This window comes from Besnoitia besnoiti, chromosome XI, assembly GCF_002563875.1.
Source record: "Besnoitia besnoiti strain Bb-Ger1 chromosome XI, whole genome shotgun sequence".
NCBI classification, from domain to species: Eukaryota; Apicomplexa; class Conoidasida; order Eucoccidiorida; family Sarcocystidae; genus Besnoitia; species Besnoitia besnoiti.
Window position 1 is genome coordinate 901,855 of NC_042366.1, and position 273,440 is coordinate 1,175,294.

Below are 273,440 nucleotides of genomic sequence, written 5' to 3' on the forward strand. Positions count from 1 at the left end.
GCTTTCGGACAGTGGGAAATGGGAACAGACAGCCTGGACACTTCTCGCGTGCGTTCGTTCCCGTCTTGCCTGTCACCGTTGCATTCGGGGAAAGCGGTAGCGCTATTTGCCACGCCAATCCAAGAACCATTCGCGAATACGCGAAATCTGAGCTGGCGTGGATATAAATCTGTCAATCAGTCGTGTTCGGCGCATGTAAAAGGTTAGGACATTATTGCTTGATTGGAGCCCTCGCAAAGGAAACTGGAAGACACGACCAGGGGGAGCCGAAAGCTACCACCGCAACTTGGCCGCTCGTCGCAGCAGAGCAACAACAGTGCATGCGGGGGCGCATGTCCATGTCACGAGATTGTTTTTTTGAAAAAAAAACACACCGCGTGACATCACGAGGCTTCCGAGTCTCCAGTTGGCGCTGGCACGTCGCGTGGAAACGAGAGCCCAAACAGCCGCCTCGGGGGCTTCTCTCGCGAACGGGAGAATCCTTTCCCCCAGCTCCCTTTCTCTCCCACTTCTGCACGCCAACCCACGAACAACCGGCGACAGAGGGGCGGATTACTCTGACAAACGAACTCAGGGGGGCACGAGATCTCTGCGACAGCGCAGGAGGCCTCGAACTGCCGCCATCCGTGCGCGCTTTTGAAAAAGTCCTACCCCCTGAGGCACACGATTCGTGCCTACCATGGATCTCGCCATCGGCGTCGTAATATCAACTGAACACATTCGTTCTACCTGTTGCCCCGTAGCAAGACTGCATGCCTCACTCCACCCAGTGCTTCGCTTTATTCTCGAGACGAGCGAGAGTCCCGATACTGACGCTCGTAGTAATCATCACTGCTGCTGCTCGTGCGACGGCATGTCCACCTCCTACGCTGTGTCCAGTTCCCCACCGAGTGCCTCAGCTACTCCATCGTTTTTGATGCGGCATCGCAGACTCCCGATACCTCGACTGAGTAGCAGACACAGCAATGCCGCAGCGTGCATGCTTCTACACACGAAGGGTTCTCTACATCCTTCGCCGCTGATCTCACATGGCTGTTGTCATTTGATGCTGCATAATCTACCCCGTATCCGCTGACGTTTGTCTGATCTGGAAGTCTAAGCTCATGCCGCGGCACGCGGCACGTCTCCACGGTCGGGCGTGGATGGCTCTCCTGTGCTTAGTCATCTCCAGTTTGTGTCGTTGCGCACGCAACGGCCTCTCTTGTAAGAAAGGTCACTGCTCCCGCCTCGGGCGCTGGCTGAGACACCAGTGCCTACAGGGAGGGCTGTGCTAACTCTACACCCACCATTACAGTGGTGAGAGCGCTTGATTCACGCAACGCGATAAAAAACGCAGTCTTGAGCAGGGAACAGTGCGTGTGGCGGATGCCTGTCAAAGGCCTTGAGGAGAGTCCGAATGCACTAATTACGAGGATATTCAAACAAAGAAGCAAAACTGACACGAAAGACAAGGTATTTCCAGGACGGGAACGAACTGAAAAAAGTGCGACAAGTCGACGATTGCAGACGTAGACGCTTCCTGCAGAAGTCCGGGATGATGCTGCCACAGCCGCTAGCATAGGATGTGCCCGCACATCCTCCCTTTTGGGCACGCAACGGGTCTCTTTCGGAAACCTACCTGGAGACCCCACTGGCGCATTGCCAGAATGCTTCCGGATGCGGCAGTGAGCTTCGAGTTTGAACAGATTTCCTTCAAATGATCTTGACAAGAGTTCTAGACAGTTGTGGATCGCTCCAGCACGGAGGCGACGGATCCCCCGTATCACACGCGGGGTTCGTTGCAGCCAGAAAATAAAAAAACGGGTGGTTCCGACCTTTCTGCGCACTTCGCCGAGGACGAAGAGTCCAAATACACACCCGACACAAATGTGTGCATGTTTCTCAAGTTTTAGGAAGAACGGGCACTGTTCAGAAGGCGTTGCAGGAGACACGAGAGACCGATTCAGCTGCTACACAACAACTGCATTCAGCCCCACAGTCTCCACAACCAGCTGAAAAAGCCGCCGCTGCGTTTCTCTGGAAATGCGTTGCGCTGTCCCCTGCGGGCATCGCCGGTCTTGGAGGCGCTGGCGGGAGAGTGCGCAGACGACACGCGGCCGCTGTTTGCAGCAGCTGAAGAACGAGAAAGAGCCATGGTGGCAGTCGATTTCTCGGGAGAGGTTCCTGCTGGCGACTCGAAGTGAGCCTCGTTTGTGAAAACGCCCCCGTTTTCAGCAGCTCCCTGCGAGCCCTTGCCTTCACGGGTTTTGATGGCCTTGACAAGCGATGCCTTCGAGGGCTTTGCCGGGGCCTTGGGGGACTTAGTCTTCTTCTGAAGGGAGTGCAAAACACGCACAGTGGGCGTAACACACGGATTTCCATTCGGGACTGCATATTGCCCCCGACAGATTCCCCAGTCACATGGTGCTCTCCTAGATCCCGAAGGTCGAGGCCACATGCTACGTTACTTAGAGAAGTGTGCACAAGCAAAGGGCGGACGTCTTCCCCTTAAGGGCATGGCAGGTGATTCCAGGGATGACACAGTGCGGCGACCACTCTGGAATGCACGGCATATCTCCTCAAAGAAATCCCTCAGGATATGCTTCTTCGAACTTGATCACATACGCCCAACTTTCCCAATTCCGCCTTTCTATGCATCGCGGGGATTCATGCCGTATTTGCTCTCGAAGCAGCAGAATTGGGTTCCACCTCCCGCGCGGTTAGGGATTAGGATCGCGGATCCCACGCGCCTTTCTTTGCACACAGACCAATCCTGATCAAAGTGAATTCTCTGTATTCGTGTGTGTGATGGGGGCACGGGTTGTGATACGCGGATCCGAATTTGCGGAAGTATCTTACGCTGATCGCCTTCTTGCTAGTCTTCTTGGAGGCTGAAGCTGCAGGCTGCTTCGCCACCGCGGCCTGCTTCGAGGATGCACTGCTCGCTTTGCTGGTTGCGGTGGCGATGGACTTTTTCGCTGCAGAGGCGACTTGATTCTTTTGTCGATCCATGGAAACGTTGGCCGCCGGCTTTTTCTTGACGACGAGGCGAGTTGCCGAACTTTTGTTGGTCCCGGGGCCAGCCGAGGCAACAGCGGATCCCGCCTCCGCTTGCCTTTGGCGCAGTCGTCGAGAAGCAGAGACGCGCATTTTCGCAAATTCCAGAAAAAAAGTATCCAGTCCGAGGAGGCGAGTTCGTCCACACCCGCCCGGTCGAAGCAGAGCGGCACGGAACGGAACCTCGTCGGGAGGCGCAGCAGGGTGGAACAGCGGATCCGGCCTGGGAACCCGGACTGGAGAAGACAGTTGCGCCGATACGAGCGTCCTTGCTATCGGGGATTTACGGAGAGAACTGTAGAGGCTTGAAAACGCAAGATGTCAAACACAGAAAATGTTTCCTCGGAGAAAAGATGCCAATGGATGTGCACCCAGCGATTTTGTGCGCAACGGAACGCGCGATGCCTCCTTGCGAAGAGCAGTAGAAGACCCGTTCTCCTGGAATGGCGGCGGCACAAGGGCACGCGCGTGAATGCGCCGGCATTCAGCGCAGCTCGCGCGTTCACATCGGCTCCCAGCCGCGCGCGGTACAGGAGATGCACGCATGGTGGCACTCGTCCACTGCCTCTACGCGTCCCCGACTCGGTCGCCCTCGAAAAATTTGTGCAGAGGACGCCGACGAAACGCGGTCCGCGCAGCCAGCCTTCAGTTGCGGAAGCACCCACCAAGGACAAGCTTTTCAGCAGAGCTCCAGCGCGCAGCGACAGCGTTCTTGCACGATATGTAGCGATGTACGCACGAGTTTCAGGCTCATTGACAGAGAATATTTCAGTTGGTGCTGGAGTAGCCGAGGGGAACACAGAACTGCGCGTTTCGCAAACGCCGTATGTAGCCCAGCCAGACAGAAGCGCGTCTGTGCTGTCACTACTAGTTAGCTTTTGCCCCGGCACTCGCCGAATTTCCCGTCTACACGGTGTCCTCTGTTCGCCTCCTGGGGCCCCGGACGACTCCACTGCGTCAAAGTTTCCGGGCGATGGTACTGGTCGCCAGAGACCCACAGAAACACTGTGGCTGTTGTTGTCGCGCGTTTCAGGCGAGGGAACCGCGCGTCCTCCCGAGGCCGTGGAAGGCCTCTGGAGCTGCTGTCTCTGAAAAGCCGCTTGCGTGCGGACATGTATGCTATCCCCCGAATACGGTGGGAAGGGATATCTGTTGCTCGATGTGGGAAGTCGCTGTAGATGGAGGCGATTGGTGAGCGCTGACAGGTCGGTGGCTACCCGGGGCCCACATGCGCTTCAACTCGAGAACGCAGAGTATACCTCACCGTGTGTATTTGAATCTTTTCTGAGAGCACAGCCACTTGGCCAAAGAAAGGCATTTGGGGGGAAGACGGCAGTGGGAGACGATGACAGTCCCGCAGCGGCGCCTAGACTCCACGCGACAAATGAATCAGAGGGCGACGCGTCGTGTCTCCTAAAAGCGTGCGCGCGCCCGCTCAGTTAAAAAGGATGTCCGCTACGGAAATGAAGTAGTCTCAGTGAGAACAGCTGTTTCTCAAGTCCCGCCATGGTACGTTACCGGCATTTGAGCTCCCTGGGCCCGTGTGCACGGACGTGCTGTCATACAGCGTTAGCCAGTCGCCGATGGTAGTCCACAGGCGTATGCGGGTTGCATTCCCACGCAATAACTGCACGTCCCAAGCAGGCACCAAAATATGCGCAGCAGCCGATTCTGGAAGCGTGGCACAGCTGTATACCGTGTAGATCGGACACGTTCGGGCACTGTTCTCAGAACGGCCGAAGTTCATTGTCTTCCGCTGGCAGCCATATCCCAGAGATAATCTGCTGAAATTATATACCTCCTTTTAGCAGGCAGGCTAGTCCTCCACTTCCGCCAATAGCGGCGCGATGATGCCGTCCATGGGCAGTACAATGATACGACTCCGGAGTACAATGTGTCATTCAACTTGAATCGCTGCGGGAGCGAAGCGTCACTGTGGAGAGACCCTTTCGCATATCTGTATCCCATAACGGGGACCACCTTTTGTATTCTTCGAACTATGCTGTCTTTTTTCCTAGTGGACCAACAAGAGTCCGATCCGTGTACTCCGTACGGGCTAACATCACAGAGGCGACTATCAAAGTGCGTGCCATAATACTCGTCCATACTGCCTACAAATGCTGATTTGTCAGAAATATACGCTGGCTAAACGGCAGATTGTGGGAAGGACAGAGGCGAAAGAGAAGACACAAATAGACAACGCAGTAACCACCAATCTGTCAGAAGCGTGAAGTCAGCCAGCTATACGTTCAACAACCACTGACCCACACGCCTTCAGGCAACGCCCAATCTTCAAACTCCACCCTTGCTGAATGAGCCCAGTGCATAGACACAAGTAAGAGTTCTAGAAACATATGTAGCGGAACGATAAGTATAGGGACGGATTCTGAGCAGAGGGGATCTAAGCGGCTCTTTACACAAGGACTCGTGGCGTGCCGTGGTAAAGATTCACAGGTTGCTCGTGCCGCTGTGTGCAGCGGTCTCGTGCACTTGCTTCACATAAAGTGAGACACTCTGGTTTCGTAGGTTTCTCGATGGTACAAGCCTCTTATGCGGTAGCAGTGCCACCGTTGATAATGTGATCGCTTTTGAGCCAGCACACAGTAACAGGCTCTTGGGTATTTTATCTTACGTGCTTACAGTGCCCCCGCAACCGCAGTGGTGTAAGCATGGAAGGTTGCACACCACCGCCAAAGTCGCTGCGTCGCCCCCCCATGGCATCCTACCAGCAATGAGCAGCTGCTGAGAAATGCAACGCGGGAGTAAACAGGACTTGCGGCACGTCTGTTCGAGACCGCCCCTTGTAGCCCCCGTCACCTCTTGGTCATGCAGATCCGTCTCTGCTTTGTGGATCGCTTCGCCTCTAAACGAGCGCAGACGTGGCAGCGGCGGTACTTCAGTATATGGAGGCAGACACGCCATGTTGCCAAAATGCTCGTCGAACTGTGTCACTATCCGGTGTGCTCTATTTCGATATCGCTGAGGAGCTCGGGAGCTTACATCGACCACATCGAAAGTTCCGACAACCAAGAAATGCAATGCCGGGACGTTACCGCACAGCCTTTCTACATATGCAAGCGCCACTCTGATGCGGCGTCGCCGCATGAAAATCAAACGTCAAGGCAGCAAGACGAAACCGAGCTGGGTAACTGCCCATGTTTCCCGAAGTATTCAAGAGTATTCGCGATGATTTGTATTACGTTTACGCAGGGACTCTACGCCTGTTGCCAGGGAGCATTGATTGCTGCGCTTGTGGTCGTTTCAGTATCGGACGAGCACACTCATGACATCATGCCACGCCTCGCGAGCGTCCAATACTTTCTTTCGTGGATCTCTCTGCTAGCACCTTCTTCGCTTCTCTATTTCTCTTGCTCCTTCGTCACACTCAACTATATCCTCCAGTTTCAGTGTTTGAGTTGCGTCCGCTTCCCTGTCGCTGCTTCATGAAAACCCCCACTGTGCATATCTCTTCGTCTTTGAATATGGCTAGACCGTGACCAACAAACCGTCACAAACAACACCAAGCACATGACTGCATTGAGAGCACTTGAGTCACGGCCTCAGATCGAAGAGACACAGAGTGCGTTCTGCTGCATTTTTTCCTGTGCGCCGAGACTTTCTCGATTTCATCACAGCAGCACACACACGGCCCTCCACGACGAACGATGCGCCACTTCTGTGCATCATCTCGTGGATTATCGAGGAACGAAAAAGTTTCGGTCCACTTCTTCACCTATCTTAATCGAGAAAAGGTGGCTGCCTGAAGCTCCGCGTCGCGAAGCTGGCGTCGTACGCCTGCTTGAGTGTGTAGACGTACCTTTGCACATCAGACGGCGAAAGCAATTTTCCCCTGCCATGACCAACAGCTCTGCGCAAGGTCACAACCATACGTATAATGCCACGAAAGCGGCACTTCTTCATCGGGAAAGAGATACATGATTTGGTAAGCACATGGCAGACGACGTTTTCCAGTGATCCGGGGTTCAGCCTACTCGTCCACATACTCGTCGCACACATGCAAGCGCATGCGTCGGTTCAATGCATGCCTTCTTTGGTTGTGGAAGTTTCGGATTATTCACGTTTCGTCCTTCCGAGATCCTTTCTTGTCTTTGAATTCATATCCACAGTCCAGTCCGTCAAATAACGCCATATTTGAGAGCTTTGGCGTTGTGGAGAGCCTAGCGCGCCGGCAATGTGAGTCGCGCGTTCGCCGAGATTCCTCTGCGTTCAAACTAGGTTGCTCGACGTGGCGTCTTGGAAAAAGAAGCGTACGCACCAATTGGCCTGTACCGATTCCATTTGTTCCTTTCTGTGAGGCTACCTGTCAGTGGACTCTGCAGCGCGTTTCCGCGCTTGAATCCCCTCGCCTCGCGTTGGTCACGGCTCGCGAGAACGCCGACGCGGCCTGTCACTTGGGGTCGCGGAACGGTAGTCACAGAGATCTGCACAGCCGCACGGGAACGATGAGACCCATTGCCTCGATTCCTGTGTTCTTTTCTCTTCCGCCCTCGCCTCGCTGGACGTCCTGCAAAAGGCCCGCACTCTCGTGGACGCGGCCGAAAGGCACGCGGTCGCCGCTGTGGGCGGCGGACCGGGAGAGACGCGAGGCGCAGCTGGAAAGTCGAGAAGAACGCGGGTCCCTCTCTTTCGAGTCTCTTGCTTCAGGAGGCGCCAAGGGCCGTCATGCTGCGCATGCAGGGAATATGCGAAGTCCACCAAGACTCTCAGGCGCCCCGCGCGAGCGCGGCTCGACCGGGGACGTGATTTCGCTAGAGGCCTCCTCTCCGTTTCCAACCTCAGCGTTCTCCGCGAGCAGCACGTCGTCGCGGTCTCCTCATGGCTCCGGTGCGCCCTCTTCCAGTCGTCCACCGGCTCGCTGCCTCCCTTGCTCGCGCCTGCGCGGCCTCGCACGTCGCAGCGAGCCGCACACCCCGGCGTCTGTGACCGCATGGGACACTCCACAGCCTGATTCTTTTTTCAGGGACTCCTCTTCTCCTATGAGGATCTGTTTTTGTTCGTCCGGTGCTCGGTCTCTCCACTCCTTCGTGTCTTCCTCTGCGTCTGCTCTTCATCCGGCGCCTGCGGCAGCTTCCTCTGCGTCGCGCCCACCTGCCTCGTCGGCGTCGCGGTCGGCCGTAGATGAGGAGAGTTCGGCGTCGGACGCGTGCTGTTTTTCGTTTGCTTTTCACAACAAAAAGTTGAATTTCTGTGTGACGAGTGTGGACGAAGACAAAGTGGAGGGCCGGCAGTCGGCGACCAGCTTGGTTAAGGACTTGGTGCGCTTCGAGCCCGACATCGTGTTGCTTTCTCTCGGCTACCTGGACTACAGCAAGATCCTGCAGAAGCACAGCAAAGAGGCGCTGCTCAAGCGCGGAAAGATGGACGCCATCGACGAGGCGCTCATCGCCAGCGTCCCGTGCGGCGCTTACGTGCCGCTTCTTCAGCGAGTCTTCCTCCTTGACCTGCCGCACTTCTGCATCGGCCGCTCGAAGCTGTCTGACATCAGCGCCTTGGCTGAGCGTCTCTTTTGGCTTCCCTTCGAACTCTACAGACTCCTGGGCAGCCTCCTGTTTGGGAAGGCCGTGATGATCAACTTCCAGCGAACTGGAGTCGTGAGCGGGAGGCGGATGTCCAGCGGCCTGGCAGAAACCGAGAAAGAGGCGCGCGAAAAGGCCCTCGCGCCCACCTTCTACCGCACATTCTACGAAGACAGCCCGCGGTTCATGGCTCTCAAGACGCACCACTACCTGCAGACCTGGACGAAGTCGCCCTTTGCGAGGCTGGAACCGAAGCAGGTCGGCGCCTGTGGGCCGGCGGGGCGCGAGGGCGTCTCTCTCTTTTCGGTTCGCGGTTGCGTCCGCGGCGTGTCCTTTTCAGTTTTTGTTTGTTCTTCTCGCAACTGCATTTTCTCCGCCGAGATGGATGTGCGCCGCGAAAGGCAGCTGTGCGCAAGGCGTTGCCGCGCCTTTCTACCATGGAACGACGAGCGCCTGGCTCGGTGCGCTGGTCGGTTCCTACTCTCTCGTCGTCTGGTCTCCTTTGGCGTGAGACAGTTTGGTCCCTATTTGCTGCCGTATAACCTGCTTGAGTTAATTTTCTTACAAGCGGCTTTCGGCGTGACTGAAGTGTCGATCTCCGTCGCCTGCTCGTGCGCTTCGCCTGCGTGTCTGTCGTGGCGCGCTTGCCCAATTGTGTGGCTCCGCGGAGGCGGCGTAGGCGCCGGGCGCGCCTCCTGGGGGCTGCTGTCTCCGTGTTTTGTCTCTTTTCGAAGGCTGAGAGGGTCGTCTCCCTCCTCCTCCTGCGGCTGGGCACGACATGCGCGCCCTGCATGCAGTGATGTCCTCTGTGCAGGAATGGAAGGATCGCGACTGGCTGACGTGGATTTTGTTTGGGCGCTCGCGAGCGGAGAAGAAGCTGCGGACGGATGCGAAGGAGCTGGAGCACGCGTTGCTGGCGGACTTCCCTGCGGCGCTGCGGAAGAAAGACTCGTGGAACGTGCTGGTCGTGGTCACCGACTCGGCGCACCTCCAAGTCGTCAAGCACCTCAAGGAAATCGCGCAATGGAAGAACGAAACGCCCTTCTTCGTCGAGATGCATGCACTCGAAGACACGTATACCGCGGCCTACTACGCCGTCATCATCGTTTACATCTTTGGGCCTGTCATCCTGCTTCTCGAACAGACCTACAAAGGCATCCGGAAGCTCTGCCGGTTCCTCAAAGAACGTGAGGAGCAAGCGGCTTCCTGCGAGCCTCGGTGTAGCGCGCTTCGCAGGGGAAAGTAGAAACTCGCGCTGACAAAGATGCAGGCGCGCGGGCTATAGGAAAGCAACTGCGCCGCCGTGCAAAACACATACTCCCCATTACACATACATTACATAGATATCTACACATCTGCATATATATATATATATATATATATATATATACATAGATTCATACGTATATGCGTAGCTATTTACTTGTGTACATATATATATCCTTACATACATACATCCATACATATATATACAAACATACGTACACACATACGTAACACCATATACATACATATATATACATATATACACATATATACATATATATACACACATACGCGTGTACATATTGGGACGCATACGCCGCCCACACGGACGTCCGATGCTCAGCAAGAAGTTGTGCAAAATTGTGGAGTCAGCGGCTTTGCGCGCAGAATCCATTTTTCGAAATGCATCTTTTCTCCCCACCGCTCCGCACAAACTGTTTCGCTCGTGTGTGCTGCGCGCTTCAGAGAGCCGAATATCTGTGGGCGGCGACGAGTTTCTCGACTTCGAGGAGAAAGGAGAGGCGAAGGGAGAGGGAAAGAAATCCGGCAAGCTCAGCGGCCTGTTCAGCGTGGGGGCTTTCTCCTCTCGAGACTGATTTTTTTTTGCCCTTTCTGTCCCGGGGCGGAAACCGAAACTCGAGAAAGATAGACTTCCTAACGCAGCACTGCCTCTCTTGCTTCAGGGAAAGCGCTGCAAAGCCGGCGACGAGAAGCGCCCTGGGATGCAGACACCCGTATTCTCGTTACTCTTCTGCATCTCCTCGATCCTCTTTCGAATTTTCGACGTCTGCAGAACGCGCAGCCTGCGTTGTTGAAATTCGCGGCTTTGCCGCCTTTGTCGCATGATGAGCCCTGAGCCTCTCGTGATCATCTGCGCGTCTCTCCCGCGGGCTCCGCACCGCTTTACGTCGCGTTCGACGTCTCTTGTGCGTTGTCTGCCCCTGCTTCTTCATCGTCCGCGCTTGCAGTGTCTCCCTCCACACAGCTGACAAAACTCTGTTCCCCCTATGTATACATCAAGCCCGCCTTCCCCGAGAAGCTCGCTGCACTGAAGCTTGCTTCCTTCCAGTCGGGCACCGCCCAGACTCGCCCAGCGCCACTCGCGCGCTGTGATGGCTTTCAAGCGAACTCAAAGACGAACTGCATTCACTGTCTGGTCAAAAACCTTTACTAGCCACGCGTTCGCGGATCTGCAGAGCCGGCTCTCGGCCGCCCCTCCGGTGTCGCAGTGAGATGAGTGAACTGCACGACACATCGAGCGGCGGTCCTGTGGAGTGGGGTTCCATTCCAGTTCTGCCGCGCTGCGGGCCTGACGACTATCGCTCGCCGCCTGCTGCCGACACGCATGGAGAGAAACTGAACAACTAGACCCTCTACGGAATTATCGGCGCCTCTGCCGACGCGTGCGAATCTGCGGCTGGCGCGCTCTAAATCGGCGTCGTGCTGTCGCTCCGCTCGCCGGCGTACCGATAGGCACAAAGACGAGAAAGTTGCGAGGCGTCCGCGGCCTCGCGTGTGCGCGAGGCGCCTTACAGACCCTAACGGAGGAAAGTGAAGCGTGTGCTTTTTCAGAGCGCGCTCAACTGCGCTGTGGGACGCCGCGGCACTACACGCGCAAGAGAGCTGAGTTCTGTTGAGCAACGAACTCGCTGCGACGCAAGACATGCGCGCGGCGCACTTCCCGCGGCTGCGTGAGAGGTGCACGCGGCGTGAAGTGAAGCGAGAGCCGCTCGCGACGTCATGCGAAACCACGTCGCATGCAGCGAACTCTGAAAAAATCACGCGCCGTCAGAGGCCGCTCGCGGAGCTCCACACATCAGTCGAATAAGAGAAGGTCCATCTTGTATAAAAATATCAACTGCCTACGTGCATGCAAACAGGCCCCACTACATACGCCCACCGGTACTTATGTGCACCTGTATACAACTATATATATCCATATGTATGTATCCACTACCAAGCACCACTTCAGACCGCACAGATATATGCGCATGCATGCACATATAAATATATACATGTATGTATATGCATCGCATTTCAGGCAAGAGATGACGAAGAAGAGGACTTTCGCCGATGCCGCGCAGCTCATCGGCAGCGGATTTTTCGGGCGGACTCGACGTGACCAAGGCCGGCGACGGCATTTCGTTTGTCACATGCGATACTCCGGCTTCAGAATGATGAATTTCTGCTTGTCCTCTGTAGTCTCCATCTTGCAAATCTTGTGCACCACTTGCTGGAGAAAAAAACCCGAAAGAAAAGAGACAAACTGATGCTCCTTCCCGCGAGAAACTCAGAGAGAGCGCGTGAGCCTGCACGCCCGCAGAGCCCTCAGAGCAAGCGCCTCTCTGCGCTGGAGACGAGAAAAACGACTCCACGATCACGAAAAGCCCGCATGCCAGCTGCAGAGAACAAGTCGTCCGCGTCCATCGCCCGATCTACTTCCACCCCCCCCCCCCCCCTGCGAACTTGTTTGATCAACAGATCCACAAAAAACCACACGATCGATAGATAGAGAGTCAACAACGGAGCTAGGAAACGGCGAAGACAACCCATGGAAGAATGGAACCGAGAAGAAGAGAGAAGAATTGTACACCGCGCTCACCTGGATTTTTTTGAACTCTTCGTTCTTCTCCTTCACCTTGAAGGCGCTCATGAAGTGCTGAAAAGACACAGCCGCGGAAGATCGCAACACGCTTCTTCGATCGGTGAAGCCAACATGGACTTGCAGTCTCTCTACTCGAGGAATCCGACAAGGAGAGACACCGCGCCAACTCTACGAAATGCTCGTATGTTTCTTGATTTGAGCTTGAAACATCATCTGTTTCTGTCAAATAAGCCAGTCTCCTAGGTTTTCGGCGCCGTTTTCTCTTTCTGGGTTGGGCGTCACTCTCTCGAGCCTGCCGCAAGCTCTCGCGGCGCCGTTTCTGTTCCTTCCCCCTCCACTGACGCGGCGAGTCCCGTGCGCCTGCCTGTCTCCGCCGCCTCACCTTGACTGTCATGCGACCCATGTGCTGCTGCATGATACGAATCACGCGACTCTTGAGGTCCGCATCGTCTTCTGCGGCCTTCGGCGCCGCGCTTTGCACGGCGCTCCCGCCAGGCTTCACCACCGGCTTTCCGCTGGGCGCGGCGCTGGAAGCAGACACAGAGGACGGCGGCCGCGGGGAAGAGGACGACGCCGAGGCCGCGCCTCCGACCGCCGGCGCGCCTGCCGCAGCCGCAGTCGCGCCTTCGCCTTCTTCGTTCTGCATAGAGATAGAGTTGCGCACAAAGTCGCGCTGCTGTGAGCGCCGAGAACGGATGCAACAGAGAGAGAATGCGAGAGACGCCTGCGCCTCGCAGAGTTGACTGGATGCCGGCATCGCTTGCTGAAGCATCGAGAGCCCCACAGAAAGAGACACAGAGACACAGGCCCGCGGAGGCGGAGGGGAGCCCTCCCCTCGCCGGCCGCAGCGGCCTGCGTGCGCATGACTGGCAGCGGTATTTCAGCTGCGAAGCTAAGCTCCGCGTCAGTATCCAGTGGCAGCTGCACTCTCTCAATCTCAGTTGCTTTGCGCCCACCCCCCGCCGCCAAAATCAGCCTTTTCTTCGCGCCACTTACCTCTTCTCCCTCGTCCGACTCGAATTGGTGCAGCTCGTCGTCGGCCTCGTCATCCTTGGCTTTGTCGAGAAGCGTCTTCATTTTCTGCAAGCCCAGAGACACACGCCAACGAGAGATTCGCCGCGCACGAGAGCGAATCTGAAACGCCCCTTCTCTCCTGTGCGCGCACTGCGTCCTTCCCATGACGCCGCCCGCCAGGCGTCCACGGGGCCTCCGGTACCGGCCGCGCCTTGCAGTGCGGCGAGGGCGTAAAGAAAGAAGAAGCCATAAACCCGTCCAAGTTAGAGAGTCCTCTGGGTACAGCTTGCACTGTAACTTACTACTGTTCCTATTATCTGACTTGTTTTCCCAGGCGTTCCTTCGCCCACCCCCTTACATCGCCCCTGGCTGGAGGGAGAGACCACCCGTGTTGATCCATTCGAGGCAAAGTAGAGGGCTTCCCGCCGATTTACGATTTACGACGACGGCATCTGTCTCGGCAGGCTTTCGTCGCACATGCGTACTCGCCACCCTCCCACCCCCCCGTCGTCTTGGTGTTTTCCGCGAATTTTCTCTACTTTTTCCACTTTTGCGCGTGCTCACCTGGCCGTAGTTGGTCAGGTCTGCCGCGTCGGCGACGCCCGCGGCGTCCTCGTCGTCTGTGACCACGAGGTCTTCAGCGGCCTCGTGACCCGCGAGCAAGTCCTCGCCTTCCGCGCCCTGTTGCTGCTTCACTTCGGTCGCCACGTCCTCTTCGTCGTCGCTCCGCTCGCCCTCCTCGAAGTCCCAGTCGACTTCCGCCTGCCGCAGCGCCGTCACGCTCAGCGCACTGAAGCGAAAAGCCACGCAACACGTGGAAGACAGAAAAGTCGCCGTTCCCCGCTCCACACCTCTCACACAACCGCCAGCCCCCCATACAGCCAACGCGCAACCTCGAAAACCGAGAACGCAGACTTTGGATGACTGCAACGTGCAGGCAATCTGAATTCATCTTATAACTGCGGTTTGTCTGCTGCGAAGGGAGCTGAGGAGTCAAGTCGGTACAAATCGTACAAGGATGACTTATCTCCATCTGTACATCAAAGCCGAGACCTCGTCTCTCTCCGCTAGAAGCCACGCACGCAGAGCGACGAGCTTGAGAAAGCGAAAGCAAACTCCGCGCAAACGCAAACCCCACACGACAGCAACTCCGCGCGCCTTCTTCCGCGGCAGCATTCCAGAAAAAGACCTCAGCACGCGACGACCCAAGCTCGCGGCTCAAACATCCGCCGATCCACGCGCCGACGCAACAGGGGGAAGGAAGTTTGCATCAACACGCCTTCTCTCTCTCTTCAGGCGGCGCCGACGCAGACTTACGAGTCGATGTACTCGTTCAGCTTTTGGTTGTGTCCAGCCTTCTGCCGCAGTAACTGCTTCATTCTCTTCTGCTTCTGCCTGAAAACCCGAGACACACGAACGGAGAGACAGAAACGCATACCTGAAGAAGGTGGACACGCTCGAGGGAGAGAAATCAGCCGCGGAACGCAAAGAAAAGACGCGCGGCGAGCGAATAGAAGTCGCGCGCAGAAGACGCGAAGAGACCCCACAGGCGCGACAGGCGCGTCGCGGCAGTCGCAAGTATAGAGACCAACACCGCACACAATGCACGACAGACACCAAGAGAGAGAAGCAGAGATAGCGAGAGAGAGAAATATGACGCAGCGAGAACGTTCTTTTTTGTTTCTTGCGTTTCCGAAAAGCCAAGCGCCTCGCGGCGCCGCGTTCCAGCGGTATCTTGGCAGCTCTGGGCCTTCGCCCACCCCGGCTGCTGTCTATTTCTGTTTCGTCTCACCTTCTCAGGCCCAGATCGTCGTTGTCTCCGTCAGGAGAGCCATCTCTTTTCGCGCTCTTCGCCGAGTCCTTCGCGCCTCGCTCGCCCTCCTCGTCGCTCTCGGCGCCACCCCGCCGCAGCTGCGCCAAGCGGGCAGCCAGCGCGGCCTCTTGCGCGGCCTTTGCGCGACTCTGAGTGTAAAAAAAACACAGAAAAAACAAAACATAACGCCAACAGAAGCTCAGGAGACGCAGGCGGAACAACCAAGGAAGCCAACACACACACACGAGACTGCATCAGCAAGACAACGAAGGACGCGGAGAGAGAAGGGAGACGCGCCACACCCTACACTTGAACCAACGCAAGAGAGGCAGACAGACGCGCGCAGCGCCCATCCTGCGTACCTGATACTCTGCGTCTTCAGCCGTTGGCACTTCCTCACCCTTCGAGACGACAGTCCTGTCGAAGTTGAGCCAGCCGCTGATCGGCAACACCTCCACAAACTCCTAAAGAGGCACAAAAAAAAGGCGAGGGTTTAGGGTTAAGGGTTCCCGGGGAGTGTAGCTACAGTTTTTGTTACCTGATTGGTACTGCATACCTGGATAAAACCAAGAGCAGCCATACACCTACAGTTCTTGTAGTTGCATGGGTAGCCGTGTTCACTCAAATCGAAAAAATAGACATTAGAGCTCGTAGAGTACTGAAGATGACTCCGGTGCGACACACGCACGCGGATTGGTTGCCGAGGCTTGAAGACTCGATGCATACTCGACGGAAAACACGAAAAATGCAAACAAACACAGGCACCAAACAGCGTGCAGAGGCTCCTCCGGCCTCAGCCACGTCCCACAGAAAGAGGGAGAAGGACCAAACGCCTGAGACACAGTGGAGACAGCGAGAAAAGCGAAACGCACGACGGAAGCCTCCCCGAACTCTCACCGAGGCACCGAAGGCGGCAGATGTCTCCACTGATACACGCGCAGAGGCACGGCAGCAAACGCAGAAGCCGAAAGCTGATCTGTGCATGTCGACCATATCTACATCCACAAATATATATGTTTGTATACGTGTATTTATATGTAGGCGACCACGTGAGAATCTTTGCATCCACGCACCTTGCCTTGCACGAGGAGGAAGAAGCAGTCCGCGTTGACGTCGTTGGGTTTCGAGACGAAGACTTTTTGCTTCTTTCGCGTGTTGAGGTCGTCGCCCTCTTCTCGCGGCCGCCGCGACGAGCCGTCTTCTTGTTTCTCATCCTTCAAGTCTGAAGAGTCGCTGATGCGCCACGGAGCCATCTTCTCTCCCTCAAGCCGCAGCTGCGTGTTGCCTTCTTCGCCCACAGGAAGCTGAAAGCCAAGCGCGACAAAAAAACACGTACTACCCAACTCGAGCAGAGTCTTTTTCAGGCGCCCCTACTCTGCGCCTTGAACGCCACCGCTGCAAAACTGTCTTCAAAGCCTGTCGCGCCCTCAACGGCCGCGCCCACGGCGCCTCCTCCGGCGACGGCGCAGGCCTCGGCGCCGCGGGGAGCAGATAACGGTGTGGAGGCCGAGGCACCATAGCCTGAAACTCGAAACAAACTTACGATAGGAATATCTTGCTGAATTGTGATGGGCGGCGACAGCGCGGCGAGGTCGTCGGGAAGCCGCGCGATGAGAAGCGGCCGCGAGCGGTTCAAGCCACTCAACCGCAGCCTGTCGCGGGGTCGGGCGACTGAGAAAGCAAAGAGAAAGCGACGAACGAAGAGGCAGTGCAGAGAGAGCGAGCGACGAAATCCTGGACGCCAGGGCGCGCGCACAGACCGCGAGGCGGGAACGGGTGTGGCGCGTAGGAGGGAAGCAGGGGGGATACTAGAGCTAGGTTGATGAGAGAGGACATACCTACTAACAAACCACCGGCTTCGGATGGGATTACTTTTAGCACCGCATAATATGCTAACAGCGACAAGAAGAGCGACGACGAGGCGACATCGCAAAAAAACGCCTCAAGCCTCGCTCCTCCTTGCCCAGATGTCTCCTCTGTGGTCGCTGGTGAACCCTAAACCCTAGCTCGGCCTCAATGAAAGGGCACCACGCGCGGTGCGACGCACGCGACGAGGATGGAGACGAGCGAGAAGACGACAGAAAACCAGAGGAGTGAGACGACAAGGCGTGGCGACCGAACGAAGGCGCGTTCTTCGGGACTCGAAGAAAGCACTTACGGCCTGAGGCGAAGAGGTTCTGTACTTGCGTTTCGAAGGGGACTTCCGGCCTCGCGTCGGCGGCAGGCGCCGCGGCTTCGTCGCCCTGCAGAGAAGCAAGAAAAAACAGCGACGCGAAAAAAAGGCAATAAATCATAAAAAACCCGAGAGCAATCCACACAGACGGCGACAAGGCCAGTCAAAGGACAATACCGCGACCCTCCCTCCCCCCCACCCCCCTCGCCTCGAAGCTCCGCCACAGCAGGCGAGGCAATGAGGACGAGTTGAAGAAGCACAAGGCACTCGCGTTTCTTTGTCACAGAGTCGAGACACGTTCCTTTCTTGTCCTTCACAGGGTTCTGGTTGTCTCCCCCGCGCACATTCCTGGACTCTTGCCCCTGCGAGGACGCGCTGCAGCGCTTCTTTCCTTCCTCCTAGCGCCTCAGCAAGACTCAACTTCCCTCCCCCCTCTATCTCCCGGTCGCTTCGCTTCAACCCGACTTGCAGGCCCCGCCTCATGCGGCTCGCTCGCCCTCTGCCGCGCGGGCGCCTTCTGTATCCGGCAGTCGATCCGCGTGGGACGTGCCCTACGTCTCCGCGCGTTTGCGCCTCCCTCGTTTTTTTTCTCGCCAGCGCCTTCTTCTTCGGCCGCGTACCTTGTCCCCCGAGGGCCTCGTCTCCCTCGTCTGGCGTCGAACGCGTCTCGCGGCTGCAGCGCGCCGCGTGCGCCGAGCGGCGTGGATCCTGGCAGCGGTCGCCTCGGAAGCGGAATCGCCTGCTCAGCCTCGTCGCGGAATTCGTCGCGCGAGAGCGAGAAAGGCTGCCGGCGGAGTCGCGGCGTCGGACCCAGCGGACCGCCCGCCGGGCTCGGGCGCGACTCTCGACTTTTAGTCAGCATGAGACCCAGACAAAAAAAAAGGGGCAACAGAAGAGGGCGCCTCTTCACGCACGCGCGACCGTAAATGTCGCCAACAGGCTGCGTTCGCGAGACGCACTGCCCACATGCACACGGCCGCCTCACACGCTAGCGACACGCGGGTAGGAATTCAAGAAGACGGGTGCGGCAGCGAGACCGCGGAGGACGCGTGGAATACCGAGAGACTGGAGGCGCGTTGCAGAAAGAGAGACTGCGAGGCGGCGCGTCTGCCCGCCTGAGCGCGCCTCAGGAGACAACGACCGAGAGAAAGTGGGGCTCGAGAAAGAAAACTGGAGAGGAGGTTTAGAGTTGCGAGGCGAGGTTCGAGGCGCGGGAAGACGCTCTGGAGTGGATTTGCAGCAATGCCGCGGGCGGCATAGGAGGCGCTGGTGAACACAGAAGCGTTGCGAGTCTTTCTTTTTACTGGAAAGCAGCTCCGCGCCCGGCGCTGGGCTTCCGCTCTGCGCTGGCCTGTGTGTCCGCGCAGACGCCTGCGAAAAAGGCAGTTCAGAGCTCAGACCGACCCCGATTCGCTCTTTTCGTGCGTGTGAAAACAGCATTCCAAGGCGGGAAACGAGTCGAGACCGCCAGTGGAAAAAAAGAGAGCTTTTTATCCAAACGCACGAGCTTGAGACCGAAATCGACGCGAATTGCCTGCCGTTCCGACGGGCAATTCGAAAAACGGCGGAGAGGAGAAAAAAACGCGGAAGTCAACGACCGGAGAGACATAAAAAACCCTACTGCGCCTCTAGCGGAACCCGACAAGAGGGGGAGAGGAGGAGATTAAGGAAAAAGCTGCGCGATTCAGCACAAAAAAACGCTATTGGTAGGTTGCTGTCGCAAAAGCGAACCATGTGTATCGTGGTGGTCACGAGGCCTCAGAAGCTGTTCGCGACCTCTGAGATCGCCAGCGACCTCCTTCCCTCCTTCCGCCTTCGGAATCAGATTGAGGACATCTGAATACTTCAGTCTCATTTCCTCGCTCGCCGCCGAGTTGAGAACCCAGAATGGAGTGAGAGCGCTTGAGTTTCAGGACTCTCCGTTGCGCATAGTCTCCCGCCGAGAGAGACATCGAGGTGTGTGTAGAGAGAGCTTTGCTCCCTCATTTGCTACGGACGAATGCCGGAGTGAGGAAAAAGGCGAAAGGAGGGCAAGAAGCTTGTTGGGACAATAGCTTTTCGATTGCTGATTCTCAGCCTTCTGAGACGGGAGGAGTCGCGAGACAGAGAAGGCCGAGAGAAGCGAGCTGCGGAATTTCTTTTCGCGCGCATATGGCGACCGCGCGCAGGCCCCCTTGTCTGCTGTTGCGAGATAAGAGACACGTAGAGGGACCCAGAGGACTTGCTCATCCGCTCAAACTTGAAGGAGACAAAAGTCTTCTGAAAAAGACATTCCAGCAGGTCCTACGCGCCTTTTGCGCTTGCCGCAGAACTCCCTCCAGGACACACAGCCTTTTCCTTGCTCACGCGAGCAACAGCGGCAACACACAGCGGAGACATAGCGGCCGGGCGACCGCGTTGCATGGCATGAAGCAGACCCCGTGAAGGCTGTGCCTATGAAGTCTTTGAGAAAAAAATCTTCGTGGCGGTCTGAATCTCCTTGTCGTGACAGAATTTGTAGCTGACCAGTTTCGTGTCTGCCTCCTTGGGACCTTCGGCCATGTGCATGTCTTCTTCGGACGGCAACGGCGAAAGAGAGGGAGGAGGCATGTGTGGTTCAAACAAAAAAAGAAGCTCCACGGCTCTTTCAAGAAACCCACCTGAATGTCGCCAGGCGCTTCTTCCACGAACCTCCTGAGCACCAGTAGGAAGGTCCTCAGGTGTACATACTCCGCCGGATAGCGTGTATCCGAGGAAGTGTCAGTAGACTGAACGACTGCGATCAGGCACACGTCTTTTTCGCGAAAAACGCACATTCGCTTTCCTGTCCTTTGCTGTTCCCCATCTCTTGTGCTCCCCCTGCGGTCGATTCGCCTCCTCGTCCTTTCTCTCGCCTCTCAGGCCGCTCGCGCCGCGGGCGCTTCGCATCGCTTCTCTGTCCATTTGTTGTCCTCGTCGTGGACTGTGTTTCACCCGTTCTCAGTCTGTCGTTGCTCAAGGATGCCGTCTTTGTTGCAAGCTCGCGCAACTGTACCGCCTTGTCTTCCCTCTCTCCAGAGGAATCCAACGCAGAAGAGACCGCTAGCCTCTTCATCTCCCCAGCCATCCCGCCACGCTTCTTCTCGCATTGCCTCCTCTTTGCCCCCGTCGTCGTCGCAAGTCGCCCGCACCGGGCTGAGCGGTCGCGTCCGCAGTTCAGTTTGTTCGTTCCTCCTTCTAGCTGCTTTATGCGTTCTCTGCGCCTCCTGGACTTCGCCTTTCCCTGTTTTCTCTCCGGCAGAAGTCTGCACACGCAGCGCGTCCTCGTGGCTGCGCGCGGGTGTCTGCGCAGCGCAGGCCTACAGTTCCGACGACCGGACTGGGCGCAGTCGGCGTGGCTCGGCGGCTTCTCTTTCTGCATTTGAAGCCCCAGAGGCCCCGGAGGAGCTGCGCTCGCCGCAGCGCCGAGTCAAACGTGGCTCCGCGGACTCTGCGCGCGAGGAGAGTGTCGAGGAAAGCGAAGCGGGAGACAGAGCGGACACTCCCGCGAGCACGAAACAGTAAGTGCCATGCCTTCCGCTGCACGACCGGCGAAGAAAAAGACTAACGGGAAATAAGCATTTCGAGAAAGACAGCGAGTAGACACATGGACAGGAGAGAAGCACCTGTGTGTGATTCTTTTGTTTGCTCGAAAGTTTGACTCCACACTGAGGGCACGAGTACAGTCCTTAGGAGACTCTCCAGACTACAGAATCAAACGGGGTCCTCTCCATTCGCTCGCCTCGTGTGTGGGGGGCCCTCCTTTCCTCAGCTGGACTGAGGACGAACAGGCGACTCTGCTGGCGTCCTCGCTCGGGTTCCTCTCCGGTGGGCTTCGATCTTTCTTCTTCCCGAAAGGCAGCGCACAGAAAATGAGCGACCAGCGAGAAGACAGCGACGGCGGGAGCCCCCCAGTCGTCTACACGGTGAGTTAAGGGCTCGGCAGCGGAGGAGGGAACTGGCGCTGTCGCTCGCAGACACCACAGTTGCAGAGTTGCTGTGTGCTAAGAAACTATTTTCACGTCAAGCTTCTTGCGTCGTGAAACAGGGCGTTGCCAGCGCGAGACGCGCTGAAAGGCGTGCAGGAGCACGGACTTCTACGAGCCACGCGCTAGCGAGCATGAAACTGTCTCCGCATGACTTGCCTTGCGTGGAGATGGCTTCCACGGGAGGTAGATTATCTAAGACTGTCTCGCTATTTTGGTGATGTGGCGATTTTATCCGCAGCTTACACCCGAGGACGAGCGGGCGGCAATCCGGGCTCGACGCCAGGCTTACAAAGGTTAGCCCCGACTCTCTTCTCTCCTTCTTTGCCCTCTCATGGTCTGTCTCCGCTGCGCCTCTCTTCCTTCTCCTCTCTGTCTCTTCCTTTTTTTTATCTGCTACACAGTGTGGCTAAACCGTAGACACTGCCGTGTTCCTGCGGAGTTTCGATTTGGGGGGGAGGGGGGGAGGGCGAGTGACTGGGAGGGCGCGCCTTTCATCTCTTTGGCACATAGCGTTGTGCGGCTTCTTCGAAGCTTCCATGCGTGGTGAGACTCCGGCGTTTTGGGCAGCGACTCCGGACTCTCAGTCCTTGCTTCGCTCTGCCGCTGCGTCGCCTGTCCACGTTATTTGCAGCGAACCCGAGAGAGCCTTGCGTGAACGACACGCTGCGGCGGGCGGCGCTTGGCGCTGCGCGATACGCGCGCCTGGTGGGGGTGGATGGGGATCGCGCCGCAGACTCCACTCAAGGCATCCAGCAGCCCTTCCTCACGCCGGTCTGGATGATGCGCCAAGCAGGCAGATACCTGCCGGAATTCCGGAATCTGCGCCGCCAGCACGGCTTCCTTGAGGTACGCAGGCGACGAGGGAGCGCACCCGGCGATGGCGACACGTTCTATGTACACCGAACCGCCTGCAGCCGCGAGGCTGGACAGCGACAGCGCGTGTCTTTTTCGCGGATCCCTGATTCATGCCATGCGTCTGCGCGCCTTATTTGGTGTGCCGAACGGTTGTGTGCCGCCGGCGCCTCTCGACACGAGATGTCTTCTGGGGATTGCGTGACTGTTGCCCAGGTGTGTCGCGATCCACTCCTCGCCTCGGAGCTTACGCTGCAGCCGTACCGTCGATTCCCCCAGCTCGACGCGGTTATCATTTTTTCCGACATTCTCGTCATCCCTGAGGTGAGAAGCGGCGTTGCATCCCGCAATGTGCTGAAGCGTATCGCATCTCAGATCTTTCCCGCCAAGTGGAAGCCAGTCGTCCTCGCGTCTGCGCCGGCCCCCGACTTCAGAGCGTCGATTCTGCATGAGGGTGCACCGGTGGATGGCGTCCATCTCTTTTGTTGCGAGTTCGAATCGCCTGCGCGGCAGAGAGCGAGAAGCGAAACGCATCGCATTCGCGATTCGGAGTGTCTCTCCCGCCATCCAAGAAAGCACGGGGCGAACTGCGTTTTCGCTACGTCCACAGGCAATGGGCATGAAGCTGTCGATGGAAGAAGGCGTGGGCCCGCGCTTCGCCTGGCGCGTTGAGAGCCCTGCAGACGTGAAGAAACTCAACATGAAGCCGGATATTGAAAAAACCCTAGGTAAGCCTTCCGGTCGCTAGCTGTTTGTAGGGTTTCTGCACGCGCACTTGCGTACACACCCATGTAGGATAATATGTATATTTATATAAATATTTATATATATGTATATAACTATATAAATGTATTTATATGAATATCTAGGCATATTTATATACATACATTGACATACATGTTCGTGCTAACGGCGCGCCCCGCGACAGCCCGTTTTCTGAGCTCGGCTTTTCTTTTTGTCTCGGCTGGATGTCTTGTTCAGGCTACGTCTTTGACGCAGTATACGTGACGTCTCAGCAGCTGGCGGGCGCCATTCCGCTTCTCGGCTTCTGCGGCGGTCCTCTCACGCTGCTCACCTACATGATTGAGGGCGGAGGCAGCAAGACGTGGAGGCAGGCGAAGAAGTTCGTCTACGAGGAACCCGAGGCAACGGCGTCGCTCCTTCAAGTCATTTCAGACATCTGCGTCGAGTATCTCGTTGGCCAGGCGGAAGCCGGTGCCCAAGTGCTGCAGGTGAGCGGAAAAATCGGAAGGAAACTTTTGGCTTGCTTGTAGGGCAGACAACTGTGGCCCTGGCCGCCGGCACCACGCTCGGTCTCCCCCAGGGCCTCGCGGCTTTGTCTCTCCATGCGCAGGGAGATATATATATATATATATATATATATATATATATATATATATGTATGGTCAGATATAGGTTCAGATAGTTAGAGGTATGGATGTGATTGGTAGATAGAGCTAGATAGAGATACGGAAGTGGTCGACTGATGGACAGATATACATAGAGAGATATAGATATAGATACACGATTGATAGATATGCGTATGCGTATCTGGAGACGTCACCCCATCACACTAGGGCGCGGCCGGAACGTCCTCTGTCCATTATTTTCCAGGTCTGCTCACAAAGCAAACGTGTCTGCTTCTCCTTTTTAGATTTAGACGCTGCCACGGGGAGCGAGACACTGGCTGCATGTGCGCCTTGCGATTGCGAGTGTCTTCTCAGGTGTTTGACACGAATGCCAGCCAGTTCGCCGCGGCCAAATACGCCGAAGTCGGGGCTCCATACCTCGCGTACATTGCAGAGGTGCGTGCCGGCGCGAAGGAGGCAGTTGCGGCGGTCTGGCGCGCCTCGTCTTCTCATATTTCTTCGAGGGAGGGTTTGCGCGCCGCGTGTGTGCGCGGAGAAGAGGCTCAGGGTTTCGAGTTCCTTGCGTGCGGTGTCTCTACAGAAAGTGAAGGAACGTCTACCACACGTGACGATGATCGCGTTCCCGAAGGACCGGCCGTCGGAGGTCTTTGCGCAGTCCGCGTTTGACGTCATTTCTCTGGGCTCTTCGGCGGAGATTGAACTCATGCAGCGGCGGTTTTCCGCGCAGCAGCCAAACGTGTGCGGAGCGGAGCCAAGCGAACGGCGAGCCGCCAGCGACGCGGACAGCAAAGCGCTGCAAGGCAATTTGGATCCGCAGATCCTCTATACCGACATCGCCACGATCAAGCAAGAAACCGCCAAGATGGTGAGAAGCGAGATGAAAGACAGGCTACGCATCTAGAGGAAAGAAGGCGGCGGCGGCGCGGCTTTGCTTGGTCATTCCGCGGGCGTCATCGATGCTTCAGGAGCCTCCTTTCGTGGCCTTTCCGCGCATGCGTGTGGCGGCCAGCATGCGCGTACAGCGGCGTGTTTGCCTCTATTTCTTATCAAGTCAACCTTTGGCGTGTCTGTGTCCTTAGATAAAAAAGTTTGGAGTTGGCCGCCACATCGCCAATCTGGGCCACGGCATGGAGCCGGAAATGGATCCTGAGCATGCACGCGCGTTCATTGAAGGCGTCAAAGAAGCGTCTGCTGCGTATCTCCTCGAGGACGACCAGACAAAAGAAGCGTAACGCTGGGGCTTCCGAAGGCGAGCGAGTCGCCTGCAGCCAACACCAGCTGCTCAACATCAAGACTTCACGCCGCAGACCGCCCCTCTTGTCCGTGCGCAGTTCGCTGGCAGAAAGGAGACACGCGGATTCTTGGCTCTGTCTTCTTGTCTGGTGTTTGTCGGGTTTCCTTCGCGTGCATTCTCTTGGCAGGCTCTTCTTTCCGCACCGCCCTCCCCCTTACCCCCCTCCCCCCCCTGTGACGGAGGCGACAAAAGTCTGGAGCAAACGATTCAGAATGCAACGCAGACGTCACCATGGCGAGAAGCACGGCCGGGCGTCAGGCGCAGTGTGCCGCCAGCCTGCCGGCCCTCATGGATTCATCATGCGCATGCATGTCTCGCCGCAGGGGGTTTGTGGTTCGAATTTTTTCTTATTCACGTATGGAGTTCTCCATTGCACGGCGCCTGCGCAGCCTTCTGCAAATGCAGGGGCCTGTCATGTGCGCGTGCTCGCTTCCGCGGGTGTAGAGCCATGCGAGTGGACTTCTGTGATTTCTCCATCTGCCGTCTCCCGGGGTGTACGGAGGCGCAGCGTCACCGAGCGATGGACACTGAAGATGCACGAGTGTGTGCAGTCCAGTGGAATCGGTATGGATGGTATAGCTTGTCAGGGACTTTCGTTGTTTCCTCTGGCGTTTCAGAGAGATTTCGAACTGGTGCGAGCCCCGAAGCAGCTCGTCCGCTCGCTGTAAGAGAAAGAAAACGCGACCCTAAACAGATTTCGCATCAGTCGGTCGCATCTGTGAGTCAAATGCGATGTTCACCCGCGAACGATGGGCGGGAAAGAGTGACGCCCACCTGTCGCCACCTTGGACTATGACTAAAAGCGTGCTCAGCTTTGCCGTCCAAACCAGGGAGAAATGCTGGAAACCGCAGCAGAGACTGTTTTCGAGAGTTGACAGGTGCGGGTACGCAGGAGATAGCAAGACTAAACAAGCAAGCACCATACCATTGTCGGGCAACTGTTTGAAGAGGGATTCGCCACGAAGAAACACAGAAAAATCCTGTAGCCGAAGGACGGCTTCCGCACGGGGCGACAGCGGACACTTCGTGTTGAAATATGTGAACATTCCGCAGCTGTACGCATGGAAATATGCGTATCTGTGCGGTTCAAAAACCCGTATACGCACTCGCTTGAATCCATACATGTGGAGATCATTCCACAGCTGTCCTCCCCCCCCCCCCCGCAAAACAGGAAATACCGGGGGAATGCGCTCGAAGAAATGACCCACGAAGGCGAGCTCGAAAAAATGCGCATGTACCTAAACTTGTACCGCAAGCGTAAACAGACGCCGCGATTGCTGCTGCAGCAACCTCGCCGGTATCGCAGCCCCGTCTTTGGCCTTCACTGATGCATATCTCCCGTTAAGTGAGCCTTCAAGATACTGCGCTGCGTTTTCGCCTTCACAGCATCGGACCGTATTCGCTCGCTGCCAGAGACCTGTATGGACATGTCAACCTTTTGTCTGCGAGAGGTCGACGCCACAGATACGCTTCCGGAATCTTTCACAAATTCTGATATGTCGAGCGCCAGAGGGGCGCCGCATTTCCGCGGTCTGGGATCTACAGCCAAAGGCCCTGTGTACCTCGGGCCTCTAGTGTGCGCCATTGGCATTTGAGTTGCCTCTGAGAACGGAGGCTACCTCGCACGAAACGAGCCCCTCAAATTGCTTGAAGTTTTCAGCAAACAAACTGGCGACGCACTGAGCCTGCTCCATGAACTTGGACGGGTCTCCCGTCCTCTTTACCCACGCGCGCAGAGGAGAGAGAAGGTCCTCGGGGACGCCATCCAAAGTGACGGGGATCTCAAGATTGAGCACAGGAAGTTCCTGAGGCAAGCACAGACAGGCCACTACACGAAGGATGCAGAAACACGAGGATTTCGCGTGGCGAGGCTGCCTCCATGGATGCCTCTGTACGCACATGTACATACACAGACACCAGAGCTACGCTGCCAACTGGAACTGCAGACAAACACGTGCACAGTGGCGTGACGACCTCCCCGAAAGAAACATGGCAGCAAGCCTGCGCGAACACGCTCGCGGCGCTTTGGTTAAGTAGGCATAGACATGAGTTGGATGTAGCTATATTTGACGTGGGCACAGACACAGCACTAAGGGCAACAGCTAGCACACACGCCGTTGCTGCCATATTCTTTTCGTACCTGGAACGAGCACTGGTTCATCGTGCCGTCGTGGACGGCTTTGAGAATGCGGCGCGAGACGTCTAGCGGGACTTTGCTTCCCGTCGAGCGTGGAGCGACGCCGTACGCCGGGCCCCCACCCAGCCAGTGTTCATCAACCAGACCGTTGTACCATGCTCTTTGAGTTTCCTTTCCTGAAAGGAACAAACGTTTACGCGACAAGTACCTCTACGCGCGGCACCGTCCCTACTTTGTGCAGAGACCGAACTGCCAACCCCTCCCTTCCGCGAGGCTACCTAGCCGGCTCGCTCTCCTGGCGCTCTGCACTCACACCGCCGGAAGTCTTGAGCACTTTTGGGCAGGGAGCTGCATGCGACAGTGGCGTGCCCTGTATCCCCTACGCGACCCAGAGGCACCCCCCGGTTTTCTGGACTGCTGAGAGAGAATCTGCGGACGGCGAGACAGTCATGCCATCGGCCTGGGTGAAAGGTGCGGCGGCCCTTTAGCAGGCTTTCGCGCGTATGCGCACAATACACAGGCTTTTTGCAGACTCGAGAGGCTCAGTGTGTAGGTTTCCCCTTTCACGGTCCGCAGCTGGAGGAAAGCCCGCAAACTAGAGACCCCGACCGAGGCCGTTACACACCCACGTGTATACCTGTAACACTAACGAACTTCTTGCCAGGGAAGCAGACACGTAGGAAGCACCACAACGAAGCAACATGAAGTGTGGATGGCCAAAGTCGCCACATTTTTTTCCGCTGACTTTCATCTACTATCAACCAACAAAGGATACCGAGAGTGAGGACCAAAAAAGACGACCGAGAAAACCTTCCTTACAACGGCGTAGGACCAGGCGCTGCAGACCCCATGTGTTGTCGCGTGCTGTGATTTCTCTTTGATCATCACTTCGAGCCTTGCGCAGTACATCAGACTCCAGACAGTCCTTTCCTTCTCTTACCAGTAGATCACTGTAGACAGTGGGATGCAGCGGAAGGAACGCTGCGCCGGAGCAGGCCGAGAAAGTAACGGCGCGACGCTGCGCTCCGAGGGGCATGCCGTCTGACCCTGTTTCAGCTGTTGCTTCTTTGCAAGTGAAGCCACTCAAAAAGTAGAAGAGAGCTTGACGGATGGAAAGGCGGGCAACAAGCGGGAAGACACCGAAGGTATCGTTTGTCTAGAGATAGCACCCACACACGCCAACGACAAAGACACAGATGAGCGTAGACGACCTCAGAAACAAGCAAGACCGAGAAACTTGCGGCGAAACCGCCAGCTGCGTAAGAGGAAGCTAAGGAAAGAAAAACGAAAAGAGAAGCGCGAGGACACCAGCGGCCTGCGATTGTGACCCGGGGCAACTTCGACGTACCCCCCGCGTAGCACAGCACAAGAACACCCCGACTGGAATGTTGTAAAAAACAACGCATCTCATCACGACGGAAGTCGATCGTTCCATGAGAACCGTACTGCTTGCGCAAAGGCATGCCAGCGACGCCCCAAAGTTGTATCGAAAGGACACTTCTGAGAGCGAACAGATCGACGAGCTGCACGCGGCGCCGGGACGGAAGACGCCAGAAAAAAAGTCTGGCCTGACTTACAAGCATGACAAAGTGCTTGGGATGCATAGGGACCGCGGGCCTGCCTTTCGATCCGTGCTCCAAGTACGTGAGAGGGTACGTGCACCGTGTGTTGTCTGTGATACTCGTGTCGTAGAAGTACACTTGCCGGGTTTCCTCATCCAACACCACGTTTTCCATCACACTGCCGTAGGTCATCGCCTTCGTGAACGCCTGACACGGGTCCTTCTGTATGTCCTTACAGCGGACGTAACAACCTCCAAGGACGCCTGCAACGCCTTTAGGCGTCCACATCACTTCGTCATCTGCTAGAATTTCCCCTTCTGCGGTCGCCACCTAAAAAGATACACCGCAAAAACAACCAGGGGCAACTACGTGGCCCAAACCCTCTCCGCTGGGGTGGGACGGACAGTTGACATGGGGGGCACCGAGAGGAGCTTCGCAGGGTGTAGCCTTCTGGCCGCGAACGTGTGTGTGCACCATAATAGACCCGTGCACAGCTGGCACAGCCCGCACTCTAGTGTCGGCAAAGAACCTCCAGTGGTACCTCGCGCTTTCTCCCACGGCACCCCAAGCCACCAGAGTGCCTGTGTCCTGAGTCCCAGCGCGTGCTCGAATATCCGTATCATCGGACATGCGAATCCAAAGGCAGGGTGCGCTATCTCTACATTCACCCGGGGGCATCTACAATGCACGAAAACAGGCAATCTCGGACTGCTGGTGTAGGATACGACGTTATATTGAAACAGCCTTACTTCTCTGGAAAAAAGTAGCGTGTGGGAAGACTCCGCCTGCACTGCCTTTCCCCCCCGGACGTACCAAAGCTGTCTTGCCGGTGGCTGTGAGGCCCAAAAGCATGGTGACGTCACTGTTGCTTCTTGCGCTCCCGACTATACAAGACGCATGCAGGGGAAGCACATTTTTCGGTGGCATCACGTAATTCACATAGGTGAAAATGCCTTTGTGGAGTTCGCCAGCGTACTGGGTACCGAGAATGACCATCTCGCCCCTGCCTAAATGAAGGGCAACCGATGTCTGGCTGCTAACGCCTGATGTCAGAACAGACACAACAACGAAAGGGTAGAAATGAGAGAAGGATAGAGGCCCTCGTGTGGTATACCCGATTCGCTCGCTGCTCAGGAATGGAAAGATGCCAAAGACGCGTGAACGGTCACCCGTGGTTTTCCTCAGAGAAGCGAGCGTGGAGCGCATGCTGTCGTCGTCTCTCAGCACCAGAAGCCCAACATAGGAGGTTTGCGGCGCACCAACCAGTATTCCCGCGAGCAATATCGGTGTGAATGACCTCTGCGTGCATTGGCCGCCTCGCACCTTCAGCGAAACGGTTTGCTGGGAAAAGGCCGGCGTTATAAATCGTGAAATCTGGCTCAAACGCTTGAAGCTCTGTTAGAGTCGGACGCAGTAGAATGTTTCGCATGAAGAGCGCGTGGTATGCTCGAGTCGCGATCAAACGGACTTTGATGCAGTACTCCGGATCCGCGCCCGCAAAGCCATCCACGACAAACAGTCTTTTCTGAATAGAATACGCCCAGGAAGGTATGACTGCTGCGCCATACATGGGCAGTGGCAGCAGAGAGAGCCCTCGCTCCTCAGTGGAGGAAGCCATGTGTGTTTCAATAATAGCTTCGCAAACATGAAGAGAAACGCCAGTACATCCATGAGTGACCATATAAATACTCTAGCCATTTGCCCAGTTTGGCCACTCGGGCATCTCATTGTCGCCCACGTCACGAAGGGGACTGGGCTTGCTCAAACTAGAAGGCCACCAAAAGAGGATTGGCACCGGTTTAAAGAGAGACTACGCCCACTGCTCAAAAACGCAGTGGTAATACCGGACAGATGCACACACGCATGAACCCCACCTATATTCACGGTTACTGACTGCGGTTTGCCCTCCATGCTGGTGGATGCCGCCGCAAGAGCATGAATGAATGGGTGTAGACCTGCCTATGTTGCCCATCTCCCCGCTATCCGTGTACTTACCTGTGTGTTGAGGAAATCAATTGCCCTCTCTCTGTTAAACAAATACGACTGTTCCTCGAATGGAATGTTGACTTTCCCCCACCAGACCCTATCCTGTGATTCGCCCTCGCGCACAATTCGCTTGTCCTCTGGAGAGCGCCTTGTTTTGAGTCCTACAGTACACGCAAGCAAAGCAGGCATACGCGAGAGCTTCCTTGAAGCCATTTGGCTTTCGGAACCGCCAGCGCGCACGCGAAAGCTATTCCACTTCACTCGGTGGAAACGCACCAACTGTGGCGTTCTCGCCTCCGCTCGCGATGTGTAGAAGGAATCTGTGAGCGAGACTTATTTCGTGAACATACGCTCAATATGCTCGAAGCCTTAGGGCACACAAATGCTCACCTGAGGAGCAACAGAGGACACCGGTGTTCGATATCAGCGTGCTCGATTCATGCTGAAGGGCTTGTTCGTAGAGTAGCGGGACAGCAGCGTTGTAGAATATCTGTTCAGTTGTCAGTCCTTGCTGCGAGCGTGAGAGACAATGAAGACATTACCCGAAGATAGCGAACTAGTCCTTCGTCATATAAAACCGATATTTGCATCCTTGCATATGCAACCCTTGCACGTCGACTGATGCACTTACACGCCCGCAGGGCACATTCTCCGGCCGCAAAATAGAACTGGGGTCCACAACCGGATAACATTAACACCGAGCACTAATCCTCCATTCACTGAGTAAGATCACATAAATAAACTCAGCGTCCCACACAGGAGTCATACGAGCCATTTGCAGTGGGCTGCATATACGCGGATCAGGGCTGGTTTTCTGCTGGAGGCGCAGGCTTTGCAGTGCCCGGGCTTGCCGCGAAGGATGCCCTGCGACACCGAAGAAAGTTCGACCCAACACGCTCATGCAGAGCGTCTGCTGTCTCATCCTATTAGCTTCCTTACAGCACGACACTCGTCCTCTACATGAACCTCGTGCTGCAGCTGGCCCAGATCGAGCACTTCCTTCTTGGTAAGCGGGGGTGCTTTGTGCGCATGATGCGCTAGGTGTCCCTCCAGCTTCCGCCTCAGAGCACGCTGGTAGTCCTCCTTGTGAGTTTCTGGAGCGACTGGCTCTGCCATCTTCGGCGGGCACGGGCGGCACAGCTTGATTACAATTGTGTCCGTGCCTCTCCAGCGTGGGGTTCGCTATGCAGTCAGATGATGGGCAGGACACCTCTAGTTGCTGGAAGCCAAGAGTTCTTCAGATTCTATTGTTGGTAGCCGACGCAGCGCATGAGACATGAGACCGGATGCCCCAACTGTCACTCCCTCCCTTTGACAAGGAGGAGCGCAGTTTTCATAAATTCCCCTGCTTTGCGCAGTAGTCTGGCCAGTAATATCAGCCGGATGCTCTTGTCGGGTGTGCTGTTCGCTTTGAATACCTGGATGAAGCGGTGTTACACAGGGGACGAACGGGTTGGAAAAGTATCAGTGGGGCTCATGAGGGTCAGAAAACCGCCACAAATGTTTCGGCTTACGAGTGACACACAAGGTCAGGCTTAGAGAAAGCCGCCTGCACGCGATACGAGATGCGTGCTCGCGTTTCCCCTTCGAGCAATACACGCAGTTCGAACTTTCCTGCGTCCGAATTTACCTTGGAATGATGCACCGAAACGCAACAACAGCACTGACGGAATTCTGCGGTGATGAACGTGCGCTGTGAAACGGGAAGGACACCGATTCTTGGGTTTCAGGGGGCTTTTTGGCCCGATCAAGCGCCTTTGGCGGCCCCCCGCTGTACGCGCCAGTCCAATTTTATCTGGGCCGGTTCAACAGATCGATCACACAGCGCGCCGCTGCACGCGTTGCACGCCCGGAGACTGTCCGGTCCTGTGTCACGCAGGGGCACTGTTACACGGTTCCTTCTCTATCCCTTCAGCGGCCTCAGCAACAGGGATCCGTATCGTTTCTACCGGAAGAAACCACACTGCCGAAGCAGAGCACCATTCGCTGAACTGCACAGCTCTAGAGGCCTGTAGCTCGCGCAATATGCGGCCATATTCTGACATATTACTACACACACTGTACAAAATCGCCCCTGTCCGTGAATGTATCCACATCGTCGAGCAAGCACACCGACGCACACCTGCCCTGACGGCGTGTTACAAGCACCTGCAGATGTAGGTTTCTTGGCATTCTCCAAGCAGTGCAACCACACCATAAATTTTCAAAGCTCCTTCGATACACGAAGACCGCTTGCGATTGGCGGGCAAACAGACGAGCACAACGCACTTAAAGCATCATGTCTGTCCTTGAGTAGCTTTTAACGCAGAGAAATTCTAGGGCTTGCGGGTACTTTCATTTCCTCATCATCTTACGTCCCTCCCGCGCGCCCCTACGCACGCACACACATACACAGCTTCAGCGCTATTGTGAGGGACATGGAACATGCAGCTACGACGCTCCTGTCCAACCGGGTACCGTTCTGAACGGGGCGATGTGCCATCACAACAGCTGCGCTCGAGGCCGTGAGAGATGTTAGGCCGAAGCATGAGGCCTTCCCCATCTCCGTCCCCAGTGCGGAACGGCGATACAAGACAGACACTACAACACCTTCTCATAAAGCTCCGCTAGTGCCGCTAGCCGCTCAGCGCTCCGGCGGCTCGGCAACTTTTCCGCAGCTTCTTATATGAGGGACGAGGCCTCCGGCTTGCCTGTGCCATACTTTCGTATCAGGCTGCTACACCCCGTGGCAGTTGACGACACAGAACTGCGAGGAGACACAAACTCGCCGAGCAACCTCCTCCACCCCCCCCCCCCCCCCGACCACCGGTGCGGCACTGCTAGGAGCGCCTGTGAGCGGTAGAACACCATTTCGTGCACTCTACTCCCAGGGTCAATATCTGAACACCAAACTGTGCCGTGAAACAATTCGACCGCCTCACGGCTGGATGCTGGTGCTACCGCGTGGTATCCCCCAGTCTCGGTGACTGCGGGTAGTAGCCGCTGAGAGTTGGTAGACCTTCCGCAAAAGCAACCACGAGCTGTACATATACAGCTGCATCAGGGCCCCGATCTCAGTCTGGTGCCGGATACGACCAGCGAACGGCGAGTTGGCCGCGTGCGGGACGCACGCGTCCAGGCATTTCCACTTCTGTACCATGACGTGGCTGATGCGCTGAATGCTGGAGACTGCTTCGGCCCTTCCCATGTATCATTCTGGTAAGTCGGGCTGGTAGCGCCATACCGCATGTCGCACTGCTGCCATGTCCGCCTGCACAGGTTAACAGATTCTCCGTTCGACGTATCCGGCGGAGCGCAGCCCTTGAAACCACACGCAAGCCGGAAAAGCTTTAGCACAAACTTTTTCAAACGCTGAAGCATAGCCTTGTCCATGTGTCCACCATGGTGGCTCCGTGGAATTGTGATTGTACGCGGATCTTGAGGACGATATCGGCGCGACAACGCGACGTCACGTGAGCCCGCCGTTGAGCAGCCCTCAGGTTATCGAGGCTTGTCCGGAAGCAAGACAGTCAAGTTGCCGCCCAGTGGTTGCCCATCCATGCATGGAAGCACCGCGATTTACCCTGCCTCTTCGCTAATATGCATAACGTCACCCACGCTTACTGCACCACAGCGACAACTACGGAACATCCCTTCGGCGATTTTACCGGAAATTCGGTGTAAACCACGGAGGCACCAACGAGAGTCGACGCGGCTGAGAGACAATCTTCGCTTTAAGGGCTTGAGCAGAGCAGATTACGGAGGCATGAATAACACAAAAAGGCCCATTCATGAGGCTCAGACTTCACTTACTGTCCCGACTTGAATGCTGCATTTGGTCACCAAAAGACATACCTCTCTTGGCTTGCCTGCCACCTCGCTGCTCCACAAACTATTCCCTGCCTTCCAACACACACCCTGGTTCGACTCGATCCTACGCGTCGACTAGCGGTGCCCCGCGTATGAGCAGTCACCACCACCGCATACATCGAGCAGCAGGAGCTTTTGACACACACAACAAGCTGCCCCTCGTCGCGTCCTCGGACGGCCAGCCAAAAGCGCAGGCGTCGTGTCTCACGAGCAGTGGTGGTAGGACCTGCGGCTGCGGGTAGTGGCCTGCTGGTGAACCGGTAATTACCTGTTCCGGACACACTGTCCAAAGATGAGCTGTGGCGAGCGGTGGTAACCAGGCGTGCAAACAAGTTTGCGGGAGCCGGCGCACCCAACGCGTACCTACGGGCTGATCTGCGTGGCGGCCGATGAATCAAGTATTTGCTGCAGTACGATCCGGTACGGGGCAGCCCCGCTTACGCTCGTCGCCGCTTCCAGCGTCGCTGCTCAGCTTATCTGTACAGATTGGCTTTTGGTGGCAAAAAAGCGTCTTGTTATCGGGTGTGCAACGAGGGGGGCTGAATGAAGCTGCGTCTCACCGTGTTCCGTTCCCCGTAACTGGAGTCGGACCCCCTGCACCATACAACTCGCTATAACTTCAACGATTTATCACATATATTCTAAAGTGGGGCCTTATCCGTCCGCAATAACACATTTGGGGCACAGTCTGAGGCCGGGTATTCTGTAGAATCAGTTTTCTGTTGGGGAAGCCATCCAGACCATACGGGGTCCCCGATGCTGAAAGGTGTACGGTTGGGCGGGAGCTGTTTATCTCTGTTTCATCCGCCAGTTTTTCCCAGCAGACACCACTACTTCAAGGTAACACGAGTGCACCCAGTACGACGGCTGGCGTGAGACTACCCTAACTTCCTGCGCTATGGAAAAGCTGCAAACTGCGTTACTTTTTCGTTCCACGCCAACCGACGTCTCCATTCACCCGACAGGTGAGGATTCATGTGCAGTTTTTATCTAACCAACATGACGGGAGACGACGGAGGACTGGCTTATCTGGAGGAAAGAGCTTGCCGCCGTGTTGACTGCCTAGTGACAGTCTGCGTGGTCAACCACTAACGTCGCTGATCAGCCGTTGACACCCCTTCGTGCTTGAACACAGGTGATGACGGCAAATCGGAAGTCCTCAAGCATACAACCGGCGACGGTTTCAGTTGCGAATCCGGAGGCCTTCCCCAGGACGCAGCGGTCCGACTCTGTAACCCCGGGAAGGGCTTGCCCAACAGGGACGAGTCAGCAAGCGTTATCGTCTCCGAAGCGGACTGTACAGCTGCTTCGGAGTTATCTACTGGGTGCCCGAGTGATTGGGAGGACACCACGTCTGTTGGACAACCGGATGACGAATTCCACTGCCAGCTTCCTGTTCAGGGCTCAGGAGTGACCACAAATAACAGTTGCGACGTATCAGTTTTGACAGCGTTGTCAGAAGAATTGGATGGCACTGAGGAACTCAATGAGTCGTTTACAGCTAGCGAGCACCTCAGCCCGGTGCCAATCAAACTGTGCCTCTCGGACGAGACAGTGCCGTTGGGTCAGTTACAAGAGTTCGGTGCTACCCAAATTGCGGAAGGGCACTTCTGTGGTGAACAGAGGGCCATGTGTTGCGCACTTTCAGGGCATTGTGGTAGTGCTTGTCAGTGCTGGCCGTACGTCTGTACCGGCATGTGTGACCTGTTCGCTAAAACAGCTTCTACAGAGCGCTGGTCCCTCAGTCTCACCGGAAGAGGGGACGTAACTCTCGGGGAGCCTGCGGCGCTCGATGTGTTTATGGTTCAGGAAGGTTTGCTCCATAGCGCCGGGTTCGCTGGCTAGAAGTACCGGGGCAAGGGTAATGAATACTCGGTTTTTTCAGGGCAGAGAAGGAGGCGCCGGCGCAGTCTTAGCATTCATAATTACAGGACGAGCTGATACATACTCGAACGCAGGTCCAGAGCCCTTCATGATTCAGTGCTTTTGAGTTATGCCTTCTTTGTGAGTCACGGGTAACTGCAAGAACGTGATGACCCACCCTAGCCGCCGCTGCGGGTTTACAAGGCTGTGAGGTCGCTTTAAGTTGGTGGTTATGCGGTCTCTTGTTCCAAATGGAAGACGCGGTGGGGCGTCTTATCTGGACCCACCTTGCACAGCCGGTGAACTCCGTGTTTTTCCCAGAGCTTTAAATTCTGTGTGTGCTACTGACAGAGACATGGGTTTGAATTTAAAGTAAAACCATGTCGATGCGAAATGGTGTGGTGTAACCAGAGCCCTCACGACAGAATGGGCGCTGGGGTTTTTTATGTGCAAAGCCACCATTGTTCGCAGAGTTTTTTCTCAGGGGCCTTGCAACCGCGCGTACTGGAATGTATCCTGTTCATGCGTGCGCGCTGCTGCTCACATAGCTGGGCTACAGCTGCGTTTTTTTCCGAGGGCTGGCTGCAGCGGCAGAATGATTCAATTGCCACGCTACGTTTATGGAGTTGTAAAGTACGACTGATAAGCATGAGTGGCAATATGAGTGCGGAAAACAGTTTGAGTCGTGCTGACTGATTTGGGTGCCGCCACCACGTTTGGCCGTTGCGTTGCGGATGGCGGTCGCCAAGACTTCACTGTGCGCGGAGCTCCACCCGGGGCGTTACCACGCAGTCAGTCGCGATCCGGAGCCGCGTACGTGATCGATTGTGCCGCACCTGCAGTGGAAAACGGTGTCGGTTTCTGCCCGTGCGTCGAGGAGATTACTGCTGTTGAGAGGCAATTTGATGGTGCCATGCGTGCTACTGGTTGACGGGTGGAGTATGTCGTTGTCACACGCTACATGCCAAAGTTGAGAACATCTTCAGAGCTCGTTGTGGCGTGACTGCGGGCAGGCTCAACCGAACCGTTTTAGTGCGGTTGTGGCTGCCCTCCCCGGCCGTCGCTTGCATCTTATTATTGCGTGCGAAGGAGAGCCTCTGTCGGTCACTGTTGTGTCAAGTATTTGGTGCATCACAGTGCGTTGTTGGTCTCTACGTGAAACGCAGTGCAAGGTACCTGAAGGGAAAGTACAACGCAGCTTGACGCCGCCTGGTATACGGAAGTCTCGGCGACCTCGCCACTTTGCCGCGACGTGTTACTGGGGCACTGGGTCAGACATTCGCCTACGCGTTTCTGGGTGATATTTGTGACCTCGCCGACAGGTCTGGGAAGGTGGAGGGTAGGGTTTTCTTACATGCTTTGGACAGGCGGATCTATTGGCGTGATGCGCTTCGAAAGACTTGCATGTTGCACGCCTTGGGCCTTAGCTGTCGTTGTGCGGCAGTCCATAGGCGCGAAGGCACACCATGAGGCCAAATGGCCAGTAGGCTTTAGGGAGTTGCGGACGATGTGGTTCAGCGCAGTTATCACTCGCTGACTCTGTGGATCTGCGTTGCCATGTTCTACGAATGACATTCGGAACCTTTTGCGCCGAGTTCAGCTCTGCGTCTACCCGCAGGTGACCTCGCCCAAGTGGTGGCGAGCGAACAGCCACGTTGAACGAGCGTAAGTTCCGTGGGCCTACGACATCTAGGCGAGCCAGAAACTACGACACACTGGCATGGAACGTATGCGTACACGGGTGATCAGGATCTGGGCTTTGACTGAGAGAGTAACGAACATACATGCAGTAGGTGCCGCCGGGTGCGTGACTTTCCGCAGTAACCAGCACGTGGCTGAGGGCACTGAGGCGAATGACACCCTAATTAAGACTCCGCCGGCTTAGGCATTCTACAACAAAAGCAAACACACTTGCTCTGCATGCTTCGACGAATCGATGATCCACGCTACCAGGTTAGGGAGCACTGCGAGCGTTCTTCGATGACATTGCGTCATATTCTCATCGAGTGGACAGTCTCCGCCCAAGGCCACATCCGTTAACAACGAATGAAGAATCTTCTCAGAGTGCTTTTTTCGCATCCGTTACTACTTCTGAACCTGCGGAACAGTCTGACGTGTACAAGTGTCTTGTATAACAGGGCTCCTGTAACACGAGTGCTTGAGTGTACGACTACTGGCTGGTACGACCTGATCTGTGTAAGCCGTGCTTGAGGGGACACAGATTCAGTGAATAAGGAAACCGTTACTGATGCCTGGCACCGCGTGGCCACCAGACAGGTGATGTTAGCTGCAAAGTCGGCGAAGCAGACGGGCGGTTGCTGCAGAAGGAATGGCCTCAGCGACATTGGTGAAGCATACACAATCGCCTGATGCATGTACAGTTATAGCAGCTGCCAGGGAAGGCTGCGGAAGGGAACTCAGCCGGGCGACTTGATCCTCTAAGAAGAACCCCGGGGGAGAGTGGTGGTGCTCTGACGCCTGGAGGCATGCTCTCTCTCCACACGTTCCGAATGCCCGCATGTCTGAGCAAGTTAGGGTTGGTTGAGCACGAAGTGTATCCCCGTGTGTGGATCTGGCCAGACTGAGTAAAAACAATGTCCTTTTGCCTTCTGCGGAGTCACATGGTATTGGCTCGCTCTCCTGATGGGATGCCGGCTGTCTACGTTGTATTGGGAGCGACTGCTTCTGCAAAACTGGTTCTATGAGGCCCCCACAGAGGACTGGCATGCAAGGCGCATATGCTTATCCTCTAGGAGCGTCAACACCAGCTGCCGACGGCAGAGAAGCCAAGTTTCAGTCAGGAAGGCCCGGAGGAGCGGCCGAAAAGCCAGGAGCAGGCACCCCACTGAGCAGATTGCATGGCAGGTACCTGCCAGAGTCTGGTACAGAAAATGGATCGCGAATCAGACTCGCATTCCCTATTCTATGTCGTTTCACTCCTGGAAGGTGCCCAGCTTCGAGTAAATTACTGTCCCATCGCATTGAATGCGAAGATTACACCGACCCCAGGTTTCCGAGGACAGGGACAAGACGACACATCTGGTGTCTGTACCGGCGGGACAAAGACGGAAGCAGTTTCCTAGTCTGGGAATGCGGTGCTGGACTCTCTCAGACCAGTTTAAGAATAAGGCAATCGTGACACCGCATTCGTGGATTTCTGAAATGGGATATGCGATAGCTAAAGCAACGGAACGGCTAAGGGCACCTGCACCGTGAAGAAATTTGGGAGGCGCCGTCGGCCGCTGTAGTTTATGTGGCTCCCTTTAAAAATACTTCAACGTTCAGCCGATTTCGCACTTCAAGATGGAGAGCGGAAAGAAATTGGCTCCTAGGCCGGCCAAGACTCAGGAATCGGCTGGGTGGCCGGCGCCGGGAAGAATTTCTGCATACATCTTGCCTCGGTGCCACGCTGCGCCAGAGGCCGTATATGGAAGGCTGGCACTCTGGAGCGGGCTTCCTCTGATTTCCTGTCTTGCCAACAGCCACCACGCCGCGAGGAATTGCAGTGCGGCTGGACATCGGACTCGACTCAAATGCAGTCTATCCTTCTCAGTCAGCATTGCAGCTTCAGGACAAGGAATTTCCCGGCTGAAAACGAAGTTTCCCTGGGCAGCATTTCTGAAATGCCTCTTTTTCTAGGGAGTCTTTCTTCCTCTCCTTAGTTTCTGGGAGATATAGCGCTTCCTTGGTCACAAGGACGAGGTGCGGGAGCGGGCTACATCTGTCGACAGCGACTCGGCAGCTGGCGAGCCATCGAACTCGCGGGTGGGTCATCCGCACATCGAGCTGGCAGAGAAGAAATCGGCGCACAGTTTCTTGCTCTTTTTACGCCAAGCGTTCCTCCTGTTTTGTTGCCTGAGTCACTCTACCCTTTGCGTTCTGGTGGACACGCGCTGGAACTTGCCTTTCTCCAGTCGCTGTGTCTCGTACCGTGGTGTTGGGTCACCCCGTCCCCGACCGTGGCTGTGCCAACTCGCCAATAGCCGGCGTGACTAGTCGAGCTACCTCTACACTAGCATAAGCCATGGATGCTTCATACTTGAAAAGTAATGTTATGAGTTTGTATGGACCCGGCTGTTGGCAGCAGCGTTGTCATGTTGGGCATCGTCTACATCGTCTAGCGTCGATTGTGAGTCTTTGATGGCCGTCGATTGCGCCCCAGCAATAGCTCCCGCACCTGTGCGTTTCGAAGACGTGACACTTGGCCATTCTGATCGTCTCTTGTTTGTGCCAGGTGACGCATTCGTTGCTGCGCTCCACTCTCGCCGTTTTTTTGCGTCCGCTAACTTTCTTTAGGACTCAAGTACAAGCCCAGCGCACGGCGCCCTGGTGCAGCTAGCGACAGCAGCCGTCGTAGGTTGACTGCCGAGAATAAGAGGGACGCCACAGACGCTCGAAGGCACTGTTCAACGCGACTCCCAATACCGCGACAGAGCCTGTAGCTGCCGGACAGAGAGGAGCTGTTCTCTGGCCCAGAGCAATATCCAACTCGTCCCATCCGGAAGGTAGGAATTCTCGCAGCTGCCCGCCAAGTGTTTCTCTGCAGGGTTGTAAATGGCGGGGAGGTCCACATATGCTAGTTTCGTGCTTCATTGGCGCCATTGGGAGAGACGACTGTAGGCGTCGGGAAGATGTGGTGGCAAGGCTTCCGGTCTGCAACACGTGCCTTGCCAAATGTGCAGGAATTGCTGGTGTATGTGTGACTCTCAGGAGACTCGACAACGAAGAGGCCGCTCACGTCGCCTCCTACATCCTAAGGCGTGCTGCCCAGCTAGACTCTCAATCTGTGCAATGGAGGCTCGACCAGCCATCAAAGCGCCCTCTCGCGGAGAGGAGTCTGTGCCACACTCTTCCCCCGTTCCAGGGCATTGTAACGTCCTGCCAGTTGTGGGACAGCGCGCGCACATCGCATCGCAGACGAGCACGACATTCGTTCAGGCTGCTGTCTCTGCAGATCATCAACGCGGATCAAAGCAGATGGTCACGCAGAGCCTCTCCCAGTCTACGCATCTCTGCGAAATGTCTTCCCAGCTGGGTGGCAGCCGCCGCACGAACACCTTCAGTCACATGCTTGACCGTCAGTTCAATGCATCATGTACGACAGCCATGTCCCCCCCTCCACAAACGCCTAGCAGTTCCCTGAGGGCTCTGCCTGAAGCCCCAGAGAAATCCGTGCTGGGTGCGTCACCGCTGTATCCTCAGACGCAGGGTAAGCCCCTTGCCCGTGCGGCCGCCAACCCCCCAGCGTTGCCACCGCCCCTGCAGTTGCGCCAAAGTCCGTGAACGGGGCACACGTGCCAAACCCGGCTGCGGCGCCTCTCAGTGGCACAAGCCCGCATCTGAAAGACGACATGGACATGGCGGACCTGCCAGCCATAATGCAGTCGAAGGCAAACATGTCAAATGAAGCTATAGTGACGTCGCCGCCCGACCTGGCGAGCGCACCGGCAGCCGATGTGCCGCTGTCCTCCTTGCCGACGCCTCCGGAGAACACGTTGATCATTTTAGACTACGACGACACCTTGCTGCCCACCAACTGGGCGGCCGTCCAGAACCGCGTGGGTCTTAACGATGCGGTTCCTCCGGAGATGCTTCCCCCTCTTGCGGAACTGACTGAACTCTGCATTCAAACCATCAATATGTGTCTGAGCAAGGCAATGGTTGTGATTGTGACAAATGCGAGTGTGGAGTGGGTCAACCGTTCTGGTGAAAAGTTCATTCCTCAGGTCTTGAGACACATTCAGTCTCAAGGCATCGAAATTATCTCTGCCCGCGACCGCCTTCAGAGCACGGGTATGGCGCAACGACAGTGGAAGATCCAAGTCTTTGAAGAATTGATCAACGACGTATTCGGAGACCGCATGCGCGAGGGAACTGAGTGTACCGTCATTTCTATTGGCGACGGAGAAGGCGAGCGAGAGGCATGCCTCGAGATGTGCCGCAATTTGGGCGTCAACGAATGGCTCTTCAAGTCTCTGAAGCTCCTGGCTCAGCCAACGTGCAACCAGCTCATTTCAGAGCACATTCTCGTCCAGCAGGCCTTCCCTGAGATCCTCAAGGTCCCCCAGTCTCTAGATATGGCTATTCTCGACTACAAGAACTGCGGCGGCAACGACGCGTCTGCTCAGCCAGCGGCTGCGCAGCCCATGGCGCAGAATGCGAACTCGCAGCCAGTCGGCGCGTCTGCGTCGCCTCACAGCGCCCCGTTGCAAACGGCCTCAGGCTTTGCGCGGCCTTCCGCAGCCGTCAGTCCGACCCAGAGGAAGCCGCCGCTCTACAATGGATCTGGGGCGAGCTCGAACGGCGGGGCGACAGTCGTCAGCGTTAACGGCGGCCGCGGCGGTGGAGCAGAGGCCGTGCCTCGTGGGGCAGCGTTGAGCGGCGCTTCCGCCACATCGCTCTATCCCAAAAACAATGTTGCAGCAACAAAGTCAGACGTCTCGCCCAACACAGATGCATTCGTCGATCTTATCAGTGACCAGCTCAAGGCGCACCACCATGACCCCGTCTCCACCGGCGCGGCCTCGCTGGCCCGGAAGAAGGCGCCGTTCGCGACCGCAGGCGGCTACGCGGAAAAGGCAAAGCTTCTTCGACGGTGAGCAAGTGCGGCACCGACCCTGAGGGCGGCTACAACTGCCGCTCGCTCGTCGCGGGACATGAGTATGAGAAGCACGACCAGCCCTCTGCCTGGGCGCCCAATGCAGCTGATAAATGAGCCGTGCGAAAAAAGCTGAACAGAGGGAAGCGCGCACTGGGCTCATCGTCTCCGTGGTGTGTTAGAAACGCCGAGTCGAAACAAACTCCTACTGGCAGTGGGGGAATGCAGAATGATTCAAATGTAGCAGCGCCGTCATCTGGCGGATGTGACATCCAGGGCGTGCCTGTCTCGTCTCGTTCCGCCGGTTGTCAAGATTTTTTTTGTGTTTTTTTTTGTTTTTTGTTTTGAAGACTCTGACTTTTTGTGGTGAATCTTATTCGTCACGAGCGCGTGAACCGCGTTGCGCCACCGAAGTCGGGAGAGTACCCACTGAAAACTGTCCTTTCCCAGTCGCGCCTCGGCGGCGCCCACTCCGCTATGGCCCTGAGAGCTCAAATGGGCGGCGGAGAAATCGCAAATGTTCACAACGACGCCCCCAAAGAGAGTATGGCGAGTGCCTTGCGCCGCGGAATCAGCCTGCGCGTACTCCAGCAAGAATCTGCCGCATTAGCTAAATCACGTGCCCTGTGAACTGAGCCTCAAGCCTCACTCATCATTCAAATCGGCTTGAGGAAATTGACGCAGGCAGCGGCGGCCGCCAGCAGACGGGCATATGCACCACAGTCCCCAGGAGCGGGGGCAGCAGCGCCAGTTGCCTTGAGCCTCAGTCTTACACTCATGGCACAGCATGGAGCGGTCTACACATTCGAGTGCTCTTCAAAACAGCCCACGAGCCTACCATATCACGACCTCGAGGAACTACACCATCCGGTGGGGACAGTCAGGCAAGAAAAGAGAAAATACGCGATCAGGAGGGTAAGTGCCCAGTACTAGAGGGGTTCTTCGGCGCCTTTGAGGCACACTGCATCGACGTCATGGGAGAGAGGCTTCCGCATGTCGAGGGCGTCTTCTTTTCCGGAGTAATAGCCTTTCTCTGTCTTCCACACGCGGTAGCCAAGCTTCCTGTAGAAGTTCACGGCCACGGTATTCGACACTCTAACGTAGAGGTCGACATAGTAGCATTTGAACTTCATCTCTGAAATGTTTTCCAAGAAGGACATCAGCTTCTGCGCGAGGCCACACTTGCGGAACTCCGGTGCAACCGACAGCGCGGTCACGTGTCCATGCCAGTCCATACCCGTTCCCTCGACTTTGCCTGGACACAGCACCATCTCACAGCGCACGCAGTGGAAAACCACTGCGCCGAAAGGCCACGCATCGCCGGAAAACGTCAACCGACCCGCGCTGGAAACTGGGGGGCACCAGTCCCGCATGCAGTCCTTGCACAGCTCCACGTCTGAGTGGCATGGGCGTCTCTGAGCAGTCCCAAGAGGAGAGACCGGAAGGCAGGCGACGAAAGAGGAACTGCGCACAGGCTTCCGCGCCCGCGTCGCATCCACCAACAAAAAACCAGACTACTCAGCTGGCAACCGACACACACAGAACAGTAGAGGGGACGCTCCAGCGCGCCACGCCCCAACGTGAAGTGCGCATTCGCCCTCAAAGATCTGTCAAATACATGTATATAGATGTATATGTGTGCATGTATGAATGCTTGTATGCACGTATGCATTTAGCTATTAATGCATGCATGTATGACGTATCGGAGCCGGTGCTGCTCGCCACCTGAGCTCGTAATAGGCGCCACCCCACAGTCGTAGACATTGCACAGAAGCGCGTCAGCTACCCCGCGATAGACACTCTTGCAAAATGTGAGCGAATGACCCCTTCAAGGAGAGCCACGCGCTCCTCGATAGTGCCCGGGGTCGATTACGCGCGTTGAATGCCCTGTATACGAGACACCTGGCTTCCCGTAGCAATATGAAATCAGGCAGGATTCAAAGATCACAAATCACACCGAATGTGCACACGCACGTGCGCGTTGAAGTCTGTGAGCGCAGACAGAACATGTGTGGCAGCTTTTATGGGCTGAAGCCTGCGCAAAACCTGAGAATGCCGGCGTACAGATGCGACGCCCGACTTTCACTCCTTACCCATGATGTACCCTGCGATAGTTCCATCTGGTGCGTCAGCAACAATGCAGAGCTCGGGCCAGTTGGAAAGGTACCGGAGATAGAAACTCTGCAGAAAGGTCTCAGTGAATCCGTCCAAGTTGACGGAGTTGAATTTGAAGAGGTCTCCTGCAGTCATGGGCCGGAAGCAGCTCATTTTATAAGCCGATGGCGCAAGGAACCAAGAGCAGGATTGCCCTCTGGACCAGAGAACATGGAGAGTGTTGTTGTAGGTCGGGTTTTGGTTTCTGGCCGCGTAGCCGACGCTATCGGTGTTGTCGCTGGAATATGCTAAGGAGGAAGGCGCTTCACCGCGGAGCCGAGGGAGGACGGAAGTTGGAACCGACCCCTGAAAGATGTTGAGCCTCTCACAGAAGCTCTGATGAGAACCGCTAGTGGCGTTGAAAATATTAGTAGCATTTCCCGTTGAGGTCGAATCATAAAAACGCTGTGTCGTGGTCTGGCCTCGTATCGGCACTCTGGTACATGCGCAGTAAAGAAAATCCCGGAACTCACACTAGACACGTTGCACGCACAGCAAGAAGTTCAGACGCTCTAACTGTCTCATCACGCATTTTTTGCGAGGAAGCAGCGGAGACACGGCAAGTGGTATTGCTCTATGGGCAGCCCAGATTTCTCCGTAAGCTTTCATCGAAAAGACAGTTTCCAGCAAGTCGTCCTCATGTGTGCATGCACGCGAGCGGCCGAGCCATTCGCGCGCAGCCACAGAAACAGCAGGCAAATGCGGCCTTCATGGTTCTGGTGACTCGCGGAATCGCCTAAACACACACGCGAGTACGAATGAGAGGCGTGTGAGCCGCTTGAGTGATGTGGCGTGTGTCAGTGTAGACCCGCTGTGGTGGATGACTGCGCGTCGACTTCGATGGTGGCAGGTCTACGAGAGGTGGGGATGGAAGGCCGTGTGGTACGCGTTTGCTGTCCTCAGGAACTCACGCGCGCTCTTTGTTCTGCTGGACGTAATCCACGGATTTCGCTAACCGACACATCGTTCCAACTAAGACCTACCACGAGCTGCAGCGTTTCTCTAGACGTGCTTACGACCAACCCCGGAAAGCTCTCCATGGTGTCGCAAAATTGAACTTTGTATTGTCGCCGGATGCACGTCCACGGTGACCTCCAGCGCCACCACTCGCGAATCATCTGCTTGTTGTCTTGTATCGTGCTCGAGCTCGAGCTCTCGTCCACCGTTTTCGTGCTTCCCTCTTTTCCTGTGTTTCCATTATCCCCTGTATCATCCTGTTGCCCTAAAAACGCCTTCAGACTGTCGACAATCGCGGCAATGGATTCTCCGCCGTCGTCCGTGGAGCGTCACAAACGCTTCCCAGATTCCCCTGCATCCGTCAGTCCTACGCACTCGGACCCTACTTGCCGCGATACACAAGAGCTGACTTCTCCGGCGCAGTCACGCGGCCTGCCTGAAGAGGAAGATGACCCGCCACGCCACGCTGCTCCTGGAGAAGAAGATGGTTCGCCCAGCCGCGCGGAGCAGTCTTCGCGGCGACGCTGTAAGCACGCTTATCTCTGCGCTTTCAAGAGTGTCCTTCGCCCCCGGCGAGCCGCATAGCATTCTACTCCATCGCGCTGGTCGTGCGCGGACACACTGCGTAGTCACATGAGTGCTGATCCGAGTTCTCGCAGCAGCACCTGCTGGTGCTGGATTAAACGAGCTTTCATACAAGATGTGCAGAGGAGAGTCACGCCAGTTTTCTATCCTCGACAGCCCACGGCACCTGATACAACGCAGTTCGGGAAGTCTCGACCGGCCGTTTCTCTGGTTGCTTACCCGACGTAAAAAAAGCAAGGGTCAGAGCAGAGAGTCCGCCGCAGTCTGGTCGGTTCGCCACGAGCCCATTTTCGTCGGTGCCGGCGGTAGCGTGCGCCACACATTTGTTACCGTTTGTATGTCTCGTTTTGTTCGGCAGGGTCTTTCGACGACGAGGATGGAGACAACACCGCCGATCCCTCGAGTCCATCACACGGCCTGGTGGCTGCCGCCTCTGCGGCGAAGCGCGTCCCGCGCCGGCAGCCCCCCATGAACGTCGAGACCTTCTACGCAGCCGGTGAGCCCGGTAATCCAGGTCCGATGGAGAAAGACGGGTTCTTCGACATGTACTGCCGCCTCAATTTCATGCGTGTCCAAGAGAGGAAGTTCGCGACCGTGAACCACGGGGCTTCGCGCAACAGGCAGATCGCGGAGCTGCAAAAGGAAGTCAAGGAGTTGAAGCGTGCGCTGGCGGAGAAACGCGCAAAAAGCGCAGGCGCGGGCAGGTCGGCAAGCGGCGCGCCTGGGGAGCCCTCGTTGAAGGCGATGGTCGTCGAGCTGGAGTTGAAGTCGAAGCGGCTAGCCTGTCTGCGCGCTAAGCGCTGCAGAGATCTTCGCCTGGATCTGAATCTCCTTCTCAAATCCATGGGAGATCAGCTGTCAGACTTCTACCCCTTCAACGAGAGTCTGGATCGGATGGCGCAGCGCCTAGACCAGTTCAGCTGGAAGGCGCCTGCGTGGATCGGCTACCGGCCGCTGCTCCTTCAAAAACACAAAGCGGGGGGCTATCAACGCTGGGTCGACGCCGGTTGCCCTGACCCTCCCCACAGCGTGTTTCAACATAAAACCGCTCAGACGATGGAAGGCGTCATGAGAGACGACGAAGCGGAGGACTCTGCAGGATTCCCCTCGTCAAGCGTCCCTGAAAAGGGCGCCTCGGCGAATTCGCACTCTGCTCGTTCCCAGGATGAGGAGGAATTCCTACCGGAAGCAGAAGGTACGCCACCTCGGCAGCCTGCACCACTTCAAGTTCGCGCTACGCGTAGCAGGTCGGACGGGCTCGTGCCGAGCGTCTGGTCACATACCTAGAGGAAACACCGCCACAGAATCGCTCTAATCTCTTTCCCCATGCGATACTTCTCGATGAAAAATTGCGATGGGCCGGAATGTTTCTACGATGCCCTACGTACCTCGTGAGATCCCCGCGTCTATAGCTCCGTGTTGTGTGGGCTGCTAACCCGCGGAAGGCTTCCGTGTTGAAATCAAAGCGAGTGACGACGTGTGTATTGAGACCTCGGTGAATGTGGCAATGTATCTTTTGGCGACAGCGGATGTGCCTGTGGACCGGCCAGCGCCACACGCCGACGAGGGTCAGTACGAAGAGAACAGAAGACCGGAGGCAACGGTCTGCGGTGGACCGTCGCCCTCGAAGCAGGTAAGACCTCATACCCTTCCAAAGGCCTCGGGCTACGCACAACACAGTGTGGAGGCTGCCGCCGTGAGTGCTGCGAATGGAGAGCGGAACAGGCGCCTTCTGGGGCCAGCGGGCTGCACTGCGCCTGTGCGTCGCCCGCGATAGATCACGAACAACCGAAGAGGGAACGGCAACACGACTCCGGCCTTCTTCCAACACGCTGAGGCCGTGATGATGAGCCTCAGAAGCTATCCCGCGTGTGTATACACTTGAGACCACACCCGTGGGTGGACAGATTCCATCAGTGTTATATCCACTCCCGTTAGTTCCGGCGACAGAGGGACGTGAGGCGCATGGAGGGACCGATAAGTGATGAGGGCGCGCGACCACAGCTCAAAAGCTGTGGTCGCGCGTCCGCTCGGGTGTGTAGGTTCTGGTGCCGGTGAGCGTGCACTTTCACGCGCAGGATGCTCGACGATGGGAGGGCGGACCCGATCTGTGTCGTGACAGCGGAAGAGCAAGCTGGGTTGTCGCATGGCCATTGAAGACGATTTGGCTCATCTGCGCTGGACTGCGTGAATGTTCCTGCAGACGACCTCGCCGGCCGCAAGCGACATGTCGGAAGATTTCTTGCGGGTGATGGAGGAGAAGAAACGCGCCGCCATAGCGAAAAGAGAAGCGCGTTTGGAAGAGAAACGACGCATGGCTGCGCAGCAGAAGCAGGATGCATCCTGATCTGTCCCGAGAGCAAGCGTTACTCTGGAGAGACCTTTGCAGCCACGCACGGAAAGTTTCAAGTTGTATGTCTGTTTGGGCGAGTGCCCGTGCTAGTGAGTGTAGTTGCTTGGCGTTGGAAACAGTCAAGAAAGATTTTTTTCTCACCCAGAAAAACTATGCTCTCGCGGCTCACGCAGCATGCGGTTCCATTCTGCGTCTTCCGACGCGACTCTTCCGCCAAGGGCAGCTGATCACCTGCCCGGCGCTACGTAGAGTAGTTCGAAAGTCCACGGTTTTCAGCGCAGTCGTCTTCACGAACGAGTATCATGGAAGCGCTCGAGGCTCCAGTTTGTCACACAGCGCAGTGGTAGCTCCGTTTGAAGTGATCTGCGATATCTCACAGGCCCCTGTAGCTACCTCCTGGTTTGTGGCAGTAACATACTCCAGCGATGGAAGAACTGCCGATAGAGTCTATGCCTCACCTGAGAAAAGGTGAGGGGTCTGGATGCTAGTGCCTCCCGGCCGCTAGTTCACATACGTGTCCTAATACGCGGACACCATGGCGTGTTCGATACAAACGCCAGTGTGACTCCTGACTCCCAGTAGCACGGCGCTGAGGATTTAGTTCGAGTGCAACATTGAGAGGACGCTTTTAGAAGACCCTGTTCCTTACCGTCATCTCTGCCACCCTCGGGTGTGAGGGAAGGGGTAGCTCTTGGACATGTCAAGGTTTACCTTTGCGTCTAATCGACTGCGCCGACGCATGCGATGCAGCAAGTCAGCTACACGCACAGCTGGAGGACTACGTTGCATCACAAGACACGAGACGTTGCACGAGCTAGAGCACTGCATAGTGCACCTTCAACACTGGCATTCGCGGATTTGAGAAAAACGCCGCCGCGGCCGTGGAGTTTCCCGCACCTCTAGCACAACTTTTGAATTTGCACTAGGGGATCCCTATGATGCGTGGGCCCGTCTTGTTCCGAGATTTCAGTTGTTTTGACTTCTGTGGCGTTCTATGGCAAGCCAACTGTAGCATGTGAGAAAAAAGCAGGTCCCAAGTGGAAGACACTGGCAGCTCACGAATGAAACACTAGAGCTGGTCCTTCATTGAACGCTGCAAAGTGTATCTGTGAACGATACCACTGATGCGATGACTCACCGCTAGATCACCATCTCAGGCTTCGTTTCTGTGTTACGTCCACACGACAATTGAGAGAGCCACTATCGGTGCGGAGCCACACCAATGGAACTCAAAAGACTACGACGTATTGCGTGCACACATGACATACACAACTCTGTATCATGTTTTCCTATTGTACGATTGAAATAGGGATGCAGGTGGATCAGCAGTGTATGCACGACAGAGGGATTCCACTCACCCATGCACATTCCGTTACTTTGTGTATTTTGTGACTACATACACAGCATTGCTGCTAGTCTGTCGTGCGCCGCGAGCAGTTTGCTTGCACCGGCGAATATTCTCGTTTTCAACGCCCCCTTGCACACAATGTATGCGTTACTGCTATTCACCTACCGGCGAGTTGCTGAGCGATGGGCACCTTACCGAAAGGGTTTGCAAAGCCGTGGATCAAAAACAGCACTCATCTGCCCCTGCGGCTGGTTACACTACACGCATATTCAATAGAGGCCCCGTGCCTAGCTCCCTGCCGCGCGGTCACAACAGAGATGCTCGGCATTACGGATTTTGAACACTCGCAAATGAGAGAAGCAGACTGGGTTTACGAACCGCGCTTCCTACGGAACTCTTCAGGGTTTGCGGGGGGCGAGTAGCTACTAACATACCAGCTCTTCAGGGGCATCACGCGAAACCAACTCGGCCGGGATTTCGCAGGCAGAAAAGCATGCGGCTTCTGCGATCGCCCTGTATTCCATAGTCGTACTTCTCACAAGATACGCTTTGTTCTGCCGTAAAAGGGAAAATTTCGTCTTACCCTTCAATCGAGAGGGACTATCCAGCCGTCACGCGGGCCCAGGTCCCATCTCCTGTAGAGAGACGCACTCGTCATCTGCCGAGGAAAACTCCTACCGAGAGAACACGCGAAAACTGACGCGCTATTTCCGTGTTTCAGCGGGTTTCAGTTGCCCAGTGATACATTCTCATGACTCTCACCAATCAGAATCTGGTGCTTCCTCTCCTCCTCCACTCTCGACAGCTCGTCTTCCTGCGGGCCCGTGGAGTTGCAGGTCGCGAACCGGCGCGCGGCGTTCCGCCGTGATTTTTCCTCCTGCCGTTTTGTGCCTTTTTCTCTGCGGGCTTTTCCACCGACAAGTTTCAACTAAAAACCGTGTAGACGGAGCCACCGTCCTTCGAGTATTATTGTTTCGAAAGATTTCGGGGGAGAGATCACCCGCTTTTTCCTTGCACCGGAATCCTGATGGGGGGGAAAGCCGCGGAGATACAGCGGCACATCTGAGCGGCAGACGCTGCCACTTCCTAGTCTCGTCGAAGCTTAGCCTGTCTATCGGACCTGTAACAAATGCAGTGTTTCGCTACATTTTCCTGTGGTTGCAGTATCGATTCATTACTGCCTACATGCGTAGATGTGTCCCTGTCAGGATAATGTGTTCACTCCTACGATTTGCCCCGCTCCTCCGTATACACGCTAGATGCGCCTGTCTATTGGTCAAGTCGAGTAAGCCTACGCTTTGTATCCTCGCGATTGAACGCCCGTGCAGTCAGAGCATCGGCCGTGCTAGGCTGCGATGACTGCATATACGGGTACACATTCAAATTCGTGAATGTGAGTCGGCGCTAAAGAATCTTACGACGGTGAGTCGGGGCCTGGCGCGCGTCGGCGATTGCGAACATGCTCATCAGAGAGTCACGCCTTCACTGAACCCACTGATATGTGGGTTTCGGATTCCATGGATTCCTGACGCAATTTCCGCAGCAAGTTTTTCTTGCGCGTCTCTTCTTTGGTTCCGATCTCCCTCGCGTGATCACCACGACCATGGCAAACCATCGGTTACTTGGAGTTCAGGTTGAGCTGGGGCGTAGGAATCGAGGGTGGGGGGGCGGAGAGAGTGAGGCGCTGACTGAGGAGATCGGTCTGTCTCACTCCTCGGAATGTGAAGCATCCATCGTCGAGTCGTCCGGCGCCGATACCGAGAGAGGGAGCGACGATTCCTCTTGTACCGATCAGTTGACTGCATGTGGGCTGAAAAAGCTTCGTCGTCGTGTGTCTGCAAGGCATGCGAGCCAATGTCGGCGTCCAGGAAAGAGGGGTTTCGTCTCGGTGCCCGTCTTCTCGTCGACTTTGTCTCCGCGTGCTTCGTTAGCCGCGGCGACGAGCGGCGCCCTGGATCAAGAGGTCGTGCCTTCTTCCTACCCAGACGCGCCTAACTCGGGAGGCGACTCGGTCCTTATTCCCGTCCAAGCGGAGCCGTCTTCTCAAGGTCAGCAAACCTCGTCTCCAGAGTCGGAGAGCGGCACGCAGCCCGGCGGCGGCGTCTCCCCGGAGACGACGTCTGCGAAAGTGGCTGACGCGAGCGGCGGGGGAGCAGGAGTGCGCATATCGTCGCAGCGGATGCCTCCGCGTTCCGCACACTTTGTCTCCAAAGGGCAAGACTCGCCTGGGCTGCCCCCCACGGCAAACGGCGCTGCGTCTCAGCTAAACGTTCGAGGCAGCCCCAGTCGAGCGTTCATGTCTGAAGTCCCCGGCGCTGTGCCTTCCACCTACGCGCACCAGTCGAGTCTCCCTGGAGGACCTGCGAAGGAGAGGCCTCCTTCGCCGCGGGAAAGTGTGCCGGCTGCGCCCACGATTCCAGCAGCAAGCCCGGCGCTGGTTCGAGCGGCGTCGCCGCAGCCCGGAGCCGGGGACGACACCGAGGACCAATCGTCGCAAGTCAGCGAACGGGAACCGTCCGGGAACGGCACGTGGGAGCAGTCCAGGAGCAAGCTCGACCCGCGGCGCAGCGCCGAGCAACCGACGCACTCGAAGAGCGTGACCCTTCCAGCCGGTGGGGAGGGAACAACCGCTGCAGGAGAGATCCTGCTGGCGGACGACGAATCAGAGAAGGACGGCAGCAGCGCGAGCAGCGATGCGATTAATAGCATCGATCAACTGTGTGCAATCCAAAACATAAAGCAGCCTCTGGGCACTTTCGAGGAGACTCTGACGTACATGAAGTTCAGAGAATTCGTTCGAAGGCACCACGGTGTCTTCGGCACGACCAGTGTAGGCTCGTGCATAGGGTGGATGCTGGGATGCCAGTTCCTCGTCGTGACTGTCGCGCTGATGACTTGCCGCATCGATGAAGAAACCAACTCATACGCCCGAAACTTCATCGACGCCAAGACGACAGTCGGAAAGCTCTGCATTTACTTTTTCAGCTCGCTCATTTTGACCACCATTCTGGCGCTCAAATATGGGGGGCCTCTCATGCTCCAGTGGTCAGTTCGACTGTCCAAGGTGGCGTGTGCCATTCTCCTCATCACGGCTCCTGCAATTCAAATTCGAGAATCTGTCCGCGGCGATATTCTCTGCGCGACCGCTTTGTATATTGAACCCCTCCGCCTGAACGGAATGGTGCTTTTCAACGGCATTTTTACTCAGCTGCAGCTCCTCATGTTCATCTGCAGTATGCTCAACTGCTTGATCTGGGCCAGACTGCACGCCTTATGGTTCCAGCACCACTCTGTCAACCAGTGGTACATTGTAAAGAAGCAGAAAATCCAGCTTCAAATTCCTCAACCCATCGAAAAGGCACTGAACAGTGAAAAGTCATCGCAAAACAGTAGGTCCCTGCGCCGAGCTGCAAGAGTAAACTTTCCGTATTCGCCGGTTTTTGTACCGCCTATTTACCTTTTGCCGGCGTGTGGTGTGTAAGCGCGCGCACATGTTGGCACGGACCTCTTCATTGATGTGCGCCAAGATTTTGCCTCTGTTCTGTGTGCATGTGCAAAGATGGAGCCTACGAGTCTGCTGCGTTGATACTTGGGGGCTGCGGGCTTCACAGACGTGTAGTTTAGCAAGGCGCACGCGTGAAACTATCTCGCGCTCGAGAGTTCGGACCAGCATTGTGTGGAGGCAGGAATAACAAGCCCTGCGGATGGAGCAGCGTGGTCGCGCTTGTCTGATGCCGCCGCCGGGCTGCTGCTCAGGGCGACGGCCCCGGGGAGCTCGACGCGTAAAGCCCTCACACTGTGGAAGACAGAGAGGCGGGCCGGGCCGTTGTCTATTTTCTCGCGGGCGCTGAATGTGAGTTTGTCCTCAGACGCGCTGGTGGAGAACCGCGTTGTGAACGCAGACGGCGAGTACATTGAGATCCACGGCTTCTCGTTCAAGGAGTGGCTGCGCAACCAGGTGGCGTGTTTGATGCCGGCGAAATTCCTGCCAAAGAGTCTCAAGCCCTCCGTCTCTGTCGTCTTCTACGTTGGTCAAGTCGACGAGCGGGGCGTGCCCCACGGCTTTGGCCGCTGGCGCTCGGAGGCGTACCACGGGGAGTCCATCGTCGGCTACTGGGACCACGGTAGGTTTCTGCGAGCGTCCGGAGAGTCCTGTGTCCCCCCCCCCCGCCTCCACGAACTGTGCCCTTGTGACGAGTGTGCCCCCTGGTTCCCTCGTGACACGCTGGACCCCTTGCACTGCTGCGGCTTCGAGCGCCGGGCCCCCGCGGCCGCCGCGACTGTCGTTTCGTCGTGCTTCGCTGGCTGTATGGGTTTCTGTGCATCGGCGAGTCACACCCGATCCGCGGTGATGGGGAGGCGGAGTGCGTGGAGTGTGCCTTTGCGTGCCCGCGCCGTCGAAGCGTAACCACTACCTAGCGCCGCCGTGATTGGCAGCTCTGAGGCTGTGTGTGGGCAGGGCGCGTCTGCGGGCATCGGTTTCCTTGAACTGCCGGTTTCCCCGGCAGCGACGTCCGTGTGTCCTCTTTCGTTGGCACCTGCCTTCGCAGGTGTTCCTGTAGGGCCTTTCAAGAGTCGCGAGTTCGGAACAGGTTCGGGTTTCATGTGCATCCGCATCGGATGGTGCAAAATCACCAAGGGGCCGCTTCGCCCCGACATCCAAGTCGGTACGTGTTGGCATGTTCGCGCGTCCCCCGCGGGGGGATGCTTCAACCAACTGCAGCTTCGACGCACGCCTATTCAGCAGCCTGCACGCGGCAGCCCATCTTCCTTCCTCTGGAGAGCACCTCTCTGTCTTTCGAGAAACGCGGAGACTAGCTTCTTCTTCGTCTTCTGTGGAGCCGCCTGCGCTGAAGTGTCTTCTTTGGTGTCGCGTGTTGCGCCCCGCAGGAATCGGGGATGCCGAGTGCTGTGTGAGCGGCGCGTTCTTCCGCACCTTCCCTCGCGTAACGCTCTACCCGTTGAAGGCGCGAGACCACGACAAGGCCTTCACAAAGTGGTCATCCCGCGGCCTCAACGACCTGATGGTGCACGAAACCGGCGGCGCAACTCTGGGCCGACTCTCCCACTTCACCTACTTGCCAGACTCGGCTCCCGCGGCGGCAGCCAGGTTCGTGCGCGCAGCCCTGTGACGAGGCTCGCCCGGGAGATATATCGCCTGTCCGTTGTCCGCGCCCGCGCGACTGAGCCTCGCAATGACTACGTGTTGTTGCTCGCACAGTGAGGCACAGTAATTCATGTGTGACTTCGTGCCAAGCTTGCCTTCGTGCCGCCACCGGCGTCAGCAGACCGTCTGCTTGCCTTGTTGACTGCCCCCGGGCGGGGCCCGGGGAGTTCTGTTTCACGACAGGCCTCTCCGCCCTCTCAGGAACTCGACAGCGGGCCTGCTAGCGCCTTCCTGTCTATCCTCCCCTTCTGAACGCCACGCTTCCGCGGTACCCATCTGTTTCCGTTTCGGTGGTAGGGCGCTCGTTCCGCGTCTGGATGCCCGTTGAGAGACCTGGCCTCTCTCCATCGCTGCGGATGATTAGCCGTGCGTGTGCGTGATACGGTTCGCAGACCTGACATGTCCTGTGAGGAATCCGCCAACTACCGTCTCCCTTCGCGGGACTATGGAGACCTCGGGGGTCGCGACAGCGAAGACGGTGAGTTTAAGGGCCCGTACCCTCCAGAACTGCCACAAGATGAGCGCAGCAGTTCAATTGGCGACACAAATCGAGGCTGCTGGAGACGCTGCACGGGAAGAGTATGCAAGGAGAGCGGCAGTTCTACGAGGCGCCGTCGAGAGAGAAGGTGACTAGCGGTGAGTCGTGTACGCCATGCAGCTCCGAATTGCGTTTGATGCCGCTGCTGTGCTTTGCGTTCTTTTGGATGCAGGCGACAAGGTGCCCAAACTGAGAGGATCGGTCATGCTGCGCGCCCAGATGCTGTTCAAAAGACGGTCGGACCGCGTGGATAGCGAGTCCCGTGCGGCCTTCTTGAAAGCGTGTCAACGCCTGTGCCTCAGCAGGATGGTTCCCCACGTGAGTTTTGAGATGATTGCACCGTTCTTTGTCTCCGACAGCTGAAGGGTAACTGGGCAAGCATTCAGTCAAACCGAAAGCCGCGTGTAAGAAGATTAAACAGACAACGTAGGACAGACATCGTCAACCCAAGATGTATAGGCACACCCGTTGAACTTAACGGTGTTTGAATTTGAGAGTGGGAGACCCCGCCGTCCGGCTTTTCGAGGTGAATGGAAAAGTGAAGGGTGGAACGGGAAACCAGGTGCGTGGCTGTATTTGTATGTTTTGCATGTGGGGGTTTTTGCTCAAGTTCCCTTCTGCATCGAGAACCTGTTTTGCAAGTGTGACTTGGCGATTGATTTCGTTTCGTGGCGTAGCAACCGCCAAGGCGACCATGGCGCCGTGTAGAACGGCGGGGTGGCGGGTTCCCCGAGGTCTCACGTCGAATCGTTCAATCGTTTTTCCGGTGCGCTCTCTGCAGCTTCCGAACTTCGGTTTGCTGTTCACAACGGAGGTTCACATTACAGTCGACCCGGAGCGAGGTAAGCACCGGTCAGGAAGCTAGAGCGTTCTCGAAAACAGAGATGAGGCAAAGAGAGTCGCGCGAGTTGTGTGATTGGAGAGCAAAGTCCTGGGCAAATCCGCGACAACTGATCAATGGCGCCTCTCAGGCCTCTGGGGCGTCCATGTCGCATTTTGTGAAGGCTGCATCCTGCGTCTGGAAGCGCCCCAGGGGATATAATATTAGCTGAGATGTTAAGAAGACGTCACACTCATCATGTTGAGATCCGTTTCCCCGACAAGGCGGGGGGGAGTTTCGCATGAGGTTGGTGTTCAGTCAGACCGGATAACTCTGAGGAGAGGGAATAATGATGCAAATGTGATTGTTGAACACTTACCGGTGCCTGCCGAATTCAAACAGAAGTGGGTAGTAGAGTTTTTGGCTGTGGAACCAGCAGCTAGCATCAAACGGAGATTCTAGGTTTCAGTTGGCGCCGAGGTCAAAACGGGTCTTTAGTGAGTTTGCTGAGTCTGGATTTCCTTTCTTTTTCAGGCCTGTACATTGGGGGCTGGGTGCCTGAGTCCGCTCTGCTTCCTCTGGAGAAGGGGCATGCTCGCCCGACTGAGGCGCAGACTGACAGAGTGCGTCATATTGGATCGACTCCGGCTGCTCCAGCGCGGGAATGCCAGAGAGAAGAAGACGAGGGATTTCACTCAGATACGAGGGAGCGCCTTGACCGGCAAAAGGAAAGGCAAATGTCCGAATCACAGCTTCGAGCTCGACGTCTGCATCAGAGGTAGGGTGTACTGGGTCGCGGAAAACCTGAGCTTGAGATGTCTTTTTCAGGCAGTTTCTACCCTCTGAGAGAACGACTTGCTCTGCTCCCCGATTCGCAGACATTCTTTTCTGGGCCTTCGCCCGACAGAGGGAGTGCCTCCTCGCTACGCTTCTACAGGGTTGGGGTTTGCAGGTTCGTGAAACCCCAGATGAGTCGGCGGTTGATTCACGGTGAGAGAGAGGCCTCTTAGTTCTCCGCTGCCCGACAGCAAAGCCTGAGGAGTTCGATTCATCCAGCTTCCCGGTGACACGCGTGCGGGCGGAGAAAGCCTTCTCATCTGTTTTGCTGGCACTGCTGCTGCTGCTGGCATGCCTTCAGGTTCGGCCTTGCTCTGCACGGCCCGGAGAAGATGATGAAGCGAAGGGGCGGCAAAACAGCAGCCTCCCGCAACACGATTGTCGGGGATTTCTTCTACGGGAGACCCAAGATTCGGCGTCGAACTTACGACGGCGAGTCCAAGAGTCTCGTCGTGCGAATTGTCGACAAGTCAAGCCGGAGAAAAGGGCGAGGAGGCGGGCGGGGACGCCTCGGTGAGCAGCTGGGCATGCAGCCGTCGCCGCTCATGAGCGCTCCCTCGTGGACTCCGAATGACCCTCTCGCCCCGGATGAGGACCCCATGAAGGCCTTTTCGTGGATCAACGTGAGTCTTGTGTGCCCGCCAGACGCGGCTAGCTTGCCTTGAGCAGTTTTCACGGTCCACTCCAAGAGTGCACATCACCACCGGCTTCGTGCGCGAGTAGATGCCACATTCCAAAGGGTCGAAGGGGGAGGGGGGGGCTGCAGGACACAGTCGCTGATGCTTTCGCCCGCGTCGGGGTATTTCTTTCGCCTTCTTCTGGGACCCGGCACAAGGCGCCGCTGGCCTGCGGGTCTTAGTTTCAAACATGCATTGAGCAAGGTGGCGGTATCGATTGCATGAACAACCCACAGCGATTGTGGAATGCCTCGATTAACTTTCTCTGCAGAGCGCGCCCGAGCTGCAGATCGACGGATGGCGGCGAGCGGAGGTCGTTGGGGTTCCCGAGGCCCTCATCTTTATCCACGGTTACAACACCAACCACGTGCAGTCCCTCCAGATTATGGCGCAAATGCTTTCGTTCGGAAACTTTCCCAGCTACATCAAGCCCTTCCTCTTCACGTGGCCAGCGGGGAGCAAGTTCACCGAGTTTTTTGAAGCCCGCGAGAATGCGAACAACGCAAAAATCCAGGAATGTTTCCTCGAATTCATTACCTCTCTGCGAGATAATGGTGAGGAGAACTGCTCGTTTTTGGCGTTTTATGTGGCGGGCTATCAGCGTTCTCGGCGGGCTCGAGGTGACATGGATGGATCTTTGATGCGCGTAGTCGGATCTAGCTGGGTACTGCGTATTCAACTGGCACGGAGCAGCCGTTTCCATTACCCGTCTCAACCGTCAGGAGGTAACGCCAGATCTTTGTGGATTGTCTGTGCCCCCACCGCAGGAATCCGGCAGGTCCACATCATGGCGCACAGCCTGGGGTCGCGTCTTCTCATGAACAGTCTACGGAAATTTGCGGATGAGTAAGTCGACAGCGCTCGTCGCATGCAGCGGCTGCCGGCGGGGACAACGCAGTGTTGGTGGTCATTTGTTCGACGCATCACCACACACGTGGAGCATCCCGACATGCTTATTCAATTCCCATCAAATCTTCTCTCGTGGAGTTTCGTGTTTTGCTGGGTGTGCTTGTGACTTTGCAGCATTTTTACCAGGTCCATAGATATGGAAAGCAATGACCATATCATGGCAGCGCCGCAAGATCGAATGCACTTGGTCACCCTGATCTTCCTGAACCCGGAATTCTTTTTGGATGACTTCGTCATGAGCGTAAGATACAGCGTGATAGCAAGGTTGAAATTGGTGTGTGTAAAACACTACTCTGTACACTCTGGATGGTCCCCTGTCTTCTGTTCAGCTGCTGGGGCACATAAGATATCGATACGATCTACCGCACCGGGGCAGGGCGACTTTCTGGAGGTCAAGGGAATCGGTGAAACTAGCTTCCTTATTGGAACGAGAGAGTCGATTCCAGGCTGCTCAAGAGCGACCAGTGTGTCCCATTTTCTTGTTCGCGTCTACAGGAATACTCCTTCCTGCGACAGTTTTGCAGCAATATATCAATATTCTGCGACGCTCATGACGGAGTGAGTCTCTGCAACTGTCTTCGCCGAAGCCATTCGATTCTCGTCGGCACCGGCCCGGTTGATGCTGCCGCAGTCAGCAAGTTCAGTGTGCCGTGAAAAGCCCCAGGATGAGGGAATGATGACATGTTCACAGGGATCGTTTCCCATTTGAATGTTGACCGATATTACGCGTTAGCGTGAGGTAGCAGCCGCGCACTGCAGCCACACAAACATCTTCTGGTGTCACCAAGAGATCTGTACGCTTCTGTGTATGTTTGTTTGCATGTGGATTCACGTGGATGCATGTTGTTTGAAGGGACACCATACTATTGCACGTCTCCGGAGGGCGTCCTCCGTCAGCACATCTCAAAAAATCTGGGGCACGACGCCGTCGCGAAAGGGCCGACTGCAGCTCGTGGGAGGGTGCGTTGTTGTCTTCGTACTTTACACTTCGAAATTTGGCGCCGTGTATACGGGGGGTTTGTGTCGTTTTTGTCTGCCCACAGGCGTTGTGGTGGTCAGAGCTGTTCAGTGGAAGGCAGGCGTTGGGGCGAAGCGTTTTCGGCCTTTACACTAGGCCTACGGATGATGGCACCGATCAAGGCGTAAATCCAAAGCTTCCGCCTGCATACGCAGGAACTATGGCGTGCTTCCAAGGATATGAGCCGGAGTACCTCAAGTCCGATAGTAGAGAATGGCTGGGTAAGCGCCTCTTGCACCCTTGATGCCGACGAGACTGTTCAGACAGCGGGATCATGTGCGTTGCATTGGTTCCGCTCAAGGGTGCTTGCTCGCGTATCGTCCCTTTTCTGTCTCTCGGAATTTTCTGTCATGGGAAGAAGAGACTGTGATGTGATGTGCATCTCAGATCTGGACGTCATTGACATGACATGGCTTGGACACAATGTCCATTCGATGAGGCATTCGTACTGGCCCCTGAACAGAGAGATAATCGAAGACATACGGTAAGCTGCCACCTCATTGCTGGTGACGTGACGCTGCGGAGTAGCGGATATCTTATCATGGTTCAGTAACGTGCCAAGTATGGACTGCGTGTTTTCTCGCTTCAAAGGCTCACAGGCTCGTGTAGGTTATTGCCCGATGCCAGGCGCATGGGGAAGTGGATGATGCGCCAGTCGATGATTTGCCGAGCTGTAATATCCGTTGAACGCTTGCGAGTCTTACAGGGAGCTGGTTGTCACACGGAAGCGAGCGCGTCAAAGAACTTCTCGGCTGGACCGACGTGAAGGAAACGTGTGGGTATACCGCGTCGCCCCATCATCCCTCACTTCCATTTTTGACAGTGATATCTAATCTTGCTCGGACCGACTGGCAAACCTTCATGTGCACAGTGTGTTGATGATTCTACTGCAGTCTACAGTGTGTCGTTTCTCTTCCAGTCGCATTCAGTCCCAATGTAAAGAGGCGTCATGTTTTGTCAGCCGATTGACTAGCCAGTTGTAGTGTTGAGCGCAAACTGTCAGTTGTGTCACGGTATACGCAGGTCGCGCTTTGGTGCGAAGTTTGGTTGCCGGCCGGAAGTCGTTTTTCTTTGATCTGTCAGTACAGTGGCAATTTACGAGTGAGCTCCTTTTATCTCGTTTGAAATTCGGTGAAAGGCTTTGTGGCGCCGCGTCCTTGGTACGCGTGGTTACGAGCAAGCGTGCACGCACTTCGGAGCGGATCGGAGAAAGGCCTTTGATTCCTTGACATTATTTTGGCGTTTATCACCATATGGATTAGCTGCCCCAGCGTATATGCTGAACACTGTTGCTCAGTCTCACGTGACTCCCAAACGGGTTGCAACACATCGCTTGATTATTGTCATTCTTCTGTATGGCGCGCCGATTCGTCGGAGGAGCGCACGCCGTAAAGTGCTGATAATAGGGGAATTTTTGTGGCTCTAGATGACGGAGGCTAACAGAATAGCTCGGCAGCTCGTGTCTCAGGCGAGAACGCCAGAAACAGAGAAGCGTCTCGCGGAAGCTAATTGTTCCTATACGTGATACGTGTAATAATCGACTAGAACTTGAGCCGGGGTACACACGCATGAAGAGACTCGTGCTCAGAATCGTCGGCTCGGCTAATCCAAACTTGCCGGGCGGATGTATTGACGGCACTGGAATGCCCAAGTCCATTCTGGAATTAACAAGGGTGTACGCCCGTCCGCTTCTGTATCTACCAAGCAACACGGCGTGATTGCTTCTGACAGATACTGCATGGATGTAATACACAGTAAATCCAATCATGCAACCAACACGCTTGTGGTGATACATGTGCCTCCACTAATCTTGCAAATTGCGCCCCAGAAACCTCAGAGAATGGGGCGAGAATTCCTGCCGGTGGCCCGGTCTCTTTCAGGATATCATTCTGTATCAAGATACCTCACCTCGTTGGAACTTGGTAGTTCTTGTGGAACGAAGATATTGTCCTGCATGTGCGTAGTGCCTCCACAACGCTGAGTAGGTGTAGAAGGAAGGCCGCTTACTTCGACGGCCGTCATCTCCTAAAAAAGTGTCAGATAGTGAATGCATTTCCCCTCCTGCTTCCTAGCTCAACCATACCTCCGGGTGCAGACTTGTCATGGAGCCCAGTGCGCCCTCGTACGACGTACCCAGCTCATCAGAAAACATGATGCCTGTGATTGTAGTGAGCTGTGTGTATAGCAGGCGTGAGCTATTACAGCAACTCTCACCATCATCTTCATAGTCGTCGTCAGGTTGCACCTCAAGAGTCTGAGGACCGTCCTTGTGTAGAAGTACCGCATCGACAGAGAAATGCACAGCTTACCAAACCAGGTAGGGGCCTGCTTATCTGAGCGGCTGTGCTTTGTAAGTCACCAAGGAACTGCCATGGGTTTTTAACTGCTACAACATGCGACCGAACAAGGTGAATCCATACCTGACTGTTTTGCCCTTCCCTCGTCTTCATGCTGTTCCCGCCGGCAACTGCGCCTGTGCAGGCCGCCATGGCGACAATCCAAAAGTACTTTAGTGCGTAAGCGACAGCCATTGTAGACGTCGTTACTCTGCTCAGACAGCTACATCGGAGGCAATGTTTTTCCCTCGCAGTGGTGGCACAGCTGTTAAAAAGCAAGCGAGATGCCAGCACTGTACTGTACGTACACGCAGCCACGCGTCAAAATCCCTCCGTTGACACGGCGTTTACTTCTAAATTAGCTGAAGACCGCTTGTCCCCGTTTCCTTTGTTCTGATTAGGTAACTCTAGGATGAGACCTCTACTTTATGCAGCCTTCGCAGCGGCTGTCTTTCTTACGTTTGCGCGCCCTGCGCTCGCCCTCAGCCACGTGCCCAAGTGGGTTCACGACATGAGGGTGCAACGCGTAGCGGAACTGAAAGAGCAAATTGCAAACGCTTCTGCAGTAAGCATAGGCAGAGTGAGGAGTTTTGAGTTGCACAGAATAGAGACCATGCAGGGTTCTGCCAGTAACCTCACCGCCCTGGACTCTGCGGACGTTGCACGCTTAGCGGAAGAGCTTTCGTGCCTTCAGTCAGAAGAAGACAGGTATGGACTCGAGCGCGGCAATGATGCGATGGTGTGCAGCGAGGCACACTACAGGCTACAAGATGACAAACGCTCAGTCGCTCTTTTTGCCACTGTCATAATGGTAATCCTGTTTCTTCTGTTCTTCCTCACAACGATGGTCAGTCGCCAGCAATTTTGAAACTATGTCTCCCCTCCCTCATCCATATCTGTTCAGCATATGGATGAAGCCATAAAAGACGCCAGGTAACGATCTTTCTTGGACGTGGGCGCACAACATCAGATATGGTTCCCGTGTTGTGTAGCATTCTTCAAGGCCAACGAGCCGATCTGCTCGATCTCCGTCTTTGATACTACATCTTCAGCATCTGTATTCGGCATTACAGAGCCACTGCAGTGCTGCTGCCGCCTTGTGGTCCGTGAATCGATGCGGTAATCACCCTGCATATACGGGAGCAGCAACCAGATGGAACGGGGATAACGCTGCTGCCAAGCTGAGACTACGACACCAGTGTCGGGACGTTCTAATTCGAAACGAGGCACAGAGCCACAACGGGCAATAGTACTCACTGTCGTGTGCAAGTTCGGTCTCTGAACTTCGGGAATCTAACAAACAATAGTAGACACCCGTGTTTTTGTCACCTATAGCTACTGGAAAGATGCATCCGGATCGTGTAGCTGTCTTGCGATACACGTATCCCGCACACTCAGTGCGCTGCTTCGAGGTGTGCAGCTGCGACAACCGGGAAGGGTCTCCTTGGTGCTGTTGTCAAGCCCTAGATATAGAATTCTATAATAACATGGACACATTTTTCACTTCTTGAGGACAATTTGGATCTAGACGAAGCGTGAAGTTGCTAGTTGATCTCAGAGCCAATCGACTGTAGAGTAGTCAATTGGCAAAACGCTGCAAGTGACAAATGCTTCCCGTTTTCTAGACCAAACGCTGCCTCGTGAAAAATCTCTGGAAGGGGGCGGCAGGGAATGCTCATTGACGGAGGATGAATTTGGTGTCAGCCAAGAGTTTCCGCGGGTACGAAGTTCGAAGACGGCTCGTTGGCTGTCAAGAGTGCCTGCATGCAATCCCACAGCCGTTCGACAGCCACGAACTTTGCTCCATTCGCTTGGATACTTTTGTTGTATAAGCATCCTATTAATGTCGGGGTTGTCGAGGGGAGCTGTGATTCACCGGAGCCAAGTGGGCACAGTGGTGCCCGTGTCCGGCCGGGACGTCTCGTCTTTGTATCTGTGATTTACTCGCCATCTCATCCCTTCCTCCGTATTTATGCGGTTTCGTGGCTGCTACTCACACAGCCGATCCGATCGCCCTCGTTACCTCATGACTTGAGCTTTAGGGGCACAATGACCGGCGCCCTGTCCTTATCGGCATCCTGTCATGAAAACGGGACCGTAGGCATTGCCGTCCCGGATGCAGCGCTGGATCGCAGTTCTCCCTACGCGATTGCTGAAGTAAAATGCATATCCCCCACTCTGTCACGCAGCACAGCTCATCCTCGCGAGCAGGATCCACTACAATTAGTGACACGGACAGAACCTGCGGCATGGGGAGGGATGCCTCTCCGGTCACCTGCTTCATACAACTCGCCCGAGTCCTCCCGATGCCGGTCGGCCTTAAGAGACCTGAGGGATTTCTGCAGAGGGAAGATATGCAGGATCGAGCCAAAGACAAGGGACAAAAGTGGACACAAGCTTACTACTTCGACAGACCATCAAGCTGATGGTTCGCTCACAACAACGCCTCTTGCCAGCCCCTCTGTCGCTGGCAGACAGGGACGAACATGTGATAGCATCGAGGCACAGCTTTTAATTAGGAAAGCAGCGGCTTCCGCAGTTTCACTATCCGTGCAGTGCAGTACGCCCTGTAGCATTCATAGTGATCGTGAGGCAATCAGTGAAAATGACGCGTATCCTGATGCCAGTGGATTGATTCCCGCCAACCGCCGAGCTCGTTCACTTCAGTGCCGGCCTGCCGCACCTCGAGCACAGGGCCTCCACGTCAAGCCGCAGAGCAGCGGCCTACCGCCCGCCGCCTCATGTGATGAGTTAAGCGATGTTGAAGTCATCTGCAAAGTGCACGATGAGTTAAAGCTGGTGCGCAGAGACCTCCGGCAGCAACAGCGAAGAAACAAACATGATGGAGTTGCAGCTCTGTCTTCCAGTTACTGTCAGCCGCTGGGTCCCACACAAGCAGATCATTCGTTGTACGCTGGGGATGATTTGATACCAAATCACGCTGACTCTGCTGGGCCATCTCATGTGAATGCTGCCCCTTGCTTTATCTCGCTCGCTTCCGGTGCTCCATCGTGTGGTGCCACCGACAACTGTGGTAAAGGTGCTACAATGACGTCCCCTCCGGAGAGACTGGAGAGCCAACACGCACACGGCCGAGTACAACTACATGAAGACAAGCTGTCTAAGCGTAACGGGGGGTATAGAGAACCCAGAGAATCAGAGCAAGCCTGTGCTAATGTGCGTCGCCCCTTGGCAATCGATCCGAGAACAGCAGAACCTCATGTCTTTCTCAACGGGGCGCACGAGTCTGAAATGCCTTCCTCTCCAATGGTGCTGCGGTCTGAGTTTGTCACAGATACGTCATGTGGGGATTCCTTGCCCTCTGCCCCGCAGTCGGCCCTCTTTGTTAAGCAGTCAGATTCCATGCGCGTTGACCCAGCGCCAAAGAGTCTTTCTCGTCAGATACTCCTGTGTATAGATGCCCCCGCCGCATCACATCGTCTCGTCCAAGACCTTGGCCTCCAGCAGCAGACCAGATTTGCATATCGGCAAGCTGAAAAGCATAACTGCTCACATCCTTTCATGAACCCTTTCGACCCGGGGTCTGAGCCGGGCTATTCTATCTCTAGATCCCCTAGCGAAGTCTCTGCAAACGCCCTCTATGGCGGGTCCTCATCTGCAATCTCGAAGATTTTAGAGGATTTAAGAATTGTCGACGTTGCGCAACAGTCCGCTGACTTGAAGCTGGGCACGCCGCAGTGTTGGGTCCCCGACGCAAGCGGACAGCTGCAAACTACTCCATATCAAGCTGCGGATATCGGCAAGTCATACCAAGTCCACAAGAAGGGAGCGGGAGGTGCTCCATTCTGCCGTCTTCCGGACGTGACGTGCGCCGCCGAATCTGCAGCTGAGCGTCACTCAATTGCTGTACGAGCGAAGGACAGGGAAGAACTCGTCCACAAGGAACTTTTACCTGCGGGCACTCATGAAGGCAGCGAAGGGAAAGACCCTCCACCAAAGGGGGGCCTTACAGATGAAAGCTGTCCCGTGTGCTCGGTCATGGCAGCCGCTGGGGACACGTCACCGTCGGACTGTTGTTTCTGTGGGAAAACGGCGCATCCCGCAAACGGCCTGCGCTCGGGAGAAGCCCATCAGGGGAGAGAGGCTGCACTGAGTAAATTGAGCGCAGTCACAATCCCTGGTGAAGCAGCCTCCTTGAGTGCAGGAAAGGCTGAGACTCGAGTCCAGCCTTCACGTGCATCCAGGGTAGCCAGCCTCATCACGGAGGCGCTTGCCTCTTCCGTCCCGCAACGCAGTCCTACGCCGCCCGAGAAAATCGATAGTAGGGTGACCTTCCAGAAGGCCTGGAATGATCTGCTGCAGCTCCATAGTGCCCTCCTTCAGTATCAGCAGTGCGTCGAAGAGCAAGACATGCCGAAGTCGACAGGCAATCCAGTAACCAGCAACACGTCCCATGCGCCACTGGCGCCCACGCCGGCTGCCCCAGTGAGGCAGAGCAACGAATATGCGCGGCCCGAACCTAATGGCTGCGCGCTGGATCAGGAATCGTGGCATCTCGGCAGCCATCTTCAAGCCAGCAGTAGTCGTCGGAGTCCCCAGCACGGCCTAAGGCCACACTCCTCGGGGCCTGAGCTGGAGCGCGGTTGTAACACGTCGAGTGAACAGTCCCATCCCGTGGATGTAGTCATGGCTGATGACCGCATGCAGGGCTCTGGAACATCAGAGAGGGACCGAGAGGCCCCTGCGGGCGGTGCAGGAAACTGCGAGAAGCGCCAGCAGGTGGAAATGCTAGAGTCCTATCAAGAAAGATGCTGCGGAGCTTCCTTACCTCGCACGCTGGAGGGGGTCCAGCATTTGCTAGATAGCGCACAACTGCTGTCGCCAGAGAAAAGAACTGCCGCAAATGCAGCGTGTTCAGGACGAAATTCGTTTACGAGGAGCAGGAGCTCCCCTGGGCGAGGCCTGTGTGGCTCCCGCTCTCACTCTGTAAAGCGGCTACGACGCAGAAAGAAGCATTCTTGCCCGCCTTGGGCGCGCCATCTTGCGGCGGTGCTGTCGCAGCAAGCGACTACTGCTTTCTTCTGGGGGAAAATACCGGGCCGATCCAAGAATTCCACAGTAACCGATTCCCACGCGAGTCCGGCGACAAATCTTCTGCCTCCGCAGCTTCCACCGAACTGCAGCGTCGTTAGGAGACCCTCTACGGCGAGGCGTCCCTCGAAGGAGCCAGACAACCAGCCGAAACGAAACAACGTCAGCGGAATAAGCCGAGATACCCACTCCGACATCATACGGAATGCCAAAGGAAACAAGCCTGAAAAGCGCCTAGCTGATGTGCTGCAGGATCTGACTATCCGCCGCCCTACCCCCGAGGCGGCGCCGCCTACTGCTGGCAGCGAATTTGAGGCTGTTGACACACGAATTCCAGACTTAGGAGGCCCCGGATCTTCTGCAAACGTACGCTCAGGCCCGCTGTCACCGTCTGGCCGAGACCGCGTGCCAGGTGACGGTACCAAAACAAAGCCTGTGGGACTAGGCTCATCGCGTCAGACTGTCTCGGCCGCCAGGCAAACAGTGCGCCTCCGAGTGTCCCCCCCAGCGTACCAGGAAGCGCAAACTGAGCTGGGAATAAACCGGCGGAGCCCCCAGGGCAAGGGCGTATGCCGCCCGTCCCTGGAGTTTTCGGGCCAGTCAGGGGTCCTGTCGCAGCTGCCTGCCACGAATGCAGGCCCTCTCGCCGATTCACGAACAAATTCTGCCAGGAGAGGCGACGCCAAACCTGCGGTTCAGAAGGGAAGGCGAAGCGAGCTGCGTCGAGAGGGCATAGGCGGCTCTGGGAGGGATATGGCATGTGCCTTTCCGAATCCAGCCGCAGCTGAGTCGCGCGAGGGGCGAAACCCCGCTTCACCGACTTCTCTCGGTGCTAGCAGCGCCGAAGACGGTCGAGGCAGCGACACGAGCTCTGAAGAGAGCTCGTCGCCATCGTCGACGGACACGTCCGAAGACGAGGCCTTCTGGCTGTATGCAGTTCGGCCGCCCCCGTCGGGCAGACCCAAGCGCGTCTCGGTTCGTGGAGGGTACTCGCCGCCTGGACACGGGCTATCACCTTGCCGGATACCGCTGCGCAGTCCAACTGCAGACGAATGCAGTCAGAAAGATCTCCGAAAATCATGTGTTCATCGTGAGCCGCTCACGGATCCGCGGGCCGGCGTCGCGTCGGGCCTCCGTGGGTCTCGCTCGTCTCAGTCAGCACCCCGTCCTCAAGGCAGCTACTGCTTGTCCTCCTGTTCCAGTTTAGGCGCCAGGGAAGAGCTAGCGAGAGCGGAAGCGTCTGCCTGCCGCGTGCCTGCTTCGCCGCAAGCACCTGCGTCTTTTGCCTCCGCGAAAGCACAAGGTCATATGTCTGGCGATCTAAACGACGGCAGACCTGCGGCCGAGGCGCACAGCATGGACGCAGTTGCTGCTGCGCAGGCAGCTGCCATGGCGGCCAGCATGGCTGCCGCCGCCGCGGCTCGGGCGAGTAGGACTTTCACTCAATCTGCCGCAGACTCTATGCGCCTCAGCGGACCCACAAGCGTCACACCTTGCCGGCAAGAACGAGAGCGGACGGAGAGGCAGGGCGTGCCTGAGATCGGGGGCGCTTCAGGTTCGGGAAACGAGAAGGAGTACCAACCTTTTTTCTTCCTCAGGAGGAAAACTCCGCTCGAGACCCAGCTCTCCAGTGAAGCAGGTGAGAAGCACGCTTTACGGGCTATCGCGAAAGCTAGACATGGCGAATCTCTCCCCAAGAGAGGCACCGCCAGACTCAGGGCACGACATCGAACCTCAGGTTCCTTGATCACTACATATTGCGAGTTCGAATCCGAGAGCGGGGCCATGCAGTGACATGCAAGGGAGGCGGTACCGGAGGGTGCGTTATGTCATCCTTCGCACTGCCGCTCCGCAAGGTCATGCGGCGACTTTTATCATTGGCGATTCATGCTGTGGTAGCGATGCAACGCCAAAACAACTCGTGCTCCAGGGGCCTCCCCTGCCATCTGCCCTCTCGAATGATCTTTTTCGATTCAAAATGTTGCCGCTCTGCAGGTCCTCAGCAGACGGCGAATGGAGGCGCTCAGGAGCCACCCAGGATACCTCAGTTGAGTATACCCCGCCAAGACAAAACCGCTCCGACAGGAGACCGGGACTCGAACCAAGAGCGTCACTGGTCGGCAGACGGGCTGCCCGAGGAGGCCGTCAGCTGCGACCCGCAATGGAGCGACTCTCGCACGCGCCTCGAACAACAACTCGCCTTGCAAGCTGTCGAGCGGAATCCAAGAGAAAGCGACTCGGGGCTTCGCGCAGGCCAGCATAGCACCGGAATGGGGCGGTCGCAGGCTACCTGTCGCTGGAGCGACCGTGACCGCCAGCATTCACAACCAGGCGGCGACGGCCCGGCGCCTCCGCCCGCGACAGAAAAGCCCAACCTCAGCAGGCAACGAAGCTCCGTAAGTGATTCAACCCGCCTCGCCTATCGCTCCCCCCCCCACCCCACCCCCTTCGCACAGCACAACGACGACCGATAAGCACTCGCGGATTCGGGCCCAGACAGACGATACTGTGATCGCGGGGGCGAGCCTCTGTCAAATCTGAGCGCCCGTTCTCCATTCGCCGTCCTCTGCGAACTAACCAAGAATTTTGTGCCACACGTTCTGACCGCGCTCGCGATTCTGGAATACGAAGAAGCAGACCAGATCCAATGAAGTCCTTTCGGGCCCCATGGGTCCTGCATGTTTGTTTCTGCTCTGCTGTTCCTGCCCCCATTGGTCGCTTGCTGTAGGAACGCGTGAACCATCGAACCCGAGACAGAAGTGGTTCGCGGGCTTCTTCCCCCAGTTCATCCGGCGCCAGCGCAGCAGGGAGGCGGCAGGAGTGCATCCCCGAGATCCGAGCAAAGGGGACGCGCGCGCTAAGTTCGAGCAAGCTTTCAACAAGTAAGACCTCGTCACTCTGCTCTTCGGCGGACAGCGGAAGGGGACAGCCTCCACTCGTTTCTCAGCGAAAGGGAGACTCGCAGGAGGCCAGGAGCTCGTGGTCACGTCCCTCCTCCACAGGGCTGGAAGCGGAGTGCGCCCTGGGTGGAGACGCACAGGCTGGTGAAGTTGGAAATGTTCAAGACGCAGCTAGCCTAGGCAAGGAGAGAAGCCATTTGCGGGGCGGCACGCGCGACCCTTCGCCTGGAGTAGCTCGCCTCCGCGAGCAATCTCCAAATAAAACAGGCCGTTGCTCGGCGAATGAGCTCGAGCCTCAGGGACAGGCCGCCGCCAAAGAGCGACAAGCAACGGACGCGTCCTCCAGTCAGAAACGAAGTACCAGCGAGACCAAGAGACTTAATCAGTGCACTAGGGAGAACAAACGACATAGCTCCAGTACTAGTGAGACTAAGGGACACAGGGAGAGACGGTCTACGGGGACGGCACGGTCTTTGAGTTATTCTGCTGGGGCATCCGTCACTCGAAAGGGCAGCTTGAGCCCTCGTCGCGAGCGACCGCGGTTAGGCCGTTCATCCGGGAGCCATGCAGCGAAGGAAACCTCCGCGAACGTGCCGGCGCCAGTCAGGAAGGACCAGCACGCCGTCGCCAGAAAGGAGAGGGAGAGTGGGCGCCCGTCGCACGAGGCACGCCGGAGCCGAGCGGAGAAGCAGCTGCCCGACTCCACTGAAGAAGACCCGCCGCGCGTTAGAGGATGGGCTGGCGATTCAGCTGCTGCTTCTTCGGAGAAAAGACGAGCGAGTCAACAAGCGCCTCGGGCGAGCTCGCTGTCCAACGAACGAACTAAGTGTGACTCCTCGTCGGGAAAACGAATCGCAGGCCGCCCGAGTGCTGCGCGAGATAGTGATGCGATCGGTGGAATCCAGAGCGCAGACGAGCGCGGGTGCGGAACGCGGGATGCGAGAGACGAATCTCAGATCCGAGACCTTCAAAAGCCAGAGAAAGGCAGGAGCTGCAGCGTCTCCATGTCAAGCTCAAGAGACAGTTCGTCCAGCCCAGGCGGTCAGTTGTCTGTGGCGAGCATTCGCGGCAAGCGAGGGTCACGAAGGCGATACGAGAGGTCGCCGCCAAAGACGTTTTCGAGTCAAGATCAAGAAGGAGACCGGAGCTACTCTTTCTCGAGTCATGCGAGTATCCTCCGGCCCCAACTCGCCGGAGCTACTGACAACCGAAAGATGAGACGAGAGTCGGAGGGGTCCGAGTGCCCCCGCGCAGAGTCGCTTGAGCGTGGCGGTTCAGCCAAGCAAGACCCTCCTAAAAACAACAGTCCTCAAAGCCGCGAGCTGACCGCGTCGCCGCCAGGAACGGACCAACCGAAATTGAGGGCAGACAGGGAACGCTGCAAGAATCGTAGAGGCAGCAAAGAAGGTGGAGGCACTCAACAGGTGAGCGGAGCGCTACCGGGCGACCCCTGTGGAGACGCTGAGGCGGTGGAAAAGCCTTTTTTCCCGCAGAGGCAGCACCCGCCCGAGCAGGCGCCGGGTCGTTCTTTCTCCGAAGTCACGATGGAGCCGCTGGCCCCGGGCCCCGGACCGAAGTGCAGCAAGAGAAGCTTTTGTAGTCAAACAACAGATGATGATGCAAGCGCTGCCAGTGTCGGAAACCCGGCAGGGGCAGGTCGACGCAGCCAAAATTTCCCTCTGGAGTCCGCGAGTCTCCCTCTCTCGTTGTGCACGTCCATTGTCGCGTCTTTCGAGGCTCTGAAGAAATCGCTGGACACCGACGCAAAGGCTCGAGTGCCTTTCGCGCCAGCTGAGGAAAGCCGCGACAGCGGTGAGGGTGGCGCAGCGGCGTCCTCAGAGACCCAGGCACGTGTGCCGACAGTCACAGGAAATCGGCGAGCAGAACCAGAAAAGCGCATGCAAGAAGACCGACCGGATTTCTCTGCTTTGGTCCGAGACGCCTCACGGGCGCTTCAGAATGCTCAGGAGATCCTCGCCAAGAGCGGGGTCACTCCGGGGAGCCCCCCTCTGCCGTCGTCGTCCTCAGCTGGACCTCCGGAATCCAGGACGCCTCTCAGCGAGCAGCAGCGACACTTTTCATCTGCCCGTCCTCCCGAGGAAGCGCCGCCATCTGGAACCCGTCACTGCAGGGCGTGGATACCGACAGTGCCTTCATCGTCCCTCGCAGTCGTCAGCAAATCTCGCTCTCACGGGGACGATGGAGGTCTGCAGAGCCACGCCACGGCTGCGAGAACGTCGCCCTCCCGTACGCCCTCGTGGAGCACCACTCAGAACCCCGTTCACTCGAGACACGCCCGCCAGAGCTTGCAGCCTGGCGTCGACGACTCGCTTGATTCTGTGTCTCCCTGCACTTCACAAACGCTAGTTTCTGGCACATCTCCCAACCAGGCAGTTCCACCGACTGCCACTCAGCACAGTCCTCCTGCCTCGATCGCGGGCGCGGCTCGTAGGCTTGTGCCCAACGGACACGAGCGAGCAAGTTCATCAGCATCAGAGACAGAAACGAGTGTCCCAGAGGGGAATTACGCCGCCGTAAATGCACCTCGATCGCTTCAGAGCTGGCAACAAACCTGTGGCGGGCGGGTGGGGACCGGCCCCCTTACTCTGCTTGCCGATACGAAACTAGTCGAGGAGCTAGTGAGAGACGGTTTCACGATGTGCGACACAGGCTCTGCGTCGCACTTTCTTAGCAACTGCACGACATGCAGCAACTTTCCGCAGTGCTGGTCACTCGCGTCTAATAGAAACTATGTCGAGCAAGTCGGAAACCCTAGGGGCAGACTGGGTCTCAGTGACGCGGAACTTCACGCATCGCAGGCAGCCAGCTCCCGAGCTGCTAAGGAGCTCATGTCGCCTTGCTTCCCGATGCCGAAGGACGAGGGCCTGGGCTCCGCCTCTCCCGGCTACCTAGCTTGCAGTGAACAGGCAGGGTCCTCGGTAGGCAACTTCGTCTTCCAGTCTCCCGCAGAAAGAGTGCCCGTTAGCTACAGAAACTGCAGCAGCGCGAACTGCCCCGTGTTTTCGTTCTCGTCGAGCTGCGCACTGGGCAGTTCGCCTTTTAACAGGGAGGCTGGAGCTGCGCCTTCCACTGCAGGGAAGAGCAGTCGCAGCCGCACAGGACTCGAAGCTGCGACAGCGAGTGAAGCAGAGCCGTTTGGCCAGAAGGCGCCGAGCGTGTGGCAACGGCGCACCACCACAGCGACGCAGGCCCTGGGTGAGTCTTCGCTCAGCCGGGCCTCGAAAGCAGAGGAGACACATGCGCCTCCGAAAGAAGTCTTAGCGCAGTGGGCATCACGAGCGGTTGATGGGTACAAACGGGGGCGGGGGGGCTCGCCCCTTTCTTCCAGCGACGAGCTCGTCTTCTCTGGATCTCGAGGGCTCCCTGTGAAAAACGGGACCTCGTACGTTGTTGCCAGTGAGCATCCAAAAGGAGAGCGGCTGCTGCAGAGCTCGGGCAGGACGCGTCTGCCGACGCCACAGCACTTCTGCAGCAGGCCTCCGGGGAGCCACGCGGAGCTTCATGGCGGAGGGATGCCTGGCTCACCAGATCTCTGCGAGAGGAGCTCTCGTTTCAGACAAGCTGTTGGCGCCTGTAATGTTTACGGCACAATCCAAGCCGAAGAGAGAGCCGAAAGCGAGTATCCCTGTGGAAAACCTGTTGGCACGTGTGAACGCGCGAAGACGCGCGAGCAGCTCTTCCTCGATTTCCACGAAGCCCAAGAGCGAATCAGAGGGCAAGAGAAACACCTACAGCTCCTGGATGAAAGAATTCAACGGCAGCACTCAGCTTTTGCTGCACTTAGCTTGGCTCGTCCCCTCTCCCAAGCGGGAGGACCCGCTCATCACACATTTGGCAGGTGACTGTCGAATTACGCTGACAACCACCAGTGTATTCTGCGGTTCGTGTCTCCCTCGGAAACTGTTGTGCTGCGCCGCGGTAAAAATACGGATACCTTTGTCCCGCATGTCTGCGCAAGCAAACAATATCCACTCTCGATAATCCCCCTGAGAGGTGTGTGTAATGAGGACTGCGTTTCTTGTCCAGCGTCGGCGCCTACCGCGCACGCCACGCCCCAGCGCACAGCGGCTTCACTAGGTGCATGCGTACGCTAGCACGCCTGCTTGTTCGTCTATCGCGATTTCAAACATGGAGCCAAAAACTTGACTCCAAGTCCCCCCTCCGAAAGGGTGACCCATACTCGAGTCAGTGAATGCCGTGGCACTGTTCCTCGCATACCCAACTGCGCCGCAGAAGCAACGGACGACTCCCTCTGGAATGGCTGCTACACACACACTGTCGGGCTTGCCTAGACATCTCACACCATAAGATCACCTGCTTAACCAAGCGCCCTCATCGGGTGAATCGCGAGGGGCTGTGCCGAGTGCCTAGTGTGTGATGACGCAACTGGGGTATGGCGGCTGCTCGGTTACAAAGGGATCGGAGTTCCTAATAGCGCTTTCACTGGGGCATGCCGCGAATAAGGCGGTAGGTAAAGTCGCGGACTACAGGATACATATTTAATAGGAATTGAAGCGACAATCAGAAGAGTCTGGAGAAGACTAGAAAAGCCGGAACCCAGAAAGCAGGACACGAGCGACAGGCAGAATGAGACACGAGTAAGGTATCCGGAGTCCGAGGCATGCATTCCTACAGGATCGCGCTCAAGACTGTAAGAAGCGCCGCTCGCGAGACGCCATAAAAACACTCTCGAAACAATCCCGCCAGATTTCAATTTCTCGGAATTTCTTGAAACAAAAGATCATCCCAGGAACAGACAACAGAGAAGCAATTCAGTCCTGTCTCCTTTCCCCTTCTCTCTTCTTCTCCAGCCCAGATGCTTCTTCTCGCGTGTTTTGTAGACACAGGACAGCCCGAGGCCCGTCTTCTAAGGCTCAAACTTGTCGGTGAAATACGTCTCATCGAAATGATAGATACGAACGTAACCGTCTTCTCCCCCGGAGGCATAGCCGTTTCCATCCGGCATCCAGCACAGAGTGTTCAGCGGACCGAAGTGACCCTTGCAGCTTCCCAGCTCTTCCTGATACACCATATGGTAGATGAGCGCCTCGAACTTTCCTTCTCCACTCGCTGCAGACACAAACAGTCCGCATAATAGGGGTCAGCGCCGTAGAGAGCTTGACACGAAACACAGACTATATTGCAGCCACGCTCGGGACTCCTCCCACGGTGAGCCGCACACACTCCCCCCCCACTTTTTTGTTCTCCCGAAGAATCCAAGGCGAGGTACCTGTCTTTCCTACATCCATGCCCATACCACGGACTTTTCTTTCTTCACTAACACGGCACAGCGTGCCCTAAAAGCTTACCGGTCGTTGTGACATCCTCTGCTGCCTGACCGCCTCCCAGCATGACGTGACATTTGCGCTCCTCCCCACTCTTGTTGAATCGCGGCGAGATGTCGCAAGCGTTCAGCGGTCTGTCGGTTTGGTAGGTCTGCACGCGCCCAAAAAAGAAGGAAAAAATACCGCCAATGCTTGCTAGAGCCTCATATGCCTACTCACCTTTAACACGGATGCCGCGGCCTCCGCGGTCAGGCAGGACACACTGAACACGCGAATGCGTCACTCAAGGCCTCGACACTGAGGCGGCGCCGCTTCATGCCTGCCCCAACATAGCGCTCTTCGCATGCACTCCTGCACATGCCCAGTCGTTGCAGAGCTCGCCTACCTTGAGGCACTTGAAGTCGACGGTGTCCCACAGCTTCGCCGAGCCGTCCGAGCAGCTCTGCAGAAAGAAAAGGCATCAGCAGGCCCTCTCTGCAGGTGCGGGCGTCGGCGTGCCACGCCGACGACAGCCCTGGCTCGCTGATACGCGAGATGCACATCCCTACTGGGAGAGACACGTGAAAAGAGACCCTACGCAGACTTGCGGGGTCGACACGTCTACGTACAGTCGAGAACAGACACATACTTGCCATATCGGGGAGCCCTGACCTCCGGGGAGCACTGCGCCTTTCCCCGAGCGCTCCCGACGAGCTTAAAACATCGCACAGACGACGCCGGGAGAAGCCCCGTCTCAACGGCTTCGAAGCCAAACCGCAAGCGCTGAAGATTTCCTCGACGCAGTGCAAAGGAACCGTTGGAGTTCCACGACCAAAAAGCGGCTACACGTTTTTTATCCACGCGTGTGACCAGTCCTTCAGTGCATTTGCCTTACGGAGAGCATGAGGAGGCGATCCTCGGAGAAGCTAAGGCACGTGATGAACTGCTTGTGTGCGCGGAACTCGTTGATGTACTCGCCAGTCTCGGCGTTCCAGACCTGGACGGACGCAGGGCAGCAAACACCCCTCCCGCGTCTACCTCATAAAGACAGAGCGAGTCCCCCATGGCCCCAATCTACGCATGCAGCAGGGGCCCTAGTTCGTCCCCGGCACCCTTCTCTCGTTCAGGGTCACACGGCGAAGGCGCCGCTGCTCAAATCTCCACTTGGAATCAAGGTGTCTACATACGTGTACATACACACATGCATATCCTTATATACTTACACACATATGCATATATATTTATCTCTGCCGATGGACAAACGCGCGCTCGCTCATCGAACGCCCCCGCCGCACGGCGCCCGTCGTGACGACGCGCCGCTTTTTTTGCCTCCGCGGCATGTGGAGCTGTCTTCGCGTACCATAATGTCGCCGTTCTCGTGGCACGAGATGATGGTCTGGTCGTAGGGGCCCCAGCGCACCTGCACGCAGCGGCTGGCGTAGTCGTCCTGCGACCAGAGGCGTCGCGGCTTGCCGTTCGGACCATCCAGCTGAAAAAAGACACGCCTAAGAAGCAAAACGTTTTTTTCGCACTCTAACCTTCTTCCCACTCTGCGGCAGGCCCACGCGTGTGTGCAGGGCTGGAACTCTCCACACGCCAGAGAGGCAGCTGCGGACCGCAACGAGGGAGGAGCCTCGCCCCTTGTCCCCCCCCGGTGCCGCGGTCGCCTCGCTGCCTCCTCTCGCCTGAGTCCCTGGGGCGAAAAAACAGCGAGTCTCTGCTTGAATCGTCCTGTCTGCTTGATGCAGGAAGGCACAGATAAACGAAGAGCCGCGACTCCCTCCTCTCCAGCCACGCAACGGACCCCTCGAAGGGGCACTTCCCCTTTACTTGCCTGCCAAACTTTGATCGCCTTGGTCGACTGCGAGCCGAAGGCGTCGTGCACGACGACGAACTTGTTCTGCTCATCGGGCTTTCTGTTCCACTCAACGAATCTGGGAACAGAGAGAATCCAAACACATGCGCACGCAGCTCGCTGAACCACGCGCGACGCCTAAAAAGGGACTGTCGAGCCCACAGCCGACACAATGCGCCACCGGCACCCTCCCGGAACCTCATCAGCCGAAGACACCTCTAAGCCCCATCTCCCCCTTCGCCTCGGTCCTTCCACAATGTGAAGGCCTTTGACACGTTGCAAGTCCGTCAACGAGATGTTTGTTCTCTTGCGAGTGTCGCGCAGGAGCGAGCTAAAACGTCTGCTGCGGTAGCTCCTTCAGCAGGGCTGTCGCAGCTGAGGCGCCCCGCGACGCTGCCCTCCTTTCCCCCTCCCGTCCCCCCCTCCGAGCGTCTCTCTGACGGCACGATAATTCGACCCCAGTTCCCTCACCCAAGGGACCTTGACGTCGAACGCGGCGCCGGCCCTCGCCAAGAAGCGAAATTGTGCGAGGACAGCTCCAACGGAGAACAGGCTTTGGGACGAAACCGCAGCACCCCCCCTCCCCCGCCCCGTGACGAGGACGCTTGTGAGGAGATGAGCTTATCTACAGTTTAGGGTCACTCACTTGCAGGGACCGCCCTCGGGGATTTCGTGGAGAATGGCGCCGCTGCACACGTCGAAAACCATGACTTTCTGGTCTGCGGACGCGCAGATCAAGCGCTTGCTGTCGAGAGTGCAGTCGCAGTTCCACACCACACCCTTGCCGCAGTCGTAGGTGCCTGAAGACCCGCCAGAGAGAGACGTTGGCGATTTCAGAGACAACCCTATTTCCAATCAACACGCGTCGCCCGCTTCTCTATCCGGAGTTCGCCCGGGGGAAGCCACGAACTGCACTCTCAGCTCTGAAGTGCATGGCGAACCCTCCCCAAAGCCTGAGCAGGTTTCCTCCACAGAAGAGGATGCTGAAGACAGGCATGACTAGCTAGGTTTGGCGAAGTGCGGAGGTGGCGTTCGCCCGCGATCCAATCCCTACAAGGAGCTGCACCTCCCTCCGGATCCAGGCGGAGGGAGTGAAAAGCCGAGCGGGGCTCGACGCGCCGAAATCGACCAACAGAGGCAGATCGCAACTGCTGAGAGCAATTGCACGCAAACCCCCTGCATCCGAATCTCCAGCCAACAACGTTCCCTCGAAAAAAGGCGCAAGGAAGATGCGGATGTCTTTTTGCCGCTCACCAATGCGTTCGCCGTTCTCAGAGTACCAGACAGCCAAGCGGGCGTCCTGAGAGAAGGCACAGAAACTGCTGCAAAAGTTCACACGTGGGTGCACCACCTCTGCGGAATCCCTGCTCCCCAGAAGGCGGCGATACACACGCGTGAAAGCGTATAGATACAAAAAAATAGAGTACTAGTTGGTCCACGTGTCCCAGTCTCGGCCCCGGCTGCGCACACGTCAATACCCCCCGCCTCCCCCCCCACCCTCCGCCCAGCTGTTCGCCTATTGCAAGCTGCACACGCACTGTCTTCTGCAGACTCTCTCTCTCGATAAAGAGATGCATATGCGCGACTCAGCGATTTCCGCTTTGACAAGCATCGTCTTCCCCGCAGTGCGGGATTTCGCCGCCGTGTGACTGAGAGCGCCAGGAAGGCCCTGCGGCGGCATGCACAGATATTCCTTCCTTGCCCAGCAGCGTACCTTGCCACAAGTGAAGAGGAGGTCTCCGTCGCGGTTAAACGTCACCCATGTCAGGGGACGGGCGTGTCCCATAAGAAACAACGGCCTCATTTTGGAGAAAGACGGGAAAGAAGCAGCAGAAAATGCGAGGGAGGCGACTGGTTCGCGAGAAACTCTGCAGCCGCGGGCAGACGGAAAGGGCGAGCGCGGGAGTTGGTAAAACGAGACGAGGGGAGGACGGCGAGGGACTTGGAGAGAGAGACGCAGATAACGAGCTTGACACAGAAAGCGAAACAAAACAAAGCGGAACCGAGAAAAACGAAGAAAAGCGAGACGCGCGAGGAGAGCGAGAGACTGTCTCCAACGACTGCGCTATCAGGTGGCGTTACAGAACCCAGACGAGTCGCCTTTCCCGGAGCGAGAAGGCCAGACAACAAGAATGGAAGAGCCGTGGCGTTCGGTTAAAGCTGTCGGCGCGTCTTTTTCCAGCGGCCAGACACTTAAAACGCCTCGAAAAAGGAAACCATGCGCGAAAAATCTCGGGGAGGACACGCGTGGGCGAGAGCGACCCTGCGTGCATGCCTTCCCCCATATAAGCCGACGATTGCGCTCGCGCCCTCCACGTGGTGTGTCTCTCTCGCTGTGTGGGGTTTGCTCATCTCCAAGCGCGCCCAGCCCAGTTGGAAGTCTCTGCAGCCGAGTGACCTCACGCAGCGCGCCGAAGCGCCGCGGAGCCTGGCGCTCCGGGAAACGGCGTCACCAAACCGGCGCAAAGCGGCGCGAGCTGGCTAGCTCACGGCATGTCGCCTGCACCACGTGAATCCGCGGAAGTGTTTTGCGACAAGCGCCAAACGCCTTCCGCCCTTCACCGGTTCGCCACCGAGGCCACGAGGGGAGGAGACGAGGGATGGTCCAGCTGCAAACGGGACTGCGAAGAATTCTACGCCGTCCGCTAGTCTGGGCGCAGAAGGCAAAAAGCAGGCGCGAGGAGGCGCTGCAGCTCAAGCTGCAGGCACCGAGCCCGCGCCGATGCTCGCCAGAGGGTAAAAGCTGCCTCGCTCGAAGGTGCGCGTGTATGATCAATCTCTGCTCAAGGGTTTGGGGTAAAAGGCTGTAGGACTCTACTGTGCAATGAGCCTGACCAGCACCTGCAGGCCGGTAGCTAAAGCAACGTGGGTTCTGTTTCGGATCGAGGAGACGACAATCGAGCCCCTTCTGCACAGAGCCCTGTTGGTAGGCGGTTGCAAAAGAATTCTTATTCACCGGAAACCGGAGTTCTTTGAAAAGAGAATCGCCGGCGCCATATATTACGGGATGCGCCATCCCCCCTCAACACCCGCCCCGCCTTCCCCTCCCCCCCGCTCGCCCGCCTCTGCCGGGGCAACAGGCCAATGAGACAAACAGCATTCCCATGTCTCTAGAATCCCTGAGGTCTCATCAGCGCCACACACATAGGCAGATGCACTTTGCCGACGCCTGAATCTCTACCCGGCGGCCTGCCTCCCATACTCGTGAGCTGCCTAGTCAGGATGAATATCGGCGCGTCTCTCTCTAACGGACAGGGAAACGCACATGCATACGCCTATGTTGACGTCGCTCACGAGCCGCATATCTTCTGGGCACGTTCTTCATGTGAGCGACTTGAGAAACTCGCCGCCGCCTGAGACAAGGCAAGCGCACTCGCACGCCTCGCGTCCTCCAAGCCCTCGCACCCCCTCCCCCGCTCTGTGGGGCGCAAGACGAGGGGAGCAGCTGCGACTCCTGTCGACTCTTTATTCGTCGTACGCCTCCGCGCCTCGCGCTGTCCAGTGTCGCAGAGTGTCGGGGACCTGTTTCGGTTTTTTTAGCGCCTCGAGAGCGAGCTGCTGGAGGTGCTGCCGCTGCTCAGCGACGTGGAAAAGCAGTTTCTGGTGCGCAAAGCACTCTGCGCAGACTTCCTCAGTCTCCGCAATCACGTCCTCTTCGCTGAACTGCCGCAAGAGAGCCAAGCACCTGTCCATCTGAAGAAGCGGCGAGCAAACGAGGTGGCCGCTGTCCTTCGAATCCGCGTCGGGGCCTTCCATGGAACGCGCGGGGGGCGGAGGAGAGCGCGGGGGAGGAGACGCGGACTTCTGCAGCTGCTCAGGCGCATCTTTTGGGCAAGAAGGAGCTCGCTGCTGAGCTACGCCTTCGCTGGTCTGGAGAGAAGGCGGCTGAGTCAGCGAGGGAGGACGCGTCGAATCCTCCTTCTCGGGAGGGAAGCTGGCGCCGTTGCTCTCGCTCGCCGCGTTGCGGACACACACAGGCACGCCGTTCGAAGGCGCGGTCAGGCCGCGGGCCGTCGTCGTGTCACGCGATGCTTCTTCATTCCCATCCGCCTGAGCCGCGGAGGTAGAAAGTGAAGCTTCTTCCCGCTGTCCCTCTCGCTCATCTTCTCCGTCCTGCTGGCGAGCGGTCGCTTCGGCTGACGTCTCTCTTGGCCCTGCCGCGTCCTCGGCGCGGGGCCTTCCGCCCTCTGTCTGGGTGTCTCCGTCTGGAGCCTCACGCTCGTGGCCAGTCGCCTGGCTGGCGCCCGCTGTCTCCGCGCGGTCGCCCGCGCTGCCCTCCTCGTTGCGTTTCTCTGCAGCTCTTGGGCGCCACAAGCCAACCGTCTTCTTCCGCGTAGGAGACTCGGCCTCCGTGGCTTTCGACGGACTTCCTCCACGCGTCAAAGTCTCGCAGCAGCGTCTCTGAGTCGCACTCGGTGCGCCGACATGGCCCAGAGACCGGAGCTCTTCTGCGCCCTGCCTCGCCTCCGTCGGCTTTTCTTCATCGGCGCTCGCCCCCGAGACCTCCATGGCGCGCAGACGGGCGTCGACTGCGTCCTGCATCGCGGCCGACGGCTCCCCGACGCCTCGCTGCTCGCGGCTGGTCACGCGCTGCTTGTCAAGCATCTCCAGTTCGATCTGAAGAACTGCGGCACAAACGCAGAGACACTCACAGAAACCGAGATAAAGACTCAACGACGCGGCGCAAGTCCCGCCCGCGCCAATGAGAAAGCGAAGAGACCTCCTCGCGGACGCCGCTACCTCACATCCAGACGCCATCATACACCCGCCGCCTGAAAGGCGGGGGCACACAAGCAGAGTTCTAGATGCTCGGCGTGTCGTTGCGCGCTCCAGTATGCCCGAGGCTGCCACCAGAAAGCCGCATGCGGTGCGTTAAAGATGCCTCAAACAGTCATATTTGAAATCCCGCTAGCTACGGCTAACTTATGTTAATTAACGCAGTAGAAAATAATTTTCAAAATTCCTACAGAGTCGCCCGTCGACGTTCAGGTCGGTTGCATCGTCGATGATGTCGCGCCACATCGTCTTCGATCCGCTCGCGTTGGGATCGTTCTGCAGACACACGAAATTCACAGACCGCAGGAGCGTCATGGCCGAACGCGCGTCTACATAAATACCCACAGCATGCACTTCTGCTTACGCACAGAGGTGGATTCTCACACGTGCTATCTGCGTACGCGTACTGCCAAAGAAAAATATGCAAAAACAAGACTGCCCGCAAAAGGTCACGAGGCGGAGGTCTACACCGAAACACAATGAACCCAGCGCCGAGCCTCCACTCAGCCAAACTGGCGCGCCCCAACACATCGCGCTTGGCTTCCTTCGGGGTCTTCCATCTGGCACGCAGCGAGCGCCCCGCGGGAATCGCCTCGCGAGCTTTCAGCACCCTGCACAGTTCTCAGGCTCTCGTCACCGGACGCGAGAGTGGATGCGCGGAAAAAACCCAGGCAGAAATCGCTAGAATCACCACAGACGGGAGCTCACAGCGAGTTGCTGCTGACAGGACGCACCCTCGCCCCGCAACAAGATGAGCAACAAGCACAGACCGACAGATATTAGTGGGCGTAAATTCCTCACCGAGATATAGGAAAGGCCAGAAGGCAGATCCTGGGGCGTGCCTTGCTGCTGGAGCTGCTGCTGCAGCAGCAAGCCGAGCGAGGTCAAGTAGGAGCGCGCAGAGGAGTCGCTGTTGGCGGCGCGGCGGCCGCCGTCCGAGCCGCCGTGCGGGTTCGGAAGCATCCAGTTCACGACGGACTCCCCTACGGCAGCCAGCGCGCTCTGAGGAGCTGCGTACTGCGAAACATATCGAGCGTCAGGACGCAAATGGAGCGCTACATGACTCAAAAGCATGCATGCTTCTACACACATTCATTCACAGTTATGTATATAACCCTGTAAGTCTGCATGCGATAAAATCCGCCCGACTCAAGTCGTCGGCCGGACCACACCCTCAAAGAGGCATCGCCCACGGCAGAAAAGCGCGCGCGCAAGACGCTTAGCAGCCCAGAACTCGGCACAAGGAACCCTTCAACATGACTGACAAAGACGCTAGAGAAAAAAAAACTCCCCCTCCCCCCACGCGTACAACCCATATGACTAAACCAACATGTATGCGTATTAAGGGTTTGTTGGCAGGCGAAGAAGGGAGGCGCGCCGGAAGTGCGCGTGTTCAGAGTCAACATGTGCCTTACGCAGCTGCTGGCGCGCGTAGACATGAGCGCCGGTTCGGCGCAGGCGCACGCAGCGCAGTCTGGGATATATATTTATATATATTTTTTTATATTTTTGTATATATCCGCATGTTTTACCTTTGCGGTTTTGACGAGTTCGACTAGGTCTGTCTGGTTGCACATTTGCCGCTTGACGCGTTTGAAGCGCGCAATGACGAGCTTGTAGATGAACACCCAGCCCTCCTCAAAGAACTTGGTCCAGACGGTGGTGCACACACTCAGGGGCACGCTGTAGGAGAAGAGCGTCAGGAGCCAGTCCGACGTGAGAAGCGGCAGCGAGACGCCCGCGTTATGCTGCAGAAAAAGGCAAACGACGCGTTCGGGATCCAGACAGATCGCGCCCTGGAGAGGGCAGCTGACAAGAGGGCAAATATCTGTCGCCGGAAGAAGATCCGAGGACGAGAGGAAGCTCGCGACACAGAAAGGAAGAGAGAGCCGCAGAGGAACCACGAGAATGGGGACGCGGCGAGGCAGGGACGAAGACAGGAAATCCCCCAGAGACGGCTGAGGCCTCCCAGAGACCGACAGCCAACGCGGCTCGGGCCCTGTGCACATAAGCACCAGACGCCACGCAAGACACCAAATCGACGCGGACAGACAATCTGCCTCCTCGCGGCAGCTGCGGCGCGCGCGGCTCACCAGATGCGCGACGAGGTCGGGAAGGACGATCTGCATCATGCGTTCGAGTCTGTCACATTTTTCGAAGACGCCGGGTAGCGCCGGCAGGAACATTCTGCGCATGTCGTAGAGGTAGAACATGGAGACGAGCAGCCAAAAGACGCGACCCTCGCGCGTGCGGATGCAAAAAAGGAGACCTTCGTTTTCGCCTTGACTCTCAGCCAGCGACGCGCGGAGGAAACTCGTGCGCGGCGAAGACAGAGCGTCGTCGGAAGTCGAACTTAACAACAGACTCATCACGCCGCCCGCGCTCGCGTTGCTGTTCCAGTGGATACACGTGTTGCTGTGGTGCAGTAGCGCGCCCACCACAAAGTTCATCCCCTGGACGTACCCAACTTCCTGAAAAAAGTCACACAAATCGATGCGAGGCAGGGACCGTGGACACAGAAATACATCTAAACACAGATATGCACGGATTACATGCAGATTACGGAGATTGCATGCTTCACACAGACACACACCTATATACATAGATATGCACGTATGCACAAAAGTAAATATGTGCATATGTGCACGTAGAAGGAGGCGAACGAGTTTTTCCGGCAGGAAGCGACAACGTGGTCTGAGGCAAATGGAGATCCTTCGCAGCGACGAACTCAATGAAGACCGGAGAGGGATGAACGAGAGCGTCAGCGACATCGCGAGCGCAGAAAGAAAAATCAAAAAGATCATACTGTATAGCCAAACAATTACCCATCCACTGACTACATTTCGAGTCACAAAATGTTGTCGTATCAACATTCGGGTATTCAGAGCTCGAATTTCAGATAAAAGAGCTAGGTTAATGAGAGGACATAAATATTAACAAACCACAAACCACCAATGCGCGACAGACAACAGGGGTTCAGGCGCAGCAGCCTCAGATGGCGCGCGGCACGCCGGGAGTGCGGTAGCGAGAAAGAGGAAACCTCAGGGGAGAGAAGAGCACCTTACAGGATCGAAGACGGCATACGCCTGAAGCACGCGCCTCATGACAGTCTGCCCTTCTTCTTTGAAGAAAGGCAGGGACGGGAACGTGCGGTGAACGTCCATCTCGATGGCGTTGTAGACTGTCGATCCCAGCAGCAGCTCGCACACGCTTGTCTCCGCGGCGTCCTTTTTCCCTGCCTTCGCCCTTCCTTCTCCTCCTGCATTCGCGTCTGGCGTCTCGCGTGTCTTCCCTGGTCTCTGGCCTGCGTGTGCCCTCTCTCCGTCGCCCTCTCTATCTCTTCTCTGCGATCTCCCTCGCGCACCTTCGCCTCTCCCTTCAACCTCCCAGAACGCATCTTGTTCGTCTTCTTCCTCGTCGCACGCCGTCTGCTTTCCGCAACGCCTCTCCGCGCCTCCCTCGGCCGTTCGCCGCGACGTCGCGTCGCCCTCCTCTGCGGTGTGCAGGCGCTCCCGCGCGCCTTCCATGGCCTTCTCTCGGCTCGCTGGCGTCGCGGCCGCGGCGGTCTCCGCCGCCTCGCCTGTCTCCGCCGCCGTGTCGCCCTGGGCGTGGGCGAGGACGCGGACTTTCTTCTCCATCATCGCAACGATCTTCTCGTATAAGCCGGGCACCTGGACTGCGTCGACGCGCGCCATGCGCTCCCACGCGCGCAGACGCCGGCAGTCGCCAGCGACGCCCCGCGGGCAGTCGCAGCACGGTGCAGCGGAGAACGCGGCCTGAGCGGCGAGAGACAGCGACGCCGAGGAAGCGACGGGCGCGGCCGAGTCACCAGGAGATGAGGCCGCCGGGTGTGCGACTTCGTACCGTTGGTGCGGTGCGCACGCGGCCGAAACCGCAGCGAACGGCAGGAAGTAGTTACATGCTTCGTACGCGGCGAGTGGAGGTCTGGAGGCTGCTTCCGACCTCCTCTGGCGATTCAGCGCAGTGTAGGAGGTCGCAGAAGACAGCACAGAGGAAAGAGAGCGCTCCGGAACCTCCCCGGGGGCAGCGGAGGCAGAATCCGCCGACGGGGACGGCGACACCGACGAGAGAGCCATGATCAACTAGCAAATCACTCTGTCTACATATATACATATATATACATAAAGAGACGGGGAGAGAGAGGGGCACACACAAGACTCGAATGCAGGTGAGCGCAGAGTCTATAAGTGTGCATATAGGTGTACCTGTGTGTGTTCAACGACGCGAGAAAAAAGGCCGCGCTGCGTCTGGAGAGGGATCTGCGACCGGGCTGCATATACGGCTGTGTGCGGAGGCGTCGCCCGCGAGACACCTTCCTGATCCGCCAGAGCGGTCGCCCCCTCAGACAAAGGAAAATGCAGAGAAACAACGCGGGCACAAAGCGAGATGGGGCAAAGGCATGCGCCCCGTCTCCCTCATTCTCCGCAGAAACGAGAAAAAGCTCTCTCTCTTTCTCTCTGCGATCTCTTTCCTGTTGTGACGGCGTGGACGGCGTCGGCAAGAACGCAAGGATGCAGACACGACCGGAAGACGCAAAACGGACGCCTGGCAGGCGAAGTTGACGAAGAGGCGGGGAGATACAAAGGAGAGGCTGGACTGAAGACTGCGGTTTAGAAAGATGTTAATTAAAGCAGAGATGGCAGGCTTCGTCGAGGCTGCTCTTGACGCCACGGGACGTCGAGACAACGTGGAGGACGAAACCGCTCCAAACGCTAGGAAAGAAGGCATCCAGAGAGAAGGAGAAGGCGTTTCCTCTACAGAGATGTAGGGCACCAGACAATCGAGGAAGGAGACACAGAGCACAGACAACAGAGACGCGCAGTCGAGCTTACGAAGAATTCGCCGAGGCCGGCTCGCTCAACTTTTGGCGCTGCTACGCTGGCTGCTGAGAAGAACTAGCCAACGTGAACTGGAAAAACTTGAAACGAGAAAGAAAAGGCCTCTGTCGATCAAGAGCAAAATGGGTGTGTCTGAAAGAGCAGTGTACGAACACCGCAACTGCCCGTAGCAAAAAGAGCGCGAGTTTTGCTCACCAAGCGGACGCGGTTGAGCACGGAGAAAGACAGCCGCGAGAAACGGCAAAAATGCAGGCTCAAGAGTCGGAAATACTCCTCTGCAGCCTTCTCGCTCTCGCGCTAGGCCAAGCCGACCTCGAGATTGACTTTCGATTCACGCGTAAAAGGGGAAAACGCGTAGAAAAAAACCGGCGTTAAGCCGTATGGCGACAGAGTTTGCGAGACACAGGCAAGCAACGCAGTGTCGTGGCTCGTGACTCGGTGCACATTCCGCTTCGAGTGTTGCGCGAAAACCTGGGTCTGCACGAGCGCGATTTGAGTTAGAAAAGAAACATAATTTTCTCCGCAGTGAGGAGGAACGGCGAAGAAGGTCAATTCGCGTCGTAATTAGGCACCTCGCAGGAAGGTGCCGCGTTTTTCAAAGAAAGAGACGAGGAAGACGTAGACCCGGACTGCTTTTTGCCGGCAAGAGCGTGAGAAGAGCACGGCGGACTGCGTGTGCTGCATGCGCACGTGAGGAAAAATAATTATCTCACCCACAAACTCGTGACATACTAACCTTAAGTGTGGAACACCATATCGGTGCGCACTCTATGATTGGTTGAGGCTCGGCTGCCCCCTAGATATCAATCTATATTTGTGATTTGTTGTTCATATGCTGCACATCTGATATATATAGAGAGAATTGTGAGGCACCTTTACATTGTTTTAGACGATGTATACATACATATATACATCATCTATATCATCTATATAGATATGTGCACGTATCTTACAGGCCACTTAGGTCCTTGAACCACCTTCGCGAACGGTGAGACTGCTTTCAGGCTGTATGCCTGCACTCTGGCAAGCATGGGGATGCAGGAAGAGCGACTCAGTACGGCCATTATATATATATATATATCATTGATTTATCATATATATCACAAATACATACGTTATTACACCTAGACTTTCCGTAAGCTGTCGTTTTCCAGGCGTACGAGGAGAGGTCAGCTGTCGAGCGTCTACTCGCAACAAACGATCTTTTTGCACTGATGTGCGACGCGTATCTATGCATCTCTATGCATCTCGATCCCCCTGTATCAGAGTTTCCGCCCCGATGTGCAAGAGTCGATTCCTACATGTATTCTTTTTTAACGAAGCCTGGACTGCGAGTGAATGCGATGCAGGTCGGCGCCAGTACTGGGCACCGCAAAGAATATCTTCAGGAAAGTATATATATATATATATATATATATATGTAGGTTACATGATATATATATGATCTATACGTATGTATGATACATATATGGGATTAAACCAGCAGATAGGGGCCGGCACATGCGCCATCTTTCTGAAGCACGTCGAGTGCATACGGCTCTACGACGGCCAGTGTCGTGTGGACATATCTGCATATACAGAGTGCGTCATATCACATAGCTGCGGAAAGAATCGGGTGTGATCTAAATTCCACGCAGAGCAGGCAAGGAGTCTGCAATCTCTCAAAAACACTTGTCTCAAATCCGCGGCGCTGTCAGCGGCAGTGCCAAGCCGCACAGGAGGCTGCCGCGTGACCTTGCGCAGGCGGCGTCGCTTGTAGGAGAGAAAGCCAGGGAGAAGACACTGAGTGAAGAAGGAGAAGAAAGGAGAGGCACCGAGTTGCCCCATCGAGGGATCTGCCAGCCCTGCCGATTCCTAGCGGGCAGCGAGACGTAGTCGCGACGAGAAGAAGAAAGGAGAATGCAGAAGTTGAGAAAAGAGGCGAACAGCAGATGCGAGCGGATATGCAGAAACAATTCTGTTAGCTCATGCGCGTTCAGCGTTATTGAGTTGAGAACGAAGTGTAGACTGTGAAGACGTGCCGATGTGGCGGCAAGAGGAGCGAAGCAGGCAACGCAAAACCGAAGAACGATAAAGCGACAGACAGACGCCGCGTCTCGCGTCCATGCACCGCAGGCCGCCACGAAGAGGCGAGCAGACAACTCCTAACAACTCAAATAGTATACACAGAAGGAGATAATTGCACATCTCCTTCTCGTGGGTTCCCCCTCTCTCTCTCTCCCTCCGTCTCTCTCTATGTCTCTTAGCGTTCCACGCGGACGAGGAGCTCGTTGTGTTGAGATCTTTACACTTTCGCGGCGTTTGCGTTTGTTCACCGTTCTCTTCTAAAAAGTTGTGGAGTCGCGCGTCGGTCTGCCATGCACAGGGTTTTCCCTCCTCCGTCCAAGGCGCTCTTCTCTGGAGCGCCTAGATGATTTTTTTGGATCTGAAAAAGCGTTTGAAGTAGTAGGCGGAGGCCAGCGCAGCGAGGACGAGGAGAAGCATGTTGACGATGCAGAAAGTCATGAGTCGGCTGGCGGTACCGTCGCTCGCGGCGCGCATCTTGCTTTCCTTCTCGCGCATGTAGAGGACGTTGGCGTGGTACAGTTTCAGTCGGTCCTGGAGGCGGAGGAGCTGCACCATGACCTCGTCGAGGTGCTCCGCCTTGGCGATCTGACTGTAGTCGCGGGCCTCCGGGCCCCAGATCATCTGCGCGTCGACCACGAGGCGCAGCTTGCCGGTGTTGGAGACGCAGAAGGTGTGCGTCCCGGTCAGCGCCGTCGTGAAGGCTGTCCGCACGTGGTCTTTGCCCTGCTGCTTGAAGATCGGCGTCGAGTTCACCGGGTCGTGCGCCACGACGAGCATGCCTCCGCCCTGCGCGGAGGCCGCCAGCGGATACGTGATGTGGAACTCGCCAACCACCAACACGTGCTTCGACAGCTGCTCCCCCAGACACCGTCGCTCGCCCGGCGTCAACTCAATCACCGCCTGGAACGCGCTTGCGCGCTGCGACGCCCACGCGCACACGCACACCGCCGCCGCCAGCAGAACCGCGCGGCGCAGCAGCGAGGAGACCCGCGCGCCCAGACGCGGCATCGTGGGTAGGAAAAACCGCAGAAAACACGACACCGACAGAGCGAACGCTGCAGGACGCGTGCGCACAGCGGACGCGGAAAGCACGCAGCGAGAGACGCAGGCGGGACGCCCTGCGAGGATTGCGACGCCGAGGAGAGACAGAGACAGCGATGGAAGAGCTGAGGAGGAATGCTGAAGACAGAGAACTGAGGCCGCAGCCCGACGCCCCCCGTCAGGTCTGAAACAAGAGCGCGTGTGCGCGACAGCGCCGCTGCCAGACAGAGGGACGCGAAGAGGGATCGGGTCCTCGGAAGAAGGAAGAGGCGAGACGCGAGCAGACGCGCTGAGGGCAACTTGAGAAGAGAGCACGCCGAGTGAACTCAGAGGAGGTCTTCCTCCGGAGGAAGAGGGGGGGTGAGGGAGACGATGAGAGCAGCAGTGCACAGGCGGGAGCGAGCAGGAAGGAGTTCCGCGGAAAAAAGCAGTGAAAACGGACTGGAGAGACTCAGAAGCCGCGGAACAGGCGCGGTCGATGTTTTGTTTCCAGGGAAAAACGACGCGCAACCGAGACAGAAGCACGAGGTTCAGAGAACAAAAAGCAAGGTACGAGACAGAGGTCAGGGTGCATGTCAAGACGAACTGCTTCCACCAGAAAACACGAGCAGCTCCCCAAAGATCTTCCAGAGGAGATTTGAAGGGACAGACCGCAGCAAGTGAGAGAGGCAGACAGCGAGAAGCGTCAAAAATCCTTGGAACTCTGGAGAAACAGCCAAAAGCTACCCGAGGATGGTGACCCTCTCAAATGCGTGTACGCACCGCGGAAGGGAGAAAACCGCCTGCATGCGGCGCCCTATCTGGAAAATCTGCGCAGCCGGGCGCGGGCCTCGTCACAGCGATCGCAGTGTGTTTGTCTTGTGACGTTGCCTCGCAAAATTGGCACGCAGAGCGTAATCCGCTGCAGAGAGAAAGGTGCCAAGCCCTCTTCAGCCCCTTTCAACCGTCGCTCCTAGTCTTCCTCCTTTCTCTTCTCTCGCGCCGCCAGGAATTCCCTGTCCGGTAGGAGGCTACACCGCGAGAGACTCCAGTGTGTGTAACCGCGGACGCGCGCATTTCGTCTCTTCTTCCAGCGCAAGAAGAGCGCCGAAGAAGGCGCACGAATCTCCTTTTTTCTTCTCGCAAGCGAGTCTGCAGCTGTCTGTGCCAAGGCGGGCGGGCCTGCAGGCGAGCGTCTAGACCGCATCAGCAAAACAAGCAAAAGGCCGTCGCTGCAGCCTCTCTTGCCCCCCAGCTCGTGCCTCTTTCACAAAAGCCGATCTCGCCCTCGCCTCAGTGCAGACGGTTGAGGCAGTTTCTTTGGCAGCATTCGTGAACACCTCTGACCATGCGTGCGAGTCTTGGCGTGGATGTCTGGCGCTGGACTCGCGTGTGAGACGCGTTTTTTTTCTTCTCTCGCCTTTCTCTAGCCGCGTCCAACGCGATGGAGCCCCCTCGGCGCCGGCGCCACACCGACGACGAGCCGCTGCCTCTCCCCTCGGCCGTCTCCCTGTTCTTCGTCTCATCCGACTTGGCTTTTCCTCAAGCCTCATGCGCGCCTGCGTCCTCTTCGGGTTCTGCAGGGTCTTCCCTCGTCGCGTCTGGCGGGGGTTCTGAGGCCCTCACGGGGCCTTCGAAGCCGCTCCCGCTCGAGCGCCGAACGCCTCTCGCCTCGCGTCCGTCGCCGCGCTCGAGCGCCTCCTCCACGGGCCCCAGAGGCGCCCACGCACCCCCGCCCCTTCGCGCGGCTGCAGTGTGTGCGGAGGCGTCCGGAAAGCGGAGCTCGAGGCGGCTCTCTTCTTCTTCGGCACAGAGGGAGGCTGCCCGCGCCGACGAGAACGAACGCCCGTTGGCTTCGACTCGCCCGAGGAGACGTCGGTCCAGCGGCACCGCGAGTGACGCCGGCCGGGGGAAGAGAAGCAGGGAGCACGAAGAAACTGGGGGGCAGAGTGGCGCGCAGCTTCCCTCCCTCGCGTCGCGCATACCCGCTACCCTAGGTGCGGACGAGGGCGCGCCCTTCTCGCCCGCCAGTCAGCCTTCTTCTGCCGCTTTGGCGTCCGCGTCTGCGCAGCCGGCGCTCGCGCCGGCTGCATCGCTGCCGGTGAGGCCTCTGTCTCGTCGATCCCAGGGAGGCTCGCCGCCGTCAGACCCGAGCTCTCCACGCGCGTCTTCTGAAGAGGAGGCGAAGGATCTTGCGGCGACGCCGGAAGGAAGCGGTCCAAACATTCCGCTCGCGTCTTCGCGGTCTCCTTCTGCTTCCGCCGCGTCTTCTCCGCGGGGGACGTCGTCGCCGCTCTCTCGTCGGCTCTCTCTCTCGCCGCGCTACTCAAACTTCTCCGCGGCGTCGCCCCTGCTGCGCCGCGGCCGCCGAGGCGTCAAGGTCTCTCTCGCGGCTGACAGCGCAAGCGACCTCGATCTCCCTGCCTCGTTCTTGCTGGCGCCGGCTTCGACAGAAGAGAAGAAAAGATGCGAACCCGTTAGCTTGGCCGCGCTAGAGAGGAGAGACCCCGCGCCGGGCGGCAGGAGGGTAGACTGGATCTCCCCGCCCTCGTCTTCGCCCCCCTCCGCGCCTGCCGTGGGCGCTTCAGCTTCCTCTTCGTCCTCAAAATCGAGTCTCCGCGTCGACAGATGCGCCACCTGCGGGTGCGCCGTCTTCGTGTCCCCCGCGCCTTCGGCAGCCGACGCCGAAGAGAGTTCCCAGGGTCTCCTCCCGCGGGCGCCGACCGCGCGCAGAGCGCCGGAAGCTTCAGATGGCGCAGGCCACGCAGGCGACCAGTATCTCAGTGAAGACTTCGATCAGGAGACGGCGAGGCTGGTGACCCAACCGAGGCCGGGCGCGTGGGGGGAGACGCAAGAGAGTGACACCGCGGGAAATGAGTCGAGGACGGCTCTGGCCTCTCGTCGCCGCCTCAAATCCGCGCAAGAGGCAAAGCAGAACGACCGCCGGCCTCAGTGCACCGCGTGCCGCAGTCGAGTGTACATCCAGGCCTTTTTCGACGACCTGCGCAGCCTCGCCTCGGGATTCCACTCGAGTCTGCGTTCGCTGACGCGCGCTGTGGCGCTGTCGCCGCAGGCGGCATCGCTTCGTGCGGGGGGAGAAGGCAGAAGAAAGCGGCGTCTCTCTGTGGAGCGGGGCTCTGGTCTGAGCGCGAAAAACGCGCTGTCTGCCGGGTCCGCCTCTTCTCACGCCGGGCCGGCGTTGAGTTCCACGGGGGCCTGCTCCTGCGGCGTCTGCGCCTCGTTCCTCGTCGCGTCCGCAGAGCGTGAGGCTTTTAGAGACGAAGGGCGCTCGCAGGCCCGGAGCGAGGCAGGAAGAAGGGAGGGTGTGAGCGAGTCCTTTGCAGACGAGGCATGCGAGGAGGGCGGCGCCGCGGCGGGCGGAGCCTGCGAGGGCTCTGAGGGCACGCAGCGCCCGAATCCCCCTCCCCAGGCGCAGTCCCTGGCGTGTCTCCTTCGAGCTGCGCGGCGGCATTGTGGGGCCCTCGAAGACCGGTTGGGAAGACTCCCAGGGGGGGCGGCTGCGACGCACGCTGGACTGAGGGAGGAGGCACACAACAGAGGGGTGAGCGGCGAGGAGAAGAGAGATCTCAGCGTCAACGACCAGGTGTCCGCGCAGAGTCTCCGCCGCGTCCTCGAGGCCCTACACCAGGTGAACGAACTGAAATTGGAGAGGCTGGTGCAAAGCATCGCCGGGAAAGGCGGAAACCTGGCGCTTGCTCTCGGAGACAGGTAGGCGGAGCTGACCGAGTTGCGGCTTTCGAGGCGCTCAAAACACAGAAACCAAGTTCTTCCATCTGTAGAGCTGTATAAATCCAAGGGAAAAAAGGCAACCTAGACATCGCGCCGAGCCTAGAGATCTTCTGGCTGTGCGGCACGCCTCTGCGTGCCCAGAAGCTGGCGGCATGTGCTATGTTTTGTTTCTGATTTCGTTGCGGGTGTATGTCGTGACGGACAGGAGCGCGCCGCCTTACAGACTTCACGTGGCAACAGCTCGCCTTTTACTTGCTTTTCGATACTCTTTTTGAACCGCCTGCGTTTTGGATGCGCAGTTTGCTTTGTTTTTCGCCTTTGCGTCGCGGTTTCTGCTTCTCAGACTCGAAGACCTTTCCACGCCTCTGCCGGGGTTTCACACATCGGTGGCGCTTCTTCTGGGTTCGTCTGCGCGCGCGCCTGTCGCGTCTCTCGCGCCGAAGAATGCAGCACGAGGGGGGCACGCAGAGGAGGCGCGCTGTGTGTCTGTGCCTGGGGGGGCGGATGCCTGGAATGCCTCGTCCGCGCCATCGTTTCCTTCGGGCTCTGCGAAGAGTGCGAGTTCGGCTGACTGTCGCTTCGGTCCTGGAGGCATTGGAGGCACCGATGCCGTCCTCTCCCTGCGCGCAGGCTCTTTGCCCACCCCAGCAGCTTCTGGCGCACGACGGAGGAAGAGGCCTGGAGAGCCTTCCTCTCTGGCTGGCTGGCTGTCGTCGCCCAGAAACCTCGGTTCGACCTTTTTGTCTGCCTCCCTCGGCAGCGTCGCTTCCTCTGCGCCCCTCCAAGGCCTGAACGCCGCAGGAGGAGAACTTGCTGCTGCTGGCGAGCCCGCTGCCGACGTCTCCCCCTCCTCGCTAGCGTTTCTTCAGCCGAGGCCTGCGTCCCTTCTGGGCTCTTCCCCGCTCGCTTCTGGTGCGCCGCGTGCCTTTTCTACATGCCTCGACGGAGCGCGAGGGCTTCCGCCCTGCGGAGGCGCAGAGGCGCCGGCAGGCCCGCGAGGCGACGCGGGAGACGCGCTGGTGAGCGCACCTGCGCCGCCGAGCGACGGCCAGGAGAGAAGGAAGAAGAGGGCTTCAGCCACGAGTCAGTCTCCAGGGACGCGCCTCAAGAGCCTCGGCTTATCTGCGGAGACGCTTCGCATGCTGGGGCCCCTGTCGAAACAGAAAACAAATGCGGGCGCCCCAGGCTGCGAATGAATGGCGCTCCGCCTCCGGTCTTTTCTGGGCGACCGGCCGCAGACGCCACGAGGAGAAATATGGGATTGGTCGCCAGCAGACATCCACGAGTTCAGTCAGAAGTCATCGTCAATGCAGATCCCTTTTTTTAACGGCGCATACATCCGGTGGACTGCAGCGCACATGCATACACATATGCAATATTTAGTCACTTAGGCATGGGTGTGTGCATGCGTATGCACGGCGAAGCGGCCGATGCCATTTTGTCTAGCGGACAGAAGCAAATTGCGAAGCCGAGTGTTTTTTTCAAACTTTGTTGACAACTACTTTGGTCGCCGTCGCCCCAGCGCGAGGGCCCTGCCGCTGTAGGTGTCCACGGCTGGACATCTCAACGACCGCCTGTCGAGCCGCCTCTCACTGACGCCGCAGTCTCTCGCGAGACAGACTAGGTTGTTTGAGCAGCGAAATCTGCATAGCGCTTGTCATTAGCTGCCTGCAGAGAGCCGACGTTTTTCTACGCTGTAAAGGCCGTGGAGCTGCTGCGGAGGCTCGCGGTCGTCTCAGTGCAAGAGATTTCTCGCTGTTGGAGAGCCAGCAGGCAGCTCGCGTAACGGCATGCGCGGGCCTGAATGAAGCGAGTCATTAGGGAAGTGGGTGTCGCTGCGTGACCACGGCAAGCGGATGGAGACAGAGTGGGGAATAAGGCATCGCTGGTCTGGTATCTTTCTTCCTGCCTCTTCGGCTCAGCAGATTGGGCAGAGAGTCACTCTGTTGCCGCGAACACGCGAGTAGGATGTATTCATCGCGTGCGTGTGTTGATAGGCGCGTGCTGCGCTGTAACTTGTGCTAACAACGGCAACCTGAGTGCGCGGTAGATAGGATAGAGCTAGTCTGGCAAAAGCAGTATGCAGGCGACCAAGTGCATCCTGGGCGAGATTTCCGTTTAGGGACTCAGCCGGAAACACGAGTCGTGCAAAACTAGCCAAAAGCGGGGAGATTTTGACAGACTGAAGCCCATGGGGCACATGTGCTCTGCTGGCTGGCTGTCGAGACTCTAAGGGACCAGAAGGCACACATCTGCTTCTGCAACGCAGGTCAAAGCTCCTCTCCCTCTTTTCGTCTCTTTCTGTGTCTCTCTCGCACCTGTATGTGTAGATTTTTACGGCCACTTTGGAGAAGCAGGAAATCCGAATGTATGGCAGCGGGGCCTGTCGCCCTCCTGTACGTACCTCAACGACGACCAGCCTAGACTGGGTGCAGACGTATGTCTGCTTCTTTATTCAGATGAAACGCCCCCTGTAACTTCCGCTGCCTTCTCTGTGTACATCGTTTGAGGACGGGGGTGGCCCCTGGACTCGCGGCTGGATACATTTTTTTCTGGGCGGGAGTCCACACTTGCGTAGCGGTGTATGTTGCCGCATGCGTTGGTGCGTGCTGTGTCTGGAGCTGGCGCAGAGCTTTGAAACCAGAAGGGCCGCTATGCAGCTAAGGAGACTTCTGCATTGCAAGCAAGATGGGTGCGAAGGCCTCTCCAGCGGCTTCAGTTGGGGTCGCAGAATCTCGATGTTCTCGGGTAAAGTTCGCCGCTGCCGGGCGGATAAGCGCCCGCCACGTGCACACTACGTGAAATATGCGCAAAGTCGCGCGCGCGTTCTGTCGAGGCAGCTCGAGTCCTGAAATCGCCAAAAAGCGAGTCAAAAAAAGGCGCCCGAGCGTCGAAAGTTGGCCAAGTCGCACCCTCAGTCTTCGTTCAACTTTCAACTCTCCATCTCCTGGTCTTTTTCGGCGCCCTCGCCAGTGCGTGTCCCGAGGCGCGCCCCCGGGCTTTCCTGTCGTTGCTCGCGGGCAGTCCATCAGACACGCGCGGGCACCAAAAACCCTTCAGGCGCTGGAGGCGTTTTCTCGCAGGAGGCCTGCTATCTTCTTCTCTTCCATTCGCGGCAAACTTCCTTCTGCCGTGAGGTCTCTTCCCCCTCTCTCCCCTGCTGGCGCCGCGCGCGCACACCCCCGGCGCGGACTCAACGCAGCGCGCTGGTCTGGATGAGGCAACAAAACAGACGCGCCGAGAGCGAAAGAGTTCCAGGCAGGATCCTGTTTTGCCTCAAATTCACTATTATTGGATCTGTAGTCTCTCTGGAGAAGACCCGGATACAGACGCCTTCGGCACTGTTTTCACGTTTCCACGATTCTCGCGCGGGAAACACCAGGGCGCGGAGCCCTGAGGCTTCCTTCTTTCAGCGGTCCTGGAATCCAATTACTGACTCGCCTCTTGCCGGTCTAGGCGAAAGTCTCTTTTCTCTCAAGGCTCCATTAGCCTCGCCCAGCGGGCTCGACGCGGCGCGGCGGAGTCGCCCGGAGGTGCGACGGTGTGCTTTGCGCGGAATGCAGGCAGCTCCCGCTGTTCTGGTTGTTCACGGTTTCCCTTGCCCTTTTCCTGGCCTCACGCAACGCGAGGCTGCAGCCTGAAAAGATCTTCAAAGCCGCTTTTCGCTTCTCGCTCAGAGCTGCTTCTTCTCTCTCCATCTTGGGTATTGTGTGCCTCTTCGCCGATTACAGCTTCGATGCTTCCATGCGGTGCTCTGCGAATTTTTCTTCCCGAGTTGACTACGGCGTGAGAGTCCCGCTCTACGTGCGCACTCGGTGGGACCGAACTGCTTCCACTTCTGTTTCAGTGAAGTTCTTCAGACTGCCTTTTATATATATTTGGTTTCTAGCCTTCCGTACTACCGGTGTTTGCCTTCTCGCATGTCTTTATCTCGCGTTTTTTGCTCGCCATATCGCGATCTCGTCTCCCTGCCTCCCCGCTGTAGACGCACCGACAGCGAAGTCCTCCCAGCCTGCTGCAGAGGCCAAAGCGTCAACGCGTTCCTTTCTCTCTGTTTTCTTCCGACTTCTATTCCAGCTCGCCGAGGCCGCGGAGCCCTAGCCCAAAGAGGCCCGGAGTGTGGGGTGCCCTGTTCGTGGCGGCGCGCGCGAGGGACTCCGAAAAAGAGGCTGCTCTTGGAGGCAGGACAGGTGGCCCCCAGGAGTGGAGCTGCCTTCGAGAGAGAGAGGTGCTTCGGTGCTTGGCTTCCATTTTTTCAAAAATGTGGCGCGTTGCCGCTTACGCCGCTGGGCATTCTCCTCCTGGCTCGAGTGGAGGTCTCCGTCGCCAGTCTGCGCGCCAGGCGTACTCATCTTCGGCAGGCAACCCAACCTCTTTTTCTTTCTCCAAGAGGTGTTCCTCTCCATCGTGCACTACAGGCGAGAGCAGGAACCGAGGAGAGCAGACAGGGGGGCGGAGGTGCTTCCGCCCTGGCGCAGGCAGTCCAGCGCCCCACCACTCTGACAGCTTCGCAGCCCGTTCGGCGTCTTCATCGCTTCCGTCTTCTGCGCCGTCTTCTCCGCGCGCGTCGCTGGAGTCGCTGCGCGCGTCGTTTCCTCCGCCTCTCCCTGGCAGCTGCTGCAGCGCAGACGCGGGCACCCGCCGCGTGTGTCTCTCTGCCCTATCGTCTCCTCGTCTCAGCCCTCTCTCACAGCCGGTCGCTCTCTCATTCGCCCCGCGGAGAAGTGCCGGGGGCTCCTCTTCTGCGTTTTCTCTCTTCTCCAAGAGGTCGGTCTCCTTCGGCGCGCATGCGCAGAATCAGCCGGCCTCGCATGCAAGGGTCTCTTTTCTGCTATCGCGTCTGTCTGGATCGCCCGTTCCCTGCCCCAGCGCGAAAAGGTTTCTCAGCCACTCTGCGAGTGACGGCGACGGCCGATCCGAAGACCCGCGACAGGCGATCGACGGGGATCCGGCGCGCAACTCTCCGCCGCGGCCTCCGTGTGGCGCCCCCAGCATCGAGGCGGTGGGCGGTGTACGTACACCGGAGCCGGGCAGTGACGGTGAAGCGCGCGCTCACAGCGGGTGCGGAAGTTTCTCCTTGCGAGGGCCGAAAACGGGCGCGAGCTGCCGCCAAGCTGAGCGAGGAGGCATGATGAGCTACGGGACTCTCGAAGGCGGCAGGAGTGGAGAGAAGGTGCGCGACTCCGGATCTCGTCAAGGCGAGTCCTGCAGTCAACAAGGCCGCGCCGCGGCGGAGCCAGACGCGTCTTCTTCTCCGCTTTTGCGTGCGCCTCGCGTTCCCCCTGGCTCGGGGCGGCCAGCTCCTTCTGCGCTCTCCGCGCGGCGCCCACAAGCGGCCGAGGGCAGCCAGCGGACGTCTGCTTCTTCCTCCTCTGCTTCTTCGTTTCCTCCTCTCGGAGAGAGAGCGCGCGCGAACGCTGTTGCGTCCGCAGAGCGCTCGCGGGTTCCTTCGCCTCTGTTTGACAGTTCCGGAGGGTCCGCCAAAGCTCTCGGGGGCGGAGCTCCGTGCGCGCAGCCCGAGCCCTGGCCGCCCGCGCCGCCTGCCCCGGTTTCTGCTTTTCCCGATGCTGGGACCGACTCGCCCTTCTTTTCGCCGCCCTGCGCCGCCGCCTCACTTCGTCTGCCGGCGGCGCCCGCCTCGCCCGCCGTGCTCGCGCTTCCCCAGGTCTCGCTCGCGCCGCGGAACGGGCCGTTTCGAGGCGCTTCCGCCCCGCCCGCGCCGTCTGCCGAGCCTGACTGCCCTCTCTCCTCTCCTCCTCCCTCTTCTGCGCTGCCGCCCTCTTCTGCGCTGCCGCCTTCTTCTCCCTGGCCGCCTCAGTTCTCGCCTTTCTCGCCGTCGCGGGTTGCGTCTTTCTCGGCTGCCCCGCCTCCTGCTTCCTCTCTCTCTTCTCCCGGTTCTGCGTCGCCCGCGCCGCCGCCGCCCTCTTCCGGCCCTGCCTCGCTCTCGCCTCCGCCTCCGCGTTGCCCTGCCGCCGAGCAAGGCGCAGGTGGCTCGAGTCTTGCTGTGGAGGCCGCCACCAAGTCGCAGGCGCTCTGCCCGAGCGAGATGGTGGCGTACCTCGACAAATACATCGTGGGGCAGGCGGACGCGAAAAAAGCTGTCGCCGTGGCTCTGAGACAGAGGTGGAGACGCAGACAGGTAGGACTGAAAGTCTCCGCAAGGCGAAACCTGTCCACTCACTCACCCTTCAGCGGATCCTCCGCGATTCAATATATATATGTATATATGCATGCAAAAGCATACCTACATGCATCCATACATACGTGTGCATACGTACATATATTTATATATATGTATATATTGGTAGGATATGTGGGGCAGTGTCTACGCGTGCACGTGCATTCCGAATTCCCGCTTCGCGTCATTTTCTCTCGCGCTACTGCGCCGTGTTGCCTCGTTGGTGCGTTGTCGCTTTGCCCAGATCGAGGACGAGAAGCTGAGAGACGACATCACTCCGAAGAACATTTTATTAATCGGACCCACAGGTGTTGGAAAGACTGAAGTCGCCCGGCGGCTGGCCAGATGCATCGATGCGCCGTTCATCAAGGTACCTCTTCGTTGAAAGGGCGTTGTTCCTGGAGGGGCGATGCAGGCCTGTACTGTTTTTCGGTTCGTTCGTCTTTTTCTATCTTCCACAACAAGAGTGGGTGAGACATTCCCAGCGGTCTTTTTCCTTCATTGTTTCTAGGGTTCAGGGTTCTGGGTCACGTAGAGAGAAGCAAGAGGTGGCCTGCGAGTCCACATTTTTTCCCTCGAGCGAGAGAGTGAGCCGTGTCCGCGTTCGTCCCTAGTCTCCTCGAGTCCCAAAAAGTCGACAGCGACCTTCCTGCGCGCGCAGTTCGCGCTCAGAGCCTGGCGCTCTCTCATGCTCAGTCTTGCCTATCTCTTCTCAGCTTGCTTCCTCTCTGCTGTCTCTCGTGTGCATTCCTCTTTTTTCGTGCTCTCAGGTCGAGGCGACCAAGTTCACGGAAGTCGGGTTTCACGGCCGGGACGTGGATCAGATCATCAAGTGAGCAGTCGTCAGTCTCTCGTGTTTGTCGCGTTTCCGCACGGCGATCTCTTCTGCGCTTTGCTGCCGTTATGCACGCTGGGCGGTTTCAGCTTGCGCTTCGCGTCGGCGGCCTTCTTTGCCTTTTCTCTCTCGGCGGCGGCTCTTTGCTCGGCCTTTCTTTCTTGTCTTGTGAGGGCGGCGCGTGCGTGTGTCGCCGGGTGCACAGGGACGGAGGTCTCGAGTGTCTGAGTACTTTCCTTCCCGCTTTGTCTGTCGTTTCCCCCTGCACGACTCTCGCCGTCTTCTTTTGCGCTCGCTGGCCTTCGGCGCCCACGTTTTTTGTGGCGTCTCCCTGCCCGCAGAGACCTCGTTGAAGTCGCGATGAAAAACCAACGAACGAGGCTCCAGGAGGCGATGCGACCAACTGCGGAGCGCCGCGCAGAGACAAAGATTCTCGAGGCGCTGCTGGGCCAGATGCCGGTGAGCTGGAAACGCGCGCCTCCGGTGCCTCGCCCGTCTCCGGGGCGCCCTGAAGCTTAGCTGCACACCCTCTCCCTCGCCCTCTGCGATCTGTCGAGCTGGATGACCTCTGCAGCGGGTCGCTGAAGCCGCTCTCGGCGGAGGCGAAGTCGAGTTCGCGCCGAGGGGACGCGAGGAGGTCTCTCAGGCGCACGGGGAGGCGCTTGAGCGTCTGTCGAGGAGGCCGTGGCCGCCGCTGCGGAGGTCTCCGCGCTGTCAGGCACCTCCGCCGCCGACGCGCATCCCTTGCATCAACATATATTGGTGCAGCTGATGCGGTCGGGTATCCTTTTGTCACTACGTTGGAACCCAGGATACGCACAGGAATGAAGATTCCTAGTACCCCGCCTGACAATACGACCAACCAGATGCGCGTCTCGGAACGAAAGCCTTCATTTAGTGGCCTCCTTGGCTTCCTTCTTTTTGGGGGGAATTTACTCCGCACACTTGTTTTGTCTGTTGGCGCTCAGGCCGAAGAACATCAGCAGTGGCTGGAACACCTTCGCGGTGGCGCGCTGGACTCTCGGCGCGTCCACGTGGATATCCCCCCTGCTCGCCAGCACGGCGCGCCGCCAGGGGTCGCGGGCTTCGATGAGAGCGGCAGAGATTCCAGTAAGAAGAAAACAAGTTTGAAGAGAATGGTGAACGCCGCTGAGTGTGTTCTTGGGCCCTGGCGACGCTGTGGGGACTTCGGCCGCCGTAGTCGTCGAGAGAGAGAGAGAGATGAGCGGATGGACGCGGCGCGGAGCCCTCCTCGCGCAGACACCGCCACACACAAGCGGCGTTGCAGTCTGGCAAACGCCGCTTAGAATGAGGCACCTCAGAAGAAACATAGAGAACGCGAGCCAGATAGGGCTCGGGAGGAGCAGCGGAAGGCCGCAGCAGACAGGTCGTTGAGAGTCTTCACAGCGCAGACAACGGGCGCGCAGATCAGACTCTCTGGGTGGCGGGTTGTGCTTCGCCAGTACGCAGCAGCGGAGGCTGAGTCGAGCGAGAAAAAGGCTGAGAGGGGGACGAACTGAGAATATAGAGTGCCGCCCTGCGACAGAGAGAGAGGCGGGGAATAGGAGTGGAGTGGAAAATGCCTTTCTTTACAGAATGGGCAAATAGCCCCGGAAAAAGGGACTTCGCGCGGAGGCATCGCGAGAGAGGCGGCTGAGAACAAAGATCACGGCGCATGGCATATATACTAGAGAGAAAGCAACGGACCCCACGGCCGCGGAAGGCATGACGTGCAGCAGCGTTGTGGATTTTGCTCCTTCCTCTGCGTGAATTCTGGTTTTTTTGGTGTGTTTTTCCTGTTTTCTGTGTGCAGTTGTCGCAGATCTCGAGAGCATCATTCGCGACATCGACCGGCCTCGACACGCTTTCTTTACAGCGCGTAGGTCCTCTCGACAGCCTCTAGGGGCGCGTCGAGTAGACAGTTGTAGTCTCGATCAAGACGCCTTTTTCGTTATTCTACTTGTGCATATGAGCGTGTCTACCGAGCGGCGTCTCGCGACGAGACTCCCCGCGACTCTTGCGCATACACTGTCCCGTTCTCGTATTCTCCACGCCGGAAATTTCCCGTTTTTCCTATGGCTGGGTCTGAATTGGGGTTCTGTCGCTCGCCGCATTTGCTTTCCGCGTCAGAACCGCGTGGGGGTGCGCGGTTTGCGCCAGACGTTTCGCGCTTCGGGCGGCGCGTTTTACGCGCTTTTCCTCTCGCCTCCTCTATGCGGCAGGTCGCGGCGCTCGCGGTCTGGAGGCGCGGAACTTGACTGTGAAGGAGGCACGCAAGAAGCTGATGCAGGCGGAGCTCGACGCGATGATCACGAAGGTGAGAACGCCGGGGAACTTGCGACTTCCGCACATCTCCCTGAACATGCAGCCGCAGGATCTTTACCGAGCGATGCCTCAGACCTTCTTGCGAAAAAGCCTAGAGGTCTTTGTACTGCTGCGTTGATGCGCGCCGCGGCTGACAGGTGGCTCGTGGAGCGAGGATTTAGGTTTTAGGTTTTTCGTTGTTCCAGAGGGGCTCTTTCTGTTCGCTGGCCTTTTTCTTCAGGACCTAGTTGTTCAGAAAGCTCTCGAAGCAGTCGAACAGGAAGGTATCGTCTTCATCGACGAAATCGACAAAATCTGCACCAAAGTAAGCCGATGCGCATGCGGAGCTGAATTCTTTCCGGGGATATGTGCTGTTTATGTTTATATATGTACACTTATGTACAGTTACATATATCTGTGGCCCACAGTGTGGTGGCCGTTGTGTATGAAACAGAATACATAAACGGGGCGGCGATGCTGGAGAATAGAGACGTCAGCGCAGCTGACCTGCTGTGGAGAGAACACACACACAAGAGGGACGCATTTTCCAGCACCACATACATACATATACTGATAAAAGCATATATATATGAATATATATACATATACTTATATAGGCATATATATATATATATAAAGATATGCAGATATCTATGTTTACGTGACGCAGACAGACAGCTTCTGTGGTGAGTTTGGCGCGGTTGTAATCAGAGGACGCTGAGATTGGCGCGGGTCACGAATACAACAACGGGCGGGCCTTCGTTCGTGTCTAAGTGTTTATCTGTTCAATTTTGCATAATACATCTGTTTAGAGGCATGAAATATTTTCTTATTCATACACATTTTTGCGAGAGATTGTGCACGGTCTGCCAGGGAGGTCGGAGCGGCTACAACCCCGACGCTTCGGACGAGGGCGTGCAGCGGGATCTTCTGCCTCTGATTGAGGGAACGACAGTCACCACGAGATACGGGGACGTCAGGACAGACTATATTCTCTTCATTGCTTCAGGTAGGAGTGCATCGCGGCAGGGCAGGTCTCGAAACCCACCCTCTGCATGCATGCGCCTCTGCGGGTGTCGGCTCTCGCCCGCGTTAACCCGGCTTTTTCGCGTCTTCGTTGGTTGACTGCGCCCAGCGATCGACTTGCCTTCTCTCTGCGCTCCGCCTCGTCTGTCAGTCCAGCTCTGCTCGCGTCAGACTTTGCCGCTGAGCTCCCCTTTTTTCTGCAAATTTTTTCCCAGGAGCCTTTCACTGCGTGCGCCCTAGCGACCTCCTCGCGGAGCTGCAGGGGCGGCTGCCGATTCGCGTGACTTTGAAGCCTCTCGCTGAAGCAGATCTGCGTGACATTCTCACAAAGACCAAAAACAACTTGATTGAGCAGAACCGAGGTAAGACAGTCTTTCTGTTGAACAAACTCACAGAACGCCTCTCGCCGCGGCGGGGGGGGAAGGGTGGTGCCGCGCGTCACCGCTTCGAGGGAGGCAAAAAGGGCGTTTTCTGTCTCCCTCACTCTCCGCCGTTTTGTTTCGCGTCTGCGATTCGCAGCGCTCCTGCAGACGGAGAAAGTAGATTTGCACTTCACGGAGGAAGCCGTCAACGAGATCGCCAGAGGTGAGCTGAAATCAAAAGCGAGCTTCCCGAAGAAGGCATTTGCGTTTGTTCTGAAGGATTGCAGTCTCTGCCTGGCCACGAGGCTTCCTGTGTGTTTATGCAACAGTGTATGTACACATTGAGAGAATTCCGCCGCGGTGGTTTCTCCGGTGAAACAAACGGGGAAAAATGCAGGATGTTGTTTTTCTCTTCCTGTGTGCGCAGTTGCCTGCGAGGTTAACGCAAACGTCGAGAACATCGGGGCGCGGCGCCTTCACACAATCATTGAAAAGTGAGAGGGCGCCACGATTGAGCTCGCAGTCTGCGCCCGCGACCTGCAGCAAACAGGTGTACGTACATCTGAGGCATCTCCTTCTTGGGAAACATCGTATGACAGAAGCGGAAGGAGCGGAACTTCCTGGTCGTGTAAAAAGGGCCCATCCACGTTTCTGGCTCACTGTGCGGCTTTGTCGCCTAGTGTTTGCCGTTTGTTGCGTCTTTTTCCTTCCCCTGTGCTTCAGGATCATGGAAGACGTGAACTTTGCGGCGCCTTCCATGGCTCCCGGGATGCGGTAAGTGTCTCCTGTTTCTTGCGGTGGGATGCTCCTGGCGTCGCTTGCCACGCCTGTGTCTGAGCTCGCTCATTTGTTTCGTCAGTCAGCTTCATGGCTCTCCCTTCACGCATTCTTTTCCACAACAAGCTGCATGCTTCTGTCATGTCTACCTGTCGACGTCTCATCCTAGATCGGAAATGGTTTTTTTCGTCTCCCTAATGGGTCACAGGTTTAGCAGTTGTCCTTCAGTTCGCTTCACTCCCTACTCGCTTCTGTGCCTTCTCTCCGTTTTATCGTGGACCACGCATGCGGGGCTCAGTGCTGACTAAGTCGACGCCAAGCCGCGGCTGCGCTCGGAATGATTTCTCTTCAGAGTTGAAATCGACCTCGAGCGCGTACGGTCAAGCGTCAGTTCACTCCTGACCAAGATGGACTACACGCGGTTTGTCCTCTGATCGTTTCTGTGGAGACTCCCCCCGACACCCCCACCCCCTCCCCCGAAGTCGCCTTGTAAAGCTTCGGGCCAAGTTTTCTCTCGACAAACATTCAGGAGCTGTCGTTTTCTCCTGCCCTCTTCATTGCGCGCGACGTCGACCTTAGGCAGGGCTTTGCGCCGATTCGGGGGCCCGGGGTTCCTTGTTCTTATTTCTAATTATGAAGTTTACTGGATAGTCGTGCAGTGTACCGTCGACTCGATGGGATCAACGAGCGCAGCAACTCCGCAGCTCTGTCTGCATGTACGAATACGTGCATAAACGCATCTACGCGAGGTCGTTTACTTTCGCGTCCAGGCGGTCGCCAATGCGGTCGACTTGTACTGTGGCGGATATAGGCGTACAGATATATATATATATATGTGTATGTATCTTCAAATCGGTGGGACACGGGTTCAGCTGAAGAAGCAGATTTGTGCGGTTGTTCTTGTGTATTTTTGTATCTTTCTTTTAGTCGAAGTGTACGCAGGGCGCTGCACGCATGCACGCGATGGTTGTGGCGGGTAGGAGGGCAGTACGTGATGCATTTGCGTCAGCTTGTTTAGTTCTTTCTCTCGTCTGACGACGCGCCAGGGAGAAGCTCACGCATGCAGCAACACGTTTTGAGGCCTCGCGCGGAAAAAGGCAGGAAGACAAAGTCCAGGCTAAGGGTGAAATCCACTTGTTCAGTGCACTCACACGTGCGCGGAAGGGGTTCCGGCCTTTTCCGCTTCGATTGAAACACCTTAAACTCGCAATTCGCCATTCTGTGACCGGCGTCGTCGTTCTCACGCAGCCACAGTTGATCGGGCATGTGTATCCATGTTTGCGTATATGAACACGGCAATGGACATGGGCGTAATATGCATATTTTCTCGCGGGTGCATAGTTGTGCGGGCAGTCTTCACTTCGGGTCGGAGTCAGACTGGAAGAACTGCATGTCTGAAGGTTTTTCGGTACTCGTTTCCCTTTTTCTCCGCGGACGTGTTTAACCCCGCCCTCTCGTAGTCTTTTCTCGCTTCTTGTTTCTCTTCTTGCTTTCTCTCTCTCCTTCTCTCTCTCGCAAGCGATATCAAGTCTCGGTTACTGCTGTTGCCGCGGGCGCATGCATAAATATGTAAAGGAGTGTGTCTCGTCCCGTGTCCTGCGTGTGTCCTGGGCGTCTCCCGACGTCCGTGCTGCTCTGGCAAGTCTTGCGCGGAGGATGAGCGACGCGATGCTGGCACAGCGAACTTTTTTTGTGAAAGCCTTTTCTTTTATGTCAGAGCTTGTCCGTGGCGCGCCTCTCTCGCGTCGCTCATCCTCCGCGCAAGACTTGCGCAGGAACAAAAAAAAAACACCAGGCGATTATGTCTCCCAGCAGACCGAACCCGACACGCCGCTGGCATTCTCGGCTTCGGAAAACTCTCTAGCGAGATGTCATCCTTGCAGAGCGAAGGAAACCACGAATCATGAGGCCTTCGCCTCGCGATTCTCGCGGCGAACACTCTGGATGTGTGTACGGTGTCACCGACCTCGCAGTTCTCTGTCCTGTCTGGAGTTAAGAGAGCCGCGCAGGCATCTCTCCGTAGCTGCTTTCTCCCAAAAGCAAACACTCCCCCGCGGAGGGCTACGCAGAGAACTTGCCACAAGGGATTCGATTGTGTCGCAGCCTACCGTAGCAGTGTGAAATGGGTGTGGATCCTACACGGCTAGTACTGTGGCCACGAGTGCATGCGTAGATACATGTGCAAGCATAAACGTATGTATATATTTATTCAGAAGTGATACGAGCACAGCAGGAAGAATGAGGAGTATTGCAAAGTCTATAACGCGGGGAAAAAAAGGCTTCAATACGGGTCCGCGGTCGCTGAGAAGGAAACTCGGCCCTGCTAGCCTTCTATGATCGACTTCAGGTATTCTCCCTTGCGCAGGTCAGACTTCGTTCTCCATACTCGCGCGCCTCCACGGGAGCAGCCTGCGTCCGCGTTTCTCCGAAAAATCCAGAGGTAGCTTGAGGCGACTCCAGCCCCAGTCGAGAAAACGAACAAGATCCCCGAGGAATCTGTCCTTTGCCCGCAAAACAGCCAGAGGCAGGAGAGACGACGCGCAGCGTGGCAGCAGAGGAAGCGGAGCTGCCGCACGCCTGACCGAGGGAGGCTTAGCACGAAAAATCCGCCTCGACGGAAGAAGTGAAGTGTGTTGTTGAATGCAGATGCTTTTCTACGTGGTATAGTCGGGCCTGCCTGCCTCGCAAAAGTGGCGGTGCACGGAATAGTACCAATGGCGCTAAAGCAAGCTTAAAGGTGTAGGACGAGGGCATTATCAGTCTATAAGAAGAAAAGCAGTGAGTGTAACAACGGTGGGAAAAGCTGTGTGTTGCGGCCGCGTAAACGCCGCCACAGCAGAGCGCACCTGCATGCAGCGGTCACGAAGACTCGCGGCAGATCCTACCAGCCGTGAGACCTGCGTGGCGCTGCCGCGGAGATTCGCACGGGGGACGCGCGCTGTCGCGCCCGATCGCGTCGCGCCGACGTCAGCGGAGGGACTTTCTTTCTACACCGAAGGAAAGCATGAGTCGAGGAGGCGCGCAGTGGAGCCCTGGCGAAGAGGAGCACCGAACACCGGAGTGGACCTCGCAGGACGGCGGACACAAAAATTCGAATCCCGATAGGGCGCAGCAAAACGACAGACGAGAGGAGCGCGGGCAGTCTTGAGGCAACCCACGTTGCACAGACACGCGCGAGAAGCCACCGAAATACACACACACTGCATATATATATGTATAAATATATGTATAGAAGTGTATATTTGCATATACGAATACATGCATATATATATATATATATATATATGCGTATGCATATGTATAGAGTTTTGCGCGCACCGACAGGGCGATGGAAGTCCACGTCGCACGCGGGGCGCCTCTTTTTCGGAAGCTCGCTGCGTGTGTGTCTGGGTTAAGGTCTCCCTCTCGTTTTTGTGCGGATGTTGGATCAGTTTTAGGAGAGTCGGAGTTGATACTCGCCGTTTTGCGTGATGTATCGCACCCAGGGGAGGGCCTGGTATCCGCTTTTCTCGATGATTTTGAGGTAGCGCACGGTGATGCCGCTGACGGTGAAGTAGGGTATTTCGAATTTGACGTTGATCGGCTTCTTCAGGTACGCGTCACGGGAGTCGACGCCAACTGAGGGCAGGCCGAAGGTGGCGGTCATGACGAAGTCGCGTTGCCCCTGAAACTGTTTGATGAACCACACCATGAGATCTTTCTCGGGGAGGTACTTCACGGTGCCGATCGACGTCTTGAAGTGCGGCGAGTCCGCGTCAGGTGGCACGGGCACGTGGATCTCCACGCCGCTGGCCACGGAGCGACTTTTGAACTGCGACCGCGCCTTGATCATGTACTCGATGCGCGTCGCCGAGCGACCGGTGTCGACGACGGCGTCGATCCAAATCAGGGGCTTGACCTGCGTGTTGAGGCGGTAGCTCATGAGCTCGAATTCGCCGTCGGGCGGGATGAAGGAGATCGTCCTGTCGTTCTCGAAGCGCGCGAGGCGCACGCACTGGTGAAACTTGATGTCTTCCATTTCAATGGCCTTGCCTTTGGAGAGAGTGCGGCCGCTGGTCTCCAAGAGCAGCTTGTCGTTCAACCCCAGCTTCAGCTCAGGCATCCCCGACAGGAAACTCTTCATCCTGAGGCTCCCCAGGATCTCTGAGCGGAGGACGGTGCCGTTCGAAGACACCAGCAGATTCAGCTTCTCCACGACGTCGAGGAAGACCTCGTTCTTCTTGTGAAAAATGCCATCCGAGCGCCAGGAGACGGCGTTTGTGATGGCCGTCGGCGGCCGCAGCGCGTCGACAGACAGCTGGTGCGCCTCGTTTTTGATGAACTCGCGCAGGACCTTGACTTCGGTGCTTTGCGGGAAGCCGTTATCCATGATCTCGTCCAGCAGCTCGTAGGTGATCACGAAGTTGTCGCGGATGCTTTCTTCCTCGAGCTCCTTGAAGTACTCGCGCAGCACCTCGGACAGCTTGTACAGAAAGGCCAGAAGCATCATCGCGTTCGAATTACGCTTCGTGACCGCCAGCAGGTACACGTTGCTGTACTGAATCCACGCATACGTCACGCCATCGTCGAGAAAGATCGGCTTGATCAACAGGGGATCGTCCAGCTCCACCACATTCTGCTGAAACCGCTCCGCAGCCGCCGTCAGTGACACGTCACCGCGGTAGTCCCGGCTAATGATCACCTTGCCCTTCAGATCCAGTATAAACACGGCCGAAGCCCCTGCCATCTTCGCGACAGAAAAACACGAAACGGCGCAACTGCGCAGCGGCACTTTCCGCACAGAGGGGGAGAAGACGACGCCGAGAGAAAGACCGAGCGAACGCGCGCACACACGGACGCGGGCTGGAGAGGCAAAGATAAAGAGCGCGGGACGAAACGAAACCGGAAGAAGAGAAGCGAAGTAGACGGCCTGAATGAGGACGCGAAGATAAAGAGAAAACAAGAAAAACGAGTGACAACACGCAGGAAACCGAAGCGACAGAGGAGACGGCGAAGCGAATAGAGTCGCAAACGGAAACCCGAACTCCATGCGTTAACGAATCAGAAGCTGGTTTTAAGGTCCGGCTTTTTCACATGCAGAAACGTTTCTGGTTCTCACCTCGCCCCCCGGACAGCCGACTGAGCCTCCTCAGGGCCTGCGGAGGGTCGGGCAACCGGACAGAGACGAGGAAACGAGTTCGGCGATCGTTCTAGCCTCAGAACCCGAGCAGCTTGCGACTCCGAGGCACGGCGCAAGACGCCAGGCGTGCGTCGACCTGGGGAGAGTGTAGATGGTGCTAAACAACGCGACAGCTGGGGGCCGCCATATCCATCAACGGCGCCGCAGAAACAAACAGACGGATCGCCAGAGCGCGGCGAGACGAAGACGACGGATGGACACGCGAGGGAGGGCGAGCAGAGAAAGACAGGACAAACAGCAGCTAGCGAGAAGACCGAACGAAACAAGAAAGACGGTGCCGGCAGCAGCGACAGGCGGCGTGGACCGCCAGGGGACGAAACGCAGAAGAAGACAGGCGAGACATTCGCTGGGGGGACGGAGCAAACGAGAAGAAAGGGGCGCAAAGGACCCTCGAGACGCCAACCTGGGCGCTGGCAAAGGATACGAAAGTTGCCGCCGTACGAAAGCAAAAAGCTAGAAAAGAAGAATCGCCCAGGAAAGACTACGACGCGCCGTCCGCCCTCGCGTTTTTAGACTGCGCGCCCAGACGGGTGTACGTGAGAATCCAGAGCCTAGAAGGCTCTAGAAAAAACAGAGAGAAGGAAGACGACTCCAGAAGTTTTCTCTCTCCTGCCAAAGCTGCTTCGAATGCAAAGCGGGAACCCCGGAGGCGTACACATCCTGCTGCAGCGCAACACGAAAGGAAGCCGAAGACACCGGCACTGACGTGGCCCCTACATGCTGTCCGTTTCTCGCCTCGCCTTTCCTTCACTCGCAGACAGAGATAGGAGAGTCATTCATCTGTGAAGAAGACAAAGAAAACAAGCAACCACTTCATCTCCTTGCCGCTCTATGCAGGGCAACAAGCTCAATCCCTGCGGTCTTCGCCGCCGGTCGCTGTTACATCTCACCCCGACCGCCTCGCGTTCGCCGTATACGGGAATCGCAAGATGCGCGCGAAGCGCCAGGCGAGGCTCGTTAGCAGAGTTGCAGCGCACACTCCAGTACCAAAACTCTGCCATTGCAAACGCCGACAGCGACCTGCCTCGTCGTGTCTGTGCAGACACAGAAGCACTTTGGAAGTGAACAGAGGTACCCGTCCCTGAATCACTGTCGAATCGCATCGCCAGCTGGGCTACGCTTTTCGCTGGTGACGCCGTTCTAATATCCCTGAGCTCCTGAACCTCCCTGCCCCAGGGGTATTTGGCCATTCGATGTAAACGTAAGAACATTATAAAGTGAAGTTGGAATCGCTAGTAATCGCCGATCTGTTCACGAAGTGTACGTACAGCTGGCGTCGTGTCTCACTGTCAACAGTAAGGTCTTCCGGTCTTCGGATCTATCTTCGGATCTCCTCCTCCGTTGCAGAGGCGCGTTTCTCTGCCTCACTCGCCCTCGCGTTTGACTGCCGTCGCGATTCAAACGTGAGCCGGCTAAATGTGCAGGCCCGGCGATGGTTAGACGAAAAGAAGGGCTCGACGACGATGGAGACGATGTGAGTTCTGCCGTGATGATGCCCTTCATATTCATGCTGCATCTGTTCTTCCCAGCAGCCCTCACGGTTTCCTCATCTGGTGTCGCCCCCTCTCGGACTCCTCTCCCTCTCTCTCATCATCTTTCTTCTTATCCGCCTCGCCGTCGCATCTGCAGAGCCTGTCTTGCACCTGCCTCGGATTCCGCGTTTTTAATCTTGCGAAGAGGCCAGGGAACGTCGGGTGGCGTGCCTCTGCCTCTGCGGCGGGCGCTCAAGTCGCCCCCCTACGGGGGATCGCTGCCTTCGAAAAGAGCGGGAAGTCACGCAGTTTTCTTGCCTTCTGTGGCCCCTGTTACCCCATCTAGGCGATCCCCTGCCTTTGCCGCTTGTTCCTTGAATCTAGGCTCTTCCTCCTCGTTAGGTTTTCAGCTGAGGCCGGCGATATGGTTGCCGCCAGCGCTGAACGCCACTCGTCGGGGTCTCGTGTCTGACGGCCTGTGCGCTGCAAGCTTGAGACGGTTTTGTGACCCTGTCCGCATCTCAAAGGCGGTAGGCAGTCGCCTAAACCCAACACAGCCGCTGTCTTCTTCTGTGGCGGGCGTTTGTGGGTTCGCGAGTCCCCCGTCCACGGGCGTTGCCTCGTCTGTTCGAGGCCACAGTTCCTCTGCCTCTGCGCGTTCTTCGTCTTCTTCTGTGGTTTCTGCGTGTTCGGCGCCTCGCTGTTTCTTCGGCTGTCCGCTTCCTGGGCGTCGCGGTCAGCCTGCGTTTTTCGCCGCGTCGTCGTCTTTCGCTGTTCCGCCGTTTGGCCTGGGTGTGTCTGGATTCATTTCCTCGTCTGCGTGGGAGCTGCACAGAGGCCGCGGACGGAGAGAGATGGAGTCTCCGCTTTCGCGCGAGACCTGCGCAGACGGTTCCTTCTCGCCTTTGTGGGTCGCGGGCGAGTGGGGGGCGTCGTTCTCGCCGGCCTCCTCGCGCCCTTCGTCTCCGCCTCTCTCGCCACACGCGTCTCCGTGCTCATTTATTCTTGCGCCTCTTGTGTGCGTCGCTTCGCAACTGGGCGACGATGAGCAGCTGCGAAACTCGCCGGCAGCCGCGTATCCTGCCCGGCGCACTCTGTCGTCTTCGCGTTTCGCTTCTCCGCCTTCCGCAGCAGGCGAGTCCACGCCGCATGGCCCCTGCGGCGCTGTCTCCCCCGCGCCGCCTTCCTCTTCGCCCTCCTTCTTTTCCGCACAGACTGCGTCTCTGCGCCCCGTCGGGGGTGCTGGAGGCGCCCCGGCGGCCCAGGCGGGCGGGGTCCCGCTGCCGGTGAAGTCGCTGCACTTTGACGTCGTGGACAGCACGCAGAAGTGGTGTTTGAGGAACTTGGGCGACTTGTGCGCGACGCACGGGTTGTCGCCTTCCGCGTGGGTGGCGGTGAGCGCGTCGCGGCAGACGGCCGCAGTGGGGACGCGCGACCGCGCGAGTCTGCAGGAGAAGAAGTGGGTCTCCCCGTCCAACAACGTCTCCGTGACCTATGTGATCCCGTGGCCAGTCGCTCTGGCCTCGCGGCTGCTGAGCTTTGCGCAGACTGCCTCGGTGGCAGTCTGCAGAGTGCTCGCCGAGTACGGGCTCCGCGGCCAAATCAAATGGATCAACGACGTTTTCGTGGACGGGAAGAAGATCTGCGGCATCCTCTGCCACAACCCCGCATTTGTCTTGCCTTCGCCGGGCCCGCCCGCAGGCAGTCCCGTACACCACTCAACTGTCTCCTCGTCGTGGCCGTCGCCTCACAGCCCCTCCACTGCCTCGCCCCCCGTGGCGGGCGCGCGCTCCCGCTCGTCCGCAGCCAGTTGGGCTCTCTGCGACGACGGCGAGCGGTACTGGGCAGTCCTCGTGGGGGTGGGAATCAACGTCGAGAGGAAACCCGCGGCCGCCGAAATGTCGGTGAAGCAGGCCGTCACATCGATGGCTGAGGAGCTCGCGAGAGCGGGGCGAGGCGGGGGGTTGAGGCCAAACGGCGAGGCAGGCGCCGCGCGAAAGAAGCTCGAGGCAGCGACGCCCGCGCGCGAGCCACGCGATTTCGCCTTCCACGCACAGACGCAGGCCTTCGGCGAGGAAAGGGAAGGCTTCGAGGAGAGAGAAGATAAAGAACGAAAGTCTGATAGCAGAGGCGCAGCAGGTGGGTGTCCTGAAGCCCTTGACTCAGGAGGCTCCCCCTCGGAGTCGGGCTTAGACATGCACTCAATACGCGCCTCCCTTGACGCCCACATGTATGAGAGTTTTTCCGTGCTGCGACGGGAAGGGTTCAGAGCGCTGCGGCCTTTTGTTCTGTCCCGGCTCGCTTGGCTGGGCGATTACGTCGAGCTCGAGGATGAAGTCTGTGAGCCTTCGCCCGCGAGTTCAGGTTCTGTCCTCTCCCCAGTGAAATTTCCTGGATCTCTTTCGGCGAAGCACCTGCCGCGTGAATCTCGCTCGCACGCGGGGGGAGACGAAGAGGCAGACGGTGAGGACGAGGTCTTTACGGACCTCGACGGCGTGGCGGAGAGTCGAGCCTTTGCTGGCGGCTGCGACGCGAGCACCTATCCCTCCGGATGGACGCAGAGTCTGGGGACTCCAGCGGGAAAACAAGGCAGAAGTCTTCTCGCCGCGGGCATTCTTCAAGGCCTCGACGATGATGGCGCCATCCTGATTCGCATGACGGACGGGCGAACGCAGAAATTTCTCGGCGGCCACCTCGTCAGGCCCTAAGGCAGAATATGTTTCGTTCCAAGCACCCCCCTTCCCTCTCGATCCCCACGAGATGGAGGAGGGAATCGTGCTACGAGAGCTGGCTGTCAAGACGGGGGTGTGGCTTCGCCGCTGCGAGCTCGGCAGGTTTCAGGCGTCTTATGTTCGCAACTGGAGGACTATTTGTGCCGTCGCCGTGTTTTGTGCTGAGGGCCTCTCGTCGGGTGCACTCCTCCTGAGGGTTTTTGACGGCAAACTGCGGTTACGGCAGGCAGAATGGATTTTGCTTTGTATCAATGCAGTGTCAGTCCGAAGGGACGTAGTCATTCAGGGTTTTGTACTGTGAAAGTGTGACAACAGGATGTGTCAAGGATTGAGGCCGTAACGTGCATACAAGTTGTGGCAGGCGAATAGTTTTAGAGCCGTAAGACGGATGGTTCAGCGGATCTGTGGTGTTTCGATGACCGCAACGCGTAGAATTCCTAGGAATCGGTTCGGATGAGTCTTCTGTCCTGTGAGACTCACAGGCACAGATCGCAAGGCTAGATAGACACTGACGGGTGTAGATCGACATTGGAATCGGCAACAGGTTAGTTTTCCATTTCTTCAGTCCGCTCTTAGCTTATGTCATCCGCGACAGTCGCAGTATCCTCTTTCAGTGGACTGTCGAGGGTTTGAGAGCGTCGTTGTGGGCTTTGCCGATCCCTGGGGTACTGTATGCACCCGGCTCAGTCCGGAACATTCAGCGAGCTGCAGCTTCTCACAAAGCCAGGCGCCTTCGTAAGGTATGTACCCCTTCTGAAACTGGCACGCGTGGAGGAGAATGAGCACAGATTCGACTGAAGTTTCTTTGTAAACGCAGAGTTCAGTTCTGACATGTCTCTGATTTACATATCCTGAGTGGAGGAACGCATCCTAAAGAGTGAGGGCCTTGTAACTTCAGACTAGCTGCGCAAGCGAAGCGAGATCGCCTAATAAACTGTGGACCCTTACACGTTTGCGTGACATGATGGCGAGGCCGATAGAGCGTGTCTCATACACAACTTAACCCTCTACCAAACATCTCCGGGACAGACCAGCACCTACCTCTCGCGCGTAGTCAGAAAAAATGTCCATTTCGTAGGTTTCCCAGAAGAGATCACCCACAAGCGAGACGCTGCCTGTGCACTACCTCCACTACCGTGCTGAAATAGGCTGAAGTCGCTTCACGTAAGGCTTCAAATGAACCTTCATGCAATAGCGCTTAGCACGATCAAGCAGTGCAGTCCCCAGTGTGCGACCGCCAGTAGGCGTGGGGGCAGTCGGCATTAGGTGTTCGCTATTACAACTGCCGCTTGTCGATCACCTCTATAAAAAGGCTGTTGTGTTTGCATCTACCGCAAGTGTTCAACGCGTCTGCGTTCTCAAGGAACGGCTTCTACAGAATGTGAGGCAGTCTAATGCGGAAGACGCGCAAGGCTCTCCGTGGAGCCCAGGAGGCAGGATACAGCCGCTGATCATCCGCCACACTTCTTCAATAAAGACTCACGCACACACGCATATACGTCTATATACGCGCGTGTCCATACACGATTCCGAAAGTCTTCAGCGTCTGCAGATGGACACAGAAAGACAGTCCGGCTCTCGCATCATTATTGAACACAAGTGGTAGACAGCGGGAAGGGGACCCGAAACCCAGACGCAGAGGAGCAGAAGAACAGAGGAAGAAGGACGAGAACTGTCGAGTTTTGTCCGCGAGGGAACAACTACTTAGTTCTTGGGCTTCTTCTTGGGGCGGAGCTGGTTGCTGTGGCCGCACTTCTTCTTTCTGCAGTTGGTGGCACGGGGGGGAAGACGAGCGTAGCACTTGCGGCAGACCTTCTTCTCGCAGTTGTACTTTTGGGCCAACAGAGCAAGGGACGGCTCGATGATGCCTCCACGCAGGCGAAGGACCTGAAAAAAACACAAAAAGACAAGGTGCAGTAATACGTCTGTCAAACGCCTTTCCGTCGTGGCATCGCACAAAGGAAACACTGCAGAACCGAAGAAGGCATGAGAAGACCCCGGGCAAGGAGTAGCGCAAACGGAGGACCCCAAGTTAACCGAAGCGCGCCCCCGGTGTCTACCACAGCTCTGACCGGCAGCCAGAGCGCTAGCAGTCAACGTCTCCCTCCAACATAATGGAACGACAAAAGCGAATTGGAACCGTTCAAAGCTAATGATGCGAGATATCCCAGTGAACAGATACAGATATAGAGGCCACTCCGAATTGGGCTTGGGAATGATGCGGCGCAGTCGGCGGCGACGGAAGGGCACGTGGGTTGGAACCACACAAATAAGCCTCCACATGGGCGAGAAGACGCCCAATCCTCTGCAGCTCCGCTTATGTTCAAATTACTCTCCATGCGTCACGATGTGCAGACACAGAGGCATCCTCCTGTGCGGTAGTACTACAGTGGACATCCCCCAGACCCCTCAGCCGCGCGCTGATCTTCCGTGTTCGCTCAGTTCTTTCTTCGAGAAAAGCGAGACACACAGAAGGAAGCAGCGTCCTTCCCTCGGCGGCATGTTTTTTCGGTTCGAGGTCTCAGACTCCTTCCCACCACACCCCGTGCATGAGTGAGACACCCCCCGGAGACATTGCATGCCCCTCTAGTCAAGAAAAAAAAAGTAAAACCAGCGTCCAATGTACGCGGCAGATACAATATATTACACTCACCAAATGGAGGGTGGATTCCTTCTGAATGTTGTAGTCGGACAGAGTTCTGCCGTCCTCCAGCTGCTTGCCGGCGAAAATCAGACGCTGCTGGTCTGGGGGAATTCCCTCCTTATCCTGGATCTTCGCCTTCACATTTTCGATGGTATCAGACGGCTCGACGTCAAGAGTGATCGTCTTGCCGGTGAGAGTCTTGACGAAAATCTGCATTTTGGCGACGAGAAGGGAACAGGGGAAAAAAGACGGGACAAGTTACCGAAGAAGGTGAGCAGGTGGCCGGCGAATTCCCCGCACCCGGAAGGTTGCCCGCAAAAGGATGGGACAATGGGTGAGAAAGTTTGACGAAGAAATGCCCGTAGTATGGCGGATAAGAAAATAATGAAAGCAAAAGCAAACTGCCAACCGACAGACACAGCCGACGGAACTCCCCTACCCTAATTCCCAGTGCTTCCAAAAACGCCGCCAACCCAAGGTGACGTGAAGACCACACGAAAAAGGCAAGCGCTCGAGAGGAAAAAACGGAATGTAAGCCGGTGGACGCGACAGCGCGCATGCATGCACAGAGAAAAGAGCAACACCCCACACGAAAATAATTGCCGTCGAGACACGTATCTCGATAAACACAGCCGCAAAACGACAGTCGGTTGAGCACACTAATATTCATACCCGCCGTATGAATTATCGTTATTGGTACTGTTACCGTCAAAGCGGCATTATACTAATTGTTGGCACCGAATAAGGCATTTTGTGTGTGAGGGTCGGGTAGGTATATGATAAGGAAAGAATAGAAATGAGCGCCACTTCCTAGAATTCTTGTGGTATCGTGATTGGACCGCAGCAAGACTATTCTATATTAGCCTATGATCGGTATCGGATGACCCCGTTGCCTACGGGAGTCTGTCTTCTCGCTGCCATCGCATCCGTAGTAGCCGTAGTGCCGTAGGAATTACTAGTACCCCGGTAAGGTAATACACGCAGTGGATGTGCGCTCGGGCGTCCTGAATAGAGAAGGGCAGTCGGCCGGTGCTTGCGTCCTCGCCGGACAGAGGTAGAGCCACCATCTTACCGATCTCAAGATGCAATCTGAGGAAGCCGCTAATCCAGCGTGTACTAAGAAGTGAAATCTCCCCTCCGGGTATTCTCCCCGTCGGTGTCCACTTCAGCTTCATCCAGAACCGTAGGGCGTCTAGTTAGACGGGTAATGCAGGCAACACTCCCTTTCGTGAACCGTAGCACGGCCTGTTGGGGACCTTCCGTTCTGAAACGTCGCGGCATACCGTCTCTTGGAACGGAGCGGCCGCGCTGCTGCCACCTCATGCATTGGGATTGCGACTCTTTCCACCACGAAAGACAGGCCGTTCCCCTCTGGACTGAGGCGCATCACCGCCCTGAGGTGGTAAATCGTGAACGGGGAACCAAGGACGGCTTCAGCCCAGAGGAAAGCAGGGCAGAGGGACTGCTAATGTCCACTGAAAGTGCCCACGGATCGAGGATCCAGAACCGTTGGATTTAGAGTTGATTTTAAAGCGTGATAGCGTTCGGCATCTTTGTCGCCTGGTAGCAACACGATCTCCGCACAGTCAACGTGCTGCTATTATACCCAGATATATAGTTTCGTTGCCGAAAAAACATCTGCATCCGCCGGTTTGTTGTGGGGTAGAACAGGTGGTGTCTTGCGTGAACCGGTGCGAGCAGACGTCATTTCTCACAGCGTCATGGAATGGAAGCTAAGGACTTCATAATTGCAATTCCAGCGACCCCCGTGGTTTCAACATTCTAAGCGCTCCAGGCGCGTCGCCGCAGGAAACCCCAACGATGACCAGGGATGGCGGCGGTTGTTGCCCGATGCAAGCTGTTGTCGTCCCACTCGTCCCGTGTTCCTCAGTTCAATTACTGTTCATTAACTAGGCATGCCCACCACTACAGTAAAAGCACATGGAGCCGGCTGCGTGGACGACGCCCACAGCGCCTGAAAACTGATCCCCAGAAACACATTCACAGGCCGATATGCTGATCGAACATTACTAAGCTGATCGAATGGCGGCGTGCACGCCGCGTCCTGTGTACGAAGGAGCTTAGCAACGATTCCACCTTCCACGCAAAATGGTTACTGTGATGTTTAAATCCAACACTTTTAGCTCTCTTTAGCAGTCCAGTGGAATGGTGGTGAACAGCAATCATAAAGAACGATGAGCAACTATACTCTATCTAGGCCGTACATACCGTGTAGGGCCGATGTGGGGTGCTAATAGGCGCAATGCTGGGGTACGTACTACTCCGGCTCTCTGGATTTTGTTCACGTACACTGGATCGCGACGAACAAAAGGCCAGCGTAGTACGCAGACGAATATGAAACGCCGACACGGGTACGCATGATGCCGTGAGGGAACTGATCACAACGAAAATAGAGGGCCTACTTCCACAGCCTCCTGAGTCGGAATCCGAAGTCATGCGGTGGTTGAAGCTCCGCCGAAACAGAGCAGACTAGTCTGCTATTTCGCTGCACTGTTTGAAGCAGTAAAATCTTGTTTCTACCATCCGGTCGTTGTGACATTCGGAGGTCCGCCGCTTCACAGATGAACAGTGTCGACGCATCAGCACGTGACCACCTCGATATCGGTATTGCAAAAAGTGTGATGGTCCCCTCAGTGCCTGTTTGCGTAACAAGGAGGTTCAGGCAAGCCAATTCCTCAAAGAGGTCAGTAGTGGCATTCATCAAAGGGTTTTGAACCTTCGAATTGAAGGAACAATCACACTGATCGACGACAGCACGCGTTTTGCCGCTGTCACCGGACTCCCCGCCTCCCACACTTGTCGGGAGGGGGCGAGGGAAAAGAGCGTTCATGCGAAGCCTTGATGCAGGTACGACCCCACCGTTTGCTGTCCGTCGCGAAGATGTAGCAGCCAGAGCTTCTTTTCTCCCGTTTCGGGTACAGTTGCATTGCGCAGACGCGCACTGCAATTTCCTCGCTGCGTACTGCATGCACCGAAGTCTGCAGCAGGGCAAAATGTCCTTGGCATCTCAGAATCGAATGTTTGAAAGGACACCCCCCTGCCGCGGCTTAGCTATTGCACGACACATTGTTTCGTGCTTTGACTGGTACGTGAGCTGAGGAGCGGACCCTGCCCGGCTACCCGCCGTAGTATGCATATCGCTGCGCCGGGTTGACAGCAGCCTGCAGGGCGAGCTTGAACCCCGTGACGGTTTCTGTTTCGCAGTATTATACTCTCTCCAACGTTTTTTTTCTTTTTATACATTTAGGTTATTGTGTAGAAACGGAGGGTGGGTCTTGCGCAAATGCGTGCGGCTTTTTAGTCGGTATTTGCTGCCGCGACATAGCCTGCGTCCACGCTGGCTGGTGGTACGAGGTCAACCCGGCTGGTGTCTCGCTCCGAAGGCATTATGCGACGTCAGGGAAAAGTTTTTCCCGTACTGAACCGCGTCACATTTTTGGATCTGGAAGCCATGCTATAGCAAGGAGGCGTACTATTCACTCATGCATTTCACGCTCCGCAGCATATTCGACGGGCGGCCACGGAGAGCCGCTTAGGAGCTAGAACATGTAATTTGCAGAGGGGCTAAGTGGCGCTTTTTAGTTTTTTGTGACCGTCCCATTAGACGTCGCCTCTCAAGCACTGGAGGCCTTCAATATGACCTAAAAGACTCAGGGTGCTCCCACATGCGGGTTCTAGCCTCGCCAGTGTCTCAAAGAGCATCATTTACCGGTAGGTCCAGCCCCCACATAGTATCGTGCTCACTCCCCTTCGTCACGTGCCTACTGTCACACTCAGACAAGTGGCCTCACTCAATTGTTTTTATTGGCTATCTTCTGGCTTCTACTTGCGGTCTGCCGGACCCTCAGGTGCGCGTGTCATCCCTATATGGAACACGTTGTGCGACTGCTGGAGAGGTGCACCGCAACAGATACGACAGGATCGAGAAATATGACGTCAAATTGCATACGCTCAGGTTGCGGAAACGCAGCGCACCGGGACACCTTGAAAACCAGCTAATGCGTGGGAGTCGAAATGCATATGAGACATAACCGGCAGAGCCAAACCTCATAGTTGCTGGTTTTTCCATTAGGTTATGGTCTCGCCCACTTGTATCTGTGTGGAGGGGACGAGTACTCTGAAGATCGGTAGGGGGGCGGCCTGTCAGTCAAGGCGAGTGCTATTCCCGAACTCGTGGGAAGGGAAAGCGTAGCATGGACTGCCGGTATATCTTAAGGTCCTGTTATTCAAGGTATTTACATTGGTTCCGTAGCGGCCAGTGAAATCTTCGGGGAGAGGCCTCCGGGCACAAGTCGGGTAGAGCGGGCGACAGAGGCTTTTTCGTAGCAAGCGTAAGAATACAGTTAAAAAGCTATGAGGAAGCTGGTTGACTCTCAGTCCCCGGCTGTCCAGGCGTGCATGTGGAAAAGTAAGCTCATAGATTCCGCCATATTACTCCAGCATCCCTCTTTTCGGCTTTTTTGGAATTCGTCATACGCACACTCCTGCAAGAAAGATTCACCCAAAACCACATGCGGAGCTCCTACGAGTCAGTGTTGCCGAGTAGGCGAGAGTCCGGCGAGCATTGATTTCCGCGATTCCAGCTCTTCATGCTCTCCACAGCTGCACACTGGCTAATTTCATGCTATGGGAGCAGACTGTTCAATAGTGGCTTGTGCCGCATTCGGATGTGCAGATGTAAAAGAGGATCGCCTGGAGTTGAGGCCGTCGTCGAGAGTAAAAGCCTCTGAGGGAAATTTACTTGACTCTCAGGAGATCCCGCGGCTTTCTCGAAATTACATGGTCCGTGTTTTTCCCCTGTCTTCTCACGACGATGAGAGACTTCACCCGTTGATATGCTGTCGTGTGTGGAACCCGCCCTTCACCACAGTCGTCCGGCGAACTACATCGTGAAACTTTGTGATCCCGGCTTCACCGAGTCATTGCCGCACTGAGCTTAAAGACCAAGAGTTTATCTTTCGGGCGCTACTCCGTATGGTTTCTGCGAGTTTTGACACTCTTGTGCATGCTTCAAGTCTCTGCAAAAAAGTTTCAAACACGTCAAAGCTCATCTGCGCATATCTATCCCTCAAAATCTACAAGGGCGTGTGCAGTCCTTGCTCATTAGTACTGATAGATACTCCTAGTTGCCATTCTTCAATGCTGTTATATTTTTGTAGTTTTGCGGCTGTCAGGACCGACTTGGTATCCTGATCCTTGGCCCTCTCTTCCCGAAGCCGGTTTCAGTATTTGGCGGTTGACGAGTGATTACTTTTTCTCGTTCGCCCCCTGTCTTTACTCGCCAGATGCGTCCGCTCAGTTTTATTGGCCGGATATGATGTCCTCGCTAGACGCATCCGCGGACACATCCACGCATTCCCCGTCTCCGAGAGTCACGAGGATGCTCTCAGCCACACTGCCGAGAAGACAATGAACCGTACCCAGTTGGAGAAACAGAGGAGTTTGAAGAGCTACTGCGCATGTTCCATGAGGCAGAACTGCTGGCGCTGAGTCGGTCCTCACCTTGTGCCGCCTATCATGTCTAGCGCCACGGCTCAAGGTGGTGCGGCTAAAGCCTCCGAGCACACGCTATTCGGCTTCGGACATTTCACAACGGCTATGTCGAAGAAGCGCGTCGAACTCGACTGGTTTGTTGAAGACTTCCACGTGCATCGTACACGAGTCCGCGACAAGGGTACGGGGAACACCGCTGTTATATGAAGCAAGCTCTCTCGGTCGAGAGAGTCATGGAGAGTTGACTGTGCCAAAACTATCATGAGACAATGCCACTCTTTCTTGCATCATCTTGTTTGCTTGCTTATTGCATATGGTTTTGGCTGGAGGCAGGTGTAACGGATTTCCTAGTTTGATTCCGCTGAAGGTCTGATCAGGTGTCAGAAACCGTGCAGGCAGGCGACTTCACACGAGAAAACGCAACCTGTGTCATCTTCCTCCACATACAGTTTCCACTGCATTTTCGCGAGTATCTTTTCCAGCTCTTCCTTCCGGTTGTCCCCCATATCTCTAATCCCCTCTGTTTGATCCTCTCATTCTACCCGGTTGCTAGACGTTTCGCCTTTTTCCGTATCTCGCGGCGGAGTGAAGAAGAACATTCTGCGTGTGGATCCGAACCCTCGACCCCTTATCGCTCCGTCGCCCAAGGAATTTGTAAGCTGACCACCATGGGGAGCCCCGTGCTGGGGCTTAAATCTTTTCCTTAAAGAGCATTACGCACAGCGTTCCAACAGAGTGATCCTACAGCGGGGACAACGCCTGTGTGGGTCCTTCCTGCTGGACCTTCGGGCATATGACTTTTGTACATCAAAATAAACGTCGACACACTCTGCTCACGCCGTCACATTAGGACACTGCTTCCCTGGTTTCGCGCTTCGCTAAAAGCACATACATCGCAGATACGTGAGCCACGTGCGTGTTCGCCCACATGCAGCTCGACATTTCGCTCTAACAGTATGCGGGACCTCTTTCTGATCTTCGTAAGCATCTTTGACTAGCACTCGTACCGGCTGGGTCCGTGCGTATTCTCTCTCAGACAGGCTGCGTGGCGCTTTTCCTCTATGGCCGAACCGCAGTCGAAGCCAACGCCAATTTCACAGTCTCAATTTTGGATGCAAAAGGAAGCGATACGCGACGCTTGCGGCGCCTCCTTCTCGAGAAAAAACAGTTTTCTGAGTCGAGAGCCCTACAAGCGTTTCTCCCAGAACGCTCACCCAGTTCGGGAGCGCCCCTTGACCCACAATGTCAATCCCGCTAAGATCGCGCAGTCTTTGTTTTGAGCCTTAGTATATATAAGAGCACAAGCGGCTCCGCACGAATCCTCTGGTATTCTTGCTTTTGGAAGCGTGAAAGTAGAAATATTAATGCAGAAGTGACAGGCACGCAGCTATGGCATTGTTTCAGGACATAGTGACTTGGATACGAATCTCCAAGACATAAGGAAGACAGGCAACCTGTTTCTCGCAGTTTTATTAACGCGGGCTCGCTGACATCAACAGCTCTCCCGGAGCCCTGGTTGAGGTGGGGGGGGTACGGCTGCAGCCGGCGAACCATGGAAACAGTTCGTGGCGTCTCCACCTATACGAGAAACCTTGGTGCATATGTCATTTGAAGGCTTACAGCCATTCCATTCACACCGGCATGCGTCACCTACATCGCGAACGCTTGCCCACTTTTATGACTTTGAGGACTCAGTTGAGTACACAGGTCATCGCTGGCAGCTTTCTTGACTTCATTTGCAGTTTTACGTTATTTCGATTGCATGGGACGCGCCGCTCTGCCGATCGCAGCTGTCCTCGATAGCTCACACCTCAATTCTACCTTGATACTGCTGAGAACCTGCATGTATGCACATGCTAACAGGACTGCTGTGTGAAATGGGTGAGCACTGATTATTCGAACCGCTGCTTGACTGCGTGGCATACTGCGAGGTCATGCCGTAACCACACTGGCCCGAAACCCTGTTGATATCCGTTGTCTTCTCGCCCCATCGCCGTCGCCGTATCTGCCGCTTTGGCGAATCCTAGTTTGACCACGAAACAGAAAACTCTTCGCTGAAGCTCCCCTCGGCTGAGGCGCATGCTTCCGCAGAAGGGCGCAGCGTACTTGCCTCGTACTACTGGAACAGATGGCTCACTTTGTCTCTAGTGGACGCGGCAGATGACCGCGGGAAACCGACAGCGGGGAAACTTATAAACATGTCTCCGAAGCGACCACTGTGAGTTTGGCATTTCGGTTCCAAAAGCTTTCTCCATTCTCTGGTGTTCCGGAAACTGGACAGGCCATCAACACGTGATGGAACGACGATTCTTCGGTAGTGTGAGCATAAGAAACGCACAATCTTTAACCGAAACAAAATCGACTATCAGCCGCCGGCGGCCTCACGCGTAGAGGTTTTCGCCAGCATCCTCCCTCGCGGCCCTGCCTCGGTGCAAACACTGCACTGCTCTCTGCATCAAAGCTCTCAAATCGTTGTTCGTTTTTTTCCCCTTCCTTGTGCTTGTCTGGTAAATGAGCCTGCCACCCCAAAACTAGCATACATGCATTTATACGTATTTACATATTGATACATGTGTGCTGATCAAGCTGTTTGCTTTCTGCCTCCCCTATGGGTTTGGCCGTTTGTCTTCCCTCGGTCACTTGTCCTGGGCGCCCCGACTCCTAACTCCTCGTAATTTCCCTTCGCACGAAACTCGCCCCCTCGTCGAGCGCAGACCATCGCATGCATCGAGCCGCCCACGTCCTCCCCCATGCATGACGAGTGAGTGCACAGGCGAACGCCTATATCCTGAAGTACCCCTCGCACGTGTTCTACCACTCGCGTTGGCGCACACGCCAGGCGCTGCAGCTCAGTCTTTCGCGGGGCTTCCGCGTGCCCTCTTCCGCGCGGTCGCGCACGCGGCGCCCACCTCCGGATCCTTACATGGGGTCGGCGACGCGGACGCCCAGGGCCTCGAGACCGCGAAGGATGTCGCGGCCGTTGGGCATGCGCCCGTTTTGCAGCGTTGACCACAGCAAGTTCTGCCCGAAGTGGATCTCGAAGGCGTTGCTGGGAATCAGCAGCGACCTGAGGACCTGTGCGCCGAAGAAGGCAGAGATGATGGCTGTCACGCGGTTGGTCTCCAGCGCCTCCGCCCAGTCGGGCAGCCGCGGCTGCTCGCCTGCGCGCCGCTCCGCGACCGGCGCAGTCCAGCCAAAGAAGGCGCAGATTGGTCGGATGAAGACGACGAGCGCGAGGGAAGCCCAGCAGAGGACGTCGAGCAGCTTGCCGAGCGCGCGGAAGAACAAGGCAGGCTGGTAGTCGACAGCGACAATGTGGAACCCTGGCAGGTGCTGCAGTTGGTAACTCAAGAAGTCAGCCAACTGCCTCAGGGCGCCGGCGCTCGATCAGGACGTGCACAGCTGCACCGTCACTTGATGCACGCCCACGTTGCTAGGCAGGGGATTGTCTGGCGTGAAGAGACGGTCCCACAGCCCCGGCGAGGCCCCCGACAGCGGCGCGCCACCAGGTGTGCGCGCGCCGGGCGTCAAGAAGAGGCCGTCCAGCAGAGTTCCGACAGGCAGCGTCAGCAGAAGCACCACGGCGGCGACGAGCCACGTCGACGCTGCGGGCGCCAACGGGGCCCCTGCAGGCGGCGCAGAAGGCGCAGGACCGCTCGACTGCGACGAGGACAGCGGAGCGACCCTCGGGTATTCGCCCGCCTGCTCGCCGCGAGGGTCGGCGCCCGCTGCGGGGGTCGCCATTGCGGTGAATGACACGAAGGGGAGGCCCGCGGCTTGTCTGTCGCCAGCGAGAGAGAAACGCACAGGCAAACGGAGAAAGGTCGAAGAACAACGCGAGCACCAACCGGCTCGCTGGAAACGATTTCCGAAGGCGAGTTCTCAGTCCGGAGCTTCAGACTCCGCGGGACAACGACGCGGACAGTCGACTGTCTAAACCACAAACAACATATCTAGAGCCTTTTTCGAGTCTGGTTCAGTCTCTCTCTCCACTGCCCAGTCAGTCTCGAGACGGAGTCCTCGCGAGAGAACGATCGCCAAGAGCGACTGGAACCGAAGAGAGTTCGCGCCCAGATATTCCTCCTGCAGGCTCAAGCAAAGACGAACAAAAAAACCCTCCTTCTTCCGAAGTGAGATCCTCTCTTTTTGAAACAAAGGGTGCAAACTTCCAGGCGACCCTATACCAGAGTTCCACCGGACACGCTGCTCATTGCAGAGGACTCACGGCACGCAATGCAGCTGCCGCGGCGAACAGCATTATTGCGTTGTATAGGCACTCAAGTCTTTTTCTGCATGCACACTGTCTCGTGCTTCGCTTGTTCTTGGAAAAGAGGGTGTGGCAATAGCGGTTACTTTCTCTGCCCATATATGCTTACCTCGCCTTTCTTTGACCTCGTCCAAGCCTTTGCTTCATCCTCCGGTCCGAGTCTCCAGTCTCAGTTTCGCCGGTCGCGCTCGCCATTTCTTTTCAAAATCGAGACAGGACAAAGGTCTCCTCTCGCTTGTCGCGCTGCGCACATTCTTCCTCGCGAATGTAAGCTCGTCAGCATGGAATTCAACTCTCAACACCCATAAATCTCTGCGTTATGGTGTTTGGCTATTGCGTTCTCGTGCCATATAGCCGCATAACTTCTTGCGAAAAAAGCTCTATTCAGCTCGTGTACTTCGCCGATCTGCACACGGACTTCCACCGGCGAGGCACCGCGCCAGCTGCGTCGCTCCTAAGTTTTGCTTCAACTACTGCTTTCCGTCGAGAATGAGAAACTTCGAGGGATCCCTTCTTATCTGTCCGGCAGTTACTTTCTTTGGCTCGGTGCATCCGCATGCCTTTCGTCTCTGTCTCCAGTCGCGTCCTCTAGTCCCCTCTGTTTTCCTGCGCGTTGCACAGTTTTTCCCTCTCCCCCTTGTCTTGCTAGTCTTGCTTGTAATCTCTCCTTCACCTATCCGAGTTTGTTTTCACTCTTGATCGTTCTGCCTGTCGCCTCGCTGCCACAGGCTTCGCTCTCTCCCCCGCGCGCGGTTCAAACCCCCTGCGCAGCTGTAGGACGTGTCCATGGTCTTTCCGATGCAGCAAAATACATGCAGGGCGAGATGCGATAGCTGAGGGTCGAAATCCTCTTGGAGGCTTCTGCCTTTCAGCCGCTCTCTCGCCTTTAGGCGGCGGCGTCTTTCCCTTCCTGCTCGCGTCTCCTCGCGTTTTCTGTTTCCCTCTCGGCACGATGACGCGCCCGGCGGTCCTGCCAAAGACTTGACCTGCTTCTCCCGTCTCTCCGCTCTTCGGTTTTCTCTCTCTCTGTCTGGCGCCGTTTGTTTTCGCCACTCGCACTCGATTTGTTTCCTTCGCACGCTGCCACATGCGCATGCTTCTGTCTCTGGAATCCAGTTCTCTCTTTTCCTCGCTCCCCACCTCTAACTTGGTTTCGAGGCGTTCGCCGCGAGGCCGAACTCCTCGCCTTCCCGTCTCCGCAGGGCGTGCGCCTCCAGGGCTGCGTTGTGCCCCGCCTGCAGCCCTCGCCTGCCTCGCCTGCCGCCGCGATGCCGCCCCCCCCTCGCGGCGCCTGCGGGTTTGCATCCCTCGCCTTTTCGGCGCTCGCTGAGCCCGAAGTCGAGGAGAGCGGGCCTTCATTCACTCCGCGTGTGCTGCGCATCTACAACGATTCTTCGCTCAAAGCCCGTGGAGGAATCGTCTCTGTCGCCGCGGCGAGCCGCTGTCTCTACGTGGCCTGCCTGAACGGAGACCTCATTCGATGGCACCCCGATGAAAACGAAGGAGCCCTTATCGAGTTCCCGTCGCCGAAACCGGCAGGTGAGGCTGTGTGCGCGATGGTGCCCGGGTGCGGACGGTCTGGCGGTAAACGCGAGGGCCGTCAAGATCTACACCAGTTGTCCAACTCGTAGTCTACACTCCTCAGGAAAAACTGGGAAATTATCCTGTCTCAGATGTGATCACTCCGAGTACGATGCTACTGAATAGACTCAGCGGCCCCAGCTGGGCTCGGTTTCGAAATGCCTTCAACCATCGCCTGACGTGAGGAGCAAGGGGCCGTGAACCCGTCGCGGGCGTGCTCAGTGGCGTCTCTCCGTGCGAGGAAAGCCGCTAGAGCATGGCGAAACGACTCGTTTCTGCGAAGCAAAGATATATCTTTTGACAAGATAGGATGCATATTGCGTTTTTGCGCTTAGCTGTCTCTAGCTTTCTTTTCCGACTATCTGCTGCCCTGCAGTCGAGAGGCAACCTCTCGAGCTGCCGCCGCTGTCTCGCGTGCCTCTCTCGAGCGGGGGGGCAGGCGTCGACAGGATCAAAGATTGCACATAGAACTGGAGGATTCTCTCCGCGGCCTTTCAAGTCGCTGTACTGTGGCATGTCTCTTCCGACGCGGCCTCTCCGCCGCCTCTTCTTCTTTCTTCTGCTTTTCTGTCCCTTCGTGTCATCTGGCGCCATCACGTGGGAACAGACGAAAAGAGTTCACAAATGGAACTTGCAACCAGGAGATCGCGTCACTTCTTGAAAAACGTGGTTCCGAATCCTCAATATCGTCTCGCGGCTCTGCAGCGGAGCTAGGCGGGCGTGTCGGGAATGCGCATGCGCGTTGTTTTTGTCCAGAGAGGCGCGAAATTCGCCGCGTGTTCCTTGACTCCAAGGGCTTCCACTGCCTGGTCGCGATGGCGAACGGGGACAACTACTATGTGCACTTCAGCAGCGAGCAGGCGCGCCTTCTGCCCAGACTGAAAGATCACTTCGTCGAGAGCGTCGCGTGGAACAAGCAGGCGACCGAGACCTCCACGCGCGACTTCGTCATCGGTAAGCGGTGAGGGCCTCGAAACCTCGCGGAGGGCGCCGCCGGGCCTGAGGGAGGGCTCCTAACGCGAAGAGAGTGTCGCCCATGGCCTCTGTTGGGGTAGACTTTCTACAGAGAGAGAAAGAAGCCACAAGGAACCGCGGAAGCTTGCGCGGGAGAGGGACGCGAAAAGCAGGCGAGCAGGGAGCCGCGGGGTAGAAAAAAAGATGGAGAGGAAACGCGGGCGACGGAGAAAAGAGAAGGCAAGCGAGAGGAGGGGCGGCCGGGGACAGTGCCCACGGGGGAGCGAGGACAGCGGCGCGCTATAGACGAGGAACTGAGAGGCACAGGGGCGGCGGGAAACAGAAATCAGAGTTTCCAAGTGGGGGGTGGGGGGGTGCCAGCAAGCGGCCTGAAAGGCAAGAAAGGAAGGGATGCGAAAACAAACAGCTCGACGAAAACGATGCGACACAATGAGGCGCGAGGTACAGGGAGATAGAGACCGCTGAAAGCGATTCGTCGAGTACTCGTCATCTGCGAGGACTTCGCAAAGGAGGAGTGGAGAGGCCACCTCAATATTCGCTTGTTTTTTGCTCAACGCAGTCCACCCATCGCCCTATCGCCTTGCATGGCCGCATCCGTCGGGAAGACTTGAGCTGACTTCTCCGCACACCGACGAGCAGAGGCGAGGGCGCAGGGCGCGCGAGGGACCTGCCGTCAAATCGTCTCGTTGAAACGTCTCTTTAAAACGTCTCGGGTAAACGTCTCTTTAAAACGTCTCGGGTAAACGTCTCTTGTCGAAATCTGTGTGCGGCCGCAGGCACGCGCCACGGCGCCATCGTCGAGTGCCTGTTTGAGTCAGGCAAAGACCGCTACGTTCATCCGCTACTTCAATTCCCAAAGAGAACGCCGGTGCTAGATGTTCGTCTCGAAGTCCTCCCCTGGGCGGGGGTAAGCGCGGAATGCCTTGAAAAGGAAAATGGAAGGCGTATCGAACGAGCGGAACTGAACTCGCCCGCTGGCACTCGCCAAACGCTGCATGTGGCAATCTACGTGCTCGCGCCTGTGTCCGCTTCTCCGCTGCGTCTATTCCGCATCCATCTACACCGCGCCCCTACCACTGTATGTGCGCTGTCACGTCTGCATCATATATATATATATATATATATATATATATATATATATATATATATATATATGTTCAGGCTCACGTTTCGTCTAGGAAGATTATCCTCGGGGACTGTTTGTTAGTCGGCTCGAGAAGGTTTTTTTCTTTTCTCTCGCCGCGCGTTTCGCTTCGATTCTGGGTCAGAAGCGATTAACTTGGGCCTTTCTTTGTTTTTCAGGGCGCCCAGCGCCAGCTGCTTCTTGCAGCGACTCTGCGGCATCTTTATCTTTTCCCAGGGAACCCGAATCTCTCTGCAACTTTGCAAAATTTGTCGCTCTCGTCGTCTTCGACTTCGCCGACCGACTTGAAGCTCTTTCTCGCGTTCGAGGTGCCGAAGGAAAGCCCCTCCGGCGGCCCTGTGCTGCAGCTCGTGAAGAAGAAAGGCGGTAGAGATCTCCTCCTCTTCTGGACGACAGGGTAAGCCAAGCGCGTCCGAACTTCGAAACAGAAAGATTTCGACAGAGGCCGCAAGAGAGGGAGAATCGCGGCAGCCTGGTGAGGAGACAGCGCGAGCCCCGCGCGCAAGTCAAGCAGCCACCGCGTGAGGCGGCGGTTAAAGAACGGCGTCGGTAGAAGAGGGACGACGCATCTCGGAGACGAGATGGCCAGGGGCAACCGTCCTCATGTCTCCCCCAACCTGAGAAGTTGTTACTGTGTTTCTTTCCGTGAAGTGGCTCCCGTGTCTTGCCGGTGTTCCTAACCCTGCGGTCCGCGCCGCTTGGCTTCTTCGCGTTTCCTACGTGTTCGCCTCTCCGTGTTCCTGTCCTCCCCCCCCCCTCCCCTCCCCCACGTCTCTCATCTCATCATCGTAGGCGTCTTGGCTTCTCCTCTCTGCTGTCTTTCTTTCTTTCCAGCATCGGCGTGGTGTCGTCGACTCTGCATCTTTGGGCGCCTTCCGCGGAGCATGGGGATGCTTCTCTCCCCGATGCCCGGTCATTTTTCTCCCAGGAGCCGCCCTCAGTCTTGGCCTTTCCTCGGCAAGAGAACTCGCTGGCGCCTGGGGGGTTCGGGGCAGAGGCTGAGAAAGAGAGGAGAGCGAAGGGCGAGAGAAGAAGCGATGAAGAAAGTCTTCTTCTCCCCGCGAGCTCCGGAACCGCGCCGCTCTCCGTCCTCGTTACAGACTTCCACGTGCTCATGCTCTACGGCGGAAAACTCGTCGCTCTGTCAAGAATCACCGAGAAAACGGTGCGATGTTGACTTTTCCTCAGAATTCCATCTCTATATGTATCTGTATACTACAAACATATACGTATAATTTTAGATATGTAGCGGTGTAGGCGCGTTGCGTGTGTTTGGTGTCGTGACGCACGGGCAAGGCCGCTGTGGCGTCGTCGCGCTCCATTGTGCGAGCCGAAGTAGTTACCATAGCTTCAAGAGGGGTAGGACGAAGTTTTTCAACTGCTAAGGTATTCTGAACGGTGACATTTCAGCTCGCCACCGCCTGCCGGTGTTTTCTGCGCTGCGCGGTCGTGGTGAATTAGGGAGTGGAAACCTCGTTTTGCCGTTTCTCTTCTTTCCAGCGATTCCCTGCCGCCAGGTATATATACATGCAGACACTGTATACGTTCGCATCCACATATGTACGTATGCATATATATGTACGAATATATACCGGTACATATACACATATGTGCATGTATATATATATATATACGTATGTATATATATCTGTATATATATATATATCTGTATTTATGTATCTCGGGTGGCGCTGCAACTCTGTCTTGGCGTGTCTTTTCGCGGACTTTTTTGGATATTGATCCTTCTTTGAAAACATTTTTGGCGTGGGGCTCTCGTTTTTTGCAGGTTTTGGAAGTCCCGTTTTCGGCGGTGAAGTACGGCGTCGTGCGTCGCCTTCTCCAGGATCCGTTCGACGGCGGCGTCTTCCTGTACACCGACACATTCGTTTGCCAGATCGTCATCTCGAACGAGTCTGCGCAGGCCTGGAGACTGTACCTCGAGCAAGGTACGCCGCCCGCCCCGCGAGGTGCTTAGTTGCCCTTCCGCTCCTCTGGTGCTCCTGCGTGCGGGGGGGGGGGGGGGGGGGGCATGCCCTGGCTTTGTCTCGGGGTGATGCTTTTCGGCGTGTGCGCGCCAGCTGCGCTTCATGCTGCGCGAGAGTGGAGAGCAAGAGGATACTCCCGCCCTCTGTAGGTTGTGCCTCGCTAGGTGCTGTCGTCTCTGCTTCCTGCGGGGCGTCTCGCCCGCGGGCGCGCTTCACTTCTCGGTGTTTCCGTTTGTTTGCGTCAGGCAAGTTTGCGCTGGCGCTTTCGCACTGCGCAACGGCCGCTCAGCGCGAGCGGGTCGTCGTGTCGCAGGCAAATTGGCAGCTCGGGCGCGGGCGGTTCGTGGAGGCGGCGGAGTTGTTGGCGCAGGCGCAGTCAGTCCCCTTCGAGGAGGTCTGCCTTTTCTTCTTCGCGCATCGCCAGACGCTCGCGCTGCGCAGCTTCTTCCTCAGCAGGTACAAGCAGCTCGCCAACGCCGTCGGCCCTGGGAGTGGCCTTTTTTTCGGGGCGCGCGCTCCTCCAGGCGCCATTGAGAGGTAGGCGAGGGACGAGGGGACGACCGGAGAAAGTATCGGCAAAGGCCGCACCGGAGGAAGGCAGAACTTAAAGCCTCTCGGGTGAAGAGAGCCGCGCGGCCCGCGGCGGCCGCGGAGGCTGGAGGGGAGAGGAGGGAAGGAGGCAAGGAGGACGAACGAGGTAGCCTTCTAGAGCGAGAACTTGGACAGGAGGCAAGAGAGCGCGCGCGAGGTTGAGAGTCGCCGCGGGTGAGCCAGAGAGCGGAGGGAGACGAGGAGAATGCGTTGTGGGCGCCCGCGTGTGTGTACATGCTTTCAGGGATGATCATGCGAACGGCCTGCGGTCAACCGCCGCTCCGACGCCGCAGCAAGTGATGCTCTTTGTTTGGATCGTGGAGCTTCTTCTGCATGAGCTCGCTCAACTCGACGCTGCGCTTCTGAGGCGCCTGCGCCGAAAAGGAGAGAAAACCAGCCAACAAGGCAGAGAGGACGCGACAGAAGGGCGAGGTTCAGACGACGGAGGCGGTGGAGAGAATCACGAGGAAGAAAGAGAGAGAGAAGTGGAGCTCCTGAAAGAGAAGAAGAAAGAAACAGGAGACCAACTGAGAAGACTGCTCGCAGACTTCAGGGGTGTGGATGAGATCCGGGTAAACGAGCAAGGCTGCATGCGATGCTCACCCTGAGCATTCGACATGTGCCTCTCCCCTTTCTGCCTCTATTTTTCCCCTCCCTCCGTTCTCCGCTTTTGGCTCTCTGTCACGAGGTGCCTCCCTCTTTCTCTCTTGATTTTCTCCCTTCGTTTTAATTTTTCATCTCTCCCCTGGTCGCCGCGGGCCCTTTCTCCTTATCCGTTAGAGTCGTCGCCTCATGGTGCGTCTTCAGTGGCAACTGGGCGGTTGCGCCTTCGTTACGTCTCCCTCGGGTATTACTTTGATGCTTGTCCTTCTCGTGTTTTTTGAACTCATTTGCATGAATTCAACTAGGTTCAGTCTGTGCAAGGATTAATCCATCTGTGCATCCAAGTTGAGACTGTCATATATAAATTCTAGACGCCAACTCCCCTGCCAAATTGTCCTTGTCTCCTCTCTCAGGGGTTCTTTCTCGTCCGCGTTCGCGCCGCCTTTATCTTTCTCAGCGCCGTGCCGCGTGCTGCGTTCCTTTCAGGCCACGGTCTATGCGCTGCTGCAGGCGCACGGACGCTTCGATGAACTTCATCACTTCGCGGAGCTCTGCGGAGACCTCGAGAGTGTCGTGATCCACTACTTGAGCCGCCGAGACTACGCGACTGTCATCGGTACGCGCAGCTGGACTTCGATGCGCAGGGCGCTAATTCGTTGCAGACACGCAGAGAAAACGCGCACGCCGCAGCTCGTGAATCCGCCGAGGCGCGAGAGTCGTGGTGACCAGAGAATGAAGGTTGCCTCGCCTCTTTTCATCTCCGGCGCGCGGCATCGAGACTCAGACCGACTGTCTCCCTTCCGGCTGCTGACGTGGGGGGCTTCCTTCACCGCACACCCGCGAGGCCGGGGTCTCTGTGAAGTTTTTTTAGATGCTAAAATATCGAAGTCAGTCTTACTTATTTTATTAAACGGCACATTTATTAAGTTTTTTTTATTAAAGCGCGCGCGGGGGGGGGGGTCACTGAGTGAAGCCCGCGGAAGGACACGCGCGCCGACTCAACGAAGACCGTGCAGAGAGGCGGAGATACCCGCTAGAGGATGGATAGCGCGGTTTTGTTCTCGTCTGTAGTCTTCGTGTTTGCGTGTGTCTGTGTGTGTATGTGTGACCTTCAGAAAAGCTTGCATGCATGAGCGACTTTCCGCTCCGCGACTCGCTTCTTTACCGTCTCTCGCCGTTGCTCTTTCGGCACGAACCGCGGGCCTTCACTGCGATGTGCATCTCCCCAGCGTTTGCGCACATCGACCCCTCGAAGTTGCTTCCTGCGCTTCTCCACTGCCGCGGCGCCGATCGGGAGACAATGCGGGCGCAGGCACCAGACGACGGCCTAAGAGACGCACAGGGCAGCACCCGGGAAGGCTGCGCGGAACGCCGAGAGTGTGCGCTGGAGCTCCTCATCCACTTTGCGAGGCTGGCGACGCCCTTCAAGAGCGGTGCGGCGGCAGGCGGTGAGGAGACGAAGAAAACGTCCTGATCAGGGGAGGAAGCCGGCTGGCTCAACCGTAGAGTCCGCAGAAGAGCCGCGAGCCGTGGGGAGGGGGGGGGAAGCTGAGCGGGCGGAGTGGCCTTTTTCTGTTTTAGTCGTGCGTATATAAATACATCTATAAACATAAATATATATATTTATAAATGTATCCCCGCTTGTGATTTTTTTCCAGGCTCCTTCGCGTCCGCGGTGTTTTCTGGCGACTTGGCGGACCGGGCTGCGGAAGGCGATTCGGCGTGGCTGGGCGCGCGCGGCGGCGGGGTCTCTTCGCGTCTGCCGCTCGCGACGCAAAAACGTTTTCTCTCTAGCGGCCCGCACAGCGTGGGCGAGACCCACGGCCGCTGGAAAGGGCTCTCGGGGCTGTGGAACGCACTCATCGTGTTCAAGGCTGAAGCCGAGGACGAAACCGACCTCCTCAGGCTGCTGGCTGCGCAGAAGGTGAGGCCAGGAGCGAAAGGCAGCAGACGCCCATCCTCGTATCGCCAGGATGCAAGTGCATGTATATGTGTATATGAATAAATGTATATATGATTATGTGAATATATATATATATATATATGAATAAGTATATATACATATGTATATATGAATATGTATATATATATGTATGTACGTATATATGTCTACATGAATATGTATATATATATATATCTGAATATACGCGTATATGTGATGTATGCGCATCTGGCTATATATGTACATATGTGTGCATGTAAGAGCGGGAGGCAATGGGCTTGGAGGGAGTCCAGGGGATGCGAGAGCATTGATGGGATTCTACCCCTGTAGAGATGCGAGCCGCGGGCGAGTGGATCACAGGGAACCAACGCCGGAGTTCAGAGAATGAGGGGCTGCAGGTGACCTGTCAGGCTGGGTTGCCGCTGTCCGGCCTGCAAAACGCAAGCAGAAAAACGAGGAGGTAGATGGCGACAGACACATCACACACAATAAGTCTCGGCGTGGAGGCAGATGAGAAAAGGCATGCACGCGCAGGCTCCCGCTTGAGCGTTCCTTATCGTTCCCTTAAGCGAGCCCGTTTGCGAATCGAGGCGCTCGGAGCAGCTTTTGCTGCTTCTCACTCCCCGTCGTGTTTCTTTTTATGTTATTCCAAAGTGGGTTTGCCGGTTTTTTCATCTTCTCTCAGCCGGGTCACCTCCCCTTCGATCCCCAGTTCGCCCTTCGCTTCTGCCTCGAGAAAGGCCGCGAGCGGTCTGCCGTCCTCCTCTACGGGCTCCTTGGGCTCCACACGGTGAGGTCACCCGCCGGCCGTGCACGCGCGGCTACAGCGTCGTCCGCTTCGTAGTTTTCGGGTAAACCTCCTCTGTGTTGATGTTTTTGTTTCGCGTTTCACGCGAAACAAAAACATCAAGCCTCGCTGCGCTTTGACTGGATTTGTGCGTTTCCGCGTCTCCTTCTGCTGCCGTAGCCCTTTGCGAGAGCGGTCTCAGCCTTCGCTAGTCGCCGGAGTGGGGGGTCTGTGCGTCACCCGAACGAGTCTGGGCGCCGCGGGACTGCAGCCTTCGTTTTCCTCTCTTGTATGGAGACTTGTTGGTTTCCTGTTTTCTCCCCGCCATGAGGCTCTGCAGCCCGTCGGGTTTGCTGCCCGCTGAGTCTTCGGAAGTGGCATGTCCGCACGCGTCAGGCGACGCGTGCTCAGGCGGTGGAGACTCCGCCCCTCCCCGCGTTTCTCGCCTCGATGGGTTTGAAGGCTTCGTGGGCGGCTGCGTGGGCGGCTGCGTGGGCGCCTCACACCGACTGAACTGCGCTCGCGCGCCTGCAACGCTTCGGGCCTCTGTGGGGTGTCTATGTTGCTTAGGAAGCCGTGGAGAAGGCCCTCGCGACGAACGACATGACGCTCGGTCAACACGCTGCCAACGCACCCGCGGATCCTTCTCAGCGCCAGCAGCTGTGGCTTCGTCTGGCGCACCACGCGGTAGGTTGTCCATCGGGCGCGTCTTGCCTCCTCAGATCTCGTCGTTTCCTCTGCGAAATCAGCGTTTGTGTGCTGCCATCTCTCTCTCTTTCTCAGGCCCTCCACGAGGATGTTCCGGCGCTGGTCGCACTTGTCAAGCGTTCAGGCAACCTGCTGAAGATCCAAGTACGGATCTCGCGTGCCGTGGACTGCGCGGCAGCTTCTACGCGGGCACTTTAGTTGTTCAGGAACGTCTGCGACTGTTGCGTTCTCGATGCGCCCCACCTCGAAACCAGAAAGCGCACATGCACAAGGGCTCAGACTCGACTCCGCGGGGGGACGCGATGACTGTCGCGTGCGTTTTCACGCACAACAGACGCGCCACAAGGATGCATATTTTTGTCTCTCTCTGGAGCGATATCTGCATCTGAATCTATGTATGTATATATGTATGTGTATGTATACATGTACGTATGTATATATGTTTATATGCATAGATGTATAAATATATGTTTGTGTGTATGTCCCTGTCTAGCTGTCTCTATATCTGAGTCTACATCTATATCTATATGTCTATATATAAATCTGCGTCTATATCTACCCATGGACGCTAGCTGTCCACAGGGGGCTCTTCGCCCGCGTGGGAAGTGAACGAGCGCTATACGTAAATGAATATCCATAATTTTGTTGATAATTGGAGCGTCCCCTCGTCGGATTCTCCACCGGCTCTAAATCGACTTTTTGCCGCATGCAGCTGGGTCTCCTTCACTCAAGCAGGAGATTCACATGCACAGCGCACGCGTCCATATTCATATACATATATATATGTATATGTATATGCATCTATATGTATATTTGCATGAGAGGTCGCTGCGTATTTCTGAATGCATGTCGTATGTGCCCCTGGACTGTTTAGGACGTGCTTCCGTACATCTCTGACTCGACAGTGATTGACACCTTGAAGGAAGAGATCTGCGCGTCCCTGGACGCCTACGAGCAGCGCATTGCGTCTCGCTTCCAAGAGATGGAGACTCACAAGGAGGCGATCGCGTCCCTCAAAGATGAACTGAGGACTGTTAATCAGCGGTAGGCACAACGACAAACACGCGCACCGCCCGAGGAGAGGATGTCGCAGATAGGGCACACGCGTCTGTCGAATGTCGCAAGCGTCTCCGCAAGATTCGTGCGCAGAGACGCGCGCATGAACGGTTTTTCCTTCTCACGGAGCAGCTGCTCCCGCGTTGCCGAGTGCGGATTTTGGCGCGCGAGGCGAAGAGGCTGCGCGCTTCAAGCCGCCAAATCAAGGCTTCCTGTTTCGCCTCCTCTCTCTACTCCAACAGCCCTGCGAGATCTCTAGGCAGAGGCGGGTCGTTTTCGCGTCCAGTACCCGTGCGCCTCGGCTCTGCTGGCAGACTGACTTCATACGCATATGCATATATGTATATGTAGAGCTAGCTAAATAGATGCATATGTGTACCGCCTTGCATGCATTGTCAGACGGGAGCTTTGTGTCCGGATTTGTGCGTGGATGCGCGTGCGAAGGTGCGTCGTCGTTGAAGTCGACCAGATCTGCGACGTGTGCTGCGAGTCGATCTTCACCGAGCGCTTCTACGCCTTCTGCTGCGGTCACTGCTTCCACGCTTCGTGCTGCCAGCGCCTTCTCGTGCCTGCCATGGGTGAGGAGGTTTCGCGTGAAACGAACGACACGAAAGTTAAAACCCAGCTTCGAGACCCGAAAGCCGATGCTTTGTGCGTGATGGTGCGGCTGCGGCTGCAGTGGAAGAAGACGAAGAAGACGAACAGGGAGAGCGGGGAGCGAGAGGCAGGAAAAAAAGGCTGCGATTGAGACGGGGAGAGAGAAAGAGGGGAGTGAGAGCCCGGCCGAGAGAGGATAGCAAAAGCCGTACACGGATAGAGACGAGGCCGTGAAAAGTGAGGCAACAGGAAATGCGAGAAAGACAGCTGAACCATGCGGAGAAGAGTCAACAGGAGATAAAAGGCTGGTGGGGAGCCGTGTGGAGCAGACTGAGGGTTTCTCTCGAGTGTCGGTTTTCTTTTTTTTTCTGCAGACGTCGACACCTTGGCTGAGTTTGAGCGGCGTATGGTTGACCTCGACCGTGCGCTGGAGCACGGGGCCTCCGCGGAGGAGTTGGAGCAACTCGAAAAGTGAGCCAAAAACCCCAAATAAAAAACAGCATCTCGGCGTGAGGCGAAAGCGCTGAAGCAGATGCAGGGAGGGGGTGGACCCACTCAATCGCGGCTCTTTTCGAAAGAGATATTTTACATTTTAAAGATGCAGATATATGCAGACCTGTTGCGCGACCTGGTGGTGCGCACGAGCATGCAGCCTCTGCAGCCGAGGCGTGCCTCTGCCCGATTCGCCATTGGTGTCTTCTCTGATCTTCTCTCTCTTCGTCCGTGTCTTGCGAAGCTACCGACACCGGAGGAGGCCTTGCCTCACGTTTGCGCGTGTGGTTTTTTCAGTTTTTCCGGTGTTTGATTCCTGCATTTTCTCCGTTATTTAGCGCGGTTGATGACATCCTGGCGGCCGAGTGCTCAATCTGCGGCACCTTGATGATTCGCTCCATTGCGCTGCCGTTCATCGGCCCCGGTGAAAGTGTGGAAGAAATCAACAGCTGGAGCATCGTCGAGGAGACCCCCAGTCGGGAGGCAGACGGAAAAGACTGAAGATGCGGAGAGAGATGCCAACGAGATGTAGACGAAGCCGAGGAACCCGAGGCTCCCACGCGCCGCCGGCGAGAGGAGGGAGAGAGAGCCGGGCACGGAGGCGACAGCTGCAAACGTGGACGGCGAAGAGAGAGCGAGAGGACACGCGGAGGCTGCGGAAACAAGGAAAGGGGGGGGGGGAGTCAACGGAAAGCACATGCACCGACGGTTGTTCCCTTTTTTCTGTGCAGAGGGGTGATTCTACGGGGACGCGTCTGGTGGGCGAGTTGCCTGGAGCTCCCGTTCCGGATGTTCTTTTCTTCTGTTATTTGTGTGTGCATTCCGTATTTGCTGTTTTTCGGCACCCGTTATTTGTCTCTTTTCGCCCATATTATTGCCGTCCCTCGGGCTTCGCTCAGTTCTCTTCTCCTCAGCTGTGGACTGCCGCGGGGGTGCCTCGTATTCAAGGATCTTCCCCTGCGCCTGCGGTGTCTCTCCTCTCCGCGTGCGTCTGTCGCGGTTCCGTACTCTTCTTGTCGCCTGTTCTGTGGCGACCGCGGAGACTAGGGAGTAACAGAGCGTCTTCGCCCTCGCAGAGGTGCTTTCGCTGGAGCTCGGCTGCGTGTCGCTCTCTCTATATATCGAACTTCTCTCCTCGCAGCCTCGACAGCAGAGTCCGCCAGCCGTTCAGCTGCGCGTCCTTCGCTGGCGCTCTCTCGCAGGCCCGCGGCCGAAGACGGAGTCTGCCCCCCACGTCTGTGCGTCCAGGCTTCCTGGGGCTTCGTTCCGTCCATGTGTCTATCTACCTATATCTATCTCTACATATTAACAGATATATATATATATATATGTATATATATATGCATATAATATTAGTGCTAGTGTGCCATGTAAGCGGCACTGGGGAGGCTGCCACCGCCGCCGGTATACGTCACGGGGCATGCGAGTTGCACGCGGAGGCAACGCGATTTCGTGATAGACTGCGAGCCTGTGAAGCACTAGAGCAGCTCTCAGAGGTCCGCCGCATTGGATCTGGGCTGCCCTCCTACTACTGCGCCGTGGAGTGTTAGGGGTATCGCGCCAGCGCGGAGTCAAGTCGCGAGATTCAAGTCGCCACAATCTGGCTCTCAGCCGAGGCAGGACACCGAGATGTGAAGAAAAAGGGTGATTTTCGCTTGCGATTCTGTCGCTTGAATGACTCAGGCACACACACCCCTTTATGATGGGGTATACATACACATCGACACAGACATTCTCGCACACGTCAGTGGTGCATCTCATAGCTCGACTACAGTTGTGACGCTTCTACGCCCCCACGAGCGGCAGAGAGAGGTACTGTCTCTTTCCCTCTGCCCTCTCCCACTCGCAACTTTCGAAACTTGCTCCCGTCACGCTGCCTCTCCTTTCGTTGGCGCCCGAAAAACCGGGCTGGCGAAGGCAGCTCCCCCCCTCCCGCCCTCGACGCAGCCACAGGCTACTTACTACACTACTCTTAAATCCCTCCGTTCACTTTCATTCCTTGAAAAGAGCCGCGGAATCCACTAGGATACACGCTGCACGCGTCCCATGACCTCACTCAAAGCCCGTCTTCTTCCGCCCCTGCGTCGTAGCTGTCTTGGTGAAGACTGCTGCATCTTCAGGCAGGCTGCGGCCTCGCGTCAGTTGCTCACCTCCACGCAACAGGCATGCCCTACATCATACCCACGCCCCGCGTCAGCCCTCCGCGGCAGTCTCACATAGGAAAATCTTGTTCTGGAGTCTCGACTCCGACTCTCGGGACTAAACCAGCTCGGCGTTTCATTGAAAAAAATTCGGAATGGACTCCACATACAAAGCGACACAAACACTGCTCGGAGACATCCATCCTTGCACGTACTGGTGCGCGCGTGCACGCCTCGGCGACTTTACGAATGAGGAAGCGCCTCGCGATGGAATGGACGCAGACACAACATATATGGAAGTCTGGGGCGACAAGAGAACGGTCAGCTCTCACTCTCGCAGACACTGAAGACTCGTGCGTTGACAGGAACGCGAAGCAAGCTGAGGCACTCAAAAAAATACGCTTTCTTCGCGTTCACTACGCAGCGAAAGGCACAGAGGGGCCCTTTGTCTTTCCCTCTCCGCCGCGTCTGATCGCCCCGTTCGCCCTCGAGTCTGCAGAAGAGCTAAGAAGGGACGAGAGGAATCCGACAAGGACAAACAGTTGCACGTAAACACACAAACACAGGATTCACGTTTTCGCGTGCTCCAGGGACAATTGAAAAGATTGACAAAAGATGAAGGGGCGACTTCGACGCCCTCCGCGCCATTCCACACATCTTGCCACCAGAAGCCCGCCGCTGCGAGATGGCCTTCGTGAAGATATAATAAAATTCTCCGCGGCGAGGCCAAGGAGCGAGAGGGCGCGGGGGGGCCTGCGCGCGCCTCCACTTCGCCCGCTTCTCCTCCCGAGTGTCGACGCGTCTCCATTCCTTTGCGGTAGCACAGCCCGCCGGTCGACGGCCTCACAAAGAGAGCAAAATAGAAAATAGCTCCTCGACATCAAGAGACGGGCGGCGTCTCAACGCGCCAGAGGCCATCGCATCGCAGAGCCCTGTCTGTAGGCTACTCAGGGCTTGAACCAAACACCCGCGCCTGCGAGTGTCTCTTTTTCAGCTGTATTGTTACATGCGTCGACTATATACACATACAAATTGGAATGCGATGGCTTACGCGGACGACACGTAGGAAACTAGGGGAGGTCCCGCCCATAAAAAAGCCCCCCCAAATAACTGTATATAATGTTTATAGACATAACTCTATGATTGTACCCCAGTGTGTTTTGGGCGCGTTGACGACAGATGGAAGCCGCGCCGCGAAGCGAACATGCACCGTCGCCTACACGCAAAAGCCGAACGGGACGATCCCCGCGTCTTCTTTAGCCTCCCATTAACCCCCTTTTTCCATCCCGCCCCCCCCTCCCCTTCCCTCCGCATAAGCACAAGACAAAACAGCTTGTGCCTCCGTACGAGGCAACGGAAGAAGAGCCAAATTTTTTCTCTTTTAGGCTTCCGCCTCGTGTCTCCGCCAACCCTCGAGTGTTGAGATTTTTCAAGTGTCTTGCCATCACTTTCCCTGTTAGCGCCTCTCTGTCTCGCTCTCTCGACTCTCCCTTCCCTCCTCAGGAATGTCGCTGACCTCCGTGCCTTGCTCCCTCTCGCCTGCGAGCCGCTTGGCGCCGCCGCAACTTTCCATTCTTCGCGTTGCAACCTTCTCTTTCCCTCTCGTCGTTTCACCTCCTCGCATCTCCCCCACCCCCTCCATGCTCTACTATCGCGTCTCTCCTTCCCTCCCGCCACCGCAGCTCGTTTCTACAGCGAAGGAAAGGCTGGAGGCGACGCGCATCCGAGTCGGAGTGCAAAGCAGTCTGCACAGAAGTCCTTGAATCTGCAAAAAGAAAACACATGTGCACTCATCTCGTCTTCATGCTTCTTGTTGTTGCGCAAATCGGTGCGATCCTCTCTGAGCTCTGCCGCCGCCTTCCTCCGCTACCTGGTATCCCGAACCTGGTGCAAATCCGCGCCGCTCTCATGGTTTTCGCTAAAGGTCGCTCTCATTCGTGTCTTAAATTCTTGTCCGCAATTGCTCGTTCTGAGTTCGATGTCTACATTCGCTGTGTTCTGAGGGCTTACTGATGCTGCGCGCATTGCCATCTGTAGCGAAGCGACCCCCCGAAGACAAACACGCTCTCGTCGTCGTCGAACGCGATTCCGGACTCCATTCGCCGCCCAACTGGCAGCGGCGTCACCCCCGAAGCCGCGGAAGACGTCCTCTCTCGGCTCGCGGCGACTGGAGACGAAGGCGAAAACGGAGAAGGGAGGGACTCTGCGGGTCGCTGAGCCTCTACGCCGGCTTCTCCGTCAGCCGGCTTCGGCGCAAGAGGACTCTCTGAAGCCGCGCGCCTTCGGCCCCCCTGCTGTCGCCCAGGCAGCACCATGGAAACATTCACGAGTCGGCGCCTCGTGTTGTAGCGCCGACCTGCTTCAGTCACGTCTTCATCCTCCCCGCCACCCGCCGCGCGCAAACCGGAGACCGCCGACGCCTCTGTTCCAGGCTGCCGGAGCCGCGGCGAACATCGCGGCGTCTCGAGGAGACACGAAGGCGAACCCCGAGAAGTAGGAGATCCCCCGACAAGGCAGACTGTCTCCTCTGTCTCTTCTTCTTCCTCGCGTCTTGCAGAAGAGCGCCGCGGCGGCGTCGCCGAGCCCTCGTCGTGAGGAAGTCCCTTCTCGGCTCTCATGCACGCGTCACTCACGTCTCTGCCTCGTCTGTCGTCCTCCACTCCTGTGCCATTCGCAGCTCTCTGCGGGTCGCTCTCGCCTCCGCGTGCGCCAGCGCACGCGAGCGGCCGCGGCGACGGCACAATCGGCGCGAAGTCGACGGCGCTCCAGACGAAAGTCCCGGTGTTGAGCGCGACGAAGTCATTCAAGTAGCGTCCGCCGTAGCCGCCAAAGAGAAGAAGGTGCAAACCGACCGCGACGGCCTTGTGCGACGACCGAGGAATCGGCGCGGTGCCTTTACAGGGGCACAGCTGCCACGACCATCCTGCCGTAATTGGGACCTCCTCCTCTGTTTCGTAACTCTCCTCTACGGCCCGAAACACCGCGCTCTGCAGCCTGCGTTCCTTTTCCGCGCCACGAAGGCCGTCCTCTTGTCTCGCTGTCCCCCCGCGGGGGTTGTCGTCTCCTTGGTCGCCGCCCGCCGGCGTCTCCCTCCCCCGCTTGGTGCGGCGCCGCGCGCGCGATTTCGCCACAAAGGATGACACATCTCGCGACAGCATCCACACATCGTTCATCAGCAACTTGCCGCCTCCCTCCGGACCGCCTCGCCCTCGCCCACGCCCTCGCGCGGGCGTTCGCGGAGAAGATGCAGCCGACGCTTCGCCTGCGGAGGGCGACGCAGGGGACGAGGCCGCCGCAGGCAATCCGCCGGCACTGTCGCGCTCCATCCCCCGCCATGGAGAGGAGACAAAGTACGGTGGCGCGTCGCAGCGAACGCCGCCAAACAGAAAGAGACGCGACCCGACGCACGTGAGCGAGTGCCCGAACCGCGTACCAGGGCAAGGTGCCTCTCGCGGCCTCCGCTTCTTCCACACCCGTTCTTCCCACGACGAGGCCTGCGCGGCTTCACTCACAACAGTGCCGCCGCCAGGTCTGCGAGATGAAGAAGAGGACGCGGTCGCTCTCGCACGGTTTGCTTCGCTCGCTGGGCTGCTCTCTTCTCTCCTGGGCTCCTCGCGTCTCCGCGCAGGCACCAGCGCCAAGCTCCGCCAAATCGCGGACGCCTGCGCCGCTGCGACGCGTGGGCGCCTGCGGCGCATCGGCACGGCCTCTCTGCTCTCGTCGGCTGAGCTCGCGACTTCTCGTTCGCTGTCTTCTCTGCGCATCGTCTCTCCTGTCGCTGCGCCTTCGTCCTCTGAGGAGGAGGCCGACTCGGGAGCGCGATCGCGTGGTGCGGACCTGCGGAGGGCGCGCGATGTGCAACTGGGGCCCTGGGGGTTCGGGGGAAAGTGTTTTCCCCACTCAACGAGATACCAGCGGAAGGCGCTTGCGCCCCGCGAAGAAGACGGAGAGGAACCGGAGGCGGCGGACGCTGAGGCTGAGTCTGAGGCTGCTTCAGCGGGGAGCTCTGCAGAGCACAGAACAAAGAGAGGGCGCCGCGTGTGCAACTTCAGGCCCATGACACGGAGGAAGGACGCCGCAAAGGGGGGGAGGGGGGGGGGGCGCTGTCGTCGACGGCAGCATCTTGGGGCGACGCACCAGCGCGACTCGGTTTCTCCGCTTACCCAGAAGATACAGATCATCGAGCCGCCGCACCGACGAGGCATACCCGCCGTAGAGAACGACCCAGCCAGGGCGGCCATCAACCGGAGCTTTCCACAGCGCTCTGAAAAGGAAAAAAACACATTCACGTGAGAGTGGGAGTCGGCGCACGGCTGCCACAACCTGCCCTCCTTCATATGTCCTCTCCCCTCCCCGCCCCTCTCGTGTCTTTCCAGCTTCCTTCCGGCTCGCGTCTGCCGCTGTTCATCTAACTCACGAGGCGAACGACTCTCGGCGCTCAGGAAGGTCGCCGCAGGCATCGAAGTGTTCGAAGAGGTCTACCGCCGTAGGCCACGACGCCGCGGAGGAAAAGGGCTCCGAAGCGATTCGAGACAACGATGACGACGACGAGGACGCACGCCGCGCCTGCGCCTCGCGCAGCCTCCCCGTTTCCTCCGCAGGCGGACGAGGCACAGTGTAGATGGAGACTCTGCACACAGGAGGAGAGACACGACGGAGAACACGTGAACTCCACCGGGGGCGAGCTGCACCGGGGGCGAGCTGCACCGGGGGCGAGCTGCACTGCACCAGGGCGACGCCCCCCCCTCCCCCCCTCAACCCCCCGCTCCTCCCGACACGCGGCCTCGCGAGAAGGCTGGAGATGCACTCCCGTCGGACGCTCTGCTCCAGCCCTGCCGGCTGCACAAGAGACCCTCGGCGGCCTTCACCTGTCGAACGCGTGCCAGCAGGTGTTGCTCCGCGCAGCTTGGCCGAAGACGACAAACTGCGTGCCGCCAGAGTCCGTGATCACCGCCGTGTCGCGATCCTCGAAGCTGTGCACGGACAAGCACCACACGCGGGGCTCCACGCAACTTTCGAGGCAGGGAGGGAGTGCGCTGGAAACAGGCAGGCAACAAGCGGCTAACTGCAGCCCCGCGCCTTCAGTGTGAACGAACTCTACACCCTCCCACAGATTTGCAGCAGCGCCTGCCCATCGCACGCACACCGTGCGCTCGTCTGTGCGACGATTACTGACATCCGCACCACCCCGAGAGTCCCGCAGCCTACCGAAGCTTGTCATCGAGATCCAGCGCCGCCTCAGTCATCGCCACGGGGTGCCCCCACACGCGGTTCGCGAGGTCCAGCTCCCACACCTGAGCGACACACACGCGCCAGAGTCGCGGTGTCTGCGAAGCGATTCGCAGCGCAGACTCCGCACTGCAACGAACCAACCAGCCACCTCTGCGCAGGCTGTATACACATATATATATATATATGCATACACGTACATATATATATATATATATGTGTATGTGTATATACAAAACAGCAGTTACGCAAGTGCCCTGCGACCCACACTGACGAAAATACATATATAGAGAGAAAGAGAAATGGCGCATACATATATATATGCATACACTTAGGGGAGCAAATATACGGTTGAAACCTCTGCACCAGGGTCCCGGCGAATCGCGGCTGTCCTGCGGCTACCGCCTACCTACCGCCTAGATTCCCGCAAAAGTACCCTTCGCGTGCATATCCAGGGGCACAGAGAGGCAACCGCACGGCAGGAGACGCGAGAGAGGAGAAATCCTTACCTCGCTTGACCTCATTGGGATGCTGTGGTCCCAGAGCTCGAACATGCCGTAGCCTCCGCCGAGAAGGAGGCGCCCGTTCTCCGGCGGGAAACGTTTCTCTTGCTCCGCATCGGGGGGTGCGGAGGAGTCGCTCAGGCGATCTTCTCCTGACCAACCCGCGTCTGTTTCGTCGTTCCACTCTGCGTTGACTGAGAGGCGCCGCTGCTCCCGCGCTCCTTGGCGTCCGCCACCCCCCCAGCGTTCTTCAGGCGCAGGCCGTCCGCGGTTTCCCGAAGACGAGAGCGACGCCGTCTTAATCAGGGAGCCAAAATGGACAGGGTGTCGTCTTAAACGTCCCCTCGCCTCTTCGTCCTGCGCCTTCTTCCTTTTCTCCCTTCGCTCTTCCCCCGCTCCTCCACACTCTCGCGGTCTGCTTCCTCTGTAGCCCGCCTCGCACCTGCCTGCTTTGACTTCAGAGTCTGCCTTCTGCCGTCTCGCGGCCGTAGCGTCGTGCGAGTCGCCGCTCTCGCACGCGCCGCGGAACGCTGGCGGCGGAGCGTCGTGTTTGAGTCGATCAAAAAACAACAGTGCGCTGCACCGCCCCTGAATCAGCGACTGCGGCAGCGTCTCGGGAGGGTCTGCAGGAGCCTCCCACACATCTAGGCGCTCACCCGGCAGATCCAGAGACGTGCACGCCGTGATGCGTAGCGGGCCCCCGTAGACGTGCAGTAGATTTCGCCGCACCGCCTCGGCCTGAACCGCCCAGCGAAGAAGACGGCAACACGCCTGCAGCTGAGCGAGGTCGACGGCGTCGAGCCACTCAAAGACGAAACGGAGAAGGTCAAGGTGACTGCCGTCCTGCAAAAAAAAATGCGTCTCTCCTCGGGCGCTCAGGTCGCGGCCTAGCTGGGCTGGCGCATGCATCCTTGACCTCAAAACTTGGCTTCAGCTGCCTAGAAGGCTCCACGCTTGCAGGCAGGCCGCGAGCGTCCTCAACAGGCGACTGCTTGCGCGGACACGCGAACAAACAGTGCTCGCGCGCGGCTTCATCGCCGGTGAGCTCCCCTTCGGATTTCAGACGCAGGGGGAACGCAGAGGCCCCCCCCCCTACAGGCCTCCCTTGCGGCATCGGCGTCCACTCAGGAGTCGCCTGAAGGCCGGGCTTCCCACGCGTGTCTCCTGTGTCCTCGGGCAATTGAGGCTCCCCCCCCTCCGCCGTCTCCAGGGGCGCCTTCCTGCGGCGCGGAAGATCCCTCTGGGGCGAACAGAAGTCTTCGAGGGAGTCGGGCTGCGCGGCCGGCGCACGCAAAGCCGCGTCGCTTGCATGCATTGCTGACTCGCGCGGTTTTTCGCTGCGACCTGCAGCCTTGTCGCTGGTCGCAGCCGCAGCCAGACCGTGTGAGGGCTGAGTAGAAGATCGTGAGCTCGACGAAAAGGCGCGCGCGCGCTTGGAGCGCGCAGAGGAACGAAGCAGCGGCGGAGGCCGAAGCGGGCTAGCCACGGGGGACGCCCGAGACGCCGACGGTGAAGACACGGGCGAAGCATCGCGGTGCGGGTGGGCTGGCGACGCGCGCGAGGCAGAGAGCGAGAGAGACAAGGCAGTAGACAGTGACGCGAGATTTGCGTTTTGAAAGAACGGGGGAGAAGTAAGCGATCCGCTTGGACTCTGCACAGAGGCACGCAGCGCGTTGGGCGGCTCTCCGAGCGCACGTTGCGGCATTGACTCCTCCACAGCGTCTGCTACTAGGTGGCAGTGGCTAGTTTGGTTTCTTGCGTTTTGCACGGGAGGGGTAAAAACTTTCAAGGGGTCGATATCATCCACCGGGGTCCCGCCGGGTCCGATGTGCCCTTCTACTCTCGGTTCTGGCCGAAGAGGAAGGCACTGTCTGCGAGATGTGCGTTCAGGCAGAAGCGCGAGACTCGCCGCGGGCCCCCGCGGCGCCTTCGTCTGCATCTGCGAAAAAAGAGAGAGACACGTCAGCATCTGTCGCCGCTTGTCTTTGCCGTCCTCCGCCTCAAAACCACGCACGCCCGCCGCCGGAGACCTGGCGCTCTCCAGCTCCTGTCGCGCAGCTTTACCCACCGGGGCTCGGCTCCTGGGTCGCGGGCGGCCTCCGGCGCCCTCGCACTGTCTCAGTTTCGCAGACGACGAAGGGGCGGGGCTGGACTGTCTCCCGCTTGTCTCTGATTCCGATCGCGCGCGCAATTCCACCAGGTATTGACGGAGGAGCGCCGAGGGGGAGGGGACACATGAGGAGACGGCTTTGCAAGGGTCTTCCCTCCCCAGCGAAGCCGGACGCATCGCCTCGAATCCGACACACGGGCTTGCACGGTTTTCTCGCGTGCGCGCCGGGCCCCCATGCTCATGGGAGGACGAAGGCGGCAACGAAGAAGCCGCAGCACAGCTCGGCTCCGCAGACGACAAGAGAACCCGAACCGGCGGAAAACACGAAGACGAGGTACCGCGCTCACCTGAAGGGCCGCCGTGCTCGGCGAGACAGACGTGCGAATCGCGACTACCAGCGCTTGGAGACGAAGAGAAAGGGGAGGAAGGAGAGGAACACGAGACGAACGAACACGCGGGAGACAGCGAAGACGGGACAATGACGTGAGCACCGCGAGCGGAATGGCGGGCGCCGGAGCGGGCGTGCGAGAATGCCAGTCGTCCAGCAGATTCTTCAACCTCCTCGTCGCTTTCTTCTTCTCCAGAGAGTGACACGGGCGGCAGCGCCTGGTGCGCGGCGTCGGCGACAAACGTAAAGTGGGGGAAAGTCTTCTGGCTACTCGATGTCATCGTATCGCTTCCACCCCGCGGCGGTGTGTCGTCGTCGCGGCTCGCGTCGTCTTTCCCCTCTTCTCTTCTCCTCTTGTCTTTCGTTTCTGAGCCGCGCTTCTTCTTCGCCGCGCGCGCACGAGAGGACGACGGCTGCTTCGACGCGTCTTCACATTCTTCTTCTGCGTCTCCCGGAGCGGAAGTGCCAGAAGATGCCTGTGACGGCTGTCGGGCACCCTCGTCTCTTCTCTTCCCCCCGCTGGCGTTCGACCGCTGTCTGCCTGACACGCTGCTTCCGGCAGCGGCGCGCGCAGACTCCTTGTTGTCTCCCTTCTCGCCTTCTCGCGCGGCGCCGTCGCTCACCATGCCGGGTCGTGGACTGGCGTGCTTCACGCCCTCGCCATGTTCTCTTGCTCTCTTCTCTCGGCCGAGACGCGACGGAGAGGCTGACAGGAACGCGTCCGTCGGGGGGGCTGTTGGGAGCTCGCCTGCAAGGGCCTGCAGACCCGCACCCTCCCCTGCTGCTTTCGCAGATGCCCGCCCCGCGGAGGTCGCGACCTCATCGCCAGCGGGCGACGAAGGCCCCACGCTCGCTGTTTCACCCTGGAGAGAGGATGGATTCTGCTCAGGGTCGGCAGACTTGTTTGGCGACGCGACCGCGTCTGCTGTCGCCTCCACGCTTCCATCGCCGGCCTCTGTCTGTCCACGAGAAGACTCTACTTCCTGCAGGCTTCCATCTGCGTTGAAGAGGCCAGCCGAAGCGAGGTTCTGTCCCCCAAGGCCCCACACTCTGCTGCCGCGGGCGGCTGCGGCGCTGGCATTGATTTTACCCTTCCCTTTGCCTCTTCCGCCCATGGAACCAGGTATCGACGGCGTCGCTAGTCCCCCTTTGCCTGCGCCAATCGCTGCGCAGCCGGAGTCCGGAAGAAAGCTAGAGAACGGAGGGACGACGCAGGCTGCGTCGCCGCCGTCCGAGCCGGCCGACGCGCGCGCGAAAGCCCGCCCTCCCCCGTCTGCATGCGTGGGACCTTCTGGGAATGAGGAAGACGCACCCAGTGCCCCATCGCCGCCCATCGGCACTGGAAGTCCATTCGCGGAAGCCAGCTGCAAGCTGCCTCCGCCTGGCTTGGCTTGGTGCCCTTTGCCCAAGACGGGCGCGCCTGCAGCGTTGGCTCTTCTTGATCCCTTTCCTTTCTCGCTTTTGTCGCCTTTGGCGCCACTGCTCTTCTTTCCGGCTGCGCCTGGGGCAGCCGGCCCGCCGCCAGAGAGGTCTGGGGCGCCCGCCAGGCCTCCCGCCGTCGCGGCGCCGTTGTCCTCGTGAGGCGACGCCGCACCGACGGAGGCGGAGGCGGCCGCCGTGGCGGAGTGTCGGTTCGAGAAGGCGAGGGCGATCGGGAAGCAGTCCATGACGTGTGCAATCTTCCACAGCTCCGCGACGGTCGCATAGGCGATGCGGCTGAAGGCGATATTTGCGTGGCGCAGCCGCTCGCCCCAGTACCCGCTGTCTGCGTTGTAGACCTGACGCAAGTGTCTCAGCAACTGCTGTCTCCCTTCAGTGCCAAACGGGCGGCGGAAGCCTTCATGCCACTCAACTGTCGGGGCGGGGACGCCGTCGACGACGGCCCCTGCGGAGAGCGGGTGCGCGGCGTAGGAGCCTGAAGGCGCTGCGAGGTTCGGCCGCTGGGCCGGATACGCGGCGCCCGCAGCCGAAGACGACTGGTCAAGACCAGGCGAGTAGGGCGCAGAGAACACGCCGCGGCCTGGCGTTCCACTCACGCTCAGGCCCTTCGTTCTGCGGCTTCTGGAGCCTCCGTTCTGCCCGCCTCCTTGCCGCCCCTCCTTTGCAGCCGCCCCTACCTTCTTCTGCTCGGGGCTGCCCGGGGCGCCGTCTCGCTTCTTTCCAGACGACTTTGGTCGCGAGTAGCCCTGGGCGGACCCGGCAGGGACGGCCGACACGCCGAAAGTTGGCGCGGCAAGGCCATGCACATCCACCGCAGGGGGGGCAGCGACGGGGTGACGTTCGGAGAACAGGGCTGGAAACAGTTCGTTCCCAGAGGCGGACAGGCGGGATTCGTCGCCGGATTCGCGCCGAGGTATCCCTGCGGAACCTGAGTCACCGCATGACCCACAGCGCCGCTGTGCATCCAGCCGGAGGAGGCGTACCCGTGCGGCGCCGGGAGCTGGGGAGGCGAAGACGGGACGGGCCGCGCCGGGGTGATGTGTGAGCCCGCGCCCGAGAGGCCCAACTGGTGCGCGTGAGCCGGCGCGAGGGCGCCCAGGTGGTATCCCCCGGGCGAGGACGACAGAGACGAAGGCACACCACCTGGCGCCCCTGGAACCGCCCCCGCCGCAGCGGCCGCGCCGACGTGGCGGCTCCTGTACAGCTGCGCAGGGTGGAGGGGCGAGTGGAGATGCTGCTGCATGTCGAACGGAGACGCCTGGGGCGATGGCACGAAACCGATGCCCAGAGGGCCAACCGAGCCGCCGCCTGGCGCGGCCGAATTCGCCGGCTGCCCATACATCCCTAGGCCGCCAGCGCCCAAAGGCACAAGCCCCCCCCCTGTCGGCAAACATCCGAAGAAAGTGATCCTGGATACCCAGCAGGCGACTGCGATAGAAGGTCGGCAGAAGTATCGGCGGCGCCGCCATACGGCGGAAAAACAGAGGCACTGAACCCGTGGCTGGCGGCGTGAGTCTGAGGCGAAGCCACAGCAGCTCCGCAGGACCCGTCGTTCGCGCTCCCTAAACCCTGTAAATGCGTCTCAGAACCGACCTGAAGAAGCGACGCTTCGCCTCCCTCGGTCTGGGCGCCTTCGCCAGACAAGAAGGCCGGCGGAAGCGCGGGCGAGCCGTCCGCTGCGCTCCCAGACAGACTGTGCGGGGGCGAGGCACCTTGCGGCGAACTGAAGGACGGGCAGGTCGCCGGAGTCGAGTCGGCCGAAGGGTGGAGAGCGTCGGCATCACGCACCGCTCCCTCGCCTGCGCCGACCATCAAAGAAGTACCGAAACCTCCACCTTGCGGCGGCAGAAATCCGAATGAGCTGTCCGCTGGCGTCGCATTGTGGCCGTTCGCGCCCACGTGCAAGCCTCCTCTGGCTTCAAAGCTCTCGTCGCCCCGTCTCCGCTTCTTGCCCATTCCCGTCAGCGCCTCGAGCCCCCCCCTGGCGACGCCTGAAAGGCCGACGTCGCTCTCCGCCGCGTCTCCTGAGGCGCCTCGGAAGGCGCCGCCAAAGAACGCGTGCAGGCCGCCGGCTCCACGGCCTGCGTTGCCTCCAAGGTCTCCACGCACACCGGCATTCTGCTGGGCGTCTCCCGCATTCTCGTCGCCGAATGCAACACGCGCTCCATCCTCCTGTCCTGCAGCTTCGGCTCCTGAGTACATCTGTTTGTCGCCATCTGCCTCGGAAATCTTCGGGCTGCTCGATAGCGTCACACCGCAGTAATCGGTGTTGCCACTTGCCCTCGACTTGGCTCCGACCGCAGACGGGTCTCTGCCTGCAGGGTCTCGATAGCCGCTCCCCTCGAGCTCCTCTTTGACCTGCCCCTTGGAGAACGCGCTCTCTTGTAAGCCCGAGTACAGCCCCTGCACACCCTCGCCTTTCTCGGCGTCGCACGCCGACGCAGACGCAGCCAGGTTGAAGCCGGTCTCCGAAACTCCATAGGGCCCCACAGTGCCCCCCTGCGAACTCCCGGACGCAGAGTCAGAGCCGAGGGACCCTGACAGCGGGCCGCCCGCGGAGACGCGTCCTCCACCCATGCCTATCCCTTGGCTGTTGCTGCTATTGTAGCTGCTGGAGCTGCTTCGACGTACGCGCTTCTTCTGCGACCCGCTGCCTGACCCCCCTGCGCCGGCGCTCCTCTCAGAGTTGCCCGGTGCGCGGCCCTTCAGAGAGTTCAGGCGTGAGCAGTGCGACTGTCGCCACTCGATGGCGGCGTAGAACGCGCCCAGCACGCCCCACCGACCCATGCTGAAGCGCCGCTTGTGCTGGCAGCCTCTGTAGTACACGGAAGCGCACCAACGCCTCTGCTGCTGCTCCATTTGGATGCCCGGCAGATTCTGCGGCGTTGGCCAGCGCGTCTGATGTTTCTGCACACAGTACGCGATGAACTCCTCGGATGGCTGCTGGAAATTTGCGTCCTCAAACGAAGCGAGGAAGGCTGACGGCCCGCTCTTGCCTGTTTTGGTCGGCGAGGGCGTCCCCTCTGTCTCCGTTTTCGACGGAGACGGGGGCTGCTGACCAGCCGCCCTGCCGCCTACGTGCGGAGTCAGTTTCGAGGCGTTCTTTCCAGACTGCGAGGAGGCGCGAAGACGATCTTCTGTCGACATGAACGACCCGGGGCTTTGCCTCTCCTTCTCCCCCGCCTCTCGGCCAAAGAGGCACACGGAGGATGGCGTGCCGGAGGGCGTGCCTCTGGGCGACGTCGAGGCGATACTGTACAGGTTGGTCATGCGCCCGCCGCCACTACAGGGGCTGGCTGTCCCCGTCGCCACGGTTCCCTCGTCGCTCTTTCTGGCCGCCGGAAACAGACCCTCGCCTTCTCCAGCAGCCTTCTGTTGGGCTCTCAGAAAGGCTGCGCCGGGGTCGCCTTGCGCGTCGTCGCTCTCTGCGTCCCCAGTCTTCTCCCCAGTGATGGGCACGCCAGGGGCTAAAGGGAGCGACGGCCCCTTGATACCATTCACGCCCGAGAGAGGGCAGGCGCCGGCACCCGCTCCGCCAGCTCGCGCGATCCCCTGGACTGCCAACGCGCTACCGCCCAGGGCACTGCCCTCTGAGGACGCCACAAAAGTTGGCATGGCAAGAAGAGAAGGGAAGAACGGCGGCGAGCCAGCGTTCTGCGCGGAAGTCGCCGGGCTACTGCCCTCCCGCATGTGACCCTGCTCCTTCAAACTCCCCTGGGTCGCACTTTTCAGGTCGCTTGCGTCCGACTGCTGTGACGCCAGGCCGCCGAACGGCCGGCACACAGCCCCGGCGTCACCCTCACCAGACGAAGTATGCGCACTGCCCTCCTGGGGGCAAGCTCCGGCTGGCAGCGCGGGAAGGCCCGACGTTGATGAAGAGAAAGGCAACTGCGACGACGTCATACTCTGCGACCCTGCGCCCGCCGGATTGTGCGGAAGAAGAGCCTGGAGAGAAGCGTACGAGGCAACGCTGCCTCGCCCCGCGCCTTCGCCCCTGCCTACGCCACCAGATCCTGACCGTGAGAATCCTCCCGCCAGTGTCGTGGCCTCGTCGACTTGAAGGAACGACGGCAGGGGGGGGAGCGCACAGCGCGGTGTCTGCAGGCCGAGCGACGCTCGGGCGGCGGTACTTGTCTCCCTCAGGTCCGCTGAGCAGCTGCCCTGTGCCGCACGAGGGGTGTCTCCGCCGCTGCCCCGCTGGCTCGCCGTCGAGACGGAGAACACGCTGAACAGAGAGTCCGCCCCCGTCGGGGTCGCGGGAAGAGCTCTGCCTCCAGACGCTGGAGAAAACAAGCTGCTGCGGCGGTGGCCGCCCTGGAGAAGCAGCTGTTGACGCTGAGAAAGGAGAGGCAGGTGCAGTGGAGACGTGGGGGAAGCCCCATCTACACCATGGCACAACAGGCTCTGCGCTGCCGCAGCGGCTACCTCCGAGGCGGATGTCGGCGACGACGACAAGTTGGAGGGAGAGTAAAACGGCGCATTCGACGACCCCATTCCAAAAACAGAAGGGGGAGAGAAGCACGAGGGAGAAAACGCCGAGCTGCCCCCGAAAGAGTCGAATGCACCGTGTCCACACGGAGACGCCGCACTCACTGTTGACCCTTCAGCGACGGCCGCATCGTCGAGGAGACACATCGCAGCGCTCCGTGAGGAACTTGCGCGTCCCTGCGCTGGATGGAACAGAAAGGAAGGGTCGAGGAGAGATGGAGGCTGGCGGCGAGTGGCGCTTCCGGAAGTCGCCCCTGCGCTTGTGCGTGAAGCAGAGGACCTCCGCCGCGCAGTAGGCGAAGACGCGCTTCGGGCCTCACTGCCACGCACGGGCGCGCCACGGCGTGGGGAGGAGCCCCCGTCTGTTTTCTGCACGCAGTTGACATTTTCAGACAGCGTTGCAGCTTCCGCAGGGCGGCTATCCCCGCCAAGTGAGCCACGTCGAGTGCCTTCTTTCGCACTACCAGTGCAGCTGGAACTGCCAAATGCCAAAGAGGCGTTGCGTAAAAGCGTAGCCGCCTCCTCTTCTCCTTTCGAAGCGGCAGCGAGTGCCTGCAACGCGTTGTGATGCTGGGAGAGAAGACCGGGATGACCTGCCCCGTTAAGCAGTGAGGCAGCCAGGCCCATACCCGCTGTAGGCGAGCAAGTGCGCGAAAACAAAAGGCCAGAGCGGGGAGTGTTGAGAAGGCGCGGACTGAAATCCAGAGCGCTGTGACTTAGAGACGATGCGATGGCTGCCGCCGAGCCGGGCACTGCATCGACTCCTGCGCCCTCCGCTCGCCGCTCGACCCCTCTGGGCGAAAAGGCTGCGCCGGAAGATGCAGAAGACGCGCCGGTCGCTGTGAGGGCGGCGCTCAACAAAAGGGCAGGATCTCTGTAGCTTCGGCGGCGAGCCAGGGGGAGAAGCAGCGGGGGGGCGCCTGTTATTCCCCCTGTCGAGGAAGACGAGCTTGAACCGCTGGTCGTGGCATTTGTGGCAAGGGGGGCAACATCGTCGTGGGAATCCGACGACGTTGACGTCGTGGCAAACAGAGGGAAAGCATCTCCGGTCGAAGTCGTAATCAGAGGCAGAGCCGCGGATGATGACGTCCAACGGTTGCCCGTTCGATTTGACGGTGAAGCGGATCCGCTCACCAGCACCTTCGACAGGAGTGCATGCGACGGAGTAACCATCCGTGAGAAGGGGATAACACCGGCAGATATGGGACCCAAAGAGAGAGAAGATGAACCGTCCCCGCCCGTTCCAGACAAAAGCCGCACAGCGTGTTCCTTAGAAGCACTCGACGGCCCTCCTGGTTGCTGCGCACCTCCCGCTGCTGTTCGAAGGCAGTTCGTCGGGCTGCTTGCCCCCGCAGACACACCGAGGAAAAGAGAGGCCCGGGGAGACACGTCATCCAGCCGAAGTCCAGCGGTGGGCGAGCAGCCCGGTGAGGATGGAAAGAAAGTGTCTGACGGGAGGAGAGCTGCGAGAGAAGGATGCCGAGAAGACGGCGACGCCGAGGTCGGCGTCGGCGGCCACAACATGGTGAGTCGGGGGGGTGAATGGTATCACACAGAGAGCAATAACTGCTGAATAGGCAAAAAGCCCCCGCAGGCAACGACAGAGCGCGAGCGATACACAGCTCGCCGGCAAGAAACATATACTGTCTCAAGGAAATTGAAAAGTGAATTGAACGGACAGTGACAGAGAGGGAAGAGGCAGAAAAAAACCCAAGTTGCCCCGAGAAGGCGACAGAAAGGAGGAACTGTGTGCCCGCGCGGCTAACGGCGACAACCAAGAAACTTGTGTGACAAGAAAGGAACAGTTGCTACCGTAACTAACAAGGAATCCGAAAAATGCATACGCCCCGCCCCCCGCAGAGAGATACACGTCAAAAAGACGACAGGAAGGAGACGAAGCAAGCACGAATCAACGCCAAAAACGGTCGCTACATACACGCCCAGGCGGACGAGCACACCATTGCCGACAAGGGGGAAAATGCCATTTAGCTTGCAAACCTGAACCTAACAGCGGCGCTGAAAACCCCCCAGAAACCAGAGCCGATTGAGGCTCAAACGCGCCTTCCGCTTTTGCGACCAATAACAATGTCGCAGGAGGGTCGTACAGCCTGCACCCGCCCACGATGCGAGAGAAAACTGATTACAACAGCGCGTGTGCGGTGCGAGTGGGGAGGGCGATACCTTCGCAACTCAAAATAATGCATTTGACAGCACAAACCCATGTGAGTTGTTTTGCCTGTCAATAACGGTTTTCCGTCCCCGGACCCTTAAACTGGACTTAAGAATGCATCCCTAAAGCAGCACGCGACCTGCCGCGTAGGGAGAGAGTCGGCAGAGGATGGGCGTGGTCTGTGGACGGCAAGCACCCTCTATTGGCGGCAGACGAGCTACGAGAGCGGTTTTCCACACGCCGCGTTAGAAGATTTCTGTTCACCTCCCTGCTTGATCTTCCTTCTGCGCTCTAGCCATCACGAGCAAAAATTGATAAAGCGCCCGTCAGCACCCCCCCTCCGGCCTCATGCTGCGGAGGTGGCGGTTTCTCACGTCCCTCTCTCTACGCTACGGCGGCGCCGCCCCCCTTTTCGACTGCACAGGGGGGTCCGACCCCCTTGGTTGAGGAAACGTCTCCAAAGCCACGAAGTCACCCGTACAACGAAAGACCTGAAACGCGAAGAGAAATAGGGATTAAGTGGTCCACAAGCACTCGATATGGGGATACAAGATACAATTTCACACAGTCTCAGAGCAATGGCCTTATGAGTAGCCCAAACACACTGCGTCGCAGAACGACCCACCACACACCACGAACCCTTCCCCCCCATTCGGCGGCGGAGCCCCGGCAGCCTGGCGCGAACGTCTTGTGGTCGAGGTGGTGTAAAAAACCGAAGACGCCGGCAAAGGAAAGTAACGCGGAACCCAACGGAACAACAGCGGATCCTGGGTCATGACAGGGACAGACCCGATCTCAATGGTTCAGTCGTCACTCTCCACACTGACATAAGTTGGACACCAGTGATTTTCCACCAACACGCCGACCGACGGATGCACAGTGAAACAAACGGGCATCTCATTCCAAGTTAACGCGCGCAGGTATTATGAAGACGCGGCAAATGCTTCTGTCGGCCTGAAATGTCCCCTCAGGCCAGCATGCTTCGGTGCCATTACTCGCTTGCTATCATCTCTCGAATTCAGGTTCCTCCAAACCACGGATGGTAGGTGGTGAGAAGCACCACTCCTTCGAGGTTGCCAAATATTGCGCAGCTCTTCGCAGCGACCTCGCGACTGTGAACTGTGGGCGCCCCTAAGGAGAGCCACTTGCCTCTATATTTCAGGCACCTTCCACACTCTATTGTAAACTCTGGACGACACTGGACCGTTGACACTTGTAGAGAAGAGACGTCAGAAGCGCTGACATGGCGTATCTTACGCCGCAGACAGAGAAGGGAAGTGCCTCATTCCACCGGTACAGCGCACTTCGTTTCACGCGAAGGCAAGGGTGCACACGCTCCTGCTCAGCAGCCCTTTAAAACCCTCCGTGGCGTGTGCCTGCCGCTGCAGATGGAGGAGGGTGGCTGGAAGAAGGGTCGTTGACTGGCCTCCGAGCGTGGACGGGGCTGGGGGCCTCCGTTGAGGCCAGCGGTGCCTTCACTGTTTCAGCGTGGTCACAGCACCAAGAGACGACCGCGACTTGGTAACCCGAGGCATGCGTGGAAGGCAACGTGCTCGCCTGATCATCAGTGACACATGACCACCATCGCGCGCCAAGCTTGGTACATCAGGGCGAATCTTCTGACCACCTCATTCCACGGCACGCATGCGCGTGCCGAATGCACGATGGCACACGTAACTACGCACAAAAACACACACACATCGAAATCATCAAAATTAGGATGTTTGCAAAGGAAGGTCCGCTAGGGACATCCTTCGACTTCGTACCATTTCTTCCGCGCGTCTTCAAAGTAAAGCGTGCACGTGGCAGACGAACGGTACATCATGCGAGAAACAAAGGCTACGTCCGCGCTTTTCTGCGGAACAAAATCGGCAGGCGGGTTCCCACCCACAAGTCCCATATGCTGTGTACCCCATGACAAGAAAAAAGGGGCAACATACCAAGCTGCTTTGTTTTCGACTGCGGGTTCAAGCACATGGGTTCAGCGCTTGTGTGTTCGATTGGGGTCAGCTCTTCAAAACCGGCACGCACAAAGACAGTCGCCTCGTTCTGGTTGAAGCAGACTGGGACTTACATCACTGAGCGTCAGAATTAGCGTGTGAAGCGCGGGGAAGTTGATCAAAAGCTCGGCATTCGGGGCGCCACCAGCGTACTGCCTGCGAAACCGGGGTGCAGAAGTGTTCGCTGCCATGTTTCCATTCGGTCCCCCATGCATCCCGTTCACAACTCCAAATTAGTCGGCCTGCGTGCAGATGGACCATATGTGTCCCAGCAGGTTGTACGGGGCGCCATGCGGCACGAAGCATAAGGCAGCTGTGAGTGTGAAGGAAACCCGTCGGCAGCAAATGTTGCCACGGGCTGTCCGTTGACAACAAAAAACAACGTTTGTCGTTGCTCACGAGAGAGAGTTACTCTGGGTACTGCAGGAAACTTTGGGATATGGACATCTTACTTCGTACCAACGGCACTGTGCAGCAGCAGCCGCAAGCCACGCTAACGATTTTGTGGGGAGGACCGGTCTTAATAGAGACAGGCGAAAGTGTAGCTGTTTCTACATGACTGCGTGGTCCTCCGTAGGCGGGACACGAAGAAATACCAGTGCCGCTGTCTTGCATCTGCTCGGAATTCGTGTGCTCTACCTCGCTGTATTTTTGTGTTGGATAGTCAAACCAACTTATCAACGACGGGGACTTCCGGCAGCTCGTTTGTTAGTCCAGTAAAACCCCGATAAGACTGCCTGGCGATCGGAGGGTTCTTTCGCTTTCTGGGTGCCTCGAGAAGGATGGTGCAACCTACGGAGAAGCACGTTTCTTAGGAGAGGGAACCAATCTTTCCTGTCGGACGCGCCTTTACCAGCCACCTTACCCCGACGCATACAAACGGACATACACGTACGCAAAAGGACACTCACATAGCTACAAACAAATCTCGTGGGTTAGTCTACCCTTTGATTTGAATTGCATCGCGCCCGCTCCAGCTGTTTGAAGACAGAGTCGGGCCTATTAAGTCGTGTTGGTTGGCCTTGTAATGCTCCGTGTTTACTAAGTTCCTTACTAAGCCCTATAAGAATTGTACTGTTCCAGCCAACCTAAGCCATCTTTTTCCTCCTTGGTAGGCATGGTCGTGTTAGCGCCCACAAGAGCAGACTAAGACGTTGCGGGGCAGCTTCTTTAGGGCCTCCTGTTCTGTACTTGGCAGAAACTGTCTAACCGTCGGCAGTCACCGGCCCATGTGTTTAACAGACAACCGTCGTCTCCGCAGAGGGATTGGCGTGAAGACTAGAACCTGCGGCAAATACTGTGTTTCGGAGACGAACGCAGGTTGAAGCCGGTACCTGATCAGTGCCATCTGGGCAGCTGCATAAAACAATGGCGTAAGAGCGTAACGGCTGCGTACGACGAGAGCCGCCAGTGGTTTAAGGTTTAGGTTGTATATGCAGGATGCAAATCCAGAAGACAAATTCAAATTTTACTCATGAGACTATCTTGTCACCTCTCCGACTACCCTGAACCTCCGCTTCAAGTGCCATTTTGTGTAAGGCATCTTCATGCCTACCTCTATGCACGTGCCGTCGGACGAATATTATGCAAACGGTTGTCGCTAGAAGCGCCTACCGTACCACGAAGTCGCCCTTTCTCCGACAAAGCTCTCCAGAGCTGCTCGACGACTGAAAAAAGTACAGTGCGCCAGCACCTCTCTCCACGCCACGCGGTCGCCCTGCATACCCCGTGCTATGCGATCTACCATATAAAATGAAATATATTGAAAAGAGAAATGTTGCCTCACTCATCAGTACACTTGAGCGTTCATAATCACAGGGACGGAAATCATGCTTGGCAAGACAGACGCGTTGTTCATAAGCCTGCCACACACCTGATTCCCCAAGGTGTTCATCGTCCACCGCCTAAAGCAACTCGCGCTTCGTGTCCGTGCCGCTGCAGACACTCGTTGGCGAAATCCTCGTAGAATTCGACGAGTTCCTGGAGTCTCAGCGACTCTTGGTAGACTGCTTCGCATATTTCTTCCAGTTCCCTGCCGCCCGTGATAATCGCCCATTCATCATCGCTGGTCTCTTTGTCGAGTCTTGAAGTCGTCGCCTCTGAGTCCCGCAACATTTCTATGTGCGGGGAAGGTTCTGCAGCCTCAGAGGTTGACCCCACAGAAAACACTGAAGCTTCGGCCATGTCTCCTTTCGTTGCATCCGTGGCGTCTACTTGCACGGAAAGACCTCCGGACACTGGTGTTTTCCGCTGCCTCGGGGTCTCTTTTCGAATCGCTCGTTTTCCGGCGCCCTGGTCTAAAGCTGACAAATTCCTAATCTCCGCCAAAGAGACGATGGGTACGTGTTCCACGTTCTCGTCGGCACGTGGTGAAGCTTGAGAAACCTCATGAGGGGATGGCTTCTCCCCGTGACCACGGATGCACCCGGGCGGTTCACAAGCATCCACGTGCTCGGGCGCTTGTGTCCGACTGTGTCGGAGAGGGCAAGCGGAAAAGCCTCCTTTTGGCCGCCCGCGCGAAGCAGAGGTAGGAAGGCCGGTCGGCTCACACTCAAGGTTTCCGGCTTCCAAGCTGGGACCAGACGCTTGTGGGCCTCGTGAAGCGGTTCGCCCGTCGTCTGCGTAGTCAGTCACTGGTCCTCGAGGTCGATGGGAGCTGCAAAGGCCCAGAACTGCTGCAGGATCCAGCCCTCTGACCTTGGAAAGAGGCCGCCCCTGCCCATCGTCGGGCAGGTGGCTCACGTCCAATTCGGCTGGCGCCAGTCCGGGTTCCCGGTTCAAGGTGCGCTCTTGTGTGCTCACGTTGAGGAACTGGGGCGTGTGCGTCCCTTCCGCAGGGTGAGCGCGAGTTGCCAGCTGTTGCCGCAACAACCAGGAAAAGCAAGGCGCGAACGTCCAAAAGTTTTTCAGTTGGTGCTCAACTGATGAGAGGTACTGTTGACCGTGCGCAACCAGCTCCTCGAGTTGGCGGAGCGTCAGCTCAGACTGTGGTGTAGCCTCCTCTGCTGGCACTCTTGAATCATTGGACTTGTCCTCCTCAACACTGTGCTGCTCAGCACATCTTCCAGAATCAGTCTCTGCTGCTGACGAGCCACATACTGGGCTGCCATGGCAAATGTAGACGACAGCGTCACCCTCCATTGAATTTTCCAGGGCGATATAAGGTACTGGGAAGGAACAACACCCCCGTTCCCTGGTGTGCCGAGAGAAGAAATTTGTGGAAGTCGGAAGCCCGTTGCCTTCACGGTGCAAGAAAGATAGATCGTTAGCATTTTCTGACAGAAGGCCGTGGAGCACTTCGAGGCCGCTGATGTGCATGACGGCGGCCATGAGTTCAGGATGCTCCAACCGCTTCAGCGCAGTCGCCGCGGTTGCCCCGAGTACCCGTATCAGACACTCTCCGAGAGCTTCGCATTTCTGCCGGAAGCTGTTCTTGCTTTTGATGCGGTCACGCAGAGTACGCTGGAACGCCGCATTTGAGGACGTGCAGACAGCACGAAGTAGGGCGTGGGTGAACAACCGGTATACTTGGGCCCCATGCTTGAGGGGCATCCAGGAGATCGCCTCACGAGATAGGCAGTGGTGATAGGGCACACGAGGCCCGGCATCGCTTCCCGTTGGGTGTTGCGGTGTCATGGCTGTGCCTTTACTCCTCTGAGGCGGCAGTTGACTGCTGCAAAAGGGAGGGCATGCACATATCGGCTTCCTAGTCTGCCTCTGCAGCACAAATAGGGTTCAGGGTTCAAAAAATGCAGAGTGTGGAGCATTAGCAAATCTCAAGCCTCACGGTAAACATCGTGGAAGTCCGAGGTTATTAGGATCTGAAATTGGGCGCAAAGCTCATACCCTAAACTGGGTTTAAAACTCATACCGTACCAGTCCGCTGGGCATTCACCAGACAGCTGTCAAGACACGCTTTTTACGCGTGGCGGACGTTTCGGTGGAGCATCCGCTCTGCGCATAGTCGCCGGCATGCTGGGATACCACCGGGTCGAAGCGTGTCATAGCACAGCCTCTGCTGCGTTGCAGTCAGCGAGCTAATTTATTTTTTTTCCACAACTGCACCCTCTCCCATAAACGAACCAGGGGACCTGCCTCTAGTCCACCAGATGGGTCTGCTTTCTTCTAATATACGACGACCCCACAGCTGGGCGGCGGGTGTTAGTTCGCGATGCGGTCCGGGGAAGCACATGCTCCGCAGAGGGTGCGCCGGAAATGCACCAAGCGAGCGGGACGCCGGACGCAACCGCGTGATTGCCTGCAGGCGGAGCGACCGACGAGGTGAGGTGTGCGTCTCTCACGCTCTCGTGCCAGCGGATCCGTCCGCCGGGGGTCACGCTGGACCGATGTGCACTGGTAGTAGTAATCATTCCATAACCTGGCGACCTTCTCTGCTCTTTCTTTCAACGCTCCGTAACATTCGACAAGATGGTGTGCAAGTTGGGCATCAATGGCTTCGGCCGTATTGGTCGCCTGGTGTTCCGCGCGGCAATGGAGCACAGCGGCGTGGTAAGTATTCCTATCAGTCGCGTTAGTGTTCGTGTGCTGACGAGGTGCACTTCAGTTTGCCAATTTAGAACGAGGAACCGCAGTGGTGCGGAACGGTAGGAAGACTGCGATATATACTCCCATATTCCGGAGTGGATTGTCAATTTCGAAAGGGATAAGGACACACCAGGAGCGCACGTCGCTTGACGGGGACAGAATGTGGTTGTGCGCATTTTGAGTGTGGTCACGCGCACGGGAGCGCTCCTCCCAATCTCGTCTTGGAGCAAGAGCCGCACTCCTTTTGCATCCGCCAGCGGATATCTGTGTGTGCCATGTTTTTTTTTCCAGGAAGTTGTTGCTATCAACGACCCGTTCATGTCTCTTGACTACATGGTCTACCTCCTGAAGTACGACTCCGTTCACGGTCACTACCCCGCGGAAGTGAGCCACAAGGACGGCAAGCTGGTTGTTGGCGGCAAGGCCGTCACCGTCTTCAACGTGAAGGAGCCGACTGCCATCCCTTGGGGACAGGCCGGCGTCCACTACGTCTGCGAATCCACTGGCATTTTCCTGACGAAGGAGAAAGCGCAGGCTCACTTGAATAGCGGAGCCAAGAAGGTCATCATGTCCGCCCCTCCAAAGGACGACACCCCGATGTTCGTCATGGGCGTGAACCAGGACCAGTACAAGTCCACTGACATCATCGTGTCTAACGCTTCCTGCACGACGAACTGCTTGGCTCCTCTTGCCAAGATCGTCCACGACAAGTTCGGCATTGTTGAAGGTCTCATGACCACTATTCATGCCATGACTGCCAACCAGCTCACTGTCGATGGTCCTTCCAAGGGAGGCAAGGACTGGCGTGCAGGCCGCGCTGCGGGCGTCAACATTATCCCTGCTTCCACTGGTGCAGCGAAGGCCGTCGGCAAGGTTATCCCGTCTCTCAACGGAAAGCTCACAGGCATGGCCTTCCGTGTCCCCGTTACCGATGTTTCTGTTGTTGATCTCACTTGCAAGCTGGCAAAGCCCGCCAAGTACGAGGAGATCGTCGCCGCTGTCAAGGAGGCAGCAGACGGTCCCATGAAGGGCATTGTGAGCTACACCGACGAAGAAGTCGTCTCCTCTGACTTCATCCACTGCAAGTACTCGTCTACCTTCGACGTCAACGCCGGCATCATGCTCAACGACACCTTCGTTAAGCTTGTTTCGTGGTACGACAACGAATGGGGCTACTCCAACCGGCTTGTTGAGTTGGCTCACTACATGTCGGAGAAGGACAGTGCTTAAATGCACTTGCAGCTATCCATCGGGAAGTTGGAGCTCGAGAACATCGAGAAGATGACGCTCCTGTGGTTATGTGATATGTCGAGTTATTGTTTTGACCACCCCCGCGATGCAGAGTTTTTCAACGAACCGAACCGTGTGGCACTGTGTCCCGTTTTTGTGCCTAGGGGCCCTGCCCGTGCCGGAGTGCTTGCACTCAACGCGTGATGTGCGCAAGTGGTGCCCATGTGCGCTGGTCATTCAAAACTGCATAGCGAACAAACTCAACCCATGCTGGTGGGAAAAACATTTTGTGCTTGACGAAAGATTCAGACTCACTTGCAGGTGGCAGGCGCAGCATTTGTGGTTTGCCTCATCAACGACGTCTTTGTTAGTCAACTAGTTCCACAGGGTTAGGCGCCAGTGGTGGAAGCATGGGGTACCATTCCAAGTTGTGGTGGTACCTTGGAACCGTAAACTCGTTTGCCCTTAAGAGGCGCGTACCTGGTCCGTTAGTCAGGGTACGCTTGAGCACCCAGCTGATACGGGACACCCGACGTCTTTCCCACGTTTGTAGGAGCCGCACCAGGTAAGCTCCTCAGTGGAGACTGAAGCGAATACGGATGTAATTTTTGGTAACGTTTCACGATTCCATAGGAAGAAGAGGATTTGTTGCAGCATTGGCGAAGCAGGGCTTGAACCTGTTCACGTGCTGCGTCTCGGGCGTGAAGCCAGCGCAAGCTATGAGCCTCATGAGCTGCACCAAGCATGGTGATCACATAGTTCTCATCCTCTTGCTCTTTGACGCTGGACTGCGCACGTCTCGGTGAGAAGGGCGTGCCGCCTTTCTAGTCCACAAATCGCGCAGCTGTTTCGTTCAGATTCTCAGTTGCTGACAGAAATGTGGAAGCAGTGGTCGCTATTTGTAACCTCGCCTCCTCCGTTGGGCTGCCGGTGTAGTACAAGCATGAACCCTTTTTCCGGGCACCGTGCTTCAAGGATAGATAGAAGCACGAGGCGACCTCTTCGTCGGTTAGGTCACAATGCCCTTCATGGTGCCGTCAGCTGCTGTCCATACGTGTCAGAAGAGTTGTTCCGGGTTACACAAGCCGTCCCGTACGCCAGATCCCTTCCAGCGTGTATAGCCGTGCTATCGAATGGCAAGGGCCATGCGATTATTTTCCAACACTATGTTGGAGTGTGCGTGCCGCGTAGACTGAAACACCCAGGTTACACTTCGTTAATTCTCATGTACAGTTCTCCAACCGCTGTTGCAATTTTGCCTTCAGATACGTGGGGGAAACAGGGGTCGTCACCCTTTCGCAGCCTGATCCCCCTGTGTGCCATGATGATACCCACAATGGATGCCCCCGACCGGCGGCGCGGAAAAAGTTTATATCAGGACGAGCTGTTAGTGGGGAATGAAGGGTGCACGTTTGCTGCAGAAGATTGGCCTTTCCCGCGACACGTCATGTCACCTGCCGCCCGAAGTCGAAGGCTCACGCCATGTGAAGAGCTTTGTTGCAGTAGGCTTACCGCACAGAGAGCTCAGCCTCATCGGTGTGCTAGTCAGACTACTTCCCACTCTGTATCGGCAGCATTCCTTTGCTGCCATTCTTATCTCTCTCGTTTTCCATGCTCAGCTGTGTGCGAGGCTCATTGCCCTCGCAGGCCTTTCGTGCGCTGAACCTCCAAACTATTTGCATTAACGGGAAAGTTGCTTAATGCTTTCCCGGTCCATGGTACCGCACCACCGCCATCACGAGGCCAGCGTTCTATGTAGCAGCGGGTTATTTTCTCTTACTTTTGAAAATACTGAAGTGAGCAATGGCACCTATGACATCAAATACCCATAACCTTTTCCCGAGAATGCTATAAATCATTTGTTTGTTGGACTGTGTCAAACCGTCCTCCTCGGGATAGGGAGCCTGCTTTATAAGAGTCGGTGAGGCAATCACAATCGAGTGACTATCCTCGCCACACTTGGCACCTTTCATTTAGAGCGCCCGGGCAGAGGTGTCGACACTTACTAAAGGTAAATGTCGAAGTGTATCGAACAGAGTACACCGACCTCTGTTGCGTGGGCACGCGTTGTCGGCAAAGAGAACAATATAGCCAGCCGTCCGCCCGTCATCAGAAGCGTTACCTCTGTGCGGCGTTCCTAGGTCGTAGTGAAGACCTCAGGGGAAGGCGGCAAGAATAGAGAGAACAATTTTATCTCGTTCCACTAGACCTGCTGTCTACCGGAAAGGGTCACAGAGCTCCCAGATTCGTCGCTTTTGCGGAAAGTGGCGCGCGCAGCGGAATGCGGCCGCATTTTAGGCACGGAAGCTGTAGAATGACAGAACAGACACAGACAACTACAATGTCAACAAACATTATAAGACCATCACGCAGATACCACATACGAGCATGTTTACTGAAATACGTGATCAGGGCTGTGTCGAGTGACGTCCTAGCGAGACACACGACGCTGTTGGCGCGCGCGTGCGGAAGAAGCGCGCGAGAAAAACCTTCTGTTTCTTGAGAATGCGAGGACCGCTTTTGTCAGACTGTTGACAACGCATTGACGTTGTGAGCAGCAAGCGTAAATAATTTTTCGCTGCTGGACAGACTTTCGCCTTTGCTCTTGTTTCTTTTCACCGGCGTTTCCGAGTGGAGTTCCTCAGTGAGCAGGCTCTCTTTTCTTCGGGTGTTCCGGGTTTTTTGACGGCAGTGCTGGCGGGAAGTCTTTCTGTCCTAGCAAATTTCTGTGCAAGCGACACATTTTCTGCGTGTCGGGCACGATTTCGCCAGGAAGACGTCACTACACGAGACGCGCACCATCTGCTTTTTTTTCTATCTCCACCACTCCCCCCTTTTCTCTGTATTTACATGTACTTACGGTCCCCTAAAACACTGTGCCGGAGTTTCTCCCGTCCACTCGTCAAGCGCCGCCCTGGAGAAATCTGCATCTTCAACCCGCAGTTTGCCTGTTGCGTCTTAGTGCCCACCGCTCGAGTTTTCGAAAGGGCTTCCAATCTTATCCGCGTTCATTTTCGGTGTGAAGAAAAGGAATCCGTACCCAGGGCCAGCGGAGGCCCTTCAAAGTTGACATGTGGCCCAACGGACTGGATGGGGGATGCCCGTTTTTTGATTTCACAGTAGTCTTTTTTTCTGCCACTGGCTTCCCAGTTACGGAGAACACCCCGTTTCAAGCTGCTCTTCTTTACTGGATCTCGTATGGGAAATAATAAGACTGCCGCATGCTGGACGCTGTGTGTGTCGGGACAACGATAACGTCAGCAAATCGCTACGAAAGCGAAATTGTTGAATGTGGGTTATGATACTTTCCCGTGGAACTTCACTTTCTTCAGAAGCATATTCCTTTGCGTGAGCCTTCATTCCTCTTGGCATCTGGAGAACACCTTGTCTCGTCTACCTTCAAAGTCTCCCTCGGGCAGTGCACGCGTCGGTCGTCTCCCGCTCAACTTGAAGTGTCTGGAAAATAGGTGTCCCGACCCCTCGTACTTCACCAGACTATACGGTGTGATATTACCAACCCGCTGGAACCTTCGAACGCACAGCTGAGGGAGCACCATCTCTGCGGTTTGCACGGGCCGCGTATGTGGCAGCTTTTACAACATACTCCTGTGAAAAGCTCTTTCTCTCAGCATTTGGCAACATGGCGGCAAAAGATGAATACTACGATTATCTGTATAAAAGTACGTTCTTCGTTGCTTAAGGGCCGAAGGACTTTCTGTTTGGCCCCAAGCACTGTTTGCAGGAAAACACCTGCTCTGTGCTATTCCTGTTTACGCGTAACAGGCTCAAGGAAGCATCGGCTTGACCATGTGCAATGTATTGTCATTCTTATCACTATCATTACATCTGGTGTGTGCAAGCGTTGGTAAAAGCCAGACAGTCATGATCTGGGTGTGAATTACGGGGATTGGCAGTAGTAGGCACCTTGAGGACTGAAGGCCACACAGTGCTTTGACGTGATGAATTTGTATCCCAACAAAACACCAGCTGATGCATTCACAGGTCAACCGGTCGTCCAGCAATATGTTTTCACAGGTCAACCGATCCTCCAGCAATATGCACCTCGTTCTTTCGTCTCCTGGTTGGCCCTATTGACTAAGAACGAAGCATCCTGAGCATGACCTTTTCACGTACTAAGCGTGTTGTAGGATATATGGTTCCAGACGCCCCCCTATTTGAAGGATCCAGTACACGGTGATGCGGTCCGTTCCCACTACACTGATCTCAGGCGGGGAGGAAGGAGGCGATGTCTTCTGCGTGTGAATGATGTGCCTGCATGCGTGCAGTTGTACTGATCGGAGATAGCGGCGTTGGTAAATCCAATATGCTTTCTCGGTAGGCCCCGTTGCAGTTTCTTTCGAGGAGGAGTGACCGGTCAGAGCTATCCAGGCACATAAGCCCCCTCATGTAGTGTCAGTTTTTTAGCTCTGCTCGTTGGCACGGAAAACGGGAATGGCAAAGGCACAGAGCCCTCGGGGAATGCCCAAAGGCAGAACCCTTTTACTGAACGGACGAAGGGATAGATACTTGCACTAAAGCTATAGCTCGGATGCTGAGAAGGGGTAACTCACTAAACAGAGTCTGTGGGGAACTACGATGCCCTACGCATCCGAGCCCTGCTCTGACCAGAGCGACGGGAGAAGGGAGTATCAGCGGTTCATTCTTCTTCGTTTGTATCACGTTTTTGACGTTTGTTGTATGTGCGGTGGCAGATTCACTCGAGATGAATTCAACCTGGAGAGCAAATCAACCATCGGCGTTGAGTTTGCGACAAAAAGTGTGTATTTGGATGAGGGCAAAGTGATCAAGGCTCAGATCTGGGACACAGGTAAGTACCTGTCTACCGTATGGATCATTCTTTCACTTGGGGTTGCGTCAGCTATTGACTGGCGAAGTGCGTTCGGAGGACATGCCCTGGTGCTTGTAGAGCCCCGGACGGAGCTCTCGGGGGTTATGTTGATATTCTCTTAGTTTTTTTTCACGAAACGGGGAAAGAGATGGTAAGGGAGTATGTTATGCACAGTCACGATACAGCCGTTGATCCTGTTGATGCAGCACTCCATTGTTGCCCTTCGGGGACCGGACTCTGTGCCTGGACGTACCTCCGTGTGTATGTACGCTGATCCATGAAGCTGCTGCCAGACCACCACATAGCTGGATAAAACCGCGCATCATGTGAACTACCGGTGCACTTTCGACAGAATTATGGGGGCTCAATACTGCGATGCTCATTGACTCTTTACTTCTCCCTGATGACGTGGAAGGAGGTGTCTGCATTTTCTGTTTTCTATTTTGAATACAGCGGGACAAGAGAGGTATCGAGCCATTACTTCGGCGTACTACAGGGGAGCTGTTGGAGCGTTGCTGGTCTACGACATTACGAAGCGGCAGTCATTCGAGAATGTAAGGCGAGCATCCCGACACCCGTAAAAATATATATCTGGGACCACCGCGGCGCCGGGATCAGTACGAAGCAGTGCGGCGTTAAGCTGTGCCCTCGAGGATGGGGAAGATTCTGTATGATCCCATGTCCTATTGTGCGAACAGGTGGAGCGATGGCTAAAAGAACTCCGCGACCATGCTGATCCGAACATTGTCATCCTCCTCGTGGGAAACAAGAGTGATCTGAAGCATCTCCGCGCGGTTTCCGTCGAAGAAGCGACAAAATTTGCAAACAGAGAGCACCTGGCCTTCATTGAGACCTCCGCGTTGGACGCCACAAACGTCGAGCAAGCGTTCCACCAGATTTTGGCGGGTATGGGGGGCGGATTGAGCTATGCTGACGTACGCCCGTGTAGTTTGAATGCGTCGTTCGTCATACAAGAAACACCATCCTCATTCGGTTCGCACATGTTCCACCCATGAGCACGCAGTGGTGTTTCTGCGAGCCTCCCTAGAGGGAGGGTATCGGAGGCCATGAGATATGAGCAAAAACGATACGGCACGCAGTGATGCATTTTAAAAGTAGCAAACTTGACCGAGAGCACTCTGTGGAGCAGAGGAGGTCTAACGGTCAGCGGTGCCAATTTTATTCCGTGTGATGATGCTTGTCACCTCTCCTGCTGTCCAGAGATTTACCTTCTGCGGCAGAAAAAACAAATCGAGGACAACCCTCAGGCTGCCGCCCAACCAGGGCGCGGACAGAAAATCCACGTAAGATGAAGCATAGGAAGCTCATTTTATAGGACGACCAAGATCCGCTGTTCAGTAGTGTCCGTCAGCGCGCTTGGTACAGTTTCCGAGAGAGAGTCGTGTGATGCTCGTTTCGTGTATGCGGGAACTACGTCTGACCTGAGCCATACCAGTGTTGGCGAGATTATTTATTAGTATTGCCGAATGGTCTTGCTGGGAGTGCACGCATCGCTTCGGGCACAGTCGCAGATTCGCCCATCCGTTTGTCCCGCCGGCCTTGCGCTACCCTATTTCCGCGTGAGATTGCACTTAAGACGCGCAGCCGCCAGAATGTTCACATCCCATGTAGCATAGCCTCTGACCCCGTCGGTGTGGCATTTGCGTGTTACGCATTTATAAACTAGCTATGCGAAATGCGTTGTTGGCTGCAGCTGGATGAGGAGAGAACCGAAAGTCAAATACGACAGAGCAGGCGCGGCTGCTGCTCGTCATAGAACCTGCGGCGGCGTCATTGAATTTCTGTACCGGAGTCGCGGATTACCACCGTTCTCGCCTTCTATGATAGGATCGTGCCAGCCACACTCCCGTCCTGCTCCACTTTCTGTCCCGTTCGTGCCGTAGTATGCCAACCGTGAGACTGCGCGAAAATCCGCGGGAATTGAAAATGGGTGTTTGACCCACATAAAAACAGAACTTGCTGATAGAGCCTAGCGTCATGCTTGTGCTCGATACCAGCTCGGCATCACTCAATTTAGTTATTTTCTCTGTGTCCCATCTGCATCTGGCGCACATTTTCTCAACATCGAAAGTTTCTTTGCAAGACGAAACACACAATGTAACAAACATTTATGTAGCAGGAAAAATGTTTTCAGAAGATGGGATGCGCTTGCAACTTAACACACACCGCAGCTGTACAAAAGCGAAGCACATCACCCAGTAAGCTTCAGGCGGCTGGAAACAGCGAAGCAGTTGCCTGTACAGAAGGCATAATCAATCCGACAGTTCGATAACCTGTGGTTGACTTTTGCCAGAGGGCGTTTTTTTGTTACGGTTTGTCACGGTCAGCGGATCGGCTTGTGAGACGTTTCCCGTCGAACGTATGGAGACGGCGGTCGCAAAGAAGCTGGTAATTTTCATCTGGCTCTTGTCACCTGATACTCGTTTACGGAGTTTCCTTGTCTGACGCGTTCGAGAAGCGCGAGCTTCCATCGAAGACTCTCCCGCCAACTGCAAAACCACAACGCACCGCTCCAGCACTGGATGCTGTGTACTGTGTTTGTCGGCCGGATAGACGGCGTTGGGGAGAGGCGCAGTGGTGTGCCTTCTCCAACGTAGTTACATCAGAAAAAACGTGGTATCTTCGCAAACAACCGTTTACTAAACAGGTACCTGGACGAAGAATACCTATGGTAGCGGAGAAAGGAGATACGTAGCTTAAAACAGCTACAGGTGTCGGATTTCAATATCCTGCTACATAATTGCTACGTGACTTAGCGGTGTGTGCCGACGACTGAGGCACTGTCGAAATGAACCTACCAACACGGGCTGCATATCATGCAGCAGTGCGTCGAACTCCTTTTGGTCTGCATACACCGTCGGAATCTGCGGCTCTCACAGAAAACACAGAAGTGAACGCATACAGAACCTTCCTGGCTCTGCGGTTCGGCAAGCAGCCGCATCGCCGCCAGAGGCAATCAACGAACCGCTAGATTACCTCCCTGGGGCTCAAACGGTGGGGGGCGGGGGGGGGGAGATTAAGATTCATAGCTCCAGACCAACATCAGAGCACCGTTGGCCGTGCTCGTCAGTCGCTAGTCTCGACTGGCGTAGGTGTTCCCAGACCTACCACTTGTCGAGGTCTTATTAGGCTTATAAATTCCCTGAGTTCGGTGTAACTCGAATGCTCGCTGTACTCAAGAAGATGGACAGTGGTAGATCCCGAATTCCTAAAGCCAAAAGGAAACATATAAACGAAAAACATAGATCAAGGGTTCATGTACAGTTTTTCGGTTGCAAGATCAAAGGCGGTGGATCTTTCGTATGTGACTTACATGCTGGACCGCTCTCTGTTCCATTTCCTCGTGAAACACCACCCTGTGGGGAGAAGGCCTGGAAGAATCCGCAGTTGACACAAGTACGATCACTGTTCTGCGGTGAACCACGTCGGCGGCTGAAGCACAAGTGAACAAGAGCCTTCACGCCTCGGCAGCACTTACCCACGACGGATGTGAATGCATTACTGAGACCGGTCTCCTCAACGTACTTGTGAATCCGCGAAAAGTTTGGACAGAAGTAAGGCATGACAGAGCCTGGAAACAGGAAGACCAACCAGAGTCACCTCCGACGTGCTGTGCAACGATCACGCCCGATGAAAAGAAAGAGCCAGGACGGTTCGTATGCGCACTCACTTACCTATGGTGTTCATCGGAACAATGTGTATTAGCGCATCCGCGGGATCGTCGGTGAGATTCCCACTGTTCTGAGAGCATCGCACAATTGATACAGGAAGTCTTTGTGGCTTCTTACTCAGGATAGCGCCACAGCGCTTCTGAGACCATACAACAATGGCTGTAGAGTTTACTAAAGTGTCGGACACATAATATGTACTGGCAATAGGTAACTCACTAGCTGTTCTAACTGCAGGCAGTCAAGGATGCAGCGTCGCCGACCACTCGCGTACACTCTCCATCCGAATGCCTTCGAGAGGGCGGCCACCACCTTCTCCTTTCCTACCAGCCGTACAAGGAAAGCATGGAACAGGCAGGACTGAATACAGAAATCATCAAGCATCCCGTTCCTGGATGGTATCTAATCCTGTCGCGTACAGCAGCTGCTCCTCGATCCGTGAGGCTTTACAGAGAAACTGCACGCAATCAGCATGCCTACTTCTCGCGGCAACTGTCACTTTCTTACCGATGGTATATGAACCCACAAGGAATAGAACTCTTCCGTGTTCGCCACTCTCTTTACAGGCCTGAAAGAAGATGGCACCGGCACGACACGATGTAGCGGCCTTGATTTTTGTCTTGATGAACGCAAACGAAATGGACAGCTTCCAAACAAGAAAGCCGCTTACCTCCTGGGCAATCACCACAGCGTTCTGGATCGCTTCTGCTTGTGGCCGGAATACGCACTCTGGCTTGTAGTAAGTAGTGTCGAGAAACAATACGTCAATGAGGCCATTGCGGAGAACCGGGTGATCGCTCATGCTCCGGTCGTAACGGAAATCTCCTGTGTGCAAATACGTTTTCCCCCCCTTCGTCTTAACAAGGAACATTGCAGCGCCTGCGGGCAGAACACCGCGGATAACCACACAAGCGAAAGATTTGCTTCCGCTCGGACTGAAGGCAGAATACGCTACCCCGTATACGGAAGAACGCTTCAGGCCTCACGACCCTTTGAGGAACCAGGCGTACTGCCTGCGTGCAGGCTCCATCGGAATGACAGCAAGAAGCGCGGGAAGGCGTACCCGGGCAGTGATTGGCATCCAGGAGCGTGACGCGCGCACTGGCAATCTCGTACTCGGTGTCGAAATCCAGGCCGCGAACTAGGGCACTATTTACACGGAGAATCGCAATGAGAAGCCTTGCTACATCCACACGGAAGATAACACAGAAGGGAGAGGCAGGTGAACACCCATTTTCGGTGCTCCAGAGTGTTTTGAACGTCTGCTCCTACAGGCCACCTAGAAGCTCCATCGCCCACTCGCCAAGCGCGATTTTCTCGATGCTGAGCCTTACCGGTCACAACGGAGCAATACACGGTACCTCTCGACCATGATTTCGAAAGTCCACTGTAATGATCGGCATGGAAGTGCGAAAGGAAGAAAACGAAGGAGCCAGCCGGAACTCTCTTGAACGTGTCAACCAAAATTAGTGGTTCTGTCTCAGGCACAATATGAGAAATGCGCCGTGGTGAGGCTGCAAGGGCGTCAGCCATGGGCTTTTAACAGATGCATGGAGTTCCCGATTTACGGCAGTCAAAAACTCAAGCGACACTACACTTTCTACCAAAATGTAGACGTGACAGACGCAAGGCTGTTCCAGGTACTTCCGTGCATACGGAGCGCTAGACGGGACGCATGGCACTATTCTCCTGCGCGTCTACAGGATGACAAAGTTGTGTCGAAATTCGAATGGAAGCGAACCAAGGGAGTTTAATAGGAAATAGTTTATTTTTTAGAGACTCGTTAGGCGTTTCTATAGCGTAAGACGGGACGCATGGCACTATTCTCCTGCGCGTCTACAGGATGACAAAGTTGTGTCGAAATTCGAATGGAAGCGAACCAAGGGAGTTTAATAGGAAATAGTTTATTTTTTAGAGACTCGTTAGGCGTTTCTATAGCGTCCGAGGTGCTGCGACTAGCTGCATGCCGAGCCTCGACGGGGGGTCATGCATGCCACATAGTAACAGCGGTGAGCTGTCCCTACACCACAAGACATATAAACAAGTCCTCGCCGGACAACTTTCCCTAGAACAGGCAACGGGGCAGTCCTGGAACGCATTGTGTAAGGAGACTATCTAAGTTAAAATGAAGGCCGTTACGCTTGGCACCATAATTCTTTCTGTTGGAGCTGCCACCCGCCCGACAGCTCACGCACGTACCGGTTTGCCATGGCATCCGCCATCTAATCTGGCGTCGGACGGTTCTCTGGCGAGAGAGAGCATTGAGGGGCTATCTTCTTTTAGCTTCCTTGAGCTCGGCTCGACTGTTATGGTAAGCAATATGAACTCGGCACCTCTAGCTGGGCACAGTAAGAGATGTCTCAGGCTCCCATGAACGACAGGATTTGCGCGTGCAGATTGATCGGTAGGTTCTTCCCTAAGGAACGTACGTTAGGTCGACTCGAACTGCAATACATATGCGTAATGCCGCTACAGAGGAAAGCCCAATGAATCTTCCTTCTGCGACAAGCGTCCCAACATCCGTCACGTTTGCGCCGCGTGCCGCCACAGTGTCAGCCACTCCGACGTTTCGTCAAGTGAGAGAAGCCATTTTTATAATGGTGCTTATTGAAAGAAACCTGTGCCATATAGCAGATCTCGACGATGCCCTCGTTCACCCCCGCGTAGGGTGCCTTTTCTACCCGTCTGCGGGGGTACACAGGTAAGGATGAAATAAGTTGGGCACCAACAACGGCTCCATGACATTTCCACGCGGGGCGTTTTCTTCCCGATGATCCAGCACGGAAGCAGCTAGGGACTAATCCAGCCCGCCATACTCGTGACGTGACTGCCAGAGAATACAAGATCTACGTCGTCTTATCAAATGCTGCCCTTCTACCGCTTTTATCATAGCTCGATTTTTTGGACATTGCGCTTGCAGGCAGACACAAATCTTGTGCTTTCCCCTGTGGCCGGCCAGACACCCTGTTGGTGATCCATCAAGTCATGTAGCCTGCGTGCCACAAAATATGTGGAAAATTCAATGATCCAACTAGAGCGACAGTGTCAATGCCACAAAAGTTGCCAGACGAACATTCCATAGTCCGGAACGCTGGCGCTCACGAAATGTACGAGAAAGCGTTATCCCCCCCCCCCCCCCTCCCCCAATGGAGAGTTTACACACGATAGTCACAGCAAAAACCAGGGCTGCGCCTGATCCCCTTACAAATGGGACTTCGAATACTGCGGAAACTGGACGAGATTGTGAGTTGTCTGGAGCCGCAGTGGTACATCTTCGCGTACTTGAGAATATCGTGTAACAGCCACTCAACCTCAAGAAACACTCGCGCACATGTATCAGCACACTCCTCTCTCTCGGACACCTGGCAGTGAACCAACAGTCCAAAGGTCCTGATCCTCAAAGAGAAGCGACGCACCAGTTCGCTCTCAAACAGATACATCGCTTTCCTCTAAGAGACACAATCACGGATTCCGGAGATGTACTGCCACGGAATCGGAGGCGCCAGTTCATGGAAGCAAGGCGACATGCATCGTACACCAACCAGGGGGGCTGTACCCGTTTATCCTTGTGACTGAAATTGGAAACGAATACACGCACGAATAACCGCTCAGAAAGTCTACAGAATAGGACCAGCAGCAACAACCTCCGGAGTCGCACGATCAGTGTAATTACTAAAGTTCTCGATGAATAGAGACGCCAGTTTCTGAACCTGTTTATCCAGCTTGGTCGCGTCCGTCCAGCATGATTGAGGCGACAAAAGGTCACTTGGGACACCTTTAATCGAAGTCGGCACGGCCAGGTTGAACACAGGCATCGTCTGCAACATAGGCGACAAAACATAAGCGACACATATGGCGCGTCCCACCCACGCATTGAGCAGTTTGACGCAGATCCATGGATGAATCGACCTTACCGGTGCTACTGGCTACTGCCGCCCTCTACGATATGAACTCGAAACTTACTTTATATTCAGTCTGCAGCGCGGTGCCATCATGAATTGCATCGACCATGAGGCGGGTGTATTTGAGAGGAATGCGCCGTCCTTCGCTCATGCCATAGCCACCGCAAATCCAACCAGTGTTCAGCAGCCACGCGTTCGCGTTATGCTCTTTCAACTTCTTGGCCTAAACACACACCAGCATCGCACGTTATACAGGGCCTGTACTGCCGCCACATTCGCTGCGGCCCCTTTATCTAATTAAAAAACACTAATCTGCTTAATACTGTCACCTCATTCTCGAAAACTTACCAACATTTCAGCGTAGACCATAGGATGCATTGCCAAGAAAGGCGCCCCGTAGCACGCAGAAAAGGTAGCTGTTGGCTCGAGGATGCCGATTTCCGTTCCCGCCATCTTGCTGGTGTAACCACTAATAAAATGGTACATGACTTGCTCCGGGGTCAGTTTTGACAGCGGCGGGAGAACTCCGAAAGCGTCGCAGGTCTGCAATGAATCATAATCCACAATGCCGGAACAATGGTATACAGTCCGAATGACCCAACTCACTAAGAAAATACGGGCCAGAGCGGAGCTTACCAGCAAAATAATGTTGGACGGATGCGTGTCGACTTTAGCAGGAATGAGAGCATTTGGAATATAGGAGAGGGGATACGCACATCGAGTGTTCTCAGTGACTGCAACGTCACGGAAGTCAACTACGCGCGTCGTTCCATCAATGATGACGTTCTCGAGTACGCTGCCAAACCGGATCGCATCCCAAATTTCAGGCTCTTGCTCCTTCGACAAGTCCTTGCATTTTGCATAGCAACCACCCTCGATATTAAAAACGCCTTTGTCCGTCCACACGTGCTCGTCGTCGCCGATTAATTGCCTCGCCGGGTCTGCAGACTGTGCAAACACCGCCGTCCGTACGATGAATGATCACCCTTGCTTTTGTAGAGTATCGACTTCGCAGAGCTGCGCTTAGGCACCAGTTCGAACAGCTTCCTTACCAGTGTGGTTTTTCCAGTGCCAGAGAGACCGAAGAAAAGTGTGACGTCGCCTTTGGGCCCAACGTTGCAGGACGAATGAAGGGGCAACTGACCCCGCTTTGGCATAAGGTACATCATCAAAGTCAGAATGCCTTTTTTCATCTCCCCGGCGTACTGCGTTCCAAGAATCACCATCTCTCCAGCGCCTAGATTCATAGCGACAGAGGTCTGACTTGTAACACCTGGCACGCCCGAGAACACACTTCACCATTATTTGAGTAACGGCTCATCGGACGAGATCTTCATCGGCAACGGCCGGTCGGACTCCCTATTGCCTCCCTCACCTTCTGTGTATCGATTGGCTGGGAAACAACCAGCGTTATAGATAGTGAAGTCCGGCTTGAAGTTCTCCAACTCCGCAGACGTCGGCATCACAAGCATGTTTTGCATAAATAGTGCGTGATATGCTCGCGTGGTTATCACGCGGACTTTAATCCGGTACTCAGGGTCCCACCCCGCGAACGCGTCCACAACGTATAATTGATCCTGAACATACACATCGAAGAGCCTTTCTTGCATTGGTGGTTTCCGCAAAGGAGCTCCTCGTCGCGCGCAAGCGTCAACGCGATTGAGACATGCAGGCGGCTACAGATCAGGCATTACGACTCACCTGCAGATTAAGATAGTCCACCGCGCGTTCACGGTTCACGAGATAAGACTTCTCGCAAAAGGGGATGTTAACCTTCCCCCACCAGACATCGTCCTTCGACGACGGCTCCTCCACTATCCTCTTATCCGCAGGAGACCGCCCGGTCTTCAGACCTGAGAGAACGGGCCGATAACACCATTTCGTGGGACGAATTAGTAAGCTACCACACATGAACAATAAAACATGAACTTGTTTCTATTCGCTCACCTGATGAGACGCACAATGCTCCAGTGCTCGCTATCAAGGAACCTGCCTCTTTCTTCAACGCTTCCTCATACAAGATTGCTGGCGCTGTGTTGTGAAAGAGCTGGGCACACGTGATCCCAACCTGAGATCCAAAGCAGGAACCAAAACGCTCACAAGCGATGCGGACGCCTGATGTCCCACTCCCTGCGGACAGTTGCTTCAGCGACATCGAGGTGTTGCCCTCCCTCCAAAACAGATACACACTCCATTTCCGCACTGGGTAAGTTTGTTGCACGGCAGGGGGCGAGAGGCGGAAGGCAGACGGGGAAGAGGTGCAGGGCGGGGGAATGGTACGGCAGATCAGGTCACGCGATCAACAATGTTGCCAAAGCAGTCGTTTAATCGGGGAGCGAAGACACACGGCGTATCTGGACCGCCTGCGTTCACCGCAACGCGAGTACGATAGAACGAAAAAACTCCGGCTATTCTGAGCCGTTGCTTGACCTACCGACTGTACGTGCTCTTGAAAATCAATTTCTTTCTGCAGTTGGCCAAGATCAAGAATGTCCTTCTTTGTCAGAGGGCAGTCGCCCGGTTTGTGATGCTGCAAATTCGCGTCGATTTGCTTCTTGAGGATCTCCAAGAAGCTGATAGAGTCCTTCAGACTCCCCGACGACTGTCCGCGATTCATTTTGCTGACACGATTCAATACTGAAGAAAAGAAAGGGATAGCTCCTGCAGCAAAGAACTGCCGATTAGATTCCCTAATATTCCCCTGGTTGCGTCGGTATCTTCTCGGCACTGCGAAAGTGGATAATAAGAGAACTTTTGGCGTGGAAACAGTCGAGGGATCCTCCTGCCTCCGGAAGAGCGCAAACAAGACCGTCGTCGTGTTTTCTGTGCACGGGGAACCCCTGCTCCGCTACATATACACATACCGTGAAAACTTTCTGGAGTCCATGTGTCGAACTGTTGCCTCGCAACTGCGGCAGCCGCCCCGTCAAGTGCACCGTGCGCACTGCGTGCGTCTCCCTTTTGTGCTCAACTCCGACCACCCCCCCTTCCCCCACTGACTGGATCGGCGAACAGAAGCTACCGGACGCAAAAGCGACATGGCGACGGCGACTAGCCTGTGAGACTCACGTGAAAGCTACCAGCATATGCAGAGACGGACTAAGACTGACTGTGCCTTCGCAAACCGACGAAGACAGTGGGCACACGGAAAGTACAAAACGCGAGCGATATAGCCCTAGCGTCACAAGCACAAGCTCTGGAGACACACTTGGTAGTGTCGCCTCTATTGCGCCCCTCGTGCATGCATGCACCTACGTGGGAGTCACTTGATCATACGTTTAATGTCTTCTCTTCTACTGGCTCGATTGTGCCGTAGCACGGCTAAGGTTTGAGAAAGAGCGACCAGCATGTGTACGGCTCGGCAAATCGCTGCTGACGCCACTTAGTCTTCCTTAGGAGCTTGTCAACAAACGGCATGCCCGCGAGCGATCGTGGTGCTCCACAGGACTACACGCTTTTTCCAGCATAGTATCTGGTATTAATTCTTCGTCTGTGACCTCTCACTTCGACCGACTCTATGCTTTTTTCAGAACTGGGGAGAGGAGCGGTACCCGTGATGTCGAAGTAGCCTGATGAGAGTGCATGCTAACAAGTTCAAAGGTATCATGCGCGGAGGACCATCACAAAACGCCGGTAGTATGAATGGACCAATGGTGTTTACGTCCCGTCCCCCCCAAATTTCGGTTCGACTCTTTCGTCTAAAACCACCATGAAATAGGCCGCCTAGGCCGCAACAGTATTTCGGTAGAGCCAGCCAACAAGGAGGCCCCAGCGACTGACTCTACCGTGCCACGGACGGACGTCTTGTGTTACCCTGCCGGATGGATGGCTCCATATCTATTTGCTCGCTTCCACTGAGAAACAGCTACTCTGCAGTAATACGAATATTATGTCCGGAATATCTTAATGGTTCTGGAGCCCTGCGGTGATGTTCTTGGACGTTTCGTCTCACCATTGAATGCTGGCAGCTTCTCGCGGGCGTGGACACACCTTTGTGTGGTTCAAGGTGTGGTAGCTACAGTGTCGTATACCCACGTTTCAGCATGCCTCCACGCATCCAAAGTGTCTTCGGACTTCTGCCGAATCAGATTCTCCTTCCTCGCCCCCCTGAACTGGGGAATACCATCCGACGCGCGTGGAATTATGCGTCCTCTCATGGGATCCAGCAGAAATGCATGCACCATTCAGCGCAACTCCAACGGTTCTACACAAATCGATTCCACAAGAAAGAATGCCCAAGGTGCTCAAGGCCTAACATAGTCCCCGCCCGTAGATGTGGGTACTGCGACTTGCCGCTGACGGATTTAGACATCCGCCTTGTGGGACGAGACGTGTTCCGAGATCTTGTGGCGGCACGCATCCCGAACCACACTCAGGGATGCAGTTCATACTGCGTCTCAAGCGATCAGGCGGTCAAGCGCGACGAGCGAGCGGCCGCTCTCGGCTCTGACCGGAGTTTGGGTTCCACGACAGGGCCTGGGCAGCGTGCTGCTTGCGCGGCGGCCGCTCGTGAAATCCCCGTTTCTAGGCTTGAGGAAGAAGTCTATAGATGCTTCGATTTTTTGGTCATAAAGCATCCATACCCGGTTGGCGCCCTGCATCTATCTGCCATCCCAAAGGGAACTATGTATGACATCAAACAACTTCGCCGCGCACACCTCCCCCTGCTTAAACGGATGCAGCAGTCTGTCATGCATTTTGTTCCGAAACTCATTGATAAAGTAGTCGACGAAGACGGGTGGAGCAACTGGATGTCGCCTGCAAACCGGAAAGATTGCGGTGCCTCTCCCGTTCAAAGCCAAGGCGAATTGACTCCCCTACACGACCTCGGGGAACAAGAACGAACACCACCGGTGTACGATTCTATTCGTCTCTCTGACGATCCGCACAGCTCAAAGCGACACAAAATGGCAGCCCGGCGCTTGATGGAAAACTCAGTCATTTTTGGTTTCAGCTATCCTTGTGGTTTTCTTCAACTCAATATGCATGCAGTTGTGCCCCCAATACGGAATTTCAACATGTTCGAGGCACCCTACTTCTTTCCTCTGAAAAAGGTGATACAGGATCTGCAGAGTTACGGTGCAGTCCACCCGTACGAGCAACATCGTGCACCAAGCAGGTGAGCAAGCCCGCACCGTAATAAATATGACTTTTGCCGTGTTCCGGATACCAGAAGACATGGTAGTACAGAATCAAGCTCATGGAGGAGAGGGTCAAGTAATGTCTATGCGTCTGGCACCGTTAACAGCTCCCTGGAAGGCAGACTGTGTTCGTTTCCGTAGGTTTGGATGCGACGGCATATTGAAGGAGATCCGACAGGTTGACGACGCCGTAAGACGTGCGCTCCTGGACGTAGCTTGCTTTCCACTCGATCGGCCGCAACACCCATGAAGACGTACTGCCTCGAAAATGCAACCGGAGAAGACGTGGTGAGGACGACTGTGTCGGCCACGGTCCACCCGTTCTGCTGCAGTTTTGCAGTCTGTTTTCGAAGCACACTGCTCTGGCCCGAGCAATGCCACCGTGACGGCGCCGCGTTTCTGGGAGATGAACACGTCCCCTGCCGTAGTGTGGACTCTCGGTTGCTGTGCTGCTCCCCCTCCCTCGCTCCCCCTCTTCGGAAGATTTATCAGCCACTTGGCCAGTCCTCCCCCGAGGTAAAAGCAAGGAACTCTCTGCTGCGAGGCAACTCGTGCGAACGCAAGGCCCTCGACACGCGGAAAACTGACAGACTTTCGGAGGGCCTGGAAATCGCCCAGCCACACGAGCGTGAGCCACTCCAGCAAAGGCCCGCTGCAGCCGCTACATGTGGGCCGGCCGTGGTTGTTCAGTGGGGACGGCCCGCGAGCACTTATATCCGACGAAGCCCAAAAGAGCCACAGCAAGTACCCCTATGCCACCGCCAAGTGCAACCGTGGACGTAGAAGAACTGCTATCTGCAGGACATACAAACAGCAGGGCAACAGTATGGCTCATTAGCGCGCAAACAGGTGGTGAACGGTATTACTACTGGTTGCGTCCTGCACCCAGATGCCAGTGCACTTCTGCAGCGCTGACACTTTTCTGAAGACATCAGACCAAGAACAGGACTATTGCCGATATACTGCAGCGAAACCCGCTGCCTCGCAGGGTGACAGGCATTTCCCGGAACGCGGCGCAAGCATACCGACGCAAATATCAGGTAAAAAACTTGCCTTCGCAGACTTTCTCGCATAACTTGTCTTCCTCGAGATCCGTGCAAGTTAACTGGCTCCCTCCAAGGAGTTCGCGTGCACGGACCTGCCGACCTGCTGACCCTTCGAAGCAACGGCACTCACTCCAAGCCGTCCATTTTGTGTACGTGCACCCAGTTTCTGTACGAACAAAACACGCAAAGCACAGCTTTGACACCGACCAGAATTTTGAACACGGAATAAGCTGTATATGTATGTATATATATATATGATGTAAACGACGGAGTACACACATACGCTACTTCGCGATGGGTAAATGGACTGACGCGTCATGTTCTGTAAGCGTACATAAATATGTATGCATCTCAACACAGCCTCACGGTAAAATTCGGCCGCTCAACTCGGGCTCTTTGATAAATGAACGTCTTACCACATGTCACTGAGCCGGGGCACTCCTTCGTCTGTTGACGCGCCTGTAGCGAAACCTCCGTGGAAGCACACGATTCTAATATGCTACCATCTGGTTGCTTCACAGGAGTTTGCCGAACTCGTCTGGTCCTTGTCTTCTTGCGGTTTTCTCCACACTCAGGTTCGCAGGATACTGTTGACCAGTCTGCGAAGTCACTATACACCCAGCACATCGCTGAAAAAACCAGGAACACGCCCCACAGGATTGTTACGACATATTGCCCTTTTTTTTTCCGTAAACTGCTTTTCTCACGCGGCGATCCTCCGGCGATCTCTGTGTAATACGACAACTGTCCTGTCTGCCTTTTCAAAGAGATAGCGTAGCCACACATGAAAGCGCGTGAATATCAAGCCGCCACAGGAGAAGCATGTAACGGGGACACATTGTTCGTTAGAAAGGCGTATGACATTTCTATGCCCTCTATGCCGTCGGGCGTGAGGTTTCTTACTCTCGGGATTCATTGCCAATTCCAGGTCACTCTTCATTAATTTAGCACCCTCCACACACGGAGCAACAGATATCCAGTGCGACGGAGAGAGAGAGGAGTCTGGACGGTATCCCCACGTCTTGGCCTGAGATAATGAATACCACGCACTGAGGCGCGCTGGACTATGAATCACTATACAGTCTCCTACCGAATAACGTAGCCACGGGTCCTGGTACTCGCCTAAGGTGTTATGTTGGGCTTCGGCGCGCCGCTGCTACCTGTTGCTGAATCGTGCCTCACTTGCACACGTACACATATATCCAAAAAACCCGCGAATCGCCCACCCCTATACAGCAGACATGCGAAAGTAGTGATTCGCGTACATCCGGCATGCAAAATTCTGTCGGGCAAGCGGTACAGCCTCTGCAAAACGTACCCCTCGCGTCCTCTTCTTCCAGCCTACTGCCGGGTCGACATCGTGGCAGCTGCTCCACTCTTGCCAATCGTGCCACGTGACGGTCGTGAAATCGGCTGACGGCATGCTCAAGATGTCTCCGGAAATCCACTGGGGATCACTGATCGATGAAGAGTCAGGACAACTGTGAAGATGATCGAAAATGCAAGAGGATGTCGCATTGTTGAACGAGTATCTGAAGCATTTCGCTTCGAAAAAACTAGCGGGGTCGCCCCTGCGTAATCCAACAGCACAAATACGAAAGAGCAAGCAATGCAGCCATATACGGTAAACGCACCTGGAAGCAATCCCGAGCTATGAAGATGTCACATTTCTGTTCGTTTCTGTGAGAGGATGCAGATATACGTCTCCGCTGGGCACCTGCACAGAATCTCATTCTCACTCGCAGCTGTTGAACCCGCCTCAATGCTCGCCTACGAGGTTGTGCCCCTGGGCGAGAGAAGGCGGTACCACATAATGGCACGTGGGCGAGCCGCGGCAATGCAGAGGTAAACAAACTGCCTTACGTGTCTCCACCTGTTTGTTCAAATGTTCTCAAGCATCGTTCAGCGCAGTCACGCCAATCATCTGCTGTATCCTCTTTGCCTGCTCCTTCGGGGCAAAAACGGACTCCTGGTTTGATTCCGGTGGCTGTACACAGTAAGTACCCACAAGGGACAGACTGCGGCAGACCATCGGGCGCGTGCAGAGAAAGTAAAAGGACATCAAATGTAGCACCGTTCAGAGGTAAAGTTCGTTCCAAGCCATGCGCACGCTCTGTTTGTTGCCATACCCCCTACAACTCCCGCGGGAATGAATCAAGACGCTTCGGAGCACCAGGCGTGTCACCTTCGGCAAGTGGCACAAGACCCACGCCTGAGATTGTGAGCCTCTGCGTGAACCCTGCGGCGTTCGCCCGGGCACCATCGCAGATATATGCGCGCACCGCAGTTTGTGCCAGCATTGCACTGTCGAACTTCCCACAGATTGGGGCAGAAGTCGCAGTAGGAGTCCGCTGCCACACTGCAGTGTCCAGAGTTCGTGTGCTGAGCCACGTCCCGAAATCGTCCTTGTAGTCCGTCACCGCACCAGCTATCGCACGCAGTCTCAGACCACTCAGCCACTTGACAGGAGGTGCAGCCACTGTGTTCTCCGACGACTCCAGCAACGGCAACTTCTTTATGTGATTTCACTGCGGGGACGCGCACACTCACACAAGAACACTTAATTGGAGAAGAACGGATCTCCAGTTATGCAACACCCTAGACAGAGGATAGTTGCCCGGGTGACTTTGAGGGGCACTTACCGTCAACCAGGCAATCTTCCATGTCGTTTCTGGTAACGCCGCTTCGTACACTCGTGACCAACACGCACGCGCCGTCGGGTTTGTCATGGTGCCTCACCCAGGAAAAATACTGATGTGATCCGACTCCGGTGCGAGCGCACTCTCGCCAAGTTTTCGTCCGCGCCCACTCTGTGTAACTGAACCAGCTCTCGTGACATTCCAACCGCAGCAAACTGGTGAACGTCCCCGTGATCCGGCTGACGAGCTCTTTCTTTCCCCAGTAGAGACCCGCACACGCTGCGGTTGAACAACAACACATAAGCACGAACACATGACTTCGCAGCCAGCCTTTGACTGTGATCTTGCTGCAGGTAACACACGCAAATCTCTTCAGAATAACCTTACCGCCATCCTGGAGTGATAGTAGGCCCTTTGCTTGTGCCTCATCCACTTGAGCGGGGAACCGATAGAGCCTGTCAAAATCAGGGGACGCATTCCTGAAAGCCTGGAGCCTTTCATGTGGGATTGATTCCTCACGAATCGTGTCGGAAGTCTCTGCGTGAGATATCCCTGAATACAGTGCAGAAAACGAAGGCATATAAATGCCGTCGTCTACAACAGGCCATCTTACCGGCTCACGGCAACGTAGCAGAACAAGTGTACGACGTGGACAACTAAACTCACCGGAGAAAACTCCTTCTACGACTGCATGTGGAACTAAATTCTTCTCTGCAAGTCTCTTGGGATGATGGCCGCGTGAGATTGCCTCGACTCCAAAAAAAGTCAAACACAGCAGGAGGCCCCCGTGCATCCCTAAAAGTCTGCGGGGAGGCCGCCTCGAAAGAGGCCGAAGGCAACTGAGGCAAAACAATGCGCTACTGTTTATTGTGGAGGGCGGTTGGGGCCGGCCGGTTTCGGAATGCATTATCCGCTGATGCACCGCTGTAGGACCCATGGAAGGCGACACTGCTTTCATAAACGGGAGAAAAAAACGAGCCGAGCGCCATTCCTCGAAAATGATGGACCCGTTATTGAGTGCCGGTTGATTTGAGGACATGACCTATCGAGAAAGGCCAAACATCTATGCTGTGGGAACGAGGATACCTGCCTTTGCAACGGAAGAAAACACTTCACTTGTGCGCTGATGCGACGAGCATCAAGCCGCCGTTGCCTACGGCAGCATATGGATGGTGTCTGCCCCCCTTCCCCCCTCCAAACAATGCGGAGTGAGCCAGAACGGCGAATAAATCTGCAGCAAGTCTCACGTCTGCTAGTTTATTTTAATACAAGTCGAGTATCTAAGCAATGGGAATGCCATCCGCGCTGCGAACGCTCCGGCTACATGAGTAAGCTTCACTCGCTCTACTAGGTGCTGGGTGTGCCTCGAAGAATTGCGATAGATCGACCCCGATCTTGGCGATCGCTGCTCAACCTGAGAGAAGATGCCAAGTGTAGGCGGCAGCCACAAAACTCGGGCAAAACAGCAACGGCAGCGCTGCCAAAAGGTGGGAGTCGAAAGGGAAATCTTGACGCATGAAGTAGTGCTCAGCCATTCAGGAGCCGAGGTGACTGTACCGGACGGCGCTTCAGCGTCTCTGTCGTTGTATTTGAGGGTTCCCGCGTAGGAGTCGAAGCCGTCGATTCGCGGACGGCCGCGCAAGCCGTGGCACCACCCCGGGTCGCAAAAGGGGGCGTTTTTGCAAGCGGGTTCTACAACGGCCTCTGTTTGCACTTACAGCCTTCCTTTTTTCCTGTGTTAGAAGAGAAACGATTTTAGCAGTTGTCATGCACGTTGTGTCCACCCTCCATACGTATTACTTCCTGTAACAAACAGAGGTCCATTCTCGCGGGTCATTAGCGGAGTACACGATGGGCCGACCGGCGTCCCCGGCCGCATGTCGTATTTAACTCGAGCCGGAGCACGCGATGGGCTCCTGCAGACTTTGTTTCCAACGAAATGAGCGAACGCCCGAGGCGTATTCACGCTTCACCGACCGTCTGCGGTAGTATCCATATGTCCCCAATTTCCCCTCCCGCTGGACAGCATCGATTCGAGCGCTGACGTCCCATCAGCTAGCGCGTTGGGCCATCCGTCTCTTTCGGTGCTTCTTTTTCCTCTCAGCATCGATCTGGTCTTCATTTTCCATCTGATTTCAGTCTTCTAAGGCGCGTATTTGGGGGACTGGGGGGCTGCATCAATGGAGGGCGCACGGTGGTTTCGTAGGAGGTGCGCGACTCTCCTGGTCGCTGGTTCCCTGGTATGCCTTGGGTGGCAGGCCGCGCGGGCGGATCTTCCCATTCACTCGACAGTCTCCGATATAAAAGGGGATTGGTAAGCCTTATAAGAGCGAGCGCTCAACTGAGGGCTTCTTTTCTGCGTTTTTAGTAGTCGCGGGCGGCGTAATGCACCGACCCAGGTGTCTGCGCCGTAACGCTGTACTTGAATTGCATTGCCCTGCTTATCCCTCGGTGGCGTGCTAACATGTTACGTGCAGACGGGCTTCGTGTTCGTTACAGTGGTGCAGCATTCCTGAGTTGCTACACCCCCGCTCCGCAGTGGCTGCAGAAGCGAGAGAAGACTGGGGCAAACAGCCGGCCCTGGCGCAGCCGGCCCCTCTCACCGCTATGGGATGCATGCATTGTGAGGCGAGTGCTCCAGGTTCTGCACCTGGGGAGCGGCGGTTGCTAAGAGAAAAACGGAGGAAGTCGTGCCAGATGCTGTAGCAGCCATGAGGAACTTGGGGGTGGAGGCAGCTCCTTTTGACAGCGGCCCGAGTCTGCATGACAGGCGCACGGTGGCTACGCAGGAGGTGGGCGGCTCTTCTGCCTGCGAACAGGTTGTCGTCTGGTCTGGCTGCACTGTGGTTGTTTGCGAGCACTCCAGGTACACAGCAGGAAGGTTACTTCTGATCTGTTGTGCATGCCGCCCTGCAGGACCTTCTTCTTGTCACCCCCTGTGACGGGAGCCGTCAACAGTTGCGGGTCGCCGGCTCCCAACAGGAATCTCGCAAATTTGCGCGATGAACTGAAGGACTATAAACTGTTTCTAGAAAACTACGGAGGTATACCGGCTGCGGGATCAGCCCGTCTTTATTGCGGTGTTCAAACGTGACGCGTTTTGAGGTGGTCTTGGAACTTGCGCTAACGTTTTAACTTCAAGCCTTTTACGGGCGCCGCCTGAGTCGCCCCTGGTTAAAAGGCTGTGGTTCTAGGGAGGGCTGCAATCCGATTCACACCAAATATTGATTCCTTCGGCGGTCCGCGTGGCTACTACGACCGACAATGCACACAGAGCTGCGTGGGAAACTCTATGGAAACGTGGACGCTCCGCAATCAGGTGGATAGTTTACTTTGCTTCTCGAAAGAAGACCCGCAGTAAATGTCGAAGAACCGATTCTAAGTGTGCCACGGTCCTCTTCTGTGAACCTGCGTCTTCAATCGTTTTGGCTGAACTTCTGGCCTGATATGAGTGCCTTTTCTTGTGAGGCATTTCCTGCTTTGTCGCCCTTAAGTAGTCTGGTTCTAGTGGTCTTTCGTGCTGACTGCACACTCGGCTCTAGGATATCGTCCGGGGCACTGCCGAGTGACATATTCCCTGAAGGAGACATCAACATTCCGCCTCAAGTTTAGTCTCAGTTCCAGGTGCAGACTCGCCTTTGTGCGCGTTTCTCTCTTGCAGGTATTCAGACGCAACTGCATCTGTCGCTAGATGACACTCCTGTCAGTTTTGCGGCGGTCCGCGCGGCTACTACGACCGACAATGCACACAGAGCTGGGTGGAAAACTCTAGGAGTGTTTGATAGCAAGGATAAAAAGAAGCTTGTCGGCGGCTGGTCAACAGTGTACGACGAAGGTAAGAAATTCGGGGCTTCGTGTTTTTTTCCCCAGTGCGTTGGCAAACCAGGTACCGCGCGATTCTTCGACCAGCATGTGACGCACTTTGACCTGATTCATAATGCCGATGAGAAGCGCGGGCGCGAGTTTTCCCTTGATGGTGAGGACCTTGGTTTATGTGGTGGCATCCGATTGGCGCGTGCTAGACTCGCCGTACGGGAGTGGTTTGTGTCGGTGTCGGTGTAGCCCTCAGTTATGGTAATCAGCAATATTAACTCGTTTTGTGTGAGATTTGGCATGTGCTTCGCTTTATTTGTGGAATGCCTTTCATAGGTTTTGAGGCACACGTCGGTGACGATTTGAGACTCATGGGGTTCTTAAAGTATTATCCCAAGGACAACTGCTCGCCCCACGATGGCGACTTGGAGAATTCTCAAGGAGACACCTCGTGCTACGCGACAGACTCGTCAAGAACTCATATCGGTAAGTACGAGCTCGTGCTCACCGCTGATTTTTTTTTGAATCGCAAGTTGTATTATTACTCGTGCCACTGGTACGCGGGAGTTAGACGTAGTCTCGCGCAGGGTGTCGAGTTTACAGAATGTGTTCTCTCGTGAGGTGATGAAGTCGCATTCGACGCGCGAGATCGTACAGCTTGTCACCCACTCTTCGATTTAAGAAACCCTCCTGTTCTTCTTTGTGAGAGAGCGATCATGCGAACGTGGGGGTACATTTGTATTGCGTTCGAACGCGGTAGAATGCGGATTATGACAACGACTTCGAGTTTTGCCGAGTAGAGACTACTGTCTCATTGGGGAGCTGTACATGGTCATTTCATGCCTTTCATGAACAGAGGAGTTGTGCCCTGCGATTGAATCGGCCGGGTTGCTCCATCACGTGCTATGTCTTTCGTTTCAGGCTGGTATATTCGTCACCCAACGCAAGGCGATGTGTCATCGGGATGCTTTTATGCGGAGAAGACTAACACAAAAGACGCGGACCCTGTCTCTTTTGTTTTTGTCGAGACCACGTCGAGGGCGGGCCGCAATTCTAGCAGTGCCAGAGACAAAATGTCTAGCAACGCGGCATCGTATATTTCCAGAGAGTTCGTTGATAAGCACAACGCCTCAGCCGCCTCAAGCTGGCGAGCCGGAGTTAACTCTGTGTTCGAAAATATGGGTCAACACGATCTGCTACGGTTTGTGAAGAATTTCGGCTTCAAGAAAATGCGGCGCAGAGGTATGATGCGGCAGAGTGTCGCATATGTGGGGGCGGTGTGGCAAAAATAGTGGGAAGTGGAATCGTGTGCAAAGACGTGCCGAACGTCGAGTACACTGAAGCAGGCAGCATGAGCTCATGCTTTCATCCTCTAGATTGTACTCAGGTGACTGCTCGGGGCTGTACTGCTTCTTCACGAGATGACGTTTCGTTTGCCTACGCGTGCTATCTTGCGGTGATGTGCCCGTGTCCAGGCGGAACTAGCAGCTGAAATCGAATGCTGGAACGCGTAGGTTACGTGGACGTCACCGATTACATCGCTCCTGTCGGCGAGGTTGCGGTTTGTTGTGTTCGTCCTGTCAGGTGGCGTCGATGCTAACCCATCCTTCATGCAATCCAGTTCCGGCGCGTCAAGTGCGGAAATGGATACCGCTGCTACGCAGGTGTATGCTTGCCCGTGCAAGAACGGTAAGCCAGCAAATGAGCAGTTGGCTCTGCAGTTTTCGTGATGCGCAGCATAGAGGGGATATGTTTTGGCGATGAAGAAATCGGCCGGGAGCCGCAAGGACTGTGAAGGCGAGGTACCAGCAAGAACCATGATCTTGTAGTCTCATTGTGAGACCTGCATTAGAGTGAAGGCCAGTGGTACGGCCTCATTTCGGTCTGGTACTTCCACATACTACTTCTATGCTGCATGATACGGACTAGTATCGATTCTACTCGAAGTACATATTTTCTGTTTGTCGCTCCGGTTGGCGGGGGGGGGGGGGGGGGGGGAGATCGAAGGCAGAGCGTTTCGTGCGTGGAATGGGATCTTGCGTTTTTCGGAAAGAGGGGAAGGGGGGAGGCTCAGCTAGTAGTACATATGTGTGAGCTTCGTCTGTCAGCGGAAATGTGCTGTGTGGTCACTCCGCTGTACTGACGTCAGAAACGGTCTTTGATTTGCTGCTGGTCCCGTTACTGTGACTGCTGAATCTGTGCTGCCATGATACCCTCCAATGCGAGAGAAGTGCCTCCTCATATGGTTCTCTCTTTTCGACTGCTGGTTGTGTTCAGGTGAAAAACCCTTGGACACAAGAGATAGAAATGAGTCTGATGATACACTGGCGGTTCTCTCGCCAGTGAGCGCGTTGGAAACTGGAAGCTCAAGTTTCCTGGCTGCAGTCAATCGTCATGAGTCGCTGTCAGAACGCGGCATCGGCGCTGAGATGGATGCTCACGCTCAGAGCCCGTCACAAGGTTCCGATATCCTCCCAGTTTGGGAGCCCGAACGCGCCATTCACCAGACTGACGGAAAGGGACACTTGATCCTCCCGAAGGCATTTTCTTGGTCAAATCCGTTCTCAGGCAGCGCTTTTGACGAGCACGTTATCAATCAAGGGGGATGTGGTAGCTGCTATGCGGTGGCAGCTACATACGCTCTGCAGAAACGGTTTGAGATTGCCGCATCTCGTATGCTTGGACGGAAAGTGAGGCTCTTTGGTTCCACTTCGGAATCAGAGACTGCGGGCAGCGGCAAGTCGATATCCTTCTTAAACATCGGCAGCACAACCCAGCTTGGCGAGTTATCACCACAGTCGGTCCTCTCCTGCTCGTTTTACAATCAAGGATGTGACGGAGGTTTCCCGTATCTTGTGGGAAAGCACGCCAGGGATATTGGTAAGGATGCGCTCAAGATAACTATCGCTCAGCCCGTACGGCGTTGCCAACAAAACGTGATGGATTCGGGGCATCTTCATCTTCGTGGGCCCACCAAGAGTGAATACATCAAGCGGCCACGTCCTCTTCGGGGTATTTTGTGAGTAGATGTTACGACTGTAAATCTCGAGCGACAAGGGGATCGGCACTGGAATGTCACACGATTACTGATGCATGTATGTTGGCTGCTTAGTCGTCGACCGTTGCGTTGTCAATTGCTGTGTCCCAGGCATTCCCCAGTCCGGCTGCATGAAGTATCATGCCAATGACATGGAGGCCTGCCCGTTCCAGAGGACAGCGGCACTCGGCCACGCAGAGAAGCCTTCGATGCTGCAGGACAGTGCGACTGCGGAGGCATGCGCGGAGCATTCCAGATGGTACGAAGGACGATGAGTATCAGGGCGTTCATCGGAATCGCACACACATCGTGTGTGCTTTTGTACTGTTTAGGTTTCGTCTGGAGGAGAACGCTACGGCATTTGTGTATTTCACATTTGCGTACTTGTCTGTGAATCAAAATAAACATTGCGCGCGTTCGGCGCCTTTGTCACTGCAGCCACCCCGCCGCCATCTCTCTGCAACGTATCGAAGCCGTGGCAACGCAAAGCAAGATATTTTATTTTTTTTGGAGATGCTCCAAAGAACGACGATCCGTTTGTGGCGCGTGAGCGGTAGTAGAGGAACTAGATACGTGCTTGTGACCTGAACCAAACGATGTATGAGCGACGGTTAGTATATCTTTGTGCCAAAGTACACTAGTTATTCTCACAGCTTGCTTTTTTGTTGCGACTGTTTTTCACTGCTGGTTGCGTGCATGCGCTGCACTCTGCTCGCATTCTGTTGTCTGTATTTAACAGGTATGCAAAGGACTACGGTTATGTCGGCGGGTGCTACGAATGCAACCAATGCTCAGGAGAACGGCAGATAATGGAAGAGATCTACAAGAATGGTCCTGTCCCGGTCGCGTTTGACGCGCCTCCTTCCCTCTTTGCCTACAGTTCAGGAATCTTTGACACAGTTTCGGACCACGCGCGCGTGTGTGATACTGACGCTCCACAGTGCAAAGGTGTCCTAACCGGGTGGGAGTACACCAACCATGCTGTTACGCTAGTTGGCTGGGGCGAGACAAAAGCGACTGATACAGAAGGAGCAAAGAAGTACTGGATTGTGAGGAACACATGGGGTCCGTCTTGGGGCAATCAAGGTCACTTGATGATTGCTCGTGGCAAGAACTTGGGCGGCATTGAAAGCCAAGCAACTTTCATAGATCCTGATTTCACGAGAGGACAAGGGCTGAAGGTGGCCGAAGCGATTGCTAATCTCAAGCGGAATAACCCTGCCGAATGAAGTGCCACAGGTTTTCTCTCTGCGTTCACCCATGGTCGAGATAAATGCAGCAGTACGGCACCCCATGACTGTGCCGTGCCGAGAATGAATTATTTTCCTCTTGTGACGTCAGCATGAAGTGGACTAAAGCCAGTCCAGCTTTAAGTCTTCAGTACGTGTTTCCACCCGAGAAGAGGGGCTTAGGCACCGCTTCTCAGAACAATACGTGCACACGATGCACATGTATGTGACACGCCGATTGACGAAGTGACGCCTGGTTTGGTGGTGAGTCTGACCACATTGTTTCAACCAGAACCAGACGCGTTGATTGTTCCGCGTCCCCCGAACACGGTGTTTGGGCGAATTCATAGGTCACCACATGAAGGGGAAGCGAAACGTTCAGAGAATGACTTCCGCACGGCTTTCGGTCGTGAGAAACAGGAAGGCAACGCTCAGGCCAACAGGATGAAGAGCTTATAGATTACATTAGCTTTCCGCCTCGGGATGTTGGATGCACATGCGCTATTCGAGAGGTCTTCCGCTGGTAATGTCATTTCCCTGAATTTCTTAGCAGTTACATCCAATCTATGGCGCACTGCCGAGAGTAGTACCCATGTCTACGGAAGAGGGAGTACCCAGATTTCACAATTGCGTTGGCTGCTAATGCATTCAGAACGCTAGCGGCAAGAAATATTCGCATGAGGTATCCGTTGCTGGATACCTCCGCGGTAAAACACTATTTCCAGTGGTGGTACTGCTCACGGGCGAGGCTCAGACACTTCGCCTCCTCTTGACGCTCTGTAGTTGACGCATGCAAGGAGTCTTCGACAATAACCGGAAGAGCACCTCGCCAAAAAGTGGGCTTTCCCACAGTGAGTCCCGTCCCAAAATGCCTGGAAAAGGAAGCGATGAAAGGAGTATCGGGCGGAAAGCGACGCGTTGTCATTCGCGTACAGAAAGCAGGCAATCTTTCTACATGGAACGGCCATCCACTACGTAGAGGTTTTAAAACACGGAGCCTCCACATGGAAAATAATATCTGGGTTGAGATAAGCGCGCACGGCGCCTTGCGTTTTCAGCAGTAGCTATACTGTGCAGGCGTCTTATTCTGACTTCTATGCTGGAGGGCCTGGAATCTGCTACACTTGATTCTGCTTCTGACTTCAGTTGCCACAATCGAGGTGTCCCCACTCCTGTCTTCCACCAACACCACGTCGATATCGACAATTGCACTATTACGCAATGCTGATGTGGAATTCTCGTTCTTCCCATCACGAGCGCATCACAAAAATTGGTTCGAGACCGGTCAAAACGGACGAAATCTCAAATGTCGGAAAATGAGTTCATCGAAACGGAATTTCCGAACGTGGCCATCCTAGGCGAGGATACGGTCCAGGACTCATCTGACGATCTAGCAACGCACGAAAGGAAACTAGACACCAGCACAAAAAAAGTCCACTTGGCGTGACTCTCGCCCCGCGTTGCCGGATTCAAGATGTATCCTTGGCTCAGCACGACGGACGCAGACGACGCATGCCAGCTCCGATCATTCGGAGGCCCATGAGAAAGCACTTGAGGGAATTCGAAGGCCGACCTCCTCCCAGTACATATACACGAAACCCCCCCGGCAAGCGAAATGAATACCACCTCAACCTGCACTGCATGCGCACATACAGCCAACACGGGGCCTACCCTTGAGTATTTATTACATATTCTTCTCTCGCATCCCTCTTTCAGTCTTGGTACACCATCCATCGATAGTGTAGTCGACAACCTTGAGCCACAGCGGAAAGCGGGCGACCTCTGGTTACCCAGACAGCTTTTGGTAGCGTGCCACCGACCTCAGGCATTCCTGGCAGATACCCCTCCCAGCCGCATACAGCCAGATGCCGTCGCGTGTTTTATGGGCGCTCCGCGAGGCTCCGGCTCCAATAACCAAGTTACAGAGTCCACTGCAGGCTCGGCATTTGCTTTGAGCGTCACGACGCCCTTTTTCGCGCATCGAGCCCACGACCGCACCGATGACAGGCACTGAAAGATCATTCCGGCGCACACGGGTCAGGACTGCTTTCACCATCCAAGCTTCGTACCGACTGGAGAGCGCTCAGTGGGCTGAATAAATGATCACAATTCACATAAAAAAAGAGTCTAATGACTGCTACGGCAACTGAAGTTACGTGGTCACAACTGACAAGTGCTGCCAGCCACGCGGCGGTTGCAATGACATCAACAAAAATATCCCTACAAAAAGTTGCTTGCTGACTCATGCATGACATGGTGCTGTATCTATAGCAAAAAAACGCTCGGCGACACTCCGCACAAAATCTAGGAACATGCAGAGTGGTCTCAAATCCGGCATATACGCAGGCCGAAATCCTTCTCAGACAAGAATCGAAGCACATCAGCCATACTCCCGAAAAAACATCATGTCGACTGTGTTCACTCAGGTGTGTACCGGCACAAGGCACGGGCGAACGGTTGCGCTGTAGCAGACGTTTGTCCTTGAAAACACTGTTTTAACCTTCCGTCGCTTACCCGCGAGACTCGACGTATTTTTCTAGAATCTCATCGACTCGCGTATGCCTTTCATCGGGACTAAAGACGTCGAACCGCTGCATAGCCTCGCTAACCTCCTGCGGGTTGATCGGCACGAGCGCCTCTGTGCCATCTGCTCCGCGGAGGGTCGTCGCGCGAGAGTAAGTCTCTCCGCGCCTCAGTTTGGCTTCTTCATTCAATATGAACGACATATGCGTAAAGGCAACAGCCGGTTCCATCGCAACACGAGCTTTCGTCTTCGACCCTCCATCACGGGGCAACACAGACACATAGTCGGCGCTAGTGGTTAGGCGCACAGAAAATACGCAGACCATCCGAGGGTGCACCAGGGATCCGAAGCTGTCACAAATTTGCGCGGAAAAGGTAGCTTGGTCACCTATGCAGCGCAGTTAGTGTAATCGCAAGCCACGAGGAAGAAAAAACTATTGCAAGTTACTGCAAACCAGATCATCAAACGCAAGCGCGCTCGCCTGGAACAAAGCACCACGGACAGGAAAGAAGATGTGCGCGTCCCTGACGTGTCGGCATCTGACTACGGTTCTCCCCGATGCAAGCGACCTGCGCAGCGACGAACAGAGGGGAGGGAAAGCCTGAGGTCCCTGTGAACCATACCTCGGGAGCAGCATCCTTGGATGGCTCACGCCTATTCTGTACAAGAGAGCTACAAACCGCAGGCTAAATGGCGACAACACACCGCCGGCACGCCATTCTGGGAGCAAGCGCCCACACGGCCTGAAAGGCCAACTGCGCTACAGTAATAATACGGCGTCCTTACCTCTGCTGTTCACACAGGTTGCGCTCATAAAATGACCGTAATTGGTCTTCAGCTTGCGGTGCTAAGGTGCGACTAGATCGCCAAGACGCCCTGCTATTCCGTTTGGATGCCTCCGATTCACGAATGCCTCCTTCGGCGTCATTCGAAACAACGGAGACTGTACGCAATGCGCAAGAGAGGAAAACAGCGGTCAATAGAACGACACACAGAGCTCATCTGACGCGCAGCCGGCAAATACCTGTCATCAGGTCTGCTTCTGTCGGTGGTCTCTCCCTGCCGCGCACTCCTCCTGTGGTTCATTTGCCAGCCTTAGACTACGCCGGATCCTTCATACGCTTCCATGTTGCGTCGCTAGACACCGAACAAGGTCTGAGTGCCGGCTGATAAATGCATTTGACATAATACCCCACGTCTCACACAAAGACTGAGTGCTGAATTCCCCAACTTGCAATCCCGCAAGGCTGCGATGAGAAGCTCGAGTGTGTGTGGCGTGACGACAACCAATGGCGCCGCGGCACACGACGAACCTACAGCACAGGCAACGCAGATCGTTTCTCGATGGCTGGCCGGTGCCTGCATACAACAAGCGACGGTACACGTACTTGTTCCTACACGTCGGAAGCTTCTGTTGTTGTCGGCCTCGTTTGTGCATTCCTTGCTGTGACTGGATTTTGGGCGACGTAAACCGGGGTCGCGGCTGCCCCAGTTCCGCAGAGCGTCACAGTCTTTCCCCTTTTCGGATGCACAAATGTCCTTCCCTTCTTGAGCTTTGCGTCCTCGTTGACGGAAGTGGCATGCATTCCCCATCAGGAGGCAGAACCACGAATACGAATTCACAACCAATATCAACTTCCGACGAGGCGCTACGGCATTCAGGCGTTCAGGCCGCGCAAAGGAGCGAAATTTGGCGGCTTTGCAGCAGGTGGGCTTGTACAGTTGTATCAAAGAACTCTATGACCACGAGAAGTGTAAGCTCCACTCCACTGAGCATTCTATTCCTCTACGGTGTTAATGGACAAAGAACACGTCGATGTGGGTGCATGCACGAGGCAGATGGGCCGCTCAGCGAAAAAGGAAACAGCGCTACCGGCGCCGCACTCCGCTCAAGTGGTAGGAAGCTGTGCAAGTTAGCTCCAGAGAGCACAAACAACGGCACGCCAAAAGCTTTCCCTACTACGGAGTGACCGTTTGAAGTCCGCACGTGCTACTAGCACACTTTCACGGCCACTGAAAAATGCTTGGGGGCCCTATAACATGGCCAGGCTGTATGAATTATAAGGAACATTTTGGCCCTGCCCGAGCAAGGCCTTCGCAAGACCGCCCCAAATGGAGCTTTGACACCGTACAAGACTCACAAAAACAGTGATCAGTGTTCGGCGGCGAACGCGCCGGTCCATGCATCGGCACGAGACGCTTTTTCGAAGCGGCCACGCGCCAACGCGCAAGACGCTGTCAAAAAGTGGGAACGCTGTCACGGACGATTAAGTCACAATGCACTCTTTGCGACGGGTATGAACCGTCGCACAGCACTACACAAACGTGATGTATAGCGAAGATCATATGTTTGAGTGAGCCTTCTGACGGAAGGCAGAAAAGGCGCAAATGCGTCCACCCGTTTGTCTGGTCGGTGACAATTGCAGAGGACACCGGCATTCATCGATTTACTACTGGTTAGGAGCGAGCTAGCCAATCCTGTCAGCGCATTTCGTACATATATGCATTTATTTCATAGTGGCGACGTGCCCGCCTTCCACCTGGAAACCCACATCTCTCTGGGATGCCTTGTAATGATGACTCCCCCGAATCTGTTTCCGTGCGGTGCGCTGGCGCGCAGAATTACGCGCGGGCGTCGTTCGCATAAGTTTGGGCCGTCACGCGCGTAGGGAGGGAAGGGGGGGGAGGGGGGGGGGGGGGCGGAGAGGGCCGGATTCGTACGAAGACATTTAGGGCGGCAAGCTTGCGGAGGGGCGTGGCAGGCAGAAGCTGTCGAGCGGCATGAGTTTAACGTGCAAACTTCGGTTCTAAAGCTATCTTTTCGTAGTCCTGGGTTAACGTCATATTGGCGGCTGGGTCATTGGGAACCAACGAGCAGCGTTCGATGTGCCTTCGGTACACCCGATCGATGGTTGCTACACGTCCGCAGTAGGGTACTGCCTCCTCGTCCTTAGCCGCTGGAAGACCTGCCTCGTCACTGTGATAACTGGTTGCAGGGAATGGCACCATCAACACCGTATCCCCGGATGTACGACATCTTCCGCGCGGAAAAAGGACCGCACAGTGATGACCGGCTGTTAAGGGCCGGTGGGGTCATTTAAGGAGGCGGGTTTCAGTTCACCGAGAAGTTCCCGCACACGGCGATCTCCTTGCGCCATGTGCGTCTGCGCCATTATTTTCATGGCCATTGTTTGAGTCTGAAGGGGCGGTTCCTTTGGCAAGCGACCCGACATCCGCGCTCTCAGTGGTCTCACCTTTTTGAGGTCGCAGGCCGCTGCAGAACTAACGGTGTATTTTCTCCACACGTGTCCGGGGATTCCGATGGATAGCACAGGCGAACAACTGCCCACACCTTCGCCCGATCAGGGAAGTGTAAAGGCAGGAGTCGTTTCACAAGACTGCATGAAGAGATTCACTCAAGATGGAACTACAGTGCCGCAAAACCAAGCAGAGGGTACAGTGTGTCACACCTGAGAGAAAGGAGTACTGCGTCTTTTGAGAAAAATTGTCAAATGAGCGAGACCAGAGAGAACGCCCGGTTAGCTACATGATACCTCACGGCATTTACAATCCTCTATAATATTCGAAGGAGGAGTCACAGAGCCTGCTGGTTACAGACACTCCCCTGCAGCCTCTTGCAGTGCGTCGCGCCACCGCCGTCACCCAGGTGACCCCTCTATTATGCGTGCGGATTCGAAAAATCATTTTCATCTTACGTAGGAAGCGCGCATGCGACCTTCCGAGAGTCGCGTCTAGCTAAAATGACCGGCCCTGCAGGCGCGTACGATGCTAGGCCTCTCGTGCCGCAGCAGGCTTGCTGGGTAGCTGTCATGGATATTGAGTGGCAGATTCTGCGTCTGGTATGACAAAGCAGTGTATACATTATTCATGCTGCCGATTATACCCAGCAGAAACCCAGACCCTCGTGGGGCACGCCACGAGGAATTCTAGTCTGTGGTAAGGGCGTGTGTGAGTTCAGCTCCAGAAAACGGTATGCTATGGACCCAAGACGGTGCAACCACCTCAATGGCATGCCCAGAATGACAGGGGACACCCACCTATCACACGGGTTGCCTAGCGCATATGCAATACAGCAAAGTGAGCGTCCGGTGTAACCAAGACAACACGCTGGGTCCGCCATTCATTCGCTTTGCAAAGTGATACGGAACAGAACTGTATGGACACAACAGTCACATATGGTTTACAGGTGGCGGTGGCTGTGAACTGATCGGAACTGATGGACTCGTCAAAAAAATATCCTACCTCCTCGCAGAAATGAGGGCACCCTCGTCGAAGCAATAACTCTCGACACACCTATGCTTGCATACTGTTAGATCTGCCTTTGGAAGATGCGTCGTGAACGACGAATCTTTCGTGCCAGCCCATCCTCAAGCATACAAACACAACCGCTTCTTCTTTCGCAGAAACAGCTTCACGTACCAACGGCACCCAGGGCGCATGCCAGGGGAGGAAGCCGGACAGGCGCCGCCAGAGTGGAGCTTCGTTTGAACAAGATCACGCTGCTAACATCTATCCGTACGCACGACCACAATTATGTCGTGAAGCCACGAATGCAGATACCGATGTATGAAAGTCATTCAATCGACGCGAGTTGCCTCAATTGTAAAAACGCGCCAGGTGTAACCTCTGAAGCAAGAGATGCAGGTGCGATTCAACGAGAAAGCGTATGCAGAAAAAAAAAATGGCCGTAAACGCACAGAGAATTGCTGTTGACAGGAATGTGTAATCCCTCGGGCATATGGCTCTGTGATACCAACACGCTCCTAGAATGAGGACACTTGTGAACCTCAGCACCATCCCAGACCAGTCAGAGCTGTCTGAAAAGAAGGAGCTACCTGCAGGATACCACCGGAGACACAAACCAGAGTATCACCATTTTCATCGGATCGAGAGTTACAAGACGAGCTAGGTTACCTGCCTTCATACCGAAAAAGCACATTTTCTCCGTTGCTTTCTCCTGTTTCTGTTACCTCCTGAGCTCGCCAGTGCCTTCGTGCTGGAAAGCGACTCAGGATGAATAGGTCTTATGTAGCACCCAAAAAAATTCCATCTAACTTTTGCTAAGGCATATAGAGAAATGTCTTGAGCAAAAGGAAGACTGCATGCGAAGCGCGACTGCCTGCAACATTCTCACGCCGAAGGCGCTCTGCCGGGAGGGTACGGCGACTGAATGAAAACCCGATATCCCGCCGTTATGGCTCATGCATATAATCGAACTAACTTATGCACATAGGATGCAATGGAACGGACATAATCTGCTTCTTCGTAGTCCAATGCAGTTGCACGAGACAAGAAGTTACCGCAGCTGCCTGCTCTTGCCAAATGTATGTCGTAACGCAAGCAAAACCTGCATGAGGCGCTGCGCTCAAAAAGGTCTACGAGGCTCTGTTAGGATTCCCCAACAGGCAGCATATCCCGTTTCAGCAATCACTTTAGACAGAAGAAAAAACCTGTCACGGGGACATACTTACCGTGCACGGGATCGCCGCTGACTGATGCAGCACTACGTCGCACGTTTGTCGAGATGTGGGCGTGGACCGTACATGGCCCATTGGGCGCAGATGATGCGTATGCTTCATTGTCTCTCGCGGCTGTCCCTACTTGCGGGTTACCGGACAGATATGAGCTCAACGTTGCACTTCCGTCGAGCACGTGACCCATAAAAATGAGCCGCACACGTTCGCCTGAGTGGAAAGGGATCCCCTCATTAGTACACACAACTACTTGATTCACTGACGCAAAAGCGGAATGGAATGATACATATACCATTTAAACCTGGAATCCTGGTGGCTTCTTCTGACGAAGAACAGTCGGGGCTTGAATAGGGTGAGGACCCGCCGCCACCAGTGCTCCTAAGCATCTACGGCGAGGTGCGCCTCAGGGTTCGCCTGTCCCTGGTTCAGCACAGTAGGGCCAGTCAGTAAGATAGAGAGAAAGCTAGCATCAGCAAACATCGAAGAAACATGACACATACTGTAATCATTCGGATTTGAACTGCTGTTTTCTACGGGTCTTCTCAGCTCTTAATTGTCAATGACATGCTGCTCGTAGTGCGCATGTCAATGAGATGGTCCATTTAAGGATGCACATTTCGTGTCACTAAACACGCGTGCTATTTCCTTTATACGGAAACAGGCTTTACCTTCAGCGATATCTGACGCGAAGAATTCTCGGGTGATGCGATCAATGGTCCAGGTGGGATCAACTTGCACCGCTGAACGACGTGATGACAATGAAGTCTCAAGGACGAACCACATTACCCTGAGGAATCCTCCGAAGAAACCAACAAGCGATTGTAAATAAAAGGCGACGAACATCTATGGTAGCTACAACGAAGCTATCTGCTCATCAGTGCGCAGCTGTCTACCGTGCCGCCTTACATTCTTGCGCCGAAACGCCCGACACACGCTCACCTCTTACGACGGGCTGGTCGCCAGTTCGGTTCACGATAAATCGAATGGCCTGAGATGGCGGGATTGCCATCCTTCTCCGCGGTATTCACCGGATCGCACTCCGCATGGCGGAATGTTCCGCTGAGCAATGGCTGCGCCCTATGCAGTATCGTCGCCTGCGAATCAAAAACAGAGGTGACTCACTAGGTAACAGAAGAAACACAGAACCGTCGCAGCACATAACCAATCTCACCATTTGCTCGCTATACGATGGCATGAAAACCGGTTGATGCGTTTCTCCCAGACAACGCGTATCGCCGCTCCATGCATGCTGCCACAGTAGGAAGCCGTCGTTTCTTGCGACACCACCCTCAACAAAACCTGTTATACTTTTAGCCAGCAAGATTCTTAAATGCTGAATCAACAGGGAAAACTCGGGACACACTGGCTTGCCAACATGACATGTGTCCAGCCGCGTATTCTGTTCGCCACCGCTACGCACCACAGATGCGGGGGCCGGACACCGACAAACGCATCCAGAAGGGTACTCTGTACACCACGCGTAACTTGTGCATTTCAGTGTCTCACCGTCTGGATGTGACGTCTAGGTCATCAAAGCGTGCCGTCGAGTACCCGCTGTCAAGTGTCTCACATCTCTTGTTAGAGCGGATCCAGGCGTTTAGCAGGACTCTTGCTTGGCCCGCTGCCCAATCGCGTGAAACGTGCACACCACAAATAGCGGGGCATTAACCGAATTTCAAAGAGCTACGTTTTTGTTACAGGGCATGCCAATATACGTGAAGTTGTCGCCGCAGAAAAATTTCTCAAAGCTGGCTTGAGTTCCGTCAACCCTTGCGTTCTACCTTCGCATGCCACCTCGCTTGCATGGTAATGTTTCGCAAATAAGAAAGCCGCCCCTTGTCTGAGTTAACGGCTGTGAAAACAGCCGCTCGACTACGAGAGCGCAATCTTCAGTACCATCTCCGCGATCATTTAATAATGTTTTCAAGCTCTGACATCATACGTTCGGACCAGTCTTGCGCGTCAAAAATGCTGGATCTCGTACTAACCGTCGCTGGTGGATCTGGTACACATGGCGCAGCGCATGTGGCTGGGGACAGCTACAGCGCCATCGCAGGTGTGCATCAGCTATCCGATTAGCAGGATGTGCCTGCAACAGAGGGCGTTCCAGTTTTCCACTCGAACCCCCCTACTGCTTCACCACTTCGATTAAGTATTCTACTACTGGACATTCATCTGGACCGACGTGTCGAACTGTGTTTTTCTTCATCTGGCATCTATACCCTCTCGTTGTAAACCACACTGCTCACGTCTCACGCGACCCACCATGTCAGACCCCAGCGAAGCGGGTGCGACGCCGCATATCACACAACGGGTAACGACAATTCCTGGAGGAACTACGACAACGACGCGAACGACAACATACACTGTTCGTAGTGTTCCTGTAAAGACGACGACAAGCTCCTACGCCGTCCGCTCGTCCGCGGTGGCGGCAGGCCCCACTACAAGAAAGGACAGCTTTACTTTCGATGATCTCAAACGCTATTTCGAAGATCAGGGCAAGCTGATCATGGAAGATCCGCGGACGAAACACCTCATTGAGTCTGGCCAGGTTTGTCATTGCATGGGTTGAAAACAGAGAGTACATCAAAGACACTGCCCATTTCTTTCAAATATCAATATCATGACTTTGCAGCAAAACGCCTTTTTTTGCTGTGGACAGGCGACTTGGGAAGACGTCAAGAAGTATCTGGATACGCGCGCGCCACGAGCATGCCCTGTAGAAGGAAGCAACGTGGTCTACAGTGCAACAGTAAGCGGCACGAGCGATGTTGTCCAGCTCAAACTCATTTCAGTCTGCGTCTACGTTCATGGCGCTGCGTGCCTCTGGCATTCCATGACGCTCTCTCCACTCTTTCCTTTGCTCGTTGACGACAGGGTGGATACTGGTACCCCGTCGTAACGGGCACAGCCATGGTCGCTGCTCCCAACTCTATTTTCGAGGTGGGGCCAGATTCGGCGGAGATCTGTAATAAGATATCCTTCCGCCCCCGCCTTGATGCGTACTACGACGCCAATGGCAAGAGACTTGTTTTGTTTTTCGACCTTCCTGGGTTCGAGAAGAAGGATGTCGAGATAGAGTTGGACAAGGGCGCACTTGCAGTCTCTGGTGAGCAACGTAGATCGTCAGGGGACGCTTACTATAGAATCGAATGTGTGGTAGCACCCCGTTGCAAGTCAAGGTGACCATGACATTACCGTCGCCGTGTGCCGTTATACATACTTTCAGAGCGATATAACAATAAGACCACTGCCGCGTGAGAATGAGGCCTTCAGCTGCAAGCCCGGTCAATTGTTTTTCTGGTGGTTGGCACAAGAGGTAGAAAAGGCCGTTCCCTCTAGCTGCGCTGGTTGCTGTGTCGCAGGTGAACGACCGAAGTCGGACGACAGCACGACCACGCCAGACGGCAAGGATCTCATAAAAGAACGGCTCTTCGGGTTCTTCTATAGGAAGTTCCAGCTGCCCGCAAACGCGGTGGAAGATAGCATCAAGGCTTCCATGGAGCAGGGCGTACTGGAAGTGGCGATCGGCCTCAAGGACGAAAGCACACCGACCAAAAAGAAAATTGACGTGCAGTAGTTCCTCGACTGATGTGTTTTGTGTCACATGCCTTCGACAGCAGCAATGTGGACAACCTGCGTGGGCGCGATCCCCAGATGTTCACGCTCGAGCTCTTAAGTTCCACGGCGTTTTCATGCTATGTGCACCGTCTCCATGGGCCACAAAGTGAAAGTCAGGTTGTCTACGGCTTCGTGATATTGCTTCGTTGTTGCCATCTGACGGTTCCCGTTCACTTTTCAACTTACGAGACCCTGCCTTCCATGTACCGCTTTTGACGGTTCCTCTATACCTTCACACGTGCGAAGGCTACCCATATATTATTACGCCACACGAAGGCCTGTTCAGCGTGTTGAGAAAGCGATACTATGAGAGTAACTGAGCAGCAACCAGGCTGATCTTGAGAGCGCTCGTCTATGTGAACCTACCTCATCAACGGTGACATGTTTCCCACTTAATCGCTGCATTCCGCCCGCAGATTAAGATGAACAACACCGCCAACTGGACGTACAGCTGCATAAGGCACAACAGCGGGCTGGGTATCAACCGTGTCTACTGTTCCACACCCCTCCCTGAATGCGACCGCTGACCCCGTTGTGCACCCGTTCAAGCTATGGAGCCTTTAAGAAATCTAGACAAATTTATCGAGAAATGTGACACATCAGAGATGCGTGCATTTCTCCAGCATGTCCAAGAAAGGCAAGACATTTCCGCGGGGCAGTTTTGACGTTTCACACACAGACGACTAACGCAGGTTTCTCGAAGCACAGAAGCATAAAGAAGCGCGCTTGTTGAAGACTTTGGAAGGATTCCATGCAGAAACACTTGCGCTCGCAAAAGACAAAAGACGGCAGCTGAGGAGACATGCAATCGAGGCAATGCAAAAGCTGAGACAACGACAAGAAGCGTCAAGGGATGCGTTAGCCAACCACCTCGACCATATTCGCTCTAAAAAAGCAGTCCTGCTGAGGTTTTTCCGTGAAGAAGATGAACGTATCACTGTAAGTTGCCTTAAAGCGTTTCCCATTCTGCGCAGTACGTTCAAAAACGAATCAGGAGCTGGAACAGCGTGCTGCAAACACTGTTGCCGCGTTCCACACCAAACGCGAAGAGCTAGGTTAGTTAGTGTGAGGGTGCACGCATATATTTGGCTGAAGCCTAAGGAGTTCGCTTCAGCAAGGTTACACGCGAAACAACTAGAGAGCTTCAGACGTAGTGCGTTGCGCCGCTTGGATCAGGTGAGAAACTGTTGCGAGTCATATGTAAAAACTCGTGCCAGTGAGGTATACCTTTGTCAGGCAAGGGCTGCTAGCTACTGCGCAGTGTCAGAGTCTTGTGCCTGGGATGAAAGAATGGACGAAGTGTTTTGCCGTCTCATGCTGCTGCGACAAACTCTACACAAGAGAGATCCGGCAGACGAGGACCCCGGGAAAGGGGTCTGAGCTCGGCGGGACAGGACAAGAGGGCTTTCGGTTATAGTCGGGATTGAGCTTTGGGATCCATATTCGTGGTACAACACTGCTAGTGCTCGTTTTGCCGCCTTGGCGGCGGCATAGTTGAGCGCTTCATTCCGCTTCACAAAGACCCATTCATACTTGGCTTTGTTTCCCAGAGGTTCTTGAGGCCTTAATTGTGACGTATGACCATCGACATTGCGTGAGACCCTGTTTACGATACGTAGTCAAACGCCCATCAGCGAAACGTGCAGCGTAGTAGGATCAGCCAAAGGCACTGAACCCGTGTCGCTAGCGATCACCGTCCATCTCTTGGTCTCTTCAGTACCAGATGAGAGTAGTGCCCGCTCGAGTCTGCTCTGTTCGGACGATGCCTGCGCGCACACACAGCAGACGCGAAGGTTGACATGAAGAGGACGGGAAGTGCCTGTCCCCCATCGTGTATGATGCATCTCGATAGCAGCGCAGCGATGGTGAAAGTGCAAGTTGTTACCCTCATCATAAATGATGGCGCAATGTCTCGTCTCTTGTAGTTGTAGACGGTGTGTGCGCGAAGTCACCAGGCGGGGCGGGCCCCGCCTGGTGACTTCTCCAGTGCGTAGATTAACGCTGGCAGGCTCAGAAAAATGGCGCTCGCATCCGCACCGAGCGCTGGAGACACAACTACCGTGCAATCATCTCGTGCCCCGCAATATGAATAAGCCATGGATTTTCTAAATTTAGAACTGAACAGCTCTGTAACTGAATGACATGCTATACGGGGACTTAGTCCAGCAGAGGGATTGCTTCATTTCTCGGCCGGTGGACAGCGTCTCGTTACGCACACGCCACCGCGCCACTCACGCCAAGGGACGGGCCTGGGTTGTCTTGGCCACTTAACATTTGAGACCTTGCTCATTACGCGAAAGCTTGTATCTGTGAGACGACGTCGTATTGCCTATCTCCAAACTATGAACTGCTCACTTGCAACTTCCCAGAAGGTCGCAAAGCAACGCTGCCGCAATGAAGTTCGTGACGATCGTGCTTCCCGTCACCATCGCCCTGGCGCTGGATACGCTATTCTACGCCGGTTCGGGCAGAAAGCGTATTTTCGATTCTATCTTTCAAAAGATTGACGACTCACGGCAAGAGGCGGAGTGGCTTGCTCTCCGCAGATCGCTTAAGCCAGGCGACGTGACAATCCTCGAGTACGGAGGCTCTGTTCAGGTAAGATCTGATCCTTCAGCGACATTTACGAACTGTTCCTCAGCTGTGAACTTCTGCCTCGTTGGCACAATTGCTCATTCTTCGATACAAGAGATCGTGCTGAGCATGCTGAAGACGAGTACGAGTTCCGGTTGCTTGGTTTACTGCGGTAGAATGTTGCCGCTCCTGGTCCAGGGGAGTAGAACCACGGAACTACCGGTTGCATCGCACTGTTGCTCTGAAGCTCGGGAGACAACCTGTCCCCAGGACAGCTGCTCGTATGCCTCATCATCATGTGCCCTGGCTGCTCCTTCATCTCTATTCTGATATGCCCTCCTTTCTAAAGGCTGGCATAAAAGGCAGATGCAGGACTAACCTCGTCGCGCAGGCTGACGTGCTTCGTCGGCGCTCCTGGATGTTTGATAGTCAGCACAGACTCCAGCGGTACCAGGAGCGTCGACCACTGCATGTCATTACTTCATTTGCAGATGGCAGGGTTTCTGGAGTCGCTCCGGTTCCATTTATTCGCGTCCTCTGCGCGGCGTGTGGGTCCTTCTCTTTCCAGGGCGCTGAATCGTTTCTTCAGGATCCTGCGGGCGGCGTCTACACAGGGCTGATCGACGGTAAGGGTGCATCCGCCACAGGTCCTCGGGGATGCGTGATCGCCGAAAGGGTCTTTCGCAAAAAAAAATGCAGCTACGTTGAAGGACAATTTCTGTCTGTTTTGTCCGCCCGTCAATGCACTGTATGGACTTTACCGGAAATGGAGTCTCGTTTTGCCGGCTACGCCGACTCGCCCACGCGCAGTTGGCCGTGTGGGCGTTTGACGACAACAGTAGCGGTTTGCCCCCCCCCCCCCCCCTCCACCCCCGGGTTCTGCTCTCAGCCATATGCTTTCCTAGTATGATGCCCGGAACTCACTCACTCCTGAGCAACAGGGTTTCGCTCGTTTATAGTGTGTTTGAACGTATAGGTGAGGTTGGACATAGGCGGCGTGGTTGATCTGGGCGAGCCCGCTGGGAGCTCCGATTCCCCTCTTGACTGGTTTGAGGAACGCGTTAATGTGCCGGCGCCGTCGGTTTATGTATCGGTGCTGCAATCCAGAAGCGCTCCCTGGATCTAGGAAAGCTCTCTCGCAAGTACAAGTTATGATTTGCCCCCCGCTGCATCTTGCTGTCTTTCCCCGCCACAGGACGTATTGTGAAACTGCTGAATGATGATGAATACGTCGACATCGCATGTCTGGGTGAGCGCCATAACTCCGCAGTTAACAGCCTGATGCAGCGGCCGCTGAGACTGCATCGCTGTCGCTTTCTGTCTAGGCAAAACGCTTGGGCTTCCTCCTCCTGGCACGGTGGCAGCCTCTCCGCTACCCGCGTCAGATGTGGAAAGCTCACGAGTCGCCGACTCTCTCGCTCATCCTCCGTTTGCAACGTTCCATCGGTTGGTGTTTCGGAGTTGTTGAGTACACCAGGATTCCTCGAGTGTTCGCCTAAAATTTCTTCAGTTGTCCCGAGTCTGCTGCAGCGTGTTGAATGCATCCAATCCGCTACTACCCTCTCAGGCGGAAAAGGGCAGGTAACTGCAGTGTAGCATCACAGGTCCGATCTCTGAACCCGGAAGAGGGATGCAGCTCACCTTCCGACCCCCCTGCAGTCTCCGCGTCTTCTCCAACCCCCTTAATGCTTTTGTGCCTCTTCGGTGCCGTCGTCGACTTCGTCCTGAACCCGTGCCTTCGCGCTGGCTGTTTGCGTCGCTGCGACCTCTGTGTTTCACAGGTTCCAACTGCGGCGGGAGCTGCCGATGGGGAAGGCGAAAAAGAAGCAGAAGGCAGGGCACTCTCTGTCGCGCCACTCCTGCTCTCGCCCGCTAGGCCTTCAGTTTCTTGACCCTGTTGCCGCAGCCGCGGGCCCCGACAAGACGCTCCTGGTGGTCGATGTTTTCCGCGGCTTGTTGAAAGTGCCTGTGCCTCTTGCGCCTGACGGCAGGCCTCTCCGCGACCCTTCCCACTTTGATGTGCTTCTCAGTGAGGCCGACGGACAGCGGTTCTACTTCGCCAATGCGCTGCTCAAGCACGACGACTGCGTCTACTTCACAGATTCCTCGCGCACCAACAACTTCGGCACGGTACGTCGCCGGCTCGCGTGGTGCAGAGACAGCAAAGGGACGGGCGCCTCGCCTCTCAGCGACGAGGCAATATCGCACAATTTGCTGCATTCTTGACTGCGAAGCGATTCACTGGCAAGGCACTGTGGCTGACGGTTTTGTCATGTCGAGCGCTGAATCACATTGTTCGAATCCCGGCAGACACAAAGTCATGCGAATATGCCAGCCTGCTGGCTCGCCTGCATGCAAGGGCACTGAGTGGACTGCAGGGTTGACGGGAGCGTACCCCTGCCAATCACGCGCACGTACCTACGAGCGTTCGTTTACCGTGGAGCAGCGCGACTCCCCTCAGGGCCCAGTAACCCAGGTCCAGCGTCAGTTCAGACGCAGCCGCGCGGCCTCCTCCACACCAGACTGTCGCCCAAGGCGAGGCGGGTGAAGTGCTTAGTATTTCAAAAACGGTCTTGTGTGCCTGTGTTGGCTGCGGAACCTTTCAACGCTCGTCGCAGAAAGGCCGAATCATCCTTGAGCCGGAGTCCACGGGCCGCCTGATTGAATTCAATCTTCGGTGAGAGATCTTACCCCAAAACACAGTCCCGTTTAAACAGGGAAATGCCTGTCGCTGCGCAGAGAAGGCATTCGCTTTTCCAGATGCGTGCCGCAATTCAGAAACGGCTCGTGGAGCCTGCGTACACTGTGTACCTTGTGTGCGCCCTCTCCACATTTTGTTCTCTTTTTGCCCGCACAATCAACTCATTCACATGACACACTGCCGTATACTGGCACGCCGAGAAGCAGCTGGAGAGCTGTTTGGCCCGCAGCCCTGTTTGTAGCTCTGAATATATGCGCCGTTATTCCGGTGATGCGTCAACCGACTGTTTTGTGTATGGATCTCACACTCCGCCTTTGTCGTCCAGCAGCTGCATTCTGTGGCGCTCGGCAAGTTGCGGCTCCTTTAGACTACGCATTTGAAGCTGATGTCGCTGGTGGTCGATTTTGGTGTCTCCAGAACGAAGCGCGCCAATGTTCTGCTGGAAGGCTTGGACTTTCCCAACGGGCTCGCGTTCTCCCCCAATCGACAGGCAATTCTCATGGCTGAGACGAAGCTGCGCAGCATCAAGAAAGTCCACATCGCGGGCCCCAGGAAAGGTATCGACGAGTGCGCATCGATGAGGACGGCCCATCTCTCAGGAGTTCAGCGTCCTCTGGCTGCGAACTCAAAAACGGCCGGGGTGCCGCGAAAAAGCGCTGAGATCCGCTCAAGTCACGACTGGATGACGAAGCAGATGGGGAGGGGGCACGGCAGCCAGTCAGTGTTACAACAGTTGAGGACAGTCGGCAGATTCGCTTTTCTGTCTCCCCCCGCGTACAGAAGAGACCGCACACGAGAACCGCTCAGTTCCGCCTAGTTAGATTCGCTCTCTCGGTGCCGCGCTCATCTGCCGCGGGCTGTTGATCGGCAAAGGCTTGCGGCGTCGGTCATGTCCGCGAAACTGTGGGCCTGTAACGCCTTGCTCCCACGCATGCATCGGGTGTTTTGCTTCAGCTCGCGTGCCAACTCGCCTGAATTCACCCTCCACTCAGCTTGCCCACGTAGTCTGACGAGGGCGGTCGGTGCGCCTCTGCGATTGGAGCTGTGCCCGTTCAGACACTCTTGGCGCCCACCTGCGTGCATATTACCTAGGTGCACGCGTACCGAAATGCATGCGTGTGTGAGCATGCCCACTCGATTCTTGATACTGTGTAGCATCTTGAGCGCCCCGGTCAGGCGCATGTGTCTCACAGAGTGGAGATCTCCCTGTGAATAGAGGTCGCCAGGCAACGAAGCAGGACTCGATCTGCACTCGGTGGACGCGGCAGCGCGGTGACGGGTTGCCGTTTCTCAGAGCTTCGGCTGTGTCGTTTGACCTTCGCATGTGACCAGGAGAAGTGGAGGAGTGGGCGCGAGACCTGCCCTTCACTCCAGACAACATCACAGAGCTTCCGAACGGCCTGGGCTACATCGTCGGCTCGGCGTTCATGAGGAAGCTGCCCTCCGCGCGGGAGGCCAGCAACTCCACGGCCCTGCGGATCTTGAGGGCGCTGCACCGCCGCGTGTCCAACTACATCGTCTTCAACCACCGAAAGACCGTCGGCAGGATTCTTTATCCGGTAAAGATCAGGCACAACGCGGCGAGGCAGACACACGAAACGATCAGGCAACGCGAGGGAGAAGCCGCACGCGTCTCCCGAATCTGTGCCAGACTAGCGAGGGACGTGGGAGCGGACACAAACGGAGGTGCACCCTTGGCTTTCGCGCGTGGTCGTCTGTCGTCCGCACGTCGCATTGGCGCGCTGAGGTGATGTGAGTCTGTCTTCTGCGTCCCTGAGATGCATGCTCGCACGCGACCGGCCTGTGTCGCCTGTGAAGTTTCGGCCGGAGCGGAGCAGCGCTGTGGAGTTTCTGTTGAACATGCGGCAGTCGCTTGAGGTCGCTGAAGTGGGCTTGGGAGGGCGCGGTGTATCAGCCCTGACTCTGTGCCGCCTTCCGAGCCTTCGCTTCGGCCGAAGCCCCGCGCGGTGCTTCAGCGACAATCTGCGGCCGCCGCGGCGGCCTACGCTGCAAATCGCGGGAGAAAAACGCATTGCTGTCCCGAGCTTCTCTGGACTGCTCCAGCTGACAGAGGTTGAGCTCCTGAGCCACATCGTCGACTGGCTTTTGACACGAATGGGCGCAGCGGGACATCTCTTCCTTCTAGATGAAACAGGCAAAGTTCGACGCTGGATTGCACGTAAGCTCTCAACCGGGGAACGAGGAAGCCACGCAGACCCGAGGCGCGTTTCCCGCCGAGGGGGGCACAGCTCTCTAACTCAAATTGCCATTCCTGTGCCTTTTTTTCTTGGATTTTCGGGCGATTCGACTGTTCTGTCTGTTCGTCTTCTGTGGCCTTCGGGACTCCCGTTGCCTTTCGTTTTCCCCCCTTTCCGTTCCCTTTGCGTTTCTCTCGTCGTCGCCGCTGCTCTTCGGTTTAGGGTCAGTTAGGCGTCTTTCTTCTACACGCTTTGGTGCAGCAGTGTGGCTGCGCGGTCTTTGTCTGTCCGTGTCTTCCAGCCCCTCTCTGCTTTGGTATGTGCAGCGCTCATTCTGCCCCCCTATTCGCCCTTCTCCGCAACTGTGGCGGCCTGTCTACCTGCCTCGCTCGCCTACGCCGCCTAGTCTTGTCATTTTATGGTTTCTGTGGTGTCACGTGTTTGGGCGGCGTCGCAGTGCCTTCGAAATGCTCGGCGGTATCCGAGGGGTTCCTGGCGAGCTGGGACAAGGTGGTGCCGGAAGGCCACACGCCGCTGTCGAAGGATACCCACTTCCTCCTCGTTGGGTCGTTCACGAAAAGTGCAATATGCAAGGTTCCTCTAGGCGCGCTTCTCGACCCGAAGTAGTTCTTTAGAGCGCCCGACGCCGCTGTGGAGATCGGGGCCAGTTTTGGGGAAAACTCGTTGCCAACATCCGTCTCTCATCTGTGGGATGCTACCGAAACAGTGCGCTGTTTTCGGATACGGAGCGCGGTCCTCTGGGCGAGGCTGACGCGAGCTGCGTTTGACGCGTTTGCATTCATCCTTTAGTGGCGACGTTTCGTTTTTCAAAACAAACTGCCCGCCATGCGTCGTGGGCTTCGACACGTGAGCCACCTTCAGGTGTACGCGCCTCAGCGAGCCCTGGACAATGGCATTCGCCGGAGGAATGCAGAGGGCAAGTCCGGCAATGGCGTCTAAAACATAACAGCTAGTCTCAACTTACATGCACAGATGGGCATCATCAATCATTGTACGGTACGCTCCTACTTGACTCCTCCGGTAACGCCGCACGTAGCGCGTCAGTCTGCCGGCCTCACCCTCAACCGCTCTCTCGCGTTCAATCGAAGCAAGGTAGCAGATCTCGTAAATTACGCAGCACATAGAGAGGCAGGAGACTCCGGTTCTTGCTGCGACCGTGGCGCCGAGAACAACTCTGGGCGGGTTCGAAGGCAGTTCCCGCGGACTGGAACTCCTACGCAAGTCGAGTGGTGTAAAAAGAAATCCTATCCAAAACCGGTGGCATGTTTGTATTTATATCAGCATCTCAGTGGCGCCACCCGCAGCCAGTACCTAACAATGTGGTTCCAAGCACCAATTCCGTTAAACACTCCCAAATCTTCAAGGAAACGTCGCTGATGCGTGGAGGCCTAACGCCTGAGAGTCCGCAGCCGGGATACGACGATGAACACTGTCGAGGTGCTGCATCGCGGTGCGACGCATGCGGGTGGTATTGGCTCAGAGAACCGGAGCTTTTCTCTTCCATCCCTTCTAGTTAGCTGACGGAGAAGAAGACCCAAGGCACGACTGCCGAATTGCGTACTGAACGACGCATGCGTTTGAACAGGAGACAAGCTTGACTCAGTTTTTTCAGGAGGGTGGGCGCAAAGGGCTATAGTTGCCGATTTCAAGCTCTGAGTGGCAGAACGCAAATCAGCGAAAACAGGAGGCGCATCGGGGGTATTCCGATTGCCACAAAGCACGTCCGCGAAACCGAGAGTCCTGAGTCTCCTGCCCGCCGGGTACTCCCGGTCGAGGCTGAGTGTGACGCACACCATTCGAGATATACGTAGCGCCGTGCCTGGCAGACCTTGTCTAGAGACAGCGAGATAGCGATATTCAGTCCTTTGTTTCTCGTTTCAAGCCTGAAGGTCGGTGCGTCGAAGCCCAAAGCTTCTTCCTCGCCCTCTGTTTTCCACGCATCTGCTCCGAACGACCAGAAGCGAAAGCGGCAGTTCTCTGATGCGCATTCGCAAAGGCAGCCTACAGCCGGAGGTTTTTCACCCACATTGAATTAAATAACGCGCACCAGCGAGCGTACAGCTCGAGCACGGCGGCAGCTTTTCTGTGAAAGTTCTTAGACGAACTCAGCTGGAAGGACAATGAGGCCTACCAGAGGCGAGTCCCAATGTGTTAACCAGAACCGCAGGGAAACGCCTGAGACACGTCCGCGGCGCCTGCGTGGACTCGTAAAATAAATCACGTTCTCGAAAGTGTCTAGGAACGGGCCTCAAAAACGGTGAAAACTTCCGCAGGTCTGCAAGTGCACAACGCGCTTTCCTCTGCGGCGCTCGACAGCCAGACTCCATCCTTCATTCAGCTGCCTCTCCCATGAACGACTTTGCACGCAAAGACGACGGCAGGCTTTAGCGCTGGCAGACTCGCAGAGAGCGAGAAGGAAACTACGCGAAAGCAAAGCCTCGACGAGCAAGAGACGCAGAGGCGCTGGACAGCTGACTCACACCGCGCGCCGAGAAAGAAAACCCTACATGGAAGGCTGTGACGAGAGAGAGAAACGAGCGGGACGATAAAGGAGAGCAGCGTCCTTCAAGCGAATCGGCACAGCGGATGACCTCAGGACCGTCAGTCGCGGCGCATCTATCGAGGCATTAGCAATTCAAAAAGCCCCTGCAATACACGTAGAGGTCCCGCGAGTCAAACGAGAATGCGGAAACACTCCGTGGAAGAGCAAACTTCTGTCTGTCAAAATGCACTCGAAAGATGGCCCAAACCTGCTCAGCACAGCACCACAGTGAGGAGAAAAAAAAGGAGACGACGAATTTACGGGCGGCAACGACAGAGAAAAGCAGACTAGGCGGAGGCGACGAGGCCTGCAGTTTGCCGAAGCGCCAACGCGTTCGCGCGCACAGCTCTGCAAAAGACAAAAAGGGCGCACGCGACTTTCAGTATGCACAACTCGACAAAGCTCCTCTACTCACGAAGAATGCGGATCTGCCAGCGCGCTCGAATAAGCGGAGTCGCACAATCAAGAAGAGAATGAGAAGAAGAAAAGACAAAACTACACATGACATCAGTCGCCAAAAAGAGAAGAAGCGAAACGACCGACGGCGGCTAAGCGGCTCGCGGACGACGCCCCCGCCCCTGCAGATGCGTAGCGCGTTCAGGTCTCCACGCCTCCCAGCCCACGCATGCACGACGCCGATGAAACAGCGTATCACGTCTGTGCCCATTCGCGCAGATTGCGACTACTCAGATGCCTTCGTTGGATGCCGCGCACTTCCTCACATACAAGCATCTCCCCCTTTTGTATCTCCCTGCGCAGAGACGGGTCGTTCCTCCACCCTCTTAACGGCAGATGTGCAGAGGCAGACACACCCTCAGACTGGGCCTGAAGGGGACTCTACGCTTTTTTTAAAACACGACGTCTACGTCCTCTCCACTCACAAATAAGGTACGGCGATTGCCTTGCACAGAACGTCGCCATTTTTGACAAGCCATGCGTCTCAAGACCGAGCAGAAAGAGCGCACCGAAGCCTAGATTAATATTCATATGAACTGGAACTATTTATACATATTTGTTTGAAACATTCAAAATAAAATCTCGTATTTCTAGTAAATGATTTAAGTAAGCGTGGAATTTCGTATCTACTCAAATTATCGTATTCTAAAATAAAGACGAAACACTTGCCTGTCTCGCCGTTGAACAGCCTCGAGCTCGAGCTTCCACTCTTGCGCTTGCTGCACGCGCCCTTCGCGGAGGCAAAGAACGTCCGGCCGAAATCTGAACAAAAAAAAAAGCCCGCTGCGCACAGCCTCGGAAAACGAAGGGACGCATGCGCTCTTCAAAGAAAAACCTCAAGGAACAGCCAGGAAGTCTCTCCCTGCCAGCGAGGGGGTTGCGAGGGAGGCAGGAGGAGAAAGGAGATGACAGACAACCCGACAAGAAAACGCCTTCCGCGCATTCGCCGAGGTTATCGAACTACAAGAGAGCCCGCTACAACGGAAAACAAATCAAAGACGAAAGCGACGAAGAAGAACAACTGCGAAAACACAAGCGTCAGAAAACACAGGCAACCTACCGGCTGTCTGTAGGAAGAGCCTGAGAGTCTGGACAGTCCTCTAACGGCGCCGGCGCCGTGTAGCCGTTCCAGTAGCTGAGAAAAAAATCCTCGCAAATTTTGGTAAAAGTGACTCGCCTGCAAGCTGCCGAAAAAGTACCAAACTATAGAGGCTGCAAGTAGGGACTCACGCCACACCAGCGAAGAACAGGTAAAAGGATCTACCCTGGAAGAGAGACAACAGAAATGAAGACGCATACCCCGCCGCACTGGTGAAAAAAGAAAAACCGTGCGCAGAGCGAGAGGAGCGCCGCAGACCAGATCACGAGAGTGCGCCACAAGTCTTCGAAAAACTCGAAAAGACGGCCGCGAAAAAAAGCACCGCAGCAGCCGCGGGAGGAAGGAAGACAGACGCCCAGATGGGACTAAACCTGAAACAGGCACGAAGGCGCCGACGACCCAGCCAGAGTGCGGAAAAAGTCAACCTCCACTGCCTCAGAAAAGACACACCTTTTGCCGTCGAACAGAATCTTGTCTATCCACGAGCCCGTCATCGTGCTGCAGGTCTTCCCAGTCGCGATGTCTTTTATTTCTCCAAAGATCAGGTCGCTGGCGACGCAAGGCCACGTAGACTGCGCCGCCTTCTCCCCAGACACGCCAAACTGCGAACGCCCACGCGACAGAGGGCAGAAGACAGCCTCAGAATTCGAAGCGCCGCAGCGAAGGAGCGACACACAACAGAGCGAACGCCGTAGATGCGACAGCGAGAGCTACTGAGAGAGGAAACCTGTTGAGTTAGCGAGTTGAAAGAGCCACGAAAAAGGGCTTCCTTCTACGGAACTCTGCCCCCCCCTCCCCCGCCTTCACGGCCACATAAAGCTACAGTCTTTCTTCGTTTTCATGATATTGGAAGGCCCTTCGCGATGCGTCTTCACTCTCCCACGATGCCAATCAATCGGTAACTAATACTGCATGCACCTCGTCGCACCCTACATATATACATCTGCATATTTTCAATTGATCGAGAAGTAGAACTACATGAATGCGTATATTTAATTACTGTCACTGTGTAGGCGAGTCATCGCCTTCTTTTCTCCGTCGGCTGACCGTCTGCCTGGGCACTGGCTCACCTGGACGCGACACGCGAGTCGGTTTTCTTCATCGCGGAACTCCATTTTGCCGCCCCATTCGAACACGCGGTGTCCCCAGAGGAGACCGCTGACCTTTGCTGCCGGCTGACAGTAGCGGATTTCTGTCTTCGTTTCTGGAAACACAACGACCGTCTCGCCCTCTTGCGTCAAGACGCCGTAGTTGCCCTGGAAACAGATGCGCCGCGCCGCACTCAGTCGAAAACCAATACCGTTACGGCCCCGTGACGGTGCTTGCCTCGGTCTTACGCTAACACGCGCACACAGCCACAGTCTACCTTCCTGCGTATCTATAATCTACGTATCTACCTGTTTATCCATTTATCTATCTATCTCTCTTTCCATCTATATGCCTAGGTCCACGTATCTATATCAGTCTCTCTATCTATGCATATATCCATCTACCTTTAACCATCTATCTATCTTATGTATCCTGTCTATCTACCTATCTTTCTCTATCTATCTATTGATTTCTATGTAGGTAGATAGTCGTTGCCGCGGGCAGGAGGGATTGTCTTAGCTGTCATCGTCTGTAAACGAAAGGACCTGTGCTTCTTCGTCCCGCCTAGGCATGAAGAGACGGGCTGCGCAGCTACAGCTGCGGAGGACGCGCGCGTCGCCGGCGTCACGCATAATGTACCTTGAGCTGCGCCTTAAAGGCGTAGCACCCCCAGAAGGAGAAGAGGCGCTTTGGACCGCGGACGATGAACGAAGTCGTCGGCGGATCGCAGGCGGTCTGCTCCAGGAAGACTTTGCTCCCGTCTCGCCAGCCGCCTTGGTAAGACTCTCCCAGGAGCGGATTGAACGGCTTCTGGCGACAGCAGCCTGAACACCAGGCGACGCATTTTCGAAGAGACAGCTCAAATCCACAGAAAGGAACGGAAGAAAGATAAGAGACGCCGGAAGAAACCGACGACGCGGGCAAACTCATCTCACACGATCACACGCCTCCCTATGGAAGAAGTCCTTTTCAGGCACAGATCCCGAGCTCGATACTCGGCCGACACCCGATACAAGACGCAGGGAACGGCGAAACGCTCCAGAGAACAAAAGAAGAGTGAGGTCTCCACGTTTTCGATATAAGGCATCTGCAAGCGAAGAAGGAAACAAGACTGGAGAATTCGCGTCTTCAAAGCCTCATCCGTACGCACATCCGTCTTTTCCCGATTCTTCTGCGTTCGTTCAATTTACACAGCCTCCCCTACCCACTGCCCTCGCTCACGAGGACGTAGAGCGCTCCGGCTCTCTGCGCCGGGTGCCGTCGCCGGTTCAGGCTCCGCCGCCTCAACTCTGAGCCACTGCTGCCCGCCGGCGACAGCTTTCTCACCAAAATGGAGCGAGGCGATGGCGAAAGTCATTGTCCATTTGAAGCGCTCGAGTGCGTCCGTCGCACTCGCCGCCCGCGCGAGAAAGAGCGGCGCGTGGCCCCAGCAGCTGGCGAGGTGAGGGAGCAGCGAAGTCGGCTCGAGGACGCGCACAGGCAGAGAGACGCTTGCGAGGCTCCGGCCTGCAAGTCGAAAAGGTGGAAAAAACGCGAGGCACGGACACGCAGAGATGCCTGCCGAAGGGGATACTGTGCACGCGTCAGCAAGACAAGAACGCCGCGACACCAGCTGCACACGAAAATCGAAAAAAAAGCATATATATATATATATATAGATATATTCCGGTTTAGGGTTGAAGGTGCAGGTTACCTGACGACGCCAGGTGGAGGCGCTTTTCCTTCCTACCTTCAAGCACCGCTTCGCCGTCACATCGGACAAGGTCAAGGAAGACGCTCTTCTGCTGGTCAATTAGCGCTTGATTCGAAACCATCAAACCTCCCTCTGGCGCCCGCCTGAAGCCTCGAAGCAGGGCCAGGGGCACTCTGAAAGCAAAGGTGAAGAAAAACCACGAAAAACTGAAGTCGCACGCGAACGCAGGCGCTTCCTTCCGCTAAAAGCCGCTGTCACAGCGCCTCAGCGTGTCACCACCAAGTCAAACATTGGTTTTCCGTCGACGTACCGCTGCGCCCGGGCTTACTGAAATCTAACAACGAGAAGAAAGCCGGAAAAGCTGTGGGCCAACGAAAACTATGGACTCCATCCACGGTTTGTTGTTCCGCCGCGTACATACACCTGAGTGACTCGGGGCGAACCGAGAACCTGGTTTGCCGAGATTGTCGGTATGCTCGTTCACCAAACCAGCAAGAAAGCTGTGGCGCACCGGTTCGGAGCTCTTCCTGGTTTCCGTGCCGCACCGCCTTGCTCTTCGCTCTCTGCTTCGTCTTCTTCACTTCCGTGAGGCGCTGGAAGCGCCTCGCGTTCGCGAGCGGAGCCCGAAATGTTGCCTTCTTCCGCGTCGGCGTCGCTTCCCGCCTCGCTGGAAGTCTCCATGGAGTCTGTGGCGACGAACTGGTGACAAGGAGACGGCGAGCACAAGGGTGAGAAACAATATGAGACGAGCAGCTCGAAAGGAAGCAAGCGTGAAGCAACGAGACAAACACGTCTGCTTGAAAAAAGCCTTTATTTAGACAGCCACAGCGAAGAATGCCCAGACAAGAAAGCCGCGTAGACAAAAGCACATCTATGCAACTGTTTATGGGCCGACGGTGTAGCTAGCCTACGCAAATATATACATATATATATATATGTATGTATCTGTGAGTTCGGGTCGATGCGCAGAAAAACGCACAGAGGAACTCGCTTCACTCACATCCTCGCTTGCGGAGCGGCCTGTGCCAGCGCGCCGGAGTTCGCCTTCCATTTTCGCACCTCTGAGGATGCGGTCAGCTCTCAGGAGCGAAATGCGTTCGCGCAGCCACCTGGGCATCTCGCCGCCCCAGTCGACGGCTGAGACAAAAGTCAGGAGACACGGCGCCGTGCCGACCGCGGCCTCTGGACTTTGGAGCCCAACCGGCGGCGCGCCGCCGTCAGAGGGGGCGCCGCGGGCGTCGGCCGCGTCCGCCTGAGTTGTTCGCTGGTTCAGCGAGGGCGACAGCGGCGTGATGATGAACGCCTCGAACCCCGAGACGCGCACCACGTCCTCTCTGGCGTCTCCACTCCCGCAGCCGCCAGCGAGTTCGACTGCTTCGCAGACGCGTGACGTCTGCGCAGACGGCCGAGCGACTACGGAGAAGGGATGCAGCGCAACGGGGAAGGCCATGCGCAAAAGCCGCAGCAGCGTCTGCAGCAGCGAAACGAGGAGCCTGCTGCCCTCCCGTCGCGGCTCGGCAGGCGAGAGCCCACCTCCCGCGGAGGCCAGCCTCCCTGCGAAGGTTCTGCCCCAGAGCAGGAGCTTTCGCAGCGCCTGCTTGAGAGCGCCTTCCGGTCGTTCGCTCGCGCTCGCCACGCCTCGCACTGGTCCTTCTCCAGCCTCGCGCACGCGTCTCCGCCCTCCGTGGCGGTCGCTGCCTCCGCGCGGCGGCTCACCGCTAGCCCTGCAGCAGTGAAGGAAGGCGTCTTGCTCGAGATTCGCGCGGCGGGCTGCGGCGCGTGCGCCTGAGCCTGCTGCCTCCAGCTGCCGGTCGGAGTGCAAGACGATGACGAAGCTGCCGTCGCGCGTCTGGCCCCAGAATCTGCGCCAGGTCATGCGGCGCTCTCGCAGAAGCGGAGGGAGCAGCGGACCGGCGAGCGCCGCGGCGGAGGCAGCGAGGAAGGTCGCGACGTCTGCGCCCTGGAGAAACTCAAAGGGCGACAGCGTGCCTGCGCGCGCCGCGGACATCGCCAGCGACGGGCGCTCGGCGAGGCCGCCGCGGCGCGCCCCGCGGGGACTCCAACTCGCAGTCGGCCTCATGTAGGGCGAACAGGCCGCGAGAAACGCCTCCGCCGTCGCCGCCGGCGAGGACGCGAGAAGCAGAGAGGGAGAGAACGACAGCGAGAGAACATCCGAGTGGATGGACTCAGACCAGACGCGCGGAGACGCCCGATGACCCAGCATCCACGCCCCTGCGGGAGGAACACGTCGCACACGCCGCCGTCGCCGCATTCAGTGTGCGCGAAGGACGAAAAGGACGCAGATGCGTGAAAACATGGAGTCACGGGGCGATTCAGGGGTGACACACCGCCCCCGGATGGAAGGCACACCACTCATAGGCGAGCGCGAGAAACAAAGTAGCAACGCCGCGTGCGGCTCCCAAACTGAATCAAAACGAGAAAGGACAACGCGGCGAAGACGAAAGCGACCAGCGCCACTTATCCCCCCAAGAGGCGAACGCGGGCGATGCAGATGCAGAAAGCCTTCTTCCCAGTACACAGAACACAGAACAGCAGACGCGCGAAATTTTTTCTTTAGGTCTTTGTGCGCGCGTCGCTGTTGAACTTCATTCATAGATGGGAAGCGATCCTCCGTCGCGGAGGCCAGACGAAATCTTCTGTATTTTTTTGAATCTTTCCGCGCAACCTACCCATCAACTCGACGTCCATAAGAAGAAGGAAAAGTTCCTCCGCCGTGGCGTTCACCACGCAGTTGGCCTTCACGACGAGGTCGCGGCCGGCAGCGCTTGAGAGAGGAGCCTCAACCCCGCCGCGGCCTCCCTCTTGGTTCGCTGGCGCCGAAGAGGAAGATTGTCTCGCGGAGGGAGACAGAGACACCGCGCTCGCCGCCTGCGACTGCGGCGAAGGCCGCCGAGGCGCCTGCGGCGCTGCAGACAGAAAGCGAGAAAAGGAGGAGGCGCCGCGAGAAGAATTCGCAAACGAGAAGCAAAGCCCCTGCAGCCGCCAACGCGAGACACCCAGGGCAGATGGTGCCCTGAACGAAATCTCCGCCGCGCACGAGAGAAGAGCGAGCCGGAAAATCGAAAACGTAAAAAGCGTGAAAAAAACTAAAAAGCGACACGATCAAGATGTCACCGTAAAAATGAGACGCGCACGAAATCCAGCGAAAGACGAGAAGAAAGGCAAAGCGCCCACAGTTCGCTTGCGTCAATCGGTGGTACGTAGCAACACGAGAAGAGTTGACTCTTCCTTTCTTCTGCCAGAAAACACCTACGCGCTGGATTGAAGAGGCGCGAGTAGCTGAGGAGCTTGCGGCCGAGGAACAGAGGAAGAAGGATCCACAGCAGCACGCGGAGAGCGAAGAGAAGAACACCGAGCAACGCATTTTTGACGAGGCGCAAACCGAGCGAGGGGATCGCCAAGAAGAGAGAAAATCCTTCCAAAGCCTCCGCGTCGCCGCCCGGGAAGACGGAGGACGCGAGCGAAGAGAGAACGACCGACGACAGAGAGGAGGAGAGCGGAGAGAGGGAGGATAGCCGAGAGAGGAAAAAGATGAAGCCAGAAGACAGAGACGACAGGAAGGCAATCCCCTGGAGAAGCAGAACGACGAACTGATAGATCGCGAACAACGGAAGGAAGATCGGCAAGACGAGGCAGAGCACCTCCCACGCTGCAATTAACGCACACAAAGCACACGCAAAAAGAAACATGGGAAGAAAAGAGACGAAATACAGACGTCTCAACGTTCTGAGGCGCCCGCGCACGGTAAAGGAAGAAGAGCTCAACACATGAGACGCACATGTCATCACGAGGCGTCTGCGGAAGCAACAACGACAAACCTGAAGATAAGGAGGAGACAGGGGGCCATTCCGTCCCACGACAACAGTGAGAGAGAAAGAGCGTGACCGCGAGCGCGGAAGAGTCTCCACGCGCAACGAGTCAAGCAGAAAACCGGCACGTCCTCAGTCCTGCCAACCCCTTTCTCGTCTTCTGCTTCTGCTTTTCTCTCCTCGCAGGCGGCGTTTCTCGGCTCTTCCTTCCTGCTTTCTTGGTGCCGCCGCGGCTCACCTCGGTCTAAGCGTCTCCTCTTCTCTGCGCGCCGCCCGGGCTCTCTCTCTCCGTCCGCGAGAGGCGACGAGGGCGGCGGCGCCTCTGCGGCGCCTGCTGTCGCTGCTGCAGGAGCCTCCCTCGCGGACGACGCCTGCCGCGAGAGACGCGCGTCTTGGATGTGGACGGCCTTGGGCGGCGGAATCGAGATCCACTGAGAGGAGTCTTTTACGCAGACGCGGATGTCGTCTTCGTGCCGAGACAGCGTGAACCGCGGACGCATGCGACTCGACAGAAGGAATCGTAGACGGCGGACGCAGTACTGCGACACGCCACAGACAGAAACAGAACGAGGCATCTGCTGGAGCGCCTGAGACAACAAGGGGTTCTTGGGGTTCAGGGTGGGCGGGCGCTGCGTCGAGACGCGGCAAGGCGAAAACCCGCAGCCCGAAACGGGGGCGCGGAACTAACACCGAAAGTTCCACGCTGGCAGCCTAGAGCCCTACACCCTGTCACAAGAGCCTCGGCAACAGCCACGAGGCGAACAAAAGGTGGGTCGTCCCTCGCGGGTGGCGGGTGTCAAGCTGGCTTGGACCAGGGCGAGCTTGGAGACGACAAGGAGGAACTCGACTCAAAAAATCAAGCTTTTTTTCTTCCACAATAGCAAAGAGCGAACAGAAACCGACCTCCAGCTCTGGCGTCGCCTGGGGAGAGAAGAGTAACTCTGAGTAGACTTCGCCGTCGCCGCCCGCGCCCGCGCCCGCGCGACTGCCAGAAGCGGCGCCCCTCGATATGGAGCCCTGTTGAAGAGCACAAAGCGAAGCAGGCAAAAAGCCATCCGCGACGGTGGGGGGAGGGGGAGAGGGGCGCAGGCGAAGGACGAGCTGGGCTCGGTTCTGCCTCTGCCTCACACTCCAGAAGCGAACGTGCGAAGAGGCAACGGCGCATCCGATTGCGAGGACGAGCGCGTTGGTGAGAGAGAAGAGAGCGTGAGGACAGAGGAGGTGCCTCGATTGCGGTGCGGAGTTTCCAGTCAGTCGTTTGCGGATTTTTGAGGGCACGCGTCACTGTTTAGAGTTTCTCATCTTCTCTCTGTCTCCGCCTGCAGCGAAGCGGGCAAGACTGCCAAACACCGGCGCCCTCCGCTGCACACCTGCCTGCTTACCCGGGGCGTTCTTGACTCAGCACTTGCCCGCGCCTCATCGCCTCTCGTTTCGCCCGTCTGCCCTCTAGACACAGGCCGCGGGTCCCCGCTGAGCCGCGACTCCTCGCCTTCGTGCGCAGGCTTGCCGGGAGGCTCCGCTGCCTCGCCGTCTCCGCCGCCGGTCCGCTCTGCAGCGGCGGCGCACGCTTCCGCAAAAGGCGTGGCGGGTGAGTAGAGAGGCCGTGAAAGCACAGTCGGCGCGTGGCGAGGCGACGTGCCTCCCGACGGGCGTGACGGAGACGCGGAGAGGGACTTTGGATGAAAGTGGTGCGAACACGACAGCGACGAAAAGCGACGCCGGTCTGCCTCGTGGAGGCCCGCGCTCTGCGCCGCCGTCCGCAGCCACACCAGCCACTGCCGCGAGGCTTCCAGCGTCTCTCCGCTGAACGAGGGAAACAGGCAGAGGGAGCCAACCTGAGAGAGAGCCGTGACGCCCGCATAGCAAGACAGACAGAGAAGAAAACGCCCAGGGACCGGGAAGGAGGGCGCGCGAAACACGCCGACGGGGGGGGGGGGGGGGGGGGGGGGGAAGGGGGGGGGAGATGCGCAGCGACGCCGAGAGAGAGAACATTCCATTTTGGTAGGTGTAGTAGGGAGTCTAGCATCAGATACTGACTGATTGATTTTGCATGCCTGGCGACTTATACCGTAATTCCAGCGCAGCGACAAAAGAGAACAAGCGAGCGCGAACAGCGTTGACACCCCCAATGACGCAGAGCGATGGAGGCAACTGACGGGCGCAGGCGCTTGAGAAAAGCCGAGTTTTTTCCGCGCTTTCTGACCAGAGGGCGAAGCGACCCACGAAGGGGACTATTACTCACCTAAAGTGCATAGCCCTTCTCCCGACAGGGTGAACAAGGAAGGAGTGCGTGCGCTGTCGGAGTTCGCCAGTCCAGGAGATCTGAAGAAGAAAAAACTCGACTGAAACCCGTTTCTGAACGTCCTCTCGTGACTTGACGCCGCGTGGTGCTAAGGCACACACGGCGCCGCCTTGACAGCGCCGTTCTCCTCCGCTGTCTCCTTCCCGCAGAACCCTCAACCCGTGCCTATTAGACCTGCTTGCCGCCTGCCTTCTACGGCAGCGGCTGCCTGGTCTTGCTGCCTTCTTCTATCTTTCGTTTCGACAACCGCTTCCTCGCTGTTCAGTCTTTGTCTTTTTTGGCGCACGCTCGTCGCCTGTTCTGCTGCTCACCCTCGACTCAGTTCGAGCCCTAGTCTCTGTCTCCCTGTGCGCCTCCCATCTCTTTGCTAGGCCGCGCTTTGTCTCGTTTTCTTCTCGTTTGCTCACCTGAGCACCTTCCAAGTCGACCAGGTGTTTGGCGCGCGCGTCGCGCGGGTCGTTGAAGTACTGCAGTTTGCTGCCGCGGAGCACGACGTAGCGCAGATTCCAAGTAGTGTTCCACAAGCCGTCGCCTGAGAGAACGCACAGTCGAGTCCCAGGGCGAGCACGCTTCGCAACCCGAAATCCCCGCGAAAAAGGCAAAACATATGCTCGTTCCGCGCCCCTTCGGCCTCCATAGAGAGACAGGGACAGACAGACATACAGAGAGAGGAAGACGTACAGATAGACAGACGGATAGACAAGCACAAAGATAAATAAACAGATAGACATGCAGAGATAAAACACACAGATCGATACATGTACATAGTCTAGTGTGCACGATTGCGCGTAAGTCCACAAACAGCAGATTAGGCGGGGGGGAGGGAGCCAACTTCGATTCCCGCGGCACGAAAGAGACATATCCACGTCTGCGGAGGAGCTTGTTACGGTGCAAACAAGGCGCGTAGCTTCCTCTCCTTTGTCTCATTCCGCATGTAGCTCCACGATTCCCCGATCTCGGACTACGTTCACGGAGACGGCGATGAAACCGTGACGAGAGGACAGTCTCTGGCGCGTAGTCCCTGCCTCGGAGCCTAAAACGCAACCGGGGTCTCACCAAGTTTGAACAGAAATCCCGAATGCAGCGCGAGGTCTTTTGGCGCCTCCGGAGCGCCAGCGAGGGCGCTGGCGACTCCAGCCGCCGTCGTGCCCGCTGCAGGTCGCCCGGAGGTTGGGGGGCACGACGGCAAGTTCTGGTCTCCCTCTGCGCCGCGCGAAGCCTTAGCCACGGCAGAGAGAGAGTAGACGTCTGGCGCATCGAGGCTCCACGGCGCCAGCGCGTCGACTGAGACGGAGAAGGGAAGAGACGCCGACAGACTGCCGCTGTGCTCCCCTTCGGCGCGGTCGTCCTCGATCTCCTCTTGGTCGCTAGTTGGGCTCCACGCCTCGCCGGCCTCGGAGGCTCCCGCGCCGCGGCCGTCCTGCAGGCCTGCGTCTTCCTTCTCGGGAGGCGAAGGAGCCGAGGGCGGCAGCGCGGGCGCAGCCTCGCCGCGGATCGCGTCGAGTTTTTCCTTCACTTCGTCTTCCATGCGCCGGATACCCTCCATAGAGAGGTCATACCTGCGCAGGCGGAACGCGGGGGAGACGCAGACAGCGAGCGAAAGCAGCTAGAGGAACGAGCACAGCGCGGCGGCGACCGCGGGCGTCACGCGGACGACAGACGCCACACAGAGCGAGCAGCGCAAGCTAACCCTGAGCCGGGGAGGCGGGAAGGCGCACAATGAAGCGACCGAGACAAAGAGACGAAGCCAGCGGCTTCTTAGGGCGAACGCTGAACCGGGTTTCGCGAAGGGCTCGCGTGCAGCGGAGGCCGGCGTCGGTTTCCGCGGTGTCTCCCTCCCCGTCTCTCTCTCTCTCGCTTCCGCGTGCGCGGCTCGCCTTGCGGCATACCATTCGTCCATCCAGCAGACAGCCTTGCGGTGATAGCTGAGCAGCACGTCGCGCATCGCGCCAGTGATCCAGTTCTCGACTTTACTGGCCATGAAGCCAAAGTAGGGAAAATCCAGGACGAACAGTTTGTAGCAGGTCATGATCGGGTACTGCCGACGCATCCGCGGCTGCTCGCCGCCCTCGCCGCCGTTCGCCTGAGCCTCGGCCACGGCAGACGAATAATACGCCGCGCCGTTCGTCTCAGGCGCCGGCGGGGGCGACTCGTCCGGCACGAGCGGAATATGCGTCATCCAGTCCTTCGTCAGCGGTCCGATGCCCGCCTTCGTTGAGTGGAAGCGCGCGGGGTCCTCCGCGGCGACGTAAGCCTGCACCGCCGCAGCCAAAGATGCGGAGAGCGTGTAAAAGCGAAAGGCGACACGAGCGACCACAGCACCGAGTATCGCGGTCGCAGCCTGCCAGACTGAGCCCGAGGCGACGCACAGTGTGGACCTAGGCCCTCCGCCTCACCTTGGGCGCGACGGGGTCGTTGACAATGTCGATCAAAACCACTTTCCTCTGCGCCAGCATCGCCGCGTCAAGATCCAGGGCCTGCAAAGACGAGGAGACTCACCCGAGGCAAGATGCACGCGCCACGCGCCGGGGAACTCTGCCTGGACGACAGACGAACCCGCCCCGAACTCGCATCGGCCGCACACATACAGACATGCAAACAAACATCTGGACGCACGTGTTCCGCCGCGGCAACGCGTGAGCCACAGAGAGCCCGATAGGCCTGCGTGGAATCCGCGCGGGCATGCCGTGCTGGCAAGGCCGCAGGCGAGTCTGATGCTAACGAGTCATCTAGTCGCGACTAAACGCCGGCGCCACGCCCCGCCTGTCCAGTGTCGCTCCGGCGTCCGCCCCCCGGACTGCTGCTAAGCGAGGGGCGCCTTCGCTTGAAGGAACTCTTTCTCGGGCGCCGAGATCCCCAGCCTCGCGTACATTGTCGTCTGTTTGCACGCCGTCGAGGTGGTGACTGATCATCGAGACTTTGGCCTTGGAGAAGAGCTCGCACTGCAAAGCAACCCGCAAAAGGGAAACGCGCAAGCATTCACGAGCACCAGGTAGCAGAGGAAGCACGCGAGGACAACGAGCCCGGATGAAAGCAGACGACAGCAGCAAGGCGCAGGCGCGAGGAGGCCAACAGACCGTCAGACCGTCACACGCTCCCCCCCCCAGCGAGAAGGGGGAGGGAAGAGAGACGCGGAGGTCGTTAGGTTCTGTGTTCGCTACTCAGTGTGCTTGTTCTGAATTTGGCAGTCGCCTTCGAATCCACACGTGGCGCCCTGCGCTGCGACAGAAGGCGTCGCCCGCGATCGGCCTCGACTGGAAAGCCAAGAGCCGGCGGCTGAGGCGCGGTGGACGCACGAAGGAGCCGCAGCAGTGGCGCCGCGCGAGAAGATGCCGAGGGCGTGAGGCACAGAGACGTGACCCCGCGAGCGAGACACGAGGCGCCGCCTCGTGTGATGGCGTTTAGATGCGAAAACACGGAGACAGGGCGCCGGTGCATCCGGTCGAGAGGAACTTACGTCGTAGGTGGTCTTGAGACGCGGGAAGGCATTCCACCTGCAGAGACAGCGGCGAGTAACCGAACGACGAGGCCCCTTTCATTCCGACGAGAAGCAGCCCCGCTGGACGCCCGCTCGTAGCAAGCGAGAAGAAGGAATAGGCACGATGGCTGTCCAGAGAGCAGAGAAGAGACGAAACAGAGAGACGCCACCGGCGCGCGGACACGTCACCAGAGGGAAGTGGCGGCATCGACACCAGACACGGTCAAACATCCGCAGAGATCGCGACGGGGACGAAAGCGGCCGCAGGCATGGAACCTCCCTGCGAGGCTCAGAGCGCCGCGCCCCTCTCTGTGTGTCTGAAGTTGTATGGTTTCGAATGGATTTTGTGAGCGAAAGGCGAGGCAACTGAGAGAGCAAATACACACTCAGGCGGGCCTTCCCGTGCCCGGTGTTCCCTCTTCATGCCTGTTTGCCCCCCCCCCCCCCCCCTCCCCGGCTCGTCTCGCATTTGCGTACGATTTCTCATCGAAGACGGTGAGGCGCGTGTCCACCCAACTGACAAGCCACCCTGGGAGTTTGTTGGCGATGTTGATTCGCTTGTGTGTATATTGTCCGGTAGATCCGTCTTCGCCAAGGTATTCCTCGTTTTTCAGAATCTGCATGCAGTCGTTGGCGGCTCCCTCGGCAGTGGCCTTCGCGGCGTCTTCCAAGCTCGCCTTCGCGACCATGTAGAGCTGACAACGCCGGTACTGCTCCGGCGTCATCGGCAGCACGAGTCGATACTCATACACCTTCATGGTGACTCGAGGAGAGCAACGGGGAGAAGAAAACAACGAGAAAAGAGACGCGCGCGGTCGGGCGCACACGCAAAACGCCGAGAACAAAAAAATAGGCAGCGGAGGCGCAGAATGGCACACCAGAGGGAGGAGCGTGGGGAAGAGAGGACAAATGGAGACGTCGGAAGGAAGCAGAGAAGACGAAGAGAGGGACTCAGGAGACGAGTCAGGAGTCAGCTGGATTTCGAGCCGCGACCAATGAAACGCAGTATCACAGGGAGAAGGGACGCGACGGATAAGAGGCGGCAACGCCTTGAATCAGAAGAGCAGAATTTCAGGAGCGAGCGAACAATGGCAAGCAGGGAAGTCCGCCGGCGAGATGAGACTACGACCAGCGGACGAGCAAAGGAGCTGCTGAGGAGCAGCATGCGAAAGGAGCTCTGAAGGGACGAATGCAGACAACGCAGGACGGGCGGACGGTCGTCGGAGAAAGCACACGCAGAGAGAGAGAGTGCATAGAGGAGTCAACAGAACGAGCGACCTGCCAACGAAAAAAAGCGAGAAAAACAGAGGCCGAATGGGGCGTGCGTGGAGAGGACAGGAACACAACCGCCCTTTTGTCAGCCATCACCGCGCAGCGTCTAAAAAAGTGCGCAGGGAGCAAGCAGATGACTCGCGAGCGATTCGCCACGACGCGAGCCAAGAGTCAGGAAGGGAAGCATCCTCGCGCCTAGGAGTCGGCGCATCCGGTCGTCTCTCTCGGAATGCAAGAGCGGAGGAAGAGGCCAGACGAAAAAATCGCCGCAAAGCAGGCAGAAAGAAAGGACCCAAGAGTTTCCAAACCATGTTCGAATCGCGAGTATCATTGGTTACTGAGAACTCGTCGGGGAAAGGCCGTGCAAGCGCCGACGTTCTGCGTAGGAGTCAGACGTCAGAAGACAAACGCCCCTGTCCCGCTGCAACAGGCCGGCGAAGAGGCGACACATCGAAATGCACGCGCCGCCTCGACACTTGCAGCGAGGAAGTGCAGTCCCTTGTGTCGTCCGCGGACAGTGAACGCAGAGGAAAAAGCTGGCGTCGTTCGCAACAAACGGAGGCCGGGCAGATTCTGGACCCGGTGCCCAGCCTCTAACGAAGAAAGGCTGCAGTTCACAGTCCCGATAACTGTTCCTGCAGCTGCAATTGCCTAGAAACCAACCCGATGCGACAGCGAGAGGCAACAGGATTCGGAAGAGCGCATGTCTCGCGCGCTCCTTTTCTCTTCTGCTTGCCGTGCCGCCCTCGAATCGCCGCGGACGGTGTCTGAATCACAGCGTCTAGCGCGAGGCAAAGGCGTCGATTCGACAGGACAGCGAGATCCCAGCGAGGAGGCACATCCCCTGAAGACGTGAAGAAAACCTGTTGCACGGCCTTCCCAGTCTTGGAAAACGTGTAGAAGGGGCTTGGCTGGGAACGCGGTCCTGCCGGCGACCCCGGATGATTCTTTTGGCCTTCGCTTTTCCGCAAAACCGACCCCATGCACATGCGCATGTACGCACGCCAAGGCGTCTCCCAAGTCCGACAAAAAGGTGGAAACGCAGCACGCCTGGAGCGATTTTGGACTTCCTTTGGATTCCACATGCATCGCTCTCTCGGCACAATGCCGGCACCTGCGGCGCCGTCGGGTTCTAGTACCCTTACTTACTTGCCTGGCTGACTGACGCACTGACCAGTGACCTCAGTGCCAGCGTTGTTCGCGCAAAGACGCAAAGACAGGCCGCAGAACGAGGAAAAACGAACTCGTTTTCAGGCCATTGCTGCGCGAGAATTTGCTTGCCTGTGTCGCGCGTTTGAGAAAGGTTTGGAGCGGGGAGCTAGGAATCACTCGTTAGTTAAAATTGCCGTGCAAAGATCAGTGCATAAAATGTAGTGCACACGGGTTTGAACTGTCCTGAACAGTGCACCTAAGACGCCAGCTGCCTCAGTTCACAGCTCGTACACAGGGAATGTGATGTCAGGAAACCGAAACACCCCCATTCCAGAAAGCACTGATCCACACAACCACGACACGCCTGGCCTCACAGGTGCGAGCCCCCCCACTCTGAAACGGATGTATTTCCACGACACTCCGCTGAACCGGAGAGAAGTCTGCGGGGTTCCCAGCCTTCTTCCGCACGTGGCGATGCATCCCGCGCAACGGGGGTGAATTCAGCTCATCTCACCGCTTTGATTCAGACAGTCGTGGAACGATAGGGCACGCGATCAACGTTGAGAAATGCCGATCCGCGAGCACAGACAAAACCAGAACCTGTCAAAAATATGCTGCCTACCGTGTGAGCTGTAATGCACCGCCTTGAACTGAGCTCTACCGGTGAGCCTCTTCCTAGACACGAGCAGAGACCGGTTTTTCACTGTAGAGGTTCCGCCTGCTGCTCTACCTCGCCGTTGCCTGAAGCTGCAAGAGACTCGCAGCAGACTGAGGAGAGCTGCAGCGCGGCATCGCAAGGAATGCGAACTCCCATACAGTCCTTCTAAGAGTTCCAGACACGCGGCTATGCCGGTTCAGCTCGGAATCGCTGTTTCAGCGGCCAATAACGGTACTTGCTCATCGTCTCGTCACACAAGAGCCCCGGTTCCCGCGGCGCTCTCCTCTCGTAATCGATGCCCTCTCCGTGTGAAGACGCACGTCGATGTGGGGTCCGTACGTGTGGGCTACTGTGCTTCGCAGGATCGACGGGGTCCGGCGTTGCTGTTTTTTGTCGCGTGTGAGCATGCCAGTGACTCTCTCCGCAGGCTCTTATCCTCTGCAAAAGATACGCGAAAGCCTCCACGTGCCGCACAGTTCATGTCACAAGCCGTCTGCCCTGAAGCTGCGCACGTCTGTGCCCGCACCATATCTCTTCTTTCTGCATGACGTCTCGCTCTAACGTAGATCGAGTGACAGCGCTTTGCCGCAAGGCCAGTAATCCCACGCGCGAACTCACTGCCACCTGAGGATTACGCCCGCCTACGCGAGAAGCGCATCTGCGCAGTCCTCTGGACACGCCTACTAACGACAGGAGGCGCTGACCCGTGTAAGACACTCTAGATCAGCAAAAGGTACTGTGTCGAGGTGGGAAAGGTCTCATCGCGCTCTTTGCTTTGTTTTTTCAAATAGTTTCGAGGCGAAGGTGGAGAGGCGTGCCCAGCGGAGGCATACAGCGCAGGCACGTCGCCGAACTCGCGCCTGCGGCCTAAAGTTGCCTCGCCGTTGCATCCGTTTCTTGCTCACTACAGAGATGCACGGGCGACAAAAGCGGGGGAAGCAGCAGCGGAAAAACGGAGGAAAGGCGCAGCGCCGAGCACTAGCCGCCAAAGAAAGTCGGGGGACAGGGCGGCAGAAGACCTCACATCTGCAGCAAATATCGGCCTCGCCGTCACATAGGAGACAGCTTCTAGCCACATGCACCCAACGCCGCAGATGAAAAGACAGAGTATTTCCGTAGGAAGAGACAGAACCAAGGTCGGTTTCGTTTCCAAGCGATAACTGCCACCTGTGGCCGCGTTTGAAACACGCTGGGCATCTCAAAGCGCACACAGACGACGCTCACGAAGCCAGGGACTCCACGGCAAGCGCCGACCAAGTCCACGCGTCTCGAGAAATTGTACGCATTTACTTTATCTTCCCCCTCGTTGCGCGGTGGCTCGTTCACTGACCCAACACACGACGGATTTGCAGCAGGAAAATGACAGATTTATGGATCTTTGTCACACCCCCCCCCCCCCCCGCTTTCTCGCGCAGCTTCGTCGCCGGCGGGCGCCCCTCGCCGCTGCTTAGAAGAGTCCTCCCGCCTCCCGCAGAGGATTTTAGGCCCGGATTTACCGTCTGCGGCCGCCCGCTCCTTTCCTGCCACCTCTGAAGAACGAAGTGCCGGCGCCGGCGAACGGGTTCTGACCGCCCCTCGCCGCCGCCGCCGCAGGCGCGCCGCCTGCGTTCTGTGCATTCCCCACGAGCTGCAGATATCCGCCGAAGCCCGTGGAGGCAGCAAGAGGCGGCGGCGCGCCCACCGCGACGGCGCCGAAGGCAGAAGGGAGCGCAGGATCCGTCGAGAGGACGCCCGGTGGCGGAGGCGGAACGACCGCCATCGTCTTGGCACGCACGTTTCGCCCGTCTGTCGCCACGACGCCCGCGCCCGCGACGAATGCAGGCTGTGCAGGAAAACCCGCCGCCGCGGCGTAGAACAAGCCCGGCGGCGCAGGCACGAAGGCGAACTCTTCTCGCGCGCGCTTCCGCCCTTCGCCGCCGCGCCCTTGGTCGTAGTCCTCGCGGTATTCATCGCGCCACTGCCGCCCCGTGAAACCTGAAAATTCACACGCAGACGCATCGCACCGGGGAACAGCAGACGGAGCTCCAGCCAGCCGCCAGCGCTCGGCGAATCAGGCACACCAACCGCGATACGGACTCCACGCGAGCCGGTCGGGAGGAACGCTAGAGACAACGACAGCACCGATGGCAGACATATGAGAAGACAGAAAAATCACACCAGCACCGCGTAAGCGAGCCAGGCAGTTTGACTCTGCCGATAATAGCATCGATGTCTTTGAGATTCAGTAACGTGTTCTGATATGTTCTAAATGGTTCCAGTTGCCCTCAGAAAATGCAGAGTGCCTCTTTTTACTCGTGTCTGCGTCGAGGTCTCACCTCTACCGTATTTTCTGTCACCGTCGATGTCTTCGCCACTGTCTGCATCGACGCGAATCACGCGGCCGTCGCACGAGCATCCATTCAGAACAGAGATCGCGATTTTGGCGCCGAGCGGCCTGAAATACTCGACGAATGCGAAGCCGCAAGGCGCTCGCGTCTGGCGATTAAGGCCCATGACGACGCGGCGAATCAGCCCTGCATAGCTGAAAATCTGAGAACGAGAAGGACAAACGAGGAACTAGAATGTGGGCGACGAGGCGCAGCACAGGCGCGCGCGGCAGAGAGGCTCAACGTCTTAACAGAAAAGAGAGAACGAAGAGAAACGGCTTTGTAAACCCTGAAATCCAAGGTCCGCCGCAGTTGCTCGAGGGCACGCGAGTTTCTACTGCGTGCGTCGGCTGCGCGGGAAACCCGAGAAGCACGTCCCACCGGCGAGAGAGGCAGATGCGAGTCCAAGTGCCACGACTCCAAAAACGAGGAGTAACGCATAAAAAAGACGAAGAAGAGACAATCGGCTAGCTACAGCGGAAGGACGAAAAGAGAGCGAGACAAACGCCGCACCACGGATGCGAGATGTGCACTCAGAAAACTGGCTCGAAACCTAACGCAAGCAAAGCGCGAGAAAAGGCAGGACGAGAGAGACAGCAAACGAGTTGCTCAGGCAACCGGCGACGGCAGAAGGCAGAGCGAAGACAGGGGCAACGACGAGGAAACGACACCGTGAAACGAGAAAACAGAACCTGTCCCCCTCCCCACGTGTCCCTCTCCCACGCTGCCACCCTCCCCCCGCTTCCCAGTGAAACTAAATGATCGCGACAGCAAGTACTGTTGCCCAAGCGGCGCGTCGCCATTTGTAAGCTGCAGAAGAAGGCGGTTCTCCACGTGTGTTATGCGTGAGAGGCCGCCTTAACGGGGTGTACTTTAGGGTTGTCTCGCTTCGTCGTACCTCGTAGAGCTCATCTTCAGTGGTTGAGAAGTTCAAGTTGCCGACGTAGACAGTGCAGGACCGCGAAACTTTTTCCTTCCACTCTGCCTGACTGCGGGCGGTGCGACGGTCGTAGTACGTGTCGCGGCCCTTCAAGCCCACGTAGAGCCGAGACATCGTGGCAAGAAAGTTGCAGACGAAGAAGAAAAAAAACACACACGCGGATCAGGGGCGGGCACCGTGCGGGTGGAAGAAAGCGCCGAAGGGCGATGGAGACACGAGAGCCGAGACAGCAGACTGCTGCGACGCAGGAAGGTAGAGAACGCGCGGGGGAAGACAGAGACGGCAGGAAGAAAGGAGACAACCAGGAACACAGAACTCGGCAAAGAGACGATCCAGAGATAGACAGCAAGCGTAGGCGGGCTGCGACAAAGGACGCGGCGTGGACGGCGCGAAAGACAACGACAGTGGGAAGGAAAGGAAGCAAGCCTGGCTGGTGCTTCGACTTCGTGTGGTCGAACTGAGAAAAAAGAGACAGCCCGACAAGAGGCAACGCTGGAGCCCAAGGCGCGAAGAAAGTGCAAGAGTATACTGGAGGAGACAAAGAAGTAGCAAAGGCTGCAGAAGACAAGCAGAGGCCGCCTCAGGAGCACAAAATGCAGACGAAGCAGAAACGCACTCGAATACGCGTGACAACAGGAGCGGAGACACTGACGCGGCGGGGAGAGGAAACGGTGGGAAACATTCTCGGAAGAACGAAGAAAACAGCTGGAGATATGTGGATGGAGGGCAGAAGAATCCTTAGAAGAGAGAAAGAAGAGAAAGTGAGCAGCAACCAGCGATCGCCCACGGACGCGCTGTGAGCCACGTTCAACGTGCACGCAGAGTGGAGGGCAGGGACGTTACAGACGAATGGGCACCTCACGGAAATCCCGCTGGCGCGGCGACGAGAGACTCCCATAAAAACGCCTTTTGTACATACTGGTCGCGGGAAAGGCAGAAACGACGGAGAAGAAGCGAACAGAAAGAGAGCGAGAAGCGCCGACGGACATTGCTCCCGTCGCGAGCAACGAAACACTCCCCTACGTAGAAGGCAAAAGTCGCAGAAAAAGCGGAACGACGAGGCCAAGCGGCAAAAGTACCAACTCCTTCTCTCCCTGTTTGTCGATGCTTGGCAGAAGACACACATAACAGAAAACGCTACTCAGCGATGCCGAGAAAACGGGTGAAAGAACGCGATGAATTTGGCGCTCCGCATGCAGCCGATCGCAGTATTCATGCTTCCTTGCCACAGAAAAAGAGAAACGCTGTCGCTTCGTTGTGGCCCTTTGCGTTGCCCTTTCGTTCTTCTGCTCTCTTACTTCCCTTCTCCCGGCCTTTTTCTCGTCTTTGCAGTTTTTTCAATTTTTTCCTGATTTTTATTCTTCTAGGGGGGCGATTGCTGGCTTCTCGAGTGCATGTGCACTCGCCCTCTCGAGTCTTAGCTCTCGCATGTCAAGTTGAGCTGGAGATCTGGTTTTTCTTTCTCCTTTCTCTGCCTTGTGTCTCTTCTTCCCTTTCTCCCGGATCCTGTGGCGTTGCTTCCAGGCTTCCTGGGCTCTGGCAAGGTAAAGAAGAAGCGTAGCGTTGGAGTGAAATTTTAAGAAAACCAACTCGGTGTGGGGTCGACGCCCGGTCTGTGGAGTCTCTCGGTTTTTTGCGCGTCTTTGTCCCTTTTCTGCAGAAGCGAGAGAGGCAGGCACCGCGAGCCTCTCTCTTCCCGTTCCTTCTTCGTCGTCTCCCTGCGTTGCCGCCCTTTCATTAGCGTGTCCGCTCCTCTCCAGGCGATCTCCTTCTTGTCCTCTCGGCCGTCCGCGGCTCGGTGTTGCGCGATCGAGTGACCGATTCTGTCTTGTCTGCCCCATTTTTTTCATCTTTTTCGATTTTTCCGCCATGGCAACCGAGTCTCGCAGCACGATCAGCGCCGTCTGCTGGGTGCCTCGCGGTAAGGCCGCGCTGAATCCGACCTCCTACGTGCTCGCTTCGCAGGAGCTCTGTGAGCTGCGCAAGACAAAGTCGAGTCTTATCAAGGCGCACAAAAAAAAAACGCGAGCGCAGGCCGAGGGCGGAGACCCCGCGCGCCGCGAAGAGGAGGGAGTAGAGGCTGACTGGGAAGATGCTGACGACAGCTCGGAGGAAGAGGAAGAGATGGAAGACAAAGACGACCAGGACGTAAATATGGACGACGAAGAAGACGATGAAGATGACGAAGGTGAGATCCATTTCTCGTCATCCCGGCTTTTACCCAGCCGGCGCCTGCCGCTGAGGTGAGACAGGGCCGCGTTGAGCGCGCGCCTTCGTGCCGAGGCAGCGAGGGGGGCGTTACCTCGTCTTGCGGTTTCGCCTCCTCCTCTTCTCCGGCGAATCCGCTGTCTGTCGCCGCGTCCTTCGTTTTTGATTTGACTGGCATCACGGCTGCATACCGATTCGCCGGCCGCGCATCTGCCGCTTCCCGCGGTTCGTGTGTCACTTCCCTGTCTCTGCGCGCTTTGCTGCCTCTTTCCTTTTTTCTCTCTCGTGTGCAGGTGCATCTCGGGTGGCACGGCTTTCGCTTCGGTTTTCTAGTGTCTCATTCCCCTCGTTTTTTCGATGCTGAGACGTCTACGTCGCGTGGGTTTGCTCTCTCAGGCTCCCAATTCTTCGGCGTGGTGAAGGAGGACGGCGCTGCGACGCTGGACGATCCGTACCTGAAGATGGGCGAAGAGGAAGACAGCGAAGAAGAGGAAGCGAATATCATCCTCCCTACAGATCTCATTCTCGTGGCCGCGACCGCCGAGCACGACTTCAGCTCGCTGGAGGTCTACGTATACGATGAAGATCGAGGGAGCTTCTACGTCCATCACGATATTCTGGTGCGTCTTCAACGGTTCTCAGAGTTCCCCACACCGAAGTTAGCAGGCACATTTTAAGCGAGGATGTCGCGTCGTCTTGCCGCCTCCGGCGAGGCACTTCATAGCCGCGTCTCATCCGTTGAGTCTAGAGGGGCCGTGGTATCTCTGAAGTAATCCGTGTACTGAAACGTTTTGTTTGCGAGGCTCACTCGCGCCACGCGTGGAAGCTGTAGGCATTATGACTGTCGATTTCGCACAGCCGTAGAAGCAGCCGGGCAGGAAGACGTCCGAGCTCGCGAATCGCCAGGCTCATGAGACACGCCGTCGTCTCAGGCGCGCAGCCTGAAGCCGTGTGTCAGGTCTTTCTCTCCTGCGTGTTTCTGCAGACGGGAGGGTTTCCTCTCTGCCTGGAGTGGCTGAACACGTGCCCGTCGACTTCTGGTCCGGCGAACCTCGTCGCGAGCGGCTCGTTCGACCCCGAAATCAGCATCTGGAATCTCGACGTCTTGGACCGCGTGGACGCGGTCTGCACACTGGGCAAGAAGCCCGAGAGCGGGCTGAAGAAGGGTCGCAGCAGAGACGGCGGAAAGAAGAAAAACAAGCGGCACGGAAAGGCGGGCGACGCCGCGTCGGGGACCGCACCGTACGGCGCCGACGCACAGGGCCACGAAGGCCCTGTCATGTGCCTGCATGCGTCGCCCATGAAGAGGTAAGAAGGCCGTCAGCGGCGGCCGCGAGGCAGCCTTCTGCTGCGCCGCGTTCAAAGTGTGTGCGCAGAGAGGGTCCCTGTGTGCGCGGCGGGCGCCCGGTCTGGCTGCTGGCTTTCTCTCTCTGCACACCGCCCTGTTTCGCTCTGATTTCGGTCGGATGCGCCTACGCGTCGTTTGTTTTCAGTCAGATTCTGGCGAGCGGATCCGCAGACGAAACCGTCCGCATGTGGGACCTGACAACCGCTGCTTGCCTGCACACCTATCGGCACCACGAGAACAAGGTGCGTTGTTTTTCATCAAGCAAGCAGTCAGAAGTTCTCTTCTACGGCATCTCTGCTCCCCCCCTACGCGGCGCGTGTCTTCTGTTTGATTTCTGCCGCATCCCTCGGGCGTGGGATGCAGCTGTTGTCACCGTGTTCTTGTCCTGTGTCGCAACCGCCAGAGCGACAGCGAGGGGGATGGCGGTCGCCCGCGTGTCTGCATTCGGGTTTTCTCTCTCTTTTCGGTCCGCTGCGTTTGGCTGCTCCAGAGCCGACAGCGGCCCCTCTGCAGCCACACGTCTTCTGCGTTCGTTGTTGTCTGCGTTTCTTCGCGGGATCTGTGCGGACCGGCCGGGGGGCGCTCGCCCTGTGCATTTCAGGCCTCGCTTGACTCTGCTTGGTGGTTTTCGCCGCGCTGCATTTGCCCAGGAAGCAAGGGCCGTGGCGCTGTCGTCTTCGGCAGCCGCGCATGCATGTTGGTTTGTGGCTTCCACGTGTCTCTCGCAGGTCCAAGCGCTTCGATGGCACCCCGTCGAGGAGGCGGTGCTGCTCTCTGCGTCCTACGACCGGCGAGCCGCACTCGTTGATGTGCGGAAGCCAGATAACGTGGTAAGAAGTGGCATGCGGAGGAAAGCCGATCTGCAACGCGTGTGAACCGGTTTGTTTGGCGTTCCTCTGGGTCGTGCGAGTGGCTCACCCCCTTCCTGAGCCTGCAGCGTGCATCTATAGGTATGTCTAGTCCTTTAGTCTCTCTCAGACCCGTCTGTTTCTCGACGCGTATGTGCATACGGGCGCTTCGCTTCGAAGTGACCTCGGTAGGGAGCGCGTTGCAGCACAGGTCGGCATGTTTGTGTGATTTTTTCAGATGTTTGCACCTCTCAATGCCGACGCCGAGTCGTGCTGCTGGGACCGTCACCGTCCGATCAATTTCTGGGTATGTGGAACCTTTTCCGGCTCGCCGCCGCCATCTGCGCTTCGCCGCGCTAGCCTTGACTCCGAAAGTCACATGCGCATCGTCTGACTGGAGTGTGCGGATGCAAGCCGAGTAGATCATTTGTGCGCGATTTTTGCCGCCGTGGGGGCCTCTATTTCGCGTTGATTCGCGACTGTCAAGGCAGCCAGATCAGCTCCACAAAAACGGATCTGTATCGGCGCCGAGCGTCTCTGCGCCAGTTTTCAGCCACACGCTATTAGGGGCGCATGACGGGAGACGCTATGGAATCCAGGTCGCGTACATATGCATATTTGCGTAGAGGCATTCAGGTGCTGTCGAGCGCGTGCCTGAGTCCCTCCGTCTGCACAAGTGTGACTCTTCATGTATCGCAGCGTTTCGTTCCGGCGGAGTATCGCTTCGCGCCCATGATTCTTGGCTTGTCGGTGCTGAGTCAGTCGACGCGTTCCTACTACCCCAGGCGCCCGGAGTCCTGCGTCCGCATGTGCGTTTTGCGTACTGTGCGTCGCTGGGTTCAGGCGTCTTCTGAAGACGGCAGTGTCTGCTGCATGGATGTGCGCAAGATGTCAAACAAGTCGGCTGCGCGTTCAGCGTCCTCATCGAAGGCCTCGAACGACTGCCTCGTCTGGTCTATGCGTGCCCACAAAGGCGCAGCCTCTGGACTCAGCGACAGTAAAATCAAAGACCTGATGGTCACTTGCGGCGTGGATGGCGTCGCAAAACTGTGGAACGTCACCGGCACAGGCCCCGTGGGGGTCATGGCCTCTGAAGTGCCTGCCAACTACGACACAAGCCGCGCCAACAACGCGGGCACTCCGTCACTGGTGTTTGAGCGCGACCTGAAAGGAGTAAGACGCCTGGGGAACCGATCGCGACACAGATCGTGTTTCGCCGGCAGCCCGCATGAATTCCCTGAACGCGTCATATATGCCCGTGTCTTCGCACGTGCGGTGATTCCCACTTGCTACATAAATAGATAGCTAGCTAGATAGATAGATAGGTGTAAGTATAGGTATAGATGTAGTTATAGAGAAAGGTATTGATATAACTACAGGTAGACACAGATATAGACAGACATAGATATAGATAGATATAAATATGGTTAGACATAGATAGATATAGATATACAGGTATACAGATATACATATGCATAGGTATACGTATATAGACATATATATCGCGTGCAGTAGGGGGTGTGTGGGCTCTGCTGAGGGGCGGCTCAGGTCGTCGCAGCCGAATGGTGTTTTCTTGGCGGTCGAGCTCGTTCAGGGAAGGGCACATATCGAGATGCTCAGAGCGGAGCGAGTGCGATGTCTCTTGGTACCGGGTCGCCGGAAGTTGAGGCAGATGCGCCGCTGCGTGTCCGTTTTTTTGGTGCACGTAACGTGCGCGCGTGTTTCGAGTAAGCAGGTAAAAATCAAATAAAAAACACAGCTCCAGCGTGCTGTACAGAACCCTTTTTAACGACCGGGTTGCTCCCCTGGTGTGTGTTTCCTCTCAGGGCCCCCTCTACTGCTGCCAGAGCAACGAAGACCTGCCTAACGTGCTCGGCTTCGGAGGGAACTGCGTCGTCCTGTGGGACATCACCGACACAGACGTTGTGAAAACCGCATTTAATCTCAAGGGATAGGTTGCATCGTCCCGGCGTACGTGTGTACCTCTGCACGTTCATGGGGCATGCGCGTGTGCGCATGTATTTGTATCTCTACCGATACTGCGCGGCGCGAGGTACAGACGGACCGATTTCGCGAGTGCGTGTGCGTAGGCATGTAAGTGTGAGTGTCACAGTCGCATGCGCTCGTCCAGGCGAAGAAGGTAGAACATGACTGGGCCCGGGGGGGTGGTGTCAGTGAAGGGGCGGCAAGCGAGTGAAAAGAGACAATTTGCTTTGAGTGCGCCGAGCGGAAGGGAACAAGATAAGGAGGCGCAGTCCACCGTCCTCTGCAGGTGTAGAGTGTGAGGGGCGGGTTGGGGGGGTGGGTGCGGACGTATTAATCGGCCCGGCACTTTTCCCTGATTCTTAATGGAGCGAGCGCGCCTTCATCAGACTTTTTCCGATTTTGCAGTGCTTCCTTCGGGAATCAATAGTGTTTGACCACACAGACCCTCACTGGGCTAGAGGCCCTCGTCTGCCTACACGTGCATATACGTATATATATATATATATATATATATATATATATATATATATGTATATGGATACGTATATAGTTTTTAATTACGCGGTATATCAGTAGCGTGACACGTCGTTCGCCTACAATTGTCGAGTTCTCGCAGAACCTCGCCGCCATTTGCGGTGGCGTTACGCAGCTCCCGCAGCAGCGCCATCTGACCATGGGGACGGGCGACAGCACTGACAAGGATTTATCTACAGCGACAGTCCTCTGCGCTAATTACGAGCTACCGCGCAATGTATCTGCAGCCGGTCGTGACCACTCATGCATCTTCGTAGGGGCATTTTGTTAACAGACGGTGGCTCTTCAGTGTGCCGGTGGATCGGGCCTGCTCCGTAGCGCTGAATCTCTGTAAATTTTCTCCAGGTTTGCGAAGAGCTCAAGAAAGAAACACGAGCGTGTTCAGCACGACTGACCGACTGAACGGAGCGAGGGAGGTCCTTCCCGGTAGCCAACTAAGATCCACTGTCTTTCCGCGCTCCAAAGGAACGTGCCAATGCTAACACATCCCCGCAGCGGGAGGTCAACACCACTGGATGGAACGAAGAGCGCTTTTTTGTGGTTGTCAGTTGGCGGTGCACACCCTGCGTATGCGAAGATACTGAACAGACTAGCTGGATTGAGTCTTACGTTTAGCCACAGGCAGACCAGTGGGGACAGCAGGGGGTGATGAGAGGGAAAGGCAAATTACACATGAGGTCGCTTCCGCTCCCAAAATTGACGCATCGGCTTCATTCGCGGCCGGAAACCACGCGCGAATCGACAGAAAGCCCCAGTCTACCCCAGCAATAATCTTCCCACTATAATCATGCTGCGCAGGCATCAACATCTGCCTGCGAGCATAGTCGGTTGTCTGCAGTTTTGGGTTTGGCGTCTTTGAATTTACAGAACTGGAAGGCGATTGGCATGACAAGGCGAATCCCACAGGCGGACAGATCCTCTCCGTGGATGCAGACACAGGGACGCCCCCCTAGGCGGCAAAAGCACTTCGCCGGTTCGTGCCTGTGTGAGACTGCACATGATACGGAAGATAATTCGAGGGCCCGCGTTTATACGCTCTCTAGAACGGCGGCGCGTGACATCTGGTATCCTTCTTGGCATAACGTTGAAACCAAGTATATGCATAGGGATGAAAATTAATAAGATACTACCTAAGAAGACTACAAACCAGATGCTCAAATATGGAGAAGCACCGGTATTTACATGGAATAGATTTACAGTAGCGCCAGCAGAACTCTTCGGCACCGTGATGGCTAGCTTCGTCGTATAACGAATCTATCGAGGCGTGACAGGTACCTACTGCATATGTAGGGATCAACAAAGGCGCGGAATTTAACATGTGTGGTATTGTTAGGCAGGAGAATTTTTCACTACAGTACGCCAGCATCCACGTTCGACTCAGGTCGGGCGCGTGCATGTGGGATGCACTGCCCAACAGACGGCCTCCACTATTCGCCGAAACTCAACTGCAACTGCGTAGTGCGCGGTATAGCTAAACGCAATCTACACGCAGGCTCTTTCCGGACAACGGAATTGTGTTGGCGTTGCTCCTTATCGAGGTTGGACAGTGGAAGCTGAGCGTTGCCACAGCTTTCCGCCGGCTCGTTGTAGTAACAGACTCGGGAGTCCCTCTAAGTTATTGGCGGTCACTCGCTCTTCTGCCCCCCCCCCCCCCCCCCCCCCCCCCCCCCCCCCGGCTGGAGCTCCTAAAGCTTCCGGTACGTGAGAGGGGCGTTCTGTGGCTGGTGCCCCTTCGAACTTGGACGAATACAGAAATAAGAACGTGTGGGTCAGATTGTAGTATGCAGTGCTTCATTTTTTCACAGGGTTTCATGCCTCGCGAATGATGCCACGGGGCCTGCCTGTTACAACCTGAGCGCGCACTGCGGTACAAGGCGTATGCCTTGTACCGCTTTTGTTCGCACACTGCGCGTGCCCCGTGAATCTCAAGCCTTGAGGCGCTGGTAGCCTCACGGCATATCCCACTGCTCCCTCGTCCCGCGTTTTTCCTTGGTGCGCTGAAACTACCAAAAAACAGCGGACTACGCGGACACACGCATTCAAGCAGGTGCCTCGAGGCCATGACCCGCCCCTGTCTGCTTCTCTCGCGCATCTCAACGAGAGACTCACACAGTTTCTTCCCATCACATGTTCCACTCTCTGCGTGCAAGAGCCAAACGCTTCACCTGAGAGCCAGCACCTACAAGGCACGGTGAGGAAGAAAGCTACCTCGAGAAGGCGACGCCGGTATGCGTCAGCAATGCCCCCAAGCCAAGACATCGTTTCCTCGTCGCTACACTTTCTGTCCCCTTCACAGCTGCCTTCGTTCCTCAGGCCGTTTGGCTTTGCACTCCCGTGTGTATAGAGACCGCGACGCGATTGTCCGAAGGCAGACGTAGCAGCACCTTCATTTGCACCCTCCATGCTCTGCCCAGCGTTCACGGTATCCGTGCGTGGCGACAAAAGGCACAGTCGAGAGAAACAAACGCTTTCGTCTGCTGCTGTATTTATCAGTCGGAGCTCCTTCTGCCCACAATGTTATTGAGATGCTGCCACGGCTCGACAGTCCACAAAACAAATCCCACGCCGCGCACGATCTGTCCGTGCCTGCCGTCGCCTTCATCCCCCCCTCCTCTGTTTCTCGTGGGTGTTGCGGCTACACTCCACGCGACCGAATTCCTCTCTGCCGTCTGTTTCGCTTTTCCTCCTGTTCCACCATTTCCACTCGTCAAAGGAACGTACGCTGACGCGTGGCCTGTCCCTGACGAGTCTCCAACCTTCTCAGTTCGAGATCCTTCACACGGACCTTGCGCACGCCTAGGCCCCACCTTGCAGATTCGACTGGGAGCCTCGCAGATCTCCCTCCCCACTGGCACATGCTTTACGTCCTACACGGTTGCGCCGCCCATATGTAGCATCACCTCGTCTTGGCGTTCGCCTCCCGGTTTCAACCGTGGGCTCGGGAAAGGCTCACTGCGTTTTCCCTCTCGAGTTCGCGCTGACGAGGCGCTGCCCGCGCTTCAGAGTTTACGTCTGCCCGTCGCCCGCCCCTCCCCCCCCTCCGCCCACCCCTGGCATCACCCCTACGACTCTCCCTTCGTTCGTCCCTCTTTCTGAATTTACCTCCCGCCTCCTCTCCCCGTTGCGCAGACTCTCTGGAAGGACGAGCCTGCCCCCCTCCCCCTCTTCTATCCACATTGGCCTCCATTAAAGGACGAGAAGCACGGCTGCGTGCCTCCTCTGTGCGTCGAGGCTGCGTTTGGATCTTGTGCTGCCTTTGATGATGTGCTTCGAGTGCACCAACCCTCCAACATGGTTACTGCCCTCCGGTTAATGGTCGGTTAAAGCCCTCAGCCCCGGCGCTGCCGAACCCGGCCCCCTGTGGCCGCCCCCCTGCGAGGCCGCCAGCCAGGGACCCAATGCCGCCCACCGCCGACGCACCCGTAAACCCAGCGCGGCTTCCAAATATGCCGCCCAGGCTCGTCGGCCGGCTGCCCAGGCCGACCCCTCCGGCGAGCGATCCGCCGAGGAGGCCCGAGGCCGCAGTCATGACCGCGCGAGTCCCCATGCCCAGAGAGCCTCTGAGGCCTCCACCCAGGGTGCTGGCAATCCCGCTGCCTGGTCCGCCTGCCACGGCCGCCGCCAGCTGCTCCAGGCGCGCCATCTTCTGCTGCTCCTCTGTGACGATGCGTCGCTTGGCTTCAACATCCTTGTGAAGCTCTCGGACCTCGCTCTCCAGAACCGCAAACCTCCTCTGCTGGTCCTGCTTATCGCGCTCTGCGTCCTGCAGACGCCCGCGCTCGAGCGCGAGCTGGACCTCAATTTCGCGGACTACGTCACTCGGACCGACGGATTCCTCCTCCACTATGCTTCCGATTGCCGACGAAGAGGCGCCGAGCCCGCCAAACATCGACGAGCCTATCGTGGAGCCGCCCGCGCCGCCCACGCCGCCCCAGCGACCCGGCATCCTTCTCTCCGTGCTCAGGCGCTGCTCCAGCTGTCGAATCTGTCTCTGCAGCGTCAACACAACCGCCCGCGCCTCCTTCAGCCTCCCGTCGGCTTCCGCAACGTCGCGCTGCTTCGCCTCCAGCTCTGCCAAGAGGCTGAGGATCTCAGCCTCGAGGCGCTCCAGCGCTGCGGGGTCTGCGAGCGTGCGCGTCTCTTTCGCCAGGAGATCCAGCTTGCGCATGAAGTCCTGGGAGGCCTGGAACCGCTGGCGAAGCGCCGACGAGGCCTGCAGCACTTGGTGCTTGTACGACGAAAAAAATCTCGTCATTTCGCCGACGAGGCCCGAATTCAGCTGGGTGAGGACCTCGCGTGTCAGCGGAATGGAGTTCAGGCCCTCGCCAAAGACAACCGCGACCTTCTCCACTTCAGTGACGTCCGTGCTGAGTTGTTTCATGCTTTCCTCTAGCTTCTGCAGGGTGACCTGCAGCGTGCTGAATTCGCCGGAGAGCTCCGCGTACATTTGCGCGAAAACGACGCGGTCCTGGGACGCCATTTTGGCTGTGTTGACGGCGTGTTCCTCGATGTGCTGGCAGGACTGGAAGAATTCTTGATAACTCTGCTCCAGCTCCTGCGCCTTGCTTTGCACGGCCGCGTACTCTCTCGCGAGAGTCTCGGTGACGACGCCGAGACGGGCAATCGCCTTCGCCTGGAGTTCCTCGCCGGCGAAGTTCAGCGCGAGCAGCTTGGCGTCGACTTCTTGCTCAAACTTCGCGAGGCGCTCCTTCGACTCCTTTAGACTCATCTGGTAGGAGCGCAGGTACTCGCTGTAGCCTTGCTGCTGACTCTCAAAGAGCGCGCCACTGGGCGCAGTGCTCAACGTCGTGTCCGCCCGCGCGAGAACTTCCTCGAGCTGCGCCAGCACTGCGGTCACGTCCGTCGCGCGCTGCCGAATAGTGACGACCGCCTGCGCACTCTGCTCCTGCGTGACGCTGGTCTGCTGGATGGCCTGGAAGGCGCGCTGGATCTCCGACTTGCCTCCCGCAACTCGCTCCAGCGCCTGGCGCTCGTCCGTGAGCTTCTCGAGCAACTGTTCAATCGAGAAGAAGTTCGCCGCGATGACCTGCATGGTCTCCCCGAGGACGGCCATGCCCGCCTTGGCTTCCGTCAGGTGCGCACTGACAACCTCGTAGTGCTTCTTGCCCTCTTCGAAGCGCATGGTTTCATCGTGGAGGTCCCGGTGAATCTGCTCCAGCTCCGCCTGCTGCTGCGCGCGCAGCGCGTTGATGCGGTTGTCGTAGGTCATTTTGTGCTCCTCCTGGTACTGCCTGAGGAGCGTGTTGGCCTCGTCGACGATCGCGCCCACGTCTGCCTCGTGCTTCGCTTTGAGCGCACGCAGTCTCTCGTTGACTGCGGCCTCGAAGGCCTGGTCGCGAACGGGCACGTTGACGCCGCCCGCGGCCGCGGGCCCCTGGACAGGCTCGCTGTCCGCCCCCGAGACGCGCACGCTGTCGGTTGACTTTGTGTGCACGCCGCGCGCCTGGTGTCCCTCGTCGCGGCTGCCCTGAGCCGCAGGCGACACCGTCCGGCCGACCGAGCCTTCGCCGAGGGCGTCCTTGCTGGCGGCCCCGCCGTGCACGTCCTTCTTTCTGCGCTTCTTCTCGCGCAGCTTCAGCATCGCCCTCTTGTACCGCACGGGAAGTTCAATATGCTTGCCGAGCACCTGCGAGAAAAGCGCCTGAGCCTCAATCACCAGCTGGAGGCCGCGCTCGCGGAAGACGTCTGGCAAGCTGTCTTCGTCGTTCCCCGCCTCCTCTTTCGCCTGCAAATAGTGATCCATCTCCTCCGCCAGCGCCTCAAACTCGGCGCTGCGGCCTGCGCGCCGGAACGCATTCTTGACTGTTTTGTACTGCAGGCCGAAAATCGCGCAAAGCGCCCGTGCTCCGATGCGCCAGCCCTGGTTCGCTGCGCGCTTCATCACCGCGAAGAACCCCGCGGCGTCCGCCGGCTGCAGCCCCCCCGCCCCCCCGCGCCCGTCAGGCGACGCCGACTCCAGAAGGAGGCCGAAAAGAACCACCCCTGCCGCGAACGCCAGCGCCACCAACACACGACGGCCGCGCCGTGCCGCGCCACACGGCCTACAACGGAGCAGGCGAGACTCCCCCCCCGTCTCGGCACGCCCCGCCCGAGGCGACGCATCCGCGGCCGCCGCCGGAAGAGACGCGCGGCCGCCGGGAGACGGGCGCATTTTGAGACGGGTGCGGGCCTGCAAGGACGCGAAATGCCACACGCCAGACGACAACCCCAGATAGTGGCCCGACACGCGATTTGGGCACACACACACCCGACGGCAGAGCCAGCCCAACTCGAAGATACTGAAACGCGCGCAGGCGGTCCTGCCACAGCTGCCGGCCGACGCCGGGACATGCAACGAGGGACACTCTTCCGCGGGAGACGAGGCGCGTTGTGAGTCGACGACACAGATCGCTGACACACGCGCTCAAGAAAGAGGACGCAGAGTAGGTGTGCAAAACGCCGCCGAAACAGAAATCGCGGCCGCCCGACCATGAAGCAGATGTGCTTGACGCGCTCAACGGAAGAGACGGATGTAAAGGCGAGTTCTTTGCAGCGGATTCACGCGAAGAAAGCGTACTCGTAACTCCAGACACGGCGAGACAAGGTGGTGGGCGAAGTTGGAATCGACGAAACAAGCGGTGCGTCCTCTCCAATAGTGGACGCGTAAGGGCTCCACTGTGAGTCCTCAAAAGAAGGGCTTCCAGCACTCACTTCCGGCTGGAAGCACGACCGCGACGAGAAAAAGGCTCATTCCCCAGTCGCAAGAACGCACTTCGAACAACCGAGGAGGCCACAAACTTGTGGGACGCACGTAGAGACGCCTACCCCAGGCATGCGGCGCTGACCCAAGCAGGGGCGGGAAACAGCGGATTCCAGGCGGTAGCCCAATCCAGGCAGCGACAGAGAGACATCCAGAGGAAGACCGATGAAAATGACCGAGTAAGCGCGGGTGTCTCCTCGAGAGTAAAGCTCGGCAGGCCGCGGTTCGCCTGCACCATACCCGCCAGTACCGCTGCGGTGTAGGTTCAGCGAGGGCACCCCGAGAGAGGCAGAAAAAAAGACTCGCAAACACGTCACCGAGAAACGTGCAGGAGGCCTTACCGGGGGACCACCAGTCGATCGGTGTACAGAAGTCAAGAAATAGGAGAAAGACATCGAGGAGTCGCAGGAGATCGAACCAGGCCTCCCCCTTGCTGACTGTGGAGATCGCAAGGCCCCGAGTGAGTCGCGTGGCCCCCAGGGTGCGAGATGCAATGCGTTGTCGGCGGCGCTTCTTACCTGTGCCTTCCTTCGCTTGAATCCAACGAGGTCCTCTGCTAACCGGATCCACTCTGTACACGGGAAGCCACGTGAGGCCGCGATTTCGCAAAAATGATTCGTCGCCCGGTCGACGACTGTACAAAGTCTCTGCAAGGGTACAACTGGATGTATCGACGATTCAGCAGCCGCTCGAGGAAGTGAGACGGCGGCCACCGACGCGCCGCTGATGTTTTTCCGCTGTTCTCCCGCCGCCGCAGCGAGAGAGAGGAGGTGAGACGCCAAGGTGAAGAATCGCTCTCGGCAAAACAAAGAAGAAAGCTGACCAATGCGGAGGGTCGAGAAAAAGCACATGCCGCTGTCGGCAGGAGGCCGCCCGCGACGACCGCAGCAGCGTGCCTGTTGTCCCCCTTGCAGATCCGAACTCCCTCGTGCCGCGCACATTCGGGTACCCGCTGCCTGCCTCCACGCACGCGCGTCTGGTACAGCCTCTCGTCAGAAGGCCCCCCCCCTTCCCCCCGCCTGTTTCCGCTGCTTTCTCGCAGTCTCTCCGCTGTGGTCGGGGCTGCTCCTCGCGCAGCCACGCGCGTGACCTCGCCTTCCTTGTGCGCACGCCTCTGCCCTGCCTCTAAACCCCAGTCGTTCGCCTCTAAAACCTCAGCCTCCTGCAGAAGTCTCCGCTGCGGGTAGATTCCGCGCACGCACGCTCAACCTGAGCCGCTGCGAGGCTGCTCGCTGTGGGCGAGCGCCTGCGGGGCGGACACGCGCCGCGCAGTCTGCCCGGGACAGCTGAGACAGAGCGCGTTGTCGCAAGTGTGCGCATCCCTCCAAGAATGCGCAACTCGATTCTCTCGCGCGCGAAAAGGCACAGCCCCTCCTTCTTCCTCCCTCTATATAAGGGTGCCCCCGGAAATTGCGCGCGCGGTCCGTGAATTCGGCTTGTAGGCGGCGAGGAGGGAAAATAGAGGCGACGCGCAAAAGAGGGCGGGTACGACGCCTGCTCTTGAATTTTTCCTGCTTTGCCCGCATTTGTTGCTACTGTAGACAGAGGGTTGGTGTACGACACGCCTCGCGCGCCGGGTCGCGAGCTTGCGTGTTGTTTTTTGGAATGTACGACGGCCGTGTTCCATTTCCTCTTTTCTCTTTTTCTCTCTCTTCCACGTCGTCGCCTACCTCTTTGTAAAAATGGTGAGTGCTTCACGAGGTCGACAGAGTGTCCGAAACGCTCTGGTTTTGCGCTACGTGGTCACAGTCGGTCATCCCACACTGCTTGACGTTGGCCGGCGTATCTTCTTCCAAACTGGGGTGAACATGGGTGTTTCCAATTTTTTTGACTTCGGCTCCTGGATGGTACTCCCTTTTCTCGTGCTTCGGAAATCAATAAACTTGGCTGTGGGGTGTCAGCGGGACGATCGTTCCCAGAGGCGAGATTTGCTACTCTGCGGCGTCCCCCCTGTCCCTGCCCATGCTCCACGCGTGGTTTCTCGACACGGGTTGACTCTTTCCTCTTACTTCTCTGCGAGCGAAACATGCATATCTAAAAATATAATGTGGTCTCCAAGGTGATTGGGGTAGGGTTTTCCTCTGAAGGGTGGTTCCGATGCTCCCTGTTGAGGGCATGCAGTCCGCTCTCTCCGGGCCCAGCCGACGGGTTTCTGTAGAACCCTCGCTCCCGAAGTTTCCTGAGGAATTCCCCTTTTTTCTGGAAATGGGGAGGAGGCAAACCAGTGAAACACCAGTTGGCTTCTTCGCCGCTCTCGGTAGAATGCCACCAGCTGGCGGGGTGCGGATTTGGCGGGGCGAAGTCGCTGCAGCCCGGGGCAAACGTCCGTGTTGGTTTCGAATTCCTTTTCTGAGGGGGAAGCAATATCTTGGTGAACTATGGAACGTTGGCTCTGTAGCAGTCACGTTTGCTTTGTTGCCGCGGTTATGCTCATTTTGTCACCGGTGTACGTACACCGTTCTGTAGGACTGACGCGAACGAGCGTGGCGGATGTCGTCGGCGAAACGCGATCGTCTGTGCTTCATACCGACGGTTTTGTTCCAAGTTTGTGTGGCTGTTTTTGTCCAGCAGCCGTTGTCGAGCCTGCTGCAGTTGTGGGGGCCGCATTCTAGTTCGCGGAAGGCGGCCGCAATGCTACCCTCGGCTGCGCGGCACTCGGCGGTCCTTGTACCTCGGGAGCATGATCTGATCCAGTTTTTTGACGCAATCCGTCCACGCGTGTGCTGCGTTTGGATGTTTCAGTCTCTCCAACTTCAGAAGCGGCTGGCGGCGTCCATCCTCAAGTGCGGCCAACGCCGCATTTGGATGGACCCGAACGAGACGAGCGACATTTCGATGGCTAACTCCCGTAAGTTCTTATCGGCTCGTGGAACCCCGCGTAGTTTTGCTGCTTTATGATGCGTTTCGTGTACATCGCACCAACTAACCGCGGAGCCTTCCCTTCCGAATCTGCGACGACTTAGTGACGCGTTGCTGTCCGCCGCCAAGAGTGCCGTCTCGAGGGCGTGGATGGCGCTGACCTGTGGAAGTAAGAACCGTTGGGCTCCTTTGTGGTGGGCACATTAGCTCTGCGTTTGATCGCTTCGCAGCTGTTGCAGGGGCGGCAGAGGGGGGCCGTAGGAAGGGTGCACTTCTCCGCTGGGAGGGCGGCGAGGAGTCTCTTCGAGGACCGTCGCTCGATATTTTCTTTGTGCTGCGCGTCTGTTGCGGCGTTTTCGTTCTACAGGCTTCAGCATCCGTAAACTGGTGAAGGACAACCTGATCATCCGCAAGGCCGTCGCCGTTCACTCTCGCTACCGCGTGCGCCAGTACCATGAGGCTAAGAGACTGGGTCGACACATGGGCAAGGGAAAAAGAAAGGGAACGCGCGAGGCAAGGCTCCCGGCCAAGGTTCTCTGGATGAGGCGTCAGCGTGTCCTCCGACGTCTCCTCAAGAAGTACAGAGACAACAAAAAGATCGACAAGCACATGTACGTCACTCGACTCCCTGCAGTGGACGTGCAACCCCCCATGTCTCCCGATCTCACGGTGCACAGGCAGCTCAGCGACGACGCGTGAAGGAGCAGCCCGTCAGCGTTTTCTGCAGCGTCAAAGGGCGGGAGGCGGGACATTTAGCCGGGCCGGTCTTCTGGAGTCGTCGGCAACCGCCGTTTCATTTCCTAGTCTTTGGCGCGTTCGCCATGTCGTGTGGGCGGTTTTCGGGTCTCGAGGAGGCGCCTGAGTCCAGATATGTTTGCGAGGGTTCAGTCCGTCTGTTGCATCGCGGGCGCGTTTCTGGTCTGGTCGGTGGTGTGCAGGTACCATAGCATGTACATGCGTTGCAAGGGTAACCAGTTTAAGAACAAGCGCGTGCTGATCGAGGCCATCCACAACGAGAAGAATCTGAAATTGAAGGAGAAGGCTCTCCAGGAGCAGCTCGAGGCTCGCAAGTCGAAGGCTGCCGCCGTCAAGGAGAAGAGAAGGATGAAGGAGATGAAGAAGGACGCCACCCTCTCTGCGTCTGCGTAAACGACCAAGACACGGAGAGCTCCACAAAGCATAGGAGGGGAAGGTCTGATCTTTCTCTCCTGGGATATGGCGACTACTGGTTTTTGTCCGACGAAACCACGCTCTTCTCTCCAAATACCACAAGCATACGTTGTATGCAGTGCGTCGCGCGCGTGTCTCCTAGGTCTGCCAACCTTGTGTGAAAGTATCGACATTCAAGGTGTAGTTGGGTGAGTCTGGCGAAGGTCACCTGCGGGCGGGCGTTGCGCAGACCCCACACAACGCTTGTCCCCGGAACTACGTATAACTGTGTATTGTGGACTTTTCTTCGGTTATTTTCTGTCTCTTTCTCCCGTTAAACTCTTGTTCGCTTCCCACTGCCGCATGGAGGCCCAGGAGTAGGCCGTCGGCACCATGCCGGCGCATACGCAGAGGCACCCGCTCTGCCGGCTTCCACCATTGCCCAAGCCTCCTTTGTTTTTCATCTGGTTGACCGGGGGCATCTCAGCCGAATTTCTGTGCCTACAGCGGTGCGTCCCGTAGATCTCCGAGCGTTTTTACACCGTAATCCTTATGCATACGTATATATCATACATATGCATATATGTATATAACCCACAAGTAGCACGGTTAAACAGCGATCAGCGCAGCATTCCGTTCAGACGAGAGTTATTTAGAAAGCAGTACCGCCGAGAACTCAAGCGTATATCGTTCACGGAGTTAGGCCTGCAGGCCAACGCGGGGAGCAGCGTAGCGGCCGCGCGCGTCACAGAACGGCTCTGGGCTGTGTATGTAAAAGCACGGAGCTGTTCCCGACGCACTCAGGAATATCGCAGCTGTGCGATGGATGCTTCTTTTGACCACCGTGAAGCAGACGGGGAGAAGTGAAATGCATTTCGTTAGACGACGGTCTTCGTGGCAACGGCGTCCGCCCGTATGCCTTCAGTCCCAGTTCTGTATCGATATTTCGTATTGGCAACGGCACGCTGCAGATGAGTCTCCAAACATAGACGTATATACACCCTGACACGTTCGCATATATCAGCAAGCTGCTTCTCTCGCCTTTTCTTTCTCAAATCGATAGGTTGGAGCTTGGCGCAGCTCCACGTTCTCGCGATCCCAGCGGCCGAACTCCAGCCTGTCTCTCACCCAAGGATATGCGTCCTTGGCGCGGGGCGGTCTGACTGGCAGATGCATTAAGCAGCTGAATGTCATCGCTGCGCAGTTCATCCGTCGAGACTCGCATCTACGAATCTGTTACCAGTGCCGCTCCCGTTCGTACGGCTCGCCGTGAAGTGCGAATATCGACGCATCGATTCGGTCCGCTGTTTCCGCTTGCAGACTGAATCAGCTGATTTGACAGCGCGTATATATTTGTACGGTAGGTTCAACATCAACTGGCGCTGCCAGGTGTCGCGTGATACGGAGACAGCAGCCAGACAAGCGCTTTTTTTCGCATGCAGTCTGCTGTCCGTGTGCGCGAAAAGCGTCAGCTGTGCAGTTGTATACCCGGTGGCAGAAGACTGACCAAGCTTTCCCTCTCGGAAGAAGCCAAGGCGAACGGTATTATCTTCTCTTTGTCGCTGTTCCCTCCGGCTGCTGCTTGAGAGTTCGTTTCAAGGCCGCGATGGCCGCTTTGCCTCCCTCTCGTCGTCGTTTTCACGGTTCTGAACCGCCGGCACCGCGGCAACAGTGTCGGCGACAGACGTCTGTGCCGTTATGTCTTTACTCGCCCAACAGTTACACTCTCTATCTACCCTGGCGTTGTCTCTCTCTTGCCTTGCATCTGCCTTCCGTATGCTCGCCAGATAAGCCAAATGTCATTTTTAGACCTCCGCCGCTAAGGAAAATAGAAAGTTCTCTCTCGCGCCCGCTCGTGCTACACACTGAACAGACAACGCTCGCGTCAGCAGCTGAGCTCCGGCTTACGGGGTATTCGATCCTTACTTCTTTTCTTGCTGTTCCCTTTCGGTTTGTCACCGCGAAACTGGACCTAGTCTTGCCTCCAAGCCGTTTGAACGGTGCGGAAGACCCAAAGAAACTTTTCCGAACGCTCTGCATCTGCTACCCTGTCGCCAGAGCCCTCAAGGCTTTCAGGTAGCTCAAGCCCTTACTAGTGTTCTCCGCTGTCGATCTTTCTGATCCACCCAGTCGCCACGATACGGGAAAATCTGAGACCTAGGAAGGTCTGAAAACAGAGCGCAGCGACGATTTATGAGGGTCGCCAGGCTATACGCTGGGGGTGGAGAGAAGAAAACGGCGAAGCCAACAGGAGAGGCGTCGTATCTGCAGCGTGAGCACACTGCGCTGCACTTTATCCAGTCTCCTTTTCGTCAGCGGCTGAATCTGTGGCGCCAGCGTGCCGATGTGCTAGCTTTCTCTGATGTTTGTTCCTGCTCAGTGAACCCTTCTCCGCATCTCTACGGAAACGCCTACGTGGTATTCGGCCGCGAGCGTCTACAGATGCGGCTCTCTCCTCGTTAGACCGAAGCGATTTATTTTCCCGTGGTCTGTAGTCAGGCGACAAGCGTGGCAGTGGCGCGCCCCCGTGTCTGTACAGCGAAGAGGTGCCGTGGATTAGCCTGGCATTCGTCGACAGCGGTTCTCTTCTCTTGTTCAGAGTGAAGCCCGTCTCTTCAACCCTAAACTTCACTCGCGAAGTTATGTTTCTGGTTTTCCGTTCGCTCTCTCTCGACTCCCGTACTATCCTCGAGTTCGATCTTCTTGTATATGTGTGAAAAATACCGGGAAGAAGCGCCTTGCTTGTCCCATCCAGAGTAAGCCAAAACTGCTGGATTGATAAAAGCTGCTCAGGACATCGCGGCGTGTCGTTGCCACCAGGGGGGCAACGCCTCTAGCAGGTCTGCCTTGTTTTTTTTCAGCCTTGTTTTTCGTTTCGGCCTTGCCGCTGAGTGCGCTACTCGGGTTGCCTGACTTTGCGCTCTGGTCCTTCTATTTCTTGCCTTGTCTCCCCGAACGCTTCTCGCCGTCGTTCTGTGGTCAGCCAGGAGGCGGCGGTCGGCGTGTGTGTGTCTGACGCTTCGTCCCCCTCGGCTGTCTCTCGCCGCGCACCTCTCTTTCTCCTTTCCGTCTCTCTTCTTTCTCTCTTTTTTATCTCGGCCTCTTTGGCACCGCTGCCCGGCTGCTTTTTTTCGCCAATCCCCGTCGTCGCCTTCGCTCTTGTGTTTCTTAGCTCCCTTGTCTACGATTTCTTCCGCCCCTACCCCGCGTCCGCCGCCTGGCGCTCTGACTTTTCTCGAGCCGGCGTTGTTTCCCGTTCTTTTTCGCGCTCATGGCTGCTAGCGAGTCGGGGTGCGCGGCCCCGTCTCCGCTTTCGCACGCGCAGGCAGAAGTCCGGCCTGCGCGGCGCAGAGAGTCGAGCGAAAAGCTGACGCTCGAGGAGATTCTTCAGCAGGAGCTCTCCGACGACGAGGAGTTCGACAGGCTGATCCTCGACAGCAGTCGACCCCCCGGGGGTGCGACGCGGCCAGCTGGCTACGGGCGAGTGGAGGAGACTTGGGCGGCGAGCCGAGCCACAGCTGTCTCCGGATACGGTCTCGGGAACGGTGTCGCACGTGCCCACGCGCTCGCCGTCGACGAGCGAGAAGATCGAGATGAGCAAGAAGTGCCGCTCCCGAGGCAGACGACGTATCGCGCGCACGACGCGGCGTCTGCACACCCCGCAGGCCGCGCGACACCCGCTTGCGCTGCGTCGGACTCTCCATGTCAGACGGGCTCAGACTTGTCTTTCTCGGCTTCTCGCGTTCGCGCAGAAGAGAGGGGAGAGTCTGGGAGCGGCGGCGAGGCGTGCGCCAAGTCGCGGTTCGCAGGGACTACGCGGACAGTTGAAGAAATTCTGAGGGACGTCGAAGAAGAGGACGAAGAGTGGCTCAGGTGAGACGCGCGGGCGCAAACTCCAAGCCCCAGTGCTAATCTGCTTGATAACTGCCGCATTCCTAGATAAGCATTCGTGTGTTGCATTCGTTGGCGTGCGGCGAGAACGATCCGGTCTGCGCCAACCCGAACTGCAGAATAATGCGCACGAGGCGAGACCCACGCGAATAAACTTGCGAGAAAGAATGTGGGAAGACACAGTAGCTTTACTCACGAATAAGAGGGGAAAGCGCTCGCAGCAAGGCTGCTGAGCGATGTTTGGGGTTAGCGAACGCCACGCACAAGAGAAACGGACTGTGCAGAATCTCTTCTCATGAGCGCGGAGGCCTTCAGGCCGCTACATCAGGTAGCAAGCGAGTGGCTCGTGTCTCTCACCGCGTTCCAAACGAAGAGGCCCGATGGCCAACCGAACAAGAAAGCAGCGGTTCTTACGAATCGAAAGACGCAGATGAATGCGCCTTGAGGGCGACGAGAGGCCTTCCTTTATCTTGCTTGAAACGTCATCGCGGACTCCTAGGCTCACCCACGTCCTGTTCCTGTCTGCGTGCGCCGATCTCAGCACACTCCTTCCTCAAGTTGCACTCCCGACGACGACCGGGGGCTCCACTTGCGGCCTCTACACACCACCCAACGGTCAGGGTCGCCAGCAGTCAAGCGAAGGTGCGAGAAGAGACAGTGGCGACGACGGCGGCGCGGGTTGGCGGTCCCCGCACAGGCCTGCCTCGGCCTCCGCATCGCGCGTGACGAGCTCCCAGCGGCCATCAGCGGGCTCTCACCGCGGCGCGACCGCGAGAGACGACTCGTGGCGAACTCCAGGCGCCGCGTCCCGACTGTGCCCGAGCACCCGCTCGCCTAGACGCGGGGCGAGACGGAGCTCATTGTCTTCTGTTTCCTCGTCGTCCTGTTCGTGCGACGCCTCTCCTTCGCGGCGCGGCGCCGCTGGAGAAGAGGGCGTCTCCGGCACCGAGACCCCGTTGTCTTCCTCAGCAGTCTCTTCTTCTGGCTCTTCCGCACGATCTTCGCGCGCCACATCGGTCCTCTCAGACAGCGCAGACGCGCCGTCTTCCTGCGAGGAGAGCCAGGGGCAGCTCCGCTCCAGGCCGCGGCGGACGGGCGGCCACGCGCGGTGTCGCAGGCTGAGGAGGCGGAGGTTTGCGCGCTCGGCGGAAGGTCTCCTTGCCCCCATGACCTCGCCTCCGCTGCCCTCGTCTCTCGCGTCTTCGCTGCAGCTGCTTCGCGACTCTCCTCTGCGCTGGACATGCAGAAGCAGCGCGGCTCTCTGGGGCGGTGCCGCGGCGCGCAAAGCGGCACGGGTCCTTGCGGAGGAGGACGAAGCCGCGGAGGTGGGCAGGCCAGACGCCCGCGGGCACCTTGACCCGCAGCGGGGGCTGGCGGCCCTCAAGCAGAAGGCCCGAGGCAGCGAAATCGCGCGCAGGTCGCCAGAAGGGAGAGCAAGGGGGCGAAGTAGGCAGCGCGACGCGATACCCGCGCCGCTTGAGGAAGCAGCCCTCAACAGTCTCGGCCTCGCGCCTTTCAATGAGGAGCCGCCGACGACCAGGAAGGGGGCGGAATGCCAGAGGCGACAGGAAAAGCCGGCGACGTGGAGACACGGAGACGAAAGTCACCAGGGCGGACCCGCGGAAGACTTCGAGACCCCCGAGAAGACGTTGGAGATAGTGCGGGCGCCCACCGACAAGGCGACGGGCGTGTTCGATACCATTGCGCAGGGGTGAGTCGCGCGCCTCACCAAAGGCGCATCAAACTGTCACGACGCCGCCAGGTAGATAGGGCGCGAGACAGACGCGCTTGCAGTTTGTGCATATGTGTGTGTTTCTACGCGGGTGTGCGTGTGTGGGTTTCGGGTGCGACTGTCTCAGATTCTCGTCGCTGCAGTCCCTCGTCGCCTCAGTGGGATTTCCCACGTGCTTCCACAGCGTGCAGAATCTGCTAAGCATCGGCACGTCCCGCGGGTTCGCGTTGCTGGTGGATGTGCACGCGCTGCCCGCCCTACCGGAGACCCCCGACGCGCGGCGAAGCTTCTTCGCGTCCTTCTTCGCGTCGCCACAGGCCTTTCCGCTCTTCCTGCCTCCTCTTGAATCGGCTGACGCGCACGCTGCGCCTGGCGCGATTGGTGCGCCTGGCGCCGCAGACGCGGGCACGTCGGCCTTTCTGTCTGTGGAACTGGGTGAGGTCGCGGCGACGTGTGCGCCGGAGGAGGCCAAGGTGGGCGCCGTGGCCTCGATTGCGCTCGCCGAAAACCTCCGCTTCCTCCTCGTGGGCTACAAGAGCGGCACCGTCGCGCTGTATGAAATCCACTCGAGCAAGGTGCAGCGACTGCCCCTGCCGCCTGGGTGTACGTACACCCCGCCGGACGCGTGGGGCGAGGCGGCTGCGTCAGAGACGAAGGCCGAGCGCGTGCCTCTTCTGCGCGGCTACCAGGCGACGCTGGTCGCGCTCTCGAAGGACTCTGCAGGCTCAAGTCTGGCGCCCGCCGCGGAGAACGACGGAGGCGGGCGGCCGCCGGGCGACGGGATGCCGCGGCGCGACCCGTTTTCGTCCGCTCAAAGCTCTGGCGAGCCTCAGGCGAAGAAGAGCGGGAGAGAGGCGACGGACTCGAAAAGCAGCAGCAGCGTTTGTTGCCTGCGGTTTCTCACGGAGGCGACTCTGCGCGGGGCCACTGGAGGGAGAAGCGCGGCGGCGGTCTCGCAGGCGCCCGTGGCGACTCCGGGGGGCGGTGCCTCGTTCTACGGCTCAGACTTGTGGCCTGTGCCCTCTCTAGGCCGAGCGAGTGTGCTGCCTTCTGGCGCCCTCGCCGTTGCTCTAGCCGCCGACGAGCGCGGCGATTTGTTTGTCATCTCCTTCCAGAAGACCTTTCTCTCCGTGGCCTGCGACCGCAGGTGCGTCACCACGGGCATTCGCTCCCTCGGCGCCATCATCGACATCCGCGTGCTGCCTGCGCCGCCGCCACGAGTGTGTGCTCGGCCGTCCGCTGCGGAGTTCGCGGTGCGCGGGCTGCTAGGCGCCCGCGGACAGGCCTTTGAGGACGGTGTTGTGGGGGGGAGAGCGCGAGGCGAGGCGGGCGCGCGGGCCGCTCTCGAGAGAGGCATCCGCTCCTTGCCGCTGCTGGGGCGCGCAATACCTGGCAGCGCGGTACATGGCGACCGGCGGGCGGGCATCTTCGGCGGCACGGCCTCCCCGCCTGTGGACTCAGACGGTTTCCCTGAGGATCCTCATCCGGCGGACGAGGCTCAGATCTTCGCAGTCGCCTGCAGCAACGCTGTGCTAATCCTCAGGCTGCTGCCGCTGCCGGCGCTCGTCTATCGCATCGACCTCGTGGCGGGGTCGCTGTCGGCGCTCGGGCAGCAGGCGCGGAGTGAAGAGCCCGCGGGGGGGAGAGCCAGCGAGCGCAGAGGCAGCACAGATTTGTCTACCCCGCGGAGTGCGCACGCGACGCACGGGGGGCGGCGGCGGCAGCTTTCGCAGACGCCTAGCTTCGCCAGCTCTCCGAGCGCCGCCGCATCCTCACCCGTCGCCCCTTCGTCGCCCTCTGCCGGCGCGACTCTGCGCGGGGGGGATGGAGAGCCGCGAACGGCGGCCGCCTGCTCGCAGGAAGCCAGTCACAAGCAGAGGCCGCAGACGTGTCTGCCTGACCTCCCCTGCGTGACCTGGCTGCGCGCGGCGTTCCGCCACCAGCGGCTGTTTGACAACCCGGTGCTCGCCGCCGGCCTCTCCTGCGAGATTCAGCTCTTCGAGGTCAAGGCAGCGCCGCGGGGCGCCTCGGCGCCGCCGGGGAGTGGCGGCCTGGTCGTCGAGCCTGGTGCGTGCGTGTTTTCGGTGTCGCACCCCATTCAGAGTCTGATGGCAGTCCAAGACTCCGTTCTCTGCGTCCTCGACGCCGGCAACATCCTCAGCGTCTATCAGCTCATGAGTGCAGCGGTGGACCCGCTCGCGTCCGCGCTCGCCTCGCCTCGCCCGCCGACCTCCTCCGTGGAGCTGCGCCTGCTGCAGCGCGTCGACGTCTCGCTCGCCAACCCGGTCTACTACCGCTTCACAGACATCTCCCTCATCACGCAGCTCGTGCGGCAGCAACGCGAGAAGCGGCGCGAGACGCGCAGAAGTTCGGGCGCGTCTCCCGGCTCGCCCTTCGCGTCGCCGCCCACCACGTCGCCCCTGTCGCGAGTCGCGTCCTCCGGGCAGAGCGCCTGGGGGGGGGTGGCGTACGGCCTTCTCGGCGTCGCCAGGCGGGACTCTGCAGCCCGTCGTCTCCTCGCTGGCGCCAAGGCCCAGACGCCGGAGGCCCGCCGCCAGCCCGGCTCGAAGGGCGCGAGCCGTGAGGCCGGCGGAGACACGATTGGGGCCGGAAGTGCCGCGGAGGAGGCCGACGACGTCCTTCCAGTCTTCGCCGCCTCCTACGCGAACTCGCTCTGCCTCGGCTACGGAGGCGTTGCGCCCGCGAAGCCGCGACTGGCTGAGATGCTGCTCGATGCCCAGGATGAGGGGGACTGGGGCGGGCGCGCCGGCGACGAAGCAGAGGGCGGAGATCTCAGGCGGAGGCCCAGAGAAGGCCTCCGGTGCCCGGGAGACCAAGGCACGACCGAAATCTGGGTTGTCGGGCTCGAGGTGAGAGACACAAGGGACCGCGGCGGGGGGGGGGGGAGGGGGGGGAAAGCCCCTCGTCCGCGCCAGGGTGCTCGCTGCCTCGGGGGACTGACTCGCCGTCTGTCGCTCTTTCTTTCCTCTGCGACCCGACTGCTTCGTCACTCTCTCGGGTTGAGCGCCGACGAGTCGCAAGTTGGCAGACTCGCACGCGCAGTTTTCCTGAGTTGCAGCACGTGGAGGGCGTCGACTCCCGAGTGACTGCGTAGCAGCGAAACGCGGTAGGAGTTCTCTGTTTTCTCTGGTCTTCCCTGCGGGCCTGTGGCCTTCTGGCCTGCTCGTCCGTGTCCACCTCGGCTTTGTCGCTCCGGAGTTGCATCCGCCCCGTCGCCTGGTTCCGATCAGGCCGCTGCGCCTCTCCTTTTCTCTTTTCCTGCAGGGCCTCGTGGTCGTTCGCCTGCGGTCTTGGCTGGAAGTTCTCGAGGAGTTGCTCGCTGCGGGGCGCGGTCTGGAGGCGCTCGCCGTCCTGAAGTGTCTCTACGATGTGAGTCGCTTTGCGAGGCAGAAGCGAGAAGGCGGTACAACGACTGCTCGCGTTGCCGCTGCGAGCAAGACAGGACAGAAACAACTGCAGCGCTTCACACTGAAACGAAGCTGCGCTGCAGCAGGAAGGGCGGAGAGACAGCCGACAACAACGAGAACTCCAGAGGGGGTGATCTGTGCGAGGCGACCCCTTCGCTGCGTCTATTTCGTTTTCTGTTTGAAGCCCGTGCGCGCCTCCCGCCTTTCGAGTCAACTTTCCTCCGCTTTCTGCGGTTTCCCCCTGACTCTCGAGGGTCCGCTGTCTTTTACATGTCACAACGTCATGTTGTTCGCGTTTCTGCTTCATGTTCTCAGGGCCGCCTTCCGCCGCTGCTGTGCTTCTCGCCGCATCGCGTCCTGCGCCAGCAGACGGCGGCCCTTCCTTCGCTCGCCGCGGCTGTTTCCCGCGGCTTCTGTCTGGCGACACTCAGGCACCGGCGTTGGTTTTCGTCTTTTCTCCCCTCGCTCCTCCCCGCGGCGCAGGCCACCGCACCCCCCGACAGGCTCTGGCGAGAGCTGGTCGCCCTGCTGGCGCGCTGCGTCTTTGAACTCGTCGCCAGTCTGCGTCTGTATCCGCTCCTGAACGGCGTCGTCTTCCGCGCATTCACCAAGCTCATCGATCAACTCGAGTCCGAGGGACAGCTCGCCTCGTCGCCCTCGCCCTCTTCCGGCGCCGGAGATGAGGAGGCGTGCGCGGCGCTCGCGCCGGCGGAGCCCCCCGCTGGCGACAGCGTCCGTCATATTTTCTTCTCTCTGCTCATTCGCTACCTCGTGCTGGGAGAGCTGCCGTCCGCCGCGCTTGATCCCGACGTCGTCACCGCGCTCGTTCTGCATCTCGAAGGCCAACTCGAGGGCGGCCTCTTGGGTGACAAGACTGCGGACGCGGCGGCGCCCGCAGACTGCGCCAAGAGAGAGAGGGGCAGCGACGACGAGGCCGCGCCGACGAGCCGAGCCACTCCCGGAGTCCTGCTGAGGCACCTAACGCGGTTTATCGGCGACGACGCAGTGGAGGAAACCCCTCTTCTCGCGGCGCTCATTGAGCTAGAGTCGGCGATGAAGGCCACCCGCCCAGGGCCCAGCGACCGCGGAGAAGGACTGGAGCAAGTCGGGGTAGTGCGAGGCGAAACGGCGCACGCGGAAAGAGACCGCTCTGCTGCAGGTATAAATGAAGCCGCTGCGAAAGAGGTGGTACTACGGCACACGCCCTCTTCTGGAGAAGACAGAGCCCTGCCCGCTGCGTCGCTGCTTCAGCTTCTCACGCAGGGAGAGGAGGAAGCCGACGACGCGCAGTTCTCCCTTCTCCGGCCGCTGTACATACACCTCGCAATGGCGCCAGGGCGGGAAGGCCGCGCGACAGAAAGCGAAGGCGCGAATCTGGACATGACGCGCGTTGTAAGGGAGAAGTTGCTCAAATACCGCCTGCTTCGACATCTGCTTCAGTTTGTGCTCATGCGCCTGTTCGGGATCGAAATGCACGATTCGCCAGCCCACGCCCTCGCACCGTCGCCTGCACTCGAAGCCGGCCGTGTCGTCACGCCTGAGGCGGAGACGCCTGACAGTGTAGGCTGCGCGAACGCAGCAGGCGCAGCCGACCTTCTTCAGATTCTCCAGCTGGTGTCTGTGCATCGCGTGTGGCTGGGCGTGTGCCTAGCCTACAGCAGAGGTGAGGAACCGCGAAGCTCTCGCAAAGACCTGCAGCGGCTTGGCCTGAAACCCCTGCAGTCGAGCCGATATCTGCACTCCCTTCGTCTAACACGGCTCTGATGCAGAGGGATAGACTCTGCACTTCTACGCAGTCGCTGTAATGTAGGCATGCATATAGATATATGTAAATAAGCAAGTTCGTATGTTTTGGATATTGGAGCAGAGGTGTCCAGGCATTCTATTTCGGTACGCGCTGCCTTGCCTCGTGAGTGTCTGGTGCAACGTATGTGCGGCGAGGTGGCCTGTGCCTGTTGGTGCTCCTGAGTATCCGTAACACTGGTTGATCTCCGTCGGGTCGGTGTCTGTATTGAGCGACCGTTGGCGGCTTTTTGTCTTTGCGTCTTTTTTTCTTCAGGCTTCGCGGACTTCCGCACACCTGTCGAGCTCCTGATTGGCGACGCCTACCGCATCCAGCACGCAGTCTTTAAAAATTTCATCCACCTGCTCCAGCAGTCTCTCTCGTGGCGAGGAGGCCCGTTGGGCGAGTCTGACGCTCTGCGGGGTGGCGCGGCTTCTGAGGCTGCGGCTGGCGAGCGCGGCGCGGGCGGGCGTGGAGAGACGCCGCTAAGCTCTCTCGGCTCGCTGCCTCTCTTTGTTCCGCCGCGCGACGTCGAGACGCTTCGCGCGACTCGGGAGGTGTTTTTCTTCCTCTTTTCGCTGTTTCTTGGTCTCCCCTATCCGCTCCACGGAGGTCGGCGGCCACGTAGCCGTCGCGCTCGGCCGGGCCTGGCTGGAGCGGAGGGTGAGCTGCGCGACGAAGCACATGACGCCGCCGACACGCAGCGTGCGCCTGCCGCGAGGGAAACGTGCGATGAGTTCCTCTGGAGACAAAGCACCGGCGGGGAGGTGGACCTGCCGACAGCGCGTGAGCATCTGAGAAGGAAACCGCCTTCGTGCTTCTCCGCGTCGCCTCTCGCGACCGTCCTGGACTACGTGTTCCGCCGCGCCACTGCGCCTCCGCCCAAGGCCCTCGCCGGTCGCCTCGACTTTCTTTTTTCACCCTCACTGTCGGCCGCGGAAGGAGGCGCGCCTGAGGTCGTCACGCGCGCGCCGGAGCCGCCTGGCTGGGGTAGTCCGCAAGTCTTCAAACGCCTCTTCATGATGTCGCCGCGAATGACGTTTTCTCTCTTCTCGGCGCTTCTTCTCGCGTCTGCGTCCTCCGCCCTCACAAATCCGGCTGCGCAAAAAGCGCTGCAGGCGCCGGACCTGAGTCCCGAGATTGCCTCTGCTGCCGACGACGAGGCGCGGAGCTCATCGACCCCTGGCGATGAGGCACAGCCAGGCAACGCCGCAGCGGCGGATGAGCCGCTCAGCAAAACCGAAAAAAGAGACTTTCCCCGCGCGCTGCTCGGCTTGCTACTTCCGGCGGTCGCGGACTGCATCGTCGACGCGGCCTCGCTTCATCAGACGTATTTGAACGCCCTAGGGGCGCTGGGCGCTCGCCAGGGAGAGCCAGGCGGCAAAGGCGACAGAGGCGGCGACGACGGTCAACGCGGGTCGGGCGCGGATTGCGCTGCAGATATGCTTTTGTCGGCGGTTGCTGCGTTGGAGGCGATGGCGAGGGAGCAGCGGCGGACGCTGCAGGAGATGCACGCGGTCCTGTGGCGTCTGTTTGTTGTGGGGGTGCTTTGCGTGCGAGACCAAGTCCTCGCGAGCGCCTCGCTGCGCTGCGAAGTCGTTCAGTTTTTCCTCTGCGACGCGCCTCCCAGCATCAACCTCCTGCTGCCGCTCCTAAGCCGGCCGCTGCCGAACGCGTTGAAGCCTCAGCAGCTCCGCGCGATGCTTCTGACCTCCTCGATTCAGGCGCCCGCCGCCATCGAGTTCGAATCGTGCACCAGGAGAGCGGCCTCAGCCGCGGCAGCCACCTCGGCGCCGCGGTCGCCCTCCTTCGCCTGGGATCAGGGCTTGCGCGAGGCGATGCTGCTGGCGTGGCTCGAGAAGGAGGCGGACACGGCGTGGAGCGGCGCGCGGCTTCGCGGCGAGGGCGCTGAGGCGCGCGGGCGCAGCGCGGCTCGCGCCTTGAGCCTCTACGGGTCCCACAAGCTGTTGCTCAAGCGTTTCGGCTTCCTGCGGGCGGCAGCGCTCCTGTGCGAAGCCGAGAGAGACTACGATGCGAGTCTGGCGCTGTGGATTCGGCGTGCACGCAGCGGGACGTGCGCAGCAGACAGTGGCAGCGAAGCGGGGAAGGAAGACGCGCAGGCGCAGCGCCGGCGGGCGCCGCGTCGCCACCGAGGCGAAGGCAACGGGGGAGACGACGCGCGAGAGTGGGTCGATGAGGAGGATAGTCGCGACGTGTTCCGGTTCATTCGCGAACTCGTACTTGAGGCGGAAAAGCCGAGCGGAGAGGAGGCCGAAAGGCCCCGAGGCTGCGCTCAGATGGCGACGCCCTGGCGCCGCGAGCTCGTCGACTCTCTGAGCTTCCTTCGTGCGGTCTCGCGCCATCTCGCCGACCTCGTGGAGCTCGACTGCGACAGCAGCGCGCGCCTCATCTGCGAGATCTTCAGACTGCAGCAGCAACGCGCGCTTGCGTCCTCTCGCTCGCGAACCCGCGCGAGTGAGCCTCGAGCGGCGGACGCTGCCGCCGCGGCTGCCGCGGCGCCTGGGCCCCGCGGAGGCGAGGGAGGCTCGCGGAGCGAGGAGGAGGCGCTCGCCAGAGGCGCGGGCTCCGCTCCTCGGAGTGACGCCCCGGCGAACAGCGTCGTGCTGTTTGAGAGCCCTGGCGCCATCATTGATCTCCTCGATGGGCACCCCAAGCTGCAGCTGCAGCTGCTTGAGGCGCTGATGGCGGGGGGCGGCCGGCACGGCCCGTCCAGCGCGAAAGGCCGCACGGCGGAGGCCTCCTCTTTCTTCTCCTCTCCCGCGGAGCAGACAGCGTTCTTCCACAGTCAGTTCGTCAGGTGCGCAGGGCGGGGGCCGAGTGCGAGTGCGGGTGGGAAGCGGCGCGCTCCTTGTTTCTGAAAGGACCCCTACTCATTCGGCGCCCATCCGTGCGTCGCCCTGCGGGCGCTTTTCCATTCCTAGCCTCTCCTGTGGCGGTGTTTTTATTCTTTTTCTCGCCCTCCACTCTCTCAGGACGATGTGTGCTCACGCCGCGCTGCGGGGGATGTCGTCCTCCGTTGCGACGCAGGCGGATCAGGCCCTGCGCTCCGTGCGTCCCATGCGATCGCCCTCCGTGTCTGCCTCGATCGACTTATCGCTCGCGTATCTGATCCTATTTCATTCCGATGTGTGGTCGCGCGCGGCGGCCGCGGTGAGCTTGCCTCTCGTCTTTTTCCGGGTTTCCTTTTCTGCGATCGCCTTCTTTGCGCTTTCATCTCCTGCATCCAGGTACATCCGTCTGCTCTGCCAGCACGACCCGCGACAAGTGTGTGCCGTCCTGCAGCAGCAGGAGCGGTTTCCCTTGGCGGCCTGTCTCCGCGTCTGCGAGGAGTTCCAAGTGCTGGATGCGTGCGCGTATCTCCTCGAGCGCACAGGCGACTTCCAGGTGAGTATGAACCCCGAAAGTCGCCTTTTTGAGTTCAGTTTCGGCCGCGTCGGGTCGCCCCTCAGCTGAAGCGAAGGAAGAAGGAACATTGCGTGCTTCTGCGCCCTCCACACACAGCGGGGGGTAACCGCTGAGATGCGTGCGGCCCGGTCAGGGTGCTCGTCGGCGAAACTGCAACGGGGACTTCGAGGCTCGCTCGTTATTACACACGTTTCTGGCATGTGTTTCGAAAGCTTTTCGCGTTCCATTCTGTGGCGCGGGTGCCGCTGCATGGATCTCGCATTTGGCAGGGGCGGAAAAGAGGCCAGAATAGCGTGTTTCTGTCTGCCTCCCCCCCCCCTTCGCTTTTCTATGGGCTTCGGTTCCAGTCAGGAGTTGTTAGGTGTTCGTTGCTGGCCTTTAGCTCTTGCAGCCGCAGCCCGCCCGACCTTGCGTGTTGCCGTCTGTCCTCTCTGCGTCACCTATGGCGTCGCTTTGCCGTGGCGTGTGTCGAGACGGGCAGTTCATTGCGTTTGTTTTCAGATTTCTTTCTGCGTGGCGCGGAGCTGATCTTTGATTTCTGTGGTTGCGTTCGGATTGCGTGTAGGGCATCATTCGTCTGTTTCAGCACGCCTTCTCGCAAGATCTGGATCGTCTGCGGTCGCTCTTTCTCGTCCCCTCCTTCGACATTCTTCCAATTCTCCGCGTCCTTCTGCCGCGCTACCCGCCCTCGCACCCGATCCACAGCCTTGCGGCGGGCGCCGCGACGGACGACGAGACTCGCCGCCCAGAGGCGTGCTTTCCGTTTGCGTCGCACGCAAAGTCGCGTGGGGGCGACCGCCCAGCCGCGGGCGGGAGGCCTGGCGGGCGTCTCACCGGCAGGCGCGAGAGCGCGTCGAGTGCCTCCGGCCTCCGGGCGCCTCCGTTGGTCGGCGACGGCGACGGGCGAGGCGCGGCGCTCGCGGGCCTTCCTGGCGCCCGGGCGCCGCGCGCGAGCTGGGCAGCCAGTCGGGAGCGCGGGCCTCTCACAGGTGCCGAGGACGCCTCCGGCGTCGGTGGCAGGCCCCCCGAGGAGCTCTCAGACCTTCTGTTTCCCTTCTGTCCGCAGCGGCGACGCGACGGCGAGGCGCGCCGCGAAGAGCCCTCGCGGGACCGGACCGACGACGGCGGTGGGCTACCGCGGGGTGAGCGGGAGGGTGCGGAGAGACCTGGCTCCTGCGCCTTCGCCGACAGCCGGAGTAACGGGAGCTGTTTGGCCTCGGGTTTGGCCTTCGACGAGGAGGCCCCCGAGGGCGACACGCGGTGGGCGGGGATCGCGGAGGTCGCGAGTCTCTTCCAGCTGGTGCAGATCGCGAGTTGGGTTGGGCGGCGGAACGCGCACTTGCTCCACAAACAGCAGCTCGAAGACCTTTGGTTCTGTCTCCTCGCGCTCGTCGTCCGCGCGCAGCAAGCCTTCCCGCAGCTCCCGCAAGCCTCCGCCGCGTCGCCGGCAACCGCCGAGGCCTCGCGGGCGGGTTCTTCGCCTGGAAGAGACGCCGCCGCCCGGGGCGGCTCGAAGCGCGAGCGCAAAACGCTGCGCGGCCTCGTCTACGAGCTCGTCCTCTCGGAGCTCCTCTCCTGCATCCTTCACGCTGGAGTCATGGCCATTTCCTCGCTGCCCGAGACTGTAAAGCGCATCACCAAGACACACCGACACGCCCAGCTCGCTGTCTTTAAACGACCGCTAGTAAGGCCCGACGCACAACGCCGAGACGACACACGCAGACAACGGAGCGGCCCCCGACACGCGGCGGACAACACAGCTCGGACGAGCAAGACGTGCTGTACCATGCTGACAAGATTGACCGTCCGCATTGCTTTCAGTCTTCGCATACAAAAAAGATAGGTGATTGCATTCGAATGCGTATGCAGATACATGCATACATATACATACATATCCATACATACCTACATACCTACATACCTACATTTATACATATGTATATTTGACTGTGTATGAGGCTGTGCGAACGGTCTGGCTGTATGTGGCAGCGCAGGCGTTTTGTGTGCGGCGTTTTCAGAGTCGCGTGTTTTCTGTGTCGCGCGTGTTGTCGTTTGCGTAGGCGAGCATGCTGAGTGGGCTGTCTTACCAGCAGAGTCTGTTGGATGCGTACTCGGCGCTGGCGAACGCGGACATGTCTGCATTGTTCAGTCAAGTCGAGGCGACGCGGCGCCGGGCGATTGCGATCAAAGTCTTCTCCGCGGGGAACGCGACCGCGTCGTTGTCTCCTCAAGCCGCCCTCACGTGTGCCGACTGCCGCGGTCACCTTCTTCTGCCGCCGCCCGCGAGCGCACTCGACGCGTTTCTCGCGCGCCATCGAGCCGGGTCGTCGCACGCCGCGGCGGCGGCCTCCGCGCGTCCGACGGCGGCGGCGGCCTCGGGTCGCGCCGACGGCCGCCGAAGCGGAGCACAGGCCTATTACGCCGCGACCGCGCGGGGCGAGGAGGCTCGCGGCAAGGGGGCGCCGACGGCGAGATCCAGCCAAAGCGCCATTGCCGCGTTCCCCTGCGGTCACGTCTTCCATCTGGCGTGCCTGCGGGAGAAGGAGGGCGAGCAGGCGCCGGCGTGCGGCGCCTGCGTGGCGGTGCGTCTGAGCGGACTCGGCAAGGCGAGTCGCGAAAGTGGGCGATGGAGGAAACGCGCCTTAGGAGACGCGTGAAATGCTCTGCGCTGAAAACCGAAACGGGGCGAGCCCCGCAGCGGCGCGGCCACGAACCCCTCGCCAGACTCCACCGGGGCGCTGAGGGCGAGCACAGGCAGCCGCAGGGTGGCGAAGTCGGTTTTGGAGAGGGAGACGTGAACAGCTCGGCTTTTTCTGGCTCCGGCCGAAGAAGGAGCCGAATTCGCAACATTAATCGAGGGACGCGCCGACGCAGAGGGACGCGTCGGGTGGCGGGGGGGGGAGTATTAGGTAGCGGAGGATAGACAGCATCCCAAATCTTGCAGGGTTTTTCCGCTGTGCAGCCCCTCACTCGGGCGTCCCAACAAACTCTGAACTAACGAAACAGGCACAAGACTGAAAAGATATATTTATGCGTGCACGGCCAGCTCCGGCTGGAGTCTCGCGTGGCGGCGTCTGCCGCTCCGGTTTTCTCTCTCGCTTAAGAAAGCGTTCGCATCTTGCCGACGGACACGCGACGCGGTAGCGAAGTGATGCGGGAGACGGTCTAGTCTCCCTTAAGGAACAGAATCCTGCTCGCAGATGCCCGTCCAGTGCGCGCTCGCGTCAACTCGTATACGGGAAGCATCCGGATTTTCGTAGAGATCAGACTGGTGCAGAGATAGATACCGTAAATGTTAGCACCAGTAACTACCGTGTAGCACGTAGACATGAGCTGGAGCCTTTGAAGGTCGCGAGGCTACGCGGAATCGGCTTCTGAGAGACTCGCAAGGTCCGTATCTCCGTGCAGATTCCCGCGATCCCTGCGGGCGGAATTCTGTTAGCTGTCCGCAACCTGTACTGACAGCGCGTCGGGCGCCAACCTTGCACCATATCGACGCTCAGGATTCAAACGCTTACACGAACTGCGTATGTATAGATAGATAAATATATTTTATTGCATAGGTATAGGCTGTGCGTGGTGAGATCCTACAATGCAGAGTCAGATCTCGCTCTGCGTGAGAGTCCCGCCGAGTGAGCACGTATCTGCGGCGTGAGTGAGATCCCCACGTATCTCGCTCTCGGGGCTCAGCACCAGGCATACGCATATACTCGTATAGCGGGCACCTGTATTGCCGTTCCCCTAATCCTGTTCTCTACAACAATTATATGTGTGTGTCTCTATGGCTAGAGGCGTCTGCTTTTGAATGCGCGCGTAAGCCGGACGTACTCTTGTATCATATGTATCATACACGCCGCTTGGATGTCCGAGTTCAGGGTTGTGCGAAGACGCAGCTCGCCTTTGTCTTTGAGTTCTCAAGTTTTTTCCATCATA

General features: G+C 57.2%; 40 protein-coding genes across 40 annotated transcripts; 20 read left to right on the forward strand and 20 right to left on the reverse strand.

Annotated features, from left to right (window-relative positions):
• Positions 1 to 1,966: 1,966 nt before the first annotated feature.
• BESB_020120 (uncharacterized protein) lies at positions 1,967 to 3,129 on the reverse strand (the record flags this gene model as incomplete). The annotated part of the gene is made up of 2 exons (XM_029360721.1): positions 1,967 to 2,311; positions 2,839 to 3,129. 2 exons carry the CDS (start codon positions 3,127 to 3,129, stop codon positions 1,967 to 1,969), a joined length of 636 nt encoding a protein of 211 aa, XP_029216080.1.
• Positions 3,130 to 7,499: 4,370 nt separating this feature from the next.
• Positions 7,500 to 10,435, forward strand: BESB_020130 (uncharacterized protein; the record flags this gene model as incomplete). The annotated part of the gene is made up of 3 exons (XM_029360722.1): positions 7,500 to 8,831; positions 9,388 to 9,760; positions 10,305 to 10,435. The coding sequence occupies 3 exons, from the start codon at positions 7,500 to 7,502 to the stop codon at positions 10,433 to 10,435; spliced, it is 1,836 nt and encodes a 611-aa protein (XP_029216081.1).
• A 1,553-nt stretch (positions 10,436 to 11,988) lies between these two features.
• On the reverse strand, positions 11,989 to 18,306 carry BESB_020140 (uncharacterized protein; the record flags this gene model as incomplete). The annotated part of the gene is made up of 12 exons (XM_029360723.1): positions 11,989 to 12,072; positions 12,442 to 12,498; positions 12,827 to 13,084; positions 13,441 to 13,524; positions 14,023 to 14,248; positions 14,776 to 14,853; positions 15,251 to 15,420; positions 15,634 to 15,735; positions 16,345 to 16,575; positions 16,815 to 16,942; positions 17,430 to 17,471; positions 18,000 to 18,306. The coding sequence occupies 12 exons, from the start codon at positions 18,304 to 18,306 to the stop codon at positions 11,989 to 11,991; spliced, it is 1,767 nt and encodes a 588-aa protein (XP_029216082.1).
• A 2,117-nt stretch (positions 18,307 to 20,423) lies between these two features.
• On the forward strand, positions 20,424 to 24,884 carry BESB_020150 (uroporphyrinogen decarboxylase; the record flags this gene model as incomplete). Its single annotated transcript, XM_029360724.1, has 10 exons — positions 20,424 to 20,962; positions 21,214 to 21,367; positions 21,669 to 21,723; positions 22,062 to 22,276; positions 22,499 to 22,606; positions 22,893 to 23,010; positions 23,264 to 23,514; positions 24,007 to 24,087; positions 24,233 to 24,517; positions 24,732 to 24,884. The coding sequence occupies 10 exons, from the start codon at positions 20,424 to 20,426 to the stop codon at positions 24,882 to 24,884; spliced, it is 1,959 nt and encodes a 652-aa protein (XP_029216083.1).
• A 1,633-nt stretch (positions 24,885 to 26,517) lies between these two features.
• On the reverse strand, positions 26,518 to 31,747 carry BESB_020160 (putative phosphoenolpyruvate carboxykinase; the record flags this gene model as incomplete). The annotated part of the gene is made up of 9 exons (XM_029360725.1): positions 26,518 to 26,751; positions 27,087 to 27,259; positions 28,432 to 28,606; positions 28,661 to 28,975; positions 29,459 to 29,688; positions 29,969 to 30,170; positions 30,641 to 30,792; positions 31,022 to 31,142; positions 31,571 to 31,747. The coding sequence occupies 9 exons, from the start codon at positions 31,745 to 31,747 to the stop codon at positions 26,518 to 26,520; spliced, it is 1,779 nt and encodes a 592-aa protein (XP_029216084.1).
• Positions 31,748 to 41,134: 9,387 nt separating this feature from the next.
• BESB_020170 (uncharacterized protein) lies at positions 41,135 to 42,942 on the forward strand (the record flags this gene model as incomplete). The annotated part of the gene is made up of 2 exons (XM_029360726.1): positions 41,135 to 41,552; positions 41,609 to 42,942. 2 exons carry the CDS (start codon positions 41,135 to 41,137, stop codon positions 42,940 to 42,942), a joined length of 1,752 nt encoding a protein of 583 aa, XP_029216085.1.
• Positions 42,943 to 43,870: 928 nt separating this feature from the next.
• BESB_020180 (n-acetyltransferase family protein) lies at positions 43,871 to 45,209 on the reverse strand (the record flags this gene model as incomplete). The annotated part of the gene is made up of 2 exons (XM_029360727.1): positions 43,871 to 44,196; positions 45,035 to 45,209. 2 exons carry the CDS (start codon positions 45,207 to 45,209, stop codon positions 43,871 to 43,873), a joined length of 501 nt encoding a protein of 166 aa, XP_029216086.1.
• A 1,143-nt stretch (positions 45,210 to 46,352) lies between these two features.
• Positions 46,353 to 48,984, forward strand: BESB_020190 (uncharacterized protein; the record flags this gene model as incomplete). Its single annotated transcript, XM_029360728.1, has 4 exons — positions 46,353 to 46,578; positions 46,996 to 47,832; positions 48,083 to 48,270; positions 48,841 to 48,984. 4 exons carry the CDS (start codon positions 46,353 to 46,355, stop codon positions 48,982 to 48,984), a joined length of 1,395 nt encoding a protein of 464 aa, XP_029216087.1.
• Positions 48,985 to 51,941: 2,957 nt separating this feature from the next.
• Positions 51,942 to 61,137, forward strand: BESB_020200 (uncharacterized protein; the record flags this gene model as incomplete). The annotated part of the gene is made up of 16 exons (XM_029360729.1): positions 51,942 to 53,727; positions 54,208 to 54,462; positions 54,889 to 55,005; positions 55,229 to 55,448; positions 55,898 to 55,983; positions 56,216 to 56,361; positions 56,825 to 56,885; positions 57,398 to 57,641; positions 58,002 to 58,323; positions 58,649 to 58,931; positions 59,145 to 59,223; positions 59,401 to 59,527; positions 59,782 to 59,844; positions 60,330 to 60,525; positions 60,692 to 60,788; positions 61,011 to 61,137. 16 exons carry the CDS (start codon positions 51,942 to 51,944, stop codon positions 61,135 to 61,137), a joined length of 4,209 nt encoding a protein of 1,402 aa, XP_029216088.1.
• Positions 61,138 to 62,372: 1,235 nt separating this feature from the next.
• Positions 62,373 to 62,835, reverse strand: BESB_020210 (uncharacterized protein; the record flags this gene model as incomplete). The annotated part of the gene is made up of 2 exons (XM_029360730.1): positions 62,373 to 62,558; positions 62,725 to 62,835. 2 exons carry the CDS (start codon positions 62,833 to 62,835, stop codon positions 62,373 to 62,375), a joined length of 297 nt encoding a protein of 98 aa, XP_029216089.1.
• A 217-nt stretch (positions 62,836 to 63,052) lies between these two features.
• On the forward strand, positions 63,053 to 63,678 carry BESB_020220 (uncharacterized protein; the record flags this gene model as incomplete). The annotated part of the gene is made up of 4 exons (XM_029360731.1): positions 63,053 to 63,205; positions 63,260 to 63,348; positions 63,403 to 63,487; positions 63,574 to 63,678. 4 exons carry the CDS (start codon positions 63,053 to 63,055, stop codon positions 63,676 to 63,678), a joined length of 432 nt encoding a protein of 143 aa, XP_029216090.1.
• A 2,010-nt stretch (positions 63,679 to 65,688) lies between these two features.
• On the forward strand, positions 65,689 to 74,455 carry BESB_020230 (uncharacterized protein; the record flags this gene model as incomplete). Its single annotated transcript, XM_029360732.1, has 3 exons — positions 65,689 to 69,331; positions 69,688 to 70,088; positions 70,421 to 74,455. The coding sequence occupies 3 exons, from the start codon at positions 65,689 to 65,691 to the stop codon at positions 74,453 to 74,455; spliced, it is 8,079 nt and encodes a 2,692-aa protein (XP_029216091.1).
• Positions 74,456 to 75,480: 1,025 nt separating this feature from the next.
• BESB_020240 (putative eukaryotic initiation factor-3, delta subunit) lies at positions 75,481 to 79,536 on the reverse strand (the record flags this gene model as incomplete). The annotated part of the gene is made up of 9 exons (XM_029360733.1): positions 75,481 to 75,683; positions 75,923 to 76,049; positions 76,284 to 76,340; positions 76,773 to 76,874; positions 77,238 to 77,366; positions 77,697 to 77,811; positions 78,379 to 78,532; positions 78,987 to 79,032; positions 79,447 to 79,536. The coding sequence occupies 9 exons, from the start codon at positions 79,534 to 79,536 to the stop codon at positions 75,481 to 75,483; spliced, it is 1,023 nt and encodes a 340-aa protein (XP_029216092.1).
• A 1,661-nt stretch (positions 79,537 to 81,197) lies between these two features.
• On the reverse strand, positions 81,198 to 86,605 carry BESB_020250 (uncharacterized protein; the record flags this gene model as incomplete). Its single annotated transcript, XM_029360734.1, has 6 exons — positions 81,198 to 82,357; positions 82,700 to 82,784; positions 83,310 to 83,525; positions 84,041 to 84,256; positions 84,602 to 84,979; positions 85,574 to 86,605. 6 exons carry the CDS (start codon positions 86,603 to 86,605, stop codon positions 81,198 to 81,200), a joined length of 3,087 nt encoding a protein of 1,028 aa, XP_029216093.1.
• Positions 86,606 to 89,773: 3,168 nt separating this feature from the next.
• BESB_020260 (uncharacterized protein) lies at positions 89,774 to 90,442 on the reverse strand (the record flags this gene model as incomplete). The annotated part of the gene is made up of 1 exon (XM_029360735.1): positions 89,774 to 90,442. One exon carries the CDS (start codon positions 90,440 to 90,442, stop codon positions 89,774 to 89,776), a length of 669 nt encoding a protein of 222 aa, XP_029216094.1.
• A 1,456-nt stretch (positions 90,443 to 91,898) lies between these two features.
• On the forward strand, positions 91,899 to 95,400 carry BESB_020270 (uncharacterized protein; the record flags this gene model as incomplete). Its single annotated transcript, XM_029360736.1, has 2 exons — positions 91,899 to 94,183; positions 94,548 to 95,400. 2 exons carry the CDS (start codon positions 91,899 to 91,901, stop codon positions 95,398 to 95,400), a joined length of 3,138 nt encoding a protein of 1,045 aa, XP_029216095.1.
• A 3,065-nt stretch (positions 95,401 to 98,465) lies between these two features.
• BESB_020280 (putative ATP-dependent hsl protease ATP-binding subunit hslU) lies at positions 98,466 to 106,120 on the forward strand (the record flags this gene model as incomplete). Its single annotated transcript, XM_029360737.1, has 14 exons — positions 98,466 to 100,343; positions 100,627 to 100,752; positions 101,153 to 101,214; positions 101,559 to 101,676; positions 102,186 to 102,327; positions 103,031 to 103,096; positions 103,440 to 103,534; positions 103,763 to 103,846; positions 104,395 to 104,530; positions 104,763 to 104,909; positions 105,067 to 105,132; positions 105,337 to 105,403; positions 105,633 to 105,683; positions 106,039 to 106,120. The coding sequence occupies 14 exons, from the start codon at positions 98,466 to 98,468 to the stop codon at positions 106,118 to 106,120; spliced, it is 3,120 nt and encodes a 1,039-aa protein (XP_029216096.1).
• A 2,999-nt stretch (positions 106,121 to 109,119) lies between these two features.
• BESB_020290 (mu1 adaptin) lies at positions 109,120 to 110,412 on the reverse strand (the record flags this gene model as incomplete). Its single annotated transcript, XM_029360738.1, has 1 exon — positions 109,120 to 110,412. The coding sequence occupies one exon, from the start codon at positions 110,410 to 110,412 to the stop codon at positions 109,120 to 109,122; it is 1,293 nt and encodes a 430-aa protein (XP_029216097.1).
• Positions 110,413 to 112,297: 1,885 nt separating this feature from the next.
• On the forward strand, positions 112,298 to 115,045 carry BESB_020300 (uncharacterized protein; the record flags this gene model as incomplete). The annotated part of the gene is made up of 1 exon (XM_029360739.1): positions 112,298 to 115,045. One exon carries the CDS (start codon positions 112,298 to 112,300, stop codon positions 115,043 to 115,045), a length of 2,748 nt encoding a protein of 915 aa, XP_029216098.1.
• A 1,728-nt stretch (positions 115,046 to 116,773) lies between these two features.
• Positions 116,774 to 117,929, reverse strand: BESB_020310 (ribosomal-ubiquitin protein RPL40; the record flags this gene model as incomplete). The annotated part of the gene is made up of 2 exons (XM_029360740.1): positions 116,774 to 116,956; positions 117,723 to 117,929. 2 exons carry the CDS (start codon positions 117,927 to 117,929, stop codon positions 116,774 to 116,776), a joined length of 390 nt encoding a protein of 129 aa, XP_029216099.1.
• An 8,217-nt stretch (positions 117,930 to 126,146) lies between these two features.
• On the reverse strand, positions 126,147 to 126,971 carry BESB_020320 (uncharacterized protein; the record flags this gene model as incomplete). The annotated part of the gene is made up of 2 exons (XM_029360741.1): positions 126,147 to 126,590; positions 126,657 to 126,971. 2 exons carry the CDS (start codon positions 126,969 to 126,971, stop codon positions 126,147 to 126,149), a joined length of 759 nt encoding a protein of 252 aa, XP_029216100.1.
• Positions 126,972 to 128,762: 1,791 nt separating this feature from the next.
• Positions 128,763 to 140,456, forward strand: BESB_020330 (Pep3/Vps18/deep orange family protein; the record flags this gene model as incomplete). The annotated part of the gene is made up of 18 exons (XM_029360742.1): positions 128,763 to 129,033; positions 129,832 to 130,029; positions 130,827 to 130,957; positions 131,353 to 131,591; positions 132,029 to 132,359; positions 132,981 to 133,140; positions 133,425 to 133,716; positions 134,015 to 134,342; positions 134,860 to 134,989; positions 135,489 to 135,821; positions 136,086 to 136,297; positions 137,001 to 137,105; positions 137,673 to 137,789; positions 137,886 to 137,954; positions 138,685 to 138,854; positions 139,311 to 139,444; positions 139,838 to 139,934; positions 140,294 to 140,456. The coding sequence occupies 18 exons, from the start codon at positions 128,763 to 128,765 to the stop codon at positions 140,454 to 140,456; spliced, it is 3,480 nt and encodes a 1,159-aa protein (XP_029216101.1).
• Positions 140,457 to 143,785: 3,329 nt separating this feature from the next.
• Positions 143,786 to 157,778, reverse strand: BESB_020340 (uncharacterized protein; the record flags this gene model as incomplete). Its single annotated transcript, XM_029360743.1, has 10 exons — positions 143,786 to 143,861; positions 144,107 to 146,102; positions 146,260 to 146,360; positions 146,514 to 146,726; positions 146,965 to 147,069; positions 147,305 to 147,390; positions 147,835 to 148,566; positions 148,745 to 152,694; positions 152,907 to 153,146; positions 153,257 to 157,778. 10 exons carry the CDS (start codon positions 157,776 to 157,778, stop codon positions 143,786 to 143,788), a joined length of 12,021 nt encoding a protein of 4,006 aa, XP_029216102.1.
• A 4,536-nt stretch (positions 157,779 to 162,314) lies between these two features.
• On the reverse strand, positions 162,315 to 164,060 carry BESB_020350 (uncharacterized protein; the record flags this gene model as incomplete). Its single annotated transcript, XM_029360744.1, has 1 exon — positions 162,315 to 164,060. The coding sequence occupies one exon, from the start codon at positions 164,058 to 164,060 to the stop codon at positions 162,315 to 162,317; it is 1,746 nt and encodes a 581-aa protein (XP_029216103.1).
• A 792-nt stretch (positions 164,061 to 164,852) lies between these two features.
• On the forward strand, positions 164,853 to 166,199 carry BESB_020360 (glyceraldehyde-3-phosphate dehydrogenase GAPDH1; the record flags this gene model as incomplete). The annotated part of the gene is made up of 2 exons (XM_029360745.1): positions 164,853 to 164,933; positions 165,261 to 166,199. The coding sequence occupies 2 exons, from the start codon at positions 164,853 to 164,855 to the stop codon at positions 166,197 to 166,199; spliced, it is 1,020 nt and encodes a 339-aa protein (XP_029216104.1).
• Positions 166,200 to 169,839: 3,640 nt separating this feature from the next.
• On the forward strand, positions 169,840 to 172,825 carry BESB_020370 (Ras-related protein Rab11; the record flags this gene model as incomplete). The annotated part of the gene is made up of 7 exons (XM_029360746.1): positions 169,840 to 169,879; positions 170,486 to 170,534; positions 170,912 to 171,027; positions 171,502 to 171,602; positions 171,747 to 171,954; positions 172,270 to 172,352; positions 172,763 to 172,825. 7 exons carry the CDS (start codon positions 169,840 to 169,842, stop codon positions 172,823 to 172,825), a joined length of 660 nt encoding a protein of 219 aa, XP_029216105.1.
• Positions 172,826 to 174,200: 1,375 nt separating this feature from the next.
• BESB_020380 (DNA repair metallo-beta-lactamase) lies at positions 174,201 to 176,270 on the reverse strand (the record flags this gene model as incomplete). Its single annotated transcript, XM_029360747.1, has 7 exons — positions 174,201 to 174,277; positions 174,744 to 174,810; positions 174,957 to 175,060; positions 175,245 to 175,305; positions 175,408 to 175,616; positions 175,801 to 175,920; positions 176,072 to 176,270. The coding sequence occupies 7 exons, from the start codon at positions 176,268 to 176,270 to the stop codon at positions 174,201 to 174,203; spliced, it is 837 nt and encodes a 278-aa protein (XP_029216106.1).
• A 2,084-nt stretch (positions 176,271 to 178,354) lies between these two features.
• Positions 178,355 to 181,256, reverse strand: BESB_020390 (PEP-carboxykinase I; the record flags this gene model as incomplete). Its single annotated transcript, XM_029360748.1, has 9 exons — positions 178,355 to 178,555; positions 178,701 to 178,862; positions 178,988 to 179,182; positions 179,276 to 179,587; positions 179,692 to 179,912; positions 180,015 to 180,216; positions 180,341 to 180,492; positions 180,587 to 180,707; positions 181,074 to 181,256. 9 exons carry the CDS (start codon positions 181,254 to 181,256, stop codon positions 178,355 to 178,357), a joined length of 1,749 nt encoding a protein of 582 aa, XP_029216107.1.
• Positions 181,257 to 184,441: 3,185 nt separating this feature from the next.
• Positions 184,442 to 188,258, reverse strand: BESB_020400 (microneme protein MIC16; the record flags this gene model as incomplete). The annotated part of the gene is made up of 10 exons (XM_029360749.1): positions 184,442 to 184,568; positions 184,830 to 184,992; positions 185,243 to 185,455; positions 185,730 to 185,853; positions 186,145 to 186,397; positions 186,690 to 186,813; positions 187,109 to 187,354; positions 187,469 to 187,744; positions 187,853 to 188,017; positions 188,132 to 188,258. 10 exons carry the CDS (start codon positions 188,256 to 188,258, stop codon positions 184,442 to 184,444), a joined length of 1,818 nt encoding a protein of 605 aa, XP_029216108.1.
• Positions 188,259 to 189,645: 1,387 nt separating this feature from the next.
• Positions 189,646 to 195,544, forward strand: BESB_020410 (cathepsin CPC1; the record flags this gene model as incomplete). Its single annotated transcript, XM_029360750.1, has 9 exons — positions 189,646 to 189,779; positions 190,382 to 190,509; positions 191,127 to 191,300; positions 191,615 to 191,764; positions 192,200 to 192,520; positions 192,863 to 192,967; positions 193,556 to 194,158; positions 194,427 to 194,574; positions 195,055 to 195,544. The coding sequence occupies 9 exons, from the start codon at positions 189,646 to 189,648 to the stop codon at positions 195,542 to 195,544; spliced, it is 2,253 nt and encodes a 750-aa protein (XP_029216109.1).
• Positions 195,545 to 197,562: 2,018 nt separating this feature from the next.
• Positions 197,563 to 198,270, reverse strand: BESB_020420 (uncharacterized protein; the record flags this gene model as incomplete). The annotated part of the gene is made up of 2 exons (XM_029360751.1): positions 197,563 to 197,635; positions 198,059 to 198,270. The coding sequence occupies 2 exons, from the start codon at positions 198,268 to 198,270 to the stop codon at positions 197,563 to 197,565; spliced, it is 285 nt and encodes a 94-aa protein (XP_029216110.1).
• Positions 198,271 to 205,829: 7,559 nt separating this feature from the next.
• Positions 205,830 to 207,143, forward strand: BESB_020430 (heat shock protein HSP29; the record flags this gene model as incomplete). Its single annotated transcript, XM_029360752.1, has 4 exons — positions 205,830 to 206,114; positions 206,226 to 206,315; positions 206,441 to 206,672; positions 206,929 to 207,143. The coding sequence occupies 4 exons, from the start codon at positions 205,830 to 205,832 to the stop codon at positions 207,141 to 207,143; spliced, it is 822 nt and encodes a 273-aa protein (XP_029216111.1).
• Positions 207,144 to 207,735: 592 nt separating this feature from the next.
• Positions 207,736 to 208,564, forward strand: BESB_020440 (uncharacterized protein; the record flags this gene model as incomplete). The annotated part of the gene is made up of 5 exons (XM_029360753.1): positions 207,736 to 207,842; positions 207,942 to 208,041; positions 208,179 to 208,239; positions 208,299 to 208,360; positions 208,421 to 208,564. 5 exons carry the CDS (start codon positions 207,736 to 207,738, stop codon positions 208,562 to 208,564), a joined length of 474 nt encoding a protein of 157 aa, XP_029216112.1.
• Positions 208,565 to 209,578: 1,014 nt separating this feature from the next.
• Positions 209,579 to 215,284, forward strand: BESB_020450 (strictosidine synthase subfamily protein; the record flags this gene model as incomplete). Its single annotated transcript, XM_029360754.1, has 9 exons — positions 209,579 to 209,782; positions 210,327 to 210,384; positions 210,954 to 211,007; positions 211,635 to 211,888; positions 212,377 to 212,435; positions 212,877 to 213,016; positions 213,792 to 214,018; positions 214,524 to 214,638; positions 215,115 to 215,284. 9 exons carry the CDS (start codon positions 209,579 to 209,581, stop codon positions 215,282 to 215,284), a joined length of 1,281 nt encoding a protein of 426 aa, XP_029216113.1.
• Positions 215,285 to 217,507: 2,223 nt separating this feature from the next.
• BESB_020460 (phosphatidylinositol transfer protein) lies at positions 217,508 to 231,925 on the reverse strand (the record flags this gene model as incomplete). Its single annotated transcript, XM_029360755.1, has 23 exons — positions 217,508 to 217,568; positions 218,346 to 218,438; positions 218,737 to 218,811; positions 219,226 to 219,377; positions 219,846 to 220,031; positions 220,504 to 220,688; positions 221,191 to 221,370; positions 221,594 to 221,730; positions 222,069 to 222,256; positions 222,558 to 223,789; positions 224,248 to 224,484; positions 224,832 to 225,227; positions 225,626 to 225,926; positions 226,291 to 226,404; positions 226,770 to 227,190; positions 227,630 to 227,709; positions 228,097 to 228,221; positions 228,746 to 229,248; positions 229,579 to 229,943; positions 230,086 to 230,166; positions 230,560 to 230,631; positions 231,147 to 231,183; positions 231,645 to 231,925. 23 exons carry the CDS (start codon positions 231,923 to 231,925, stop codon positions 217,508 to 217,510), a joined length of 5,502 nt encoding a protein of 1,833 aa, XP_029216114.1.
• Positions 231,926 to 235,741: 3,816 nt separating this feature from the next.
• BESB_020470 (RNA recognition motif-containing protein) lies at positions 235,742 to 237,669 on the reverse strand (the record flags this gene model as incomplete). Its single annotated transcript, XM_029360756.1, has 3 exons — positions 235,742 to 236,223; positions 236,565 to 236,778; positions 237,514 to 237,669. 3 exons carry the CDS (start codon positions 237,667 to 237,669, stop codon positions 235,742 to 235,744), a joined length of 852 nt encoding a protein of 283 aa, XP_029216115.1.
• A 1,755-nt stretch (positions 237,670 to 239,424) lies between these two features.
• On the forward strand, positions 239,425 to 243,914 carry BESB_020480 (WD domain, G-beta repeat-containing protein; the record flags this gene model as incomplete). Its single annotated transcript, XM_029360757.1, has 8 exons — positions 239,425 to 239,743; positions 240,160 to 240,383; positions 240,749 to 241,071; positions 241,257 to 241,353; positions 241,840 to 241,941; positions 242,198 to 242,266; positions 242,803 to 243,132; positions 243,786 to 243,914. The coding sequence occupies 8 exons, from the start codon at positions 239,425 to 239,427 to the stop codon at positions 243,912 to 243,914; spliced, it is 1,593 nt and encodes a 530-aa protein (XP_029216116.1).
• Positions 243,915 to 247,774: 3,860 nt separating this feature from the next.
• BESB_020490 (uncharacterized protein) lies at positions 247,775 to 250,651 on the reverse strand (the record flags this gene model as incomplete). The annotated part of the gene is made up of 1 exon (XM_029360758.1): positions 247,775 to 250,651. The coding sequence occupies one exon, from the start codon at positions 250,649 to 250,651 to the stop codon at positions 247,775 to 247,777; it is 2,877 nt and encodes a 958-aa protein (XP_029216117.1).
• A 2,270-nt stretch (positions 250,652 to 252,921) lies between these two features.
• BESB_020500 (ribosomal protein RPL19) lies at positions 252,922 to 255,247 on the forward strand (the record flags this gene model as incomplete). The annotated part of the gene is made up of 4 exons (XM_029360759.1): positions 252,922 to 253,086; positions 253,982 to 254,087; positions 254,466 to 254,709; positions 255,037 to 255,247. The coding sequence occupies 4 exons, from the start codon at positions 252,922 to 252,924 to the stop codon at positions 255,245 to 255,247; spliced, it is 726 nt and encodes a 241-aa protein (XP_029216118.1).
• Positions 255,248 to 258,518: 3,271 nt separating this feature from the next.
• On the forward strand, positions 258,519 to 272,164 carry BESB_020510 (uncharacterized protein; the record flags this gene model as incomplete). The annotated part of the gene is made up of 11 exons (XM_029360760.1): positions 258,519 to 259,120; positions 259,680 to 260,236; positions 260,291 to 260,849; positions 260,998 to 263,740; positions 264,156 to 264,260; positions 264,614 to 265,483; positions 265,568 to 265,961; positions 266,358 to 268,899; positions 269,330 to 269,486; positions 270,073 to 271,191; positions 271,568 to 272,164. 11 exons carry the CDS (start codon positions 258,519 to 258,521, stop codon positions 272,162 to 272,164), a joined length of 10,245 nt encoding a protein of 3,414 aa, XP_029216119.1.
• Positions 272,165 to 273,440: the final 1,276 nt, after the last annotated feature.